The 263,249-nt window shown below is 41.7% G+C and overlaps 1 protein-coding gene and 1 long non-coding RNA gene across 3 annotated transcripts; one reads left to right on the top strand and one right to left on the bottom strand.

Annotated features, from left to right (window-relative positions):
* Positions 1-31,386: 31,386 nt before the first annotated feature.
* LOC119059061 (uncharacterized) lies at positions 31,387-188,294 on the top strand. 2 transcript variants are annotated; one of them, XR_008389946.1, is made up of 7 exons: positions 31,387-31,460; positions 42,295-42,372; positions 42,725-42,838; positions 84,751-84,896; positions 97,896-98,639; positions 99,594-99,742; positions 187,437-188,294. It is a non-coding gene; the product is annotated as an uncharacterized LOC119059061 (long non-coding RNA). The 2 variants fall into 2 exon arrangements; XR_005084356.2 differs by lacking the exon at positions 187,437-188,294 and adding an exon at positions 103,736-104,027.
* Positions 143,883-207,266, bottom strand: SLC28A3 (solute carrier family 28 member 3). Its single transcript, XM_037158596.2, has 18 exons — positions 207,076-207,266; positions 181,393-181,488; positions 176,980-177,062; positions 174,276-174,367; positions 164,844-165,033; positions 163,643-163,787; positions 162,291-162,404; positions 161,579-161,656; positions 159,511-159,591; positions 158,141-158,221; positions 156,030-156,155; positions 154,245-154,375; positions 152,926-153,094; positions 152,350-152,547; positions 148,156-148,237; positions 146,796-146,894; positions 146,442-146,562; positions 143,883-145,683 (listed from the first exon to the last, which is right to left on the bottom strand). Exons 1-18 carry the CDS (start codon positions 207,133-207,135, stop codon positions 145,557-145,559), a joined length of 2,073 nt encoding a protein of 690 aa, XP_037014491.2. The 5' UTR covers positions 207,136-207,266; the 3' UTR covers positions 143,883-145,556.
* Positions 207,267-263,249: the final 55,983 nt, after the last annotated feature.

The raw sequence follows: 263,249 nt of genomic DNA, 5'->3' as shown, positions 1-263,249 counted from the left end.
CATCAAGCATATTATTGATGGTACTCAAACGTCTTCGGGTGGGCTGCAATCATTAAGAAACAAGGTTGGCATTTTCCTCTCTAACCTCGAGCTTGATGGTTTTAATCTCTAGGCTATTAAATTTACAGCAGGAAGAACTCTGGCGGATAAATCTTTTACCAAAGCAATTTAAGTAAACAACAAAAATAAAGAAAAGGGTAAAGCATTTAGCTTTCAGATAACATACCCTCCAAGGACTGTCCTCTATTTTTTTGGCACAGCACAGACTTGTGTGCAACTGAAGATGCTGTATCTGAGGTTGACTTTTTGTGGAATCAGCTTCTGAACTCAACCCTGAAGCAAATGCCTTGACTTCAAGTGTATTTCAATAGGAAGTAAAAATCCTGAATTTTCTTTTATTATTATTTTTTTGGAGGTCAAAAGTAACTCCCTGGGAGACAAACAGAAAAAATTTTTTAAAAAATAGGATTTCTGGCCAAGATGGAGGCATAGGTGGAAACATTGTGCCTCCTTTCACAACCAAGTTTAAAGACAACAAAGTTTTAGTAACAAAAACGCAAACAAAACACAGAAAATTGAAGTGTATGGAAGTCCGACAACAATGAACTCTTCAGCCAGACTGGTAAGAGGGGTGGAGTCAGCAGCTGGCAGAGTGGGTCGGGCAGGAAGTAGTGGCAGGACCGACCCAGGAGCCCAGGTGCGCAGGAGGCTGTTGGCAGATCCCAGGTGTGGGGTGGCAAGGGGCGGACCCAGTGAGGGCCCAAGGCAGCTGGCTGACCGCAGTCACATATTCACCTGTAGATAAACCAGGTGAAGAAGCGAGCAGTGAGACAGACCTTGCAGGCTAGGGCCCCAGCAATGGGTATTAAAGCCTAAAAGCACCTATTGGAAAAACTTTCTGGGTTGAGGTGCTGGAAGAGCTCCCAGACTCACAGAGAGTTTGTTGGACAGACCCACAGGGTCCTGGAGGGTGCACAAGCCCACACACCCTGGAGCCAGCACCAGGGGGCCCGTTTTGCTTGCAGGAAGCAGCAGAGGGGACCGAGGTCTGAGAGAGCAGAACAAATGCCATTGCCCTTCTCTGACTCCACCCCCACATACAGTGTCTCAACCCAGCGACCTGGGTCACCCTACCCTGGTGAACACCTAAGGCTCCGCCCTCATATGTAACAGATGCAAACAGACCAAAACATTATGGCTCAAGAAGAACAGCTCAAAGCCCCACAGCCAATACTTCTAAGCAACCAAGAGACAGCCAACCTACCAGATGCACAGTTCAAAACACTGGTGATCAGGATGCTCACAGAACTGGTTGATTTTAGTTACAAATTAGAGGAAAAAATGAAGGCTAAACTAATTGAAATGAATGGAAATGCATAGGAAACCAATAGTGATGAAAAGGAAACTGGGACTCAAATCAATGGAGTGGACCAGAAGGAAGAAAGAAACAACTAAACAGAAAAGAATGAAGAAACAAGAAGCCCTGGCTGGCATAGCTCAGTGGATGGAGCGCTGGCCTGGGAACCAAGCAACCATGGTTCGATTCCCAGTCAGGGCACATGCCTGTGTTGCAGGCTAGTTCCCAGTAGGGGACACATGGGAGGCAACCATTGATATTTCTCTCCCTTTCTCCTTCCCTTCCCCTCTAAAGATAAATAAAATATTTTTTAAAAAAAGAAACAAGAATTCAACAAAATGAACCTCCAGGACATCTTGAAACATTGAAACATTCCAACATCCAAATTATAGGAGTACCACCAAATTATAGGAGTACCAGAAGGGGAAGAGGAACAGCAACCAGTGGAAAACTTACTTATTTGAACAAATAATAAAGGAGAATTTCCCCAATCTGGCAAAGGAGAATTTCCCCCAGAGAGAATTTCCCCAATCTGGCAAAGGACTTCCAGGAAATCCAGGAAGCTCAGAGAGTATGAAACAAGATGGACCCAAGGAGGAACACATCAAGGCACATCATAATTACATTAGCCAAGATTAAAATGAAGTACATTAGCCAAGATTAAAATGAAGGAGAAAATCCTAGAAGCAGCAAGAGATAAGGGGACAGTCACCTACAAAGGAGTGCCCATCAGACTGTCAGCTGATTTCTCAAAAGAGACCTTACAGGCAAGAAGGGGCTGAAAAGAAGTATTTCAAGGCATGAAATCCAAAGACCTACATCCAAGATTGCTCTAGCCAGCAAAGCTTTCATTTAGAATGGAAAAGCAGATAAAGTACTTCTCAGATAAGGTCAAGTTCAAGGAGTTCATCATCACCAAGCCCTTACTATATGAAATGTTAAAGGGCCCTGGCTGGTGTAGCTCAGTGGATTGAGCGTGGGCCTGAGAATCAAAGGATCGCGGTTCAATTCCCAGTCAGGGCACATGCCTAGGTTGCAGGCCGGTTCCCTGCAGGCTAGTTCCCAGCAGGGGATGCACAAAAGGCAACCATACATTGATGTTTCTCTCCCTCTCTCCTGTCCTTCCCCTCCAAAAATAAATAAATAAAATCTTTTAAAAAAATCAGCTCAAAATATAAAGTTCTATTCTTAAAAAAAAAAAAGAAATGTTAAAGGGACTTATCTAAGAAAAAGAAGATAAAAAATATGAACAGCGAAAGGACAGTAAACTCACAGTTATTAACAACCACACCTAAAACAAAAGCAAACTAAGAGGACAGCTAGATCAGGAGCGAGACCATAGAAATGAAGATCACATGGAGGGTTAGCAACAGGGGAGTGGGAGGAAGAGAAGGAGGGAGAAGGTACAGAAAATAAGTAGCATAGACGGTAGGTAGAAAATAGACAGGGGGAGGGCAAGAATAGTATGGGAGATATACAATCTAAAGAACTTGAGACACATGGATATAAAATAAAGGGGGGGAATGGGGGAGGAAGTGTGCGGGGTGGAGGGGAATGAAGTGGGGGGAAATGGGACAACTGTAGTGACATAATCTATAAAATATACTAAAAAATAAAATTGACTTAGTTTGCTTCATTTAAAAATAAGGCTTTGGGCTGCCCCCCCCCCCAGATGGCTCAGTGGGTTGGAGTGTTGTCATGTACACCAAAAAGTGGTGGGTTTGGGGCACCTATGGGAGGCAACTGATCAATGTTTCTCTCTGACCTTGATGTTTCTCTCTCTCTAAAATTGATAAAAATATGTCCTTGGGTGAGGATTTTTATACACACACACACACACACACACACACACACACATTGCTCTGGTTTTCTCCCAACCCTCAAAGTTCAAGGGCCCTATAAACATTCATTCTTCTTTCAGTAAAAATTAATGGGCCATTTACTACATTCCAGGTAGTGTTCTCTGCACTAGGAAGTGTAGTGATCATACTCCAAAAGGACACATCTCTGGGAGCATCTCTGTACCAGTTTGATGATAACTTACCTGGAGAACCTCTGGCTGAGACTAAAATGTCTTAGGAGAGTTGTGAAAAGTAATGGTACACAGTTTTTCTTCTTTGATATGCATTTCTATCTGGATTCTATTTAAAAATGCTTTCTCCTTTGTTTTTGTTTTGGTGAGATAGACAACAAAGGAACCCAGGCTGTTTTTGGAGAAACTGCTTGCTTCTTATTGTTGAAAGGAAGTGTTATATGAAGTAAAAGCACTAATCAAGGCTGGAACTGTTGGTGACAAACACAGTGCTGTTTGTGATGGAGGAAATATGCAGTTTTCCCCCTCTGGTATGATGTGCATTTATCAGAGCATTTATCAGATAATTTGGTTTTCCAATACATTATCAGGAATTAGCAAGATTGGTTATGGACTTAATTACGTTTTTGTAAAAAAATGTTTTTAGTCTGCTCTCAAAAATTTTGAAGTGGACCTTTATTATAGTTACCAAATTGTATGAAAGCACATTGCCTTCATCACAGAAAGGTCACAGGTGGAATGTAGCAGGGCTGAAATGAAGGTAATGGAGAAATCCAGTACTTGTGTTTGCTACTTAAATGTCATGCCTGGGTAAATGGATTTCTCTACTTCCTAGGACTCGGCTCATACTACATTAGTCTGGCAGCAATTAGAGAGGAGAGGTTGCTCTGCAAATTGGCTTGGCGAATCACGCAGTTCATCTTTTTATTGTGCAAAACAGAAAAAAGTGGCTCCTAATCAACCCACTTAAGCTTTTAGTCGACAAATTATTTACCACCCCATCAGCTGAGAGCACCTATGAAATGTTCTATTTGAATTATCTAAAGGGTAGAGGTATTTGTATCAATAAGCTGATCACGATTATGGGGGCACAATCTTACTATAGAAGCAGTGAAGAGGCTGCATTAATATTGAGGTGTCCTTGCCAAATTGATTCATGCTTTTAGGAGAATTAATCTACATTTCAAATATAATTGGACTCTTATTAACTAAACCAGAAATGTACCACTTAATGACTGTGATGCTCCAAAGAGATAGGTTTTTCTCCCAAATAGCACACAACTGATTTTGAATATTTTATAATCTTTGCATTTGATTCATATGATTGATAGATCCCTCTGCTTTGTAACTAACTGCCCTAGGATTTGTAACTAACATTTGGGGCTGTTACATGAAAGTCTGATATTCTTACTTTTGAAAAAAGCACAAATTAACAGAGAATGGATGTGAGGTACAGGGAAATTTTACTGATTTCCACTTTGCCCATTGGCATACACAATGATTTAGGAAAGCCAATGAATGAACGACACTTCTAAATGAAGTGTATAATGAATTTGTGGTAGTGCAAACTGTAAGAGCGGATACCTTTAAGTAATGCAGCTGCCTTCACTGGGAAAACATTGAGATTTAGGCAGCATGTGCTGGGAACTAGGGTGTTGTAGGCTGAAAACCTTGACATATTTGAAGAGAAACTTGACTCACAGGTCTAAATCAGGTAAATATTGTTTGGCATCTCAAAAGACAAATATTTCTTATGTAGTAGGAGTCCAAATTTCTGAACAACAACAACAAAAATCTTAGCAGAGAACAAAAAGTCTGTTGAAACCAATTTTTTTGATAGGTTCTAATTCTTCTCATAAGCTAAACCAAACCTGTAAAATTTTAAAACTTTTAGAAAGGATTGGTTCTTTAAAGAGAAAACTCCCCTGTTTTGGAAGAGTGTTAATATACAATGGAGGGTCAGGTGATGTCCGCAGATAATGCCAGGCCTTGTTTGGGGTAGTTGTTTGAATTCTAGGCTCCCATTTCAAAAGAAGCCTTTTAACCTTTTTAAAAAAATAAATAGGGCTTCATTGGAGAGGCCTCCCTTTTTGTGTTTCCCCCCAGACTTTCCCCTCCTGCCTCCAAACAGCTGGTTTATGCCTACAGAGAGAGAAGGGGCAGCTGGCTTTTGCGTTGATTTGAGCTCCATTCTCCTTATTCAGTTCGCCTCTCATTATCAGGGCCACATATGTTATTAATACTCAGATAAAGCTTGCTACCTCTTGCAAGCTAAGAGGTTTTAGCTGAAGTGGACATTGTGCATTTGGTGCACATGGGACTGCCTGAGAGACAGCATCCTATCGCTTTAGTCTTGCATTCCTAACCAGATGGGCCTCATTATTCAGGACAAGGGAAGAAAAAGGAGAAGGGAAGGACTCCCAATGGCAGTGTCTTCTGGGGACTTAGGGCTCTTGGGTAACGGTCCCTGATGGAAAGAGGGCAGTCTAGACAATTTTTATATGGTGGGGCCTGCCACTTGCAATTTAGACCCAAATGTTGGCTTCCACACTTTCCTTTACTTTTAAGGGTTGTTTATATTTTTTTTGAATTTAGTTCCAAGGTACAACCTCTCAGGGTCTCTATTCCATAACTGCAAAGATTGGAAGGTTGACTCAATGGATGACCTCCTCAGGTCCCTGCCGGTGCTAACACTTAACTAAATAGCCTTGCAAAGGTCTCGTATCAATGTACCAAACATATGCCAGAGAACACAAAGTGTGGGTAATTAGAAATAAAGTCCCAAATCCATGTTGAACAGAATAGTACACTTTTTCTTTAACATTCTCTTTTAAGCCTGTGTACACAAGAAGTCAAATTTTATTCACATCCAATTCAGGCCTGCCCAAAGACCTGGTTAGCTCTCATTAAACATTTCAGACTTAAGGATTTCCCCAGGGCAAGGATTTACTGAGCATGTTCAGGAATAGAACTGGTTTCCCACATTAAGAAATGAGTGCTCACTCTCAAACCCTTGCTCAAAAGTTTTGTTTGTTGGGGGGGGGGGGGGGGCAGTGCAGACTGGGTGGTGGTATTGGGAGTTTCATGGGAAAATGTGCAAAAATATCAAACAAAGATTTCCATGCTCTTCGTCTTTTAAGAGAGACAACAGTTAACTTCTACCTGTTTTATAGGTTCCTTCCCTCCTTTCTTTTTTCAAGGAAAAAAAAATCTTTGGCATCAAATGCTTAGGCACCTTGGCGCAGATCATTGACAAGAAGAACACTATAACGTTTGCCTTGAGAATTAACTCCCCCGTCCCCAAGGGTTTATATTATTTTGTATGTCTACTGGGTTAATTAAAAAATTAGAATAGTTACTAAAATTATTGTCCAGCTCCTTCTCTCACACCCATCCCATCAGGAGGCAGCCGGGTGGTGGGGAGGGACCTTGATGCGACATCACAGTTGACCACAGTGCACAACTTCAGCGGGAAAACCGAAAAGGCCTCTTGGCTGGTGCGATTTGTAAACCTTCACCTGGACAAGAAGCATTGTGCAGCGGGGAACCCTCAGCTTCCGTTCTTGCTGCTCCCAGCAGGCAGGGACTCTGTGTGAAGGTTCTGTGAGCTCGGAAACCCACGCTCCCTGGAAATAATTGTTAGGATCGTGCCATGCAGTTTCCTGTTCTTGCGGGCAAAACAACGTTGTACGTCACCCAGTTAGAGCGTTTCTATTTCTCTGCCTTTTCCGAGCCTTCAGTGTGCGTGCTCTGCCGACACGGGGGCAGGTTACTGTGGGCAAACCCGGGGAGACTGGCACTTTCCACCATGATATTTACCTACCACAGCCCAGAAAGAGAAGTATCCAGGGACTGCATTAGCAATGGGGACCTTTGTGTCATTAAAAAAAATAATAATTCTTCTGATGTTATGGACAATGAGGGGCTGGGAGAGAGAGGGGGCGGGCAAGGGTATGAAAGAGGGAGAACTGTCCTTTACCGGCTGGGTCAGGTCCCCCCCCCACCGCCCCCCGCAGGGATGCACCTTGAGCGTGAGGCCCCACCCCCTCGCTATCAGGCAGGACGCTCTGACACTTACCCAGCCCCGTTCACAGGTTAACAAAGAAAAGCACTTACATAAAATGTACCGAATGAAGACGAGTGTGGGGGTAGTTGTGCTGACCCAGGAGGAAGAGTAAAGAGGGTTCGTTTAGGAAGCTATGACGACCTGAGATTTGTGGATAAACCGTCTTAAATGGACGTTTTTGGAAAGGAGGGTTGTTAGCCCTCCTCCCACGTTTGTTTCAGACACTTTCAATTTAGACATTTCCTTTACAAAAAAAAAAACAAAAACAACGAAATCAACATGTAAAATATAAGTAGATAAATTACAGGGCATATTATACTTATTGTATTTTACTGTACACTGTGCGCCCACGTTTTTGGCCCAAAATTTCAGGCAAAAAATCTTTCATTGTAATTTTTTTAATTCAATTATGTATTTGTTTACATTTGAAATAAAACTGATTATAGTATTCCAGGGAGTTTGCATATGGATATCATTATTGTTTTCTACAGTTACACTTTTAATGCATAAGCATAAATAAAAGAATTAAAACCATTTATATAGATACAGAATTAGTACTACCTATGTATAATGTGCATCCTTATTTTTTCCTAAAAAATTTGAGCAAAAACCCTGAGCATTATGCACAGCAAACTACAGTAATTAAAAATTGGATAACACTTTTTAAGTTTTATGGTGTTAGCTCTTGAAGGAATTTAACTTAATATTTAACCTAGCAAAATGCTGTGATACTTCTTGATAGGATGGTTTTAATTTAGAAAAAAATCCCATTTTCCACGTAGTAGGAAATTTCTAAGTGTTTATGAATGAGCTTAATGTTAAGGATGGAGAATTATGGTGAGTTTAAATAGTATTACACCGTTCTATCATATGCTTGGAAGTAATTAAAATTTATGTTGTACATACGTGTGTGTGCACATATGTGCACATCCATCTAACTATATGAATAAATAAAATCTTAGAATTCTAGAATATTAGGGCTAACAGTGGCCTTTGCATCAGACAAGCAGCCCAACTCATTTGACAGATAGGCTGCTCTCACGAAGCAGTTTTTTGTAAATTACATTTTATTGATTATGCTGTTACAGTTGCCCTGATTTTCCCCCTTTGCCCTGCTTCACCCAGCACCCCCGCTCCTTTGGGCAATGCCTCACCGTTGTTCATGTCCATGGGTCATGATGGTAAGTTCTTTGGCTCCTCTATTTCTTATACTGTACTGTACACCCCCACGGCTATTCCCTGACTACCTATTTGTACTTCTTAATCTCTTCAGTTCTTTGTCTTCTTTGGGAGTAGTGTGCTTTTGTTTTCTCTGCAGTGAAGTATTTTCTAAGAATTATTTCACGCCAGATCACTTTTTTTTTCAAATGACTTTGATGACATGCCAGCAGCACAGAGTGTTCAGGCAACTTCAATACGTGCTTTTTAAACATTTAGAACTAGTTTTAACCTCCACATTTCTATTTTCAAACACACACGCACAATCCTGGGTTCAGAATTTGCTTATGGGCTGTGAGAGCCAAACAGGAGCATGAGTTCTTTTGCTTAAAGGTCCTTTTGTTCCTATTCCTTCCTTGTATCCAAAGACAGAAGACGCTGGAGTTGGGTGGGCTGCAGGCTCTTTGCAAAGGTCTGTGAGGCATTTTAGAATGCACAGATTTGTGATGATACTCTTGGGAAGAGGCTGGTTAATGAGGACAAATTCACAACGAGTGCAAAGGCTTTCTGAGAAGGGTTCTCATTTTCCTGCAAACGCTGAGTAAGCACTACTGTCCATTTCTGCCTCAGGCTCTGGGGACCATGAAGAGCCCTTTTGGGAAGGGAGTCTTTAGTGCACACACACATCACATTTTTCCAGGTGTTACAAAGATATGATGAGGCTGCGGTTGACACACATATGCTAGGGATAATGGTGTGCGCTCAAAATTCCTAAATGTGATTAAATTTTAAAGATGCCATTCCACTCCTGTTCTTTACTGTTTTACACTGGTTCATGAAGCTGTGGTGTTGTCATGCACCCTTCACCCTCTTTCCTGTACCACTTCTGCAACTGACTGTCAACCTTAGTAGGAATAACAGTACCGTCTCTACTGAGTATGTTCTGTTCCAGACACAGTGTTAAGTACTTTACATGGGTTATTTTATTATTTACAACAATCCCATGAAGTAGATATTTTTTATTTACAAATGAGCAAATTGAGGTTCATAGAGGTGAAATAAGTTGCTTGAGATAACATGAAATATGGATGAGATATGGGAATCAAATGCAGTGTTTCTGAATGCAAACACTGAGTTCTCAGTCCTTGTCACATCCCTTGATTCCAGACGATTTTTAGCTTTCATTTTCGTGGTCAAATTAGAGCAATAGCTTTTAGTCCTCAACTGTGTTCTAACACTTTCTTCTTATCTTGATGTAGCTCTATCACTTGAAGAAAAGCAATTTCTTTCCATAATAACAAAAGACGTTTGTTTAGTAGTTAGTTTTTAAAACTCCATTCTTCATTTGTTCTCACTAGTTCTAATGTCCTTCTGGGGATGCTGTCTGTGGAAAAGATCGTCCCTACACCACCAGCATCAGATTTAAAATTCCCTGGGGAACTAGTTTAAAACACAGGTTTCTGGGTCCCCCACGGACTGGAATAAGAATCTGAGCAGTCAGATGGGACTGGGAAATTGCCTTTTGATAAGCTCTCAAATGCTTAGAAAGAGAAAACATGAATTTTGGAGTTAAAGTTTATTTCTATCCAAGTTTTAGCTCTTTTTAATGATATGGTCTAAGACAAGCTGTTGATAGAACTTAAGACTAAATTAGATAGTGTGTGTGAAAACGGTCATGTTTAAGAGTGCTAATACTAATGAAAGCTAATGTTTTGAGCACTAACTTACCTAGCCAGACACTGTGTTAAGTCAGTACACTTTGTGAGTGCTAACTCATCAAAGCTTCATGGCAACCCCATAAGGGAGGACTGTGATTATTCCTAATTTACAGAAAAGGAGGCTAAAGCACAGAGTTCAAGCCAAGCCAGGATTTGGTATGAGGGAGTCTGGCTCCAGGCCTGTGTTCTTCAAATCTGTCCCTCATAGTATGTATTTCTGACTGTCACTTCCCTTTGGGCCATCTAATAAAAAGAACAGTAACAAAAATGGATAAAAATGCCAGGTGCAAAACAATGAGAGTTTTTTTTTTTGACCCAGAACATGTAAGCACTATCTGGTACATTTCTCTTGAAGATTATTCATTTGGTCCAGGATCAGATGTGTGTGTCTGAGAAGATCTGGAGGAGATCTATTTGAGTTATCTGATGGCTTGCTTTGTACAGGGCTACTCAAAATCTGGCTTGTGGACCTGCAGCATCAGCATCATGTGGATGCTTGTTAGAAAGGCAAATTCTTGGGTCCTACCCCAGACCAATACACCAGAATCTCTGGGCATGGACCCAGAGATCTGTTTTGACAAGCTCTGTAGTGACGCTGATGCATCCTAAGAATGAGAGCCACTGGTTAAGAGCAGAGAGCAGAGAGCGAGAGAGCAAAAGAGAGAGAGGGGGAGAGACAGAGAGAGAGAGAGAAAATCTTTTATGGTATATAAAAGCTGTAAAAAATGTTTACATGTCTTTACCACCTGGTGATTTAGTTAGAATTATGACAGATCTTCTTGGGAGACAGGCTATTCGCTGAGGGAACAGAAGGTGCCTACTGGTGTTGGACATACAAATAGAAATCAGACATACTTCTGGTGCCAATGAGGTTGCAGTCTAGTGATAAGGAGAAATAGGTACAACAGAGACGAAAACACAGTGCAGGCAGGGCTAGGGTGCAGCATGCACAAAGCACAAAGCACTTTCACTGGAGCTGAGGTCGGGCAGGGGAAGTTGTCACCAAAGTGAAATCTGAATGGTGACTTGAAGGATAAAGAGACTTGCCTTAGATAGAGATGGTTATCTTAAGCTCACAGGGAAAATGAGACTAACTTCAATTAAGAGTAGAATAAAAACAGCTATGAGGACTTTGCCCTCCAAATAAGAGCAGTTTGGAGAACTACTTACTATACACAATCTAGGCATGGTGGGTGGGGGGAGTTTCAAAGTGTAGAGAAGTACCTAACCTATTCCAATTGGTGGGCTAGGTCAGATGAAGGAAGACTTCCTGGAGGAGGAAGTCAGATACCCAGTGTTGAAAAGATGGGTATAAATTACATACATAGAGGGTTTTCCAGACAGAAAGGGCAACTGAGTCCTAGAAGGATGTAAAGGGCAGTGCTTTTAAACTTTTAGCGAGTGATACCTTGAGAAAAAGGTAAAATTTGCAAGGTGCCCTGGGGTAATGTAAGACATTGGTGGCACACAGGTTGGTGTTCTCTGGATTAGAGAGTGTGAGTCACTCATGACAAGTAGAGTGTACAGAAAGAAGCTGAGAGGGAGTTTTGGAGACCTGAGAGTGGGAGAGCTGGCAGATGTCCTCTTCTAGGAATTATTTTAATGTATAAAATGAGACCAACCTCCACTTCAAAGGAAATTAAAATTTTATTATTTTTTAGCCCATATTTTTTTTTTACAAAGTGTTGGGAGACAGCTGGCCTTTCCTCTAGGAGATAATGTGCCAGCAGAACTTCCTGTTGCCCCTTTGGGGCAAAACATCACATTCCCTGTGTCAGGGAATGATGTTTTCCCTCTCCTTGGTCCAGAGGGGAGGCTGTGTGCTGTTGGAAGGTCAGAATCCAATGGGGTGAGAAAGACCAGAAATCAGTCTTTCCATGAATGAAGATGGCTCCACTATTTATTTTCCTCTGTGTAGGATGAGAAATGTCAAACCCTGCTCCAGTGAAAATGGCTTCGCTCAAACTCATTTGGGCTTTAAGAGTCACACATTCTGGAAATCAGAATTGGTACAGTTTAAATATAGATCTCATCTAAAAGTTATTTCACAAGACCAATGGATCTTAAGTATTTCTGTTCATTTCCCTATGTGTGTTTCTTTTATTAGAATTAGACCTTCCAGCCAGGTTATGTAGGGACATTTCATCTGTCCAGAAAAGAAAACCAAGGCCTTGGCCACTGGACAATTTCCTCTGCCTCCCTTCCCTACTGGGTCTTATTTTATAAATCTGAGCAGGGAGAACAGAAGTAGTAGGAGGGGCTATAAGATACACATTAGAAAAGCTTAAAAGAAAGAAGTTTTGGGATTTGAGACGGGCATTTAGGGGAAGGATATGATGGAAGTGGGGAGAACAGATTTTAAAGATGTTTTCCTAGGTGTAAGATTTTACTCTCCTTTCCTACTGGGACCCTTAGTCTTTGAGATAATAACCCATGAAGGTTGTAATTACTTTAGCTTTTATGGACAGTGTTTCTGAGAAGGTGTCCCCTGTAATTCAGCAGGGAGCTGGCGTGTCTCTGACTTGTACATGCATCATTTTATTTGAGCTTCAGAAAAGGCCCCATTTATCAGTCTTTTAGAATTCAATATGTCCTTTAGCTTTTCACTGTAAGGCCACTGGTGGGGTTTAAAAGAGGTGGTTGGGCTAACGAGAAGGGGGAAAGAACATAATCCAGGAGCTAGTAGTAAAGATTCTATGGGGGCATAGTTTCCTGGTAGCGGCAAAGTAAATGAAGGGGGAGCTTCTATTGTAGAATAACTTTAATTTCTTGCCATTCAGTCTATAAAATAGTAAAGGGTGATTTTTTTATGCATTCTGTTTTTTCCTACTTTAAACTAGAAGTTGGTATCAGAGACAGTAAGAGACTTGAAATTTTTTCAGGAATTCAGGACAAATATCTTCATGTTGTGAGGTCAAATTTGGCTGGAAAGGAATGAGAAGACTTAATGGATAGAGGAGATTTATATCATAAGCTTAAAAAAATTGTGGTAAAATACATAATATACAATGGCTGTCTTAATCATTTTAAAGCACACAGTTGAAGGGGGGCAGGGCAGGGCAGGGGAGAGCAATGGGGGGAAAATGGGGACAACTGCAGTTGAACAGCAATATAAAAAATTTAAAAAAAGAATTTCAGAAAGAAGTATACAGTTCAGTAGTGTCAAGCACATTCACATTGTCGTGCAACTAATCTGCTCCTGTTATCTTGCAAAACTGAAGTTCTATAGCCATTAAGCACTTCACTATTGCTCCCTCTCCTCAGTCCCTGGCAACCAACATTCTACTTTCTGTCTCTATGAGTTTGGCTCTTTGAAGTATCTCAGATAAGTAGAATCATACAGTATTTATCTTTTTGTGTTTGGCCTATTTCATTTAACATAATGTCCTCAAGTTTTATTCATGCTGTAGCACGTGCCAAAATTTCCTTCCTTTTAAGAATGAATAATATTCCATTGCATGGACTACCAAATTTAGTTTATGCATTAACCCACGGATGAACAATTGGGTGGCTTCCACTTTTTGGCTATTGTGAACCATATTACTATGAACATAGGTGTACAAGTATCTGTTCTGAACCCTGCTTTCAATATTTTCATATATACTCCTAAGTGGAATGGCTAGGCCATATTGTAATTCTGTTTTTAATATTTTGAGGAACTGCCATACTGTTTCTACAGTGTGCGCACCATTTTATGTCCCTAGCAATAGTGCACAGGGTTTTGATTTCTCTGCATCTTTGCCAACACTTGTGATTTGCTTTCCTTTATTTTTTAAAAATAGTTACCATTGCAATGTGTGTGGTTATATCAGTGAGCTGTAGCTGCAAACCAAAACTTAGTGGCTTAAAACAACAATCATCTATTATCATTTAGTTTTGCTCATGGGTGTGCTGCATGGTGGCTTGGATTAGGATCAGCTGGTTGGGTCTCTGGTTTTGGCTGAGCTACCCTACCTCACACATCTGTGGCCAACAGCTGGATTGGCCGGGGGCTGGCTCATTAAAAGAGGGCTAGCTCGGTGGCTCATTTCTGTTCCTTGTTGCCTCCAGTTTTCTAGTAGGTGAACTTGGGCTTGTTCACATGGTGGTGGCAGGCCCTGCATGGTGAAAGTGGAAATACCAAGGTTTCTTGAGGCCTGGGCTCGGAAATCACACATCACTTACCTCACATACATTGGAAGTGATACGACCTCAGCCCAGCTTCACAAGGTGGAGAAAGATTCCTGATGGTAGGAGGTGCTACCTCACTTTGCAGAGAAGGTGTGGATACAGGGAGGGGGTACAGAATTGTGGCTATTCTTGTAGTCTACCACAGGATTCTAGAATTTTGGTAGGAGTAGTAGAGGTGAAAAATTTACTGGAAGATTATTGGGGTTCTTATAATAGATGGGTGGTTTTGTATGTCTAGTAGAAATATTTCAGAATTCTCTAAAATGTTGAAAGTAAGAATAAAGAAACTACAAATGAATTTTCCATGGAATGTTTTTCAAATAACCTTTGGATTTAACCATTGAAAGTGCCGAGCATTGATTTTTTAAAAATTAATTTTAATTTTGGAATAATTTTGGATTTATAGTTGTTACAAATATATATTTTACCTAGTTTCTTCTAATGCTAATATCTCACATTATCATGTAACATGTGGCAAAACTAAGAAACCAACATTGTTATATTACTAACTAAACTCAAGACATTATTTGCATTTCACCAGTTTTTCCTTTAATGTTCTTTATCTGTTCCAGAATATAATTTAGGAAGTCACATTTCATTTAGACATCTATTACTTTTTTTTAAGATCCCCACTTTTTTTTTACAGAGCTTTTAGGTTCACAGTAAAATTGAAGTGAAGGTACAGAGATTTTCCATATAACTTTGTTCTACACATGCACTGCCCCCCCATTGTCAACACCCATCACCACGGTGAGGCATTTCTAATAATTATGATCCTACATTGGCACATCAAAATCACCCACAGTCTATAGTTTACCTTAGGGCTCATCTTGGTGTTGTACATTCTATGGGTTTGGACAAATGTATAATGACATGTATTTACCATTATAGTGTCATAGAGAAAAATTTAACTTTGTGTTCCACCTATTTGTCCCTCTCTCAGACTTCCAACCCCTGGCAAACAGTGATCATCTTACTGTTTCCATAGTCCTGCTTTTTCCAGAGTGTTATATAGTTGGAATCTTATAGTATGTGGCCTTCTTAGATGGTCTTCTTTCACTTAGCAAGCCACATTTAGTTTTCTCTATTTCTTTCCATAGCTTGATATCTCAATTCTTTTTGAGCTAATGTTCAAAGTAATGAGTAATGTTCCATTATCTGCATGTGCCACAGTTTATTTGTTCATCTACTGAAGGACATCTTGGCTGCTTCTAAGTTTTGGTGATTATAAATAAAGCTGCTATAAATATCCATGTACATGTTTTTATATGGACATCAGTTTTCAACTCATTTGGGTAATACCAAGGAGAGAAATTGCTGGATCATATTGTAAGAGCGTGTTTAGTTTTGTGAGAAATCATCAAATTGCCTTCCTAAGTGGCCAGACCATTTTGCATTCCCACCAGCAATGTACGAGTGTTCCTGGTGCTCCATGTCCTCACAAGCACTTGGTGTTGTCAATGTTCTGGATTTTGTTAATTCTAATAGGTATGTGGTAACTCTCTTTATTGTTTTCATTTCCATTTCCCTAATGATATATGATGTTGAGCATCTTTTCATATGCTTATTTCCCATCTGTATATCTTCTTTGGTGAGATGTCTGTTAAGAACTTTGGTCAGCCCAGCAATTCCACTGCTAGGATTATATCCTGAGAGCCCTGAAACACCAATCCAAAAGAACTTATGCACCCCAATGTTCATAGCAGCACAATTTACAATGGCCAAAGCTGGAAGCAACCTAGGTGCCCATCAGTAAATGAATGGATCAAAAAACTATGGTACATTTACACAATGGAATTCTATGAAGCAGAAAGAAAGAAGGTGCTCCTACCCTTTGCAACAGCATGGATGGAACTGGAGAGCATTATGCTAAGTGAAATAAGCTAGGTGGTGAAAGACAAATACCATATGATCTCACCTTTAACAGGAACCTAATCAATAAAACAGACAAACAAGCAAAATACAAGCAAAGACACTGAAATAGAGAGCAGGCTGACCAGAGGGAAGAGGGAAGAGGGGAGAGAATTTCAGGGGAAAGGGGGAAGGGTTTGCAGGAACAAATATAAAGGACACATGAACAAAAATAAGGGGGGGGTGGAAATGGGAGGGAGGTGGGGAGGGCTGGAGGGGGGCTGGAATGGGGGTAAAAGGTAGAAAACTGTATCTGAACAACAATTAAAATAAAAAAAAGAACTTTGGTCAGTTTTTTTAAATAGATTTGTTTTTTTTTGACAAGTTTTAAAAATTTCTTTGTATTTTTTAGCAGTCCTTTGTCAGATGTGTCTTTACAACTATTTTCTCCCAGCCTGTGGTTTGTTTTCCTGTTCTCTTGACATTGTCTTTTACAGAGCAGATGTTGTTAAATTAGCCAATAATTAATTTTAACTGTTAAAAATTCTCAAACTGAGTAGATACACCATGATGAAACTGTCCTTTTTTATTGTTAATGCTTTATTTTCATAAACTAAATGGACATATGCTTTGGTTTATTCATAATGCTAAGGAACATGCTCATTAGTACTGGTACTGTGTTAGGGGGCAAGATCCCAGCTTTCCAGGAGCGTGCCTTCTGGAAGGCATGTGCGTAACATCTACAGCTTCAGAGGGAGGAGCATGTCTGCTGAGACATGGAAAGGCTTCCTAGAGGAGCTAGCATTGCAACCCAGCCTTGAAGCATAAGTTGGATTTTATATGTAATGTGTCATTTAAAAATGTTTTTCAATTATAGTTTGCATTCAGTATTATTTTGTATTAGTTTCGGGCATACAGCATAAGCATAATGGTTAGATAATCATATTCATTACAAAGCGGCCCCCCTGATATTCGAGTACCCACCTGGCACTGTACATAATTGCTACCATATTATGAACTATATTCCCTATGCTGTGTGACTATTTTGTAACTACCAATTTGCACTTCTTAATCCCTTTACATTTTTAACCCAGCCCCCTAACCCCCGCCTCTGGCAACCATCAGTCTGATCTGTGTGTCTGAGTCTGATGATGAAGCTATTCTTGATAAGAGATGCTTTTGTTGTTTTGTCGGAAGTCCTGCAACTGAAATGGTTCATTCTCTCAGGTCTTAGTTAACTCTGGCCACATCTTACAATACATTAGTTAGTTTTAGTCGGGCTCAGTCTATTGGCCTCCTAATGTGTTGTGGTACAAGTAGTTTATTTCCTCCTTTCCGTACTTCAGAAAGCCCCCTCTTTCTTGAGCCTCTTTCAGACTCTCAGCTTCCCTCTCCCAGGGACCCTCAGAACTGTGGTTTTATATCTGTTGGCTGGTTTCCTCAGCTCACACAAACCCCTTTCTCAAGCCCCTCTGAAATGCATAGAATTAAACACAGATGACTGTTGGAGTTGTCCTCCATCGGATGTACATGTTCTTTATGAAACGTTTGAACGCTGTTTGGTTTACAGCAGTGAGTTTCAGTGGTGGTGGGGGGGCGCTAAGTGAGAGGGGCTGCCAGGTAGGGGCTGAGGCTCCTTCACACTCTGCTTGTCTTTTGTACCCACTTTAGAACTATGGTTATTGATGTAAATATGATATACTTTTTGTTAGGTCCAAAACCAGCCAACAAACAAACAAAAACTCTGGTTATACGAGGAGTTGATGAAATAGTTATTCTTTTTGTCTGATTACAAATGTATAAACTTGTTCTTCTAGAGACAGAGACATCGCCTCCTATGATACCCCTGGTTTGTTGCATTATTTTCTGCAGGTCCATCAAAGTCTTTCCCACTATTTGATTTCAGGGCTTTCTCCAGAACCATAAGTTAGTTCAGGTGTGTGCTGTGCGTGCTGGACATGAGCCGTGGGGAATGGAGCCAGTGCAGTGCTGGTCCCAGAGGCCCCGGGGGCTTGTTTTCTTGACTAGTCCCTGATGTCAACTGGCCTGGTGGCCATTTGCTGCCTCCTCAGAAGGTAGAGTGAGGCACGCACAGCTGCCTTCCTGGGCTAGATAATGTGCCTACCTTTCTAACAAACTAATTAGGGACTAAAGCAGAAGCAGTTTTTTCCCCTGAAGTGATTTTTTCTTCCAGAAAGTTATTATCTTCCTGGCTGTTCTCAGTGACTCATCTCATGACTTGTTAGCACCATTCAAAATATTATTATTTCTGTCCACACAACACAACTCATGTGCTCCCATGTACAGTCCATGTTTTCGGTGCATGCACACCTAAAAACACCCAATCACTAGCCCCTACACACATACTCAGACTAGAGGAGAACAAGCTGGTAAGACCCTTCTGGATTTATGTATTTCTGTACATTTCTTTGGGGTCATAAGATCTTACATGAAAGCAAATTACTGCTTTCTTCAAAACACAGTAGAAATTTACAAAGCAAGGGAAAGAAACCTATAGAACTCACTACAGAGATCTCTAGGTAGTTAACACAAGGGTGAACAACAAAATAAGTGTGCTAATTCTTTTTTTTTTTTGCCCCAGAAAAAGAAAGGTTTCAAGCTTAGAGAGTTAATTGTGTCCCAGGCCATTTTTCCTTTTTGTCTCAATTGGTTTTCTTCCTAAACATTTCACATTGTCCTCTGTATTCTGCAGGCCCAGCTGTCTACTCTCCCTGTGCAAATTTGTGCTGTTAAATAATTTGCAAGGATTTTCTTTCCAAGTACCTCAATGCCATGCTACTTCTATTACTCCTAGAACTAGAAGCCCTTGCTCCCATATCTTAGGAGCTCACTTTATCCCTTTTCTGTTTGGTTTTTCTCAGTTTCTCATGGCTTATGCAACTCAGGCTGGTCAGTGCCCAGCACAGAGGCACATAATAGGATGCTAAAAATTTTGCTGAATATATTCATTGAATGCATGATCTTAATTAAGGCTGTATCTTTCTGCTTGGTCTACACTAGGTCTCTCTATGGTTTATTTATTCCTTCAAAAGGAGTCAGACTACTAGACTGTTTAAACAAAAATATCAGATTCTCTTGATAAAAATTTTACCCAGTTACAAGATATTAGAAGTTTTTTATAATAATTCACATCATATTTTCATATTATAGCAGGTTAACAACTGTTTATTAATTTTGTTTTTCAAACATTTGTCTTATCTGTCTAATGAGCGGCCTGTTGTTAAAAACACACGCAGTTCAGTTTCACAGGGTATGCATGCACACCCACGAGCCTTTGAAGTTTTAGAGTAAACACCAATCATTTTTAGTGTAAATGTCGATCAGTGAGGGATTAGAGATCTTATTAAAATTCAGGTCAACACACTACATGAGATCAGGTGCAGTTGACCTTGGTACAGCTTCCCTTGGTCTCTAGAATCCCTAATAGGATGGGGAGGTTGAGAGAAGCACTGGATACCAGGCACTGGGGTCCCACGAGGGGGTCTTACCAAGCCCAAAAAGCTCAGTTCTTGTTCTGCCACTGCCCTCTTATTCTCACTCCGAATCTTTTATTTGTTATCTTCCTTTTGTCCTACACTCCCAACCTATGCATTTTAATTTTCATTACACCCAAAAAACATCACATTTTCCAAGATCTTAATCCAGATGCAGAGTCTAGAAGTCCACATCCTTACTTGAGGATAGAAAGCAGAGTCCAGTGGATTCTACAAAATATTTCAACCTCCAGAGTTCAGTGTCCTGAGAAGCCCACTTCCCTGAGACTCTTTTACTGACTTGACAACCTCTTGTGATCAAAATCTTATAGGTTATCTGTGGTAATCACAGATTCTCTCCATACTAGCTCTTGATATAGGATCTGTGTAATAGTCAATTCAGCTGCTATTGCAAAACACTGTAGACGGGGTGGCTTCAACACAGGAATGTATTTTTTAAATGGTTCTGGAGGCTGGAAGTCCAAGGTAAAGTTGCCTGGTTTGGTTTTTCATGAGGCCTCTCTCTTTGGCTCACAGATGGCTGGCTGCCTTCCCCCTCTTTCCTCACATGGCCTTTCCTCTTTGTACACACATCCCTGGTGTCTCTTCCTTCTATCAAAAGGACACCAGCCTATTGGATTAGGGCCCCATTCATGTAACCTCATTTATATTCAATTACCTCTTTAAAGACCCTTTCTCCAAATAAGTCCCGTTAGGGGTAAGACCTTCAACATATGAATTTTGGGGAACAAAATTCAGTCCATAACGGACAAGATATTGAGCCATTGTTAACAAATTCAGAGTAGCAGATTCTCTGCTGAAAAAGCATTTCTGTCTATTGTAAAGTGGCTGAGTGCACGGGCTTCGTAGCCAAGCCATCTGTCCATCTGTATTCATATCCTTGCTCTGCCACTTACTCATTAGCTGCGGGACCTTGGACAAGTTACTTATGCTCTTTCCACCCTAAGTTTGCATCAGTAGAACGGAGATTATAAAAGTATCTAGCTCATGGGATTGTTCTGAAGATGGAATGAATTAAAACATGTAAAATGCTTATTATGGTTGACACCATATAAGAGTTACTCAATGAATGTTAGCTGTTTTTTTTCTTCTTCAAGAAATGTTGCTTCCCCTTATGGACTGAATTGTGTCCGATCAAAATTCTCATGGTGAAGTCCTAACCTCCAGTACCTCAGAAAGTAACAGTATTTGGAGATAGAGCCTTTAAAAAGGTGACAGATTTAAAATAAGGCCGTAAGGGTTTCCCCTAATCAATTATGATTGGTGTTGGAGGAAGAGGAAGAGGCAGCGGGGGCACCCTTCACAGGGGGACAATTGTGGGGAAAGGCTGTAAGAAGGCAGCCCTGGACAGGCCAAGGAGAGAAGCCTCCGAAGAGTAAGTCATCCCTGCCAGCACCTGATCTTGGACTTGCAGTCTCCAGAACTGTGAGAAAATAATTTTATGGGTATTTTTAGCCTTTCAAGGGTAAAAATGTTATTTTTGAGAAACTTCATGCTGCAAATTTTCAAAGAGAGTCACATAAGACAGCAAATGTTATCCTCTCTCCATCTAGAAATAAATAAAAAGGGCATCGAATTTTTTTTTAATGCACAATGCTTAGTAGTTTGTCACTAGCAACCAAAATGAACAGGAAAGGAGAAAAGCATTTAATATATATTCCAGATTTCTTTGGTTGGGGTTCTCCCAAGGCGGTATTAATATGTTTCTTTCTTCATTTAATATTACCAAAACAGTAAAAAACAGAAAAAAATAAAAATAAGACTAGCGGTTGCTGAACCTGGGGAGGTTGCTCTCTTGTCTTCTGTGCAGGCGAAATTTCTGTTGTTAATGCCACCCAGTCTGTGCTGTGTTAAAGCAGCCTAAGCAGCCTGAGCAGACTACCACACTCCCTAAAAGGAAGAAGCTACTGGTGTCCAAACTGCTTCCTCCTAATTCAGGAGAACTAAAGGAGTGTTCTCTTTGCTATGATGACAACATCCGGATTAGAGTCACTCCATCAAAAGGAGCAATCTCATGGACACTCAGAGGATGACGCTGTGTGTTTTAAAAGGGAATCTTTTTCTCTTATTGATGATACTTCTGTCATACACTGTGCTCTTAGGAGAAGTATGTTTGGTGACCTGCCTATACTATAATTCTTCTAAGATGCAAATATAATTCATAATGCACACTTATCACGTATTCTTAAGATTTTTCAGTACTAGACTTTTTTTTTAAGGAGCTAACTTAAATTTCTTCTCCCCGCCCTCCCATATTCCTTATCTTTAGAAGAGAGCTTCTAATCTGAGGGAGACGGAGGTAGGCAAAAGACACTTTGCCCGAGTTTCATTTTTTTGCATGTAGCTGTCCAGTTCTCCCAATACCATCTGTTGAAGAGGCTATCTTTACTCCATTTTATGTTACTGCCCCCTTTGTCAAATATTAATTACCCATAGAGACTTGGGTTTATTTCTGGGCTCTCTCTGTTCTGTTCCATTGGTCTATGTGCCTGTTTTTATGCCAGTACCAGGCTGTTTTGATTACAGTGGCCTTGTAATACAGTTTGGTATCAGGTATTGTGATCCCTCCTACTTTGTTCTTCTTTCTCAAAATTGCAGCTGCTATTCAGGGTCATTTATGGTTCCATATAAATTTTTGAAGTGTTTGTTCTATGTCTGTGAAATATGTCATTGGTATTTTAATAGGCACCTCTAACAGGAACCTAAACAATGAAACAAACAAGCAAGCAAAATATAACCAAAGACATTGAAATAGAGAACAGGTTGACAGGAACCAGAGGGGGGAGGGGAGGGAATTCAAGGGGGAAAGGGGAAGGATTTACAGGAACTAGTATAAAGGACACATGGACAAAAACTAAGGGGGTGGAAATGGGAGGGAGGTGGGGAGCACTGGGGGGGTGGGCTGGGATGGGAGTAAAAGACAGAAAACTGTACTTGGACAACAATTAAATTTTTAAAAAGACACTTCGCATTGAACAGCACAGATGTGCATTCAACACTGCCTGGTTGGTCAGCAGGGTCTTCAGAGCAGTGACCAAGTCAGGCTCACGTTCTTCAGGTGGCCTCATGACACTGTCTGGAGAGCGAGTGAGGGTATGTGTACCACATGTCATGCCATTTCATGCTAATGAAGCTTACATGTGGAGGATTTGCATCTAATAGTTTTCTTGTTTCTTGCTCGTGCCAAAAAGTTGTAACAGACAACTCTAAGTGAGAAGCATGTTTGCTTCACAGAAAGCTCTGTCGTTGGGAGGAGAAAATGTTGCCTTTGGCACTGTAACCAGGGAGACAGACTCCTCCACTCAGGGAATAAAATAAGCCCTTCCTTTACGATGCTCCCTTTTTGGTCCCAATGAATTAGGTGTTATAAACTGGTGGTGAAAGTTGGTTAACAGATGGGTTTTGTCTGACATGCATGCTGTTTACACAGGTTCTCAAACTGAGTGTGTTTAGACAGGGCACACAATTCCAATCCCGCACAATTGCTACCACTCCCTATTGTCTTACAGGCAACACGCTGCTTCCCACTCATTTATGGCACTTGCCTGGCTCCTAAATACATGTAGCTTGGAGCCCTTGTTAAATTGTTCCCTGGTTGCAGTCAGAGGTTTTGCCTTAATGCAGGAAAAGGATTTTAAAGAAACTTTTATTGTTTACTATTCATGGGTCGGGGAATACTGTCATCTGCACTGAATGCATTCTAGATATCTGAGAGATTTGGAACTCTGTGACCAAAGTTTTTTTTTCTGTAGTCAGTAAGAAATGGACATTCAACTTATTGGTTTTTTTAAAACCTGACAAGTTTTTGGATCAAAAAATTATGGTACATATACACAATGGAATTCTATGCAGCAGAAAGAAAGAAGGAGCTCCTATCCTTTGCAACAGCATGGATAGAACTGGAAAGCATTATGCTGAGTGAAATAAGCCAGGTGTCAAAAGACAAATATGATATGATCTCACCGTTAACAGGAAGCTAAACAACAAAACAAACAAGCAAGCAAAATAAAAACAAAGACACTGAAATAGAGAACAGGGGGACAGTGACCAGAGAGGAGAGGGGAGGGAATTTCAGGGAAAAAGGGGAGGGATTTAGAGGAACTAGTATAAAGGACACATGGACAACAGCTAAGGGGGTGGAAGTGGGAGGGAGGTGGGGAGCACAGGGGGTGGGCTGGGATGGAGTAAAAGACAGAAAACTGTATTTGAAAAACAATTAAATAAAAAAATAAAATAAAATAAAATAAAACCTGACAAGTGAGTTTTAGTATTATACTTCACACATGAATTATTCCTAATTTTGAGACCAGATCTGGGCTACCCACTGTGGGAGGTGCTGGCCACATGTGGACATCAAACAGGAAATGTGACCAGTCTGAACTGAGATGTGCTGTGAGTGTAAAACACAGACTGGGTTTCAAACACTCAGTACAAAAATAACCTGAGGTAGAACCTCAATATTCTTTCAAATGAACACCTTTTATGTCAATATTTTTTATATTAATACCTTTTAAATGATAACCTTTGAGATACTGGGTTAAATAAAATATATTATTAGTTATTTTCACCTGTTTTTTTGTAGTTTTTTAAAAATATGGTTACTAGAAAATTTCAAGTTGCTTATGTGGCAATTTTAATGTGGCTTGCATTGTATTTTCATGGGAGAGCACTGGTCTACAAGTTAACCAAATAAATTCTTAACTATGTCAGGTTTATTAGTTCTTGACACCGTATGTTGAGTTTATTTATAGCCCTATCTAAAATCAATAATGAATGACTATTTTTAGTTTCTGGAAAGAGGAAACATCCCTTTCTGGGATGTGGTGTTCAAGATGAGTGGCTGTGCTCACAGGGAGGAGTGTCCAGGGGGATTTTACAGTCAGGCAGCAGGTGAACACACGGTCCAGAAGAGTTTGCATTGGAAGCTAGTTGAGGCTTGGAGGTGTGACATGATTTATTAATGTTGTCACTTATATTTCTCTATCAGGCAGCTGCAGGGCTTCTTTAATGTGCTTGGGTGTGCACGCATGCACACACACACAGCTGTGGCCAAAGCCTCTCTTATGGGTTCTCTTGGCATCTAATGAGAATTCCTTTCCAGTGAGAAGTGACCTTTGTATTCTTTTAATATCCTAGTGGCTGTTAGAAATCATCCTTGGATGCTTTCTTTCTTGGTACAGAAATTAAAGAGACTCAGTCTATTGGCCTCCTAATGTGTGGTGGCACAAGTATTTTATTTCCTCCTTTCCACGTTTCAGAAAGGCCCCGTCTTTCCCAAGCCTCTTTCAGATTCTGAGCTTCCCTCTCCCAGGGGCCCTCAGAACTGTGTTTTCTATCTGCTGGGTGCTTCACTGGGCTCACACAAACGCCTTTCGCAAGCTCCTCTTAAATGCATAGAATTAAACAAAGATGACTGCTAGAGTTAATTAAATTTCAGTGTGCATGTAATTAACTAAAGTTAAATATTTCTCAATATTTTTTCTTTTGATATAAAATTTACGTACAATGTTGTGTGTGCAAATATTAGTTGTGCATTCACTGAGATTGAACATATGCATACACCTGTGTAACCCAACCCCATCACAGTAATTACTGAACATTTCCGTTACCCCACAAAGTTCTCTCGTGTTCCTTCCCGGCATTTCCTGTTCCCATCCCACCCCACGGAGGAAGCCCCGCTCTGTTTCCTTTCCTTCATAGGTTGGTTTGACCTGTCCTAGGACTTCATGTAAGTGGAATCATGAGATATGTACTCTCCAGTATAAAACTTCTTTCATTCAGCATACTATTTTTGAGATTTATCTGAAAATTTGAACAAACAATTTCTTAAGAAAAATGTTATATGATAAAATTGAAAAACCTGGTCAAATATTTACCTTAAGAAAGGCACGGGGATCTAGAGGGCTTGGGGGCAAGTGATTTCAAACTATCAATGAATAATTTCTATACAGTTTAAATTATTTCATAGTAAAGATATAAATAGAAAACTGTTCAAATTGTCTTATTAATCTGCTAGAATTCCAATACCAGAATCAATCAATATAACACTCAAAAAAGAAAATAAAAATGAATTCCACTTATGAATGCAAAATGCCTAAATATAACATTAAACCAATATAGCTAATAATATATAACTACCAAATGAACATTATCCCAGGATAATAAGATAGCTTAATATTAAATAAACTATGAATATATTTTATTATCTTAATAGGTAAAAAACAAATGCTCACACTTATCTTGATAGATGTGACATTTATCTTGGTAGATATGCATTTGAGGATTTCTAGTCAAGCATGAAAATTGAGCACATGCAGTAGCTCAAAGACTCCCCAAAATCCACTAGAATAACAGTGAAGGAATGCAAAGGGGTAGAAACTAAGGAGAAAGAAAACTGGAGAGGAGACTATTGCCAACCAGAGAAGTCAATGCAATCCTAGAAGAAAGAAAATGGTTGGAGGAGCAGGGAAAATGCCAACCAGAAACAAGTTAGTCTGCATCTCTAAGTTCAGAATAGCTCAACTAATAATGGCAGGTACCCCTAAAGGTAAGGATATGGATGGCTGGAAACAAGGTGTTCTGCTAGAAGTTTATATCAAGAAGAGTTAGGCCCTCAGATTCCACCCTCACCTCCCAGAGCCAAACAGCTCCCCTTCTCTGACTGTGAAAGAAGACTAGAACTTTATTCTCTGGAGACATTGAGCCAGAGAGATGTGCACGAGGCCACCGTGGTAGTTGAAGGCAGGAGTGCCATACTGAAAACATGGGCAATTGACGCGAGCATGGTGGGACCTCAGCTCCTCTCTCTGGCTCAGGGCCCAGGACACTGGTAACCAGGCTTATGCCCCAGCCTTTCAGGAGAGTAGAGCATTATTCTCTGGGAAAAATGGTCAGGCCAAGAGAAAAGACCTGTAGAAAGAGAGATTTGTGTTTCTCAATGGCATGGTTGGGTCCATGCCAATGACTCTATGGTGAGTGAGGGCCATCGTTCTGTAAGCCTTATCCACAGACACAAGCACAGAGCTTTCTCAGAGTCTAAAGAAAGAGGGATTGCAAATCATCATATACTTAAGGAAATATTTTAATGTGAAAATATTTAATATGAAAGAATGTTAAAAGACAGAAAATGAAACTCAGAGGAAACAGAGAAAAGGGAGGAAGTAGAATAAAACTTCAAAAGGCTACAATTAGTATTCTCAGGTAAGAAGAAATTGCACTAGTGAAATAAATGCAGGACACTATAAGAAAAACTTGGAGACCAAGCAAGGCCTTTTAGAAATAAAAAAAAAGTTAACATGAATTAAAAATGATCAATTGAAGGTTTGGAAGAGAAAGTAGATGAGTCTTTTGGGAAGAAGGAGAAGAAGAAGGTTAATGAGAAGGAGAAGCATAAGAGGCTTCCCTTGTTTGGTCAGAGTAAGACAGACATGCTGGTGCTTTATTTAAGCCCTAAATCTAGGGAAGCAAGAGTGAAACAAAAGGGATGTGAAGCAAGGAAAGATGTTAAGAAATGCAAAATGATGCAGTACCAGTCTGGTTACCACTTCATGACACCCTGAAGATACAAAGTAGGTTAATGGGTAGGTATGCTCTTAGCATGCAAGATTGTTTGCAGCCAGGCAGAGTGCAAGAAGTAACCATATTTTTGTAGCAATCTATGGGAAGGAGCAAAAAGAGAGTTCTTTTCTGCCTAGGTCCTTCCCTTCTCTTGCATCCCATTAGTTGAAGTTTATCCCATGGGAGTTAACGTTTCTGCACATCCAGACTATATCTTTTGTCCCTTCGCAAACTACCAGCAATGCCAGGTCCCATGCTGTACAGTGAGGTGTTCCATCTAATTACTGAAGTGGAGGGAGGAGCCAGGAACTCTAGCCTTAATCTGCAGCTGTGGTCACAGGGGAGGGCCAACATTCCCAGGGCAAATGACTGGTTAGCTTCAAGTGAGACTACTACTGGTTATGATAGTCCTCTGTATTTTACCAATAATGTTTTATTAACAGTAAATATAGCTCTCAGTTATTAATTGTCCATCAGGCCAGGCCTTGGGCTACAGGCTTCAGGTGTATTTTTGATTTCCTGTAATTCTCATAACAGTCCTCTGAGTAAAGACTATAATTATCATCATCTTATAGACCTACTCAGAATCATAATCCTTAGGCACAATATCCAGGACTGTACTTTCGAAAGCTCCAGGGTAATTCCAGTGCATCTGTCCATGGCTGGGCATTCAGGAAACACTGCCTGGTAACATGGGAGAGGTGATGATGAGTGACACAGACATCCTGCCCACTTTGGGCTCAGAGCTAGTGAAGGGGCTAGACAAGTCATAAATGCCTGGTAAAGGTATGCCAGATGCCAAACTTAAATATGTTAGTAATGAGGTTGATGTCCTTTATTTAAGGGAAAACATTTCATGGATTGAGAGAGAACAGTGCCTCATAAGCAATGGAATACTCCCACCGAGGGATTTTGGGTAAGAGTGAGTTTTATCGAACATTGGATGAGGCAACAAAGCATGATTGGCAAAGAGGGTGGTGGTTTCCTTATGAGGCTAGCAGGTCTGTGTTAGAATCTAGGGTGAGGTGAACTAGCTGAAGCTGAGTTGGAGGACTGTATTTGGTGTCTGTTGGATCTCCCTGACAGGTGTTTCCTGTAAGCGTCCACTCATCTAGGTTTAGATTTGGGATGTGGGCCAGCCCACTGGAACAGCTTCCATTTTGTGGGCCCTGATGTAGGAATTAACTTTATCAGGTATAAATTGCTGTGAAATCGACTCTTAAGGTACAGCTGTGTTGTTGTCTGAGAGTTGTGCTTTTTGCATGGAGATGGAAGGCAGGAATTTCTGCTATTTGGGATGGAGAAGACTTTGGTTATTAACTCTGTGGTTTGATTTTTTAAAAAACTTCTATTATCATGGAAAGAGGAAAATATTTTAAAATATTCAAACCCAAATCCACTTTGATTTGAATCTCTTCTGGTGGAACAGGGTTTTTTATATGTCTTTGGGAAGAAAGAATTCAAAAATTGGATCTTAATGGAGCTGGGTGTATGGAAAGAGGAGAGAGTGGGTGCAGTGAATGAAATGTTTGTGTAGATAGTAATGAAGTATTTACCTATAGGCACATGCTGTGTGTATGTGCTCTTCCACAATTTACTTGGTACTTGAAAGGAAAAACGTTGCCATGGCAACAGTGTTACAAACAAGGTGAAATTGCATAGGGATGAATCAGACTTGACTTTGTCTGATTCATGCAAGACAGAGAAGCAAATGCCCCTCTTAAAATTACAGCAAACATTTTAATGAGATGTTCTTATTGATTCTCATGAAAAGAGGGAAGTGTACAAGAAGGGGGAGAGGGGTGGTGGCTGTGAATTATATTTCTTTCTGTAATATTACTACATTGGGCGCAGTTCTGTTGCCTCAGTCTAACCTGCTGGCATCCCTGCCCTTTTGACAGCGTGGGGGTTTGAGATGGTTTCTTTCAGAACGTGAAGTCGAGAATTCACACACATGAGGGGAATGGGACTGGAAGCTGTACTCTTATCTTGCTGAAAGAGCTGGGTAAATAAATCAGTCCTTTAATGGTGTGAGGCAGAGAGTGAAATGATTGTACACATAGTTCCAAGGGCACTGTAATGATCTTCTCAAAAGTCAGAAAAGTTGAGGGGTTTTCTGCTTGAAGGAGCAAATGTGAGTGTCTTTATGATTTTTTTGGAATCTTCTCTTTGAGCTCCATGAAGACAGATGCCCTGTACTGTACGGGCCCCACGGTCATGTGCTAATGCACTCTAGATACATCGGTTTAACTTATGGTTATAGTACTTCCTTTGCTTCAAGTTCGCTATGTCCTGGGGCTTGGGAATGACTGTGTGGTCACATTTTCTGGGTCGAATACCATTGTTTGATACAATGCTGGGAGCACTGATAGGCTGCTCTTGGTTATGAGTCTTATCTCAGTGATTCCCAGCCTTGAGCCGCAGGACTTGTTAATACACATATTGCTGGGCCTACTCCTAGAAGTTTAGAATTTGCATTTCTAACAAGATCCCAAGTGATGCTGATGCTGTTGTTGTGGGGACTCCACTTTGTGAATCATCATTTTATCCAAAACTCACACGGTAGAGAGAATGAGGTCACTGATCTTACTGTTTTCTGTTCTGTTCCCACTCAGCAGCTGGGCAGCAATTCAGGGACTTCTGTAGAGAAGAGACAGAGGAAGCTGGGCTTTCACTGTCTGAAGTAGGCTTGATGAAGAGAAAAGGACTTTCTTTAATCAGTTCCTTGATAGTGTAGGACAGGCTATTTTCTGGATTTTCTGTAATTGGGGAATGTTGAGAATAGGGATGAGAGAATGTGCTGCTGAGAGTACTGTCCAGAGCAACACTGGCCTCACAAGGAAGCCTATTAGAGATGCAGAATTGTACATGGTTCTCTAGACCTGCTGAATCAGAGCTAGGCTTGAATGAGCTCCCCAGGAGATTTTTTTTTCTAGGTGATTTGCTTGCACTGTGGATGAAAAAGGGGTTCTACTAAAAAGTACCCTCACAAGGTAATCTGATCATAAAATCCTAACTGCGCAGGTCATAGTGGACAGTTATAGGTTCCAGACACATAACTTTTTTAGTGAAAGGTTATTTTTGCCTTAAGCAAGTCCTGCCCATTGTTTCTGTGCATCGAGGTTAACATACTTTTGAAATAGGCATAACCAGCTTCAAGAGAAAACATAACCTTAACTATTCTGTAATCCAATCTCCACCTTGCTTTCTTCCACTTTCCTGTAATCTTTCTTATGTCCCCTTACCAATTTCAAATGCATTAAAGAAACTGCAAAACTGTCATTCTCTGGAGCATTTGAAATATTGCTTCTTGGTAATTTTTGTCAGTTTTGACTCAAATAAATTCTTATAAAATTTTTCTGTAAGTTTGGGTGTTCTCATGTTGACAGTGCATTAAAGTCTGAGAAGTGCTGGCAATAAGACACAGAGTGCCAGCTCGGAGATCAAGGTGCCTGAATTTTAGCCCAAGTTTTGTCACTACCCACCTCTCTGGCCCTACTCGACTCAGAGGGTAGACTGGGTGTGGGTTAGTGATCTACAGGATTCCTGCCGGCTTTGGTGGTACTACAGGTGTGAGTCACAGCCCCGTAGGTCCAGACTTGCTCTGCCGGTGTGAGACTGGAAAAGTTGGCATTTGTGCTGCCAGTCACTCCCAGAACCAATATATAGAGACAAGGATTGAATCTTTACGGGCACTTTATTCAGATGGCCAGTGATCCGAGAAGACGGTGGGTTACATACCCTAAAAAACCCATCTTAACATCTCATCTCAAGCTAAGCCTTTGTAGAAGGAGAAGAAAATGGTAGGTAAGGGGTTTGGAATTCAGGAAAAAAGTAGATGAGAGGTTTGGAATTCAGAGAAAAATGTTAATCAGATAAAGGCTGTGGTCAGGTGATTTTCCTAGCATCCCTTCATCTGCTGACTGGTGATTCTTTATCTGTGCTCTGGGCGGTGGACATCTCTCCCTGGAGCACAATGGCTCAGACTCACCCTTATTGCCTGTAGTCTTCCTGGGGCACAGAGGTCAAATTGCTTGTGGTCTGCTGGAGTCTGGGTAGGTCCAGTCATACATTCCATTTCCTGGAACAATAGCTTTCTACAAACATTAATCACTAAACCTATTAACTATACTTCAAAGTTAAACACTTTTAGCTTTTTAGTTCTCCCATCAATTTCTGGAGCCTTCTGAGAAGGGCCTCAGGGCCTTTGAGGTCCAGGAGCCACTTCCCTCTGCAGGCTTCCCTGCCCTCCCGGGTGAGCTGTCGAGCTGGTGAGCTGGTGCGCTGGTGAGCTGATGAGCTGGTGCGCTGGTGAGCTGGTGCGCTGGTGAGCTGGTGCGCTGGTGAGCTGGTATGAACTCCTGCTGGGAGGACAGTGTCTCCGTGAACAGAGGACATGACCTCATTCCATGTACCTGAACTCGTGGGAGCCCAGCGTATTATCTCCTATGAACTGAACTGCAAGCAATCTGGGGAAAGTGTATCCCACCTGATGTCACTGTCTAGAAAGAAAGCCCTAGTCCTGTGAAAGCAGCCTTTAAGAAAAGAGATGGGTCAGCCTCTGTGCCTTGACTCGGGGTAAGTCACATGATCAAAATACCTTTCACACAGAAATCATCCCCTGAACTTCTAAGACTCTGTTTTTAGAGAATTTGAAGGTTTCTGCTATATCAAAACATTAAAATGAAATCTCATTTTCAGATGTGAAAGATGAGTTAATTAATGAAATAGGGACAGAAAAGATGTCTGGTGAACCAAATTAATAAATAGAATTTTATATGGGAATGTTTTCTGTTTAATAGTATACACTATTTTTAAAGACTTTAGGCATGCCATTTTTTATATAAGTATATTTTCTTAAGACTAGCTCTGTGATGGTGCCAGCCTTCACAAGGATTGCATTTTATATTTCTTAAATAGTCCATTACCCTGACTTTTTATTAATTTAAGTCCACTTTCTCTCAAATCTGCCTCAATGAATTAAGTATTTTTTTTGGCCATAGATGTTCCTACTTGCTACCAGAGGAATCTGATTGTTAGATGAGGTTTCCTTTGGCTCTCGTTGACTTTTGTTTCCTTTTCTGACTTGTATAGGCAAGAGGCTCTGGACAGCCACTCACAGCCCATAGCTCTGACTGCAATGGGCTCTTTCCTGTTCTTTTGTGCTCTGCTAGTTTGGTTTCTTCATTCAGAAATTTTTTGCAGTTTCTTGATTTGCATCCTTTGCCGGTAGGTGTGGGTATGTGGGGGCAGTTTGCTGGGAGAAATGCTGGCCTGGAATGGAGGCAGAGCCCTGGTGTTTGCTGAGGGAGGAAATGCTGCAAAAACACTGGTGCTGGGTTTTCTGTGAACTGGCTCCAGGTCAGCGTGAAGGAAAGATATATCCTTGATAGAAATCCTCATACCCTGGAGCCTTGGTCATTTGTTTGCAAAGCCATCTGTTGGGATGTGAATGGAGATTATGAGAGGGGGGCCAGATCAGCAGTCAGACTCCTTACCATATTGTTCTGATTCTGTCAGGGAAGCAGCTACTTCTGTTAGAACATTGTCAGATTCTAACAGTGACTTTGTGTTAGGAGGGAGATATTTGTTGTTATCTTCTCTTTTTATGTCAACATTGCATACATGTCTTTCTTTAAAAAAAAAACTAGGATAGTTTTGCATACAAGCCTGGAGGGTGTGCAGAATTTATTACAGCTTTGTTTAGAATAGCAGGACCCTGGAAACAACCCAAGTACACACCAGTAAGGAATTCCTTAGGTAAATTATGATATAACACAACTAGTAGATGTACAGACTTTTAAAAATTATGAGAAAACAAAGACAATGTAAGGCATATGTCAATATTTTTATATGACATAATTTCCAAAAAAATTAAGGGTAAAAAAGTAAGAACCATGACATAAGAACAGAGTGTATGATTACTTGAATATATGTATATACACAGGTATGCAGGCATAGAAACCTCTGGAAGGATACAAAAGAAACAGGTAGCAATGTTGTTTCTGTGGGAATAGAGACTGTATTTCCATGGGGTACCTTTTTGTTCTCCGTGAAATGTTTTACTTTGTGTATTACAGATTTAAAGTAACAAACAAGCAATCAACCAGATTTAGAGATAAGCAAATCCTCAACCACACGGAAAAAGAACAATGAGCAGCAGAGCCCTCCGGCAGCCCTGGGAGCATCCAGAGGTGTGCTCCCGCTGGCCTGGCTGTAGCTCCAGCTGACTTTATAGCCCCAAATGAGCCGCAGACGCCCTGCTGCCAGCACCCACTATGAACGCTGTGCACCTTGCTCCCAGGCTGGGTAGCTGGCCTCACAGAGACCGAAGCTTAAATTTTCTCTGATAGCCATGTCCTGGTAGGTTGCTAACTGAGGGACAAGTTCCTCTTCTTCTGTCCCCAGTGATGGCGGCACTCAAGCCATTCATTTTAAGTTCATGAAAACACTAGAGGGGGATTTAGCTTTTCCTTTGGGAAACAAAAAACAACACAAAGAGCATGTGTGCAGATCTTCTTTCAAAATAGTGGGGCATTTGAAACCGGTGCTGCAGCTGCAGAGAGTGCTCCAATCCCCGCATTCTGTGTTCTGAAAGCACTTTAAAAAGATGCCGAAGAGACAGAGCCCTGAGCACTTTGGAAATGGAGGACTTGAAAGCCTGTATTTATCCGCCCTCTGCAGAAAATCAGTTCCTCTGGGGTAGAGCCTCCCAACCTTTTTACATCATGTCACACAGAAAACGACATTATTTGAAGAGCATTTGGGGGAAAACAGAGAGCATCTCTATGAGGCTTATTTTAAAAATTAGTTTTTTAATGTTACAGAATTATTCATAATACATATAAAGTATTCTAGGAGACATTGTATTTGTTTAAAAGTTCCAAATAAAATCTGTCCAAAATTGTAAATGAGAAAACTGAGCTTGTTTTTAGGACTATACCCTTCTTTTTCACTGTGGAAAAAAATCTCAAACATACACTTCCCCCCATCACATATCCACAGCCTAGATTAAACAGTTACCAGCATTTTGCCTTTCAGAGGTCATCTGTGCCATCCTCCCTTTTTTGCACATCTCAGGCATCACTTCATTTCATCTGAAAATGCGTCAGTATGAATTCCTACAGATAGGGCTTAAAAGAATAACCATGATACCATTAGAACCTCCAGTAAGTTAAAATTATTTTCCAGCATTATCTAATGTTCAGTTTATGTTCAATTTTCATCATTTATCTCAAAAATGTCTTTTTACTGTTGGTCTGAGTCAAGATCAAAACAAAGTTTGTAACTTATACCTTTTAAGCTTCCTTGCATCTATAACATGGATGTAACCATTTTTGTGTGTACTACATTTTATTTATTTCTAACTTAGATGCTATTACTAATTATTTTTTTAAATTAAACCATTTTCAAGTAAACTTGACATGCAATAGGACGTTAGTTTTAGGTGGACAGCATAGTCATTAGACATTTATCTAACTTATGAAGCCATCACGTCAATAAGTCTAGTACCCATCTGACACCATACATAGTTATTGCAATACTGTGGACTCTATTCCCTATTCTGTACTTTACATCTGTGATTATTTTTATAACTGGTAATTTGTACTTCTTAACCTTTTCATGTTTTTCACTCATCCCATCCCCTTTCTCTTTTTAAAAATAGCTTTATTGAGATATAATTCACATCCTGTGGTAGGCTGAAAAATGACCCTCCTGCCTCCACCAAGACAGCTGGTCCCAATCCCTGGAACCTACACGTGTTACCTTCGGTGGACATAGGATGTTTACAGATGTAATTAGTTAAGGGCCTTGAGTTGGGGAGAGTATCCTGGACTTAGTTAAGTGCAGTCACATGCAACCTTTAAGAGGGAAGCTGAGGCAGATCCAACACACACTGAAGGCGTGTGCAGACGCATCAGAGAGAGCTGAAGACGCTGGCTGTTTGCAGCAATGCGGACAGGCGCCGAGGAATGCCCAAACCACCAGAGGCTGGAGGAGGCAAGGACTTGACTCTTCCTAGATCCTCCAGCCCTACCAACACCTTGATTTCAGCCCAGGAATACTCTCTTTGGATTTTTCAAGGGTTGTGAAAGAATAGATATTTGTTGTTTTAAGCCTCCAAGTTTGTGGTAATTTGTTTCAGTAGCCACAGGAAACTAATATACATACCATCCAACTCACTCACTTAAAGTGTATGGTTTGATAGTTTTTTGTTTATTCAGAGTTGTGCACCCATCACCACAATCAATCCTAGGAGGTTTCATCACCCCACAAGGACACCTTGGACCCATTAGCTGTCATTGACATTCCCTTTGCCTCCCAGCCCTGGGCAACTACTAATCCATTGTTCGTAAGCCTCTATAGATTTGCTTATTTTGGACATTTAATATTAATAGAATATAAATAGAATCATGCAGTGTATAGTCATTTGTGTGTGGCTTCTTTCACTCAGGTTAATACTTTCTTTTATTAAAAATATTTTATTTATTTATTTTTAGAGACAGGGGAGGGAAAGAGAGAGGGAGAGAAACATCAGTGTGTGAGAGATACATTGATCCATTGCCTCTCTCACACCCCCAGCTGGGGACCTGGCCTGCAACCCAGGCATGTGCCCTGACTGGGAATTGAACTGACTACCTTTTGGTTTGCAGGCTGGCACTCAATCCACTCAGCCATACCAGCCAGGGCTCAGCTTAATATTTTCAAGGTTTATCTATGATGTGGCAACTATTAGTACCTTGTAATTGCTGAATAAGAACACGAGTTTGTAATATCAATTTATAAGCTTGAAATTTGTGAGAAAATCCTGATTGAAGCTTTTTTAATGGCAATGTTTCAAAATATTGGTAGTCACCATTGAAACTTTGTACAAGCCAGTGATTAAATATGTTAAATCTATTTTTACAGCCATTCTAAAATTTATAATGGTTGAAATCCTGTTTAAAGAATCTAACAACTCATTCTTTGCTCTCATTGACACCTGTGATGTTGGAATTTCTTGTGATAATATGAGTGGATTTCAAGTCAAATAGCAGTTTTTATGAGCAGTCTTTTGAGACAAAACACATTGATGAACCTCTGTTAGTACACCACTAAGAGGGCACAGTAGGCACCAGTGGGCAGAAGTACAGAATAAACGTGAAGACAAAGGCTGGGGCCACCCCTGGAGCTGGTGTGCTAGCCGTCCCAGCACAGCCGCCCTGGGCCTGCTGCGTGCGTGCCCTGCGCCTTCCCAGCTGCAGTAGCCCTAGGTCATGGCAGAGGTGTGCTGCAGTTTGTAGGGCAGCTCCTTAGTGTCTCTCATCCTATATTTACATCTTTTTTTGAGAGACAGAGAGGAAGAGAAAAAAACATCAATTTTTTTGTTCTGCTTATTTATGCATTCATTCATTGCTTCTTTGATGTGCCTTGATGGGAGAATCAAACCCACAACCTTGGTGTATTGGATGGTGCTCTAACCAACCGAGCTACCCAGACAGGCCCTATTTTATATCTTAATGGTGATGATTACATAGGTGTATACCTTTAGCAAAACTCATTAAATTAGAAACTTAGGATATGTGCATTTTACTCTATATACATTTTGTCTCAATTTAAAATTGCAAAGGTAGAAAAGATGTATGGATTGGTGTTTACTAAGCCTCATCTTTTAGATCTCAGTTCCAATGTCGCATCCTCAGACAGATCTGTCCTGATGAGCCATGGTTGCCCTTTGCCACTTAGGCTGTGTCACCTAACCAGCTTTTACTTTCTGCATAGAGTTTACCTATATCCAAAAGCACATTTTAACCACTAATCAGTTAATTGATTAATTGCACCATCACTTCCCATCATAGTGTAAGCTCTAGGAAAACAGGGTCTATGTCTCTTTTGTTCACTGCTTTATCCCCAGTGCCTGATGCATTGGATTTGACCAATAAATACTTATTGCTATTGTATGAATAATGGGTACAAGAGCAGAAAGATTCAGTTGACTAATCTAGACTAAGGTCCTTCTATCTGTAGGGCTTGGGAGGAGTAGCATCCAAGGAAGTTTACCGTCATCGACGTTACTAACAATAGTTCTTCCATTCCTTGGATAAACACCTGCTAGGTGTCTCCTGTTTGCTGAGTGCTGGACTGAAGCCTTACATATCAAGATAAATACAACTAGATTATTAGTAGCAACAACACAGGTGTTTAGTGGGAAGGGAGAGGCTGGCTACTGGAAGTGGAGCAGGTTCCTTGAGTCCTCATGTGCTTTGGAACATCTATCTTTAAGTCAATTTTATAGATAAGGAAAATGAATTATTGTTTCCCAAAACCCCAAACCATTAAAACTTTATAGGAAAAGAATGAAACAGTCAAAATTAGGCCCCCAGAGCTCTAGTTAGGACCTATCCACCATAGGGTAATGGGGGCCTGAGCAAATTTGAGGGAAAGAAAAAGAGATGGATGAAAGAGACTTTTCACCTCCAGTAGTTTTACTGTATATTCCCTACATGGAATATCAGGCCTTGGCTGTGAAATTGTTTTTTAAGAAGTGTTCTTTCACAAATTGTTCTGTAAGATTTGTAGGATTGCCATGCAATTTATACTTGTGGAAGAATTTTGGACAAATGTTTTCAAATGTTACTCATTGATTGATTAATTACATCCAAAAGAGTCTATTGAATAGAATTTTGTCTGAGATACACTGTTTTCAGCCCTCACAGCCACTTGATCCCAGAAATGAGAAGTCTTCCATTTCAGTTAATCACCAGACTGCTCCCCAGGCACTGCCTGCTCAAGGACAGTTCACACATGTCCTTCCCTGGACACCTTCAGGACATATATAGATACTAGCCAGCTTGGGCAGCATTATGAGTGAGCAACACTTTCAGGAAGTAAGCACATGGCTGGTATCTAAATCCATGAAGGAGAGGTAAGAGGAAGCAGATTTAAATTTCAACAGAGTTAGCAACAGGGGAGTGGGAGAAGGAGAAGGGGGGAGAAGGTACAGAGAATAAGTAGCATAGATGGTAGGTAGAAAATAGATAGGGGGAGGGCAAGAATAGTATGGGAGATACAGAATCTAAAGAACTTGAGACACGTGGTCACAAACTAAAGGGGGGAAATGGGGGAGGGGGTGTGCAGGGTGGAGGGGAATGAAGGGGGGAAATAGAACAACTGTAATGGCATAATTAATAAAATATATTTAAAAGAAAAAAATTTCAACAGGGACAACAGAGGCTTTACATATATGACAACTGCTTGATTCTAGAAGATTTCCTTAATTGGGCCTGAAAAAAAGCAATAGCCTTGTCAGCTATATGTGGAATGATTTGTGTATATTTCTGCTTAGAAGCAGAAAAGAGATTTATGGCTTCTTAATTTTTTTAAATTTATTTATTTTGGGGTTATAAAAATAATATTTCCTCATTGGTTCAAACTCAGAAAATATAGAACAGCACAAAGAAGATAAATATTTCTCACAATTGTACTACCTGGTTACAGCCCTATTAGCAGTTTGATGTATTTCCTTACAGTTATTTTCATATATATGTATATATGGTGTATATGCCACAATTTTGTATCTAGATTTTTCTCATTTAGCATCTTCCCTCCTTATGAAATATCCCCCCAAGCCCATTTTAATGGCTGTTTAATAATCTTTTATAAGAATATATTATCATTACTGTTGTCATTTCCTTACTTATGTCAATTTAGGTTGGTTGACAATTTCTCAACATTACAAATAAGGGCTGAGATCAAGACCTTTATGTGTAAATCCTTCCCTACATTTCTGATTGCTCCCTGGGACTCGATTCTTCCAGCCAGCTCTTCTTGTGGTGTAACGTCCTAACTATCTCCATCAGAACCAGAAATACGTGCAGACCAAGGGTCCACCCTGGACCTGCACGATCTGAATCTTTGAGACCAGGGCTCAGGAATCCGCCTTTTAAAGTCCCTGAGATTTTTAGGCACACTCAGGGTGGAAGTCCATAGGTGTGTGAGGAAGAAGGCTGTGCATATTTAAATTTCAGGTTGACATGTGCTTTCAAACTGCTTTCCTAAAGCCTTGTACGCCTCACATTGCCACCAGCAACATGAGGGTGCTCGACTCACTAAACTCTTGAAAAACAGCTCTGTTAATTTGATGGGTGAAAAATGGTGCCTTTAGGAAATTTTTTATGGATGCAATATTTATTTACTTTTGTTCAGTTTTCATATTTTCCTATTGTTATGTAGTCCTATAATTTTAGAACTTTAGAATTTTAGTTCTATGAAAGTACTTGATGGTGTTTTATTCTTTGAATTTGTTGATGTATTTGCATTCCTCATATTTTATTTATATTGCATTTTCATACAAATGTAAGGCCCATGAGCACAAGGACTTTGGGGGGTCTGATTTGTTCATGGCTGTCTCCCCAGCACCTATAATAGTGCCAAAGATCTAGTAGGTTCTCAATAAATATTTTTCAAATGAACAAATAGGGGAAAGCTACAGGTGTGTTTGCCTTTTACGGTGAACACACACACGCATACACACATATCTGCACGCAAGCACACACACATGGCAGCAGCAAGGCTACGTCTACTCAATAGTGTTGCTTCGTAAGGCCCTTTCTGACCTGAGGTTCCAGGACTGGCTTCTCTCTCGTTGGTGACTCTGTCCGAAGAGATATCGGCAGCTGCGAAATATTGTAGAGTGCAGGACGTCTTTGGTCAGTGGTTAAAACCAGAGATGTGAGTAAAATAAGTCTTCTGAACAGCAGTGGCTTCTCCTCTTTTTTCATCTGCTAAAAAAGGTCCCTTTCTGAAGGAGTCTGTCCTGTGTCCACCTCGAGAATAAAGAAGTGTGAGATTTAGTTCTCACTGCTTTGATTTTGGGCAGTCTGATTTCAGTTTCTTTTTTGGCCAAAATTTCAGTGAGAACTGTGATAGGATTCAAGCCAAAAACCAAAACAAAACCAACCTCTGTTGGTTTCAAATACACATGTATTTGAAAATGGCATGTTATCAATGCTGGAGCAAAACATAGCCATTTTACCTTAGGAAGGTTACATTCTTCCTTACTCATATTTTCATGCTCCTCACAGTCCCTTTCTGAGGTGGGACAAAAAAAACAATGTTGAGAAAGGCTTGGTTTCATGATGTCAGCCTGCTTTGACTTTTGGAGACGTACCAGGCACATTGCCATTCTGTGCTTCTCTTACCTTCTAAGACTTTTGAAAAATGGTATCAGGGTCATAATTTCATGGTGTGGAATCTACAGTCTTTGACCTTCCCTGAGTTACTCACATTTGTATAAAGTTGAGTAAATTTCTAGGTGGCAACTTGAGCTTTGGTGAAAATTTGACTTCTTTTATTATAAAACTGAAGTACTTTGACTACTTTTTGGAAAAGAAACTGTTTTTGTTTTGTGTTGTTTCATCTTTGTTGTTTTTGTTGTTCTGGAAAGAGATGGGGGGGAAATGGGAGCAAGGTTCGAGTGGCGGAGGGAGAAGGAGTTCTCTAAGGCTGTGGCGCTGTTTTCACACCAGCCCTGGCACAAGGGCAGGTCACTACTCCCTTTAGATCTGTAGGTGTGTTTGTAGTTGAGAACTATTGGACTAAATATACTGTCTTCAGATGTTGATCTAAATTGCTGTTCTGATTCCAGTTTGTTCTTTAGCAAGTATGGGTGGCAGAAGAAGGCTTTCCAGAGACTGCTGAGAACTCGAGTTTAAGCTGACTTTAGAGGTTTCGAATGGGCAAAACTAATTAAAGCTTAGGCTACACACCCCACTACCCTGTGATATCTCCCTCTCTCATTCCCTCAGCTTCCCCCTCAACCTCTGAAGTTGTTAAGATCCAGAAAATCTTCCTAGTGCTGTCCAGGAAATAGAGATTCTCTGTCTGGTGGACTCAAAACTTGCCTATTAGCTGTTGCTGGCAATCTTTACCAGAATGTTTTTATATAACAGAATGATCATTAACTATGATCACGCAAAGATAAAAGAAATCTGAAATACACTTGCCATCAAGGACAGGTACCCCTCTTCCCTAAAGCGAGTCAAATGCTTGAAATAAGGATGTGTAAAGTGCGAGGAGAACTAGATTAATCGAAAGTCAGTGAGTGGCCAGGACTAAGCAACATGCAATGATTTTCCTTTTCTATAGGTTCAAAGATGACAGTGATGCATTTCTTTGTTCTTTGAACTGCCCATTGTCTGGTTAATCTGAAAGCATACCAGTCTGCAGGAGCTGGTGGGGAGCTCCTTGGTCTGTAAGTTCTTCTTACATAAAAGGCTGATATTTAAAAGACCACCTCTCTGAAAGCCATCTCTGACATTTGCAGGATTACTGCCAATATCTGTTCCTTGCAAAGAGCAAGAAGACTTAAAAACAGCAACTGCACCTCTCTAAGAGCCCCCTAGCCTTTTCTTTGTAACTTCTTTCCTTTAATAAAGGCAAATTGGCATGCTACACTGTGTCAGAGTTTGGGGCCCACATAAATTTGAAAGGGAAGTAAAGAGCCCCTGGCTGCCACTGTGCCAGGTGTTGTCTGATTGAAAAACTGAATAATGGATAATAACCATCTTAGTGTGTTTATCAATGCAGTTCACTCTCTATGATGTAGAAGAGGGCATGGGAGACGTTGAGCAGGCCTCTCATCACTCCTATTCATTAACAAGGCATTGCTGGCTGAAATTCAGGCTCCATTACCTAGACACAACAATGGCGGGGACCCTGCATCACATTGTAATTAGGCTTGATCAGGGCTAGGGTACAGTAGCTATAATCAGAATCACTCAGAATTAATTTTATACTTGTAAAAGGATATGAGGTGAGATTGATTCAATGGTAACCAAAGCAACCCCATCTTCTGTAACTCTCTAAGCTTGAGAGAGAGAGAGAGAAATAAGAAGGGTGAAGGGAAACAGAAAGATGACCATTTTAATTCTATTAATTTTATCTTGATTAAGAGAAAATCTGTTTTAATAAGAGCAAATATAATGCAGCGAGATGAACACTATCTGGGCCCAAGAAACATTTGTAGGTGACATTGTGTGCCTAAAGCAGATTCTGTGATGCTTAATTTCCTCTTCCTTTTTGTCCATTTCATGTGCGTTTGGAAACAGCCTGATTAGAGCAAGGATTTCAATTTGCAGGAAAAGGAGGAGGAAATTCAACCTGGGAAATACTATTTTCTTTCTCTGGTAAGAATCAGTTCTTCATCCTTTTACCTTTGTAACTTTAAGTGTGGGGCAAAAATAGGTTTACCGTTGTTCATCTGGAAAATAATAGAGTAATTAATAAATAAAAATATAAGAATAGTATCAGTTTCACACACTCACAACTGTAAACCTATTTTTGCCACATCCTGTGTATCTCTAGATCCAAGGACCACTGGCTTATATGAGAGCAATGAGAAGATTTTGGATACTTGCTTGTTTAAGAAGGTAGAGAGTTTAAGAAGTTACAGAGATGTGGGAGGTGTGGTAAGAGGATCCTATCTGACTCTTTGCTATTGAATGTTCATCGAGTTACTTTTTGTTGTTGTTTTTTTAGGTTAGCAAGATGCCACTCTGGAAATATAATCTCACGTTTAAGATTTGAGATAATTGGTGAAATGCGTGTGCATATAGCATTTATTTTCATTTCTGTACACACATGTAGATTTTGGTAAGTGTGATTTACTCCACCCATGTGTGTCTGAGCTCTGATATTTAGATGTTGTAAATGGAATATTTGCTTTGTCTCTTTTATCACCCTTGGAAGATTTGTGAATCTCTTCCCATATCACATCAGTCTCAAGAGTAGAAGTATTATAATCATTTTGAGGACAGGATACTGTTATATATGCAGAGTGGCTTAAAGGGAGACACTTTGTTTCTTAAATATATCTCAGATTATTATGTGAATGAGAAAATTATATGTAAATATTCTGAGTCATTTAAGAAAGTAGAAAGCGTTGAAACAAAGTATATGTCATCCAGATTTTTTAAAAAATTTCAACATTTTCCTTTCCCTTTTGAACATAGCACCTTAGCTATTCAAATAATAAAACTATAATAAATGTATTAAGAAATCTTGAGAAGAGTTCTGGCCATGAGGTTCAGTTGGTTTGAGCACTGTCCCATACACGAAAGGGTTGCATGTTGAACCTGGTCAGGGCATGAACCTAGGTCACAGGTTTGATCCCCTGTAGGGGGTGCATATTGGAGGCAACTTATTGACGTTTCTTTTTAAAAAAATTTTTTTTATTGAATATGCCATTACATTTGTTCTATCCCCCCCGTTCCCCTCCCCCACCACTCCCTTCCTTTAGTTCATGAACACTTGTCTCAAGTTCTTTAGATTCTGTATTTTCCCTACTATTCTTACCCTCCCCCCTATCTATTTTCTATCTACTGTCTATGCTACTTATTTTCTGTACCTTCTTCCCCCTTCTCCTTCTCCCACTCCCCTGTTGCTAACCCTCCATGTGATCTTCATTTCTATGGTTTACTCCTGATCTAGCTGTCCTCTTAATTTGCTTTTGTTTTAGGTGTGGTTGTTGATAACTGTCAACAGTTATCAACAGTTGTCAACAGTTGTCAAGGAGTTTGCTGTCCTTTCACTGTTCATCTTTTTTATCTTCTTTTTCTTAGGTAAGCCCCTTTAACATTTCATATAATAAGGGCTTGGTGATGATGAACTCCTTGAATTTGGTCTTATCTGAGAAGCACTTTATCTGCCCTTCCATTCTAAATGAAAACTTTGATGGATAGAGCAATCTTGGTTGTAGGTCTTTGGTTTTCATGACTTGGAATACCTCTTTCCAGCCCCTTCTTGCCTGTAAGGTCTCTTTTGAGAAATCAGCTGACAGTCTGATGGGAACTCCTTTGTAGGTGACTGTCCCCTTATCTCTTGCTGCTTCTAGGATTCTCTCCTTCATTTTAATCTTGGCTAATGTAATGATGATGTGCCTTGATGTGTTTCTTCTTGGGTCCAACTTCTTTGGGACTCTTTGAGCTTCCCGGACTTCCTGAGAGTCTATTTCCTTTGCCAGAATGGGGAAGTTCTCTTTTATTATTTGTTCAAATAAGGTTTCCACTCATGACTGTTCCTCTTCCCCTTCTAGTACCCCTATAATTCGAATGTTGGAAAGTTTAAAGATGTCCTGGAGGTTCCTAAGCCTCTCCTCATTTTTTTGAATTCTTGTTTCTTCATTCTTTTCTGTTTGGTCATTTTTTTTTTCCTTCCTTCTGGTCTACTCCCTTGATTTGAGTCCCAGTTTCCTTTCCATTATTATTGGTTTCCTGTGCATTACCATTCATTTCAATTACTTTAGCCTTCATATGTTCCTCTAATTTGTGACTAAAATCAACCAGTTCTGTGACCATCCTGATCACCAGTGTTTTGAACTGTGCATCTGAAAGTTTGGCTGTTTCTTCATTGCTTAGATTTATGGGCTCTGGGGCTGTGAGTTGTTTTTGAGCCATGTTTTGATCTGTTCGTGCCTGTTAGATACGAGGAGCGGAACCTTAGTTGTTTACCAGGGCGGGGCCACCCAGGTCGCTGGTTTGTGATGCTGTATGTGGGAGCGGGGTCAGAGAGGGAGCACTGGTGCTCCTCTCTGCTCGCCCAGTCTGTCCCACCACTTTCCCCCCCGCCTGTTTCTCTGAGTGGAAATGTGCCAGCCCGCTGCCCTGTGCCGTGCGGTCTCAATTCTCGCCTCTTCACTGGTTTATCTGCACGCAAATGCTCGACTGACCGCAGACAGCCAGCTGTGCCTCTTCCCTGTGTCTGCCGGTAGCTAGCCCGCACCTGGGATCTGCACCCTCTGCTGCCTGCGCTTCACCCCTGGTTGCGGATCTTTTTGGCCAACCTGCTCCGCTGCTGGCTTCGCCCCTTTTACTGGTTTAGCTGAGCATTTCATTGTTTTCAGACTCCGTATTGTCGATTTTCTGTGTGGTTTGATTGCTTTTATTGTTGTTAAAACTTTGTTGTTTTTAGGTTTGGTTGTGCGAGGATGCAAGGTGTTTCCACCTATACCTCCATCTTGGCGGAAGTCCCTCGATGTTTCTTGAATTGATGTTTCTCTCTTTCTCTCTCTTCCTTTCTTTCTAAGATCTATAAATATCCTCAGGTGAGGATAAAAAATCATTGAGGAGATATTCATGCATATTAATACCTATCTGACTATGTAAGCATTTCACATATGGATTTAGTTTTTATGTCATATGTTAATTATGATTTTTGCAATTTGAATGAAGCATCAAATTTAGCTAAAATTTGTTTCAAATCATTTGGAGCTGGAGATTTCATAGAACCTTAAAAGTATACTCCAAATACATTGCTTTTACTGTTTCTCTTGTGGTTTCGGTAGTGTACTCACTATCCAATATAAGGAGGAAAAAATATGCATTACAAAAAAAAGCTTGGAGTTGATGGTTTTGCATGTGAATGTCTCTCTATTTGTTATGGAGCAATTTTTTTTCTGAAATAAGCTTCTTCTCTACTTCATCCTTTTATGAAGGGACTAGAGTAAGATCAACAGAAGGAAAGCAAGAAATTAGAAACCTTTATTATCTGCTACTGGGAGGGTTAGTCTAAAAGCGAGAAAACCCCTGTATTCTGACAGCCACAGAGGAAAATGGGTTCTTTTCTCTGACCCTTAGTTCAGATGCCTGCCCTCGCTGATAATAAATGCTCTAGGGTTAGAGTTTATGGCCAAGTGAAAGAACACCCCACATGATCAGAAGCATTGTCTTCATGGACAACGTGGTATTTCATGTTGGATCTGCCGGGCCTTCCAAAGTGGAAGATTCAATTGTATTCTCTTTGCTTGTTTTCTTGGCTCTCTTCCTCATGTCAGCAATGAGGGCCACAGACAAGGTGGAGAGCTGTTTGCCGTTCTCCAGCATTCGCTGCAAAGCTGGCCATCCTAGGCTTCAGGTTTCTTTCTGTGCTCTGGATCTCACAGACACAATTGCTGGTCTGGACTTGCCATGTGGTGCCGAGCTCTTTGGATACTTGTTCAATTGACCTGTTTATTTGTTTTTGTGGGAATCCTCTGGTTAGGGAATCTCATTGCCATTTTTTTTAGTAAATTGAAAGATGTGGGTTCAAATAAATATGTAAATAGAGTTCCCTGTCATAGACTCACCCTGATCCTCTGTCTTTTCATTCATTCAATAAATATTTACAATTCAAAATGAAAAGTAAACAACTACAGAAAGCATTTTTCCACTAATCAAGATGTGAGAATTGGAATCACATTTTATAACATTTCCACCCCCTCAAAAGTACTGAAATTGTTTGTACATCATTTTAAAAATTGATCCAGCATTTTATCAGTTCTCTCAGGTATCCAGCAATACACCCTGCTGGTTGTTATGTCTGGGTTCAACTAAAGGTGGAAACTTTGTGTCCAGGCAGGTTTTTTTCTTCTTTTTTTTTTTGAAAGATTTTATTTACTTATTTTTAGAGAGAGGGGAAGAGAGGGAGAAAGAGAGAGAGAAGCTGATGTGAGAAAAACATTGATCGGTTGTCTCAAATATGTACCCTGACTGAGGACCAAACCCACAACCCAGGCATATGCTCTGGCTAGGAATCGAACCAGTGACCTTTGGCTTTCCAGGAAGATGCCCAACCAACTGAGCCACACCAGTCAGGGCCAGGAAGCTTTCTTGTAGGACTTTGGATTATGGTTGTGCCTTGGCCTGGTGCTAGTGACAAGCCAAGGGCAGAGCCTTGGGAGCACTCTACCTCCAGTGTAAACAATAAGGAGCATGTGGCTTGTCATGAATTTAAATGCAATAAAAAAATTGACTAGAATTTGGTCTGCTTTTTATTGTCACCATATGCTGGCAATTCTAAACAATGTCAAAGATAAAATATGCCCCCACCCCACAAAATTAGTTGTATTGAGTTCTAAACAATACTTTAGTTAATGTAGAGTAAGGTACCCATTTGCTTATACATGCTAGGGCATACGTATTTACAATTTTAACTACTTTTGAGAAAAAAAAAACATTTTTATAGAAAAAGGCCTATTTTGGGTAGGAAAGCTTGTTTCCCATTTTCAAACACAGAAAACTGATTTATATTCACTCCTGTTAAAATGTAGGCTGAGTCATCCTTTACAAAAATTCATTTCACACATCACAGAGTTTTTGTATTTACTATTTAAACAATAAAATGGAGTGGTGAACTAAGAGGTATAATGTTTTTGTTTGGCAAATGCAAATTTTATTTCATACATGAAATAGTGAATGGAATTTGAATAATATCTTTAAAATTAGAATGTATTTTTAAAATTAAAACTAAAGAGCCAAATCAAGAAAATAATGATTATTATAGAATGTAAATTTAGATAAAGGAGGGGGCTGTTAGAAAGGATCCAAATGGGTGTGAACTTCACAAGCTAGGCCTCTGCAGTCATGGTCACTATATTGGTGGTTGGCCTTCAAACTGATGGAGACTAAGGCTTTGGTACAATTGGCTACAAGTTTCTCTCTATTTTCTGCCCTTCCCGTCTGAGGTATTTTTGTACCACATTACCAGATAAGCAGAAATGTATAGCTGGTATATTTGGGATTACTTAATCCCACTTCTGAGTGATTGAAAATTACTGCAGAACACCCACAATAGCAATGTATATGCTTTCTCAAGTTTATTATTTACTCCTTTATAGGCTGGGGTAAAAAGAATACCATGGCAGAAAAAAGAATTTTTTCAAATCTTTCTATGCTTGGTTTGGATGAGGCTAAAACCAGAATCAAGTTTGTACTGTGTGTGCTGAACTTGTTAAATTCAGTTTAGAAACTAAATCAAATGAAGGATGTCCTTTCCAAAATGCAAAGTGATGGTGAAACTCTGCTTAGGGGAGAGACTGGAAATCTGGAAATAGGGTCACAGTGGGGTTTAGCACTCGACATACACATCTCTTCCTCTACCTTGTACATCTCAGCAGAAAGTCCAAGAACAAAGAAAACCACCATCTCCACCCTGTGACAGCCAAGTAGGTCCCAGTGACAAAAGGGCACAAAACCATCGCTAAAGCAAACCTGTCCTTTGCAAAATAACAGCAGAGCAACTAAACTTTCAGGACCTTTGACCAACCAAAGAACAGCTTTCACCATAAGAACAAAAAGTTCACTCTGTTGGAAGCCAGCCAAGTTAAAACTTCATTCTACACATGAAAAATGCAGAAGTTTGCCAGCATCGTTGTGCACTTTGAAGATAAAAAATTGGTTTGGGTGTGGGAGGGGTTTCCAGAGTTTTATAATACATGTAGTGAAAATTGTCTTCTCTGAGCCATTGGGACCAATAGCTGATGGGATAATTGAAAAAATTGGGTGCAAGCACTCAGAGAATGGTAATGCCTTAAACATTTTAACGTAAAATACACACATGTACAGTGATTTGCCAGGCTTTTGGTGCAAGACCAAGGTCTTTCCTTTGAACTTAGATCTTTGAATTGATAGTTCACCCACATTATCTGTAATTTCCTTTTTGTTTCTTTAAAATGGAGAGAGAGTTCAAAGACATTCAGAAAACAATGCAGAATCTTTGTAGATTCTTATGAGCTCTTTTTCTCATTTTTAAAAGTCCAACTACTTTGAAAAACAATTTGCTGAGTTTTTTCCAAAGCATCCAATTTAATTTATATGAGAACTCTTTCTTTTGCACTCATATGTCATCAGTGTATACATAAAAATTTTAATTTTGTGATTACAACAGCATTATCATAAGTAGTTTCAAATGATTGATCCCTGGTAAATACACAGTTCAACTGCATGGAGGCACACGGTCTGAGTGTGCTGGGGGTGCCAGTCAAAGTGTTTTACTGAGAGAGTAGAGCCTCTTCTTCAGAGACATGGAGCTACATCTAGAGAGCTTTTACTGTACCAGGTGAATGTCTCCATTCCTAGTGCCATAGCAAAATTCCAAAGGTTGTGTGGTTTATAAACAATAGAAATTTACTCATTTATTTATTTATCTTAAATACTTTTGATTTTTACTGTTGTTCAAGTACAGTTTTCTGCCTCCCCCCCACCCTTCCCCACCACCCCAGTCTTCCCCACTTCCCTCCCCTGTTTCCACCCCCTTGTTTTTGTCCATGTGTCCTTTATAGTTCAAACGACAGAAATTTATTTCTCACAGTCCCGGAGGCTGGGAAGTTCAAGATCAAGGTTCTGGCAGATTCAGTGTCTGGTGAGAGCTTCCTGGTTTATGCATGACCATTTTCTTGCAATGTCCTCATGTGGTGGAAAAGGCAAGAGAGCTCTCTGGGGCCCCTTTTCTAAGGGCACTACTCAAGTTCTGGAGGGCTCTACTTTCAGGACCTAATCACTTTCCAAAGGCCCCACCTCCAAATCCCATCACACTGGGAATTAGGTTTAAACATCTGAATTTTGGGTGGGGTGGTGGGACACAGTCAGCCTAGAGCAGTGAAATTATAAAACTACTTTAGTTATTACAATGGATTAGAGAATCCTGGGTCTTGGAAAAGTAAATTTTCTAGATAATCAAATACTTAAAATTATTACACACTAACTATTGAAGGAAAGCTCTCTACAGTGTTTTACATCCTAGGGAAAAAAAACAAAACAGTAAAATAAACAAAGCCCCCAGTAAGCTGATACTGTAGTAAGCAGTAATGTGGTACAGAGATAATAATGAGTGCCCCTGGCAACGTTGGTTGGGCATGAGCCCTTTCTGTGGATGCCCCCAACTGCCTTGTTGGTCTAGTTTGTGCTTCACTCTCCCTATAGATTTCCCCACCTGTCAGTACCCTCTGGCCCTTCTTCAAGAGGCTTCTCTGACTGCCATTCTTTTCCATTCCAGCTGTTTCTGCGCCTGGACTCTTCCATGTGGCCAACTTTCCTTGTTTCTTCTTTCCAGTACATGGCCTTTATTTTTCCTGCCACTGTCAGAGTTTTCAGTGTTAGAGCCCACAGGGCTTAGCTTTTTCATATTCTTCCACCGGGTCAGCCAAGTTGAATTATGACATTTCCAAATCTTTGACTCTCCTCATCTCTTTTCCTGCTGTTCCCTGGTGGTCAGGTGTCAGAGGCTGGCTGAACTGCTGATCACCAACGAATATGGGGGAGTGTTGGAGGGAGTGGGAACCAAAGCCCTCCAGACAAGAGCATGGGAAGAACAGCTCCCAGAGGGTCATGCTCTTGTTCTCTCAGCCTTTTAATACACATGTTTATTTCTGTAAATTGCTTTTTCCATTTAGATGAATGATGAACTGTAATGCCCAGAGTAAAAGGCTACCAGAAATGAGTTTTGTTCAAAATTACAGGAGTTTACATTACAGTCTCAGTGAGTTCTCAGAGTAACCCTGACACATCTTTAAAAGGTGTAACAGGAGAGCATGCAGTGTACCTGCTGCTGTTTTGGTGCTGAAATTGGTACAGGTATAACAACCCCCCCCTTCTTAAGATTAAAAAGAAGCAACAAAGCAGCAACCCACTTATATATCTCCAATCTCAATTGAGCTAAAGCTACAAATCACATCCATTTGCAGGATATGGTTGAGAGATGACTTTATGATAATGAAGGTTCCTAAGTCTGAGCTGCAGTTAGTTAGCATAACATGTAAACAGGGTCTTCTAGTTTTCACTGTGTTGGAAGCTCTAATTCATTTCTAATTACTATTTCCTGGAAAAACATTGTGTTGTCTCTTTTTGCCAGTTAAATTTCTCTGTCCTTTAGAGAAAACACATATTTTAGGTCATTAAGAGAAACCTTGCCTTGGTTTGGATGATGTTTTTGTTCAACAGAGACAAATTATTGTTTTCTTTCAGACATAATTTGTGTGGTAGGAAGAAGTGGCTGCATACATTTTAATTGGGCAATAAATTAGCAATAATCAAGAGAATGTGGCCTTCCACCGTTCCACAGTTCAGATCTACCTCTTTATTTAAGCCAGAGAAAAACTGCCTTTGCTATTTGAATTTTTTTAAATGAACTAGAAGGGAAGAAAAAAATTACCTTGTGAAATATTAAAGCCTTACCTTAATTTTTTATTATATTTTTTCCATTACCATTTATTCCCCTTATGCCCTTTTCCACCTTCACCCACACCCGCCCTCCACAGTCACCACATTGTTGTCTGTGTCCATGAGTCCTTTTTCTCTTTCCCTCGATCCCTCCACTGCCCCCTCCAGAGCTGTCAGCCTGCTCTCTATGAGTCTGTCTCTATTTTGCTTGTTAGTTCAGTTTGTTCATTAGATTCCACATATGAAACCATATGGTATTTGTCTTTCTCTGACTGGCTTATTTCACTTAGCATAACGTTCCCCAGGTCCATCTAAGCCATCGCAAAAGGTAAAATTTTCTTCTTTTCCTGGCTGGTGTAGCTCAGTGGATTGAGCGTGGGCTGCGAACCAAGTGGTTGCTGATTTGATTCCCAGTCAGGGCACATGCCTGGGTTGCGGGCCAGGTCCCCAGTGGGGGCCACGTGAGAGGCAACCACACATTGATGTTTCTCTCCCTCTCTTTCTCCTCCCTTTCTTCTCTCTAAAAATAAATAAATAAAATCTTTTTTTTAAAAAGGAGATCTGTTAAATTCAAAAATTTTTTTTCTTCTTTTTTTATGGCTGAGTAGTATTTTGTTGTGTAAATGTCTCATAGGTGTTTTTATCCACCCATCTACTGGTGGGCACTTGGGCTGATTCCATATCTTGATGATTGTAAATAATGAAGCAATGAACACAGGGGTGTTTGTGTTCTTTCAATTTAGTGTTTGGGGTTCCTTCCCTTACCTTAATTTTTAACTCAATATTGTATTCTGCAATTTTAAAAATTCATGATGAATAATTTTTAAAAGCTTCTTAAAATTATCAGGAATAGTAAAGAAAAACCAGTATGATTTTGCATAGACAAGGAAGTAGAATATGGCAAATAAGCCAGTTTTTGTTGTTTTTCATATTATGACATATTTTCATACTATGACATATAATAAATACATACTAAAATTTAGGTGGACAAAACTATGATTTTCTCACTAATTAGTTAAGTTACCTTGATTATTTTTCAGTGACTTAGTCTGTTCTTATAGTAACTTTGGGAAATATATGAATTGGTGGAATAAACTTTCTTCAAGACTATGAATGAAAACGAGATCAGTTGAGAGTTATGCTCTTTCTCAGTTCATAAGGAGATTCAGAGGACATTGCCCACACAAGTTGTTGTCCGCCAATTCTAGCTCCAGTAGAAGGTTTGGGATAAAGGGTAAAGGTAGTTGGCAAGGATCAGAATTGCTGGGGAGTAATCAGCTGCAAAGACCACACCACAGACTATAGAACTCATGACTTGCTGTTTCACTTCTCGATTTACAATTGGGCTCTAATTTTGAATGGTAATGCGGAAGGGTGGACAGAGTAAGTAGTTCTGAAGTCTTGTTGAAGAAGAAAAAAATTCTGAAATGTTTTAGCATGCAGAGTCACAAGAAGAAATTTTGATTAGGCCCTGGCCAGGTAGCTCAGTTGCTTAGACTGTTGTCCCCATACTCCAAGGTTGTGGGTTCCATCCCCAGTCAGGGCACATACAAAAAACAACCAATTAATGCACAAATAAGTGGAACAACAAATTAATGTTTCTCTCTCACTCCAATCTCTTCTCCTTTCTCCCTCTAAAGAAAATAATTTCTTTTTGATTATTCCTTAGGCCATTATAAAATGGGGGCAAAACCATTTTGCAAATGGCAAATGGCAAAACCATTTACTGATTTGATTTTTACCAGATGCATTTTTTATTATGAAAGTCAACCATATTTGTTGTAACAAGTAAAGATTGGAAATATCAATACCGATAAGCCACAGAAAAAATAAATTATTAGGAGTCCTATCTCTTGGAGATAACTACTGTTGACATTTTTGTATATATTTTTTTAGCTGACAAACAAAGAAAATTCCTAAGAGGATCCCTTTGAAAGAGCTCTCACATTAAGTATAATCAAATGAAAGTGCTATAAAATCCACAGAGGCCTGGGCTCTGCTGTAAATCTGCAGTTCAAAACTATTCTGTCAACAGAGCAAAGAAACAAGCCCTTCTAGGACCAGGTTTTACCCTTCCTAAAATCTTCCACTTCTTTTCTATTCTTCTGGGGAAAATAAGGAAGCTGAAAAACCAAATGCTCAATTATTCATCTAGTTGAGTGGTTCTCAAAGTGTGTTTCCGAGGCCAGTATTATCAGAGCTCCTTGGGGGCTTGTAAGAAATGCAGATCCTTAGGCCCCACCCCCGATGTCTTGAATTAGAAACTCCCGAGGGTGGGTTCCAGCAAGCTGTGTTTGCACAGCTCTTCCAGGTTATTCTGAGGCACACTAAAGCTGCTGTCCCTCAAGAAATTCTACAGTGGCATCTGGAAATGGTGACTGGCAGATGGCTCGGGAGATCTGGCATCCTGTGGCTTGGCTCAAGATGTACAGGGGACTTACTCTGTTGGTGTCTGAGTAGAGTTTCTAAGAAGAGTCTAAAGAAAGAAGAGACAGCTGTTTTCTCTGGAGGTCAAGTGGCTGATAGAATTAGGAACATGTGATTTAAGACCGGAAAGAACCATTTGTGTGGAGATATGCCCTAAAGACCTAATTAGGACTAATGAATATATTGAGGAAGAATAATTACCATATTCATAATTACGGGAGCACTGCTAACCCTCCTGTCATTTGTTTGAACTTCTGCCTTTATTAGAATAATTAATGCCCACTAACTAATAATATTGTATTTGTATTTCCTTAAATATATTTGAATATGTCATCATTTTACAGCAGGGAGCAAAACAGAGCAAACGTTTTTTTTAATGTGAAAACATTTCAAACCTCAAAACATGATTTAAGCTAGCATTTAGCCGTTAGAATTGAAATACAGAGAATTTATTGTTTTTTGTATCTAAAGATATTTTCTGTTTCCAAACAGTCTGATTCTAAATAGCTGAAATGACCATGAGACCAAAAGCTCTCGAGCCTTAGTTTCTTCACCTGCAAAATGGGGTGAAAATGCTTGAACACAAGTCCAATATGACAATGTATATTCAACCTCTTTCTAAGCCTCATAATGTTATCATGACCATTATTATATTGTATCACATTATTATGTAGTGTTTTTTAGTATAAACTTTGATTAGTTATGTAGTACTTAATTTACATTAGTATATTTAACTGTTATCCACTAATTGTAGACAACAAAGCACCATGGACCTTCATTTTTAAATAGGGAAACTCTTATGGTCCAGATATAAAATGTGACATAAGCTAGCATTTAGACTTTGGAATTACAAAAGAGAAAACTTATGAATTTATAAATGAAGAATACTTATTGGCAAAGTCGCTGGATAGATGTCTATTTCCTGTATTATTATAGTGAATAAAACCTTCATAAGTAAGGTCCTGTGCACTGTCGAATGCCATTAAGTGACGTTGACACAGGCCTGCTAGGAAATATAATGTGCATCTTGGGCAATTTGCTCTCTGTCCTGTAATACCTTAGACCTAGGAAAATGTCAGCTGCAAATTGTTGGTAAATAAAAACATGTTTTTCTCCTGCATAAACTTAGATGCAAAAATCCTTAACAAAATATGGCCAAGCTAATCTAGTAATATATAAAAAAGATAATATCTCATGATTAATTAGACTTATCCCAGGAATACAAAATTGGTTTAACTTTTGTAAACCAAACAATGTTATTCGCCATATTAATAGACTATAAAATAAAACCTTATATCATAATTGATGCAGGGAAAAGAATCTGACAAAATTAAATTCCTTTTTGTGAAAAAGCAACTTCATGAAATTAGGGTATAAAAGAATTTCCTCAGCCCGATAAAGTACTTATGAAAGTACATCACACTTACCGGTGAAAGGCTGGGAAGAGGGCAAAGGTGTCAGCTCTCACCATTTCCATTTAACGTGGTATTGGAGGTACTAGTCAGTACAACCAGCATAGGGAAAAAAAGGCAGCTATATTAGAAGGGAATAAGTAAAACTATTTTGATTCTAAATGAAATAATCATCTATGAAAAAAATCCTAAGTAATCTATAAAAAAAGTGACTAGACCTAATATGTGAGTTTATTGAGATTTCAAGATACAAGACCGGCATACAAAAACCAATTGTATTCCTTTACTAGCAGCAAACAATTAGGAATTAAATAAAAATGACATTTACAATTGCATCAAAATTATGACATTCACAGGGATGAATTTAATAATATATGTGTAAGATTTGTGCCAGGAAAAGAACTTGGCAAGGGTCTTGCTACCAACTGCCAAGCTGTTTTCCTGGCTTGTCGTTTCAGGGTACGTTCCTGGGAGCAGAATAGATAAGTGTTAGCTTACACTTGTAAGCTTTGAATGTTATCATTCCATTTTGAATAAAACTTTAAAGCATGGTTATATTGCATGAACATCAGGTCTCTTCTTGCCCATTTGAAATTTCACTTTAAAAACCTAGATTGCAAATAAACATAATGATAAGAAGAGCTCCCGCTCATTGAATGTCTTTTGTGTGTGTGTGTGTATGTGTGCCAGGCACTTGAAATCCTTAAGAGCATTAACTAATTTAATTCTCACAACAACTCTATGAGTTAGGTACTGTTAGCTTTCCCATTTTACAACTGAGAGACTGAGGCTTAAACAGACTGAGTACTATAATTAGTTCAAAGACACATGGCTGGGCAGTGGCAGGGCACGATCTTAACCTAGGGACGAGTTATAACCTTCACACTTAACCGCTTCTTTGAGCATTACGAGCTCCATTGCGGGACTTCCCATCAACGGTGGACCTGCATTCAGACTGCGTATGCATGCTACTTAGATGTAGAAATCAATTATTTTTAGAAAGGCAGATCCTAAGCAGTTCCTTGAAAGGAGGAATATACAGTGACACAGGATCTGCAGGTCTTGAACCTAAGAACCATAGTCCTGGGACCCACCTCTCCTGAGATTCTGCTTCAGGAGAGGTGGCATGGGGTCCAGTGACACACGTGAGTAATAAGCCCCTTGGCTCACATGACTCAGGTGATTGAAGGGCCCCACACTGAGGACCACCGGCCAGGAGGATGTAGGGCTGTGACATAACACTTCAGAAGGAAGGAGGGAGCTTGCACAGGCTGTGTTGACCCCAATGAAGCATGGGTAAGAACTGAAGGCCTAAAGGGTGCTTGGGAGCTATGACAGTGCGATGACACATCAAATGGAAAGTACAAAGACTCTCAAGTATCTTCCCCAAGTACTAGAGGACCGAATTTTTGTAATAGCCACGAGAAGGAAGGACTACAAAGTGACTTATCACTGGCAGGGATTCATTGGGAAGGTGATTGCATCACTTCCTTTCTGGACTCTGCAAACTCCTCCCTGTTTCTCCAGTCGCAGGCTGTGTCAGCAGCACCCACCCTGCCCGGGTGTGACAGTAGCACCTCCAGGGCCATCACTAGGCAGGTCCTTTTATTTCATTTTTATTTTTTATCCTCACCTGAGGACATGCTCATTGATCTTACAGAGAGGGAAAGGGAGGGAGAGATAGAGGGAAAGAAACGTCCATGTGAGAAAGAAACATCCATCAGTCGCCCCTCATACATCCTGAACTGGGAACAAACCTGCCACTGAGGCAGGTGCTCTGACTAGGAATCAGATCAGTGGCCTTTTGGTTACCTGACAACACCCAACCAACTGAGCCGCACCAGTCAGGGGCATAAGCAGGGTCTTTTAGAAGGTAAGCAAGGCCTGGGCCACTTCTGATTTTTGAGGACTTTAATATATTAAAAACAGAGAAAGCCAATGCCAGGTTTCTCACTAAAATACCAGGATATAGAAAATGTTTGCATTTAGCAAGGTAAAGCTTTTAACACAAAAATTTAAGGTAATAGAATTTTGCATTTACCAGGCAATTATAAGATTTCTTTAAGCCCTGGCTGGTGTGGCTCTATTGCTTGGAGTGTCGTACCATGCACTGAAAGGTTGTGGGTTCCATCCCTGGTCGGGGCATGTAGGGGAGGCAACTGATCGATGTCTATCTCTCTCTCTTTAAGAAAAAAAAAGACTTCTTTATAATACTAACTCATGATAGGTAATGTAGTCCAGAAATGGAGCACAAGTTTAAAATTGTATGACAAGATGATTTTTCCAGCCCTTTCAGTGTATCTCTGTGAATGTAGGTTAATGTCATTTGGAGATGATGTCACAGGTCTAAATCTGAGGCCCTTCCTGAGAGAGAGGTCTGGGCTAAACAGCTCTTCAGCTCTTTGTCCTGGAATAAATTCAATTGTTAAGTATACTTCCTACTCTTTTAGCTCTTTAAACCTGCTAAGAACTTTGTAAGCAATTTCTTTTTTTAGTATGTTTTTTAATATATTTTATTGATTATACTATTACAGTTGTCCCATTTTCCCCCCTTCATTCCCCTCCACTCTGCATACTCCCTCCTCCACCATTCCCTGCCTTTAGTTCATGTCCATTTGTCATAAGTTCTTTAGCTTCTACATTTCCCATACTATTCTTGCCCTCCCTTTGTCTATTTTCTACCTACCACCTATGCTACTTATTCTCTGTACCTTCTCCCCCCTCTCCTCTGCCCACTCCCCTGTTGCTAACTAACCCTCCATGTGATCTCCATTTCTGTGGCTCTGCTCCTGTTCTAGTTTTTTTTTAGTTTACTTTTGTTTTAGGTTGTTGATAACTGTGAGTTTGCTGTCCTTTCTCTGTGGGGGTGGGGTCAGAGAGGGAAAAATGGTTTTTGTTCTGCTCTCTCTCTGATTTCAGTCCCTTCCACCACTTCCCACGAGCAAATTGGGCCCTTTTGGTGCTGGTTCCCGGTGTGTGGGCTTGTGCACATTCTAGGACCCTGCGGGTCTCTCCAACAAACTCTCCTATGAGGCTGGGAGTCTCTCCTGGCGCCTCAACCCCCACAAGTGTGTTTAATTGGTGCTTTTAGGCTTTATTTCCCATTGCTGGGGCGCTGGGTTATGTGATCTGTCTTGCTGATTGTTTTTGCTTGGTTTATCTGGGTGCGAATGTGTGACCATGGTCAGCTGCCATGTGTGCTTCACTGGGTCTGCCTGTTGCCATCCTGCACCTGGGGTCTGCCAACTGCTGCCTGCATGCCTGGGTCCACCAGCCACCGCTTTTTCCTGCTGCAACCCCTCTTCACTGGCCACTGACTCTGCCCCTCTTACGGGTCTGGAGGAATGGTTGTTGGACTTCTGGACAGTTCAATTTAATGTCAGTTCTGGTTGTGTTTTTTGTTTAGAAATTTTTGTTGTTCTTAATTTTGGTTGTGCGAGGAGGCACAGTATGCCTACCTATGCCTCCATCTTGGCCATATGTCCTGTAAGCAATTTCTTGTTAACCATCCATGTATCTTTTTTAAAAAATATATTGTATTGATTATGCCATTACAGTTGTCCCATTTCCCCCCTTCATTCCCCTCCACACTGCACACCCTCTCCCCCACCATTCCCCCTCCTTTAGTTTATGTCCATGTGTCACAAGGTCTTTAGATTCTATATTTCCCATACTGTGCTTGCCCTCCCCCATGTTTGTTTTCTACCTACCGTCTATGCTACTTATTCTCTGTACCTTCTCCCCTCTTCTCTTCCTCCCACTCCCCTGTTGCTAACCTTCCATGTGATCTCCATTTCTATGGTTTTGCTCCTGATCTAGTTGTCTTCTTAGTTTGCTTTTTTTTTAGGTGTGGTTGTTAATAACTGTGAGTTTGCTGTCCTTTCTCTGTTCATATTTTTTATCTTCTTTTTCTTAGGTAAGTCCCTTTAACATTTCATAAACTAAGGGCTTGGTGATGATGAACTCCTTGAATTTGGTCTTATCTGAGAAGCACTTTATCTGCCCTTCCATTCTAAATGAAAGCTTTTCTGGATAGAGCAATCTTGGTTGTAGGTCTTTGGATTTCATGCCTTGAAATACTTCTTTCCAGCCCCTTCTTGCCTGTAAGGTCTCTTTTGAGAAATCAGCTGTCAGTCTGATGGGAACTCCTTTGTAGGTGACTGTCCCCTTATCTGTTGCTGCTTCTAGGATTCTCTCCTTCATTTGAATCTTGGCTAATGTAATGATGATGTGCCTTGGTGTGTTCCTTCTTGGGTTCAACTTCTTTGGGACTCTCTGAGCTTCCTGGATTTCCTGGAAGTCTATTTCCTTTGTCAGATTGGGGAAATTCTCCTTTATTATTTGTTCAAATAAATTTTTCACTTTTTGCTCTTCCTCTTCTCCTTGTGGTGCCCCCTATAATTCAGATGTTAGAATGTTTAAAGATGTCCTTAGGAAAGCCTCTCCTCATTTTTTTGAATTCTTGTTTCTTCATTCTTTTCTGTTTGGGTGTTTCTTTCTTCCTTCTGGTCCATGCCCTTGGTTTGAGTCCCAGTTTCCTTTCCATCACTCTTGGTTCCCTGTGCATTTGCCTTCATTTTACTTAGTTTAGCCTTCATTTTTTCCTCTAATTTGTGACTAAAATCAACCAGTCTGTGAGCATCCTGATCACCAGTGTTTTGAACTGTGAGTCTGATAGGTTGGCTATCTCTTGGTCACTTAGAAGTATTTGGCTCTGGGGCTTTGAGCTGTTCTTCTTGAGCCATAATGTTTTGGTCCATTCACACCTGTCATATAGTAAGGGGCAGAGCCTTAGGTGTTCACCAGAGCGGGGCGAACCAAGTTGCTGGGTTGTGGTGTTGTATGTGGGAGCAGGGTCAGAGATGAGCTATGGCATTTGTTCTGCTCTCTTTTGGCTTTCAGTCTCCTCTGCTGCTTCCCACAAGCAAATTGGCCCCCTCTGGTGCTGGTTCCCAGGTGTGTGGGCTTGTGTGCCCTCCAGGACCCTGTGGGTCTCTCCAACAGACTCTCTGTGAGCCTGGGAGCCTCTCCCAGCACCTCGTCCCTGAAAGTTTTTCCAATTGGTGCTTTTAGGCTTTAATTCCCATCGCTGGGGCCCTGGGTTGTGCACTGCTCACTCCTGTGTCACTGCTTACTCCTTTGCCTGGTTTATCTGCGCGTGAATATGTGATCACAGTCAGCCAGTCGCCTTGCGCATCACTGGGTCTGCCTGTGGCCACCCTATGCCTGGGATCTGCCAACTGCTGCCTGTGCACCTGGGTCAGTCCGGCCACTTTTTCCTGCGTGACCCTGCTGACCGCGCCCCTCTTACTGGTCAGGATGAATGGCTTGTTGTTGTTGGACTTCTGTACAGTTCACTTCTCTGTGTTTTGATTTCATTTTTGTTACTAAAACTTTGTTGTCTTTAAACTTGGTTGTGCGAGGAGGCAGTGTTTCCACCTACACCTCCATCTGGGCTGGAAGTCCAGTAATTATATTCACCATCCATGTATCTTGAATGTTGAAGATATAAGATAGTGTAAGATCCTATTTATATAGATTTAAAAATAGGCAAAACTAATAAATTGTGCTATAAAGTCAACATAGTGGTTACTCTTGGTAGGTGTAGGAACTGGAAAGGGCACAAGAAATTATTTCTTTGTGCTGGTAATGTTCTGTTTCTTGTTCTGGGGACAAGTTACATGATTTGCTTATAATTTGTGCACATTCTTGAGTGTTATGTTTCAATGCAAATTTTATTTTAAGAATTTTGCAGAACCTTTACAGTTCATAGAACTGCAGACACTGCAGCACAATCCCTTAGGAAATAAGAGGCATCAATGTGATGAGCAGCTTTTTCATCTCCAGGAATAGCCCTCATCAGCACAGGCACAGCAAGCTCATTGGTGGACCCTGCTGGTATGTCCGGATGGCCTGGCATCATCCACCAGGTGGCCCATTAGGTTCTCCCTGATGAGTGTGGACAAGCACAGCATGTGCAGTCTGTCATAGGCCTAACTATGCAAAGTCTCTGATGGAAATTCCCTAGATGTGAGTCTAACATGGTCAGTGGTGGCTCTCAGTATCTCTGAATTACTCATTCACTGTGTGTGTGTCTGTCTATCTGTCTTCTCCCTCTCTCCGACGCTGTTGTCCATAGAGATTCTGAGTGACAGCATGGAGTGAAACAGGGCCTGTTTGGAAGAGAGGTGGAAACCTGCCAGCTGGCCCTGAGATTGGTTTGGCCCCTGGGATGCCGTGCCTGACATCTTGCCCCATATAGCAGTGAGTTCTCAGGGACACAAGCCAAACAGCCCCTAGCAGTAACAGAAATGCATTCCTAGCTCTGTGGCCAGATCCACAGGAATTAGGGAGGCGGGGTGGAATGCCTTGGCTTGGGAGTTTAGAGACACGCGTTTTAGCACAGGTCTTTATGGTAACTAACTCTGTGGCTCTCCACTGGTCCCTTTATCCCTCTGAGCCCTGGATTCCTTTTGAACAGAGGAGGGGACAGAAGTAGTATTTCTAAAGTCCCTTCTGGTTTCTGTGATCTTATGTTAATTAAAATAAATTTTTTGTTGCGTTTTAGACTTTCATCAATTCCTACCTCAAGTCCACTTACCCCTCCTGCCCTTCCCATTACAACTCTATTCATCCGTTATGGTGTAGATTAAAAGCTACTTCCCATATGAATTCTCTCCAGGAGAATGTCAATAGTTTGTGGTAACTGTCATCTAACTTATTCTGTTACTTATGTGCATGTCTTATGGTAGTTCCACTTGAGATTACAAACTCCTTGATGAAAAAAAATGACAACATCATATTTGTATCTTCAGTAGTGATGATTCACAAATGTTGATTGGCTGACTTACAATAGATTGCCTGTATTCAGATCAGACAGGGAATTAACAATTCAGATTTCTAGTTCTATCCCTTGGAGTTTCTGATGCAGAGATTGAGGGAGGGGTGAGGAAATCTGTATTTTATTTTTTTAGTGTCCTAGCCTTTTATTTTATTAAAAATTTATTTTTCAACTACAATTTACATTCAATATTATTTTATGTTAGTTTTAGGTATACAACATAGACAATCATACTTTACAAGGTGGTCCTCTTGATGTTTCAAGTACCCACCTGGCACTGTGCATAGGTATTACAATATTATTGACTATATTCCTTATGCTGTACTTTATATCCCTGGGACTGTTTGGTGACTTCCAATTTATAGTTCCTAATCCTTTCATCTTTTTCACCCAGCTTCCTAACTCTCCTCCCCTTTGAGTCTCCCATCAGTCTGGTCTCTGTATCTATGAATCTGTTTCTATTTTGTTTGTTCATTTATTTTGCTCTATAGGTTCCCATATAAGTGAAATCATATGATATTTGTCTTTCTCTGCCTGGCTTATTTGGGAATCCATGTTTTAAGTAGCATGTGAAGGGTTTTCAGTGCTGAGCCTGGTTTGAGAACTCCTCCATACTGTGATTTGCGTTAAGTAATTGGTATGTATTGGCTGAATCAGTAGAGAAATATGATTCATCACATTCTTTATTCATCTAAAATTTTTCTCCAGTTCACAAAGATATAGACCTGGATTCATAAAGAATTAAGACTATGATATCAAAGCCACGATCACATTTCACTGCAAATAATGTCACTGAGTGGCTCCAGTGGCACTTTCTGATATTTAGAAATGGTCTGTGCTATGAAGATAGACTGAGTGAAGTATGAAACTTTATTCCCCAAATGATTTTTTTACTTGAAATAGGCAAACTTTCTTTTAGAGTCATCTGTAGCACCTACTCTCTTTTTTACCTGCTCTTTGCCTCCCTCACCTGGCCTACCTTCCTTCCACCTATAATGTGCACCAGTTTGGACATTTTTCTCTTTTCTTCTTCAAAACCTTCTTTCTCTCATTCTCTCTATTCATTTGTCCAGCCATTCATTTGATAATTGTTGACTGGGTGGTGCCCTGGGCCACACGCTGGGCTAAGCCCTGGGAATGCAGCAACGAACGGAGCAGGCTTGACTCAGGTCCCTGTGGAATTTACACTGTTGGAGGAAGGAGAAGGCAGATGTGATATAAATAATTACAAATATTAGCTAGAGCCTAACAACTTTATCTCATCTGTTAAGCTAATGACATCTAAACTCTAGGCTGCTAATGACCTAACATTTTATTCTTCCCAGTTAACATTTGCAGCTACAGAGACTTTAGCACCTAATCTCAAGAAAAAAGTAAGAGGTAGAGGGGGAGAAGTTTCAAAAGGATATTTCTTTGTGGAGGAGATCTTTTCTGGCATTCTTAAAATTGTAGTGTGTAGCTAGACACCTACCCACCTAAGTAAAATGTCTCTCTTCTGCATAATAATGTTGATTCTTAAAGTGAGGTTCCTGAAAGACTCCCATGAATCCTTGAAGATTATGCAAAGTATGTTTTTGAATCCTTTTCTGTCTAGAAGTTCTTTCTTTCTTTAGTCTCTCAAGGGGTTATATGGTTTCAAAGTCTTTAGAGAAAAAAAAAGAAAGAAAAGGAAGGAAAAAAAGAAAGAAAGCAAGCATTCCTGGTTTTTCTATTTTACTAATGTAACTTAAATCTCTGTTCCTGTTGCACAAACAAAAAACAAAACACACACACACGAGAGAGAGAGAGAGAGAGAGAGAGAGAGAGAGAGAGAGATGGAGCCTAGGTCCAAATGGAGAAAAAATGTGTTTATAGGATTGTGTTCCTTGGTAACTTCAGAGAGTTGAAATATCCACCCTCGCCCAACCCCCACCCCCTTCACAAAAGAACTGTCTGAAGATTTTTATTTGTTGGGAAGGATGAATAAACCCAAGAGCAGCATCTTTGTGTAACTCAAGGGGAAAAAGTCTTTGGTAGTGAAGATTCATGAAACATCCAAATCTCCTAAGTATCAAATGGCAGGAGTAGATGGGATTTTTGTACAAGCAAAGCAAATTTTATTGAAGTGATAGCCAAGGTGGTTCCTGTTGCTTCCTGAATTAGGAGTTCTGTTCATAGCAGAACTGAGGAACACAGGAAACCAACTGAATACATCTTAATGCCTGATTTTGATGCTTATAAAAAACTCAAGAAATTGTGTATCTATGCCATCCAGATTGAATAAATTAAGACTAGAATCAGCCGTGAGAGACTGAAAATCTAAAATAACAAGTGTCTGAAAAAAAGATACAAATTAAATTTTCTTATGTGAAATTCTGGGTAAAGGTCCAGGATTGACATGACTGTAAATAATTCCAGGGAATATTGTGTTCCTTCTCCATGTTGTTCTCGATTCTCGTGCTCACCTCATTGTCCAAGGAGGCTGCTCCAGTTCAAACCATTAAGTCCACATTCCAGCCAGCAAAAAAGAGTAGTAAGAGAAGTTCCCTTGAAGGAGACTTCTGAGAAGTTGCCTACATCCCTCCTTCTTATTACCTTGACCATACCTATATACAAGGGAAAGTAAGAAAAGTGGTCTTTATTCTCAGAGGCTCAATAGTTAGCTACAGATTTTATTGCTATGGAAGAAAGGGAGGACAGATACCTGGCATCTGTGCCACTGAAAGTTTTTACACATAGGTAGTTACAAATGGTTAACTTTAGTATAATATTAAACTATCTGTACAAGTCTTATTTAATGTGCTAATGAAACTGCTTGATCCTACTCGTTCATTTTTGGAGCTGCCTCTGATTAAATCTTTACTGACATGAAAAATAAAGCATATCTTTCATTTTGAATGTCTGTCTGCTTGATGCTAAACAAAATTCAGCCCACCTAGCACAGCATGTTTAATTTGTGGATTCTTGAGACCCTTTTTCATTTCCTTGTCCTTTCTACTCAATATCCTTTGGCCATTTTTCCATTAGTCTTAGTCTCATATAAAGAGAGAAAAAAGGATGAAAAAGAAATGAAGTCTAGTTCAGATGGTTTTGTAGCAACGTTTCTAGAAGGACTAAAGCTAAAGAGATAGAAAATAAGCAATACCAGGTTGTAGGATTATCTGTCATAAAAACAGTCCCTAATGCAGGCACTGAGCGAGGTCCTTTTCATTGCCAACTGTAATTGTGGCTGCAGCCCATGAAGAAGGTGATGTGTCCCTCCCCTGCTTTGGAGAAGTGAAGAAACTTGTTGAGAGAACTGGTTACTAAGGGGCAGGGTCAAGATTTTATTCAAGGTCGCTGACTCCCAAACCATGCTTTTTTGACTGCCCCATCCTCAGACTCCATCTCACCATGAGTTTTGAAGCATCCTATTGCCACATTAAGCATTACATTGGCTGAGACTAGAGCAGACCTGGAAGATATAAACAAGTGAAGAGGTTCAGAGAGTGCTAGGCCACTGGTTCCCTGTGGGCTCTCTGCAGGCCCAGGTTTTGAGCATTGTTATTAGGCAGCACTTAGCAGGTACTTGATATTTGCAGAGTGGCCTCCAGGACTTTCAGCCCCAGGAAGCAGATAGAAGATGAGACAGAGTGCTCTCTCTCCAGAACACTTGAAAAGAGCAAGGATGGTTTCAGCACAGCATTTCCTCAGCTTCTCATCCTACAGTGCTTGAAAAGAGAAAGTGGTTGAGTTGGGTGAAAGTTTGAGTGGGACACACTCCCACCCCCACCTTCCTCCAGCTTGGGATAGAATAACAAGCCTTGCATCTATTTGGTTCTTGCTCCGTGGCAGCCACAGTGCTAAATGCTTCTTCTCAGACAATGCCTTTAAATTCTGAGAGGCGATCTAATGGGGAGGATATGGGATTTGACCCTAGGATCTCTGATTCCAAAACTCACATGCTTAAACTGCAAGGGCAGTGTATCTTGTTCATAAGCACAGAGGAGAAGCTGACATGTGGGCAACTCAGAGTCCAGTCTGGAAAGAAAGGATGGGAAGAATATGTTTGGATGCATTTAGGGAAAATCTTTAAGGTGAAATGCTTTCCAGTGATCACAAAGAACAGGTTCTTGAATTTGGCATTGAGAGGTGCTGGATATTTTTTCTTTTCTCAACTCTGTCACTAACATTGAGGGTGTAAGCAGTTATCTTAGGAAACAGGTGAAGGGTGGGGAGATGAAACAGGGACAGGAGGGTCACCAATGAAAGTGCACCAGTCAGCACATTGCCGCTGTGGGCAGCTGGGCTTGGCTCTGGGTGGACCTCTGGGAGGCTGTAGGGCACACCACAGACCTGTCTCTCTGGTAATAAGGGAGACCAGAGGATAGAACCACCAGTTCCTGTCCCCTTTAGGCCACTCTGGAACATCGGCTCTCAGGCACCTCTGATCTATGACAGGTTCATGGGATTCCGCGGTGGAGAGACCCAGAAAGCTGACGGCACATTCAGAAGTTGCTTAAAATGACTGCTGGGGCAAGCCAAGGGCATTTGGGTGGGGCCCAGACCCCATCTGCTTCCTCTTGTCCCAGCGACAACATGGCATGTGAATATAACATTGGAGAAGTCTAATACGATGCAAGTTATTTTTAACATGAGATGACCACATTATAAATAATCATGTCTTGTAGGCTGTCAATGCTCAGATTTCTCCTGGCTCACTTAATGGAGGATAAAGTGATAAAGAGAATACCGATGAGACTTCTGTATTTTTAAAGATTTTATTTATTTATCTTTATAGAGAGGGGAATAAAGGGGAAGAGAGGGAGAAAGAGAGGGAGAGAAACATTTATGTGGGAGAGATACATGGATAGGTTGCCTCTCTCACACCCCCAGCTGGGAACCTGGCCCGCAACCCAGGCATCTGTCCTGACTGGGAATCAAACTGGTGACCTTTTGGTTTATAGGCTGGTGCTCAATCCTCTGAGTCACATCTGCAGGGCACCATCTGTATTTTTTAACCCAATAATCTTTTGTGTATAAAAGACTACATAGCAGCCTGAGACTGCTTTCCTTAGGAAAGCCTGCTTGCAAGGCTGGCCCTTGGCTGGTGTCTGGAAACTTGGATTTTGAGAAGGTTCCTCCCATTCCTCAAAATGGTAAGAGTAAATTACCTAAATTTACTCAGCCTAAATTACCTGTACAAACGGTGGGGTCTAGGCTGAACACCTGTTTCTTTCTGGGAGTCTGGGATTTGTGTGCCTGTAAGACAGAGGCTGCCTATGTGACCAGCCCTAATAAAACCCTGGCCCTGAGTCTCTTGTGATGGCCTTCCCTGGTGGACAGCACCTCAGAAGTCTTGTCACAACCCTTTTGTGGAAGAAATAACAATATCCTCTGTGATTTGCCTAGAGAGGACTGTTAGAAGCTTGTGTTTATTTCTTCCAGACTTTGCCCCATGTGGTTTTTCTCTGTGGATTTGCCTTTATACTCTTTTTTTTTAATAAAGATTTTATTTATTTATCTTTAGAGGGGAAGGAAAGGAGAGAGGGAGAGAAATATCAATGTGTGGTTGCCTCTCGTGCATCCCCTGCTGGAAACTGGCCTGCAACCCAGGCATGTGCCCTGACTGGAAATCGAACCTTGGTTGTTTGGTTCATAGACCCGTGCGCTCAATCCACTGAGCTACACCAGCTAGGGCTGCCCTTATACTCTTTTGATAATAAAACATAGCCATGCATGTGACTATTTTCTGAATCCCGTGGGTTTTCCTGGTGAGTCATCAAGCAAGAGGGTGGTCTTTGGGGGCTCCTGGCACACCTCCCTAGGCTTATTTTGGTGGCCAGCTGCAGTAGAGGATGCCGCAGCTGGGACTAGGGGTGGCTTTGGGCAGGGGTATTTCATGGCCCCAAGACATGAATGGGAACCACAAGATCCAAAGGGCTGCACAGTAGTCAGAAGATGGAACAGATATAATAAAGCTTGGGCATAGGAGTTGGATGTGGCCTTAGATGTCATGTATCTATTCAACAGAGCGCTGTGGTCTTCCTCCGCCTGGCCCTGCTGAACCACCTAGATGGGGTGGCCAAAGCCTGGCTGGCCCCAGAGGTGATTCCTCTGCAGAGGGAGACCAACAGACACTCCTCTTTTCACTCCTGATTCCTGCCCCCACTCCTGCCAAAGAGTATCACTTATCGATGTAACTTCCGGAGGGAGGAAAAGGGGAACACATGTGACCACTTGACGCGGCTGCCTGTCTGTGCTCTCCCTCCCTCTAATGCCTGGGTCAGAAGGGCAGGCTTTTCTTTTCTCTGTGTGAAAAATTTTGATGATCATCCCCGATGCTATGTCACATCCCTTCTCTCCCATCAAACGTGGGATTGGGGCTTTGCTGTCACAAAAAAGCTGCCTGAGCTGGGTGCCCCACACTCTGCTCTTGATCTGTGAAAGCTGGGACATAAAGGAGTTTGGAATATCCTTGCTAGAGGAGATAGCCCAGCTTGTATGGCATTATATGGCTGCCTAATCTTAATTTGCCTACCAGAAGCTGCATCTTATTCCATGACAAATCCTAATCCTCCCCAAGTCAGGTGGACACTTCAGGCCAGCTAGAAGAGAGGTCCTATACTCAGTGAAGCAAAAGAGGAAAATATCTTAACAATTTTCAAAACATTGTACTGAGTTGAATTAAGCGTTGGGTCAGGGACTGGGGACCCAAAGATGCTGCCATCCACCTGGAGGAGAAGGATGGAAATAAATAATTACAACCCGATAACGAGCTCTAGGGTGGTGGTGTTTTAAAAGGCCATGGAAACTCAGAGGACACAACTAACCACATCTGTGGAAGTAGAATAAGAGCAATAGCAATAATATTAGCTAAAATATATTGAAAGCTTATTTGCCAGGCACTGTGCTAAGTGACTTAATTTACTTTGCCCCAGTAAACCTATGACCTAGATACTAATATTTCCCCCATTTTCTAGATGAGACCCTCTAGGCATGAAGGGGTTAAGTACTTGTCTAAGGTGGAGCCCATTTGGGAGTAGACAAGCTGGGCACAGCAACTTCAATGTAAGCAATTCTTGGTATTCTCTCTAACAAGAAAGGCTTCACAGAGGAGGTGCCGTTTGGTGTCTGCTGATATTACCTTTATTTGAGAGAGAGGTAGAACCAAGGCCCAGGTCGGGGTTTCTTTCTGTCCCTTTCACACTGAACCTGGCATGGAGCTAAGCCAGAGCATTTCTTCAGTGTAAAGAGGGGCCAGGCAGAGGTCAGAGCAGGAGGTTTACTTGGATCCTGATCCCTCTCTCCACCTGTTACCTGGAGACTGTAGTCAGCTCTGGGCCCAGGTGGGTCGGTTAGTAGGTCTCTGCCCATGCAGGGCTGAAGGGGAAGAGGGTAGATCCTGGCAGGGCATCTGTTGCTTTGAAGATTGTTTTGCTGGGTCATTACATTAATTTGGGTCCTCTGGAAGCAGATCCGGAGACAAGTTGCTGAAGGAAATACAGGCAGGGGCACAGGGCTGTGGGAGAGGGAGGGGAAGGTGCCCAGTAAATAGTGTCCATTCAAACAAGTCACCAATGTGGACGACTGGAGCTGAAGGCAGTGCAGAAATACCATCTGCTCTGAGCGGGGATATTTCTAATTGTTGCTCCCAAGAGTGTTAATTCTGTGGCACTTTTGGTGGCTTGCTATTTGGTGACAAGGCAGGCTCTGAGAGGCCTTGAAAGTTGTTAAGGCAGATGAATGCAGGTGTGGGTGTTGGAAGCCAGGCCTGTGTGCAGGTGGTGGTGGCACAGGTGACTGGCTCTGGGTGGGCCATCTCTTACTCATCAGCAGACTGGCTGAGGGAGAGAGCCCCATCCTGTGTGTGTGAAGGCCGGCGACTCAGGTCACGAGAGAGGAGTGAAGATGGGGCTGGGAATCCAAAAGCCCGGCTTCCAGTCACACTCTGGGGCCAGAGCAGAGGTCTGTGGCCACACAGCTCTGCCTGCCCCCTGAGGCACTCATCCCTCTGCTGTGTACTGTCCCCACCTGCTCTGCCAGTCTACCCCGGCCAGCCCTCCCAGACTCCAAGATGCTGCCCCAGAGGTTTCTGACCAGTTTCTCAGTGTTCAGGCCCAAACTACCTGGAAATGAGTCTTAGCTACTGTACTGTAGTCAGAAGGCTGGGCAGAAGTCAGGCTTTCAAGAGCTTTGTCACCTGGCCAGACAGCCTCTGTGGGTAATTTAAATTCTTCCCCTTCCCCTGGTAGCTGGTAACTGGTAGCCAAAACAAGTAAAAGTTCTGGGGAAGTGTCTCTGCCCATCCCTCAGTGAGGCAGCCAGCAGCCTGACTGAGAAGATGCTTTCCCTGCTTCTAGAGTTCTTTGGGAGACGCATTGTACTACTTTATTATTTATATGATTATTTGCAGTGTTGTTTTCTAAACACACACAAATGTGCCTGTATAAAAGGGCTAGAAGCGTTTTCATCTAAATGTGATCTCTCTCCTTGGATATCCAGGAAAAAATCAGATTTGCAATGTTTCCAGACTTCAATGTTCACATTGAGGGAAAAGTCTCTTTCTTCCCCCTTGGCACATAGGTCCATGTGCCTGAACAGAAGCTCGCACAGGGAAGCCCTCCCCAAACCTGTCAGGACTACTTCCAGCAAAGCAACTGGGCTTGTGAAATTTGACACCGAAAACCACAGGCACATATTTTTGATGTTCTCACTTGATAACCTATTTCTGAAAGTAGAATAGCGTGGTCAAAGGAATTGTTGATTTTAGAAAAGTGTGATATTCAGCAATGATCTAAATTAGCTTTGCTGTGAGGGGGCCCCTGCTGTTGAACGCAGTGATGCCCTGCATTGTTCTAGCGTTTATGTTGCAGTATGTGAAGGGAGCCTCTAGAATTGTTCAGTGCACAACCCGAACAGCCACATCAGTGGCCCTACAGGACCAATGAAAGCCAATGTATGAGACTATCAATAAAAACTAGAGGAAGTTGGCTCTTAGCTACGGTTTTTTGTTTTTTCATCTTTATTTAAAATATTTTATTTATTTATCTTTAGAGGGGAAAGGAAGGAGAGAGGGAGAAAACTGGCCTGCAACCCAGGGATGTGCCCTGACTGGGAATCGAACCATGGTTGTCTGGTTTCCAGGCCCACCCTCAATCCACTGAGCTACACCAGCCAGGGCTGTTTTTTCATCTTTAAAAAAATGTTTTTATATTAGCTATTTTAAAAAGCTTATGGTTACTCATAAGTGCAACTGATTTTAAAAATCCTGTGTATCTTAAGGTAAATCTAATTTTTATCACTCACATTTCATTTATTTAATGTTTTCTCTAAAATATCTTCGGAGCCTACTAAGTTTTCCTCTAAGCTCTGACTCCTAGGTACTAGAACTTTCTCTTTGGTGCAGAATGCTGTCATTTGGTGGTTCCTACAGGCCGTCACTGTCCGACAGAACTTTAAGGGGTGATGGGAAAATTCTCTGTGCTGTTTAAGAAGGTGGCCACTGACAACATGTGACTGTTGATCATTTGAAATGTGACTGAAGCAATCGAGGAACTGATTTCTAAGTTTTGTTTAATTTTAACTAACACAAATTTAAATAGCCACACGGGGCTCTCGGCTGCTACATTGGGCAGTGCAGCGCACCATTAGGCCCGGTACCATTCATGATTCCTAACCCTACTGAAGTCATACTGTCACAGTCCGAGGGGACCCAACTTCAGGGCAGCATGTGACTTTGCTTTGGCAATAGAGTGCTTCATTTTAATGAATAGCATTGTTCCTAGAAGCCCGATAGACAGTGAGAGTTTTTATATCAAAATATGTTTTTCCATTTAATCCTATTACAATTTCAAGATGACATCATTTTAGAAAAAACCATTTGATTTCAGCACGTAATAGATTTGGTGGTTGAGAAGACTAACATTTGCTTTAGGAAGATTTTGATCTTTATCAATGTCTTGTTTACACATGTCTACTTTTCCTCCAAGGAAGATTAATCAAACGGACTAATCCAATCTTGAGGAGCACTGTTAGAAGTATTCCTCTATCTAAACACACCAATGTCCTGCGCCTGGGAGTCCACGCCGGGCCCCTGCATCCATTCATGTCTCTTTTGCATTTGCTGCATCTTTGCAAACAAGGCTGTAGGTAGGGCTTCAAAATTCTGTGATTCTGGTGGATACCTGCCCCCAAACAGGCAGGTCTTCTCTTCTCCTCTGTTTAGGTCCTAGAGGTCAAAAACATTCGAGAATCAATGCTGTAGGGATAAAACAATCCTGAGTGTGGAGATGGGGAGGGTGGACTGCAGCCCATTTAGCAGTGCAGGCCCTGACCTGGCCAGCCTGCTGCCACACTGGGAGGGAGCATGAGGAAGACTCAGCTCCTGCTTCTTTTGAGGAGTCTGTGATCAGTACTCTAGAGAGGGCTGTGCAAACGCTGCAGAATGGGGTGGGAGGGGGGAGAAGAAAATTAAAAGTAGAAGCCATTCACAGGGGCTCCATTTTTTCCCACTGGGGAACTTTCTGACCTAATACTATCAATCTGAGAAATCATGATCACTTCCCAAATAAAGAGCAATAAATCTTTACAGTAAAGATAGGGTAGTTTGTGAACTGCTCCCAGGCATGTTATCCCACCTGATGACACGGGTCAACCATGTGACCAGCAGAAGCGAACTGACGTCCCCTGAGTCTTCCAGCTAAAAATCTTTTATATGAGAACCTCAGGTTCCCCTTTCCCGCTTCAAGAAGCAGAGTGAGTAATTTTTGTCTAACACTCTATAGTTATTTTAAAAAACGCCTTGTTTAAAGTCTCAATTTTAGACTCTTAAATTAAATGCTTCTAAATCACTCATTCCTTTTTCTCTTTAATAGTTGATACATCATTGTAAATACTTCATCAGGGTGAATGGTTCATGAAGAGGGCTTTAGGGTGGTAGCATAATGCCCCAAAACATTTGGGTTTCTTGCAGCTTTCCAGGTGGCATTAAATAGACCTATTTTTACAAAAAGTACGCCCCTCTCTCACACTACAGCACTTATTACCTAAAATGTTCTTTCAGCATGCACACTTTCAAATGCTGCCACTGGAATCTGCCTGCTGCTTGAATATTTTAGGAAGAAAATTTACCAGAGAGTTAAAAACTCATGATTGTAAATATTCAGCAGGCCCTTAATTTATTGTCTCAAAATAGCTTTTGTGATGCAGAGGGACATGTTTTTCTGTCAGCTGCTCAATATTTATTTTAACATATAAAACAACCTCAGAAATATTCATTGCATGGAAACCTTACCACGTTTGAGTGGATTAAATGTACAAGCCCAAATTAATGCTATAAATTACATTTACATAATTCATTTCTCACTAAACAGTTATTTATTTAGCATGCATCTCTGCTAATATATATGTTTAAGAAAAAAGCAGTACCCGTATTGTTGCCCACATAGTTAATTTAGTCTAAATAGGATTTAGAAGGCATCTCAGTGTTCCTTTGTATGGGCTCTCCCTCACACTCCCCCACCATCTGACCTCTGAATTTTGCAATTAAACAGCATAAATGTGTGGTCTGCTGTGAGGAGAGAATCCTGCTAAACAAAACCCAAGGCTCCCTTATTTTCGCTTTTCAGAATGTTGTGTGATGTCTTTTCAAATTTTCTATTATTTGTGTTTTGGTAATTTTGCACAAAACTGAAAAGAAGGTAAGAGACGAGTAAACTGGGTTGGAGGTCAGAGAGAAACTTTGAAACCAGCAGCTCCAACCCAGATGGATTTGAAATTGTCAAGGAAGGTAAAAAGAAGCAAGAGCTAGCCAGTGGGTTAACAGTGCACATGGGACCTCAAAGAGCCTCAGATCTTTCCTTTTGCATTTACATCTATTTTCACAGATGAGAGTGAGGGCCATCAATGCATTTGCTGCTGTAATTTCTGGTTTCGGAACGTGTTGAACAATGTGCCTTGAATCATGCCCATAATTGAAGGGCTCTTCGTTATTGCCTGTTACACCTCTAATGATGTTAGTGGTGGCAAGGAGCCATCGCCTTACCAGGCTTGGTTTTGTGTGGCTGGCACCAAAACAGTCATTGTTCACCTCAACTTCTCCCCATTTTTTCTAGTAGCCTATTTAAACCTCTTTGTTAAGAGACCCAGCTGCTTGTTTTCTCTCAAGATAATGACTGAAAACTGCACTTTTAAAAAATCATGGGGAAAATGATTTCTGGAAGGTCTGTTTCCTCTTTCTTTTGCTGTCAGCTGGCTGATGATGATTTTCAATAATCCCAGGGTAATAAAAATGCGTTTGAATACATAGACCAAATGTGGAGCTTAAATTACCCCAGAAATCCAAAACCACTGCCTGTCTTTTCACCTTAATGGGTATTCTTTCTTTCTTCCTTAATATTCTCTTTTTAAAAATTGAGGTACAATTTACATACAGTAGTTATGTACAGATTTGAAGCATACAGTTTGCTGAATTTTGACAAACCTATAGTCCCATGTAACTACCATTCCTACCAAGACACGGAACATTTCCCTTACCCCAGAAAGTTACTTCATTTCCTGTCCAGATCCAGAGCCTCTCCCGAGACTAAGCACTGTAAGGATCGTTATTACCATATGTTAGTTTTGTCTGCTTGTGTACTTTCCGTAAGTGAAACCATACAGTATGCATTCCTTTAGGCCTGGCTTCTTTTCACTCAGCATGTTTTTGAGGCTCGTGTTGCTACATGGATCTATGGCTTGTTCCCTTTTAGTGCTGAGATGTACTTCATTGTAAGGATGTACTATAATTTGTCTGTTCTTTTGTTTGTAAATGCGTGGATTGTTTCCAGTTTTTAGCTATTTTGAATAAAGCTGCTAGACCACCACTTATGCATAAGATTTTATGAGGACATTTGTTTCCATTTCTCTGGAGTAAATACCTCTACGTGGATTATGGGTAGGTGTATGTTTTATTTCATAAGAAACTGCTAAATAATTCTCCAAAGTAGTTGTACCGTTTTCTCTTTTGATGAAACAACAAAATAAAACAAACTAACAACAGCAAAAGAAATATGGACACATTCAAGACTGAATTGGTGAATTAGACTATAACATTTATGGGGCAAAAAGTGATAAAACTGCAAGAAGAAAGATGGACCCACTGTCATAGTTGGAAACTTTGACATCCCTCCTTTGAAAATGAACAAATCCAGCAAGGCACATATCAGTAAGGACCTACTTGATCTCAACATCACCATCAATCAACTGAGTATAGTGGCTATCTATAGACTACTTCATCTAACAACAGCAGAATACACATTCTTCTCAAGCTCACATGGAGCATTCAGCAATATAGACCATGTTCTGAGCCTGAAAACATACCTCAGCACTTGTGAGAGAATTGGAATCAAAATGTCTGCTTCAAAGTGATGGAATTTGACGTGGACATGGGCCTGCAGTGTCCATGGCATTATGGATGAGACGAGATACATTCACACGGACTACCAAGTCCTGCGGAGGAAAAGGTATGGCACAGCTACTCCCTTAAGGGGAAAGCATGCTGACCCTTGCCTTGACAAGCTTTTATTGGCTTTCGATTTGCACAGGAATAGAGATAAAGCTCATTAATAGTTGTCAGGCAGTAAGGATCAAACAATAGATAGCATACAAAGAACTATGAGGGCTTATTCTGAGTCAGGGTCTGTTAGCTAAAGGGCTATAAAACTTTGGGAAATAAACTCAGTTCCTGCTTGGACCCTTATTATTTAATTGAGAGCATTCTTATAAAAGCAGGTTTCACAGCATTTTTTATATTCTTTCTTAGGCCTGATCACCCTGGGGAACCCACCCTTTCAGCACAGGGCTGCACCACCCTCTGTCATTGTTTCAGGCTTAGTCAGGCAGCCAAGAGATTAGGAGACTTCTTGCAGACAGAATGAGGACTCAAACTATGTCAAAGCCAAGGGGTGAGGGTTTATTACCCCCTTTTGCTATAGCCCCAAGTCCTTCCTTGGGGGCTCCCCATGATTGTGCCTGTCTTAGATTGTTCCTCCCATGAGAAATCTTACTCATCATTGGTTAACGGATCAAGCATTGGGGGCCAGGCAGGGTGAAGTAAAAGGAGCAGAGGTGGTGCTCCTGCCAGAAAGATAAGCTTTGTCTTTTTAGTGGCTTATGGTCCAAAGGTCGCTCACTCAGCCTTAGCCATGGAGGGGTCACAGCTTCTGAAACCAGGCAGAGCAGTTCCCAGCAGGAATTAAAGTGGAAATCAGTAAAAGAAAGATAGTTGGAAAGTCCCCAAATACTTGGAGATTAAACAACTAAATTCTAAATTACACATGGGTCAAGAATAAATTTTGAAGGAAATTTTAAAATACTTTTAACTAAATGAAAATACAACTTACAAAATTTGTGGAATGTAGGAAAAGCAGTGCTTAGAGGGAAATTCATAGCATTAAATGCATATATCAGAAAAGAAGAAAGGTCTAAAATCAATAAGTTCTGTCTTAGAAAACTAGAAAAAGAAGAGCAAATTAAATCTAAAGCAAGAAGAAGGAAAGGAGTAAAAGTGGGAGCAGAAATCAATGTAGTTGAAAACAAGAAATCAACAAGAAAAATTAACAAAATCAAAAGCTGGTTCTCTGAAAATATTAATAAAATTGATAACCTCTAGCCAAACTAGTTAAGGAAAAGAGGGTGAGGAGACAGATTACTAATATGAGAAGTGAAAAAGGGGACATCATTATGAATCCCATAGACATAAAAAAAAGATAATAAAGAAATGCTATGAATAACCTTATACTCACAGATTCTATAACCTAGATGAAGTGGATCAATTTCTTAAAAGCCACAATCTGCCAAAACATACAAGAAGAAATAGAAAATAAGAATGAGTCTATATCTATTAAAGAAATCGAATCAGTGACTAATAACTTTTTCAAAACAGAAAGCACCAGGCCCAAATGGATTTGTTGGTGAATTCTATCCTATATTTAAGGAAGAAATGATACCAATTCTCTACAATCTTGTCCAGAATACAGAAGCCAAAGGAATACTTCCCAACTCATTCTATGAGGCCAGCCTTACCTTACTATCAGAACCAGACAAAGATACTACAAGAAAAAAAACAAAAAACTACCGACCAATAATTTTCATGAAATTAGATGCAAATGTCCTCTATAAAATATTAGCAAATTGAATTAAATGATGTATAAATAGGATTATATATACATTATGACTAAATAAGAGTTATCCCAAGTATGCAATGCTGGTTTAATCTTCAAAAATTATTTAATCAATCAACAGGCTGAAAAGAAAAATTACATGATCATACAAATAGATGCTGAAAAAACTCTCGACAAAATCCAATGCCTACTCATGATAAAAACTTTAAGAAAACTAAGAATAGGGAGGAACTTCCTCAAGTTGATTTCTTAAAAAAGCCCTACAGCTAACATATTTAATGGGGGGAAACTCAAAGCTTTCTTACTAAGTTTGGAACAAGGCAAGCATGTCCCCCACTCACCACTCCTTTTCAACGTTGTACTGGAAGTTCTAGATAATGCAATAAAACACAAAAGGAAATAGAAAATATACATATTGGGAAAGAAGACATATAATTTTTGTCCGCAGATGACATGATTGTCTGTGTAGAAGTCTGAGAGTCAGCGAAACACCTCCTGGAGGTAATAAGCGATTATTTTGTAGGCAAGGTTGTAGGACAAAAAGTCAGTATAAACAGGTCAATCACTTTCCTACATGCCAACTATGAACAAGTGGAATTTGATATTATAAACATGATACCACTTGCATGAGCACCCCCAAAGATGAAATACTTAGGTATAAATATAACAAAATAGTTAAAGATTTATATAAAGAAAACTACCAAATTCTGATAAAGGAAGTCAAAGAAGAACTAATAAATGGAGTGATATCCATATTCATGTAGATAAGAAGACTCAATATTGTACAATGTGTCAGTTCCTCCCAACTTTATCTACAGATTCTATGTAATCCTGATTAAAATCCCAGCAAAGTATTTTGTGCATATAGACAAACTGATTCTAAAGTTTGTATGGAGGAAGCAAAAGACCCAGAATAACCAAGTCAATATTGAGGGACGAGAACAAAGTCAATGGCTGACACCACTCAGCTTCAAGCCTTCCTGTAAAGCTACAGTAATCAAGACAGTGTAATGTCAACAAACAGACTGATGGGACGGGATAGGGAGCCCAGAAATAGACCCACATAAGTATAATCAACGGGACTTTTATTTTTGACCTTCACCTGAGGACATTTTTTCATTGCTTTTTTGGAGTGAGAAGAAGAGGGTAGAGAGAGAGAGAGAGAGAGAAAGAAACATTGATTGGTTGCCTTTTCTCATGTGCCTCAACTGGGGCTCAAATCCACAACCTGGGTATGTACCCTGACTGGGAATGGAACCTGCTTCCTTTTGGTGTGCTGGAGGATGCTCCAATCAGCTGAGCCACTCTGGCCAGGGCTCAGCTGATCTTTTACATAGAAGTGAAGGCAATACTGTGGAGCCAAAATTTTTTTTCAATAAGTGATACTGAAATAACTAGATATCCAATAGACATAAACGTTACAGCCCTCATAAAAGTTAACTCAAAATTGATCATAAATCTAAATGTAAAAAGTGAAACTATAAAACTCCTAGAAGATGACATCAGAGAAAAACCTAGATGACCTATGATGATGACTTTAAATACATCATCAGAAACAAGATCCATGAAGGAAATAATCAGTAAATTAGATTTCATTAAAATTAAAAACTTCTGTGAAAGACACTGTGAGGAGAATGAGAAGACAAGCACAGAATGGGAGAAAATATTTGCAAAGACATATTTGATAGACTGTTATCCAAAATATACAAATAACTGCTATAATTCAACACTAAGAAAAAGAACAACGGCATTAAAAAATGAGCAAACAACCTGAGCAGACACCCAGCACAGAAGTAACAGAGATGGAAAATAAACATGTGAAAAGATGCTCAACTTCATATGTCGTTAAGCAATTGAGAATTAAAACAACAACGGATACAATGCCCCTCTCATTTTTAACTTCCATGGTACAATTTTCCTTTTCCAAGGGATGTACCTTCCAAGTGGTCTGTCTCAATAGTTTGGAAAAACCACCACAATAGGTCTTTAGTCAGGAAGCGAGAAACCCTGCTTTGTCCTTGTAGAAGATAGGAGTACTAGGAATTGGCGGGAAGGTTGGGGTTCTGCAGCTGAGCAGCCTGGTGGGTAATGGTAATGGCCTGGGTGTTTTAACATGTTGCTCTGCAAATATGCTTGCTTTTGGGGGTGCTGGTGTCAGGAAACATTGCTTTCCTTTGTAAAAATTTCAACAACTCTCTACTTGTACCCTTCTGCTACCCTACTTCTACTCTCTACTTCTTTCCTGTCGGGGGGAGGTGCGTGTATGAATACTGAAGTTGCAGCTTCAGGGAGTCGGGAGCTCAGAAAGTTGGAAGGGGGTTCACTCTGGAGGAGATGCTGAGAAGAGGAACCGTACTAGGTTTGGTCACACCAAACCTGGATTTCTCAACCATATTTTAGAAAACTGAATAGAATTCTCTGGAAATATATTGTCTTGTTGAAGGCCAGAGGGAGTAGGGTGCAGGGCAGGGTTTCCTCCCTGTGAGACTGGATGTGGCAATTGTCAACCACCCTTGTAAGGAAGCAGGACTTGGGGGCAGAAAAGGGGCTCAGGAGGCAAGTCTTACGCTGGAATAAGGCGAGGAGGGGAGTTCTCCTCTCTTGTGTACTGTGGATGTTGATGCACTTGACTCTGAAAGAAAGGGTATTTGAGGATGCTTCTCATGGGGCAAGGTAAGCTAGTAGTCTACTTGAGGTAGGTGAAGAATTGGGCAGACCAGAGACCCCCTGGAAGACTATCGGGGGACTATGGAGAACCATATCTATTGCCTAGCTTTGGGTTCCTTTTTTGTTATAACCCCTCTCTGTAAACTCCAAGCCCCCATGAAACCCCCTTAAATATTATGGCTTGATTTCTGCGTTCACTGAGAGAAATTCAGAATGGGACAGCAGAAAACAACAGTAGCTGGAAGGAAGCAGGTCCAGGGACTACAGGGCAGCCTCCAGCTGCAGCCAGAGGTTAGGCTGCAAGCAGCCATGAAAATGGCATCATGGTGAATGAAATGATTCCACAGGAATCCCAGAAATGCTGGTGAGCAGGAAGCTGGTGGAGGAACTGACCTCCCTGGGGCCAAGTGGGTAGGAACCTGAGGCGCCATCATTTTGATGTAGTAGATGTAATGTTATCATGTTATTTAAAACTAGTGAAGTCTGAAAATTTGGGCTAGCTAATGTAAGGAACTGAGACTTGGTTACTGTGGTTATTCTTGCTCACTATCTTATCTAAGGAATGGGAACAAGGATGCACACTGCTTGAAAACTGGGAGTAAACCCTGATGGCGAGGAACATTCTGCATTCCTTCTCTAAAATTAGAGGCACAATGTAACACTCTCCTTCTAATTAGCTACAAAACACTGACATCAGTGTTCATGCTCTGAATCTCAATACAGGTCGCTGCATTTGTGCATTCGCACTGTCTTCTTGATTACCAAATACCTTCGCAAATAGGACAGCAGATGTTCCCTCTCACAAGTTCAACAAGGCATCTGGTCAAATCATTTGTCTCCTCTAATGCATTCAATAGCTAAGCCCCAATATTTGTCCTGACATCTGGGAGCTGGCTTTTTGCCCATCCAACAAAATTGAGTAACATTGAGTAATTTCTTGGACTAAGTTGGTATTCAAGGGGTGAAGGGAAAAGAGCTGAAAATTATCTCAATTCTTCCTAACGAGATAAATATTCAATATTAATTTTGCCCATAATCGAAGTACGAGTGATTTTTTCCCTCTGGGTGACAGGAGTGATTAATTTTTATTTACCCATTTTTATTTGCTAATTTAAAAAACATATTACTCCTAGAACAAGAATTGAAAATTTTTCGATGATCCATTTAGAAAACTCTGGTCTAACCCAACTTTCTCAGTCCTTCATTCCATCTGAACATTGTTGAAAGAGGTGGATGGACAGTATGGCGGCTTCTCCCAAGATGGTTCTCTTCCTCCCTACACATGCAAACCGTTCTCCATTGAGAAGCAGCCCCTGTTTCTCCACCTCGTTGAATTAAAGCTGGCTTGTGATTTGCTCCTGACAAACAGAATATGGTGGGAGTTACACTGTTTAATGTTACATCCCGTCCTCGCGAGCAAGAAGGGTTGGAGACTGCTGGGCAGTCAGAGGTGTTTTATTGGCCAAAGTTTCAAAGTTTTACCTGCGCAGGGGCGAACTCTCGGGGTGCCTCCGGAGACACACGAGTGCCAAAATGGATGCAAATGAGAGTCGCACCTAACGCTTACAGGCTAGGGTTCTTATAGAGGCGAGCAAGCAAGCAACTTCCAGAAGCAGAAGGTGGCAGTTAGCTATTGGCTCAGGGGCTATACTAAGGTGCGTGATCTGACCAAGGACTGGTTACTAGAGCTCGTGGACAGCTCGTGATAGTATGGCTGATTGGCTCTTAAACCTCATGCTGTGGCTGTGGTCTTTTTACCACCCCCCCCCACTTGGCGTTCCAGGAGCTGACTTAACACAATCAGTTCTGTACCTCCTTTAAGTGCACCCTGTCCTTATGGTCGAGCCAGCAGCTAAAATTGAGAACAATCACTTCCTCATTTCCCTGGCTCCTTCATTTAACATCCAAATGAAAAGACTTGCAGCTTCTGCTGGGTCTCCTTGAACACTCCCTCTCGGGAATCAGTCGCCATGCCAGCAGTCTGTCTTGATACCAGCGTGCAGTAGTGAAGGCCAGTCTAGCCATGTGGAGGGGCTGCTTGAAGGTAGGTGCTCAAGCAGCGTCCAGCTTTTCCAGTCTAGCTCCTAAACACAGGAAGGAAGAAGCCTTCAAACGACACTGCCGTCCGACTGCAACCAAATGAAGGATCCCAAACAAGAAGCACTCAGCTGAGTCTGTCAACCACCGGAAGCAATAAATAATGCCTGGTTGTTTTACTCCACTAGGTTTGGGGGGGTGGTTTGTTTTGCGGCAATAGCAAACTGGAACAGTGTCACTAAGAAACAAACTTAAGGGCTTGTAGTTTGTAGTTGTAGTTAAAATTCTGAGTCTTCTGTTAGTTTTTATGCTAGATGAGGATGGCTCGAAGAAATGCCAAGATTTATGTTTTGGAATAGCATTTTACTGGAGAGCACTAAACTCACTGATTTTATGCTCGAAGTAAATTCAGATTTGGGCAAGTGTGTGTGTGTGTATAATAAATTGAAGAAACTGGGACAGGTCTCCTGTTCATGAGCTGCTGTTGGTGCGATGTCATTTGAAGGAATATAAAAAGCTACCCTAAAGTTTCTCCTTCCACAAGCCTGAAATCCTCCCTCCTCCATTAATCCACTTTCATTTCCTCTTATTTAGGAAGAATAGGGCCTAATTTCCTGGGGACCCCACAACGCCTGGGTTAGTCGGTCAGTGAGATCAGCTGAGCTCTGAAGGGGAGTCCTAAAAGGGTGCATTGGGAGCTGCTGCATTTTCAGGGAAGTTTAAATGGTCTGAAAACACATTAGAAGTCAGTGCAAAGCGGTCTGGGTGAGCTTCAGGCATTGGGTTGAGGCTGAGGGTTAGGAAAATGCTGAAACAAACCTTTCTCACTTCCAAATTTCATGAAGAGCTAGTCTTGCCTTAAAGTATTGTCATTTTTGGGGTGGGGAGGGGGTCACTTTTTATATTCTAGGCATGGTGGTCAGCACTTTACATGGATTATAATCTCCTTAAACCCTACCATGGCCCTATAAATAGGACAATTTTGAGAGTGAAGGGTACATGGTTAGTAATTATAGTTAAATCATTCTAATCATTATAAAAATACCCTGCAGTCTGGGACTGACCCAGGCCTATCTGGACATCCAGTTACCCTACTTATGAGACAAGCACAGTTATTACCCTGATTATACAGATGAGGAAACTGAGGCTTTGGTAGGTTAAGATGCTTGCCCAAGGTCACACAACTAGGAACAGGATTTGAATCCAAATAGTCTGGCTCCTGAGTCTATAGTCTTTGCCACCACAGCTAAGACACTTTATAGACATAACTATTCTCTAATGCAGCAGTCAGAAACTGGCAGTCCATAGGCGAACTGGCTCACAGATCTGTTTTGTTTGGCATTCATCTATTTTTTAAAGATAGAAATTGAATGAATGGCTTTGGGTGAGACCTGCCTGTACCAGTGCACCTTATAGTTCCCCTGCCTAATACTTGTTCCGTTGGACTCTTTTACAAGTGCAATCTCTGGCCAGGTCCTGACGTAATGCATTTCCCAGCATTCTCTATGTTCCACTGCCCCTCCTACTGCTTTCTGCCATGGTCCAACTCTCTCTCGTCCACTCACCTTGTTAGTTTCTCTTGTGCAGTGTCATCGATCCCTTATCTTTCTTTTATTTACTCCTTTTTCACCTTTGTAGAACAGCCTACACATGGCTGCACTTTCCAATTCTGTCCCAGTGAACCCACATAATATAAAAATGTCTGCAAATGTTAGCTGGGCATGACCTCCATTTCACATGATCACTCCAACCAATGCACATGCAAGTAAGAGATAGTAGCAAGTATTTACAACAGGGGTGTCAAACTCATTTTCACCAGGGGCCATATCAGCCTCACAGTTGCCTTCAAAGGGCCGAATGTAATTTCAACTCCTTAACAGTTAAGGAGCAGTTACACTTATACAGTCCTAAAATTATTCCAGCCCTTTGAAGACAACGGAAAGGCTGATGTGGCCCCTGTACATCCCTGATTTAAAATAACTGTTAAGATTTGCTGAGTGTATCCTTAATATTTTAAAAGTAAGATTAGGAATCCTTAAGCAGTATCACATATTTTTAAGTGTTTATAGAAATTACATGGGTTTTTAAAGATTTACTCTTTAAGAAATATTATTCATTTGGGGACATTCAATTTCTACAACTAATTAAAGGTTTAGAAATTTTGGACAGGCAAAAATGGCTAAATAATGTACAAGAATTCTTTAAAACCAAGAAGAAATTCGAATGTAATATTAGAGGAGAGAGCCTTAGATTTCAAGATCAAACTTTTATTTTTCAATTACAAAAACAGATAGAGAACACCTTGATGAAAGAGAAGAGTGACTGGACATGAGCAGAGGAGAGAGATGCATTGAACAGATGTACCAAATGCAAATGATCACCAAGTTCTGGTCAACATGGGAGAGCATCACTTGGCAAATTCATGCCACAGCTCAAAGCTCTGTAAAGAACTTGGAAACTGTTCTCATCCTTCACATCCTCCGGTAAAAATACCGTATTTTTTTAGACCATGAGATGCACTTAGGTTTTAGAGGAGGAAAACAGGAAAAAATTTTTGAAGCAAAAAAATGTGGTAAAATATTTAATAACAAATAACATAATATTTCATCAATGTAACATAAACAGAACTCAATAGCAGCATTAACAACCACTATTCCTTTCAAATTTGGAGGTGGGTGCGGGGAGACAAAAAGTGCATCTTATAGTCTGAAAAATACAGTATACCTTTCCTACCTAAAAAATGACAGCTTTTTTTTACACGAAGTCTTCTCAATGCCCAGCAACATGTCACAGGAACAAACATTTAACAGAATCTGTGAAAACTTCCAGAAATTTATTTAATTATAAGCTTGCTCAAGAGTTTGATCATTGGGTAAATTAAGGGTGTGTGAGAGAAGAATGAGATTTTTAATTTACTTGTGCTGATAGTCTCTTTGAATATAGTTATAAATAGGTAACTAAAACATGTGGATTTTTATTAATAACTAATAAGGTCTGTGAGAATGAGCAGTGTGACCCCAAGTCTAGCCAATCGATGTCTATTATGTGCACATGTCAGCAACTAAAACTCTATTTTTGGGCTTTACAGGTAAATAGAAGAGGGTTCTCAACTCAGTACCTCAGGTTACAATGGGGCCGTGAGGAAGGATGGTGGTGGAGAGAAGGCTGCTTTGCAGATTTTCAGCTGAGGAAGCAGAGGGAACCACACTGATGCTGTCCGGGCACCGCTCAGCGGTAGGTGAAGCCTCTGGGCTGCCTTCTGACTTGGGAGTTCTGAGTTGCAGTAGCTGCTCAGCTATTTTTGCTGCCTGCTCTGGCATCGGGCCATTTTCACCTAGGAACTTAGGGCAGCCGAGGGGAATTTCATGATATGGTTGAGGTCGAACTTGTTATATTAGCTTAGTTCTGGCTACCTTGTTCCACATTACTAGGAATTATTTTATAAATACAATCAGGAGGGAGAATTTCTCAAAAATTTTGTCCAGGTCTCTTTGTGGAACCCATATAGAATATGATTTCCTTTGGATCCTTAGCCTACATTAAAGAGGGCAGTTCTGAATTTTGACTTCTCTTACCACCTGTAATTTCCGAATGTCTTTCACTTTACATAATTTTTGCTTTTCTAAACCCAACCCTCTTCATTTGTAGAGGCATCTGTTGTTTGCTGTACTAGGTTAGTGCACGACTTCCCACCTTCCTCTGAAAAGTTCTCTCTCTTAGGATTTAAACAGTGAGCTCCCATCTTTTATGTATTTATTTTTTAATTTTATTTAATTATTTTTCAAGTACAGTTTTCTGTCTATTTCTCCCATCCCAGCCCATCCCACCCCGTGCTCCCCACCTCCCTCCCATTTCCTCCCCCCCTAGTCCTCATCCCTGTGTCCTTCATACTTGTTCCTCCAAATCCCTCCCCTTTTCCCCCCTTAAATTCCCTTCCCTCTCCCCTCTGGTCACTGTCCCCTTGTTCTCTATTTCAGTGTCTTTATTCTGTTTGCTTGTTTATTTTGTTGTTTAGCTTCCTGTTAAAGGTGAGATCATATGGTATTTGTCTTTCAACACCTGGCCTATTTCTCTCAGCATAATGCTTTCCGGTCCCATCTTTTAAAAGAGCTCATGCTCTCGAGCTGTTTATGGGTCCAAGGGTGGGTGCTGGCCTAGGACCGGCCAATTCGAATCCTTCTCCACACCTTCAGTAGGAACCATAAACAGCTTTAGGTATTCTTGGATGGCAAAGCTGGGCGATGTGTCTGAGACTTGTGACAGCAATGTTTGCTGCCACGATTCAGCCATTTTTTTAACCTGCCTAACTCTGTTAAACTTTTGGAGCGAGCCATTTCACAGAAGGAAACTAACACTTGAAGAGAAAAATGTAACACGTGCACACACACTCTCTCACGGGCCTACACCGAGCTCAGTTTCAGGGTTTGCTTCTCTGACTTTCTTGCTATCATATAAAAACTTTCTACTAATATTGCATAAGGTAGTTCAAGGTGAACTTCTGGTGCTTAGATCTGAAAGTGACGATGAATAATATTAAATCTTCCAAGTAAAGGGCATAGATTCTTCAGTCGTTTTGCTTAAGATCTGATCCTGTCTTTCTTGACTAACTCTGACTTTGGACAAGTTACTAGTTTAATTTCTCTAAGCCTTTGTATATTTATTTGTGAATGGGAATGATGTCAGTCCCTACTTCACAGAATAGTGATGAGCATCAAGTGATATGACATTGTTTCAGTTATTCATTGATACATAACAAACCACCCCAAAACTAGGTGGATTAAAGCAATAGCAAACATATTTATTTGCTCATAGTTCTGCAATTTGGGCATTGGCACGATTAATCTCTGCTCCATGGGACTGAAAGATTCAAGAATGCTGTAGTCACAGGTTGGGTGCCTCAGAGGGTAGCTACAAAGACTGGCCACTGGCAGGTTCTCTTCTTCTCTCCTTTCATTGTCTTTCAGGCTGCAGACCCGTTCTCTTTCTCCGTGAACTTTCTGACCTTTATTTGATAGCCAGCTTCAAAAAGTATAAAAGCAGAAGGTACAAGTAATTTCCTACTACTGCTATAACAAATTATCATAAAGAAAATTATTATCTTTTAGTTCTGGAGGCCAGAAGTCTGAAATAGGTCTTAGAGGTCTAAAATCAATATCTTGGGCACATATAATCTCAGCCGCTGTGTGCAGTAAGTACTATAATCCCTCATCCATTTTCCAGATGAGGAAACTGAGTCTCACAGTGAAGTTGTGGAAATGTGGTTTGCACATTGGCTTGTTAGGATTTAATGCCCTTGCTTTTAATCAATGAGCTATCCTGGATTAGATGCCGGGTCTGAGACCTTAGTCAAGAAAAACTAACACTGAGAGCTTAGCAAGAACCAGGACTTTTCTAAGCACTTTACTTATATTACTTTATTTAATCCTTATGCCATCCTTATGATGAAGGTGCTATCTTATTCCTGAAGAAGCTGAGGCATAAGAAGGTTAGTAACCTCACCAAGATCACATAGCCAGCAAGGAGCAGAACTAGAATGACTCCCTACTTAGTGGTCCAGCCTTAAGGAGGGTTTATGGGTAAAGCGAGGATAATACCTGCTTTCTCTGGTATTCGCTCTGACTGAGTTATTGTGAGCATCAAATAGAATGTGTTGAAAACAACTAACAGAGGAAGGGCACTGTTGCTCGCCTTTTCAGATCAAGACTGGGTCCACAGAGGTTAAATCGACACTATAGCAACCACCTTCAGGGGCAGAATTAAATCCTTCTGAGCCCTGGTCACACACACTGAACCTGAAACCCTAACTCCACTTGCATCTCCAACACACACTTGTTTCTGTTTTTGCCCCTCTCCTGCCTTTTTCCAGGCTTGTCTCACAGGTGAAGACAAGGCTGAAATTTTCATAAGTTTAAACCACATTTTCTCCCTGGAAGTTCTGTGTATTCTTATAAATATGTAAACAGAACCCAATCTGTATGGGACTAGATCCCAAGAGCTACTGATAGCCCTCCATCCTCAGGGTCACACTGTGGCTCCCCTGTCAGCCCCACCCCTGCTTCACACCAGCATCTATCACGACACAGTCGTTCCCGTGGGTTCCTGGGGCAAAATACATTTGCCACTTCCTACCTCCAAGGGCTCACCCCTTTACTGAAGTCACAAGGGCTGCCCACTGAGTGGTCCTCTGCAGAGCTATCTCCCATCTGCCATTCGAGCTCAGGAAGATGTGACGTGGGTTTGTATGACATCCTTATCATAGATGCCATCAGATATTCAAGTGCACGTGCCCCCTGATCTTGTGGTTATGAAACTTATTAGGCATTATTAACCTTAAAAAGTCAGTTCTTTTCTTTCAGAAATAAGCATTCCAAAAGGTCAACTTGGTTTTTAATTAAGAGTGAATCTTTTTTTGCAGGTTAAATTGTGAGCCCAAATGCCTTGGTTGAAGGGATCCCGCTGCAGTGAGTTCTGCAGTAATTAGCGCAGGAAGAAGGCTCAGTAGGGTTGGAAGTTTCTTCCGCTTTAATGAGAGGAAAATTCCTGCCTGCGAATGACACCGCAGCTTCTGCCGCGGAGGGGTGCTGGAGAGCGCGTGTGCTCTCTGTCTCGCTCACTCTGTCCCTCTCTTTTTTCTCTTTCCTTTTGCTTTCCTTTCTTTGGTGGCTCTCTTCTCCTCTTCTTACTGGGGGAAGAAGATGGGAAACCTTTCTCCTCTGTGTCCTGTGGAGGGTGTCAGAGCTCATGTTCCTGGGGGAGGGCTGGGAGGCTTCATTGCTAATCCCAGCTCAACGTGTGGACCTACTTCTCCTGCCAGTTTCTAGGCGTCTGTTTCAATCCTCCTGATTAATCAAAGACCAAACCCTGACTCTTTCTTTTGTAGGAGAGAGAGAAAAGGGAAGAGAGGGAGAGAGTTTGGGAGAGAGAGAGAGTAAGCAGCCCTCAGGACCCCTACTGTGGTGGTCAAGGGGAAATTTGGGAACATTATTTTATGTTCATTGTTGCTGTGATATTGCATTTTTATTTACACTAATGAGGTCAAATTTCCTTTGTTAATAAATATATATGTGTAAAAAGAATAACTCAACTTAGAGAAAGGTTTTGAACTATCAGTTGTTCCGGCGGCAGTGCTGATAGTAGCAGGTAGTCTGTGGGGTTGACAAGAACTGAGCGGTGGTCACGTGGTCAAGGCAGTGGGCAACATGGAGGGAGGCAATGGCTGCTCTTGTGCCTGCAAAGATGAAATCTGCATTTTCTGGGGGCTGAGAGCCTTTCACAGGCAGAGGATGGTGATTACTCTATGGACCCTCCTCTCACAGACTTGTGTTTTGAAGGGCACAGGTGGCTCCATGTTTCTCCTTTGCTCCTTGATAATCATTGTCTTGGGCATTTGCTGGCGCTATTTGTGCGTGGGAGAAAGTGAGGGATGTTCCTGGGAAACTTCACTGCCAACTTCACGCCAATTCAGGCACAAACACCCCCTGCCTCAGGCGTCCACCCCAGTGTCTCAGGGGCTAGTTACTTCTCTGACTGAAGGGTAATCAGCAACTGTGCCTGATTCAGACACAAGTAAAAGGCACTAGGGAACTGGCCGCGGGTCCGACTTCTCCAGAGCCTCTTCTGCCCCCTCCACAGCTGGACGTGCTGCTCCAGAGGGTGGATGGTGCGCCAGAGACAGCTTTACCTTCCATTGCTTATTGGCATGTATCCTCCCAGAAAATGTGTGTGTGTATGCACATATATACACATAATATTTATACACGCTTTATCCAGAAAAATCCAGCTATTTTTAATATAAGAAGAACAGGTCATTCAACATTCCTCCATGGAAACTATTTGGATGATTCAGAAGGCTGCAGCTAAGGGCAACTGGTGATTGGCAGCTTCATCATAACAACACGCTCACTCATGTATCATGTTTCATGCAGTTTTTTGATGAAACATCCAATAACCCAGGTGACTCAACCTCCCTGCAGCCCAGATTTGGCACCCTGCAACTTTTGGCTTTTCCTCAAACTAAAATCACCTTTGAAAGGGAAGAGATTTCAGACTGTCAACAAGATTCAGGAAAATACAATGGGGAAGATGATGGAGATTGGGAGAACTGTGTGAGGTCCCAAGGTGCCTACTTTGAAGGGGACTGAGGCATCATTATCTTGTGTACAGTATTTCTTGTATCTAATATCTTCTTTAATAAATGCCTCTATTTTTCATATTACATGGCTGAATACTTTCTGGACAAACCTTGTATGCATTCTTTACAATTTTGAGGCCTGGATTTTTAGCTACACCATTAGATGATTATTTCTTATAACTTTCTCTTCTAGGGAGAGGGGATCAATGGCCTTTGCTGTCAGCAGAGGCCCTTCAGTCCAAAGGAGCATCCTCACCACTGCAGTGGGTGCTGGCTCACATCCTCCTGCCAGTGTCTCTATTGCTTTGCCCGGGGAGGAGCAGAGGGGGGGAACTGACCCTCCTCTCCTCCCACCCCACCAACAGCCTTCAACCAAAGACTGACAGGAGCTGGTATACGAGTACTCCAGCCTCTATACTCCTAGGAGGGAGAACTCTGCAGTGTGGATGCACACTGATCCTGTTTTCTCAGCTGGATTAAACTATTCACATTTGAATCCTTGTCTCAGGCTTTGCTTCTGGAGGTGATCCAGTACCAGACATTCACAAATTGCTGGAATAAACTAAGCCCTCCATTTTAATCTTCAAGATGCTTTTTTTATACCCTCAGATTGGGAACAATATCCTAAGTGTGGATATTGTCTTCAAGAGCTGACATCAATTAAGCTCCAAGATGTTTTATTGCAACAAATGTTTAGAGTAAAACTCGTAATAAAGGACATAAGCATCAGTACAATGGCAGCACACGTACGGCGTAAAGAGAAAGAATTAGGGTTGCCGAAGGTGCCAACTACCACTGACGTCGTCAGCTCCTGCTGAATCCGGATGTTGATCTTCAGCAAACCTGATTCCCAGAGGCCACACAGTCAGAAGTGTTTGAGGCAAGATGAATTTTTGTTGTGTGCTTTTCTCAGCTCATGGGTGGCCAATCTGACAAAGTGGAAAAAAGAAAGTCATGTTGCAGCTTCTAAAAGAAGAAGAGATATAAAAGGGGACTTATCTAAAAATGAGTTTACTTCCCAATGGAGAGCTTCCTTCCTAGAGGGACTGAAACTAGGAGTCAGAAGGCCTAGCCAGCCCATGCAATGTCACGCATACTCCCACTTCTTGACTTTGCATGTCATTCTCCTACCAGGAGGCCCTTCATCTTCAGCACTTCCTTTAGATATGGCTCAAACACTGCCTCCTTTAGAAGGTCTTCTGGGGAGTGGATCTGTCTTCCCAGTGGAGATATAGGTGGTTAAGACCATGGAGGGTCTGAGATTTTACACTGTTTTCAAGTTAAGAGTTAGACTAGCCCAGTTTTATGCCTATGGCAGAAAACAGGAGACACATAGATTAGAGACAAAGGATGTCATTACTCATAGCAGTAGTAGCAGCCATAATGCCAGCATTTGTTCCTTGAGCCCTAATTCTATGAAGAGAGTTGAAGAAGGTCAGATGCCACCTGTTGACTGTATTGTAGGAGAGGAACCCTGAGCTCAGGAAGCAGTCATGTCTGCCCTTAGCTCTAGAGGGAGCTAAGACAATGGCTCTGTCTTCCAAAGGCTGTTCACCAGGCAAACATCCTTGAAACAATAGTTAGGAAGAGAAAAAGCTGTGTCTCTGCTCAAAAATGTGCATAAATATGAGAGACCCACGGCAAAATGTCTCCATCATAGATTACACCTGACAGGACTGTTATAGTTAAGTCAATAAGCAGAATAATGGTTAAGATCACAGACTGCATGACTTCGAAACCTATTAGCTAGGACTTGAATTGTATTAACTATATGACCTTGGGTAAGTTATATAATTGATCAGTGCTTCACTTCCACTACTTGTAAAATGGGAGCAGTAGTACCTCTTGGGTGCTTATGAGAATTCAGAGAATTAATATTTACAAAGTGCCTAGAACAATACAGGGAACATGGAAAATATGAGGCATTTATACAATGAAATAAGACATAGAGATTAGTCAGTGCATTCCCTGGTGGCCTGTGGCCAGGACCCATGTTCTCTATGACATTCTCATCAAACTGAAGTGCTTCAGGACATGAAGTATGTGATTTCCATAAACTTGGAAATTTGAGTGTGTTTCCCCAGGATGGCAGGTATAATGGGCATCATCAACATAGAAGACTGAAGTTTAAAGTTTTTAAATATGATTATGTGTCATGAATGTTATTTTCTGTTTATACAGAGTTCACAAAGAGATAGGTCAGTCTTATAGATGAAGCCTCTTTCCACTTAAATGTAACCTTTTGCCTTTAAACTCTGTTACTTTGTGCTTTTCCTTAAAGAAAAAGATTTTATTTATTTTTTAAAGAGGGGAAGGAAGAGAGAAAGAGGAAACATCAACCTGTGGTTGCCTCCCGAGCACCCCCTACTGGGGACCTGGCCCGCAACCCAGGCATGTGCCCTGACTGGGAATCGAACTGGCGGCCCCTTGGTTTGCAGGCTGGTGCTCAACCCACTGAGCCATGTCAGCCACGGCTGTACTTTTCTTATATCCCCTGGGTTAGTGTGTGTGTGTGTGTGTGTGTGTGTGTGTGTGTGTTTGTGTATGATCACTTTCAGTAGACTTTAGAAACTTCCAAAGGGTGGAGGCTGTGTCCTGTCGATTGGTTTGGTGGAGCTAATAGGACAGAGGCTGATGCTGTGTGCTGGGAGCTGAGCGAGGGCTCAGCCACCACTGACTCCAGTAGGAGAAGAGTCACTTGGCCCTCATAGTGGTCTCCTGCCTGGCCTGGGGGCTGCAGACACCAAAGCTGTGCCACTTGTCTGGTGGAAGCCCTCAGTAGGGATGTACTCAAGGCATGGAGGGGCTTCTCAAAGACAAATCTGAGAAGGCTGACAGAATCTGGTCAGTTTATTTGCAGCCCTTGCCCCAAAACTGTGACATGTGTGGTGAGTCAGGCGACTGTGGGAGACAGGGTCAGTCTGTCTTTGTGGCCTTATACTTCAATTCAGGAACAGAAAAAGTGGCTCTAGCAGTGCTCTCTGGTTAGCAGAGAGTTCTGCTCCTGAGAAAGTCAAGTTTATGGTCAGCACCAAGTTTGGTTTTCAGGATGCTTGCAGGTAGTAGCCACTAGGTCTGAAGACACAGTTTCCACAGAGGTCTGTTTATCTTTGTGATGTCATAAAGACGGTCATGGTCAGGATAAAAAAAATACGAAGGACATTCCCCCTGCCTGCTGTCATGTGGCTTTCCACGCACAATGTGCGTTTAAGGTGGGGCTGAACAACAGTATTTCCTATTAAACAGAGAAGTGCAATTGCTTTGGGTTCCTTGTGCAGTTCCGAGTGTGTGTGCTGGCAGGGGCTTAAGAGGCCCAGACACGGATGTGCCTTGAATCAGCCAGGAAGGTGATGAGTAAAGCAGGGCTCCCTGGAGGCGGCTACCCTAGGCCCAGGCCTCCGAATAGCCCGTGAATTAAAAAGTGTTGGTGTGAAAGCCAGGTGGCAGTGGACCTGTTTTTCAGGTCTCCATTTGGAAGTGGAGCAAATACCACTGGAATGTCATAAACCACAAGGGCAGCTGGCTCTGGAAGAGCTGGAGGAGGCTGCTGAAGAAAACAAGGCCAGGGGTGAGGACAGAGGAAGCTGATGGCATGGAGGGGCTTGGACCTGCTGCAGAAGAAGCCACAGCTGTGGTGACGGAGAGCTGCAGGGCAAGCCAGAGGTTTTCCGGCAAAGGCCATTCTTGAATGTCAGAGCCTCAGGGGGAGGAGATACTGCAGGGGAAAGCAGGGAGGTGCAGCACAGGACTGGGGTTTGGAAAAGGAAGCTGGGGAGGCTTTCCTGAGGCTAAATCCTTTTAAAAAATGTTGAGTCTTAACTCTTTTGAGACTCTGGAGTGATAAAAGGAAGAGGAGAAAATGGCGGGCCCCTTTTCATACACTGCACATGCAATCTCTTATTTAAGAAAAGGTTAGTGAGAAAATAAAGTCCTCTGATAGAAACCTGGCTTTCACATGCCTTTTACAAATCCGATCTGTGATGAAAATGATCAGGTGTGTGAATGTTAAGAGTAGTGCAGTGGGCATAATTGACATCCATCCAGATAAATAATTCTCTTACTGGCAAACCCTCTGCACACTGTCCACCGTGAAAGCTAAGCCAGGGGTTAGAAGACAAAAAGAAGATGAGGTGTAAGGTAAGTAGCTCCCAATAACAGAGGAAATAACCTCTACTGTGAGTAGAAAGAAGCAAGGAAATGAAGGACAAGCCTGAGTCATAAGGGTCAAGGCTCCCACCAGGCTTGGAGTGGGGGTAGGATGAGGGGAAGGAGATAGGGAGAAGATAGAAGCTCCTGAAAAATATGTGGATGTTTACTTGTGCCCTGCTGGGGAGGGGGGAGTGGTACAAAAGGAGGGCAGAATGGCAGGGACAACATTCTGGTTGTAAAAGGAAGACATGGGAAGACAAGTTCCTTCCAGGAACTCTGAGCATTGACTAGGTTTACTAAGGTGGTATCAGTGATCACTAGGAAGAGGTCAGTAGCTTATGCCTTAAAGGTAGAGGCCATGCAGACATCTCTAGAGATGAGAAGGTAGAGAACGGGAGGATTTGCTGATGGATTGTGTAGAGGGTGTTAGAGAAAGAGAGGAGTCAGGGATGATGGCATAGCTTATGGTCTGTGTGTTTGGATCATCAATGGTTATTTGAGGAGGAATGTGGAATTTGGTTTAAAAGCAGATATCCTAGTGGAAACGTCATATAGGTAGTTGGATAAAGGAATCTGGCATTCGGAGGAGAAGTCAGGACTGGAAATATAAACTTGAGAGTCACTAGCATGTAAATGGTGTATGAAATCCAGGAACTGGATGGTACCATTTGGGCTTGGATGTAGGGAGAGAAGAAAAGAGTTTGAGGACTGAGTCCAAGGGCCTTCCACCAGTTAGAGATCAAGAAGAAGAACACAGTCCAGCCAAAGAGAGCAGTTCCCTACATTTTCTCAAATAGAAATACAGCAGAAGCCCTTTGTTACTGCTGATATTTGTAGTCAGAGCTAATGCCCATGGCACAGATGAAACCAACTTTTGTCCTTTTAGAGTTTGAGAATTTGAAGACACTAATCATCACATGGTCCTATATTTTCCAAAATGTGGGTCACGGGTGGTCAGAAGTGAACTGGAATAGGAGACTCAAGTGCACCGAATTGAACCAATTCTAATCCTTGGCTTGTGACAGCACATATTGGCATTGGTACATGAAAGCACTCTTTTATTTTATCTGTTGTTTAATGTTTTCATTAGAAAAATAACATAAGGGTCACTCACAACTAAGAGTTAGTAAGAACATTTCCAGTAATCTTGACTGCTCCCAGGTGACCAGGCCCTTAATTTTATGTCCATCTTTCCCTCCCGCCCCCGTCTTCTTATCTTTCTTTCATGTATAAATAATGTATTGTTTAGATCTGCTTTTTAAGATTTTTTATTATTGAAGGTTTCACATATTGTAAATAAAAGAGCAGAGAAGATAGTATAATAAACCCCATGTACACATCTTTCTGTTTCACCCGTGATCCACTCATAACCAATCTTGTTTCTTCTCCACCCACATCGCCCCATTTTGAAGCAAATTCCAGATAACGTATCATTTTATCCATAAATATTTCAGCACGAGACTTAAAACACACATAATTATTATCACATCTAAACATTTAAAATAATGGTTTAAAATATAACAATATTCTATTACTTCTAGAGTCCCAATTGTCTCAAAAATGATCACATTTAAAGCCCTGGCAGGTGTGGTGGTTGGATTGTCAACCCATAACTGAAAGGTTACAGGTTTGAATCCCAGTCAGGGCACTTCCTTAGCTTGCGGGTTCAATACCCAGTCTGGAGTCGGGTGTGTGCCTCCCCTGGTCCAGGTGTTTACTATTACTGATCCCTGGTCTGGGTACATATGGGAGGCAACCAGTTGATGCTTCTCTCACATGTGATTTATCTCTCTCCTTTCCTCTCTCTTTAAAAACAATGAAAAAAAATGTTCTTGGGTGAAGATAAAAATAATGGATGATCACATTTGTGAAAAAATTAAAAATTTGAATTCTGACTCAATAATTAAAGATATTAAGAAATGACTGTTAATGTGTCTTAGATGTAGTATTGTGACTGGGTTTGTTTTGGTTCTTTTTAAGAGTTTTTATTTTTGAGGTATATATTGTATTTGTGTATCTACATCTATTCAGTGTGTGCAATATATCTATGCTGACATATTTATGGATGAGGTGATACCATGTCTGGGAAATGCTCTGAAATAATATAGGAGTGGTGGTGAATGCATGGGATGTAGTCGAGATGAGATTGGCTGTGAGTTTATCTTTGAAGCTGAGTGACAAGTATGTGGGGTTTATTAAACCTTTGTATGTGTTTGAAATTTTCCACAGAAAAAAAAAATGAGTGCAAAGAATGCAACACTAAAAAGAACATTTGGGTGCACAGCTCCTTACGCACATATGGGAGTTTCTTCGGGGTATAAACTTAGAAGTGCAGGTTCAGCTCTGCTGGCCAGTGCAGAGTTGCTCCCCAGAGTGGCTGGCAGCCCTCGTCACGGAAACCAGTGCAGAACTCAGATCGCCTCACTCTGAGGACAATGAGTCCCTCTCTCTGTTGGCTGTTTTTGCACCTTCGTGGTATGACTCTCTCTGGGGTGAAAAGGAATGTGTTGATCGGTGCCCCTACTCCTAAGGGTGACAGCATTGTGATAGGACACAGCTGGATCAGATTAGCAATTTCTGGAACATGAATACCTGCCTAAATCTACCCACGGTTTCTTTTTCTATGTTTGAGCTCTTGTTTTGGGTGTAAGACTCACCCAGTTTACAAAAATCAATATACATCTGCTGTCTTTGTCTTGTTACAAAATAAAGACCTGTTTATTGTAGACATTTCAAATAAATAAGAGATAGAAAATAAAAATCAGCTTAACCTACTATAACTGTCAATATTTGCTGTTTACTCTGTCTTTTTTCTTCGCATTCTACATTCTCTTGAAACATGCTTTCTTCATTTAAGATGTTTTTTAATGTTACTATACTGCATTTACATATATTTTTTGATGGTGGCATAATATTTTATTGTCTGGAAATGACATCATTCATTTAGGTAATTCCCAATTTTTAACACTTAGACTGTTCCCAATGTTTCCTTACTTTTTTTCTCTTTTTGCTCATTTTGAAGAACTCACTGCTTTGACTTGTCTCCAAAGAGAACCAGTCCCATTGTGAATGATCAGACTGCTTAATGACTGCTTCATGGGGAAACACACAGAGTGCATCACACAGTGGAAACTCAGGATCATTAGCCATTTGATATTTGTGTTTTCTACCTTTCATTCTTCTTCCCAGAAGGGGCCTCTTCTCTATTCTTTTTCTTCCTTGGACAGTTTACAAATGTCCCCCATGAAGTCTGAAATTCACAATTATTCATCTCTGCACACTTTCTCAGTGAAGGAGAGTTCTGTAGTCAGCAGAACTATCTTGAGACAGCAATTCATGGACCATCTATTTCACTGATATATGTCCCTTGCAAGTTCCACCAAGTGATTTATCAAAATATTATATAGTCTATAACTATTTCCTTGAGGTAAATTCTTAGGGGTGCAATGGCTATACCTGAGAGCATAAAAAATGTGAAGAGTGGTGATGATTGTTAGAAATAAGGTGCGTTGATTTGCTCTCTGCCTGTGCTCCTGTGTGAGTGCTGGTTTGACTGCAGTGATTAATAAGCTGAGACCTGCAGTCCCATTTCTCAGGATCCTTTGTCCCTCTGTTCCCCATCAGCTTTCTCAGGAGCACGGCAGTCAGAGGACAGTCAGGAGAATAAAGCCAGTGTGAGTGGTGTGAGTAAGGGTATTTGTCATAGGGATTAGACTTTACACAGTTGGGGAAGAACTAAAGAGATCAAATTCTGGAAAGAGATTGGTTAGAGGAGGTGAGATAAATTACCAACCAGGGACCATGGAGGCGAGCTGTCTGGAGACTGGCCTAAAGTTGTTGTAGGTCCAAAGGCAGTCAGCTGGGATGAAAAGCTGCTTATGAAGCAGAGGAAAATGGACAAGTGGAACATACAAGAGCTAACTATGTCTGTCTTTCACTGCATCCACCCCCAGTGAGGCTGGTGACCTGATGAAGTTGGTGCCTTTCACTGTGGAGCTGTTCATGTGCCTGGCCCAGGACTAGAAGATGAAGGAGGTGATCTGGCGGGAGCTGAAGGAACTGCATATCCTGCTGCTGCCCCAGGCTAGCAAGGTGATTCAGCGGATCAGCAACGTGTGTGACCAGTGCTGAACTTCAAAGCTTAATGGCAGCTGTTTAACTTGGGATTTCCACATCTCATGCAAATTTCTCTTGTGTACAATCCTAGCTCAGAGTCCTGTAAGGAAAGAACTTTTGAGGAGCACAGTTCCAGCTTAGTTAAATTGACACAAAGTAAAGCCACACCCTAAGTGCCTGTAGGACTTAGTTGGTGCCAGCACAGAACAGTGAATTCCAGTGAACCTGGCAAGCATTCACTATTGCCTGGAAAGTTAGAGATGGGCTGCGGTGAGAGGTAGCAAAATCAAAACATTTTACAGATGGATGAAACATTTTGTAGAAGTGAAGAGAATATCTGCACTGAAGACAAAAGTCTATCAAAGAGATTACTGAACCAAACATTCCCAGGTCTCTTGTTGAGAACTGCCCTGCCTCGTTTTAGGAGCTGTAACCACCCCCATGGATAAGGCTGAGCAAGTGACCTTTGGACCATAATCCACTAAGGAGACAAAGCTTATCTCCCTGGTAGGGGTGCAGCCTCTGCTCCTTTTACTTCACCCTGCCTGGCCCCCAATGCTTGATTCATTAACCATTGACTGGTAAGATTCCTCAAGGGAGGGATGACCTAAGACAGGCATGATCATGGGGGGCGCCCCAGGGAAGGACTTGGGGGCTATTGGAAAAGGGGGTGATAGGGTGCCACCCTGTGCTGGAAAAGGTGGGTTCCCTAGGGCGATAAGGCCTAAGAAAGAATACATAAAATCCTGCGAAGCCTACTTTGCTAATACCCTCAATTTAAATGATAAGGGACCAAGTCTGAAATTAATTTGTTTCCCCCAAGTTTTATGGCCCTTTAGCTATTTGACCGTGACTCAAAATAGGCACTCAGAGTTCTTCGAATGTTATCTATTTGATCATTACTACCTGACAATGATTGATGGGCTTAATCTGAGCGTCTTTGGAACCGCTGGCTGCTTACTGATTATAATAGTGTTCTGTGTACTTTGACACATTTGCAAATTATTTTGCTGAGGTCATGTGAGAGACCAGCAAGTAGCAAGCTTTGTGGGATCTATAGTGGTCCTAATTAAAAACAAGGAGGGAGCTATAGGAGACCATTCTGTGTGGCCCAGGTCCCACTTGGAGTTGCACAGGACCCACACCCACAGATAGGTTCTCCCCTGGGGAATCAGGCCTGCACTGTACCTAGACTGCTATGAGACTTGCTTTTGCTAAAACTCCCTCACCCTGAATTGAGATAGCAAGTGTTTCCTGTAACTTCCTAAAATCCACGCTAAACCTTCCAAGGATGAGTGTAACCAGTTCAACCACTTTTCCCTTTGTATTTGCAAATATCCTTCTGCTGTGTTGTGATTAGCAGCAGCATCTCCTTTGTTTTCTGTAAAAGGTAACCACCTAAAGCGAACCTGTGCACAGTAAATGAGGACCATCATGTAATGTGCACAGAAAAGAAATAAAGGCCAGTCAAGGCAAGGGCTGAGGTTTTTTTCTCCTCTTGAGAGAGAAGCCATGCTGTCCCTTTTCCTCCATAGGACTCGGTAGTCAGTGTGAATTTCTCGTGCGCCATCCACAATGTGGTGGACCCCACAAGCTGGGGTCCACATCAGTCACTTGCCAGAAATATTGAAGAGTCAAGCATAGGAAGACCACATATTTGTATCATTTTCCTGAAACAGACTTAGTAAGTACCCTGAGCTTTCCTATGCATGGAAGCCTGTATAAAGGCTATGGAAATATGCCCTATCAGTAAGTAGAAGCCATTGATCATGGAGCTGTGGCTAATCTGTTGTATCATGAAGAATTTATACAGTTATAGAAGTTGAATATCTATAATAGTGATTACCCTACACTATGCAGAAAACCTGTTGTATAGTATTGTGTATATTTGTCATATGTTCCAAATATAGGCAACAAAAAAGTCTGCTTTATAATATTAATTCAAAATTGTAGGCAAGTACTAAATATTTCTGCTTTGGAAGAGATTTTCAGTGTTCAACACAAATTTTTTTAAACTATCCTGTTCTATGGCATAATTTCTTTCCATTTTTTTTGACCATGGTGGGAGTGTGAGAGGCAGAGTGGTAGAGAGTGAGAAGGCAGAACCAGAATAGTATGGATGGTGGAATTTAAATGACTCATCTTTGTGTCCTTGTTTTTATTACAAAGGTTAGTTCCCACTAACTGATACTTGTAGTATCAGTAAAGAGATATTCCTGCTTATATCACCGTCTAATTATCTGATGTTTTTCTAAGCATCATTTTGCTCAGTATGTGCTTAGTGTTAACGTGGGTCATCCTTGAGAAAATGCTCCAAAGGGGTCAGACGTTATTGGTACATCTCTGATGAGATCTTTTTCGTTCTCATGGCGAGGGATGAGAGTGGCAGATTATCACCACTATTCTTCAGTGAGGTGCACTGGCCAGGTTTGCAGAAAATTATCCTAGGTGGAGATTTGAGGATGTTTTCCAGAACCGCACCACCAAACTGAGCCACAAAGGGAGCTGCTGCCTCCACAAATGGAAATCTCATGTTCTGGAAGCTTCCCTACAGCTGTAGCCTGCTTCGGCTCTTCCAGCAACTCCATGTGCACTCTCCATCCTTAGCAATCTCTTCGTATTTAAATTCATTACGGTGGATGCTGCTGTCTTGAATAAGGACCATGACAAATACAGCAATTGGCATTGTAGTCTGTGTAGAGGAGCAGTTGGCTTGCTCATTCATTCATTCATTCAATAAATGGTCACTAATTAGCAGTTGGCTTTTTGAACTATGAGGTTCTACTCAGTCAGTGTAGATTAAGAGCCAAAGCCAGCAGAAAGCACCTGGCTTGGCAAAGCTCTCTGCCTCTCCTTCCCTGTGTTCACACTGGGTAGCCTTAGCCTGAATTCACTGTTTGTTGTTGAGTCTTTCTGAAAGGTACAAAAGCAGCTGAACTACTGAACTGCTGTGAGGAAACTGCCCAAAATCCTCTAAAACAAAACAGCTAACATACTCTCTTTTTTTTTTTTGACACAGCTACAACCCTCATTGACACCATTCACTAAGCTCCCAGAAGCAGGGAATAAGTGAGATTCTGGAGCCATTTTGAATCTGTCTCTTCTCCAGCCCAAAACCTTTTAAGCAATTGAATCATCTCTCTTTTGGGCAGAAGATGGTGTTAGAATATTGTGTCACGGACTGACAGGGAATAAAATCACATAAGCCATCTTCAGAGCCAGATCTGCTGTTAGTGGGGCTTGAAGCTCATATAATTCAGGAACTTTCTTGAAGACAAACAGTGCAACATTACAAATACAACATTAGTTATCAGAAGGAACCCTTGGGATTAGCAAAGAACTCACAGCACACTGCAAAATTTAAAAAGGGGACATAGCAGAGACTTCACAAAGTGCAGTAAACAATGTGGCAGACTATTAATTGTGTGCCTGGCAAATCTCTAGAATACACGTACAGTGTCCTCCTATGTTCCTGGTTAGATAAAAAAGGACACATAAAGGACACGTAGCAAAGTACAGAACATGAGGCAAAGTCACCCAGTTCATTAAAACGAAGCAAGCTTGCTCCGCGGTCTGTACAAACAGCATCTTCCTTTATTAATACTACCTATCTCCCCACCTTTTATTTCCTGTGTTAAAGTGACTTGATTCTCCTAGTTACCTCTATCTTTTCTATAATGATTTTCACCTACATTTTATTGGCTCTTCTATTCTTTACCCCCCATCTTTATGATTTTTACCATCATTGGTTTTAGTTTCCATTATCTTCTTACAGCAAGAGAGTTTTTGATACTTTTAAGCTCTACTAGTTTTCATTTCTTGATTTACATTATTGGCTTCACCAGGATATTTCCTTCCTATCATATTTATCTTGATATGATCAGTGATTCTGAACACAATATATAAAATTAATCTGAAAATAAGCTCTACAAGGAGCAATTCAGATGCATTTTAAAATTGCCACCAAGTCGAATTGTGTTGTATAGTCAGGTAATCAAATTACACTTAAACTGCATCCATTGATCTATCGACGGGCATGTGTAAGAGTTTTGTCACTGGAGCACTGTTTTCTTTCTTATTCCAGGCCGGTCCTAAACACTGGGTGAGTTCTGTGTGCCTCCTCCTCAGACACTGTCAGACCTAGTCAGGAGAGGCTGCACTCCCATGCCAAGATGTAATCCGACACCTTGGGATGCATAGAATAATGGAACTTCACACAACAACTATTTGCCCTACTATGTGTAACACACAGGGACTCTGATAACCCCATTTTGCATAGTTTCCAACAACCATGAAAAAAATCATATAGTAGATTTATTATTATATCAGCTACATTGAGTATTCCTAATAATAGGAATTTTGGTCAGGGGTCCTTTGCTTACTGTTTTACATATCTAATCACTGGAGGAATTTCCCAAATACTGGCTTCTGGCTGCATGCTTTTCTGTCCTTGTTTTTTTTTTTAATATTTAATTTATTTTTTAGAGAGAGGGGACGGGAGAGAGAGAGGGAGAGAAACATTAATGTGTGGTTGCCCTTCACATGCTAGTTACTGGGGACCTGGCCTGCAACCCATGCATGTGCCCTGGCTGGGAATCAAACCAGTTTACAGGCTGGTATTCAATCCACTGAGCCATGCCAGCCAGGGCGGCCTCCATTATTCTTATCCTTGGAGTGTAAAGAATCATGGGGCCCTTTCATTTCCTGATAGAGCCTCTGGCTTGGGGTCTTCATGCTATGATGTTCGTGCTGGCAGAGTGGGCAGCAGGAGCACTCCTGGAAGCCGTCCCTACAGAGGGATGTCTGAACTACACCCAGAGGTGACTGAAATGTGTAACTGGGTCTCAAGCTGATCCAAGCTACAGGTATCACCAACTCCCTTTCGGTGATATCCCAAATACCTGTGGCCACTCCTAAACCACCCTACAAAAATGGAAGTATAATAGAGGAAAAGTCAGAGTGGAATTGAGCAATTGAGGTTAAAAGCTGGCTTCTGTAAACTTTACAAAACATATGACCTGCCAGGGCCTTGCAAAGAAAGACCTGGGCAGTGAGAGCCCCAGGACTTAGGCTTTGCTGACATTTTGGTAACCCTCCTCTGCCAGTTCTGTCTCAGTGTTCCGGGACTTCAGTCTGTTGGGTTTAAAAGAATTAAGGTTCAAGTAGAGCTTATCTGGGGAAAGGAAAGCACTTGCATGTTTGCCATATCCTAAAACAGAGGTTAATGCTTTATGAGGCTCATTATTCTCATCACTGGATGTAACCAATCTTTCCAACTGTTGATGTGGCCTTATTTGCAACTCAAAGGGAAAGGTTATCAAGACTGAAGGGGCTGAGACTTTATCCTACTAACAAGTTAACCTGCAGCAGTTTCACGAATAGTAGAGAAGGCACAGGACTCCTGGACCAGAGACAAAAGACGTCATTACTCAGCACAGAGGGCATTGTGAGCAGCATATGTGCATCAGTGTCCCTTGCCCACAAGCCTCGTCAGGTCGCACCGATGAGCCCAGAGGGATCTTTGCACATGCAGTGTTTGCACTGTAGGAGAGAAGCCCCGAGTTTAGTTTCATAATGGGCAGTAAAATAAGCATGTCTCCCTTTGCTCCAGAGAAAGGCACTATCTTTGTTTCCCAAAACTGTTCACTAAACAGTCATCCTTGAAAATATATTCCAGAACAAAAATGTGACCAGTGCCTTGATCACAGGATGTGCAGATTCATTGGAGGTCTTTGGAAAACCATCTCCCAATCCAGTTAAAAGGCCTTTGTGAGAGAGAAGCAAAGCCCAAGATGGTTCATTATGAAGCAGTTGTTCTCCTGTTGGCTGACTCAGTCAACTCACAGTCTAAGAAAATGTACAATGGAGGTGTGAAAGATGCTGCTCCTTAATAACATTCATTGTATATATTGGAAATATGATTCCCAGATATTTTAGTGTCCCTTTAATTCTATATGATGCTGCTGTCTCCAAAGTGATCAATGTTTTCTTTTAAAAAAAACTTGTGAATTACCTTTGTGTTGATTGAGTCTGTAAGTTGATCACATGTTTCATGAGATAGACCTAAATTTTTTTTTAAGATTTTATTCATTTATCTTTAGAGGGGAAGGGAAGGAGAGAGGGAGAGAAACATCAATGTATGGTTGCCTTTTGTGCATCCCCTGCTGGGAACTGGCCTGCAGGGAACCGGCCTACAATCCCAGTATGTGCCCTGACTGGGAATCGAACTGCGATTGTCTGGTTTGCAGGCCCGAGCTCAATCCAAGACCTAAATTTTTTACTCGTTTTTTTTTTTAATCTTGTGTTTTTCAAATAGAGTGCTGGGTTCAAGTCTTAATTCTGCCATTAACTCGTGATGTAACTCTGAGTAAATCACTTAATTTTCATCATCTGAGGGAAATTGTCCTAAATGATTGCTAGGGCTCCTTCCAGATCTCAAATTTTGTGAACATTTTGCTCTTGAATTTTTGATTTCTACTGTTTGCCTTAGATTTTGATTTTATCATCATCAACAATGAGTATTGAGTACTTTCATATCTAGTCTTTCACCTGCTGTTGAGACAGCAATGATGAATGAAACATATTTTCTATCCTTAGAGGATAGCTGAATGTTCCAGTTATCTATTGCTGCATTACAAACCACCCTGAAACTTAGTGGTTTAAAACAATTATCTATTTGGCTCAGTCACCTGCAGTTTGAGCAGGGGCAGGCAGCTCGCCACTCTTCCTCGCGGCACCAGGTGGGCAAGTTCAACTGAGCCCAAAGGGTTTGTTTCCAAGGTGGCTCACTCATATTGGAAGGTTGGAAAATTGGAGCTGTCTATCACTTGAGAGCTCAGCTCCTTTCCACAGGGGTCTCTCTGTAGGCAATTTAGGCGTCCCTCAGAGTGTGGTGTGGTCCAAGAGTGAACATCCACAGAGAACCTGGTGGGAGCTGTGTGGCCCTTTGTAATGCTGCCTAGGAAATCACAGAATGTCATTTCTGCCCCAGTCTCAGCCCATCCAGTTTCAACTGAGAAGGGGAAACAGGCCCTACCTGTCAATGGAAAAAGTATTACAATTGCATTATACCGGGGAAAGGGAAGCTATAGAGATAGTAAAAAGATCAGAAGTTGCCCTCGTTTCAAGGGGATGAGGGGAGGGATGAGTAGGTGGAGCACTGGGGACTTCTTGGGCCGTGAAACTATTGTGTATGATACTGTAGTGGGGTACACAACATTGCGCATTTGTCAAAACCTATAGAAGTATACGACACTAAGAGTGAATCCTCATGTAAACCATTAACCTCAATGAATAAAGTAATTAATTCATCAATTACAAAAAAAAATGTATCGCACCAATGCAAAAAGTTAATGATATGGGAAGTTGTGTATCAGAGGAGATGGGAGAGAAGAAGAATAGAGGGACCCTCCACAGTTTCTGTGCAATGTTTCTCTCAACCATTGCTCTAAAAGAATCACATTGTAAACATTGTAAGAAGAGTGAGTGGGATGGAAGCTATCATTGTGGTCACTTTTGGAAAAGATGATCTGCCTCCATCTTCAAGTTCATACATTTTCTGGACAGAAGACATCTCAGTATTTGTCCTTGTGCTGCAGGCCTTCCCCTGTTGCTGGGCTGAAGAAAGAAGGGTGGCGTTCCAGGTGACTGAGGTCCCGCCACTCCCAAACTCCTGAGCCCTTGGTGGTGGTGAGTGAGTGCACGCTCAGGGTTCTCTTTCTAGAATAGTCTGCATAGGAATTGAGGAAACTGGCGTCTATCCCAGGATTTCCGTGGGTCAGGATCTCTGTGCAAAGCAGCAGGTTTGGCTGGAGAAAGAGGACCACCTCTGCAGGCAGAGAGTCTTGAACTGGGACTCTAGTTCCATCACTGCTAGTTGGGTGACCTTGAGAAAGTTACTTGGCCTCTTTGGATCCCACTTCCTCCAACTGTCAAGTGTATATGATTATAATAATATTAGCAAATCTGATGTAGTGCTTGCTATATGCTGGACATTAGTATCATGCATAGTTGTTGGGTAGATCAGCCCTAAGCTGAGTACCTTATTGCTCCTGGTTTATTGTATGTTAAGAGAAGAATTTCCACTTCCAGCAGCTGTTGCACAGGAGAGATAGAAATGGAGTGCTGTGGGTCATCAGAGCTGGTTCTGACCAGCTGAAGCTGATAATGACTGGGTGTCTACAGTGGCCCTCTCTGGACCAAACTGAAGACTTTCCTGATCAATCAACAATGGGGCTGTCATACCCACCAGTGTGTAGACCTACGGATTCATTCAGTCCTCTGGAGAGTTTTCAATCCTTAATAACCACCACAAAATCACTTTCATTACACTTAAAAATCCCTGTGAATTCCTCAGTTTGAGAAACTCACTAGCGGGTGTTTTCTTGCCTGGCAATTTCAACCCCACCACCACCACCACTGGAAGTCTTTGTTGCATTCTTCTGCATGTAGGAAGTCAATAGGTGTTTTTATGAGTTTTAGGTGCTGTTTATATATGGGTTTCCCTCCTGGGCAAGTGAGGTAAGGGATGACATCTGTGGGGGCCGACAGCTGCCTTCTCTGGGCCTGAGTACGCTGTGACCTCCCCCAACTTGCTGAACAAATACAGAGCTGTGCAGCCAACCAGCAGATGGGCGGCCAGTTTGCTTGGAACTTGTGCCATTTGGGGGTGCCTATTTAAGGAAGAGAATTTTAAAATTTTAGAAATTTATTTAAAGTGACAAAATAGAACCCAAGAAATTATAAATTTAAAACAAGTGAGAAATTACAGTCTATTAATTGGAAGGCATATGAATGTTACCTTTTTATATTATGCACCTCCAAGGGAGCTGGGGCAAGGGCAGTGCCCCAAAGCTCCAGTTTGTAAATCTCGTTCTGATGACAGCAGCCTGACCTTCAAACCCCCTTCCCAGCAGCTCAGTGCTTCCACTGTCTTCCAGCTTCTAGTAAGGAAGATAAAGGTTTGTGAGCTGAGGGTAGGGAGTTGCTTAGGTATGTAGATGAGTTATTGGTTAGATACTGAGGTCTTTCTCCAGAACTGGCCCCCTGCCTTGGAAATTACTTAACTTCTTTGAGATTTTTTTATAGCTTTAGTGCTTTCTTCCTTTATAAAATGTAATCGGAGGATGGACAGGCTTGCCACCTATAATTCTGTAAGAGGGGTCACATGATGTGAGCGAAAGCGTTCTATTCCCCTTTCACAGCTCCAAGTCCACGAAAACTCCTGTGACTTTGGTGTCCAGTGGGCTCTACCCTAAAGAAATCTGATGGGGGGGCTGGGATGGGAGTAAAAGACAGAAAATTGTACTTGAACAACAATTAAATTTAAAAAAAAAAGAAATCTGATCTACAAGCCTCTCCGTAAAAAGTAAAGTAGCTAACGGGTAATTTAAAATATGGAAACTTAAACTAGGTGCTACAGACACATTGTTTAAAGTGATAATAAACAGGGTTCTCATCATGGTGGACGGAGAAGCCTCTCTGGTAGCTATTCTCCAGATGCTGCTTAGAGGACTGGTTTTGCCTCTCTCTGGTCTGCACTCCCATTGTCTAACAGGCCCATAGTAGCTCAAATAAATATTTGATGAGTAAACACATGCATTACAGGAGAATCCCATTTTATAAGAGTGTTACATTGAGTACATGTTCACTGACTTTATTCTGTTTTCCCTCCTCCCTTAAATATAAACAACTTTATACCTATTCTAGGGCCCGCCTTGGGACTATCAAATGCTACCTCACTGGCAATTAAGCCCCTTTATTTTAAAAAAAAAAAAGCAAGTGAATAAAGGGTTTGTATTTCTAGCAGTAGAATAGCAGGCAGGCCCCAGGGTGCCGCTGGATTTCAGGTCTTGAAGAGGAAGGAGCTCAGGCCTGGATACAAGGCCTGAAGGGCACTGAGCCTGGCTCCTGAGGTAGCAGGACCTGGGCCCTGGAAGTGTTCTGGAGTGGGCTGGGCCTGCAGCTGTGGGGAGAAGCTTGCTCAGGAAGCCCATTCCTGGCAGAACAATGAGGGTGGCCAAGTGGCAGACCACTTGCTCTCTGCAAGGAGCAAGGAAAACCCAGAAACCAGATGCCAAGATGCCCCACCATCTCTGGGTTCTGTAAGCCCCTGATGATTGGAAGAAAGGGAAGTGTGATTAGAAAAGGGGCAGGCAGGCTTGGCTTGTGTGGTTCAGTAGATTGAGTGCTGGCCTGAGAACCGAAGGGTTGCCGGTTCAATTCCCAGTCACAGCACATGCCTGGGTTGTGGGTCAGGTCCCTAGTAGGGGGTGCACGAGAGGCAACTACGGATTGATGTTTCTCTCCCTCTCTTTCTCCATCCCTTCTCCTCTGTCTATAAATAAATAAATAAATAAAATCTTTAAAAGAAAGAAAAGGGACATGCATTGTACTTCCCACCAGGTCAGAACAGTGAGTGCCTGAGAGGGACTGCATTTGAGTTATGCCATAAAAGACATGTGACACCATTCACACCCTGCCTGCGTGGAGCTTGGGGACAGACTGGATGGGTGAGCACTTTCCAGTAAGGAAAGAGTGAAGGCAGGGAACATAAAATGAATTCATTTTTACCAAGCTGCTAAAATTATGAATATTATGAAGGTTGAGGAATGAGGAAAGAGTCCATTCTTATTCTAACTAGCCTGAGAATTTAATCTTTTTTTGAACTTTCCACTCCTGCATCAGTGCCTGCATCTGGACCTCCAGGTAACCCTCTCATGGTCACCTGAAGGACTCCTGCATCCAGGCCACCTGATTAACCCTGAAGGGCTCACATATACGTCCACCTGACATCCATTATCCAGGCCCTGGTAACCGATTAGAACTCCTGGTGCCCATTTTCTGAACCACCTGACATCCATCGACCTGACTGCCTGAGAGATGACTGAGAGAGTCCTGGACCAATTCTAGGGCTAAGGGTACAGGACTGATAATTCTGAAGAGTTCACTTTTTGCTACAAGAACTTTTAACTTCTCTTCCTTTGGGACACTTCTCAGTTTTTGCCTTGGTGTACTCCTAGTCTGCAAACTCTAAGACCCTTGAATAAATATCTATCATTTATTTCTAGAAAAAGCCTCCAGACTCTTGGAATTTGTATGACCCCATTTAACCAGGGAGGCTAGATAGAACCTGTTTTGTACTTTGTCAAACCATGACCTAAAAAGGGGCCTTGGGGATGGCCGGGGGAGGCTGGTGTGTGGAGAGCTGGGCCACCAGGCTCCTCAGGAGCATTGTGGGCAACAGGGACAGAGGCAGAGTGTGAGGGGAGAGAGAAGCCTGGGGGGAAACATTTGATCATCCAGGACACAGGCAGGACTCAGGAGAAGGAGCTGATCAATGCCTGTCAGAAAATAGTCACTGTGGAAGACAAGTTCAAAGCTGAATATGGCCTCTGAGAAGCGCCAGGTTATTTCTAGGGTCTGTTATAACATATGGCATAAACCATATGGTTTTATGCCCCGGGGGCTGGTCCTGCTCCACTCTGGTGCTTCCATGGCATTTGGGGGCTCCTCAGAGCCTGCACTCACCCTGGGACCCTGCAGGTTGTCACTTGGGAAAAGTTTTGCCTGATGGTACTAGAGGAGCTTCCTCAGGGTCTGTTCAGCCATTTGCTCAGAACTGTATCCCAAGGTGTTCTAGACCCAGTGATCTTGAGTGTTGGACCAGACTTCCTAGGGGCGTTTGAAGCCCCGAGCCTCTATTCCCGGCAGTCTCATGGCTTTGGAAGAAGACACGCAGATCCCCGGGCCATGCTCAAAGTTTCCCCTACGCTTAGAAGGAGGGGCTGTGTGGAGGTTTGGGGGGACGTAGCAGGAGGACCCAGAAATCTGCATTCTGTTTTGAACAGGAATTTTTTTGTATCCGTTTCAGGCTTCTCCTGGATGCTGGAGATTCTGTGACAGGCAGACATGCCCTCTCTTTGTTTTGAGAGCAGCTTTCTTGCCTTTGTGTATGCCGTGGGGTGTCGGGAATCAGGCTGGCTTTGTCCCAGCACACTGCAGCTGTGGTTCATGAAGCATTTTACTTTGAGAAATGGCATTTCTTTCGGACCCTGCAGTAAGTAAATAGAGATGAGACCATAATGCGTTTTTAAAGCACTTAAAGAGAGAGATTCAACTGAGGTCACACGAGTTAAATGTTACCTGTTGCTGTCCACGGGCTGCGTTAAGATGGTTGGCATTTAAGTAAATTACAAGTGAGGGAAGAGGGTCCCATCACAACACCTTCTGATATGAAACTCCCTGCAGTCCTCTGAGTGACAGCTATGCCTCAGGACCTGCGGCGAAGGGAAAGGAGCATTTGCGGGGCTCCCCGCTGCTTTGCTTAGATTCTGGTGCGGGGAACGGAGGGGAGGGCAGGGAGTTTTGCCATCACTTTGCTCTCTCCCCTTCCCCTCCTCCTTGGAATTTTACGTGGGGTAGGATGCAGCCCGGTGCTTCTTCCCATTTGACACTCCAGCGTTTTCCGTGGCCCTGGGCAATCTCTCTGTCCAGGGAACGGAGGGTTTCTATTCCTCAGCCCGTGGCGTGTCATTCTGCGGAGCACCCCGTGCAGGAAAACCAGCGAGAGAGTCCTTTGCAGTGTGTTATGTTGGGTTTGAGTCACTTGGGAAAACGAAATATTCTTGAGTGATATGGGAATATTTTCCTTTTTGTTCTTCAGTTTTAAAAGAAGTTAATTTTCTTCTTTTTAATTCTTTCCTAATTAAATTATTGTTTTTTATTAAAGTAGTATCTGAACCTAGTTTTTAAACAACTATTAGTATATTTTTAAATTTTACTTTTTTAATGTATTGGGGTGACATTGGTTAATGAAATTATGTAGATTTCAAGTATACGACTCTACAACGGGCCATCTGTACACTATATTGTGTGTTCACCACCCCAAGTCAAGTCTCCTCCTGTCACCCTTTGTCTCCTGGTTACCCTCTCCTCTGCCCCCGTCCCCCTTCCCTCTGACCTAGTTTTAAAACTTAACTCCATTACCAAAGGTCTGGAAAACTTCTCTCTTTCCCTTAAGGTTATTTTGATTAGAAATCCATTGTATTTTAACTGAAGTGAATTTAGAAAAATTCAAAAAAGTTCTAAATGGAGGAATTTAAGTCTGACAAGCTCTCATAACATGCAAATGGTAACTTCACCTCTCACTTCAAATGCAAAATACATCAAAGCCACAAGCTGCATGTATAGGTTTGAATAATTGATTTGCATGGTATCTTTGTAGGAAATAAATAATCCTTAATGACTGTATATATTCTAAACTTGTTACATATCTTAATATTTTATATTCTGTATTATGCCATTCACACAAGAATTATTGACTGATCTGAATTCTGGAAATGCAGAACAGGTCAGACCCGTATACTTAGGTCAGTGGTCTTTTTCAATACTTCTTAATGATCATCTTTTTCTTTGTATATTTGAAGATTAACAATAAAATTTGATTGTGGATGTGTATTTTAAAAGATTAAAATTACTTTAATGTATGAATTAAAAAATTAGGTGGTAATAAAATTTTCAGCCCATTTCACTCTACTTCCCAAAGGCAAATACTTAAAAATGTTTTTAACAGTTTATTTTAATATTTGCTACCATTTAAAGCATATACTTACTCTGCCATTTCCTGATATATTGATTTTAGGCATTGTCTCTGTCACCCTGTTTGGCTAATGAGGATGCAGTTTTCTCACACTGTGCCCGCCACTCCCCTGCCCTCCACTCAGACACTTTATCTCTTTTTCCCATTTTATTTTGTATCAAAACATTTTTTATAAAATCCATAATCAGTGTTTACATTACTGTCTTAGCTGTAGAGTTGAATAGTGTGCCATTATTTCATCCCATTGATCAATTTTGTTTCCCAGATAGTCAAAAATTGCCAGACAGCCGATCCAGCAGTTCCTCCCTCTTCCTATGGGAGTCCTCTGTCCCTTAGCTCCACACTGCTCTGCCTGTGCTCAATACCAGCTGCTCAGGGGCCTCTTAGGGCTGCCCGTCACAGCATCCTGATTTTCTGTGCCGTTTTCTCGGTAGAATCCCTTTTTCCTGGGCCCCTTATATTCTTTCTTAGTTTAGTCACCTCTTTCTCTACAGCTTACAAGTTGTGAGATTTATGAGAAAAACATCTATTTTTCGGAACCCAGTTTCCTCTTTGGAAAAACAGAAATAATCGTGCCCACATCACAGGAGTGTGATGAGGAGTAACCCAATGATTACTCTTCCAGTGGTGCCTGGTGCAGGAAGTGCACATACATATCAGCAATTGGTGTTTTTGTTTTGTTTTGTTTTTGGTTATGATTCATTCTCCATTAGGGTTCTTAAAAAGAATGCATGGGAAGTTCTTAAGAACTTATCTAAAAATATTACTTCCTCCATTTCCCTTGGTTGATCATGTGACTGGAGGAAGTTCTAGGTTGAGGATCATTTTCATTCGGAGTTTTGAAAGCATTGTTCCATCTCTCGTCGTCAAGCTGGTGTTCTGATGGCCAATTCCTTCTAATTAAAGGACTAATTTTTTTCTCTTAACGTTTAATTTTACAATTTTATTTTCATGATTCCTTTTTCATTCATTATGTGGGGAATTTTCAGTCTGAAATGTATTACCATTATTGTCACAGTCATTCACAATTTCATCCCCTCTCCTCCTCCCATCCTCTTTTTAGATGTTCTATTTGTTGGATGTTGGATTTCCTGAGTGGGCGATCTGAACCACTTTCCCCTCTTATAATCCATATTTTTGTCTTTTGTTTTGATTCTTTATGGATTATTTTCCCAGCTTCATCTTCTGACATTTCTGGTGAATTTGATTCCGTGTTTCGGTCTTGCCGGCTGCTGAGTGTTGCAAGGGCAGCCACTGGGCCATGTGGGGGCATCCCTGCCCCTTAGCCGACTTGAGGCCTGCTTGTTTGTGATGGAGATAATCTGTGTGTACCTGGGCCTAGTTACATTTCTTCTCTTACAATTCTTTTGTTTTGTTTTGGGTCTTGTCTTTAAGTTGCAATTACATAAATATTGAGAATCTTATGTGTGTTTTACATAACAGTTAAAGTAATTCTTTAGAATTGCTTTAAATGCTAAGACCTGGGGGAGTGTGTCCCAAGAGGGACTGATGTAGAAGCAAAATATGTTAGGATGTGTGCAAGAGGCTGTAAATACTGGCAGAGAAACTCTCCTGTTCCTTCTGGGTTTACCTGCTGAGGGGGAGTCAGCCCAGCTGACAATGAGGAGTGTTTGGCACCAGCAGCCGCACAGGCTTTCGGAAGTGGGGTTCAGGAGAACTTACATTACCCCTCCTCCTATTTACAAAGGTGCCTGGAGCAGAGGCTGAGAAGGGGCAGCAGGATTCCTGGGACAGTAATATCTCTCTTCTAGTCCTCCAGGGCAGGGGAGGGAGCATTTGACATGTTGCCCCTCAGAAGAGGAGCAACACAATTGTTCCTGGGGTTTGAGGGTAACCCTGGAATCTGGGCAAAAAAGCCCAGATTGCTCGTGGAGTTGCTGATGGCTCAAGAAGCAAAGCACCTGAAAGAATTGTGGGGTTGGTGGTGCTGGGTAGAGCCCTCAGCTCACCCATTTAGTGCCCAGGGGAGCACAGCGGAGAAGGTAGGAGATTGCGCTGCAGAGTGGGAGGCTGGGGGAGGGGTGGCATTCTGTCAGGCGGGAAGGCTGCATACATGCCTGAAGGGACAGAGCCCTTGCTGCTGGGGGCCTGCGGAAAGGAAAGGAGAAGTGTGGCTGCCTTGCCCTGAAGCCCACGAGGGAGCTCTGCCTGGACGCCCTTCTTACCTAAACAAGAACTGAGGGACCTGCATGGAAGGTGTCACTGTGGGACCATCCATCCAATATACAGCACCAGTGATCCACAGCCACTTCGGCACAGAGTGGTGGCGATGACCAGCGGCAGGGGGCTGTACTCTCCACATGTGCACGCGACCGGTAGAAGCTGCGCTGGAGCAGAGGGTAGAGGGCATGAGAAGGTGGGTCTGGAATTTTCTTCTCCACCTGAAACATCTTCAAACAAACCCCTGGAGTGAGGCTTTGAATTGACCAGTAATAATTCTACTTCCTGGATTTCACTGAATGTTAACTAGAGAGAGAGATTAAGTTTAAGCTGGAGGTCATTTAAACATTATTGGTACAGGAATGTCCAACCCACGGGCCACATGCAGCCCAGGATGGCTATTAAATGCAGCCCAACACAAAATCATAAATTTATGTAAAACATTATGACATTTTTTGTGTGATTATGTGTTGCAATGTATTTAATGTGTGGCCCAACACAGCTGTTCTTCCAGTGTGGCCCAGAAACACCAAAAGGTTGGGTACCCCTTCTAGGAGGTTGCTAAACATGCAAACTTGTTACATATATAGGAAAGTATATGTCAAATAATGCAAAAAAGGATAAACATTATTGGATGATTGAGTTTAACTGACTGAATCACGTTCAGTCTTCCTGATGTGGGTAGACGTGGAGAGCCCATTGGAAACAGGGGAGCCAGCTCCACACTTGTTCTGTCCAAACTGAGGCTGCTCGACCAAGCCTGTGTGGCACAGGAGAGAACCCCTGAAGGAGAGTTCAGCAAGCTGTTAACAGTGGTTGTCTATGGGGGCGGGTGTGTGTGGAGAATTATAGGAGACATAAGTTTCCTACCAGATGGATTATTGTGATGATTTATTTTTATAATTAGTGTGCTATTTTTGTAATTATAAAATGACAACAATAAAGTATAATTAAGAAACCCAGAAGTCAATTAGCTTCCAGCTGATAGTTTGATGGGGCCAGTGGAGGTAGACGCATGGGTCAGTTGATGGAGCTGTTGCTGATATGGAGGACTGGGTAAGGCCAGGGAGGTGGGATGTGCAAATCAATGCAAACCCCTTACCAGCACTAGCAAATTGATTGGAGGCTCTCCTAGATTGATGGTGAGTGAGCAGCTTAATCGTCCATGTAACACATGAGTAGGGCAAACATTTGATGTATTGTCCAAGTCAGTACATTGTGAGTGAATGGGAACATTAGTAATTCCACTAGGACTTCAGTGTAAACAAGGACTGCCCTGAGTACATGCCACTGGCTGTGTTCTCGGAGTAGAGGTCTCCTCAGGGCTGTACCCCAGTGCTCTGGAGAGGGTCTGGGCACCCTAAAATGGTCCATCTAGTGAATTTTGGTGACTAGAAAGGCTCTAGATTAGTGAGCACTGTCGGACAGAAATGCAATGCAAATTGCATATGTAATTTAACATTTTTGTAGTAGACACATTAAAAAGTGAAAAAGAAACTGGTGGAGTTCACCTTAATACTATATTGTATTTACTCCAACGTACCCGTGTGGTAGGCAGAATAATAGCTTCCAAACATGTCCAATCCTAATTTTCACAATTTGTGGTGCCTTACCCTACATGCTGAAAGGAACTTTTCAGACGTCATTAAGTTAAGGACCTTGAGATGGGGAGATCATTCTGGATTATTTGGGCCCAATCTAATCACACGGATGCTTAAAAGCCGAAAGCCTTTCCTGGCTGTGGTCAGGACAATGTGACCGGAGGAGGATGGTCAGGCAGAGGAAGCGCTGCTGGCCTGGGGGACGCAGGAAGGGGCCACGAGTCAGGAAGTGCAGGTGGCCGCTAGAAGCTGGAAAAGGTGCGGGCACAGGCTCTTCTCTAGTCCTCTAGAAGGAACACCGCCCTGTCAGCACCTTGATTTGGGTTCAGACAGGCCCATCTTGGATTTCTGAGCTCCATGACTGTAATACAAAAATTAACAGTGTTTTAAGCCACTACGTTTAGTAGCAATTTGTTATGCTAGCAATAAGAAACCAGTGCAACCCAACGTACTGGCAAGTCAACATCTGAGCATATAAAAATTCTGCATGAGATATTTTACATTTTTAATTTTATGCTCAGTCTTCAAAGTCTCAGATCTTATGTCAGGCTAAGCCCCATTTCTTTTTAATGCTTACCTGAGGATATGGTTATTGATTTTTACAGAGAGAGACAGAGAGAGAGAGAACATCAATGTGAGAGAGAAACATTGACTGGTTACCTCCCAAATGTACCCTGACTGGAGATCAAACCCCACAACCTAGGTGTGTGCCCTGACTGGGAATTGAACTGGCAGCCTTTTGGTATATGGGATGATGCTCCAGTCAACTGAGCCACTCAGCCAGGGCTGGGCTAACCCCATTTTAAGGGCTCAGAAGACACATGCAACCGGTGACCACCATACTGGAACACATCATTCTAGACCCTTTGCCCCAGGATTCTGAAAGCTAAGTTTGCCAGCACTGATTTACCCCAGCTCAAAGTATCTGCAGAGCATCCTCTGAGGTAGTCATTTCCCAAACTCTCTCCTGCCAGTGGCAGTTTGCATCTGCGTGAGTATGTGTGTGTATGTGGGTGAGTTACTTCTGTGAGCGTTTATGACGTGTCTGTGGGCAGTGAGGCAGGGCCAGCAGCCTTGGCAGGCATGCCATGTACCTAGGGAAAAAGAGATAGTTTTCACCGATCACAGTGGTCATCCCAGTAAGAACCAGCTTGCAAACTAAAGATCTCCTGCTAAAGATCCCTCCTCACTGTCCTGGTCCTGCTGGCAGGCAGCTGCTTCTGGATCTTCACAGAGGCTGTTGCTGACTTGTAGAGGGTCCATATTCCATTTTTAATTCAAATTTTTAAGAATTCTAGCTTTATTGAAATATAATGGACATAGAACCTCAGGTAAGTTTAAGGCAGACAGTGATTTGACAGATGTCTGTATTGGGGAATGTGTACCACATCCTTTATCTCACAGAGTTGCTGCTTTGTTATCGTTGGTGTTTTGGTGAGGACATCAGAGCTCTGTGTCTCAGTGACTTAGAAGTACTACATGGTACTGTTAACTGTTATCCCATGTTCTGTTTTGATCTGCTTTCTCTGGTACCTGCATGGGAGTCGCCCTGGGATCGCACACCACTGTGGCGACAGTTCCTGAGTGGGACAGAGAGAGGAATGACAACACGATTATGTTTCACTGAGGCACACTGGGAAGTATCTTTACTGTATCTCCATCAGACCTGATTTTTACTGAGAAGTTGTTTTTTCCTCCAGTTCATCATCAGGTTGTGGGGAAACACCATGGTGTAGTTGAAGCTCCGGCAGGCAGAGATGGTTGGGGGTATGTGTGCTGGTCACTTGTACAAAGGGGGACATGAGTCTCCAAATTGTCCTTCCTGGGCTCTCCCAAAGCCTTATCCACAATGATCAGCTCACACAAGGAATGGGCCAGCCCAGCTGCAGGACCCAGACGGCTGATACATTTAATTTGTTGGCAAAACCAGTGGGCACTGTATTCCTAACTCTTATCAGAAGGGCTCTTTTTAATATCCGATGTGCAGAAGAGACACAAGGGGTCTGATACACTTGCTAAAGTTTGTGCTGCTGTTCACAAAGCCAGTAGAAAAAAAAAATGTTCCCTCCTCTCCCTTCCCTGAAAAAGTACGCTATCCTCGCCTCTGATCAGATTTCCTAATGAAATGACTCATCGCCTGGGCAGGTAATCCTAAGGCCCATCTGATTCTTCTGGGTCCCTGCTTCAGATTGTAATTCATTTCTCTCTGACATATTTTTTCTTATCAGAAATACAAAAATACATGTTTTGTATGTCTGATAAGATTAAGGTGAAAAATAGGGGGGCAGCTATACTATTGGTACAATTTACTCTAGTAATCTATGCTCTTGGTGATTCTGAAGTGCATTCAGAGGCATTAGCTTTCTAATTATGGATTTTCACAGGGTTCTTTGATATGCTGGTGAATAGGGGGGACCTCTGTCGGAGGGTGGAGGCTTCGTGGAGGTGAACCTGTTACGACTACAGAGAGGATGAAACCTTCAGTAGTTACAGGCCCCCTTTTTCCTGGGTGGGTATCAGGGAAGCTGCAAAGCCTTGCAAGTTCACAAAGTGCTCTGCACTAAATAAAACCTGCTCATGAGGCTGGGTATGGGACAATTTGCCAACAAAAGTCTAGTCTTAACACCACTGTGCCCTCATCCTTCAGCCTGCCAGCAGAGCATATCGCAGGCTCCCCTAGATTTTGCCTGTGTGTGTGTGTGTGTGTGTGTGTGTGTGAGAGAGAGAGAGAGCATGATGGAGAGGCAGCAGTGTTCTCAAGAGGATAAGGCGTGGAACACTCTACCTTTTTTCTCGTCCTTCCATCTCAAAGAGCATCTACAGGGTCCGTGGTGGTAAAACACACTGGTAAAAGCTCTAGCCCCTTTCTAGCACTAATGGGTTTCTGTGAGGCGAGGTGCGGGCTTGTGTTGGATGTCTTAGTCTGAGGAATGATGTCTCGGGCTCTTGGCTGGACTGCAGGCTGGAGGGCTCCTTACAGAGAAGAGCTCAGTAGACTGTCTTCCCACCTCCCAGGGCCACCATGTTGCTTGGGGCTACTTGCAACTCTGCTGCCGGTCCTCCCTCCGCCTGGCACCCTGAGCTCTTTCTGGGAACCATGGCATTGTGCTTCACATTCAGAGCTCTCCAGGGTTGGCTGCAAACCTCTTCTGTAAGCTCGTTTGCTTTTATGCCCCTTCCTGTCCTCTGTGCTCTCAACCAGTGCAATGACTCCCTCCTCCCCACACAGCTCTGTGCCATCGCTCACATCTGCTGTGTTTCAGGATGCCTTCTCTTTTCTACCTCCATGTGCCTGAATACTGTGCACTTTTTCAGGTTTAATGTGTATGTCACCTCTTCACAAAGTTGTGCCCACCTCCCTCCAGCTCCATGTTACCTCTTCTTCTTCTGAACTCTTTCCCATGACAAATCTCTTACTCCCTTTGAGTAGTTATTTATGTTTGTGTTTCATTTCCCCTGCTGAACTGAAAGTTTCTTGTAGGTCAGGGTCCATGTGCAATTTACCTGCCCTTTGAGTAATATCCTACACATGGCAGGTCACTGTTTGTTGAATAAATGAATGGATACAGTATTGATCAGATGCCACTGAGATGCATACTCTTGGAGGTCACTGGTTTGTCAAAGTGAGTTCTCAGGACCCTTTACCTGGTTGGGGTGGAGGTAGAAGTTTGTTTAAAATGCAGATTCATGGATTCTACTAAGACCTACTGAGTTACAGCCTGTGGGAGGGGAGGCCTGGGAATCTAAATAAGATTCCACGAGAAGTCTGGTCTTTGAGAGCCTCTAGGGATTTATAAGATGTTCAGGCCAGTTGGGATTAGGGTCCCTTAGGATAAGGATCTAGAGAGTGACGAGTGGGGGTGACAGAGAAGGTGTTGATGTCAGCTCTAAAGCTGGGGAAGGTAGGCCGTGGTGAATTTTGGTTATGATTTGTAGGGACCCTGTCCTCTAATACTGAGCATCCTACTAAGTCAGGAAGAAAAACACGACTTGGGCACAGAGTTTGTGTGTATCCATCACCTGAAGTGCTGTTAAGGACTGGCTCCAGTTTAGGAGGAGAAACATGTTAGAAAATTCAAAGGTCACACTGGTTTAATGAACAGAATTGGTTCTTTACTTATTAGTTAAAAAAAAAATCTAAATGAATAAAGTGACTGAGGAAAACCAGCCAGGCTTCAGGCCAAAGGGTGGGAAAGAAGCTCAGTTGGGACACAAAAGAGAACACACAGCATCCAAGTGAGTATCTTAAATGTTTATAAAATTTTAATAGGAAACGGGAACTGGAGTTCTATAAACTTTAGTTACTGTGGCTAATGGGTAACTAAAGAAATAATCCATTCTTCCCAGTGGCTTTTCCAGGTGATTTTAACCAGGTGTAAAAGCCATCAAGAAAAAGAAGTAGCCTCCCTAGCTACATTGGGAGAAAAGCAAATAAAAAGAAAGGCACTTCAAACTTAAAAAGCTTTTTTTTTTTTTCCTCAAAAGAAAAGTAATGTGGTGGTCAGGGGTGTCAAAAAGTAAAGGGTGACAAGTACTTAAAAAAAAAAAACGGTGGTATTACTGAGATGCTGCTAATATTTAGAAAGACAGGGGATTATAAGAGTTGAGTTGCAGCGAAATGGCCCCAGGTTTTCTATTTTCAGCTTTTCAATAATAGGTCAGAGGCAGCTAATGAGGGCTGCTGGCCGGGCAGCAGGTATACTGCCAGCTGAACTGGTTGTGCAAGCTTCTTGCACTAAAAGCAGAGACTAGGGGAGCCTTCCCAGAGATGAAGCAGCAGGTAGAACAGCCTCTAGGACCCATTTTTCTAAATACCATGCTGTTTTAGCTTTAAAGTTTCAACTTGATGTCCATTAGGGGGAAATTTACCTGGTTGGATCATTCGGAGTTATTGAGTTTCTGTCTGGCCAAAGGCTGCGTGTCTACCAGCCATGCAAAGAACTCCCTGTTAGCTCCAAGCACTCAGAAGGCTCCTGCGGTCTGATGCTCGCCAAGTGGTCCCAGGAGCCCTTTCAAATCTTCTTTCTATATGCTAAGAAAAATGGAATGACTTACCGGAGTTGCCCTAAAAGTTTCACTTGAACTGGACTGTCTACATCTGTATGTTTGCTTGAGGCCAAGTTCTGGCTCTGTATGTGTGTGTTTGTGTAGCCTCTGGGTGTGTGATCTTTCTTTTCTTTCTCTTTCATGTCCTGGGCCACTTTGCTGTATTCAGGTTAATTGCACATCTTTGTTATTATTCTGGAAATTAGGCCACCCTGGCAGTCTCCAACAGAGACACCTCGGCTCTGAGTTCTCCCAGGAACATTTTACTCAGGGGCACAGAAGCTAACGTTTTCACAAGCAACTTCTGAGGCTTTCCAGTTGTACTTGCTCCTAGGGTTGACAAATTCTGTTTTTTCCTACAATCTTAAATATGGTGTCACTCTCTTCTTGAAAACGCAAGCTGTACAGCATGTAGCAGGCATGGCTCTGAAGACCAGCAGATCGCCTTTGGGTCCCGCTGCTGGTTCCTGACGGTGCCTGTGCCAGAGAAGGCCCCATCCCACATTCCCAAGGTAACAGTGAACTCAGCAACCATAGTTCCACAAACAGCCTGACTGCTTGGAGCACTGTCACAGAGTCATTGTCTGCAGGATGGAGAGTGAGACTACAGAGGATAGGGGGCAGGTGGAATCAGCCCCTGCTGGTGCCCACTTGCTTTGACAATGCCCAGCCCATGGGATTGCAGCTGAAGCAGGAACTCAGGTCAGGCTCCTTTGGGGAAGATTACATTCATGCCTTTTTTTCTGAAGAACTTGTGCCTGTGAGCCAAGTGTCACAGCATTGTCACTTCGACTAATTAGTGTTAAAAGAGAAATCAGAATCCTGGATGATCTCCTGTGAACAGCAGCTCTTCAGGGGGAAAATAGGCAGAAGACCCATGCTGACTCTACCAACTGTTTAGGCTCAGCCAAGTCCCCAGGGCTGACGAGTTTATGCCAGGCTTCCTGAATGTCTATCAGTTACCTTGGAAAACAGAGGGCACCAAGGCTGCAGTAATCCTTTGGATCTAATTTCCAGCTAACAGGGAATGTGGAGATGGCAGGACAAGCTGAATGACAGTCTTAGGAAGCAACAGGCAGATCAGTCCAGAAGATGCAGAGGACAGGACCCAAGCCCAGTTAACCTGTTCTCTGCATAACCCATGAATGTTTTAGAGTAAAAGAGCTCTAAGAAACATAACCCAATGTAATGCATCGTTCTGGGTTGGATACTGATTTAACTAAACTAACAATAATACACATTTTGGAAACAATGAGGGGATAGGAAAGGTGTTAGATTAGAAGAAAATTTATTGACATGGAAAGATGAATAATCTGAGTATATATATTGAGATGAATAATCATATACTGATATATATATATCTCAGTATATACACACATATATATGATTAGTACATGTGCTTAAAGGGAAGTATGGAAAGATAACCTGGGCTAAGTGTGGAGAGCAACTGTGGTAACCTTGGGGATGAAGATATGATGTTTTAATTTTCCTTTTTTCTTACTGATGATTTTCTGTTTCCCCCCCCCGTCACCTTTATTAAGATACAACAGACATGTAATATTGTATAAGTTTAAGGTATACAATGTAATGAATTGGCACACATAAATATTGCACAATCACTTGACTTTTTAATATTGAAAAGTATTGCTTTGTAATCACAAAGGGTTATTTTAAAAAAAGACATGCGTTTCTGAGCAGCCATAATACAAAAGGACCAAGAAGCTGGGTCAGTCCAGCTCCCTGTGGGCTAGTGTGCGCACACGCACACGTACACACAGGACGTGTGAACACTTCCCTCGAGTGCCTGGGACTTCTCAGGAAGACCCCAGCAGAGTCCCTACTCTCACAACCATGTAACCCCACTTTTTCACCTGGAGGCTCGCTCTGGTGAACAGTTTAAATTGGTCACAATGTAAACTGAATGTGCAGAGTGACTTCCAACCGACAGACAGTGATCTGGAGGAGTGGACTGTGGAGATGGAGGGGCAGGGCAGGCTCAGGGGAAGAGCGGGGCTGCCGCTGGGGGGAGCCTGTTTCTGCTCGGGCCGTGCTTCGTTCTCAACGGGAAGCACTTCTTCAAGCATCTTGATGGCTTTGTGTATCACCAGCTAAATTCCTCGGGGCAGGGTTTATCAGTGACAGTCTTCCTTAGTCGATGCTTTCCCTGGGAAGAGTGTTCTGTAAGATAGGTGGCAGATAGATGGCACACATTTTTCCATCCCAACATTAAATGCATTTCACACCGAAATCAGAGCTAGAAAGCTCTGTGCTCTAACCATGAGTCTCCCGCAGGTTAGCGATGCTGGGTGGCAGCGGCTTCTCTAATCACGATTTGATTGTAAATTTGGGATAAGGAAAAACGAAATCAAATATGAAGTGAAGAAGGACTAGAAGGAAAAGACGGCTTGCTGCCCAGCGACTTCAGGCCCCATGTACAGGGTCGCATCTGCCCTGCGGGGCGGGGGGGGGGGGGGGGCGGGGGGAGGACAGTCACTTCTCTCCTTAGTGAAACGGGTTCCAGGGAAGATCAGATCATCCTCCTGCTTAGCTGAGTCCCAGGATTTAGAAGGACCAGGCCAGCCAACATGTTTCCAGATATGTGGATCGTGGCCGTGACCTGTAGATTATTACTGTGTTGAGTGAGACTGCTGCTCAGTACCCAGCAGCCCTGTCTGTGAAAGGCTTCTTGTTGGTGTGCTCCGCAGACCTTTTTGTTCTTAGATGTGCTGTTCAAATTGGCCAAACTGTCCCCCCCAACAAACAAACAAACAAAAAAAACAAACAAAAAATACCCTCGAAGTCCCCCAAAGCCAAAAAAACCCCCAAAAACCCAAAGCTTCAATGAATAAAAAGTAGAACTACCAAGGAGGGAGACGGATGTTTACCTTGGCTGTGGAGCATCATACCTGGCGCGTTCTCTGGAAGTTCACTGTTGACATTCAGAACTGTCTGTCTCGGTACAGTGGCAGTAATGACCTCTGTTGAGCTCCTCCTTTTCACCATTGTGCCAGAACAGCCTGATGTCAAATGCAAAATATTAAGATGTCAATTAACCATATGACTTTTGTACGTCAACTATGGTGAAATGGCAGCAATTTCATAGATTTCAATCTGGTAAGTGGTCTTTCTCTTACAATAGTTAGATGTGAATTGGGAGACAGAAGATTATTTCATCAGTACGTGGAAAATGATTAAGGCCTGAAATTCAGAAGCTTTTATTTAGAAGTCAGTAATGCAGGTAGTGTTAGTGATAGCCTAAGGTTTATCCTGACTGTCCCCATGAAGGTGAATCTATTCTACCAGATGAGCCATGTAATCCAGTTTATAAGCCAGAGGGAAAATCGACCCAATAACTATATGCAATTTAGTTTCCTTAAACTTTATTTTTATTGTTTACACTCTTATAGAGTTGTCCCTACTTTTTCCCCCTCTGCCTGCCTCCACCCATCCTCTCTCTTCTGTTAGGCCATTACCACACTGTTGTCTCTCTCTATGGGTCATGTGCATCTGTTCTTTGGCTCATCCTTCACCTTCTTTCATCCAGTCCCCCTCTCCTCTCTGACAGCTGCCAGTCTGTTCCATATACCCATGCCTCTGTTTCTATTTTGTTTGTCAGTTTATTTTGTTCATTAGATTACACGTGTAAGTGAGATCATATGGTATTTGTTTCATGCAATTAAGTTTTATTCGAAAGTGTTATCTGCCTTGACCACCCATGTTCCCTCCAAAAGTTGACTCTGCAAATTTTCCAGAAACAATTGCATCCTTGCACGACCAAGGTTTATGCTGGGATACAGAGCTGGCAGAACATGCTTAAAGCTCCGAAGGCAAATCCTGGAGAAGAGTTAATACTTGAGCTGCTGAAGCTTCACTGGCACAAATATGCAGCTTCCCAAGGTGACTGCTGCGGTGGACACAGGGCTCACTTAGAAAGCGCTGGTCGTGTTTCTTTTAACATCTGACACATTACTTTATTGTCACAGCTTGTGAGACAGGGCTCAGGGTCTCCGGAGTCCAGGGAAAGGCATTTTGCTCCTTCTGTCTGAATTTAATTCAATCTCATATCCTAGTCAAGTGGCTGTGATCTGGCAAGTTCTTTTTCAGGTTCTAGAAAGATTAGCCCTGGATTTTTCTTTTTTTTTTGGCTTTACTATTGGAGAATCATGATGCTTCTCAGATAGTTATTGACTCACGGTTTAATTCCTAACTAACACAGAACCAGTTAAACTACTGTAATCACATAACTTGCTACTGGACTGATATTCTCTCTCCTTGTTAGTGTTTCTCTAAGCTATAGAGCATCGATTTTCACCCTTTTACATTTCATGGCACACACAAACTACTAAAATTTTGTGGCATACCACAAAATATATATATTTTTGCCGACCTAACAAAACAATGGTATAATTTTGATTCATTCACATCAGACAGTTATTGTTGTGTTGGCTGTTGTCATTTTTTAAAAATTGACAATCTGAGGGAAAAGAGGTCAGAGCCCTGACTAAAATAATCAGGTACTATGTATTTTCATGTTCTTGTGGCACACTGGTTGAAAATTGCTACTATAGGGTAAAGGAAAATCATGACTTTCCTAACATAGTTAAATAAAAGATCAAAATTAGCCCAAACTAACCTGAAAGTCAGGTAACAAAAGTTTGGATCTCCATTCTGAACTGGCTTTATTTTAGGCAAGTTAGATGAACTTCCGGCACAATGCTCATTTCTTCCTGGGTAAAATGAGGCCATTAAAGCAGGTGATCACAGGTTGCTGTCCGACTCTAGAACAATGTGAGTGAGTCTATGTGAAACCTTGTACATCATTATTCTATAATCTGTAAACACTCATTTTTGTAAGGGGTAATAGAGAGAAGATAACTCAGAAGGAAGGTTGGTAGGAAAACCCAGGTTTTTAAATGTTTTTGATAATTGAGTTATATGGAAACAGTTTAAATTTGACTATTTTAAAAGATATTTTCATCTTTATAAGAAGATACGATAATTAGGAGGCTCTGGAGATTCTGGAGGGTTGATCCTGACACCTATGGTTTCTGAGTTCCTTTATACATTGCAAAATTGGAATTCATGCAAACAGAAGTAGTCATTTGTGTTGAAATAAGTTCATGGTCACCTTAATGTTCCTTTTTGTTTGTGTGGAATGTTGGAGTGCCCGTTGTACTGTCTTAAATAAATAAGAGCTGAGCATTTAGGCAGAAGAGTGGCATTTGCAGAATTTTTGGCACTCATTTAGGTTTAGGGTTGATGTTAATTGGAACATTTCAGTTTGTTATCTCAGGTGTCAGACCCCAATCAGTGCCTTGGCCTGATTTGCTCCAGCTGTGAAGCTGGGGCTTGAGCGTCCTTGCTGGTGATATCCTGCCACCTTGTGGCCAAATGTGGATGTAAGCATTGTGCAGTGTCTCCTGCGTGTGCAGGCCTGCCTGGGCTGAGCCCCAGGGAAGAAGCAGTCTGTGATAGACGTTTCAAGGCTTCAAGATTCCAAGAGCAATTTTGTGGATCTTATTCATTACAGACTCCTCCACTGATTATCAAATATTTTTACTGCACTCTAGCCTCAAAGGAGAGTCAGTGATCCTTTCATTGTTTAAGAGTGGTCCCATAGCTGATGGGATGACAGAAACAGAGGAAGGTTAAGTGTTGGAAATGTCTGATCTCGGTTCTGTTCCTAAATCAATTCTTGCTTCAGGTAGGCCTCAGATCTGAAGTTGAGAGGCAAGGTTCTTCCTGGCTCTGCATATTAAACTGTTTGTGGGAAGACCAACCCACCCCTGTATTCTCAGGTAATAGTTACAGCATATTATCAAGGTTATTACATGTCTGTTACTGCATATCACATCATCTGTCTATGGTAAGAGCTACTTTTGTCCTCATTTTATAGAATTATTGAGATTCAGCCCTAGCCAGGTCGCTCAGTTGGGTAGAGCATCATTCCAATATGCCAAGGTTGTGAGTTTGATCCCTGTTCAGGGCACATACGAGAAGCAACCAATGATTGCATAAGTAAGTGGAACAACAAATTGATATGTCTCTCTCTCTCCCCCTTCCTCTCTTTATCTAAAATCAATGAAAAGTTATTGAGGTTTGGAGATATTATGTAACTTGTCCGAGATTACTGAGGTGGTGGAACTAAGACCCAGACCTAAGGAAGTGGTACCCATTGTGCACCCCCCTGCACTGTGTCTGTGAAATAAAGCGAAAACACCTATTTACGGCACACAGAGAAGATAAAGCAAAATCAAAGGAGATGATAATACAATGAAAGCATTTTATACTGAAAAAATCTACACAGATGTTGATTGGCATTTTAAAAAATTTATCATTATTACTATTATTACGCATGCTGTTGAGATTATTGCTGATGGCAGGCAAAAATTTTCTATTTCCTAAATGGAAGAGAAGAGTGACTCCAGAGAGAAATATCCAGACTGATTTAAAAGTTATTTGCAGTTGCTATTACTGATGTTCTCTAATCTTTTCATTTCCTCATTTGCTGTACAATTTCAAACAAAGCTGATCCTAATGAGAGATTTCATTTGTGGAAAATGAATTTGTTTGTAAACTCAATATATAAATGAAAAGGTGGCTTTGGATCATTGGGAGTAACAACTAGACCAGTGTGATAAAGTTCTGAGATTTTGGCTGGGAGCTACGTGAATTGCATAGTTAATTTAAATTAGAGGGGGTGGGGGAGGGGGAAGATGTTCAGCCATTCTGAAGGACAGGGAGTACCTCCCTTTGTGCTCTGTGTTGGAGGGGCTTGAGTTACTTGGAGTGACTGGGTGTCCTGCAGCTCTGCCAATGTCAGTGCAGCATCAGCACCAGGAAATTAAGTGATGCTGGGGTAAAAACCAACCAAACAAAAAGCAATGTGCCCCTCTCTGCTCAAAGCCAATGTTGAGTTATAGGGAAGCATACCTTAACAAAGTCTAGCTATGAAGTGTGAAGGGACTACATTGGATGCAAACTACATAATCGTCTGGTTTAGGTAGTACATATTCACCAGTTTCCCACACTGCTCTCACAAGCCATTCCTGTAACAGGATAAATCCAGAAAGGGACCCATATTTGAGTAGCAAGTCTTTGGAGGGTAAGATCCTATTTGAGTGCTGTAGCATCAGTGCTGTAGAGCAGGCCTAGGGACCATCAGTAAGCCTCTCACTGGAGATTTTGAAAACATATCCTCGAGACTTCGTATATGCCTGGCTTGCTTCACCTGGGAAAGATGTGTTGGAAATCATTTTGGTTTCCTTTATGAGATATAAATTGCCGACCTCCACCACTTCTCATTCACAATCGGGACACATGACCCATAGTTAAATATTTACATTTTTGGTCTCTGTGTTTTATGGGTAAATGAATGCCTTATATAGCCGAATTTTACAGAAACTAGAAGTGGGGGAAAAATGCACATAGAGTTCCTCCCCCAGTACACACACACACACACACACACAGAGTAAAGATTGAATGGGGTATGGGAGGGGAGGGCAGATCAATTCTGCCCATTTCTCATTGAGGGTGGTCCTGTTGGTGCTGGTGGTCGACAACATGGAAGTGAGTTGACTTGGCTTTTTAAAGCAACTTATCCTCCTACTAGTTGCATCTGTAAGTCCTGCCTGAGCTAGCATTTGTGGGGAATGGGACAGGGAGCATACTACATAAACCAGCACATGGCAATTTCAAATGATCTGCACTGTAACTCTCCCAGCCCGTGTTGAAGGCCATGATGAAACGTATCATTTCTACTGTAAGGAGATTGTTGCAGTTATTATTTAATTCTGTGATAGATGTTCTCTTTATGAAGATTCAGTATAAATCAACTTTTTCATACCATCAGGAACAGTTGTTTTTCTCCTTGGGAATTAAAAATTAAACCTTATGACACAGAGAATTGTGTCCTTAAAAGTTTTACTGTCGCATTAACCACCAGAAAGCTTGGGGCTAAATTTGCAAGTTATTCATGGCAAATGTAAAGACTTTGTGGTATATATTTTTGTGTAAAGTTTATTTCTGACTCAGTATGTCCCCCCCACCGCCTCCACCACCTCACTGCAGCCCTGGATAGATTTGGCTCTGAGGAATGGAAAACCCAAAATACCAGTGGCTTAAATAAGATGGAAGCTTCACTTTCTCTCAGGTAAAATTCTGGGTGAGTAGGCCAAGTTTGGAGCAGCAGGTCCATGATCATCAGGAACCCAGACTCCTAATGTGTTCCTCCACATCCTCAGCACCCACCTTTCAACTCGTGGTATAAGATGGCTGCTCTGGCTCCTGCCATCTTGTCTGCATCCATCAGCAGGAAGAAAACTACAAAAGAAAAGGGACACAACCAATCCTCCCTTTTAAGGATACTTCCTAGAACTTGAACATGAAACTTCCATTTACATCCAGTCAACCATATCTTACTTACATGGCTTTGCCTCACTATAAACACAGCTGGTAAATGTGGGTAGCCTTGTATTTTAGCTAAAAATGAGAAGTCTTAATACAGAGGAGGAAGGTGAGATGGGCTATTAGAAAACAAGTAGCAGGCTGTGGTACATTTATTTGTAATTTAGATAATTTAATGGATCTTTGTGAACTTTAAAGCCCATACTGAGGCAGGAACAGTTATAAGTAAATGAAAGAATAAAAAAGTAAACATTCATTAGCAGGAGGAAGATATCTTATTATTGTTTCTGTTTGATACAAGCCACGTTCTCAGAATGAGCTCTTTGATGCCATGGAGTTCTCCCACTGTTCCTGGAGATCCCAATTTGGGATGCCCCGGATTGCTAAGTGTCTGTAAAGGTAGTACAGGTAAACCATGGGCTATTCTCTTTTCTCCAAAAGCCTAATGAGCAATATGCATTCACCTGAGCTGAGGCTATGTGGACAGATAAACTCTCCTTGATTTGAACGGAATTTTTACCAGTGTGATATCTTAACACTGCTCTCTGCCAGTCAGAATTGGGTTATATAGGTCTTAGGTAGAAAGGGAGAAGCATTATTATTCCACCCATGCAGTTGGTTTGGTAGACAAATATCCTTCAAAGAGCATGGCTCTTGTGGTGTCGTGGGAGAACGTGACACAAAGGATATAGAATAGTGAACAGTTCAGGTGCTACTGGCTAGAACTGTTGTTTTGTCAGGAGACTATCAGGTTAAATAGCTACACGAGAGCAGTATTTTTCAAACTTTAGGACCTTAGGGACGTTGTTCAAACTGCAGTTACAGAGATTCTAATTTGGTAGTTTGGGGACAGCATTTTGAGAAATACTGGAGTAGAGGATGCTGATTGCCCAAAGTTGAACATTTCTAAGTAGATTTAATCAAACTGTTCTTCAAAAAAAGAACAGGAACAAGTCTTTCAAAAATATAGAAGTTGTTCACTTAGTAAATTATATAAATATCTAACCACTATGCTGTGTATCTACCACTAACATAATACTGAATAGCAACTGTAATTGAAAAAAAATTTAAAAAAGAAAACTAAATACAGGCACAGAATTGGTGAAAAAATACAGAATTTGCTTGTAATAATACATTTGGTACATTTCTGAAAGGCCCCCTTTTCCTCTCCCTCCCAATCTCCTTTGTGAAGCGTGGCCCCGTGACCAATATGCACACTGGAATCCGGCCTACGTGGTAATGATTCGATGAGGGGCTTTTAGCGCCCTCTTGTAGCTCTGGGCACCCGACAGGCCAGGCACCAGTGGACATGCAGAAATCATCATCAGGTCCCTTCTCACCATGGCAACCAGTGCACACTGATCCCTGTCTGTCAGTTTCTAGGCTGGTGCCTTTATGGGGTCACCCGTGTCATAGCAACAGGAGAAAGCTTCAGTTGACTTTGGTGGTCCAAATGTCCCGAAAACGGGGCTTTCAATCTCAGACCTGGAATTCGCAGTTTCTGGGTGTGAAGCTGTTTGGCTTCTGGGAGTTGGGGACTTGAGAGAAACAGGGTGGGAGGGGGGATTCTGGGACATGAGTGAAATTCGGGGCAGATATGTGTAAACTGGAGCTGTCAGCTGGACCAGCAGGAAATAACAAGTATGAATCTCAGGGGAAGGGACTGAATCACATTCACTAAGACAGCTTGAAATTTAGGCCAGGAGGTGAATTTTAAGTTCTCCCTTCTAGGTGAAATATCAAGATACAAGGAAAATCAATCATCCTTTGAAATTGAGTGTTTTTGGGGAGGTATGATAAAATTAGGACTAGAAGGAGGGAGGGATGATAGCCTTGAGTTTTTCCCAGCATTTACTGTAAATGTTTTTCAAACATATAATGAGCTTGAGAGAACTTTGTAGTGAAACACACTACTTAGATTCTCCCACTAACATTTTATTTCAAGCACTTTATCACATTTTACCCATCCGCATATCCCTTTGTTTCTCCGTCAGTGCATCATATTATTATTGTTTTTTGGATAATCTTGATTTTAATATCCTGATTATTCTTTCTTTCCTTCCAATTCTGGCATCTATTGCTCTCCTTTTATTTGTCCTCATTAGCCTATAGCCTTCATCTTTAATGATTATGACAAAGAACATGATGATAATAACAGAAATAACCACCATTTATTGAACATATGCTATAAGCATAGCACTGGCCAGTTTTCTTATATTACTATCTCATTATCTGTCAGAATGAGGAGGAGGTAAAATAATCCCTCTTTTAATGATAAGGAAATGGAATCTTTCTGATGAGTGGACACACTACAATTCAAATCTGGCTTTATTTGACATTTGGCCTTGGTAGGCCAGTCTCAAGGGGAACAATAGGCTTAGAGGTTCCCTTTCAAACTGAATTTGTGAAAAAATTTACTACAATTGTTTCAAACATATTATCAAAATCATTGATAAAATAATTTCCATGTGTAAAGAAGTCTTTAGTTCAGCTATAATGGAAAGGCTAATCTTTAACAATCACTATCTGCACACCCTCTTGGTATCTGCATTTCTTTGCATAAGAGTGAAGTAGGCAGTATTTCCCTCTCTTTATCACCATTGCTGAAGTTTACTGAATTCTTCCATGGGCCAAACATTCCACATTTGTTTAACTCCTAAAGCTAGTTCTCTGGGGTGGATATGCGACTCTCCATTATGGAGATTATAAGGAAGGGAAAGGATCTTTTTCTCTACCCTCTTAGGTTCTGTGACTGGGGCCCCCAGGCTAATAAAAGAGAGATTAACAGAAGAAACAGTTCCTATGATATACATATGGGGGCTTCACATGAAAGAAGTGAAAACCTAGAGAAATGGTTAGATGTGAGGGGCTCGTATCCCATTTTAACCAAGAGTGAATTGTGAAATAACTAGATAAAGGAAGCAGTGTAAATTGTGGGAAGGTAAATATATAGGGAAAACTAATAAAAATTATTTAGTAAAATTTGTTACACAGCCCTGGCTGTTGTGGCTCAGTGGATTGAGTGCTCTTGGAAGACGAAAAAAATTGCTGGCTCAGTTCCCAGTCAGGGTGCATGCCTGGGTTGCAGGCCAGGTCCCCAGTTGCAGGCATGTGAGAGGCAACCAATCAATATTCCTCTTGCACATCAATATTTTTCTCCTTCCCCCTTTCTCTAAAAATAAATATTAAAAAAATAATTTGTTTTACAGATTCAAGTTGGTGCCTTCTTCATTTTAAATATATTTTTTGATTATGCTGTTACAGTTGTCCCATTTCCTCCCCTTTATTCCCTTCTGTCCTGTATACACCCTGCCACCTGCATTCTCCCCCTTTAGTTCATGTCCATGGGTCATATGTATAAGTTCTTTGGCTTCTACATTTCTTATATTATTCTCAACCTCCCCCTGTCTATTTGCTACCTACCATTTATGCTACTTATCTCTTGTAACTTCCCCCTCCCTTCTCCTCACCCTCTGATAACCCTCCATTTGATCTCTATTTCTGTGATTCTGTTCCTGTTCTAGTGGTTTGCTTGGCTTGTTTTTAGGTCTGGTTGTTAATAACCGAGTTTGTTGTCTTAATGTTCATATTTTTATCTTCTTTTTCTTAGATAATTCTCTAACATTTCATAGAATAAGGGCTTGGTGATGATGAACTCCTTGAATTTGACCTTATCTGGGAAGCACTTTATCTGCCCTTCCATTCTAAATGAAAGCTTTGCTGGATAGAGCAATCTTGGATGTAGGTCCTTGCCTTTCATGACTTTGAATACTTCTTTCCTGCTTCTTCTTGCCTGCAAGGTTTCGTTTGAGAAATCAGCTGATAGTCTTATGGGAACTTTTTTGTAAGTAGCTGTCTCCTTTTCTCTTGCTGTTTCTAGGATTCTCTCTTTCATTTTAATCTTGGGTAATGTAATTATGATGTCCCTTGGTGTGTTCCTCCTTGGGTCCAACTTCTTTGGGACTCTCTAACCTTCCTGGACTTCCTGGAAGTGTATTTCCTTTGCCAGACTGGGGAAGTTCTTCATTATTTTTTCCAGTAAGTTTTCAATTTCTTGGTCTTCTTCTTCTCCTTATGGTACCCCTATGATTCAGATGTTGGAATGTTTAAAGATGCCCTGGAGGTTCCTAAGTCTCTCCTCATTTTTTTGATTCTTGTTTCTTCATTTTGTTCTGGTTGAATGTTTCTTTCTTCCTTCTACTCCAAACCTTTGATTTGAGTCCCAGTTTTCTTCCCGTCATTGTTGGTTCCCTCTACAGTTTCCTTTATTTCACTTTTCATAGCCTTCACTTTTTCCTCTATTTTGTGACTATACTCAATCAATTCTGTGAGCATTCTGATTACCAGTGTTTTGGACTATGCATCTGATAGGTTGGTTATCTCTTCATTACTTAGTTGTATTTTTTTTTGGAGCTTTCATCTGTTCTTTCATTTAGACCATTTTTTTTTTTTGTCTTGGCACACCTGTTACATTGTAAGGGGTGGAGCCTTAGGTATTCACCTGAGTGGGGCAACCCGTATTGCTGTGTTGTGGCGCTGTATGTTGGGGAGGGGTCCAAGAGGGAACAATGTCTCTCGTTCAGCTCTCTGCCTGCTGCCAGTCACTTCCTCCACTACCAACAAGCAAATTGGGCCCTTCTGGTGCCGATTCCCAGGTGGGTGGGTTTGTGTATGTTCTAGGACCTTGTGGGTCTCTCCAGCAAACACTTCTGTGAGGCTAGTAGTTTCTATTGCTGCCTCAATTATCACAGGTTTTTTCAGTCAGAGGTTTGAGGCTTTATTTCTCTGCACTTGAACCCTGGGTTTTGTGGTCTGTCTCACTTCCCAGTTGTTTCTCCCGGTTTATCTGCACACAAATTTGGGACCACCTGCTCCACCAGTTGCCACCTCACCCAGTCTGCCAGCCACCGCCTCACCTCATAGGCCAGCCACTGCCTTGCCGTGAGTCCTCTCTGCCTGGCTGTCCCTCTCCACCCCTCCTACTGGTCTGGCTGAATGTTTCTTATTTAATTCTTTGGTTGTTAGACTTCTATACAGTTTGATTTTCTGAAAAGTAAAAATACAAATGGTGATATGGGGAAACATTTGCAATTTATATTACGGACAAAAGGTTATACTCTCTAACAGGTAAACAGCACCTACAAATGTCTGAGGAAAAGACAACTTATACAACAGAGAAATAGATTATAGATAGGAATAGACTATCCCTGGGAGAAGAAATGTAAATGGCTCTTAAATGTTAAAAAAGATACTCAGTCTCATTAAACAAGATAAATGTAAATTAAAACAACACTGAGATGTCATTTTACATCCAAAAGTTTAATAAAATACTGCTCTGTGTTTGGCTAGTGAGAATATTAATGTCTAATCTCTGTGGAAGGTAATTTATCAATCTTTCAAAATTATAAATGTATATGCCCTGAGTTTTAGAAGTTCCATTTCTAGAAATTTCTTCTACAAGTTTACTCATGCATGTGTGAAGTGATACATGTAGAGGCTATTTATTGCAGCATTTGATTTTTCAACATATGGGATACAACACAAATAGAAGACTGCTAAATAAATTATAGTAAATCCATATGATACATACAAGAGAATGGTGTTTTTATGTAGCAGTTTAGAAAAAGCCTTAGAGTATATTATCAAGAGAAAAAGAGCTGGTACAGAACAGTGTGTACAGTGTGCAGCCACCTGTGAATCATGAGTACAGGGAGTTGACCCTGTCTCCCCACAAAGGGGAACCCAGGCTGCTCTCCTGGGCGACTTGAGGCAATAGGGCAGGATCCAATTCTGAATCCTACTTTTGTTGGTGAAATTGCTGGCCCTCCCCTAACTGGGTGAACAGACTCAGGGGCCTGTGCAGTGCTCACCCCTCCTCTGTGGTCAGCATACCCTGTATCCAACTACGCTGGTGGGAGCCAGACTTTTGGATTCTTTGTGGACTAGAACTCTTTCCTATGGGACTGAGTCTAAGGATGGTCAGGACTTAGCATTCAGCTTGCTCTTTTTTTTTTTTTTATACCTGTTGAACCCATGTTGGCAGTATAAAGCACCACTGAAGAAACAGAAAACACTTTCAGTTCTGATTTTGGAACTGGAAAATTCATGGCTAATCAGATGAAGATAACCTGGTTTTTACAAAGTGAATGTCAGTGGGTGGAGAATGGAATCCCACACAAGCCTAGGCTTGCTCAGATGTTTTAACTATCTTCTTAATTGCCAGCAAAAGCCAGAATTTTGGTAACAGGTAGACTGACTTTGTTACTGGAAGTAAATAGTCCATTCAAAGATTGATCATTTGGCTTTGCCCTGAGGCTAAGCATAAGATGGGGAACATTCTGTTGAGAGATAAATCTCTATGTTCTGGAATTTTCATGTCCTGCAAGAAACTAATCATGAACTTATGCAAAGGTTTGATGACAAGAATTTTTACTGTGCATGTGTTAATAATTACGAAAAAGATGAAACATCCCCAATGGCCAGCCATAGGAGGTAGGTTAAATTATACTATAGTCATATAATGAAATGCTTTGCAGCCATTAAAAAATAACATAAAAGGAATAATATATAAGCTCTGACTGGGTAGCTCAGTTGGTTGGAGTATCATCCTGATACACCAAGAGTTCAATCCCTGGTCAGGGCACATCCAAAAATCAACACATGAACTCATAAATAAGTGGAGCAACAAATCTCTTTCTCTAAAATCAATGATAATTTTTTTAAAAATGTAGAAGATGCCCTAGTCAGTGTGGCTCAGTGGATTGAGTGCCCACCTGTGATCCGAAGGGTTGCCGGCTCCATTTTTGGTCAAGGCACACACCTGGGTTGCAGGCCAGGTCCCTAGTTGGGGGCGTGCAAGGGGCAACCTATTGATGTTTTTCTCCCTCTCTTTCTGAAAAATAAATAAATAAAATCTAAAAAGAAAAAGTGTAGAAGATATTAAACAACATGAAAAAGTGTTTGTGATGTATTAAGTTGAGGGGAAGGCTGGCTTCAAAATATATCAGAACACTGTTAGTCATACACACCCACTGAATAGCTATACATCGCAGGTTATTAGTACTGGGTATTTTTTTGTGATAGGGTACAGGTAAAGTTCTTAGTTTCTACAACAAATGATTAGTTACTTTTGCAGTGATGCATCTTATAAAAGCCATTATGAGAAGGGGTAGAGACAGAAATGCCTCTGGGCTCCTTCCCAGTCCAGTCACAGTGGCCTAACACAGGGAACCACCTCTAGAACCCCAGTTTCTGCCTTGTCCTCCCAGGGCCATGTGGGCTGTGGCCAGTGGCTGGGGGACCTATATGGACTTCTGCCCTGTTCCTCACTGCTGATGTCTGGACACCAGATGACTGTGTTACCAACCTGAGCAGAGGCACTTGTGAATTCCTCTAAATCTGAATTAAATTCCCCTCAAGGATATTCCTGGTATTGCAGGTGACATAGAGGACAGAGCATTTAAGAATTTCATGTTACCTTCAGGTCATCGAGAAGACCATTCCCCTACCAATTTTAGATGAGATTTTGATTGAATTCTTTCTGAATACTTCAGTAACTTTTGAGGAAAATTTTTCTTCGGTGTCCAGCTGTATCCTCCTGTGAGCAGCTGCACACGGTGTCTGAGAATTCCAGTCTGTCGCTATGGAAATAATAATCAAGTGCACTGACAGAAGGACCTCTCCTGAGCCCCCAAGATCATATTGTTTCATTCTGTTTGGTTTAATTTGGTTTAAATAGATGCAGAAACCCATATTTTCTGGATAACCTGTTCTCCAAGGCCAGACGTAAATGAATAGATGAATTATTCACTCAAAGAGAGTGAACAATTCTCAGTTGTTGTGTTGTCCCTCTTAGAATAGTCAGGTTAAATTTGGATAGGCGAGTTCTAATGAGAATTAACCTTTATTTGAAAGAGAACTTTTAAGAATTGGTCAATCTTTTCCATAAATGAGATTACATTTTTTATAGCTCCTAAATAACAAAATTTTCAGCTTGCTGAATGCTTCTGTGTTGTGCAAGCTGCTGGAGGTAAAATCTGTTGTGGTGGGACCAGAGCTCACCTTCCATGCATGCCAGACTTTCCCACAATACTCTTAAACTACAAAGTGTTTTCTTGCCTTTCTCATATTTTTTAAAATTCATGTTTCTGCACTATAGCCCTATGACATCCAATGCTAGTATAAAGTAGATTTATTGGAAACTTGGAAAAGTCAATTGAATTTTCTCAAAACACACTACAGTGAAAGTGCCATTATGCAGTATGTAGGACAGACTAATCAACATTATTTCCATCCAGAGTGACCTCATGGTACTCTAGCTTCCCTGTTTTTCTCTAGCTTCCCAGTTATCACTGACCTGTGGCCTGAAGCCAACAATCTTGAAAATACCCGTGAAAAACAACATGTATGTAAAGAGATTCAGCAAGATCATGAGGGAGAGAAGGGGCATGAAGGAGCAAACTCTCATGTGGGCAAACCACACCTTCTTCACCTTCCAGTTCACATTTCCTAATATTAAAATACTCTGAAACACCTAAGCAATGTGCAGTAAATAGAAGTTTCTTTCAAAAAATATATGCTACAAAAATTGGAAATAACATTCTAAATGTTTAACACAAGTAGAATGGATACATAAATGGTGATAAATTCATACAATAGAGTAATATTTAGCAATAAAAACAGAAAGGCCTACTGGATAAAACTTAAACGCGCTATGCCGAATGAGAAAAGAAAAGGCCAGAAGAGCATGTGCTGTATTGAACTAAAGAGCATAGAACTTTATTGACATGAAGTTTTATGAGAACATATCAGAACCAATCTCTGGGGAGAAAGAAAATCAGTCTGGCTAAGCTGGGAGGACAGGCCGGGAGACTGAGCGGGAAGGGGCACCAGGGAACTTTCTGTAATGAGGGACACGTGCTCCACCTCGACTGGGGCGATAGTCACATGTATGGGTATACACATTTGTCACAACCCATCAAATCACACCCTTAAAATCTGTGCAGTTGCTGTATAAATTATACCTCAATGAAGAAAAGTGTACTACATAGCCTTTCTCGGTGAGGCATTCTTCTAAACGCTCTACATGACTTAACTTACCTAGTTCTCACAACAACATGGGAGAGGAGATATGTGTATTTGCATTTCACAGATGGGGAATTGAGGCAGAGAATGTACGTGAATATTGAAGGTAATGCAGTTAGTGTCTGGGACCAGGATTTGAACACTGGTAGTGAAACTCCAGAGCTTAAGTCTTAGCTGCTAAAGTAGCAACTGGCTTGTTGTTTCCCATTTCCCCAAAGAGCTTTTCCAAATGTGATAGCAGAACAATGGCTCATTTAAGCAGAAGGAATCTGGTTACTTTAAATATACTTATTTATTTTGGGTATTGGGATGCTTTTAATGACTCCATTCAGCTTTGATGAAGACAACACTACCAAATTGTAGACTGGCCTTGCAGATTAACGGGAAGGCCAGTCTCCTGAACTTTGTTTGCTAAATGCTATACAACGCAGTTAATGTAAGACAAGCAAAATTATGTGCTTGGCATCGCCAAGAGATGGAAGGCAAAAGTGATTCAGGCATTTGGCTTGAAAGAAGGCTCACTGTAGGGAGACTCACTTAGAGATGCAATATGGCTCCAGCAGTAAAAGCCTCTAGGAAATGATGGCCTCTTTGTTTAACCCTCTGTGACTGTTTAACTTTCTGTAGCCTCAGGCTTGGCTCACTACCCAGAAAACCTGGAATGCACCCAAAGATAAACGTCATGCCCCCAGGAAGAAGGTATAGAGTGTGATAACTGCCTGATATTATCTATTAACTTATAAATGCATTGTTTTTTTCTGGTGGGCTGTGCGACTGCCCACCATATGGTTTTACTGTTAACTCCCTACAGAAAAGGGACCTGTCCTGGGAGGGTCTTCCTGGCCATGACCACTTGGAGCCACAGCTGCTTTGCCTGTGTTTGCTGGTTTCTCCTATTAAAGCTCTTAGGAATTTGAATAGGCTACATGTCAGTTCTTTGAAATCGATCCTGAATTTGGACTTTTGGGGCTTTTCCTCAACACTTGATAGTTATCCTATATTGTACTCTTTATCATACATAGACACCAAAGTGTTGACTGGACCAGTTTAGGAGGGAATGAGATAGAGGTGGGAGGAAATTTCCAATTTCTCAATTATATACTTGCATGTCATTTGTAATTTTTATTAGTATGCATTCTTGATGAGATTTGAAAAAGTTTTTAAGTGATCCAATTCCCTGTTTTCTGCTTATGCAAAGGTTAGCCATTTTGCAATATTCATCCATCTATACATCCATTCATTTGTTCATTTCATTTATTGAATAAACATTTACCAAATGTTTTCTAGATGCCAGATAGTAGGTACTGTAGATATGCAGGAATTAGTAGCTTAGTGGTCAAACATGTGGGCAAACAACTAAAGAATGAGGTAAGCACTCTGCAGTTAAAAGGATTTAGATTAGACCCGGGAATACTGCCCCACTGGGTCCGGTGCCTCTGTGTGACTGAGGGTGGGGAGCTGGGGGTGAGAGGAGTTGAAGCATTTCTGAGTGACCTTGGGTTCTACAATCCTCTTATTTTATGAATGTTATGAGAAGCATGCCGGTACATGAAAGGTATAGGGATAATTTCTACCTGTTAATGTGGCTTGCAAGACCTAAATTTTATTCTAATCCTGGTTTTTCACAGTAAAGTGGTTGGTTGTCAGTTGCCAGAGGACTAGATTGAATCAGGTTGTCATTTCAATGCTTTTCTCTGTTGCATGTCTACAGGCTACATCCTCCTCAGTATCAGTCACTGCCATCCCATTGTACAAAAGGTACAATGGGTATGGGGGCCTGACTTGGTGCGGATTCATTATTTCTCTTCCAGAGTCTTTTAGAATGAAAACGCCGAGTAGCCCCTCTGACTACCTCACTGATGTAGAGTGAGTTGGAGGTACTCTCTACCCAAGGGCAGCCACATTGCTTTGTAGTATAAAGTAAAACGAGTGTTATCATAAGCTTGTGTTGTTTTTAGACCTAGAAAAAGAATTGGTAAGTGTATAGTTTTCTTCTTGCTTAAGCTTAAAACAAATTTTTTCATAAATTAAGTAATGAGTTATAAAAAGTAATTATTCTCAAGACTGTGTGGTTCATTAGCATGTGATATGCCTGTACCAGCCTTCTCTTCCTCAAATCCTGTGCTCCTGCCTGTTTAAACAATGAATGATTGCCCCCCCCACCCAGGCCCCAACTTCAGAACATTCAGGATAGTAATCCTTCCTGACACAGGGTGTCCTTCAATACCTTCTTTAAAATAAAAGCATGTTTAGAATGCCAGCTCTTCCCTTTCCCCCACTGCCCACCTTGGGCTGGGCAGGCTGGGCTGCTGCTTAAGACAATCTTAGGACAAAAGTGAGATGAAAATGCCACTTGGGAAGACACTAGTTTCCCCACTCGGCCAGTATAAATGTTGGCATTTACAGATTCTATACATTAAATAACAGTGTATATGCCATCAGTGAGTGACTTTTGACACATGAAAGAGTGCTTCATCAATAATAAGCTGTTACTCATACATAAGATATAATTTCATAAAAAAATAAAAGATGACTGATTTTGGAATTGATCTGTAATTAGAAGTCAGCTTCACTGGGAAAATGCATATCTTAAGCCCTTCACAGTGGCTGACCAGCCTAATTAAACTACTGAAATATAAAAGCAATTAGTTGGGAGCATTTGCAAAATGAATGAGTGTTAGTAATCTGTGTAGTTACAGAGACCTTGCCACTCAGCTCTAACTGCTTGGATGGGCTGATTTTATCAATGGTAGGTGAGGGGGCAGGATCAGAGACAATTTTCTGTAGTCCACAACTCCAATTTATTCTTGACTAAGACTTCTGTAGGGTCAGAGAATTTTTTATGACCATAGTTTCTGCATTGGGAAAAGAAATGCCATTTCTGCCCTCTCCCCTTTTGCAAACCAATGGAAAAACAACAAGGAGAATAATAAGCAGTAAACTTCCATCTTCATTGAAATTAAGAGACATTCATATCTGGACTCATAACTGTTTGAGAAAAGGCATTTAGATTAGTGAAAACTGTACCCATGTGAACACAGACTCAGAGAGAAGGCTGGGGGCTTCGATTTCATGGGCAGACTAGACACAGTGCAGAACTCTGTAAAATAGGTGTCACAGCTTTGGCTTAAAACAAGGGCAGGGTGCCTCAACTGACAGTAGCATGCTATAAGCACTCAGTGACCTCAGACAACTGAGAAAACACTAGGGAACACATAGACACACCATCTTAGAAGACTATGGGTGGGTGTGTGGAGGGTAAACTGGGGGTAGGGACAGGTGGGGAGGACAGTCCTTCAGCTTCTATGTTTGCTCAAGAAGAGTGAAGGCTTCATCATGTACCAGTGATTTCACTGAGAGCCTGCAGTATTTTATCTCATTTATGTAGAATTGCACACACACACACACACACACACACACACACACACACACACACTAGCAGAAAGAAAAGGATAGAACTGGAACTATATACATAATGACTTATAGGCATTTCTAAGGTATATTGTCAAGTGAAAAGAAATTAAAGGTAAGCCCTGTCTGGTATACCTCAGTGGATTGAGCGCAGGCCTATAAACTAAAGGATCGAGGTTCGATTCCCAGTCAGGGCACATGCCTGTTTGCAGGTCAGTTCCCAGCAGGGGATGCGTGAGAGGCAACCATACATTGATATTTCTCTCCCTCTCTCCTTCCCTTCCCCTCTAAAGATAAATAAATAAAATCTTACAAAAAGAAGAAATTAAAGGTAATATGTAAATAGACTCAGTCTGTTTATATAGAAACAACTAATCTCCCACATTCTTATATGTTTGCAGTAAGGTGCATATGCCAGTCAGTAAGCAATATTAATCTTAGGGGTGTGGCACTGGAAAGAGGTGGGATCAACAGGGTGAGGAGGAAGGGTTGTGTGTGTGTCTATACAGATAGTTCCAAACTTACAATTTTTTAACTTTACAATGGTGTGAAAGTGATATACATTCAGTAGAAACTGTACTTCAAATTTTGAATTTTTTTTTCCCGGGCTAGTGGTATGTGGTAAGATACTCTCTCTTGATACTGGGCAGTAACAGTGAGTTTTAGCTTGTGGTTAGCCACGGGATCTCAAGGGTAAACAACTGATATTTACTATGCACTGTGTTGCCAGCATTTTTAGTTACTGTGTTTTTTTTTTGTTTTTGCATCCATAATATCTACAAAATGCCCATCCGAGTCTCCTGCTATGGTGAGAAGGGGAAGGCAGTTACTCCTGAGTTTCAGCGGTAGGTTAACGTATGTGTTCTGAGAACAGTTAAGGTAGGCTAAGCTATGCTATGGTGATTGGTAGGTAGGTGTATTAAATGCATTTTGACTTGATATTTTCAACTTAGGATGAGTTTTCTGTAATGTAATTCCATCATAGATTGAGAAGCATCTGTAACATCATCATTTTTAAATGACAAACTGGTATTACTTTTTACAATTTGAAAGAGAAAAAATGATTAACAAAAAACAGGGCACTGCCAAGTAAAAAAACAGGGCAGTGCTAAGTAATATTGCTAAGTAAAACAGGAAACCAACAGTTACAGGAGGGAAACTGGGACTCAAATCAATGGTTTGGACCAGAAGGAAGAAATAAACATTCAACAGAACAGAATGAAGGAACAAGAATTCAAAAAAAAAAAAAATGAGGAGATGCTTAGGAGCCTCCAGAATTGGTACCCCAATCATAGGGGTACCAGAAGGAAAAGAGGAAGAGCGTGAAATTAAAAATTTATTGGAAAACATGATGGAGGAGAACTTCCCCAATCTGGCAAAGGAAATAGACTTCCAGGAAGTCCAGGAAGCTCAGAGAGTCCCAAAGAACTTGGACCCAAGAAGGAACACACCAAGGCACATCATCATTACATTAGCCAAGATTAAAATGAAGGAGAGAATCCTAGAAGCAGCAAGAGCTAAGGGGACAGTCACCTACAAAGGAGTTCCCATCAGACTGTTAGCAGATTTCTCAAAAGAAACCTTATAGGCAAGAGGGAGCTGGAAAGAAGTACTTCAAGTCATGAAAGGCAAGGACCTACATCCAAGATTGTTCTATCCAGCAAAGCTTTCATTTAAAATGGAAGGGCAGGTAAAGTGCTTCCCAGGTAAGGTCAAGTTCAAGGAGTTCATCATCACCAAGCTCTTATTCTATGAAATGTTAAAGGGACTTATCTAAGAAAAAGAGGATAAAAGCATGAACAGTAAAAAGACAGCAAACTCAGTTATTAAAAACCACACCTAAAATAAAAGCAAACTAAGCAAACAACTAGAACGAGAACAGAACCACAGAAAAGGAGATCACATGGAGGGTTAGCAACAGGGGAGTGGGAGGGGGAAGGAAGAGGAAAAGGTACAGAAAATAAGTAGCATAAATGGTAGGTATAAAATTGGACAGGGGGAAGTTAAGAATAGTATAAGAAATGTAGAAGCCAACGAACTTATATATATGACCCATGGATATGAACTAAAGGGGAGGAATGTGGGTGGGAGGGGGTATGCAGGGTGGAGGAAAATAAAGGGTGGGAATGGGACAACTGTAATAGCATAATAAATAAAATATAGTTTCAAAAAACAGGGCAGTAATTGTTTTTCTTGAAATAATAATTTTATAAAAGAGCTCAGAGAAGGGCTAAGAGCTCCAAGCATCCAAGGAATAGTAATGGTAACAGACTATGAAAATTAGTTTGTCAGAGAGGCACATTAGAAACTACAAAGAGATTCTCTTAGGAAGAGATTCTTAACAGAACAGAAAAATGCAAAGAATTAAAAAGAGAAAAAAAAGGAGAGAAATATAATAATGACAGCAGACAAAGGAGAATCAAAACACGAATAATTGGCCTCCCTGACACACTAAGCCAAAGGCTTTTATGAAGGCTGACACCAGAACATAAGAATAGAGGGAAATGAAATATATGTTTTATTTTATATGTTTTATGTTTTCATAAAAGAAATTCTATATATAAAAAGGGCACATTGAATTCCAAGAAAAATGTGATACAAAGATCAATAATTAGAAATATCCTGGTATGTTCTACTTTAGACATAAAGAGTTCTTTGGACATTTAGATTGCTCCTTCATCACCACCATCACCACCACAACAGTACAAAAGAAAGTCAACTATTTATACACAGATTTTAAAAACTTACTCTTGTACATGAACAAAAAGGAAACATAAATCACTGAAGGTATTTCAAAACCTTTTTCACATTCTTTTGTGTGTGTGTGTATGTGTGTGTGAATTCAATCATTAGTGTTTGTATTTTCTCACATAAAGTGGTCTTTATGGTATGAAGACCATTAGTAATAAGCACTTCATTAAAGAGCACCCATCATTGTCTCTGGAACTTTCTTCTCAGACAGAAGTCTTAGAACCCATTGAAGAAGCACGTTTGATGCTGATGATTTACTGGTCAGTAGAATGTTTTCAGATCTCAGCCAGGACTTACATTTCTTCCTCAAATGATCCTTTTGTGGTTTTTTTTGACTGAAGTGTAGTATCATTTTCCAGTCCTGTTACTAAGAATGTAACTAAATTTGCATGTGAATGAGCTTACAGTTATTCCCTATAACAGGTTGACTCTTTGAAGGGAGTCGTGTATATTATGCACCCATGTGGTCTATCATATTATTTCTTAAAAATATTCACTATCTCTCCCTATGACAGGATAATTCACTTATGGCCATTTTCATCAAGTTTGTCCTGTGATTAGTTCTGGATAATAGACTGTAGTAAAAGTGGAAGGTGTCACTTCCCAGCAGAAATTTGAAGAGCCATCATGTGGTCCCCACCTTTCTTCTTCTTTTTCTCATAAGACCAACATTCCCCACATAGGGCCTGCTCCTCTAGCCAGGGTCTTGGAAATGAAAACAACATAGAGTACAGCCAGAATTGACCCCAATAAACTTATGTGAATTAAAACAAAGTTGTAAGCCACCAAGATTTTTGGCTTATTTGTTACTGCAGACCAGTTTAGCTTAAACTTACTGATATAATCCCCTAAACACATGGAATTTAACTTAGTTTTAGAACGGTCTAAGTGCTCCCCTGAAGGACACTTGATTTCTGCAAGACTTCCTCAGGGCAAGCAATGAGTAGGTGACTCATGATTGGTCCTCCTCCATGTGAGATTCATGTTCAGGCTATTTCAGTTCAGCCAGGGTGAATGCAAAATGATCTCACCTGAGTTGCTGAGATGTTTTTAAACCAAGCCACTCTGGACTACTTTGAGACTTGAACCAAGTGGTGTGGCTGAGTCATAGCACAATTTTTGTGAGCTGTCATTGATACCTGTATTTTGGTTAAATGTCCTGAAATTCTACATTTTTGGGACTGGAGTCAACATGTTACTTCAGGATGCCATAGAAATTCTCAGTGCTGAAGGGGCTGGGGAAGGGAAGATTTTGTAGATCTGAAGGAAGATGCTGTAGAGTCAAAGGGTTCACTCCTGTTTTTCTTCTTTCCACTTAACACTGATTCTGTGATAGAAGTAAGAATAGTTTTTATTTTCGCTCCGAAGTAGAAAATTCAGCACCTGTGCTTAGAATTCTGTTGGAGAAGTGACTGAACTCAAAATGCATTAGGGATCCAACTGCAGTTCAGTGTTGATGGACTCAACAATTGGCAGCAGTTCTTCAGAGAATACAGGCTGTGGTTTCCTCCTGGGATGACCCTGCCAGGGCCATTGGCAACAGTGCTAATGGAAAGTGGAATGAGACAGTTAGTTGAGCCTTAGAAGACAAAAAGAATAGATATACAGAAGTGAGAACAGAGGCCCCAGAGAATTAACTTTGAATCTTAATTCCTATATGGCCTCAAGGACTTCTCGTATTTCCTCCAGAATAAACAAAGAAAGGATCAAATCAATCCTTGTAGAACACTTGCATATTAAAAAGGACAGATGGGTGAGCACATTAATCTTGTAAATAGAAACTATATAGGGTGGGGATGGCTGGCTTGGGTCACTGGTGTCCCCTCATCCATTCTGCCCAGGACCATGTTGTCAGGACACCCTGCATTGCTTGATCTTCAAAGGGAGGCAGTATCTAGTAATTAATACTTGGGTATTAGTTAAGGGCATGGGTTCTGTAGCAGAAAGACCAATTTTTCTTGGGTCCTCCTGTCTTGATCGTGCACGTACTCATTCTGCTTAAGTAAGTGACAGCTTCTCCAAGCCCTGATTCTGTCCAATGCTTAACCAACCAAGAGTGCCTAACTTAAACAGTGGCTTCAAAGTTCAAGTGAGCTAATTCATACACAGTGCCTAGAACACAGCTGGGGGCATATAAAATGCTTGAGCAGCACTGGCTAGTATATGGTTCCCAGTCCTAGCTGAGAAGAGCCAAAGAATTGCCACACACATTCTTACATTTAAATGAAGATTTATAAAGTTATAAAAACAAGTGGATGGGGTCTTCAATGGATATAAAAAAATTATAATCAAGAATACAGTACCTGTTCAGTAGACTCTGGCAACAAGATACTACATCAATGGTGTTTCTAGGTAAACTGGAGTTGAAGACATTCTCTAAAATGTGATGGCAGTTGACATCCACAGGAGTGCCAGAGAGAATGCCTGGGAGTGGAACAGAATGCCTTTCAGTACATTAATTACTGAAGTCCCTGAACTCTCCTCTGTTCTTAGCTTCACCAGCATGCTTCACACATTTCACTTTACAACATGCTTGAAGGCAGCACTGCCTCTCAGCTTTCTGTAGCAGCAGATGCTGGGTATGCACGTGGGAGGAACTGCCCCTGAAAGCTGCCTTCCTGTGAGGGAGACAGGATGCAAAGGAGGGGATGCGTTACCTGCGATGCAGGCTGTCAGGAAGCAGGCTACGGTCCCTGAAATCAGAGCTCTCACTGCCCCTGAGATGATGTCACTCTTTCTGGAAGGAGCCATGGATGCTGGGAAACAGGAAAGCAAGCATGAGAGGTTAATGTCAAGGTTATTGATTAGAATTCCAAACTCTCAACCTCTGAGAATTATTCTGGGGCTGGGGAGTCAAGTTAACTAACTTAAAAAAAAAAAGCTTAGTAGGAATCTTTTTTTTTTTTTTTAAGTGAGGATTTTAATTCAAGATCTAAGAGCTTAGTGATGAGCTCCACATCTGGAGAAGTTCTCTGATGTGTAAGGAAGGGAAGAAGTTTGTCCAAAGAAAAAAGTCCCCAGTTTCATCCAGAAGGCTCCTGGGTATATTGGGGGCATGGCAAGACAAATGGTGTGGCAAGAATGGATTCCAAATATTTGTAGCCCATTCATCAGCATCTACTTCTATGCCCATGGCAGACACACAATTTAATATCAGCATTTTCCCACTGAACCTCAGAATCCTTCTCCAGGGAGCCATTATAAATCCCTGGGAACTGGCATGCAAAATGAAACATAGGTGTGATCTCTGGGTAGAAAAGCACCTGTGCATTGGAGCAAATTCATGCTCAGGTTGCTTTGGTATATATATAGGGAAACTTTTGGGTTGGCCAAAAAGTTTGGTTTTTTCCCCTGTATGATGGCTCTAGTAGTGCTTAGTTGTCTTTAACTCCTTTGTTAGATTGTATTGTGACAGCTGTCAAATCAGCACACATTTAAAAAAAACCTCTTATCAAAATTGGTAAATTTTTGTATAGCCATTTTAATATTGAAGATGGAAGAAAATAAGCAACATTTTTGGTATAGTATGCTTGATTATTTCAAGAAAGGTAAAAACTCAGCTGAAGTGCAAAAAAGATTTGTGCAGTATGTGGAGAAGGTGCCGTGACTGATAGAACATGTCAAAAGTGGTTTGTGAGGTTTTGCGCTGTAAATTTCTTGTTGGATGATTCTCCACGTTTGGGTAGACCAGTTGAAGTGGATAGTGATCAAATCAAGACATTAATTGAGAACAATCAAGGTTATACCATATGGGAACTAGCCAGCATACTAAAAATATTCAAACCAATAAAGTTACTGGTGAACATGAAAAACGTGTTATTTATTTTATTGAAAGAACTAAACAGACTTTTTGGCCAACCTAATGCATTGCAGAGCAGGGACAAAAAGTAGACCCCAAAGCATTTATTGTTCTTGCAGGGCATTTTCCCCTGCTGACGGGAATAATGTTACAGAGCAAGATGGAGATCAAAATGGACAACATCACATCTGGTGTTGAAGAATATCCTTTCCACTTACTGAGTGCGCCAATCACTATTCCTAGGGAACTGATATTAGCAAAGCCACAGAGAGCATACGTGGCAATTGTCTCTGAGCGAATCTGTAAACAAAAATAAACACACAAATGTATATACATGGTGTGACCCAGCTTATAAATTTGACATCCTAACCAGGCCTCTTATTGTTACTACAGAAACAGTATTGACATGTAAATGTACAGTGCATGGTGTCCAAGACTTGTTGCTTTCTAGGCTTTTTTTCCCAACTCCCCCTGAATTTTGAGGGAGGGAAAGGGGCTGTGTGGATTCAGAGATGCTCTACAAAGGACTTGGAGCTGGTTGTCTTGGTCTCTCTACAGGTTGCTCCTTTGGGCTCAATGGCAACTTCAAACATTCAATACGACCTTGTCACCTGTTATAATGTGCCAGGCCCTGTGCTAGCTGCTGAAGATACAAATTGGTCCCAGAAAAGATTTATATGACATTTATTTGACAAAGAACTTATTCGAGATGTACGAAGAACTAGAATAACTCATTGGTAAGAAGACAAGCACCCAATTAAAACAGATAAAGAGATTTCATAAAAGATACGTAAATGGCCAATAAGCACATTGGGAGGCTGTTTGACATCATTACTCACCGGGATATGCAAATAAAAACAATGAGATATCACTACACATCCATTTAAATGGCTAAAAAAGACAGACATTAGCAAGCACTGGCGAGGGTCTGGAGCAATTGGAACTCTCGTACATTGTTGGTGGGAACCTAAGCTGACTTAGCCTGTTTGTAAAATACCAACATACTTGGCAGTTTCTTATCAAGTTAACATACACTGCATGTATGACCCAGCAATCCCTCTTCTAGGAATTTTCCCAGAATAAATAAATACATATACCCACAAGAAAATTATACATGAGTATTTATTCACAGTAGCCCCAAGCTGGAAACAACCGAAATGTCCTTCAACAGGCAAATGGACAAACAAATTGTGCAAATCCATAAAAGAGAATACTATTCTGCAATAAAGAAGGAAAATAACTAGTATATGCAACAACATGAATGCTAAGTAATGCATTGATATGACATGTTAGAATAAACAAAAGTAATCTATAGTGAAAGAAAAACCATTGGCTTCCTGGGACTGGGGAGGAGGGCTGTTGCCTGCGATGGGGCGCAAGTGAAATTTTCTAGGTGTGAAGGAAATGTTCTGTATCAACGTGGTCATGGTCACACAGGTGACACATTTGTCAAAACTCATGTACACTGAAGAAAGGCCCTTTTTTTGTCTGCAAAGTATATTTTGGTAAAAAGAATATACATTAAAACAAGTTATAGAGTAAAAAAGAAGCTTACAGCTACCACGGGAGGTCCTTTCAGCATGGCTGCGATGTGAGCTTGTCTTTGTTCCTCAGCTCTGACTGTCCCACGGGAGTGTTAGGTGCCCACTTGGCAGTGGGAAAATTCAGTCCTCACAGGGCAGTGAGGTGATGGAAGGTGAATTTGTACAACCATGAACGTGGCCTTCTGCCTCTATTCAGGTAGTGAGGAGGTGCTGCTCAGGCCCAGTGATTCTCAGGCTGAGGGACTGATTATAGGAGGCTCAGAAAATTCAGTGGACTTGGCTGTTCACCAGAGGCACACCCAGTCTGTTAAATGCACCCACACAACTGAGGTAATAATATTCTTTTCCAAAATCCTGAATAATCTATGAATTGGTTCACAGAACAAACCATGCCATTGCTACATTCAAAGTACGGGTGCCTTTTTTTTTTCTGTTTTCTTTGACTGGATTTTTGTAAAAGCTCACATTTAAGGCTCAAGTGGTCATGGTAAGTTTTTGTTGATTATAAGGCCCTTCCTCATTTTCATGGTTTCTGAGAACTCCTTTGTTGACTTTCAATCAGTGTGTATATAGCAGGCAGGAAAAAAATATGTCAAGTATTTCAGCAGCCCAATGTTTCTGGAAAAGCTCATTCTCATCCTGTGCTTTCTCTACTGCTTTTCATTTAGTGGACCAGCTTCAGAAACAGGCAAGTCTATTAAGAGACCATGGGGAGGGAGATGACATCAAGCACTTGAGAGTCCTCTTTCCCCTTTCTGGGGAATTATGTGGAGGAGATACACAGATGTGGCCATGAAGGACTTTATAATTAGAGGAAAAGGAGGCTGGGATGATTACCCTTTGCCTTTTCCCATCAATGTGCAAGATTACATGACGGAATGAACTGCACTGTATTTGAAAATTGAGAATAGGTCCTATGGCTCTTCTTGCACATGAGCAGTGATGCCGTAGGAATAAGGACAGTCACTGTAGCACTGCTTCTGACAGCAAAAAATTGGTCATAATGTTCATCAGCAAGGAACTGGTTAAGATGAATTATGGTGTGCTTGTACAATAGACTACTATGACACAGATATTGATATTGAAAGGCATCTGAAATATGTCATTAAGTGCAATCAACAAGGTTAAGAATGGAGAGGCTAATAGAGAAGCTATAGAGAGAGGGGATGGGGATAGGGAGGATAACTTACTTTTCCCTCTACATCTGTTAGTGCTTTTGAGTTCTGTACCATGGTATGTACTACATGTAAACAAACATGCATGGTATTATGGTTAAGGAAGAGAACATGGTGGAGCAGTCAAGAGCTCATTCTAGGTATATGGGTGCTACATACATGTTCTGACCTCTTAAAAAGAGGTCAGCAGTAGGCATAATTCCATGCATTACATTGGGTTTTTGCCTCATGAACCCAGATTGTACACTGCAGTTACATGGTACCCTTCCTAGGAGACCGTTGGGCCACTCTCACCACTTCTTAGTTGGTAAACAAGAAATTGCGGGGACTCATTCCCATTTTGTTGATTGGAAATGAGATCGGAAAAATAAAAAAAATGCTTTTCCCATTATGACAAAACACTTATAGAAGACATTGAGCTCATAGTTCCAAATGTCTTCTGTGCACCTGCCTCTGGTTGGCTCATCCCCAACCCAAATCAGCCCTACTGTTCTTTTCTCCATCCTCTTAATAGCCTGTTCACAAAACCTGCTTTGCATCACCAGAACTGGGAGTGTACTCTGCCCATTAACAAAACCACTTTCTCCTGGCAGCCAGCAGCTGGGGATGAAAAACATTTCACTTAATCTAGGCTATTTTTTACTTTTGGCAGGGAAGCTAGCTGGTTAGTGGTGGCATCTAAACAATGAGGATATTGGGCCAAACTCCACTGTGCTGTCAGTTGAAGAATGAACATTTGAGAAGAGGAGACCTAGAGAACCACTGCTCATATCAGCCCCTGACCATAAAATACAAATCAGTACTCTCCTGGAGTTTGCTGTTACATGTGTGTAATATGTGGCAGTAAATTTGCATGTTTGGTCTTTGGGAGGCTGGGAGAGATGGTAGTGTTCAGAGGTGGGCAGTCGGTCTCCATTAGAACCTTGGGCAGCATGGTTTTCCTCCCTCTTCCTTTTAAAGCCTAACACATACCTAGGACATTAATTCCAATTGGATTGTTTCAATGAGTAATGGTCAGAAATGTTCATCATTTCCCTGAGAGCATTCATGTGTGACAATTCTGTTCTTCAGAGAAGTAAAAGTCAGGGACTCAACTGCAAATACAGACTGAATAATGGCCTCACCTGTGCTCTCTTATCCCATCTAGGCGCAAGTGGACATGGGCATTTCCTTGCAGTCTAGTGATCTGAAGTCCTGTCATAGTTTTGGGGTGCTTGTCTCAGAGGCTCACCCACAAACCCTTACTTGCTCTTCTCTCATCCACTTGGAGAGTGGAGTGGCGACTATGTCTCACTATTTCTTTAGGATGTCCAGGCACTATGTTGCATTTAAGTGGTTTCTCAGAGTTCATAAAATTGCTGAAGCTGGAAGGAAGAGGCCTGCATGGTCATTAGACTATGAGACCCATTCGGGCTCAAAAGTAATCCTCACCACAATGGTAAGGATTAGTTGTGTTTCTCTTTATGTATGTGCATGTGTACACACACACACAAACTGATTAATTCAACATAACTGAAAAGTATGAGGTGCCAAGTATACTATGAGCTCTATGCGACCAGGGATTTGGGTCTGGTTTGTTCTCTGGTGTATCCCGTGACTATCCTGCTGCCTGACTCGCGGAGACACCAGTAACTATCTGACGAATGTGTGTATGTGATGAAAACGTGTACTGACAATCAAAATACTTACTCACCGATATATATTGCTGCACACCATTCACAAACTTGGGTCCAGCCTCTTTCCTTAAATTGATCATTTTGGAGAGTTGCTCATAAGCTACAAATTCATTGAAGAATGTCTTATAACCTAAGAGTTTGGCGACCATAAAGCTGTCCTGCCAGTCCACTCCCATCATGAAGGAGAAGGGCATAAAGATGTAGGAGCATATTATCTACAAAAAAGCAAAAATAGATACTTTATTAGAGTAGGGATTAGCTTCTGTCTGATCCTTGCACTAAGACTGTCCTTGCCCTTTCTGCATTTCTAAAAGGTGTAGAAATCCCTTCACACACTCTTGCCTAATGGAATCAAGGTTGGAATTGGTCATTTGAAATAATCTGGATTCTTGGGTAGGGGTCAGGAGAGAATGACTGAGTATTGGGAGGAGGAGGGTGATAAGGGACAGAGAAGGAAGTGGGAAGATGGGGGCTACATAGTCAGTGTGCACACTGGGTGAGAGTGCGTTAGGGAAGGCTGTTCACAAACCTATTTCATTTTGAATCAAAGACAGGCAGAAGTAAAATGGAGGAGAAACATGGTAGAATTATACCTCGAAACTCAGTTGTGGGTAGTCCAACATGTTTCCAAACCAGGACAGGGCTGAGTTCACAAAAGACAGCAGGGCTATAAAGGCAATCAGATTCACGGCGATGTTCGCCACCAGGGAGATGGATGAGGAGGCTCCCTGTGTTGCGGCTTCTAAGAGATTCCTTGACTGACTTTATCAAAAAAGAGCAACCTTAGAATTAGCAAGGAGTTTTCAGCAGAAGGATACCACATGTATGGAAATGGACAATTCAGAGGTCACCTGGAGGGAGAGATCAACTCTCAGCCCCTTGCCTGAGTCAAAATACTCACCGGAATTCTATGAAATAGTGATTGGCATTTGTAATTGTTGAATGTAGGTGACGGGTATCTGTTATACAGGTACTACTCTTTTAATACGGGGTCATTTATAATTGAAAAATTAGAAAAAGAAAAGTATATTATATTTAATTAAAAATAGCTATCAGAGAATACTTATACACTATCCACAGTATAAGAATGAACAATTCAAGAAAGGTCTGAATAACCTCATTTCAGAAACAGGACGTCACCATCACCTTTGAGTCGCAGCCTGTGCCCCTCAGCACTCTTTCTTAGCCTCATCCTCTTCTCTTGAATCTCAAAAGTGCCTGGTTGCCTTAAAATGTGCTTATATTCCCTTTCTTTTCAATTTCCCTGCTTGTCTGAATCCCTAAATAATATGTTACATAGATTTGCGCATTTGCTAACTTCATAAGTGGAATCACCATATTTTATATATACAGCCGACCACCTGCTTTTCACTCATGGTTAGGACTTTACCTACATACAAACAAGGGATGAACCCAGAAACATGTTGGTTGATTAATTCTGTGATTTCATGAAACACTTCTGACCATCCCAAATCCCTTCGTCTTTCCTACCCTTTTTTCTTTTGCGCAGAGCCAAAGAAAATGAACCAATGAGGGGCGAAGGATAGTTATCTCACCATCTCGTCCTTATTATGTGAGAAACTTCTAGAAATGGTTATCCCATGACTTTCCAGTGGTCTTAAACCAAACCTCAGTGCACACTGTACTATATTCAAGGTGAAATGTCTACATTTACCAGTCAAGGAAATGTATTGACATTAAGGTAATCAGAAAGGTTTTCCTTCAGTGTTGAAATAAGATTTTTCTGGGGGAAGTCTGAATAGTCGCTGGGAAATTAAGTCCAGCTTACCGCCATAACTCACTGTGCTGATTAACACATTTTTGCTATACTCCGCCCTCTGACCTGTGTCATCATTAACTAGATGAACATGTTTGCCTTACCCATTTTCCATAAGTGAACGTGAACACTTACGTATTTTCCATTTTCATGGCATTCTTGAGGGTTACTTTAGGTGTTTCTGTCTCAGGCCAAAAGAGTTTGGCAACAGCCAGTGATGCAGGTGCTGACATAACTGAAGCTGTTAACAAGTGGGTGGATGAAACCTGCAATTTCAGGGGAAAAATGCCAAATTAGGTAGTGCTTTTCTGCTGTGTTAAGAATGAATGACTAACAAGGGAAAAGATGGGCAGGAATCACTTTTGTGCCAGAAAACAATGTTTCTTTGGAGGCTTGGAAGAGCTCACTTAGCCAAGTCAGCATTGACTTGAGAGTCAGAGGAACAAGGGAGAAATCTGGGTTAATCAATCACATCTTTGGGGAGAAGCACAGAACTAGTTAGACTGTTTTGGAAGAGCACACTATTCTTGTGCTGTAGGAACTTTCAGAGAAGACTCTTCTACCTCTTTGCTGTCCTTTTGAATGTTCACATAGTCCCTAACATCCACACTTAATTATGTCATCAACTTAGGGGACATCTGGGGGGTGCAGGAATGAACACACCCCTCTCCACGTTTCTTCTGCTCTCCTAAAATCGTTCGTGTCTTTACATTATATTAATTTACCCAGAGTCCCTTTAATCTGTAAGCTATTTCTGTTTTCCACATTGCCTGTCTTCAACTCTTTCCCTCCCCCTAACACCCTTATTGTTTCTGGATTCTCATCTGCTATAGTTTCAGAATTTCTAGATTTAGCGCCTCTCTCCCTACTCCCATCTGGGGATCTGCTCTTCCTGAAATCTCCTCACCCCTTTTTTTCTGCCCTGTTTTTACTGATTGGCTTTCTGAGGCCCAGATGAAGTACTGGAATAAAAAATGCCTATCTTGGAAGAATTCCTAATCACTGTGCCACTGTGCTGTCCCATTTCTTCACTGGTGGTTGCATCTGTGTGCAGCTTGTAAGCTCTGTGCTCAGGGCAAACGCACGAGTATCACAACATTCTCCAGTCCGATACCACAGGCCACCAGCTCTCACTCTGGGCTGTACATTGGAATCTGGGGAGTGTTTTTTCTGTTTCTTTTTATTGTTCGAGTACAGTTGTCTCCATTTTCCCGCCACCACTTTCCTCCTCTCCATCCACTCCCAAAAACTCTGGGGAGTTTTTAAAAATATATATTATGCCCTGGTCTCATTGCATGAGACTCTGGCTTAATTATTCTGGGTTACGAGCTTGGGCACCAGGGCGTCTAAAAGCTCCCAGGTGATTCTAATGTGCAGTAAGGTTTGAGAACCACTGCTCTAGGCCAGGGGTTGAACAGCATTTTCTATAAAGGGTGAGGGAGAAAATACTTTTGACTTTAGAGGACACAACTGTTCAACTCTGTAGCACAAAAGCTGCAATGGAGAAACAAATGAAAGTAGCTGGTTTCCAATAAAACGTCAATTGCCAAAAAAGGGAGCGATTTAGATTTGGCCCATGGGCCCACGTTTGCAGACCCAGTCAAGGTTGCCCTTACTAATGTCAGTAACAGTTCTATTTATTTATTTTTATCAAATTTATATTTCCAGCTAAAGTAACCTCATAATATAACTTCAGTTCTGTTATGGTTTGGATATAATTCACACTTAGGTGGCATGGCTATGAAAGTGAAGCTACCAAAATGTCACTCCATTCAAATGCCAAAGAAACTGTGATCAACGATACAGCAAAAAGGACGCTCTTTTGGCCTCCTTGTCCAGTAGCAGTAGGGGAAAAAAAGGATACAGTAATAGAAAAGAAAGAAGAGGTTGTATTTTTCAGACATTAATCCTCATTCTTACCCCGAAAGAGATGTATGCGCCTAACACACTTCCGGCAATGGTGGCAAACCCAGCTGTCATAATTGCGTGGAGTTCAGACTTGGTGACATATGGTAAGTAAGGCCGGACCAGCAGTGGAGACTCCGACTGGAAACAAAGAGTGACCCGATTAAATGTTCCCTTTTAAATTTTGAAAGTTTATGATGATTTACTGAAATTTCCATTCTCAAAATGCAATATTTCTAAGAGTGGACCTCAGACCAGCTCTGTCAGCATCACCTGGGAACTCCGTAGACATGCAAGTCCTCAGGCTTACCGAATCAGAAACTATGGGGGGCAGGGACCCCCTATGGGGGGCCAGCAACCTGTTTTAACCAGCCCTCCAGGTGGTAGTGATGCATGCTCAAGTTTGAGGACCCCCACCATAGATGTCTGGGTCACTTGAACTCTAGATCAGTGCACTTATGGTATAGAGTCATGTGTTAGGTTTGCAAAGTTTGCAAGGCTAATGCACATAAGGCTCTCCACCCGGCCCAAGATTGGATTTGGATGACTGCCTACACTTTTCTAAGGTTGGGAACATCACTGGCCAAGTAACTTCACCCAGTGGCCTAGCCTTGTGAATTGTCATTCCCAAGCCTCTGTGACTTCCTATCTTCCAGCTTCATTTGACAGACCCTAAATCTCTTTGTTGAAACCCCAGGGAAATAGAGACACAAGTCTAAAAAATTAGCAGCAACAACAAGGACAGGGGCCTACAGGCCCTTTTCACATGGAGACAAAGACCCCCTCTTCCTCTTGGGTGGAAAGGAATGGAGAGGATGTAGTTGTAAAGGCTTGAGTCCCATTAAGGAGGGCTGGCTTCCTCAGCATGGGGTTCTCCATAAATAATAGCTGTAGTTTGAACATATTAAGTATCACATTGAACACCACAGAAGCATGTGTGCAATTTCACAATTTTCCCTCATTATTTCTAATTGTTCTATAAGATTGAATGTGTTGAGCTTCAATTGATGGTCTAAATTGAAACTCAGTACATGAGTTCTCTTACCCCACAGGTAGGAGTAATCAACTCAAGATGGTGCCCTAATTAGTTCTAAGAGATTTTATAACTATAATTATAATCATTTCAACTCCCAGGGAAAGATTATGGGCTCCTCACTAAAGACTATGCTCCAGGCTGGCAAGCTGGGCTTACCAATAAGAAGGCCTGGCTTTCCTAGTGCAGCTGTGAGCTTAGGATTTGAGGCCATGAGTTTTTCTGGCTGACCTGTTTTTTTGCTTCAGATCCAATTTCCTTGGGCAGCAAAGATAGCAAGCATTCATACTTGGTTTCTGTGGTGCATGGTGCCATTCTTCCTGAAGTTACATATCCTGAACTATAAGGCTGATCATTACTATTTCTTACTTATCAACCTCTGAGGAATGCTGCTGTTTTAAGAGATAAAACTTGGCATCTTTTTTTTTTTTCCTTAAATGGACTTTAGGCAAAAGAACATTTATCCATGTGATGTGTCAGGGAGATAAAAATGCTTTTGTTCATCATCATTTTTCTTCAGGTTCAGCAAAGACAGACTGTTGGCCAGTTCAGAAAAATGAGAACGAGCTTGAGTATTCATACAGATGCATGGTTGTTGGTCGAGAGCCTTTCTTAGACTCTGTCATTACGATGAGCATTATACTACAGAACGTGAAGCTGCCTGTGCGTGTTTGCAGTTTCAAGATAAATAGTGAACTCCATTTAGGTGGACGAGCTGCTAGCCTCTGAAGGGTGAGCCAGAAACCTCAACAGTTCAATGAGTTTAGAAAAGATTTATTGCGAATCTATACATGAGAAGTCCAATGTTTTCATAAAGTGATTCAATCTTTCTTCCTGTCCATAACTTTCAAGAACTTAAGTCCTGCATTAGTGCACCAAGACTCTCGGAAAGTGTCTTAATTTCAGTCTCTCTCTCTTTTGCTTTCACTTTTTTTCCTTTCTTTGGAATCCTGGACATTGTCAGTATGGAACATTCCTTATTTTGACACACTTATACTAAAAGAAATAACATAGCCATTTTTAAATTCCACTTCCTGGGAAGAATATCCATTTGAGCAGATGTTTTGTTTTAGTTTTTAATATTACAACATACCTGTCCAATGAATATATTGCCAGCAGCAACTACAGATTCAACAGGAGATGATCCCATAGTAACTAGCATTATCCATCCAACCTAAACAGGAAAGGTCAATGAATAACTATGTATACATACACAAAACTTCAAAGTAGGGATACAAGCCTTCTAACAGGAGGAAAGCATTGCAACCTTCAACAATTGCCAACAGGCAGTGATGGTGCTACACGTGGGTATATCATATCTAGTCCACAGAATAGGCTGATCAGATCCTCCCATCTGAGTTGTATGTCTCTGTTACCATAGGTATTTTGAACATTACACAAATGAATTTCTGTTGAAATATTATAAACAATCATACAGGCTATGCTGTGTTCCAAGCACTGGGTCAAGCCCGAGTAATGCATTTGATCCTTTTAATAACACTTTGCAGGAGGCCTTATGATTATGCCCATTTTATAGAAGAGGAAACTGAGGCACAGAATAGTTTAGTTGTTTTGTCAAAGATCATGCAACTATTAAGTAGTGCCATGTAGTTGAGATTTGGCCTTTTCTACTTAAGTGAGCATAGCTTATGGTCCCACTTTTGTACTGGTCCTTCCAACCAGAGCCTGTGGGGCCCACCGCAGGATGAAGACTTCCAATTGCACTTTCTGTGTAGACATGAGCACAGTAATTCTGAATATTTAAATTGACAATCAGATCATTAAGGGCCCTGGCATTCTTGTGGGAACTCTGAATTCTGCTGGCATTCTGATTCTCTCTTTCTTGCTCTATTTTGTTTACTTATAGGGATCAAAGGAGGACTGTGACTGTGCCCAGGCCCTGTATGTAACACCTCGCACTCATGTGCATTCACACTAGGTCGCAAATTTCCCAGCTTTTTGCTCTAACATATAGAGTATAAGACTGAGTGTTTCTGGGGCAGCGGGAATGAGATTAACTTTCCATACTTAAAAAATTTTTCATATGCTTATAAAACTCCCCCAGAAGGAAAAAAACAACCAGTGTTCCCTTGTCCCCTTTTTGCTTTGATTCTCTAGCAAAAGAGAATCAAAGACCAGGAACGCCCACATTGTGGCCTCCTCTCACAGAGTGACTCTGTGTAAGGCACCAGGTAGACAGCTTTCCTTGGCAGGCAGATGACCTATGGAAGTCAAGTCTTTGGCTTAAAGAAGGAGTTGCTAATAGAAGTCCCTGAGATGAAATTCCCTCTATAGAAGCATGTTGGACTTTGGGCATTTCAGTCTAATATCTGGGGTGGCAGTGGTGGATCTTGGTACAAAGAGGAAAGTACTTGGAAAAACCTGGATAAAAGGTATGTGAGACTTGGTCCCTGAAATAATGCAGCTCTACAGCCATCACCCGATCCCTTGCAGTCCCAGTACCTTTCTAATGATCCACTGCATCAGTCCCAGGTGGTAGAGCATGGACATTACAGTGCTGAAGAAAACCACGATGGGCAGGATCTGGCGGTGGGGTGGTGATGAAAGTGATGGCCGGTTAATGCTGGTCCCAGTACTATGAGTAAGTTTCACATCAGTCCCCTTTCAGCCCCTCCCTCTGACGCATCCCCCTTTGAGACATAACAGACTAGAAACTCCCCTTGAACTAAGAAATGGTTTTATTAGGCAGCTTCCCCACTGACTGTCTCTTAGTCTAGTTTGCTCTGGGTAAACTTGAGTATAATTTCATAGGCAACTTGACATTACTTTCTCTGCTGTGATGAGCTCTTCTTACTTTAGTGTCTCAGAGAAGGAATGAAGGTTTGGGGTAATTCTAATAACTAGATCAACAGACAGAAGGCTTCTGGCAGATATTCTTGTTCTGATATGAAGCCATCATGGGCACCACTGCTTGTTAGCAGAGTAACCAGGGTGAGCAACCTTTGATTCTCATTTGTGGTGGCTGCCCAGATCAGATACAGCATGGTCAGTGCTCACACACGGTGCCTCTTAGGGAGTAAGCACTCGTTCATTTAGCTTTTAAACTGATGATGTTTTTACTTATAGATTTTTGAATCACTAAAATAATTAAACTAGATAAACTACTTAACTTCTGTGTTAACCAAATGTTGACTTTTTCTAGATCCTATTTTCCTGATACTCTTTGGGCACCTTCCATGCAGCCTGTGTGTCTACAGTGAGCAGCCTCTAGCTGGCAGAGCTCACACAGCTATGGTCTGTGGCCCTCCGCACCCCTTCCCCACTGCACCCCTTCAGACCCTCTGCTCTCCAGCTACATGGCCAGGGAGGGCTGCCACCAGAGGCAGCCCTTGTACAAAATGACTGAAGACAATTTGTACAAGATCTAATTTAGAAAAATCTATTAATAATGTATATTAAAAGACATCCTGTGCATTATTGAGAGCTCACTCATGTGCTTTTATTGCCTCTAATGGGCAGGCAGGGCCTTTCTGAAAGCTTTAGGGAGCTGGAGGAGCTCATCCTTCCAATGTTCCCACAGGGATTCACTTAGGCAGGAAGGATGGAGGCTGCTGCCCCAGGGGACACGTTCTGAAGACACTCAGATAGTCTAGGCAGCAAGTCACTTCTTCCTTGTGACTTTATTTTTTCCAGTTATGAATTAAATTCATGATACGAACATATTTCAATCTCAATTTATACACACTTGACCTTTCAGAGCTGGCTTAGTTATCCAAGCACCAAAGCATGAACACAACAGTTTAAAAAATCACCAATTAAAAAAAAAGATTCCCCATGAACAGTTGGCCTAACTAATTTTAGAGTACTTTGGAGGTAAATTTGGAATCTCTAAGTGAGCAAACAATTTAGAAGTGTAGGAACAACAACACACCAAGAAAAAAAAGAGAGCTGAAGGAAATGCCACTTGCAAGTTTCTGACTCGGCAAGTATTTGTAGGGCTTTCCCCAGAGGGAGGTGAGCTCCTGGGGCTTGTGGGAGCCTTGGGAGGGAACATATTAGGTCTGGGCATGGGGCCAGGTTGCCTGTCTTTTGTGGAATAACATTCCTCCTTTGGTTGGGAGAAGGCCCAGCCTCCAGGCCTGCCTAGGTAAAGGCTGTACTCAGTGGAGGTTGTGGCAGATTTAGCTTGGGGCTGGCTCTGGAAGAATGGAGGCGATGCAGGTGAATGGCCGTCCTGGTGTGCTTGAGACTGAGGGGTTTCCTGAGCACAGAGCTGCCACCCATCCTGGCCCTATTCACTGCCAGGCACCTAATGTTCTTTCTCCTGAAATCTCAGATATTATTACCCCATGTAACTTTCATAAGTATCTTAGGCAATGCTACCAGCCCTCTGCCGAAGGATTGTTTTGAATATTTCTGACTTCCTCTGATGTTTCCTTTAATACTATAGTAACAAAGTAAACTGTTTGCAGTCCACTGGCCTCATATGTAGTTGTAAATGAAAAAGGGTAGTAATATGCTATTCATCTACTACATGCCCAGCAGGTATATACCTGGTTTTTGCCTTTACCTTAAATGCAAAGAAGTGGTCTGTGAATTTCTCACCAAAGACAAATGAAGCACCAGCATCAGTGTACCCCAAGAATGTCTGAGATGAAGAAAGGAAAAGAAAAGATCACTCTTGAGTAAAAGATTATGACCATGGAGGCAGCATTTACCATTCACAGGACCTACCAGGCTCTGCAGAGGGTGGGAACCCAGCACACTTGCTGCATGGACTTGGAAAGTTAATTTTCTCAGCTTTGTCCCACTTCTGGATGGCATAAAAGTGTAGTTTTGAACTATTCCTGCATATAGATATTCTGTCATTTCTGACATTCAGTCTGACTTCAGAGCACTCAAGAACGAGCTGGGCGTGATTAATTGCTCCAGCAAGTCACAGACGGCACATAGGTGGCACTAGTTACCACTAGATGCAAAGAAAGCCTGTTTCTCCTCTATCTGTGAAATCATTTAAAAAGTGTGACGCCCACTGGGCAGAATACAGGGGGCAATAGGGATGGGGTGTGATGGATGATATGGGTGAGGGACAACCATAGTATTAATAAACTAGATGGATGAACATAGTTGCATAAAAAAATTATTTGTCTAACTCATGGTACAGAATTAAAATTTGGGTCAACCAATACAAACAAATAAACCTATTTCTGATACGTCTTAAGAGTTATATCCAAATGTTAAAAGCATTACAAAAGCAAGGTGTTCATTTGAACCCAACTTACCTGAACTTGTTTGCCCAACCAATCAAAGGCTACGAATCCTGGCTCAGTCCTTAGTATTAAGAGCCCAAGAAGAAACTGTATCCCAAGTCCCCAAAAGACGGGCCTCCAGTAAACCTAAACAGAAGGAGGAAGAGATACATCTTATTAGAAAATGAATTCTAACCTCAGCAACAATGCAGAAAAGATCACTATTTTCTGCCATGCAGCCTATGACTTCTTTTTGGTGGGGGCCCAAAGCAGTCAAGTGCATGGAAGCCCTTGATAGGATTATACTCAAACACCTCAGAGTTGCATTTCTTCTTGCTAATCCTGAGTTTGAAACCTCCAGTCCTGGGCAAGTATGTAACTGTCACGTCATGATAAAATAACTTAGGCGCAAGAGTGAGCTTCAAAGGGCCATTACAGGAGGAAGGACCTGGCATTTCTAGCTGAGCTCTTCCTATTAGATACGTGCCATTGTTTCCTTTACCTGGAAAACAGGAAGGCAGAACATGACTTCTCTGTGTGTTCAAGGTTTGTTGATCTGATGATTTGCAAGTGAATTAAATGAAATTCCACTATGTTGAGGGGCTCTCATTTCACTGTGAAAGGCACCAATTAACTCTAATGCAGACCCAGAGAGTGCAGCAGTAATGGACAATCACCTGCTTTCATTGCTGGTGCAGAGATGAGTGGCCTGCAAAGAACTAAGGGATCAGAGACACAGAGCACAGTGGAGACATTCACCAGAACATGGCGAAGAGTCAAGATCATAGTAGGTGACTTTTTTGTTCCTTGGATCACCCTTTCAGCCAGTAAGTCTTCCAGAGTGTGCTGTGTGAGTCATATATGAAAGCTTCAATGTCTCAGAATTCTTGCCCATTTAATGGGTTACCAGTGGACAGAATAAGAATGAGAATTGAATTCCAAGTGAACAAAGCTGTTTAAGAACAAAATTTTGGAGTGGAACAGCCTAAATTGCAAATGGAAATTTGATAAACTGTGGAATCCAGTGGTAGAATGTTAGATTATTTGTTGGTCTGCGGAAATCTGGATCAAAATGGATGAGTTTTCTTTGTACTTTGTGTTTGTGTTCCCCAGCAGGAAGTGGGTACTTGAGCAGTAATTGCACTTGACAGGAGAAAACACCTCCCTGGTTGTGTAGCTGGAAAATTACTGAGAGTGAAAAGTGAGAGAGTGACTGTACAATGAACGTTCTGGAAGGAAGGGCACCCTAGGCACTTAAACTATCATAGCAAGGTGGGACAAATATTGAATAACAGTTAAATTATCCCACGCTCATTAATTTGAACAATTTATACATGAAAAATAAGAGGGAACCTCCCCCTCCAAAAGATCAATTTTGTACTTACTTTGGTTGGGTACTTGGAAAATAGAAACAGCAGGATAATATACATGCTGAGCCCCCCGAAGGACACCAGCTGCTGTTGGCCCAGTTTGGCGGTATCAAGGGACAGCCATAGAATAATCCCCAGGATCAGGGAACTCCAAATTACCCTAAGAGAACCGGAAAAGAGGCCTTGGCGTCATTTGCTGGGCTAACTGGAAAATTCCAATCAGGCTTAAACTACGAAGCATAAAAATATTAACAAGAGTAACAAACCCTGGCACCGAGAAGTTGTGCTTCTACAAATTGCATCAGATCCTCTTTGGTTGTGGCTATAAAGGCAAATAGCCAAAAAATTAAGCAATGTGTTTTCCTCACTTCACAACTCTTGGGCTCTTGGCTGGCTTAAGGATATATAAAGAAGTCAGGAAAAAAGGTGTTTGGAGAAAGAAGTCTGGTTATTTCTTTGAAAGAGCTACTGGGAGTCCTCACCTCTGTTTTGGGAGATGAGTGAGATGTTACTTTTTAAGGGAGAACTTGAAATGTGTTCTCTGCAGTTGAGGCAATTTGCCTGAGCCTCAGAGAACTAAGCTGGGCTTGAGATGGGGTTCTGACTCCCTGGGGAATCTAGAAGGTTTGACAAGTCTGCTTCATGGCTTGTATGGCAAACCCAGAAAGGGTGCTGTGTCAGCATGGCATTGTCCTGGTTCACTAGGCCAAGGCTGTGTGAAGTTTCCCAGTAGATCCCATGTGGGCCATGCTGGGAAAAAAAGGTCCTGGATCCTACCAGGAGGGTCAGCGAGGGAGAGGAAGTCTCACATACAGAGATGGAGGGGAAAGCTCTGAGTGGCCACCTGCAGGACACAAGGTCCTACAGGAAAAAGTTGCTTTTAGTACTATACAGGTTCTTCCTCCCAAGAAGACCAGAGCAGGAAGCAACCTCCCCAAGTAAAATGGTCCCATGTTTTGTACATTTTACCATTCAGTAGCGCTTGAAACTGAGGTCGTTTATAGGGACATTTGAACACATCTCTAATGAGTCATTGCCCTATCTAAGCCTTGCTTTCCTCCTTATAAAATGAAAACATTTAAAAAAATTATCCCTGAGGTTGTTTCTAGATGAAATATCCCATCACCGAGGAAGGAATTTCAGATCAAATTTTTGGAGCGGTGTTGGAAAAAACTAACACCCTCCCAAATGTAATAAGAAAACCAAATGTATTTACCACTTTAGCCAGAACCAATGGCTGTCCAGAAGTCTTCTGCCAGGAGACAGGAACTCATCAATTCGAGATTCATATTTGGCCATTAAGAGATCCCAGATCACAAAGAAGATGGCAGCCACAGTGATCACAAAAAGAGGAAGGGCTCTATGAAAATTTAGCACGCAGGCTGTGATCACCAAACCCAGGTAAACTGTCCAGGAAGCAAAGGCAGACAAAGAGCATCACTAACACATGCAGGCAACCAGCCTCCAGCCCTGATCTGGCTCATCCAAGGACAGATTCAAAGAACAAACCATTGAATCAAGGAGCACTCTTGATATATATTTTTAAAAGATTTTATTTATTTATTTTATAGAGAGAGGAAAGGGGGGAAAGAAAGGGAGAGAAACATTAATTGATTGCCTCTTGCATGTCCCCCCCTGTCGGGGACCCAGCCATGCAACCCAGGCTGTGCCCTGACTGGGATGACGCCCAACCTACTGAGCCACATGGTCAGGGCACTCTTGCTTTTCTTGATGTGACTAATGGCTCCTCTGATTTTAAGTCCCTAACAGTCTCATCCTGAATGCTAGGAGGATAGGGTGCTAGGTTATAAAATATTCTGAGTTCTTGAATCTTTTTTAAAAAATATGTTTTATTGATTGTGCTATTATAGTTGTCCCATTTCCCCCCCTTCATTCCTCTCCACCCTGCACAGCCTCTCACATTCCCCCCTTTACTTAATGTCCATGTGTCATAAGTCCTTTAGCTTCTACATTTCTCATACTATTCTGGCCTTCCCACTGTCTATTTTCTACCTACCATCTATGTTACTTATTCTCTGCACCTTTTCCCCCCTCTCTCCTCCTCCCACTCCCCTGTTGCTAACCTTCCATGTGATCTCCATTTCTGTGGTTCTGTTGCTGTTCTAGCTGTTTGCTTAGTTTGTTTTTGTTTTAGATGTGGTTCTTAATAATTGTGAGTTTGCTGTCATTTTACTGTACATGTTTTTTATCTTCTTTTTCTTAGATAAGTCCCTTTAACATTTCATAGATTAAGAGTTTGGTGATCAGTACCATTGGCAAAGAGGTACTGATTCTCCTGGTTCACAGCTAAGATTTGGCCTAAGCTTGAGAAGGAAAATCTCTAAGTACCATATCGACCATCTCTAAGTGCTGCAGAATCTGCAAAGGAAAGTGGTGGGGGTGGTGAACAAGGTGGCTGCTTTTGAAGACGGGATGCTAGGAGAAGAACAACAAAGTTTCCATTAATGGTCAGCAAACATGGTTTTGTTTGTAAGGCAAATTTGGCCTGCCCCTTGTTTTTTACGTAGCAAGTACAGCTGTATTTGTATACATGTATTTGCATTCTGTAAATAAAGTCTAATGGGGACATGGCCATGTGTGTCTGTTCACTTTTGTACTATGAGGGCAGAGATGTGTGGTTTTGATGTATGGCCTGCAAAATACCAGATGGACTTGTACGGAGAAAACTTACAATCCTGCTATTTCCTGTTCTGGCTACGTGAGCACCAGGAAAACCATACTACCTTTGAAGGTGTAGAATCTTGGATTAATTTCACTGGACTTAGGTAGTAGGGTTCATGTTTTATAGATAGGAATATTCTTTAAAATGGGTGGGTTTCTTTGCTTTGGAGGGAGAATATCAAAAAACCTGTTCTTCTATGTGCTATTGGCCCTTGAACAACATGGGTTTGAACACGTGGGTCCACTTATTTGTGGGTTTTTAAAACTAGATACTAGAAATGTAGTTTCTCTTCTTAGTAACATTTTCTTCCCTCTAGTTTACTTTATTTATTTTTATTTTTATTTTTTAAAATTTTATTTAGTCATTTTTCAAGTACAGTTTTTTTTGGTCTATTTCTCCCATCCCAGCCCCCCCTGCCCCATGCTCCCCACCTCCCTCCCATTTCCTCCCCCCCCAGTCCTCATCCCTGTGTCTTTCATACTTGTTCCTCAAAATCCCTCCCCTTTTTTCCCCTTAAATTCCCTTCCCTCTCCCCTCTGGTCACTGCCCACTTGTTCTCTATTTCAGTGTCTTTGTTTTTATTCTGTTTGCTTGTTTGTTTTGTTGTTTAGCTTCCAGTTAAAGGTGAGATCATATGGTATTTGTCTTTCAATGCCTGGCCTATTTCACTCAGCACAATGCTTTCCAGTTCCATCCATGTTGTTGCAAAGGGTAGTAGCTCCTTCTTTCTCTCTGCTGCATAGAATTCCATCATGTATATGTACTACAATTTTTTGATCCATTCATTTACTGATGAGTACCTAGGCTGCTTCCAACTCTTGGCTATTGTAAATTGTGCTGCTATGAACATTGTGGTGCATAGGTTCTTTAAAATTGATGTTTTAGGATTCTTGGGATATAATCCTAGCAGTGGAATTGCTGAGTCAAAAGGCAGGCCAATTTTTATTTTTCTGAGAAAATTCCATACTGTTTTCCATAATGGTTGTACCAGTCTGCAATCCCACCAACAGTGAACTGACCCCTTTTCCCCACACCCTCTCCAATATTTGTTGTTTGTTGCTTTGTTTATGATAGCCATCCTGACCGGTGTAAAGTGGTATCTCATTGTGGTTTTAATTTGCATCTCTCCAATAGCTAACGATATTGAGCATCTCTTCATGTGTCTCTGGATATTTTGTATGTCCTCCTTGGAGAAGTGTCTGTTCAAGTCCTTTTCCCATTTTTTAATTGGGTTAGATGTCTTCTTAGAGTGGAGTCTTGTAAGTTCTTAGTATATTTTGGAGATTAAACCTTTGTCTGAGGTATCATTGCCAAATATGTTTTCCCATACAGTTGGTTGTCTTTTTAATTTAGTACTGTTTCCTTTAGCCATGCAGAAGCTTTTTATTTTGATGAGATCCCATTTGTTTATTCTTTCCTTTATATTCCTTGCTCTAGGGGACATATCAGTAAAAACATTGCTGCATGGAATATCTGAGATTTTCTTGCCAATGTTCTCCTCTAGGACTTTAATGGTCTCATGGCTTATATTTAAGTCTTTTATCCACCTTGAATTTATTTTGGTGTATGATGTAAGTTGGTGCTCAAGTTTCATTTTTTTGCACGTAGCTGTCCAGTTCTCCCAACACCATTTGTTGAAGAGGCTATCTTTACTCCATTTTATGTTATTGCCCCCTTTGTCGAATATTAATTGACTGTAGAGAGTTGGGTTGATTTCTGGACTCTCTGTTCTGTTCCATTGGTCTATGTGCCTGTTTTTATGCCAGTACCAAGCTGTTTTGATTACAGTGGCTTTGTAATACAGTTTGATATCAGGTATTGTGATCCCTCCTACTTTGTTCTTCTTTCTCAAAAGTGCAGCTGCTATTCAGGGTCATTTATGGTTCCATATACATTTTTGAAATGTTTGTTCTATGTCTGTGAAATATGCCATTGGTACTTTAATAGGTATTGCATTGAATCTGTATATTGCTTTGGGTAGTATGGACATTTTGATGATGTTAATTCTTCCAATCCATGAACAAGGTATATGTTTCCATTTGTTTGTATCTTCCTTGATTTCTTTCTTCAATGTTGTGTAGTGTTCTGCATACAGGTTTTTTACCTCCTTGGTTAGGTTTATTCCCAGATATTTTATTTTTCTTTTTGCTATATCAAATGGGATTTTTTTCCTTGATTTCTGCTTCTGCTGATTCATTGTTAGTATACAAAAATGGCTTTGATTTCTGGATATTGACTATATCCTGCTGTTTTGCCAAATTCATTAAGTAGTTTAAGCAGTTTTTGGTAGAGTCTATAGGATTTTCCATGTACACTATCATGTCATCTGCCAACAGTGACAGTTTTGTTTCCTCCTTTCCTATTTGGGTGCCTTTTATTTCCTTTTCCTGTCTGATCACTGTGGCCAAAACTTCCAAAACTATATTGAATAGAAGTGGTGAAAGTGGACATCCTTGTCTTGTTCCTGATCTTAGTGGAAAAACTTTTAGTTTTTGCCCATTGAGTATGATATTGGCTGTAGGTCTCTCATATATGGCCTTTATTATATTGAGGAATGCTCCCTCTATTCCCACTTTGCTAAGTGTTTTTATCATAAATGGGTGTTGTACCTTATCAAAAGCTTTTTCTACATCTATTGATATGATCATGTGGTTTTTGTCTTTGCTTTTGTTTATGTGATGAATTACATTTATTGATTTGAGAATGTTGAACCATCCTTGCATCCCTGGGATGAATCCCACTTGGTCATGGTGTATGATCTTTTTGATATATTGTTGGATGTGATTTGCCAATATTTTGTTGAGGATTTTAGCATCTATGTTCATCAGTGATATTGGCCTGAAGTTTTCTTTCTTTGTTGTATCTCTATCTGGTTTTGGAATTAGGATGATGCTGGCTTCATAAAAGGAGTTTGGGAGTTTTCCATCCTTCTGGATTTTTTGGAATAGTCTACGAAGAATAGGGGTTAGCTCTTCCTTAAATGCTTTGTAGAATTCTCCTGTGAACCCACCTGGTCTGGGGCTTCTGTGTGATGGGAGCTTTTTGATTACTGCTTCAATTTCTTTTGCTGTTATTGGTCTATTCAGGTTTGCTACTTCTTTTTCACTGAGTTTTGGGAGATTATATTTTTCTAGAAATGTGTCCATTTCCCCTAGGTTCTCAAATTTCTTGGCATACAGTTCTTCATAGTAATTTCTTACAATCCTTCCTATTTCTGTGGTATCAGTTGTAATCTCTCCTGTTTCATTTCTGATTGTGTTTATTTGTGTCCGTTTCCTTCTTTTCTTGATGAGCCTACTTAAAGGCTTGTCTATTTTGTTTATTTTTTCAAAGAACCAACTCCTGGATTCATTGATCTTTAGAATTGTACTTTTAGTCTCTATGTCATTTAGTTCTGCTCTGATCTTAGTTATTTCCTTCCTTCTACTTGCTTTGGGCTGTTTTTGTTGTTGTTCCTCGAGTTCTTGCAGGCGTAGAGTAAGGTCATTTGTTTGAAATGTTTCTGTTTTCTTTAGGTAGGCCTGTATTGCTATAAACTTCCCTCTCAGGACTGCCTTGGCTGTATCCCATAAGTTTTGGGTTGTTGTGAGGTCATTTTCATTTGTTTCCAGAAACTTTTTGATTTCTTCCCTAATTTCATTCTTGACCCATTCGTTGTTTAATAGCATACCATTCAGTCTCCATGATTTTGGGTGTTTTGGATTTTTTCCTTTGGGGTTGGTTTCCAGTTCAGTCCCTTGTGGTCAGAGAAAATGCTTGGTATGATTTCAATATTCTTGAATTTGTTGAGGCTTGTTTTGTGTCCTATCATGTGGTCTATCTTTGAGAATGATCCATGTGCATTTGAAAAGAATGTGTATTTAGCTTCTTTGGGGTGAAGAGCTCTATATATATCAGTTAGGTCCATTTCATCAAGGGTGTTGTTTAATGCCGCAATGTCTTTGTTGATATTTTGTTTGGAAGATTTGTCCATTTTTGATAGTGGGGTGTTAAAATCCCCCACTATAATTGTGTTGCTGTCTATATCTTTCTTGAATTCCTCTAAGATTTTCTTTATATATTTTGGTGCTCCTATGTTGGGTGCATACATATTTGTGATGTTAATGTCTTCTTGGTGGATTCTTCCCTTGAGTATTATGAAGTGACCTTCTGGGTCTCTCTTTATGGCTCTTTTTTGAAGTCAGTAGTCTGATATGAGAATTGCTACCCCAGCCTTTTTTTCTTGTCCATTTGCTTGGAAAATTTGTTTCCAGCCTTTCACTTTTAGTCTGTGATGGTCTTTTGTCCTGAGGTGGGTCTCTTGTAGGCAGCATATGTGTGAGTCATGCTTTCTTATCCATGAAGCTATTCTGTGTCTTTTGATTGGAGCATTTAATCCATTTACGTTTAAGGTTATTATTGATAGGTACTTATTCATTGCCGTTTTTGTACCTGTGTTCCTCTCTGTCTGTCTCTTTTCCTTCCTTTCCTTAAAGCAGTCCTTTTAGTATTTCTTGTAGCGCTGGCTTGGTGGCAGCATATTCTTTTAGACTTTTTTTTGTCTTGGAAGCTCTTTATTTGGCCTTCTATCTTGATTGAGAGCCTTGCTGGGTAAAGTAGCCTTGGTTGTAGGCCTCTGTTTCTCATTACTTGAAATATTTCTTTCCATTCTCTTCTTGCTTGGAGTGTTTCCATTGAGGTCAGTAGCTAACCTGACTTCTCAGGTTATTGGGGCTCCCTTGTATGTTACTTTTTTTTTCTCCCTTGCTGCCTTTAAGATTCTCTCTTTGTCTTGAAATTTTGCCATTTTAATGATGATGTGTCTTGAAGTGGGCCTCCTCGGGTTCTTCTTGAATGGGACTCTGTGTGATTCCTGGATTTGTGTGACTTTTTCTTTTATCAAATTAGGGAAATTTTCTCTCATTACTCTTTCAAATATGTTTTCTATCCCTTGTTCTTCTTCTTCTCCTTCTGGTATTCCTATTATTCAGATATTATTACATTTCATATTGTCTTGCATTTCTCTTAATCCCTCTTCATTCTTTCTGAGCCTCTTTTCCCTTTCCTGTTCTTTCTGTGAGATGCTTTCTACTTTGTCCTCCAATTCACTAATCAAATCTTCTGTTTCATCTACCCTATTTTTAATGCTTTCTACTGTGTTTTTTAATTCAGAAATTGTATTCTTCATTTCCTCTTGGCCCTTGCTAATAATTTCCATTTCCTTTTTCATGTTGATATAGTTCGTGGTGAGATCGTTATAGCTTCCCTGTAGTTTCTGGTAGCTCATTGTGAGCTCTTTGAACTTCCTGATAACCAGTGCTTTGAATTCAGTATCTGATAGTTGACTCGCCTCTGTTTCATCTAACATTCTTTCTGAGGGTTCCTCCTTTCCTTTCATTTGGGGTTTGTTTCTTTGTCTTCCCATTGTTTGTGAGACTCTTCTTGTTAGCCTCAGCTTCTTAGATTAATCTGTTTTGACACCCTGGGTTTATGGTGTGAACTTTGGGGTAGAATACCTGTGAATTTCAGTGGTGCAGTCTGTTTTGGTTATCCTGTCGTTCTCTGCTCCACCTACTCAAATATGCAGCAACTTTTGGCTTCTCTCCTACAGCAATGTGCAATTTGTCTCTCTGACTCTACTATTGGGAGGCCTCTTCTATGGGTCCAGCTCTGGTCTTTTCATATTTTCGAGTTGATTGTGACTCTTGTGGGTAAAAGAAAGAAATGACAAGGAAAGAAATAAAAGGAAGAAAGAAAAAAAGGGTAGGGGAATGGAAGAAAGAGCAATACGTTTAGAAAGAAAAGAAGAAGAAATAAAACAGAAAATCCAAGAAAAGAGGACAAAAGTATCGAAAGATGATACAGTAATAAAATTTAAAAGAAATAACAGATTACTTTAAAAAAGCAAAAAGATAAAGAAAAGGAATGGAAAAGGAAGAAAAGTAAAAAAAAAAAGAAATAACAAAAATAAAATAAAGTAAAATAAAAAAAAACAAGAAACAAAAAACAAAAAACACACAAACAAAAAGAATCCTCCAAAAACAACAACAGAAAAGGAAATGTTACGTGTTGGCTTCAAACTAGCTGAACCGGTTTTTTTGGCTGCAGTTGGGTGAGGGTTGATTGTTGTGATTTTTTTCTGCCAGCCCCTCTCAGGATCCAGACACTTGGTGCCTCCCCCCAGCTCCCTACAGTGGGGAACTAGGACTTCCTCACAGCACTCCCCTCCCAGGGGTTACCGCCATGGGCTGGTTTGCGGTGTTTGCGGACACCTGTACTGGCCTAGTTGCCTGGTTCCTTCAGGATTGAGCACAGACCTGCCCCTGTTCTGTGGAGAAGCTCTAGGCCCTCTGCCCAATCTGGGCTTCGCTGCCAAGCTGAGTGTGGAGCAGACCAGGCTGTTGTGTCTATTGGATTCAGAGCCCCACACTGTACCTCTCAGTTCTCCTGGGCTGGCAACCACCGAGTCCTTGGTTGGGGCCCTTTGTCCTCAACACCCTCTCTGCAAACTTTATCAAACAAGTCTCTCCTGGCACCCCACCTTGCTTGGCCAGAAAGGGAGGGGGTTGAGGGTCTCAGCTCTTTCCCCAGGACCCCTCAGCGCCTGGGGCTTCCAGATAGTCTGAGGGGGGTGGACTGGAAGCCGGGAGCCAATCTGAGGACTGGGTGCCGACCTAGAAATTCTGTGCGCATATCATGGCATGCTGCGTGGTGTGTATTCCTTCTGCTCCTGTGTTTGTCTGGGTCCCCTGGCCAACCTCAGCTGAAAAAACCTAGGGATGGAGCAGCACCATGCCAGTTGCTGGACCCAGAACTCTGCGCAGGCTGAAATCTCCTCTGCTCCCCTTTGGTTGGGCCTCTTGGCAGGTCCTGGCACAAAAATCCTAAGGAGGGAGCTTTCCAGGCGCTGAATGTTGGCCTAGGCACCGTCAGGCAATCGCCCAGATACACTGCGCTGTCGGGCGACTAGTCTCCTAAATTGTGCGCAGGCTGAAATCCCTTCCACACCTCTTTGCCTGGGCCACTTGGCTGGCCCGGCGAAAAAATCCCAGGGAGGGAGCGGTCTGGGTGCTGAACGGCTGTCCCAGGCGCCATTGGGCTCCTGCTACTGGGTGCTCGTTCCCCAACCATGCGCCAGCAGAGATCCTCGCTATTTCTCTTTGCTCAGTCCCTGAGACTACTGTATGGCTGCTGTCTCCCTACAGTCTGGTTCCTCCGTGACCGTGGAGGTTTCTGGTCCCTTATTTTCATATATGCTTGGCAACTGCTGGCTTGCTAGTTTCTCCTCCTCCGATGGGACAGGTTTCTCTCTCCCTTTTGTACTAGGAACTGGTATCTGCTCCATCCTACTCCATCGCCATCTTGAATCAGGCTCTAGTTTACTTTATTTTAATTATTCAGTACATAACACATACAATATACAGATATATGTTAATCGACTGTGTTACTGGTAAGGCTTTGGGTCGACAGTAGGCTGTTAGTAGTTTTTGGGGAGTCAGAACTTATATGTGGATTTTTGACTCTTTGTGGTAGGGAGTGCAGGATGTTGCTGCTGGTAGACAGTACATCTCTGCCTGCAGGCAAGAGGAGTGGACTACACCTCCCTAGGCCACTCCCAGCATTGTATTTCCATAAAGTATTTATCAATTGCTTATACTTCCTCATGCAATTAGATCCCCACGTTGTGATTACCACCATGTTTTTCAGTTACCTGGATTTGCATTAACCAACTTTCAAATCCATATTGCAATAACAAAGGCACAGTGTGGGTGACCTAAATCAACCAGATAGGGAGACAATCTGGATAGGTACTCTGAGCTGAGACCTGCAATTCAGGGCCTTCCTGATTTACTTCTCTCCCTGTCTGGATGATTCATGAGGTCCAGAGGAAAGGAGAATTTATATTCCTTTCACAGAAAGCTCGGTATAATATTTGGGGGGCCCTCAAAGAGAGACACTAGCATCCCTTCCCCTTTCATTATTTACCTGCTAATAGGAGGCTCCAGATGATGTACCTAATGGTTGTTTTGTGTTTCCTACAGAAAGCATAGACTGTAGCGTACTTCCTTGCCAGACACCTGTAACAACATGAAAGCAACATGTCAGGCAGAAGTAAATGCCAGTAACATGAAACAAACTGGTATATTACAGCTAGAAGAGGCTTTATAAATAAAGCAAGCTAACTAACAAATTCTTGAAGCATATGTCCCACAAAATGGAAATGGGAAACTCATTGCATTGTAGACTCAACCCAGCCATGGCTTGGATCCACCTCTGCTGAACAGGTGTGCCAAGTGCTGAGAGACTAGAGACACAGAAAGCCTGTTCCTGGAAATAGAGTGGGAGAGGTTGATAACTAAGCAAAAGATGAAAATAATACATAGGATGAAGATGTTTTCATAGGGCCTCCATTAGCTTGTGAGCCAGTTATTAAATACTGATTTTTTAAAAAAAGTCCGATGAACTCTCATCCCTCTTGTTCCAGAGTTTGGGTAAGGTGGTTGTTCCCTGTTCTTGCTCAATGCACTTTTTAGTAGGAAGCTGATGGACTTCACTGAGTGCTTGAAATGTAAAATAGGATTTTGTGGATTTGAGAGCTGTAACCAGTAGGTCGTCATATAGCTTCCTCAGAAAGTTCTAGAATTGTTGGTATGTCTTTGTTCCTGTTCAGGGTTTTGTTACAGGGTAATGGGTAGTGTGTGAGCAATGTGTGCATGTGATCACATCTTCAGGAAGATCGTGACCACCAGCGAATGAGATTGGGGGGGGCCACAGGGCCAGACCCACAGCCACTGTCTTCTATTCCTCTTGAGATGCTCCTGGTCCCTCTATACCTGCTCTTAATTCTGGCTTCCCTATGGGTACCTCTTTCTGCCACATCTAATGGAGGCCTCGCCTCCCATTGGAGGACAGGTGGAAGGAATTTACTTGCACATTTAACTATTGCCACTTCCAGGCCACTGCATAACATTTTGAAAATAACCACTTCTTGTCCATGTAGAAGATTCTAACCTCCAGGATCTCAAAGGACTCAGCTCCCTGCTGGGACCTTCCTTCCCCTGGTTAGTGCCTCCAGTTCCCTTCCTTCCTCAGTTATGCCCATATGTCCAAATCTCAGCCCCCTTTAAGTTTCAGGGCACAGCTCAAGCTCTTCCTTTCTACAAAGCCTTCTTGCATATCTGCAGACAGAGGTGATCTTCTGCACTTTACTCATACTCTCTTTTTATTCTTTTGTTATGATACCTTGATCTGACTGACTTCCGGGAAAATAGAGCTTTGTGAGCCCTATAGCACCAGCACCTTGGACAGGCATTTGTTGAATTACTAGATAAGCAAGCTAGGAGTGTATATTGCTTTCCTGAAACAGTAGTTTATAGCTGTGGGTTGGGACCCATTAGTGGACTGTGAATGATAACCATCACTTAGAGAAACTGAACATGTCAGAATAGATCACGTGTAGTGATGATAGGTATTATTTCATAAAACTTCTGTAATTACGTATGTGTGTGAATGTGTGCACTGAGAATCAGAAATCCTGTTCTAGAAGATGTTGGGATAATAGAAGTGTAGTAAAAACTAAGTTTTTATGGTCGAATTGGGAATAACACATTATCCCCAAGTTGTGGATATCGTGTTAAAAAGTAGCAGTGGTGAAAGACAAAATTTAATAGGGAACATCCATCTACTTTAGGCTGGATTTATCAGATTTTTTAATTGCAGGGAGTATTTGTAGTCCATTAGCGCATACTGCCACTGCATATAATAAAGTAGCTGGAAATGGAGGAGGCTTCTGCCATCTGTTATCTGGGCTGAGCCACTTCCCACCACCCCATGGCTGTTCTGTCCCATTAACGTTAGTGAAAGCTGAGCACCTCTGACCACCCAGGAGACCCTCCAAGCCCCAGGGTCAGAGATTCAGGAAGCGTGATGAGGCTGGAACTAAGCTCAGCTTTCTGAGGCAGTAAATATTTCTCGATGGCGTCTATGTGACAAGATGTTTCGATCTGAATTCTGACCACCTCCAGAGATATCCTCTGATAATAAAAGCCAAGTTCCTCATAGACTTGGGAATTTAGATTAAATTTAAATAGGAATTTAGAAAATTGACAGATATTTTAGTGTTATGATAGAATATCAGATAATCTTGGACTAGGAATCAGAAGCTGAAATTTTAAGTTAGCTTTCTTCATCTCTAGTTGACTAACCTTGAATAAAGCCACTTCTCTAAGCTTCACTTTCTTAATCTAAAAAAAAAATAATATAATTTGCCTCTCCTACCTTAAGAGGTGATAAAGACTTGGAATACCTGCAGGATATCTTAAGGTAATAGTGGGTAGATTGGGTTTTGAGAAAGCAATTGCTTATTGATTGACATTGAGAAGATAAAGTAACTATTTTTATGGGTAGTGAAGCAATTAGTTGGTAATTTACACCTGTGATTGAAAGGGTGTCCTGGGTATTGGGTTCCCAGGACATCAGCACTTTGAATTTACCACATTGATTATTGTAGATCTCCATTAATTTTTCTGAAAATGGTTGGGTGGGTAGTAAGGAAAAAGGATGGGTGGTGGTGACCATCTCTAATAAATAATAATAGATGTTTAAAGTAAAAATTAGGTAAGGATAAACAAAGTAGCAAAACCATTTGTCTAGGAGGTAGGTGTGTTTATTCTCTAGTTTAAGCCTGTACCCTTTTGAATGCATCTCTTGATCATCCTTCTCATCTTCTTCATTTCTGAGAGAATTCTGCTCAGTGGTGACCTGCTCTTCATCCTGAAAATCAGACATTGAAGCAGAGACACAATGATGAAAATCCTGAGCATAGTGGACCCTGATCTCCTTTTCTTGGCAAACAACTTTCAAAATGTCCTTTTAAGTTATTATAGAGAAGATAGCTCCTATTAGATATTTTCCTCCCTAACACAGATAGACATACACACACAACGTGTGATCCAGAATCACATTTTTCTCTCCCTTTTCTTCTTTTTAAAATTTTTTTTATTGATTATGCCATTACATTTGTTCTATTTCCCCCCTCAGTTCCCCTCCACCCTGCACACCCCTCCCTCACCATTCCCCCCTTCAGTTCATGAACACATGTCTCAAGTTCTTTAGATTCTGTATTTCCCCTACTATTTTTACCCTCCCCCTATTTTCTACCTACTGTCTATGCTACTTATTTTCTGTACCTTCTCCCCCCTTCTCCTCCTCCCACTCCCCTGTTGCTAATCCTTCACGTGATCTTCATTTCTATGGTTCACTCCTGATCTAGCTGTCCTCTTAATTTGCTTTTGTTTTAGGTGTGGTTGTTGATAACTGTGAGTTTGCTGTCCTTTCACTGTTCATTTTTTTAATCTTCTTTTTCTTAGATAAGTCCCTTTACTATTTCATATAATAAGGGCTTGGTGATGATGAACTCCTTGAATTTGGTTTTATCTGAGAAGCACTTTATCTGTCCTTCCATTCTAAATGGATACTTTGCTGGATAGAGCAATCTTGGTTGTAGGTCTTTGGATTTCATGACTTGGAATACCTCTTTCCAGCCCCTTCTGGCCTGTAAGGTCTCTTTTGAGAAATCCGCTGACAGTCTGATGAGAACTCCTTTGTAGGTGACTGTCCCCTTATCTCTTGCTGCTTCTAGGATTCTCTCCTTCATTTTAATCTTGGCTAATGTAATGATGATGTGCCTTGGTATTTTCTCCACACCTGGGAGAGGTATTTTCTTCTTCTGTTTAGAGAACAGACTCATTCTTACCTCTGCATTCACATCTCCTGTGTCTACTATAATCATTCAACTCCAGCTCTGTTTCAGAAAAGTGCCAAATGAAGTTAATAACAGAGGCTGCACTATTGCTCCTATAAACTCAGCTGGCGCTGGTTTCCAAAGGATGGAGACCAAGCCTGGTTTTATATTCCTGGCAGCCCAAGGCTTGACCTGCAGGTGTGAACACTAGCTCAGCATCTTCAAGAGCTGATAAACTTCCCCTTGGGAACTAGGCTCCTTCTGTCAGTTGGGCTAAAGGGAAATGTTTCTCTTCCTCAGCCAGACCTTGCTCTAGTTAATGAGTGAAGCACGTACATACCTGGGTCAGCTTTTCATGGATAATCTTTCTAGGTACCATTTGAACTCAATATCCATAACCTGTCCTGTTCTTGAGATGGTGTAGAGAATTTCCTATCTCCTTTCTTTCTGCAATAATGTCTAAAATGCTATCACAAGCAATAGTGAGGAAAAGTGGGAAGTATGCAGGTGTGGAACTGTTTTGAACAAGCTGTAAGAGATATAAGGCCAAATCTCAGCTTCTGCTTTCCGTCATATCCCATGTGGCCATTGGTTCTTTTTACTTCAACAGAACTCATAGAAAGAAGTCATTAACATGTCTCTGAGCTGAAAGGATCCACAAGAATCATGGAGTCCTTTGATGCCAAACTGACTTGTACTTCTGACTCAGATTACTTTCCTTTCCTAGGCTGGACCCCAGGAAGTAGGAAGGGAGAGGCTAACTGCAGAAAAGACCAGCTGAGTTCAAGCTGTAGGTGCTGGGGACACAGGCAGAGATGACCAGTATTGTTTTTTTTTCCCATCCATCACTTAGCTTGGCCAATGTTAATTTTGGTAAATATTCAATTTAAATGATTATAATTATTTTTACAGGGAATTTGCCCCAAGTTACCTACTATCTATGGAATGTCAAGCATCACTATTGTTTTCTTCCCCGCCCCCCAAACCTGTTCCATATTTAAAACAAAATAACACAAAATAACAACAAAGTCTTCTTGATCCCACAGTCATGAGACATCTGCCTTCCTTTCCTCCCTTCACAGCCAGACCACTGGAGAGAGCTGCCTTTTCCTTTAGTGACCACTCTCTCACATTCTGTTCTTGCAGCCCTCTGGGAGCAGCTCATACTGAGCTGGCTGCTGCCGAGGCCCCTCAAGGACCACTGTTACCAAATCCAACAGCTACTTCTCAGTCCTCACATTCCTGTTTACAACAGTAAAGTGTCTAATTTTTTGTTTTTGATATTGTTTTGTGAAACAGTTTTTAAAGAGACTTTTTAGAGCAGTTACAGGTTCACAGCAAAATAGCAGGGAAGGTATAGAGACTTCCCATATATTCCCTGCCCCCTTCCCTCCATTGCCTCCCCGTTATTGATTTCTCTCATCAGAGTGGTGCTTTTGTTGTAATCAATAAATCTACAAAGTCCATAGTTTACATTGGGGTCCACTCTTGGTATCTACAGAGAGAAATTCTAAGATGCCCTACATTAAATTAGAGCAGGCTGGACAGCAGGAAGAAAAGAGAAGTTAAGCAGTTAACAGAGTCAAGGGCAGAAATCAACAAAGGGTAGTTCACAGTCCTGAATGTATGTTGAAACTTCAAATCAACTTCCAGGCACTATTTCGATTCTTATCTGAAGAGCGGACCACCGACACCACCACACCTGCCTTACTCATGCACTTTCTGGACTGTTGCCTGTATCAACACTCCTTCCTTATGGACTGTGCACCTATTCCAGGATTTTCTTTGCTTCACCTTCTCCTCCCCCCTTGTCTATAGCCAATGTACATTCTTTTAAAGCAACCTTCATCTTTCTTCCCCAAATTCACTGTATAAAAGAGCCTCGCTCAGCCCCCTCAGGATGGCGGTCATGTTGTCTCGTCCATTTAGCTCTGCTGTTGGTGGTTTGGTCTGCATGCCCCAGGTCGGGCTCCTTTTTCAGGCTAGCACGTGGCTCAATAAATCCCTTCTTTCAGAAGAATCTTTTGGCAGTGAAGGTTTTTTGTTTAACAGTGTTTTACATTCTGTGGTTTTGGAGAAGTGTTTAATAACATGTATCAAGCATTCTAGTTTCATACAGAATAGTTTCAACTTCCTTAAAAATCCTTTGTGCCTAGTCACCCTCCCTCCCCTCTTGGCAACCACTGACCATTTTGCTGTCTCCACAGTTTTCCTTTTCCAGAAGGTCACAGAGTTGCAGTCATATACTATGAAGCCATTTCAATTGGCCTCTTTCACTTACTAATGTGCATTTAATGTTCTCCTATGTCTTTTCATGACTTGACAAGTCATTTGTTTCTAGCGCTGAAGAATATTCCATTGTCTGGATAGACCACAGTCCACGGAACCATTCACCTACTGAAAGACATATTGGCTGCTTCCAAGGTTTGATGATTATGAGTAAAACTACTATAAACATCCATGTGCAGGTTTTGTGTGGACAGAAGTCTTTTTTCTCTCTTTTTTTTTTGAATAGTATTCAGCAAAATTAACACGTTTTACAATATGGTGAATGAAATAGACAGTAGTAATATGTGTAGCACCATCCCTGTATGGGTACCACATGCATGCACTTGCATTAAAAGGCCTTATTATGAAATGTTAGGCACTGATTATTCCTGAAATGACAGGTTTCTTTTTTGTCTTTGCTGCGATTTTGCTGCGATAATTTTTCAGAATTGTTTTTCTCCTTTAAACAAGTTATGCTTTTTAATCATGAGAATAACCCTCCCCTCAATAAATGGGCACCCAGAATTTCTAAAAATAAAAATAAAATAAAAAAGAAAGATGACTGACGTGGAGAATTTGCTCACTTTTTAAGAGCAGAAGGCTTTCTTCAAGTGAGATCCTACCCAGAATTCAATACATAAAGGAAATAAAAAGTGACATCATGGTGGAGTGCTTCAGCCTGCTGTGTCACCTGGCATCACGGAGGACCCCTCAGGCCTGATGGACACTGTTTCAGAGCCATATCTTAAAACCTTTCTTGTCTGCCTCATTTACCTTAAAATTGAAATGCTTTTGGTTAAACCAGTGTTTTCTGCACAGGACAGAGCTTGCAATCTGCAGCAATGGCATGTCAGGGAAGCCTGAGTGCTCTCCCTGTCAGAGAACTAACTCTAAGGACAGGTGTATAAACATAAAACCATTGTTCAGGCACATATTTTTTTTCATGACTTTGCCTTACACAGTCTGATTACCATTTAACTCATTCTTCTGAGTGCTAGCTGAGCTCCATGCTTTCTGTCCCCATACCTCTCAAGTGCCTGTTGCACAATGGTTACCATGGTGATAAACTCTCTCAGTGATCTCTGCCCATACCTGTTTGGTGTTGACGTGTTCTCTGTTTTGCACAACTCTACTCCGTAAGGAGTCATTTCCTGATGTGTACTGGTTTTCATGAATGTTTTCTTCATTCTAGAAACAAAGTAGAGGTTGGAAAAATAAAATTTCAGAGGCAAAAAAATGTTTTTTCAGAATGGTGCCTAGATGTCATCTTTCTTTTTATTAAATGTATTGGAACGGCATTGGTTAATAAGATTTAGGTTTCAAGTGTATATTTCTATGATATAGGATCTGTATAGTGCATTGTGTGCCCACCACCCAGAGTCAAATCATCTTCTGTCACCACATAGTTGACCCCCTTTACCCTCTACTACACTCCTCCACCCCCTTCCTTCTGGTAACCACCATACTGTTGCCTGTGTCTATGAGCTGTTGTTTGTAAGTTCATTTGTAGATTTCAGTTTCATATCCCACATGTGAGTGAAATCATATGATTCTTAACACTTTCAATCTGACTTATTTCTCTTAGCATAATATTCTCAGGGTCCATCCATGTTTTTGTAAATGGCAGTGTTTCATCTTTTCTTATAGCTGAATACTATTCCATTGTGTGTGTGCATACCACATCTTCTTTATCCAATCATATATTGAAGGACATTTTGGTTGTTTCCCTGTCTCGACTACTGTGAATAATGCTGCAGTAAACATAGGGGTGCATGTGTCTTTGCCAATAACTATTTTTAAATTTTTCAGATAGATACCCAGAAGAGGGATTGATGGGTCACATGGTAACTCTATTTTTAATTTTTTAAGGAATCTCCATACTGTTTTCCATACTGGCTGTACAAGTTTACATTTTCATCAGCAGTGAATGAGGCTTCCTTTTTCTCCACAATCTCTCCAGCACTTGTTATTACTTGTCCTCTTGTTGGCCATTCTAACGGGTGTGAGGTGGTATCTCATTGTAGTTTCCATTTGCATTTCTCTAATAGCTAGTGAAGTGGTGCATTGTTTCATACATCTCTTGGCCATTAGTATGTCTTCCTGGGAGAAGTGTCTGTTCAGGTCCCCTGCCCTTTTTTTAATTGGATGTTTGTTTGTTTGGTGTTGAGTTATATGAGTTCTTTATATATTTTTGAGGTTAACTCCTTGTTGGAGCTGTTGTTTGAATCTTCTTCCATTTGGATGTTGCCTTTTTGTTTTGTTGGCAGTTTCTTTTGCTATGCAAAAGCTTTATATTTTGATATAGTTCCATTAATTTACTTCCCTTGCTTTTGGAGTCAGATTCATAAACTTAAAGACCAAGGTCTGTAAGTTTAGTGTCTATGTTTTCTTCTATCTGATTTATTGTTTCAGGTCTTATATTTAGGTCAATGACCATTCTGAGTAGGTTTTTGTATGTGGGGACAAACAGCACCCTAGGGGTAGGACGACAAAGATGAGGTGTTTAAATGAATAAGCTGATTAAAGAAAGAACCAGGCCCTGGCTGGTGTAGCTCAGTGGATTGAGTGCGGGCCTGCGAACCATACAATCGCGGTTCGATTCCCAGTCAGGGCACATGCCTGGGTTGCAGGCCGGTTCCCTGCAGGCCAGTTCCCAGCAGGGGATGCACGAAGGCAACCATACATTGATGCTTCTCTCCCTCTCTCCTTCCCCCCTTCCCCTCTAAAGATAAATAAATAAAATCTTGAAAAAAAAAAAAAGAAAGAACCAGTGAATCTTGGCTTATAAAGAAAAATAGATGATTTTTGTTTTGTTTTGTTTTGTTCTGTTAGAAAGGAACGAAAACAAAAGAAAGACGAAAGAAAAGTGGTCCAACTTGAGGAAGAGAGAAAGGAAGGCAGTTGCCCCACTCTGGGCCATATAATTTTCGAATAAGCAGAACTGAGGCTGAGGATGAAGGTTTCCAGTCTTCTTTCCATCACATCACATAGGCTTTCAATTTATACAACTAAACAAACTGTAGGAAACCATAGTCCAGATCATTTTATTCATAGGTGTTGGATTTGTGAGATGTCAGAATATGTCTTGTTTGGTTTAAAACAATCTCTGGTAGTAATGAGAATAAGAAAATGTCTTTTTTGTTTGAGGCTATCTTGATTTTACTTTAAGAAACTGAGTATGGTGTGCTCTTGGAGGGGTCTCCTGACCCCTTAGAGCTTTTTCCAGATGTGACCAACACCTGTTTCATTTCTCTTTTACCATTTTTGAGGGGTTGAATCTCCCTCTCACCTCACTACAACTTGCCTTTTTAAAATAGTACTTCATTCCAAGTAAGGCAACTGGTAGATGAACAGTGTTAGGTGGGTCCTTATATCTTTTTAGGAAATGCCCCCCCCCCCCCGCCAGGACTGTTGGTTGTGATCTTGTCTTTGAGAAAACAAGTGCATGACTTTGATTTTAACTTTTGCTCTCTGGTTGGTCCCAAGGACCTAGAATAAATTGCAATTTCAGCTTGTGTTGCATTTTCCATTTATTGAAACCCAAGTATATGTAAACATGAATAAAATCTAACTTCCAAGTGTGCACATGACTAATGCATAAGTCTTTTGCCAAAATGCTCTTTTGTGTTACAGTTGTTTGTGTCTTACTTGAGTAAAATTCCTTGCACTTAGTAGACACTAACAATTATTTGTTGATTTAATGAACCACAGTGATTTTACTGTTACACTTACTGGTACAGCCATGTAGTACCTCCGGGTATTATTTCCTGTCAGATCTGGTAGGTGGGGGGCAGTATATATAGAATAGAAAAATGACACTGTGTTGCTAATTGCTGAAGCTGGCTGAAGGGTACTGAGGGACTCATTGTACTATTCTTACTTTCATGGATGCCGAAAATTTCTTGAATAAAACATTAAAAATTATATTCAGTAAGAGTTGATGGAAAAATGGAACACAGGTAACGAAAGGGATTGGTGCTCAGGGTCCCTAATTACCAGTGGACACTAGGGAGGTCACATCTTTGTAAGCTTCAGTCCACCCTTCTACACAGCATAGTTTTGATTGGGTATTCTTATGGTTCCTTTCAGAATGCTGAAATTTTCTGGTATGAGGAGCTTCAGCTTCTTGGTGTTGATTATTCCTGCCACCTGGTGGCAGAATCAGATGCTTCTGGATAGAATATAAGGGTGGAGCCTGGCTTTTCAAAATTAAACAAAGAGGAAGGGGTGTGTGCGTGGGTGTGTGTATGGGGTGGGGGTGGGATGGAGAGTGGGGCAGAGTGAGCATGAATGATGATAAAGGTATTTGGCAACATGTAATGGGATTATTTTACACCTTGTTTTTTGTTTTTTTTTAGCATTTTTAGGAAGAACAATGCCTCCTATTTGAGGATTTCCAACAGAAATAATGGGGGTGTGGTGTGGGTGTTGATTAGAGTCTGAAAAATGACCCTTAAGACATATGATTCTCTGCTTCCTTTCAAATTGGAGTCAGTGGGCCTGTAATAGGCTGCCGGTAATTACCTATTGTTTTTTCCTGCCTTTTGAGCAATTCAGATTACTAGGTACCTCAGTCCTCTGCCCCAAACTCCTACAGGCATGACTGTGTTCTGAATGCAAGCCTGTCACTCTACCAAGTGAGTAACAACATTGTGGGTGTTGTGTGTGAATATTTCTAAACAATTGACAGCACGCCACTTTTAATTTCTCAAATTAATGTTAGTTGCTGGAGTCCTGAGGCTGGTGATCCTGGATAGAGCCTCTTTCCCCTGAAAGGCAGGCCCTGAGACAGGAGTACGTTGTGCCTGGGGTTTTCTCTTTGAAGTTGCACTTTCCAGCTGCTCAAGCAACTATAGACCCACAGCTACAGATCCACAGTGGGTATTATGGGAAAGACTCAGAGGAATACTGGAGGAAGTGAAGTGGAACCTTTATTATGGACCCAGAGGAGGCAGACTCCAAATTCTGGGCCCCAATCAGCGGAGAGCAATTGCTTATATAGGGTGAGGGGCAGTCTGTCACTTAGACCATTACTTCTGAAACAAAAGCAAGAAGCAGCTTACAGAAGCAAGAAGCAAAATGTTATCTCTAGCACACAGGGGCAAGCGTTATTTCTGGCGCGCTGGGGCAAGCAAGAAGCAAAGGAAAAAACAAGCCATAAAAACAGTCATTCCCTGGGTGCTGTGCTATGTTTGGCAGTTAAAATAACTGCCAATTTCCTCTAACGGGGTACAGATGGACAGAGGCCCCCCCCTTTTTAAAGTTTTGTCATTTCATTTAGTTTCTAAACCATATTATTTGTAGAATATAGGAAATTACTGAAATCACTCCTCCTCCAGCTATTTGTGATATCACCTTCTATAGAAGTTTAGCTGAACACATGGCCACCCAGAATAAAGGCTACATTTCCTGGATTCCCATTTCAGTAAATTCTGGCCAATGAAATGAAGATAGAAGTGGTGCCCTGTGTCGGGTGACTCAGGGAGGCTCCATGGGAGATGACTGGCAGGTACTCTATCTCTTCAATCTTTTCTGCTGTGCTGCTGCCTGGTATGTGGAGGGTTCCCCATGGACCCAAAACACAATATCCCCATCCTGGTGACCTCAGAGTGGTGAGTTGAGGTGGGAGGACTTTGGCCCCAGGAAGCCATAGGCAATGCTCTCCTCGAGCTCTGTACTACCTGCTTCCTAACTTTCAGCTGCAGGAAATGAACTTCTCTCTTGCCCCTTTTGGGATTTGCTTTTATTTGCACCCGGACTGAAACATACTCACTGGGTTAAATCCTTTAAAAGTTTTTGTGTTTGATCCTAAGAGGCCAGTGAATTGGGTATTATGATCTCTCTTTTTACAGACCAGGAAACTAAGGCAAAGTAAGTAACTTGCTTGACTCAGGTTGCACGACCAGAAATAGCTGAGATGGGATCTGAGCTCAGGCTGTTCAACCTTAGGCCACATCCTGCCGAGCCAGTAGAGTTGGACCTTGGGCCAAAGCCCTTTGGCTTTGGGAGTATCTAAAGACATAATAGTACACCTACAGATTAAATTCCCATTTGATTAAGAAAGCTTGATTTGAATTCTAGATGTAAAAAAGAAGAGCAGAAACAATAGAGGTGGTGCAAAGTTCCAGAAATGCTTGTGGCCACCCTTGAACTGTATTTGGGCTTTGGAGGTCATTTCTCAAGCCAGAATTTTTCCAGGCCCACCCTATAGACTGATTTTAAGTAGGCTCTATCCTTAAACAACATGAGACTGCAATCCTCTGGCATTTGTAAACATGGCATGTCTCTGTGATGAGCTTGATATATACTCTTTTCTCCCCACCATGTCTGTTCCACTCATTCAGTTTCTTCCCACCACTGTGGCCCTGATTTCACAGTGTGACTCCCATATTTCTGTTTTTGTGGTCAGGATTTCCCTGCTACAGACTGAGCATCACTGTGACAGGAAAGCCTTTCTTCGACCTTCTCTATAGAAAGTGCTGTGGCCTGGAGTTGCTCTGAGTGTATGAATGGCCTTGCTGAGGGGATACAGCTGGGCTTGAGGACTGGGGCAAGAATGGCAGCCTACACCCCAGGGAGGTTTTCATCCTGACCATTAGTGGGACATAGATCATGTAGGCTTATGGAAGATGAAAATGGCCCAGCAGGCCAATGCGATGTGGACATGAAACCTGAGGAGTTGCCATAAAGATTTTAACTGGTTTTAGCACTTGAGACTTCACAGTAAGTTCTATGAGGTGTTTCATGATATACCTTGGCTGGAAGGCTTTATACCACAGGTCTCAAACACAAGGCCTACGGGCAGAATCCAGCCTCCACCTTGTTTCTATCTGGTGGCAGTGGCAAGCTCCTTGCCACTAGTTAAGGAGTAGTTAACATTTATAGAGACCTAAAATTACATTCAGCCCTTTGAAGGCAACTGTGAGGCAGACGTGGCCTCTGGTAAAAATGAGTTTGGCATCCCTGCTTTACACCATTAGAACAGATTTAGATTGGTGGTCAAAGTTGCTTATTTTATTATGTATGCATGTACCATCTATCTGTTATCTATCTATCTATCTATCCATCTATCTATCTATGTATCATTTGCATACCTCTCCACACCTTTCTAAACCCATCTTCCTAATGTTCTCCAGGTCCATCGATGCTGTGCTAAGTGAAGTAAACCAGTTGGAGAAGGATAAGCACCATATGATTTCCCTCATATGTGAAGCCTAATGAACAAACTGAACTAACAAGCAGCATGGGTACAGATTGGTAGATGAAGACCAGGCTGAGAGTTCTGGGGTGGGGGTTGAGCAAAAAGGAAAAAGGACTCATGGACATGGACAACAGTATGGTGATTGTGGGGGAGAGATGGGTGTAAGGGGGACAAATGGTAATGGAAATAGTACAATAAAAAATAAACTATTAAAAATGAAAAAAATCCAATCTTCCTAGAAGCAGCCAACGTGATACATTCTGAGAAGGAGTGGTATCTTAAATACTGCCATGGACATCAAAGTCCCAGTATCCATGACAAAAATGGGAATGTGATACCAGTTGGACTTGGAACTGTGTGAGTCTATATATTTTGTCCACTGGCCTGTTGGGCTAAGAAGTCAGGTACTTTGTCCCCTGGTATTTGCTGAATAAGTCAGGTACTTTGTCCCCTGGTATCTGCTGAATACCATGCACCCGGGCACAGAAATGCTTGATACTGTTTTTGAATGAATAGAAAAGATAGTCCTAGAGGCTGCTAATCTGATTACAGCAGCAGCTGAAATAGCGTCTCTGCAACTTTGAGACCAAATGGTACAAGACTGCTCTCTCTATTTCTCTACCAGTGATATCTTATGTTCTAATATTCTAAGCCTTAGGTGTCTAAATAAAGGTGTCAGGAATACATCTTTAATTTCTGTTGTTTTTCTGAGCTTCTTCAAGTGATCTAATCTTTCTGTGGCCATTTCTCTGAACATGGAATGAGACTAGACTAGAGCAACCACCTCAAATAGTAACTTAAAATTCCAAAATGCAATATAAAGAGATTGCAGGGAGTGGCTCAAAGTAAACCTCAGGATGACTGCTTTTTGGAATATTGATAAATCATCTATATTAATAGGTGCTGCCTTGTGATAAGATGCTTGGGTTCCATGGTCATACCTGGGTTCAAATGCAGACTTAATTTTTTGAGGCTCTGTACCCTGTTATAGGGGAATGCAGCATTCAGGACTTGCCTGTGGGGCCACACACAGTAAGAGCACTTTGATTTTTATGTTAATTTTCCGGTTTAGTTTGCCACTTGCTTGCTTGCTCTGGGGCATTCACAGTCTCTGTTCTTTATTGTTAAAGTTTGGCTTCTAAAAGTCAACATCTGTTTTGGAATCCAATGTTTCCCAATTGTTTGAGATTATTACTCCTCTCTTTTATTTATTTATTTATTTATTTATTTATTTATTTATTTATTTATTTATTTATTTATTTATATTTTTACTTCCAAAATCTACAAATGTCAAATATCTTAAAGCCATTTATTTATAACGTTTTCCTCCAAACTTCATGGGCTTTTCCCTGAAGGAATGCATTTTCAAAGACCGTATTTCAGAAGCCTTAGATCTTCATCTATTGTTCCTGACCTTTTTGGCTCATGTAACCTTCTGGCTCAAGTCTTGGGTTATAAAATATTTTTTTTAAATCCTCACCTGGGGACATTTTTTCATTGCGAAAAATGAGAGGAAGGAAGAGAGGAGCACCAATCAGCTGACTCCCGCATGTGCCCCAACCAGGAATTAAACCCAAAATCCTTTGGTTACGGGACAGTGCTCCAACCAACTAAGCCACAGGGGCCAGGGCTATGCAATTGTTAATGTGAATTAATAGGCACTGGCTAGATAGACCCTTCCTCCCTGAGATGTTCCTGTGTTTCTTGCTGGCCTACGTGGGTTTGTAGCGGGTAAGGAGCAGCAGTGCTGTGGGAGGAAGCCACCCGGAAAGCCAGGGCTCCCTGCCACACGTCCCTGGTACAATTCTTTGTCACCTCTTAACGCTCTGAAGGGAGTTTTAAATTGGATGCAACATTCTCCCCTTGTGACCTTTGTGAGCTAAGGGAAAACAGAACCCCTAAGTACAGGAGTGGAAGGAAAATAGGAAAGTGGCAGAGTTCTGTCTGTGAAGGAGGAAAAATGAAAGGTTTTAAAATCATCACATTAAAAAAATAAATTTAATCTATGAGTTTGCTTCTGCTTTGTTTACTCATTTATTTTGTCTTTTAGATTCTACATGTAAATGAAATCATGTAGTATTTGTCCTTCTGACATTTCATTTAGCATAATTTCCTCTAGGTCCACCCATGTTATTGCACACAGTGACTTTCATTGAAAAAAATTTTTTTAATTATAAAAAGGTAAATATGCAAATGCTCATGGAATATAGTTTCCACGAGCTTTCTTGAACATACTGCTAGAGGAAGACTGTCAGCCAAACAAATGATAGATGGAGACGTTATGGTAAAAGAGAGATAATATGTTTTAACTCTATTTAATGAAGTAAAATCTAAAACATCTCCAGGGATTCTGATTTCAGGAAAAATTTTAAACAACATACCCCTGAAAATGTAGAAGAGATGATCAGAAAGAACACTACTTGAAGGCGAAGGAAAAGAAAAGGTAGAAGGCAGGGTATGCAGGACCGTTTCCTCATCTGTTAATTTCTGAGAGGCAGAAGAGATTATAAACAGCTGTGTTTAAGGTAGAAGGGTAAACAATACAAGATATGTATTCAGTTAAGATGAAATGGTGGAAGAGAAAGAAAGAAATTGTGGAAGGTTGAAAACATAACAGTTTCATATTACTCATAGTCTTAAATTGGTTGTGAAAGGAACCATTAAAACAAAACACAAAGCAAACCACAAGTCTCCAGTAGAAATCAAACAGAAAAAGGAACATAGAAACCATACAGTGAAAAGATTTGTTAAAAACACAACATAAAATATGATGAGGGGAGCTAAGAACAATCTGGAAAATCAATCATTGTATTTGATTAAGTCAGGTAATAAACAAAACACAAGCATATATTGAATATGACTCAGAGAAAATGAAACATGCAGTGGTTATGATTTTAATCCACCACAGCTGAGTACACAACAACAACAACAAAAGACAATTATCATGTCTAAAAAGAAGCAATGGTTGGGATACAATCTCACACTCCAGGAAGCTTAGTTATCTGTACATGAATGGCATAGATTAATATAAAGGAAACACAGGGAGAAATATCTAGAAACACATTTAGAAAGAATTTGAGAGAGCCTTTCAGTCTATGACAGATCCAATGGGCAAAGGGAAGGATAAGGAAGACCAAAATAACAATGAATGATGGGAATCTAATTAACATCTGTTGAACTTTATAACCTGAATAAAAAATATGTTGTGGCCAAGACTGCTAGTTGTTCCCAGTATCTATTCTTCCTCATTTCCTTTAAAAGTAGAACTCTGAACTTTAGCAGAGTCTAAGTTTTCCCAGAATAAAGGTACATTTCCTAATCTCTCTGTGGCTACAATTATGTTCTGCCAGTGTGGTCAAACTAGGGTGCAACCTCTGGGAAGCATCTTCAAGTAGGACAGGTAATGGGATCTCCAGACTTCTTTCTGGTTGTTTTAAAATACATAAAATTAAATACATAGGATAAAAAGAAAACCAATTATATTAAAATAGTTATCAAAATAAATTTGTGATAGAATAGCGTGTATTCATCTTTACAGCTATGTTAAAAAAAAGAAAAAAAAAGCAAGGTCCAGTGAGAAGTTCAAATAACTACCTTCATTTAAATGCCTTGGATATAAATTATATTTTGAGCTATTTGCAACAGATATGAACTGTTTACAACTTGTATGCATTAATGCCATATAGTGAGGGTACTTTTGCATCTTGCACATTCATTTCATACTGGGAGTTCTGCCTCCTTTTTGTCTGTGGAATGGAACATTTTGTCTGTCCCTTTCCCCCTCAGGCTTATGTGGAAGTCCTGCTCTTCCTTCACCCACATTCATCTCTTAGTTATGATATTATTATAAATAGATACATCTGGGAGAATATGGATCTTTTTTCTTATTGCAATTGGCTATCTTGACTTCCACTTATGGATTTGTCCATAAATCTACTAGTGGAGGAAATCAAATAATACCCAGGAATAAAGGTCTTCACATCCTGTTCACATAGATTCTTGAAACAGACAGCAAATTGGTGATGTTTAAGCATTCTGCTTATTAATCTCTGAGTCTCTTCCACTGCATTCATCAGAGTCCATTTCATTAGAAGATGAAATGCAAATTAATGTCCAATGTAATTCTGGTGCCAGACCAGATAGGCTCATGTAGGCTGAATGCTAGTGGTTACTGTGTGAAATGTCCACTTAATGACACCACTTTATCAAGACTGGAAGACACATCTGCCATGAAGGATAATGCTTGGCCCAACTTTTTTTTTTTTCTTTTGCCCAACTTCTGATTGTGGCAGTATGTTGGCTCTGGAAGCAGAAACCTGATTAAAAACGTTAATATACTAACCAATGGTCTCAATTTTATAAACTGTAAATGTTTACTCCATGTATTGTCTAAATTGGTTATATCTAATAAATAAATTCCATCCTTGTCAATTCTAAGATTGCTGGCCAAGTGTGGAACAAATTGAGTACCAAGAAGTCAAAAACAAGGGTAAAATGTCTGCAACTTGTGTCAAAGTCCATGGGTTGATGGATGGATAGAGGGAGGGAGAGATGAATAAATATGTGAGAAAGCAAGTACAGTGAAGTATTAATTGTAGAATGCAGATGGTAGGTATATAGGTGCTCACTATGAAATTCTTCCAACTTTTCTGTATGTTTGAAAAAAATTTTAAAGATTTTATTTATTTTTAGAGAGAGGGGAAAGGAGGGAGAAAGAGGAGAGAAACAGATGTGAGAGAGAAACATCGATCAGTTGCCTCTCTTATACGTCCTGACTGGGGACAGAACCCACAACCTGGGCATATGCCCTGTCTGGGAGTCCATCTGGCAACATTTTGCTCTTCACAATGACACCCAACCAACTGAGCCACATCAGTCAGGGCTGTATGTTTGAAAATTTTTCATAATAAAAAGTTGGGAGAAACAAAAAAATTTAATAATTGATGATAAAATATTGATTAAAGGGTATGTTAGTCTCTGATACTCACAGGGAGCAAGAAGAAGAGAAATCTATTATTTCTCAAAAGAATTCGAGGTAAGGAATATTGAAGAAATGAAAAAAATCACTACAGATCCAAAAGTAATAACTGATTTAGAAAATGATCATCAAATGGATGCTAAAACCATTGGGTGAAGTGCATTGGGAAACTGGATATTCACATAGCCTTGAAATCTCACCCCACCAGATTCCTTACTGATTAGAAGAGAGAGAAGTGTACCTCTATAGAAGAGTGGTCTGCTCAGCACCACCCTCACCTGGTCATTATCAATAGAGGAGTTTAATTCCTCCAGGTGCACATATGTATATATTTTTATATATTTTTTACATGTGAAGTTTTTAGAGCTTGGAGCTAGCTGAAAGTCACATGAAAGTAGAATTGTACACTCTATGACATCACTGACCTTCTCCTGCTGGGTTGACTTTCTTATTGTAGCTTTTGATATTTGTGTTGATCATTTGTGTTTGATAAGGTGTGATTCTTTAAGTCTGGCTCTAATTTCCTGTTATTGTTTCTTACCTTTCTTTGACTTAGTCTGACTTGTTTATTTATTTATATTTAGAAGGGAAGGGAAGGGAAGGAGAGAAATATCAATGTATGGTTGCTTCTCGTGTGTCCTCTGCTGGGAACTGGCCCCTGCTAGGAACTGGCCTGCAACCCAGGCATGTGCCTTGACTGAGAATCGAACCATGATCTTTTGGTTCACATGCCTGCGCTCAATCCATTGAGCTACACCAGCCAGGGCTTAGTCTGACTTGTTTAAATAGAGAGAATACTTCCCTAAGAATTTCTACTGTATGTTTGAGAGGGAGAATACTAGAACAAAGCCTCAGGACATCTCATGAGAAGCTAATCCTAAGAGCAATAATGTGGCACTCCCTGGACTTTTTACTCTGGCCCAGGTACAGGCACAGTACTCTGCTTCTCTAGTATTACCTTTACTCAACCCCTCCTTCCCTGGGTTCTCTAATATTTGCATTTTTTTTTTTATTGCTCTGAAGCCAAGAATTCATAGATTAGCAACCTTTCTCCTCCCATTAAAAACCAATCTTCTTTCTGCCCTTACTGGTCGTCATGATCTGAATGTTTGTGTCCCACCAAATTCATTATGTTGAAATTCTAACCCCAAGATGATGTTATTAGATGGTTGGGCCTTGGCAGGTTGCTTAAGTCATGAAGCTGGAACCCTCATAAGTAGGATTAGTGCCCTTATAAAAGAGACCATACCGAGACCCCTAACCACTTCTACCAGGTAAGGTCACAGTGAGAAGGTGCTGGCTGTGAACTAGGAAGGAGGCCCTTATGAGACTGCAACCATGCTGGCCTTGATCTTAGATTTCCAGGCTCCTGAACTGTGAGAAATAAATTTCTGTGAGTCTATGACGTTTTGTTACAGCAGCCCAAGTGGACTAAGATACAGTTTTATATGTTACCTCATATTCACTCTTCGTCCCATTCCCGTATGTCTTCCACTCCTATCCATGCTATGGAAATCACACTTGTCAAAGTCATCAGTGGTTTCCATTTCCCTAAATCCAGCTTTATTTTATTAGTGGACCACTCCCTCCTTGAAATGCTTTTGTCCCTGACTTCTGTGTTAACATATTTTGCTAGTTTCCTCCTACCACCTGTTCTCTATTTCCTGGACTGTATCAGCCTTTTAACTCAACAGTCCCTTGGGGCTGTGTTCTTAGAGAGCTTAGGGAAAAATTTGTTCACCATAAATTATACAATTGATTATTTAATTATAGCCATAATAAGGACTATTTACAAAGTTCAAGGTACTACTTTTATGGGTTAATTGGATTGGAATAAACTCGTCTGTGTCTGAATTTCCAAAGATGCAAGCCATTTAGTCATGGGGGGAACTTAGCAACAAAACTTCTTCCTATAGTTGAGGAGGGAAAAAATGAAGAAACAAACATATGATCTCCTTGAATCTATTAACTCTTTTTAGTCTTACTTCCTTCTCTGATTTAGTAGGCAAATCTCCCCTCCCTACATCTGGCTTTTTTTAGAAATTCACCTTTGTTCTCCCTCTCCTACTTCCTCCTTAACGAGAGTTCACTTACCGTTTCCACGTATGTTAGAGTCAGTGCTTGGAACATTACAGACTACCTCTTACTTTCACCTGTGCTTTCTAAATTCTTCCTCTTCTACTTGTTTGTTCCCAGTTCTCTGACCTAAAGACCTCATGTTCTGCAAGAGAATGAGGAAGTGGACATGTGGGTTAACAGGAAGTCCAACATTTTGTGTACTTTTGTCTCTTTCCCCTTCCTTGTTAGATTCAATATACCTTGTAACTAGACATTTGTTCCCCTGCCTGCAGATAGTGCCCTTATCTGCATGGGTGTGCCCTCAATTAAGCAATTTTTTATTTTAAATCTCCATGGATGCATGAGTTAGACCAGTGCTCCATCACCAACTTTCTCCTGGCCAATGTTCCTGAACACATGGATTTGGGTAGACAAGAAACTCAGGATGCAATAACTTGAATTAGAAAAATAAAAATTCTTCAAAAGCTGGAAAGAGACAACACTGACAGGGAAGTCAGACCCATCAGGGGACAACTGCACAACTTCATAGATTGAGCTATTTGGACCTCTAGTATGCTCCCGAAGTTGAGAAAATCAGAAGGGTCAGAGAGCTGGAGAGTCAAAGAGATGAGAGCAGATGTTTGTCTTGGCCTCTTTGGATTATGGCTGACACTTCCTCATGGTATAAGGAGCCTTGCTTCACATTAATGAATGACTTTCTGGCTGTGTTTCATGGAAGAGGTTATACCATTACTTAAGTCACAAAACCTTATAATCTGGCAGGCTAGTTTTTCCTGGAATATTCCCAAGTCCACAGAGAGTATAGAAATTTGGCTTTAAAACTAAACATACTATTAGTTTTGGATTCTTGGGACCAGGATTTTAAAATTAGCCAAGTACCTTGAGGTAAATCAGAACTGGCTGGCCTCCATTCCTGTGTGCCTGTCGTTAGCATCCTGTCTGCCTTCCTGCTCACGTCCTTCAGGCCGGCCTTCCCTTTCAAGGCCTTGATATCTGTGCGTAATGCAATATGAAAAAAGTAGTTCTTGACATGGTAGCTTGGTCAGTTATTTGTGTTCTACTGGTTATTTCCCTTCTACCTAACAGAGAGTAGATGCTCAGTATATATTGAGGGATATTTATCCAAAATGATGAAAACTGCGTTGCTGGTGTGGCTCAGTGGATTGAGAGCTGGCCTGCAAACCAAAAGGTTGCCAGTTCATTTCCCAGTCAGGGCACATGCCTGGTTACAGGCCAGGTCTCCAGCTGGGTGCATGCAAGAGGCAACCGATCAATGTTTCTCTCACATATCAATATTTCTCCCCTTCTCTTTCTCCCTCCCTTCTCCTCTCTCTAAAAATAAATAAATAAAATCTTTTTTAAAAAAGAGTGAAAACCTTATAAGGGTTCATTTAGAATATCTGAGAAATATTCTCTAACCCCCAACCTAGGTGAACGCATCACATTCTCATATGGTGAGTAGCACTTTGTACACTCTGTGTTGTACTAGCTGGCCACTATGTTTTAACCAAACATAATGCCTGGCACTATGTCAGAGTTCAGTACATTTTTGTTGAATCAGTAAATGTCATGGTTTATGTCAAAGAGTTTTGGCAATTACAGGAAAAGAAGCAAACAGGGACTTGAATTTGCAGAGCCAGGAGTTTAGACAGAACATTAAGAAGTCTTCAAGTGCATTTCCCTGTTTCCTAATTTAACCATTCCTGGTAATCATCTACTTTGTTTTTGAACACCATGGGAGGCTTCTTCACCACGTGACTCACAGGGTTTTCATCAGAAACCTCTATGTTTGTTTACTGCCAAAGGACACACAATATGCATACCATATATTTCTTTTTCTCTGTCTCTCTTTTTTTCTTTCAACTTTCTTTCAAAGGAAAAAGAAAGAACAACTAGACATGTTAAGACTATAACATGTTAGTCCAGGTGTTTGATGTGGGGTCAAGTTAGACACCTCTAAATCCAGATCCTGGTTTCAAGTGAAAATCATGTTGCACTGTGTCTGTCTAAAGCTGCCATTTGAAGACAGACTTCTAAACTTCTGTGTCACGATACAGACTTGAGGTTTATGCTCACAACAATCTATTCTAGCTATACGAAATTCCAAATACTCCTGCCTTTGATTTTTAAAAATCTGACAAAGAACAGTTCAGCTAGCATCCATGGTCCAGCTTCTCACCAACATGAATGGTGCCTGGATGAGATGGGTCAGTGAGTACCACCGCCCTCATTTTAAATTAAGGGACTGTGAACGGGAAGTTTTATAATCAGTAGTGAAAAACAAAATGAAACTAGAGCCTGCTAACTAGTCTTGGTTGTGTTTGAAGTGAGACAGAACATTTTTCTGAAAACATCTGTAGCCTACTCTCTGAAGTCTGGGGACATGCTTGCAGGACACATTGCCTTGTGATCCAATGGACACTGGTGTTCCCATGGCTGGTCAGGGGCTTCCAGTCATTACTGACATGACATTTGCAATGGCAACCCATGCAGGATCAGAGATGGATAACAAACCAGGTCTTACTCCACTCAATCAACATTCAGAGCCTCAAAAGAAGCCTGTTCAGATCTAGAGGGCATCTTTCTTGGGACATTCATGGTAAAAAAAAAATAGCACTTAATCTCCTTTTTCTTCTTTTCTTTTCCTGTGAGTTAGATGCCTGAATGCTTCCCCCCAGTTTTAGTAAAAGACAACAGTGATGGCTGTAAGCCTCAGGACCTTAATCCTTGCCCTGCACATGACTGATAGATCATCAGTGCATTGCACTCACCTAAACCAGAGATGTGGCCAATACTATTTATTACTTGATCAAACAGATTCTCCCCTTTGACATATCTGACTTTGCTATTTAAATCTAAGGTTGTTGGTGACATTAACAAGATGGTGGAGTAAGGACCTCTAAAGCTCTCCTCCATAAAAGCAACAAGATTGCTGGGAAAATGGTTGAAATGCCTTTTTTAGATCTCTGTAAATTTATCAAAAGCTCACAGCAATCCACAGACTATGTTTGATGTGTTGGGTTGGCCAAAAATTCCAATTAGTTTCTTTCTGTAAAATAAAAGACATATTTTTTATTCTTACTGAAAACTTTATTGATTTGTATATTTTGAGTATTTTATCTCTCTTCTGCATGGTATAACATTGATTTTTCTCAATTAATGTCTTGATTTGATTGCTATAACTTTAATTGGTCTACCTGACCATGGAGCATCATCCAGAGAGAAATCTCCCATATGAAACTTTGCAAACCATTTTTGACATGTTTAGTCACAGCACCTCCATACACTGCACAGATCTTTTTTTGTGTGTGTGTTTTAGTTGTAGTTTTACCTTTCATGAAATCATAAAGCATAATGTGCTGAAAATGCATATTTTCTTCCATTTTTAATATTAAAATGGCTACACAAAAAATTCACCAATTTTTTTTAATGCACACTGATATGACAGATGGCACAATGCAATCTAATAGAATTGTTTAGAATGAAGTTAAAGACAACTAAATACTACTAGAGCCATCTTACAGGAAAAAACCAAATGAACTTTTTGGCCAATCCAATAAAACAACTAAATTGTGGTTAGAACATCAAGCTTTCTGGTGTCCTAATTGCCTTGTCCTAGTCCACTCTCCCCACACTCATGATAGCCTTGAAAAACAACTCTGCAGTCACAGTGAAAACTGGCAGCCTCATGACCTATGGAGGGGCAAAATGGGGTTGAAGCTCTCCCAGACTCCAATTCCGAAGTAACTGCCATTATTTGGCCTGTCTTGTAGTTCCTTTAGACAGTCCCACAAGGCTTGTCCGTATTTGGTCTGACTCAGAACTCACACCATTGCTTCCCTGAGGGCAACTGCTAATATAGGCATCTGCCTGAAGCAGAGATAACTAGTGGAGTAAGAAACAGCTAAGCAAAAATTTAAAGAGAGAGCTGGAAATAAGATATCTGCAAAGGACTTTGAAAAGCTCTGACATTCCTGGGATTCTACAAGCCCAGGCACATGGCCAGGTTGTGTTCATGAATGGGAAGCAAATGAAAAGGACCAAGCTCTCATCTCTGGCAGACCTTGAGACTCCACGGAAGCAGGAGGTGCAGGTGGACATAAAGTTGTACACAGTAACGTGAAGTGCTTGCCTGAGCACCAAAGGTAAACCCACAGGGCAAATCTAAAGTTATCTGTTTACTTTTAATTCTGTGACATAAACTTAGTAGTCAGACCCTTAACGGGCAGGGATAATCTGGGCTTTTTGGTGTTGTCCCAAGCCAAATGTTATGTATCTTACCTGAGTTATCAATACATGTGGCTACTAAGTACTTGAAATGTAAATAGTGCAACTGAGAACCTGGATGTTAATCTTATTTAAAGTTTAACTAATCTGAATTTTAAAATGAACACGAGAAATTTATTTATTGGAAAACACTTAAGTATGTTTGAAACTTGGGTATGAATCTGCTTTTTCAATCATACATTTTATGAAATCTAAATACAGACTAAGTATTTCTGATAAAAATTTAGCATTAAAATTGGCATGTATTCTAAGTGTAAAAACACACTGAATTGTAAAGACTTAGTATGGAACAAAGAATGTAAAGGAAGTATCTCAATAACTTTGCATTAATCACATGCTGAAATGATAATATTTAAAATATATTAGGTTAAATAAACTACATTGTTAAAATTAATTACACCTTTTCATTTTACATTTAAAAAAGATTTTATTTATTTATTCTTAGAGAGGGGAAGGGAGGGAGAAAGAGAGGGAGAGAAACATCGATGTGTGGTTGCCTCTCATGTGCCCCCTACCAGGGACCTGGCCCACAACCCAGGCATGTGCCCTGACTGGGAATCGAACCAGAGACTCTGTAGTTCACAGGCCAGTGCTCAATCACTGAGCCACACCAGCCAGGGTTCATTTTATATTTTTAATAAACTTGTAGAAAAATTTAAAATTATGTACATGGCTTGTACTATACTTCTAATTAGACAGGTCTACCATAGCTCTCAGCTAATATCTACTTTTTTTTAACATTATTAATGATTACTTGTTTTTATTCCAATGCCTTGATGACCATGAGTAAACAGTCCCATCCCCGACATTTTTTTTGAAGGGAATCATTTCAGGAATTCGCGAATGAGGAAAAAACAAAATCATTAAATTCATCCCCTCTGAGACATCATGGAAGTGTCATGGGTTATAGTCATAGAGGTTGTTTTCCTTTAGAAATAAAAGCCTAGGAATGATCACACAGATGTGAGGGGACCGTAGAGAATACAATTTTTTAAACTTCCTTCACAAAACCAAGGTACTGTACTGTTATGTGTTTTCTGTGTTTTAATTCAATTGTAGGAAAAGAAAAATCATTGAGATAGCTGCAGCCAAGCTTGTCCTGAGCGACGTGAAAACCAGCTTACTAACCTGAGTGTGACTCATGTTGACCTCCCTCATCACTGTTTTGGAGAACCAGTACTCTTCCTCTTTACTTTGCATAATTACTTCCAACCTCAAAACTCTAATATTAAGAGTATCTGAGTTAGGAGTCCATGCATATGTTCTAGCACTGATATGACCTTTCAAATGTTTACCTCCATTGAACAAACTCTCCATACCTGACTGGCCCACCAGACAACTCATGGAGTAGGTCAGCTTTCCTCTGTGTGTGCAGGGTGGAGGCACATTTCCTGTCTAGTCCTGTATCCAGACTTTCATAAGCAGTTTCCACCCAGCTGACTTCCTCATGAGCATTAGGCAACTTGATTTGGGAGTCTAAGGGATATCCTTCAGTAAAGGTGTTCTTTCAAAAACTTGCCTGAATTTTCACCCTTGGAAGTTCTGAACTTATCTGACCTTTCTTGCGGTCTCTCTAGCTTCTCTGGATCCTTCCTACTCCACTGAGTTTTGAAAAATCTTTCGGTTGCCCTATTCAAAATAGACTTACCCCAAATATGGACAATTGGCAAATGTGGCATTTTTCAAGTGGGGAAAAGTTTTTGGTTTTGTTTTTTTAAAGTAATGCTGAGCCCTGGCTGGTGTGGCTCAGTGGATTGAGTACCAGCCTGCTTGCCAACTAAAAGGTCACCGGTTTGATTCCCAGGGCACATGCCTGGGTTGCAGGCCAGGTACCCAGTAGGGGGTACTTGAGAGGCAACCACATATTGAAGTTTCTGTCCCTCTCTTTCTCCCTCTCTTCCCCTCTCTAAAAATTAAGTAAATAACATCTTTAAAAAAAAACAATAATAAAAAAATAAATAAAAAAGTGATGCTGGATAATTGAGATCCAGGTATAAAAATAAAAAAACTTGACTCCCTCTCGCACTATACATAAAAATTTCAGAAAATATGAAAGAGTGTCTTCATTATCTTGTAGGTTAGAAAAATATATTTTTTTAAATTTTCAATTACAGTTGACATTGTGTTGTGTACTGGTCTGCCCAGTTTCAAGAACTGTAACTCTCTACCCCATGTGGCTTAAGGATGAGTGAGCGACTACCTCTGGAATGTGAGCCACAGGAGACAAAGCTTATCTCTGGTAGCAAATGCTGCCTCAGTTTCTTCTCCCTGCCCCAAAGCTTGGTCAGAAGTCAATGATGGGTAAGACCCCTCACAGCAGGGGGCAACCTAAACCAGACTTGATCACTTGGGAGGCCTTCGTGGAAGGACTTGGGGGGCTGCAACAAAGAGAAATGAACTCTTGCCCCCCTGGCTTTGACATAGCGAGTCCCCATGTTCTCTGGGAGAAGCGCTTCCTGGCTCTAATCCCCTTAAGCCTAAATACCTGTTGGGGAGAGGTGCAGCTTCTTGCCTTGCTAGAGTGTGTCCTGGGGGAAAATCTGGCATCACAAAGACTTCCTGATAAACCTGTGAAATCTGCTTTGCTAAGAGTGCTTTCATTCATATGTTAAGGGTTCCAGCAGGAAACCCTAAAACTCTGTTCCTGACAGACCCTGACTCATAGTAAGCCCTCAGATTTCTTTGAAATGTTATCTACTGTTTGATCCTTGCCACCCTGTATTCCTGTGTATTAGAACCCAATAAAAGCTCTGGAGGAGGGGGCTCAGGACCTTTTTCTCCTTGGAGAAACTGGCCACTGCTGGCCTTTTTCCCCCTGAGAACCTGGCCACTGCCCACTTCTCCTCCCCAAGCAGATCACATCATGTCTCAGTCATATTCATTCCCATCTGTGGCACACGGGGGGACTTGCGAAGTCGCTCCCACAACATTGAATATTATTTCATATTAGTTTCAGGTGTGCAACAGAGTGGTTAGACATTTATAAAGTTTACAAACTGATTGCTGGATGAGTCTAGCACCCACTTGGCATCATGCATGATTATTACGGTATTATTGGCTATATTATATTGGCTATGTTATATTCCCTATGCCGCATTTTCCATCCCTGTGACTATTCTATAATTTGTACTTCTTAATCCCTTCACCTTTTCCACCCATCTTCCCGACAACAACTCCCATCTGGCAACCATTAGTGAGTTCTCTGTAAGGAGAAGATTTAAACAAGATATATAAAACAGAAGAACACCTGATAAATGGGACACAATGTAATTAACTTTGTTCATCAGAATATCACTGTGAAAGATAGCTTTAGAGGGATAGAAGATATTTGTAAACCATATAATAAGAAAAGGCCCTTATTTGAAATATTTAAAGAACTCTTTTAAATCAATAGAAAAAGACGAAATCCAGTAAAGGGGCAAGGGCAAATATTTCATAAAGGATACATCTAATGGCAAATAATATACAAAAATTAAAATTAAACCTCGGTGATATCCTGCTATACACCCGTCAGAATCACTGAAGGTAAAAAACCAGATAAGCACAGGTAAGGCTATGGAGTCACAGGAACTCACACTCTGTGGATGGGAGTGTAAACTGGTAACACCACTGAGGAAACCAGTCTGGCCTTGCTACTCAAGTTGAAAATCCATGTGTTCCCAATAATTTAGCAGTTCCACTCCTTCAGTGTAGCTCCAGAATAAACTTGTTACATATGCACCGGGAGGCACGTACAAGAATATTTATTGATAGCTTTGTTGTTTGCAAAAGCTTTCCAAAACTCCAAACTTAGCAACAAAACTCTCCACAAACTGTGAAAATAGATAGTGTAATATTTGTAGAGAATACTGTATATCAGTGAAATTGGATCAACTCCAGGTACATGCAACTCTGCAGCTGAGTCTTTGAAATATTAAGCTGAACCAAGGAAGCCAGTTACAAAATGATACATCTTGCCTAATTCCATACAACACTAAGCAAAAAACTTTCTTGTATGTTTCTACTTGCATAAAGTTAAAAAAACAGGCAAAGATGGTGCTTGGGGATTTATAATTAGAAGTTAGGGTGTTAGAGGAAATTGGCAGTTATTTAAAACACAGCACAGCTCCGAGGGAATGACTTGTTTATAACTTGTTTTTTTTTTTTCTTTGCTTCTGTAAGCTGCTTGCCCCTGCGCGACAGAGATAACAACGTTTTGCTTTTACTTCTGTAAACTGCTTCTTGCTTTCGCGCCAGAAGTACTGGTCTGAGTGACAGACCGCCCCTCATCCTATATAAGCAATTGCTCCCCGCTGATGGGGGCCCAGAATTTGGAGACTGTCTCCTCTGGGTCTGCCTGCGAAATAAAAGTTCCACTTGGCTTCCTCCAGTGTTCGGTCTGAGTCTTTCCCGTAACAAGGGTGTAAAGCAAGGCAGGAAAGTAATTACCATAAAGCTGGGGTGGCTGTGATGCTGGGGGAGGAAGGCCGTTAGGACAGAATGCCTGTGGTGGGGGCCTCCGGCCTGAGGGAGGGCAATATCCTGTTTCTTAACCTGGGTGACGCTTTATAATAATTTGTGTATTTGGTTCTGTGCGTTTTTCTGCATGTCATTTTTCACAATAAAAAACTTTTTTTTAAATAAAAAAGTTCTCTGCCTACAACCCCAGTCTTGCCTACCCTGAGCCTGTCTCTCTGCCCTCCCCATGGTTCTCTCAGCCAAAGGAATGTCCCTTCTCTTCATATTGTCTCCAGTCTCTTAATTCCCACTCATAACACACAGAGCCTCTTCTCGCTCCCCCAGGGTCATCAGTAATTGGCAAATCAAATGAACTTATTCTGTGTGCCGCTCTGTTCTCCAGAGGAGGTTTTGCTATTGACCTTGTAGCTCTCTTTCTCCTTGGCTTCCCCCTGACCCTTCCCTCTGACTCCCCTCTCCTTCAACACTGGTGCTTCCCAGCTGTCCCTTCCTGTAGTCTATCCACATCCATGGCCCATCTCTGTGCTAACAGCCCAATGGGTGATGTCCCCTTCCAGGCTCCAGGTGCAACTCTGCGTACTTCATCTTCATCTTTATCTAGATGTGGGAAATCATCTGACTTTCAACCCATAAGCCTCAAAATGAACTCATTCTCTTCCTCTCTCCAACCCTATTCCTGGATTTCCTATCTGAAGAAACTTCCAAAGTTGACATCTCAAACTAGAGATGTTGACTCACCACTCTCCTTAACCTGGGCCCAGTTCCAACAGCTACTATTATTATTATGTTCATTCTCTGTGCTAGGCTCCTGTTAGGACCCGCTGTTTCTACCCCCTGCAAACCCTAATGTTAAATCCCTGATTCCCAGTGTGATATTGGGAGGTGGACAATTTGGGAGGTGATTACATGTTGAGGGTAAAGCCCTCCTGAATAGAATTAGTGCTCTTATAAAAGAGGCCCCGGAGAGCTCTCTTACACCTTTGTCTATGTGAGGACACAACAAGGAGACAGCTGTCTCTGAGGAGGTGGGTTCTCACTAGATCTGAAATCTGCAGGTCCCTTAATCTTAGACTTCGGAACTGTGAGAAAGAAATGTCTGTTTATAAGCCACACAGTCTGCAATATTTTGTTAGACAGCTTTCACAGACTAAGACCAAACTGTGTTTTTTTGCATTTATCAATTTTTTACATGTATGACATGCGTTTTAGAAAGTTACATTAGCTTACTTAATTCTTTTAACAACCCTGACATAGGATATTATTATTCTTCCTTACTGAGAAGAAAATAACCGAATCTTTAGAGCCTGCAGCTCTTGCTCCCAACTCCCATCAATTCCAGTGCTGAAAGCTCCTTATCAGAAGTTGGAACCCACCCCGACCCCCAGCACTGGTTTCTGCTTTGGACTGTTATACCAAACACATAATTCCCACCCCCCACACCCCTCCCTCCATTTCTGTCCCCCTTCAACAGGGACAGTAGAGCACTCAAAAAAGCAAACGTTTGATAATGCTAATTCCGATTGATTATTTTTTCAGATGCCTCAGCACATGCAGAGGCCATGGAATCCAATGCCAGCCAGCCCTCCCCCTTCCCTCCCCCCACCCCCACCTTCACATCTTCTTGCCCCGGCACCCACGCTTCCAGACCCCTGGGCCTGCGCACAGACTGTTCTTTCTGCTTGCGATGCTCTGCTGACAGCCCTGCCTGTTCAACTGCAGAGTCCCAGCCCACCGGGTAAGCCCCGTCTGATGGGCTCTATCCCTCTGTGGTGCTCACAGACCCAGTCAGCCCAGCTCCACCTTCGTTTACTTCAAGGGATTTGGTGCCAACCCCCAGGGTTATTTTCTGCTTTTGTTTTTTTATCACATTATATTGTAATTACAGTTGCTTATTTGTTTCTGTCTGCCCTGTTCTTTGAGGGTCAGAATCATGTATTATTCCTTCTTGAGTTGGGATCTCTTCCCAGGGATGACCATATCTGGAGGATGGTTCACGGTTCTGCTGAGTAAACACACATCCCTGGAAATTCTTGTTGAAAAACCAGCATTGGAAGAAATAACCTGGCCAGTGCTGGTTGGGGTTGGCGTGCAGTGCTCTGCTGGGGCTGAGATGCCCTGCTCTGTACCCTGAGGCCAGGGGGGCGCTCTGTTTTGATAGAAGAGAGTGAAGGATAGAAAATGGGGCCATGGCTGGTGTGTCCTCCTCACGGACTGAGCAGCCTGGTGCTCCTGACCTTTCTCTGCAGCAGACACCTTTGTTTTCTGTCACATTCACTTTGTCTCCTTATCCCATTCCATCCCTTTTGTTCTCTTGCATCTTAAATTGGCCTTCTGCTTTACCCTTTTCTCATTTAACCCTTAGAAGGTGATAAAGATCTGACACCCCCAAAAATAGGCCATACGTTCTTTCGGCATAAGAATTTTTTGAGTTAAAGACATCTGAGAAATAGCAGACGGAGAAAGAGCTATTTTCTCCTTCTCTATCTGCCCCCAAACAGGGCATACGTTTCCCTGGTGCATGTGCCCCCCTCTCCCCACCAGAAAGAGGTGAAAGACACCAGTGGAAGGAGAGCTGACATGGAGTAAGGCTGCAGGAACACCTCACCAACACACCTACTCTTCCATTAGTTCCCTCCACATATTTCCCAGTTTCCCACAATTTATTGGCCCTAGATGCCCAGCTTCTCTTTTCCTTGTTCAGTCACTTCACATTTACTTGTTCTTTGTTAAAATGGTATATAAGCCCCTGAGTCTTACTGTTTCTTTGAGTTTTTCACTTCTTTTCTATAAAGACCGGTGCAGGTAAAGTTGAAAATATTAATTAAATATGTATGCTTCTTTTCCTGTAAATCTGTCACTGGTCCGTTTAATTCACAGGCCACAGGAACTGAATCTAAGAGGGCAGAGAAAACATTTCCCCTCCCCCCACACTTACAGCCTGTGGGACAAGCACTGCTGGGACCATGTGAGGGTGGCTGGACTGGGGCCCAGGAAGTTTTGACAGCTTGTGTGTGGAGGAGCCCTTTTGACACAGGACCTGTGTCAAAGCCCTTTCACCTGTGTTCCTATTCTGCCAGTGCCTGAAAGTTTGTTTTGGCTGTTTAGTGACTCTGAAGTCCAAGCAATTCAGGCTCCCATGTTGAATGTCAGCTCAGAAAAGGAAGCACACTTAGAGACAGCACTGAAAAATCCCCAGACTTGACCCAGTCAGAGCATTCTAGTGTCTGCCAGTGATGGGGCTGTCTGGCATCCAGTCCTGGGCCACGCAGCATTAATCACTCAGTGAGTTTTGGTTGATGACATGAGACTGGTTTGCATAACCCAGCTGCACTCGGGTAGGCGCCCAGGCCACCATCGGACAGAACTCTGGGACCCGGATTAAGAGAAAGAAACCCTAGGGGCTTCTAGATCAGAATTCTCCCTATCCTTTCTTTCTCACCCAGTCTGCAGGTAAACACTGTATCCCTGCCTGTAGTTAATGAGATGAAAGCAGAAGATAGATAGTCTGCTTCTAAGAGGCAGGACCAGTTAGGGATCTAAATAGGTTCTGGTTAAAAGACTTTTCTGGTTTGTCAACCCAAGAAGGAAAGAAGAAAAAAAAACCACCCCAAAACAAAACAACAAACAAACAAACAGGCTTAAAGGATGCTATTAAAAACCTTATTGGGTTTCAATAATCCCACTGCTTTAGTTAAGAAAGTTGCCAAGGAGGCAAGGAAAGAAGATTCTTTCCATTTACTTGGTCCTGAAAATAAATGAAACTTCTGCTCACCTGGAAGCGAGTGTTCATGTAGTCTTCAGCTTCAGAGGTGGTCACATTCTTCAGCTCCATGAGCTCTTTGCTGCTCTTGGAACTCTCTGGTCTCTGAATTCCTGTCTGATGTCTGGAAACGAACACAGCCTCTGCTGATGTCAGGCCACCTACTGTTGGAGAAACCTGGGCAGTGCTTCAGTTTGGAAATGTCAGGACAGATGTCCTCACTGGGGCGGGGCAGGGAAGGAGGGTTGGGTGGAGGCTCTCAGTTCAGGTCCACCCACCTCATTAATCTTTCCTATTTCCCCATGATTGCCCGCCCATTTTCACTCCAGGGGAAAAACTCATGTCCTGCACAAAACACAACAGGACACTCTCTTTATGTCCCTGAGTGAAATAATCTGTTTCCTGTAGGCTGTGTTGGGGACTAGGTGCGGTGGGGGTAGCTGAGGACATAAGAGCTGGCTGCAAATAAGTGACCACCGTGCTGTGTGGGGGGAGATGCTTGGTATTTTATGTATGGTGGTCTTGGTGCATTTTTGGAGCAAGGCAAACTGAGTTGTGGAAGTTGACAATATATTCAGGATCATTTGACCAATAAAAGTGCAAAGAGAAGCTAAATCCAGGTATGGTGGATTCTAAAGCCATTTTCTTCCATCACTATCTGTAGCCTGGGATGCTTTAGAAAATCCAACTCTTAGAAATGCAAATATGTGGCAGATAAATGAAAGGTAACCAACAGCTCACTTATTAAAAGGATTCTTTGCTTTATGAAATTATTGGCTGTTGGATTCTTTCAAAAAGACATTTAAAATGACCTATTATGTATTTGTTGACTATGATAATTGTGTGGGTTATGTGGAAATGTAGAAAATGCTTATGATAGGTGAAAAACTAGAATTAATAGATAGAATACTGCATGCAGTAGACAAAGAATAAAAGAAACTATCAAATATTACCCGTGGTTATTTCTGGGTTGTGGTTTTCTGGGTCATTTGTAGTTTCTCCTATATACTTTGCTGAGTTTTCTGTAAAGAGCACTATATGACAATTATCATGATACAGCCTGCATAGGTACACAGACTCACACACAATGGTTAAGAGCTCGCTGAAACCAGCTCTGGCCAGGTGGCAGTTGGTAGCAGCACTGTCCTGTACACCAAAAGGATGAAGGTTTGATTTTTCAGTCAGAGCACATACCTAGGCTGTGGGTTCAATCCCTGGTCTGGGAACATAAGGGGAGGCAACAAACTGATATTTCTCTCTCACACTGATCTCTCTCTCTCTCTCTCTCTTGTTCCTCCTCTTTCTTTAAAATCAATAAAAACATATCCTCAGGTTAGGATTAGGAAAAAAAAAGAGCTACTGGAACCATCCTGCCTGGGTTCAAGTCCTGGCTCTACCACTTACTGCAGCAAATTATAGCTCAAGAGCTAAACCTAGCCTACTAACACTTTTTGCAACCTGAGAGTTAAGAATTAATTTTATATTTTTAAATGCTTGAAAAAAATCAAAATGGAAAATATTTTGTGACACATGCAAATTACATGAAATTCAAATTTCACTGCCCATAAAACAAATTTTGTTGAAACACAAACATAACCACTCATTTATATATTGTCTTTTGTGGCTATTGCTCCACAAAGGTAGGGCTGGTCAGTTGTGACAGGCTCTATGACTCAAAGGCTAAAATATTCATTTCCTGCTCCTTCACAGAAGCTCTGTGCTGAACCCTGACTTCGTAGCCAAGCGAATTCAGGCAAGTTTCTTTTTCTCTGGGCATCCCATTCCTCATTGATAAAGTGGGAATAATAGGACCCATTTTACACTATGATTGATGATAAATATAACATCCTAAAAAACACATGGAATAATGCCTGGCATATAGTAAATTTGTTGCTTTAAAAGAAGATAAAATGATTTCTACAAAGTTACTTGCATGTGTTTTAGGTCATCTTTCTACCAGAAGCCAGGTACATCAGTAGTTGAGCACATGTTATATTGCATTCACACAAGAATGCATAGCCCCGGGAGAGAAAAAAAGGAAAGAAAAAGGAAAAAAAAAAAAGAATGCATAGCACCCCTTGCTGGGCTAGGGGGGGCAGTCAGTCTTCCCCTAGGTCCTCACCATCCTGGCACTGTGCAAAAGGGGAGTCCTGATTTCTCATTTACGTGATGCTCCTGGACCTCCTGTTCCAAGCTCTCCTCATTGATCAATACCATTCACACATTCTTTTTGCTTTAGATCTTCATCGATTCTTCACTAATTCTTCACTGGTTCTTCACTAATTCTTCACTGATTCTCTGATAAATGGAAACTTTGGAATTTCCATCAGTTCTTTCCCAATAATTGTGATTTGCCAAAATAAGTAGTCACTGTATTACTAATGCAAAAAGTCAGACCAGAAGTGATCAAGAGAGAGGCAGAAAAACTGAAGGCAGGTAATGTGGGAAACTTATACGACAAAACTATTGGAACAAACCACTTGTTGCAACCAGATAGTATAACCTTAGTGAACTCAAGACTCACTCTAGTTTAAGGTTATGGAGGAAACTTACACTCTGGAAGAAATGGGAAATCTTCATTCTGCCATTTATGGTTATTGATAATTATACAAATTTGACTCAAATGCCTGACTTTCTTGTAGATACTGACACATTAAACTTTTATTTACTTACTTTCAGAGAGAAGGTAAGGGAGGGAGAGAAACATAGATGTGAGAGAGAGACTTTAATCAGTTGTCTCTCATACACCCCAACTGGGGACCGAACCTGCAACCCAGATATGTACCCTGACCAGGAATCAGACCAGTGAACCTTTGCTTTGTGAGACAATGCTCAACTAACTGAACTACACTGATCAGGGCTCACGTGAATCTTTTTCTTTAATGATTTTATTTATTTATTTTCAGAGAGAGGAGAAGGGAGAAAGAGAGGGAGAGAAACATCAATGTGCAAGAGAAACATTGATCAGTTGCCTCTCACACACCCCCAGATGGGAACCTGGCCCTCAATCCAGGCATGTGCCCTGACTGGGAATCGAACCCATGGAATTTCAGTTCACAGGCTGGGGCTCAATCCACTGAGCCACACCAGCCAGAGCTCATATGAATCTTTTAAAATGCAACAACCCATTGATTTTTTCAGCCTCTTAATGTAGACAGTAAATTTGAAGATTCCAAGCATTTTGAGAGAATGTCACTGCATGAGCTAGAATGCTGTCCAGTGTTAGGTATTAGGCTAACCAGGGGGATCACTGCACAGATTATATAGATGTCTATCCATTATGGTGTACACATGAAACTAATACAGTATTGACATCAACTGTAATTTAAAAATAAAAAAATTAAATAAAAAATTTTAGAAACCACTGTGCAGTGTTGATTAAAAGACACAGTGACTTGCCCATTCCATTCTGCAAATGTATCTGCTAAAGGAACAAATTGATGAAGGACAAATACCATATGATCTCACCCTTAACAGGAATCCAGTCAACAAAACAAACAAACAAGCAAGATATAACCAAAGATACTGAAATTGAGAACAGGCTGACAGTGAGCAGAGGAGAGAGGGGAGGGAATTTCAGGGGAAGAAGGGAAATGGGGAGGGCTGGGGGGTGGGCTGGGATGGGGTAAAGCACAGAAAACTGTACTTGAAAAACAATTAAAGTAAAATAAAAAAAAAGAACAAAAAGACCTAAAATTAGAGGGAATTGCACATTCAACCATGATACTGAAATGCAGGCAGGATGGTGATATGCAAAGACATTTTAATTAAAATGGTGTTATCTATTCGAAGACTACAGTTGAGAGCCTTTAGAACTAATGAAAATTCAGACTTTCTTTGCAGCATGAGAATTCACTTGATATATGTGGCTATCACTTAAAATGATGGTACCTTGGTAGATGCTATGGCTCAGTTTTTCAATTTGGAAATAGAAATATCATCAGAAAATGAAAGACCCTTTCAACCTTACGAGACACCAAATCCTCAACAAGAATAAGACAAAGAGACATTATGTGCCTCTTGATATGATGTGTTGAGGAGGACATATCATGTCGGTGGTATTCCTGTCCAAAATGCATAACCTGCATCTGACAAGAAAGACGTTAGATCCAAACGAGAGATATTTTACAGCGTAACCGGCCTGTGTTTTCAAAACAGTTAGGGTCACGAAAGACAAAGAAGGCATACAGACCATTCCAAAGGCAGGAGGCCAAAGATAAATGACAAATAAGGGCAACCCACCATCCTGGAGTGGGTCCATTGTTATAGAGGACAATGTAGGAACAATTGGCCAAATTTAAATTTTGGTCATAATACTGTCTCAGTATCAAATTTTCTCATCATGATTACTGTACTATGGTTATGTCCATGAGAAGAACCCAAATCTCTGAAAGTATTAGATGGATTTCTATTCATGCATTGCAGAGGGCTATAGCCTGAGAGCAGAGCTTCAAGAAATTTGAAACGGTGCTCCAACTTTGGAAAAGTGGAGGGTACTTATATAGGCAGAAGAGTAAGTAAAACGTACGTCTGGTGTGTCAGAAGGCTCAATTAGGGTGCATATATTTTAACTATTAGCAGTTTTACAGCAAATGGAAGGAATGTATAGAAAAGAAGAGGTTGAGTCGTGGTGCCCCCTGGTGTCAGGGAGTCTGGGCACAGGGTCTAAAAAGAATTAAACTGCTTTGAAAGGGTAGTTTAATTATTTCCAGATAATTGTTTTTAGCACAGGGATTGAATGGAATAAAATATTAATATTAATTGGGGAGTGTTAAAAAGCAAAAATTTAACTGCAAAGGTGATTTTGTTAGAAAAACAAATCCCAAAGTATTTTTTATTTCAAATACAAATTTAAATTGTTCCCCTTCCTCCCTTAAGATGAGTTTTCACCAGGATGTAGCAAGAACGGGCATCAACTTCTAGAGTTATTAGTGTTGACACCGTAAAAGATTAGGGTGGTGAATACACAATACAGATGATGAATTACAAAATTGTAAAACTGAAACCTGTATCATTTTATCAACCAATGTCACCCCAATAAATTGAATTTAAAAAGTTAAAAAAAAGGAAACTGTCAAAAATATGCATGGCTATCCCCATTGTTCATGCCTTAGTTAGAAATGCTAGGGAAGCTCATTCTTTTCTCCTGGTTATTAATTAAGTTGGAGAAGCTGAAGCACCCTTTCTTTTTTCAGTTATGTAAGAGGATGCCCTTAATTTGATATTGGAGAATTGAGGAATGAAGGGGTATGATGTCTGCAATTTATTCCCAAATAGTTAATAAAAAAGCAATGACATGCAAATGAGTCTGAGAGAGAATAAAAAAAGCATATGAGGTAACATGTTCATGATTTTTCTGATTAAGTTATGAAAGTTTTTGTTATTCTTGAAACTTTTCTGTAGGTTTGAAATTATATCAGAGTGTAAATTTTCCTGAATTCATATATAAACCAATGCATAAATTTAACCTCTTTGTCAATTATGTATGTGGAGGGTGAAATGGTTCATTTATATACTATATATTTTTCTCTTTTACTATTTTTATTTTGCAATATAAAAAACAACAATGACCAGCAACAGTGCTTTTCTTCATATTTGTATGGATTTGAGGAAATTACTGCCTTTTTCCCTGGAGAAATAACTTACAGACAAAAGAGACATTATGAAATCTGCAACATCCAGAAGTCAACAGCTTAGAAACAGCCCCCCTGGGGCCAGGGAAGAAAACAACTCTCCCAGGAGACAGGCAAGCACATACAAGGACTGCAAGCTAGGAAGATCGGTAGTTTTCATTCCAGAATACATAGTAGGGGCCTCTTTCTCCTGGCCCCTGCTGCCACCACCACAAAGGGGTAGTTTTTGGTCTATAGTCTGAAGAACTCTTCTCAAATGACATGAGAGCTTCCATGAGGAGAGGTGCAATGAGAGAGGTTCAAATATGTGATATGGGAAGCTTTGAAGAACCTTTGTTTATCCAAACCCCAAGCACCCTAGGAAGAGCAATAGGGCCGTTTGGAAAAGCAAACAGCAGGATAGTCACAAGGGCTAGGACTAGCACCCCTGCAGTTAGAACTAATTTCCACATTTAGCCTTTGCACTCTGCTTCTGCCATGTAGCTAGAACTAACTTCCGCATTCCGCTTCTGTGTCCCGCTTTGCTACGTAGACAGGAAGACCCCGTAGACTATATAGACCCCAAGAATCCTTTGTTCGGGGCTCAGAATTTGGAGACTGACTCCTCTGGGCCCATGCACGTTAATTAACCTCATACTCCAGAATCCCTCGGTGTTTGGTTGCTTCATTTTCCTGTGACATTTGGTGCACTGGCCAGGAAGCGACCTTACACAAATTCGGGCTGACTTGCCCCGGACTGGATAAGTGGGGAGGTGGCTGGAGGTCCAACTGGGGAAGCGGGGGTGCTTGTGCCCTGAGATTTCGTAGGCCCCATCTGGTTGGGGGTGACAGCTGCCAGCTCGCACTCCAGGCGAGAAGCGAGGATTTCTGACTATGACCTGACAGAAGGCGCCAGATCGGTGAGTGCTCCGGGGACCAGACCTGAGACCGGAGAGAGACTGATCATTTCTCAAATCAGAAATTAGGTCGGTTCGAGTCTGACCACTGGACCCTCACTCAGGAAGGGATTGTTTGAACTTGGAGTGCTTGAGAGTAAAAGTGTGAGTGACTGTGTTTGTGGCTCCAGGGGCTGGTCCTATGGAGCAAGAGTGGGTCCCAACCTGCGGTTCCTGTGTCAGATCATACGGCATAATGGTTGGCAGTTAACCCTGAATTCTGCTGGGGCAACCTTAGCCAAGACCGACTTCATCCCACGAGGGAGCAGGCCAGGTGGAGGAGCGAGTGAACCCCGCCCCTTGCGTGTCCACGCCGAGTGGGAGGCTTCGACATGGGAGGCAGGCCGTCCACCGCCTTAGACTATGCTTCAGAATTTTGATCAGTTCCAGGGGCAGGACCCCTCAATGGACCCAAGGCAATTAGAAACTTTCTGCTTGTCAGAATGGCCCACTTTTGGGGTAGGCTGGCCCCCTGAGGGAACTTTGAACCTGAGTGTTATTAGGGCAGTGCATTTAATTGTTACTGGGAAGCCAGGACACCCCAACCAATATATATATATGGCAAGAGTTAGCACAGGATATGCCAAAATGGCTCCAACAGTGCGCCAGAGTAGGCTCAAAGAACATAGAGACTGCAGGCCAGAAGGAGAAGTCCAAAGTGGGCTGTGGGAAAGGAGCCCCCTGACCCCAGACCCGTGTCCTAGTGGCCTGAGGTCCAAAGATCCCATATATCAGGGACACCCCCCCAAGGATGACTTACTGCAGCTCCCTCCCCCATATCTCAGGCCTATGCCTGTGGCACCAGTGGCGCTGATAGGCCCAGACGCACCGCCCTCATCTGTTCCATCCTTGGCGAATAGTCCACCCCAGGATTTGCCTCAGCCAGAGGCTGCACAACTGCCCTAGCAGCCCCAACTGCAGATGTCCAGAAAAAGGGGAAGAAAGGCCATTTCAAGGCAGAGAAAGATCAGTGTGCCTACTGCAAAGAGAGGGGACATTGGAAGCACGATTGCCCAGCCCAAAAGAAGCAGGAGGGACAATCTTCCAACCAGGCAGGGACCACGATCCCAGCGGCGCCGGCCCCCAACGTTTTGGCCTTGGCAGGATTCCGTCAAGACTAGGGCCGACCGGGCTCCATCACTCTCGGCCCCCAAGAGCCCATGGTCAGAATGCGAGTAGGGGGCCAGGACATTGACTTTATGGTAGACACCGGGGCAGAATACTCAGTTGTCACCCAGCCGGTAGGCGAAAAGTGGTGCAATCCAGTGTTTTAGTCGCCCGGTCAAGAGGAACATGCGGGCCCCCCCCCCCCCCACCATTTTCAAAGGAGAGCCAGAGGAGAGCTGCCTATCAGTCTGCCTCCCATATATGCTCTGGAAACTCTTGGCCAGACCCGGGGAAGCAAAGACCCTCATCTGTGGCCTGGATTCCAGCTCCTGCTGGTCTCTTGCGGCAGAGTAGAGACCCTGCTCAAAGGGGTCGGCCTCTCTAAAATATGCCCCAGTATAACAGAGCAGTGAGGCAGCAGGCAGTGAACCCCGCCCCCTCCGCTGGAGGGACAGGAGGTGGCTGAGGCCCACATGGCCCCCTGCACCTGGTCCTGCTAAAGGGGTTGCCAGGGAGATAAGCAGGGCTGCCCCAGCCAAGCCCCCATGTTGAGCCAGGAGTGAGCTGGGAAGACCTCCTGGGCCTGTGCTGGGGGCCCCAGCAGTGGGTCCTTTAGGAAACCAGATACCTCCCGGGAGCAGGGAGCCACCAGATTGCCTAAGAAAGGAAATAGACAGGCACACCAGAGCATGGAATGAGACCAGTGCACCTACTACAGAGAGAAGTGGTACTAGAAAAGAGAGTGCCCCAAAAAGGAAAAAGAAAACACTGGCGGAGACAAAGATCAGGGTTACAAGCACCTACAGTCCTCAGGTTAGCTGGCTTAGACCCAGACCAAACTGCCACAGGGCTTCAGAAACTCTACCACTCCCCTAGGAGAGGCCCTTGCCAGAGATCTAAAATCATTTACCCAGAAGGAGACTGACCCAGTGTTATCGGTGTGTAGATAACCTCCTTTCAGCCACATCAACCTAAGACTAGTGCTGGGAGGGCCCTTACCAGCTGTTCAAGCTGCTGGCTGGGACAGGGTGCTGGGTGTCCTTGAAGAAGGGGCACAGGTTGGGGCAGGGTGGGCACACTGTGTGCTGACCCCAGAGCTTGGGAAGGGTAGAGTGCGTGGACCGGACTCTTGGGGAAGCTCTGGCTGGGTTCCACCGGGAGGCTGGACAGATTTGCTGCCGCTGGCGCTGCTTAGGGCTTTTGGGAGAGTGCCCCTAGCCCTTTGGGCTGTGCCCCGTGTGGATTAGTCTTTGGGAGACTTCCTCCCATCCTCAGAATAGACAATGGGGGACCCCAGAGAGCAGAAAATTTAGTAGTGATGCTGCCCTCTGGGGAAGTGAGGCCCACTACAGCTTCTCCTGCCCTGCAGGTAGGAGAAGTCTCCACCATGGATTCATAGCCTCTGCATGTGGGCTCTGCTCACCCGCTGACCCAGGGGTTGGCAGGGGCTTCCTTGACTCCCGAAAACGGGCCCCCACCTTCAGAGGTGGGCGGGACCTCTGCCCTGCCTCCACTGGTGACTGCAGCCTCAGTAAACCACCCCCAATGGGTGGAGGGTGGCTTTGTGGTGCCTCCACACCCACAGGTGGAAGGGGCCTTATGGGATTCTGGGGTTCCTGAAACCGGAGTCCTGGGACCTTCACAGGTGGGCAGAACCAGAGTTGGGGTACTGCCATTGTAGGTAAAATGGATGAGCCGTGTGAGTGCCCCACCTGGAGGACAGAGCATGCATGGGCGTTGCCATCTTGGACCTGGATAAGGCTTCTCTTCAGATTACAAGCTGTATGCTGCTGCTGTGAGGACACTGCAGCTGTCAGGTTCTCTGTGTAACTAGTTCTGATAGGAATAGCACTGGTTCTAAAGGTCATAAACTGAGGTCCAAGAGTGACCATCTGATTTATAGGGTATTTGCAAGATCTAAGCTTCAGAAAGGTGCAAAATGTCCCTGCAAATCTAGGGACTTTTAGTGGAAGATACCTAAAGTGCTAGGGACTTTTAGCTGCCACATACTGAGTTTAAGTATAGCCCTTCCCAGTGTGGGAAAGGGACCAAGATTAAAAGAGAGTAATGGTTAAATCTAGTTGAGTAAAAATATGTATAAAGGATATGAAAGTTTTAAACCTGGAGTAAAGGAAACCTCACTTACTTGTTTTCTGATTTCGTGAGAAAAGAGCAAATTTCTCACATGTGGTTCTGTTTCTGATCAGAAACCTGTATTGTAAGACCTAGTGAAGGTCACTGTAGCCGGTTGGGGAGAATGCTTTGCCACCCGGGACCCAGGAAGGGTCAATTAGGGCTGACAGTGCTTCGGCCTGAGGCAAAGCAGCATGTCTCTGCCATGAGACTGGGCCTGAAAGAGCATATTCTGTGAGGCAACAATGGATGCATTGGTGCAAGAGAATGCCTCTACCTGTGTATTGTTTCAGAACTCTGAGTTTCGGATTTTGCTCTGTATCTGCTCTGAGAAAGGAAATTGAGGATTCCAGAAAAGTTTGAAACTTTATACTCTGTAAGAAAGTGAACAAAGGAAAGTATAAGACAGGTAAATGAAGAAAGTGTGTGGAAGGTTGCAGAAGTTTGAGAAAGCTTTGGAAAGGAATTATGTGGAGTTAGTAATAGAAGGTATAAGGCACAGAGATGCAATCTTAGTGAGTATCAGAAGGAAAAGGATTTTCCATCACGCTTTGTATTTTTATCCCTACCTGATCCCTTCAGAATTTGGCATTCTGAAGAAATGAATAATAATGTAAGGTTTCTTTGCATAAAACCAGTAAGACCAGTCTTTAGCAGTGGTTTTGTTAACCAGGACTTTGACTAGAATGTCACGCCTAAAGGAGGCATGTATAGGTTCTGGTTGTTACCAGAAAGCTCAGAGGAACTGGGATTGACCTGTGAAGCTAGCGAAAGCCCACAAGAAAAGCCTGGTACTGTGGTTAGTTGTATGGTTCCAGCCAGCCTTTCCAGGGAAGGAATGAAGGTTGCTTTCCTGAAAGATAGCTAAAAAGGAATCTGTAGGTACAATAGAGGCTCAAGGATTTGAGTGAAATGATGGGTACAGGCGAAGCCAGATGGGAGATGTGTGGTTCTGCTTCTGTGCCCCAAGGGGCGAACTGAGAAGTCAATCTGAAGGTTCCCTGTGTGAGTTCCAGCAAAGCAGACTTAAGGATCAGAAGTGATCCAGGCTGATCTTAGTGTGTTTATGCAAATGAACAGTCAAAATCAAAAGCAGGACCCAAAGTATTCCCTGTAATAACAGTGAGGGTGATCTTAAGGAGAAAAACTTTAGTTCAAGGAAAAATCACTATATTCAGTATTAGAAATCAGAATGGCAAAGCTAAGTGTCTTGAAAGTTTGTTTTCATTTAAGAGTTGAAACCAGGTTTGTAATGTCACCGAAGATATATAATTTACAGGTGCAAAGGACCTGTCAAATTACCACTGTTAAATGTCATTACAGGAAGGACCTTACGATAGAATGTCACCCCAAAAGACAGTCTCATAGGCACAAAGACTGGTTTAAGGATTATTGTGTAAATTAACCTGTGTGTTCTTCTGTTTCCATAAGGCGTATGCCTATGACCTGCCTATGCCTATAGATGATTAGTTACAATATAGGCCTCACTTAAGAAGCCCATCTTCATCATCGCCCCTCTGAGACTCAACGGTTTAATTCAACTAAGTAGCTAGGTTGATAAAGGGTTGGGGCGGTCTGTGGGCTTCACTTTAGAACTGATCTTACCTTTTTCTGCCTTGATAGCTTGGACAGAAAGAGCTCAGAAATCTGAAAGGAGGGAAATCCTAATGTATTCCCCTCAGCCTGAGTAAAGTATAGTAGGCCACAAGAGTCTGGGATAGGTGTAGCATGCCTTGTACACCTTCCTCCAGATAAGCCTTTCTTTACTAAAGTCCCTGCCTTTGTCATTTAATAGTTAGAATTTAATTGTGCTTCCAATTTCTTGCCTAATCTGTCACCTCCAGAATACAACCTGACCAGGATGCCAACGGTCCAGTAATGCCAGCTTTTAGACACCAAGCCTGCAACTTCCTGGTGACAGCAAACTGACCAGGACCCTGTAAGGTCCTTCCCATTGCAGGAAGGACCCCCTCTGTGCTGCAATCACCCTCTTTCAGGGTACCCCTGACCCAAGGGTAGGTAGGAGGACATCCATGTCTAGCTGGAATCAGTTACAAGAAGATGAGACCTTTGTCCATTGTCCTGTATATAATTCCAGAATGGAAAGAAACCTCACTAATACTCTGAATCCAGGGAAGGGGGGACCTGTATGTTCCTAGGAGAGGAATATTGCTACAATGTAAATCAGTCAGAGATCATAGCTAAGAAAGTTAAAGAAATCAGAGAGAATATAAACTGCCTCACCAAAGAAACAGAAAGTTAAAATTAGAGAAATTGAGGAATAAATTCTCAAGCCTGGCTCCAGTAGCTATTTCCATTTCTAGGACCCCTAGTTATTATCTTCTTAGGTTTAAGCTTCAGCCCCTATATCCTGTGGATCATAGTCCAGAACTTAGAAGCAACAGTTACCCGCAGGGCAACTGCCAGGATCCTGTCCCTCCAGTGATACCGTTATCAGATATTACAACAGCCCCCTGATGTACAAGAATAACCATAAAGTGATGCTAGAGCAGTCAACAGCACTGTCAGGCATCAAAAGGGGGACTTGTTTATTCCTACAAGAAGAATATTATGCTAAAACAAGCACTAGCATTGTTTAGCATAAAAGAGGGGAATGATATGGGAAGCTTTGAAGAACCTTTGTTTACCCAAACCCCAAGCACCCTAGGAAGAGCGATAGAGCCATTTGGGAAAGCAAACAGCAGGATATTCACAAGGGCTAGGACTAGCACCCCCGTGGTTAGAACTAATTTCTGCATTTAGCCTTTGTACTCTGCTTCTGCCATGTAGCTAGAAGTAACTTCCGCATTCCGCTTCTGTATCTCGCTTTGCTACGCAGACAGGAAGACCCCGTAGACTATATAAACCCTGAGAATCCTTTGTTCGGGGCTCAGCATTTGGAGACTGACCCTTATGCGCCTGTCCATGTTAATAAACCTCGCACTCCAGAATCCCTCAGTGTCTGGTTGCCTCATTTTTCTGTAACATATGAATTGGAATTACACCGATGAGGTCCAAGAAAGAACCACAGTGAAACGGCCACCTAGAAGTGTCAGCATCTTGCTTCAACCAACTGCCTCCACTGGACCCAAGGGGGAATCTCAAAATCATAAAGGGGTCAAATCAGCATATATATGGTATCACTACAAACCCTGTAGAGTTACTTTCCTTAGGAGCTGGTGATCAGCTTATGCCCTGAAGCAGAGACAGACACTATATTGCAAAAGTTAATTTTTTTAAGAATGTGAAAAATGTGCTTCCTCTAAAATAAATTGGCTTTGTAATTGCCTTTTTCCAAGTCTAGCAGTGGATTTTGCCTTACACCTGAAGTGAAAAGAATGCTGAGGTACCAGGACTGGGCAGTCTGAGTGGGGAGGGGGCCTGGGAGTACAAGAGTCAGCCCTCGATGTGCTCTCACAGGCTTGGCCATCCTTCTTTTGGTCCTACGAACCTACTCCCATGGTCAGTCTGAACTTTGTCCATAAGCCTGGTGACCACTCACTGCCCCACTGGGGGGGATAGTATTGCCCATAACTTTAAGAAGAAGAATTGTAGCATCTTCTGGCCAAGATGGAGGCATAGGTAGGTTTACTTTGTCTCTTCACACAACCAAAAGAAAGACAAGAACAAATTTAAACACAAAAAAAACAGCCAGAACTGCCAGAAAATTGAACTGTAAGGAAGTCTGCCAACCAAGGAGTTGAAGAAGAAACATTCATCCAGACTGGTAGGAGGAATGAAGACAGGCAGACAAGATGGAGAGGACATGCAGGAAGGTGGTCCCACAATTGTGTGAGGATAAAATTAAAGGAACAACTGGGGAGTGAGACAGGCTATGAAACTCAGGGTTCCAGCACAGGGAAAATAAAGCCTCAAACATCTGATCGTAAAAATCTGTGGGAGTTGTGGTGGTGGGAGAAATTCCCAGCCTCATAGGAGAGTTCACTGGAGAGACCCACAGGGTCCTAGAATGTACACAAACCCACCCACCCAGAAATTAGCACCAGAAGGGCCTAATTTGCTTATTGGTAGTGGGGGAAGTGACTGAAAGGTAAGCAAGTGGCATTGTTCCCTCTATGACTCTTCCCCCACAGAAAAATATATAGGGAGCCAATAGTGATGGGAAGAAAACTGGGACTCAAATCAACAGTGTGGACCAGAAGGAAGAAAAAAACATCCAACCAGAATAGAATGAAGAAACAAGAACTCAAAAAAATGAGGAGAGGCTTAGGAACCTTCAAGCCATTTTTAAATGTTCCAACATCTGAATTATAGGGGTACCAGAAGGGGAAGAGGAAGAGCAACAAGTGGAAAAGTTATTTGAACAAATAATAAAGAAAAACTTCCCCAATCTGGCAAAGGAAATAGACTTCCAGGGAGTTCAGGAAGCTCAGAGAATCCCAAAAAAGTTGGACTCAAGGAGGAACACACCAAGGCACATCATAATTACATTACCCAAGATTAAAATGTAGGAGAGAATTTTAGAAGCAGCAAGAGATAAGGGGACAGTCACCTACAAAGGAGTTCCCATCAGACTGTCAGCTGATTTCTCAAAAGAGACCTTACAGGCAAGAAGGGGCTGGAAAGAAGTATTCCAAGTCATGAAAGGCAAGGACCACATCCAAGATTACTCTATCCAGCAAAGCTTTCATTTAGAATAGAAGGGTAAAGTGCTTCTCAGATAAGGTCAAGTTCAAGGAGTTCATCATCATCAGGCCCTTATTATATAAAATGTTAAAGGGACTTATCTAAGAAAAAGAAGATAAAAAAGATGAACAGTGAAAGGACAGCAAACTCACAGTTATTAACAACCACACCTAAAACAAAAAACAAAAAACAAAAACAAACTAAGCAAACAACTAGAACAGAAACAGAACCACAGAAATGGAGATCACATGGAGGTTATCAGTAAGGAAGAGGAGGGGGAGAGTGGAGGAAAAGGTACAGAGAATAAGTAGCATAGATGGTAGGTAGAAAATGGACAGGGGGAGGTTAAGGATAGTACGGGAAATAGAGAAGCTAGAGAACTTATATGTACAACCCATGGGCATGAAGTAAAGAGTGGGGGGAATGCTGGTGGGAAGAGGGGTGCAGGGTGGCAGGAAATAAAGGGAAGGAAAAAATGGCACAACTATAATAGCATAATCAATAAAATATGCTTAAAAAAGAAAACGAAATGAAATTGCAGTTGTTCTTAGGCCTGGGCTGGTTCCCCACCTGTTTTTACATGATGTGGCCATAGTCATGGGGCTCCAGCTGAGCTCGAAGACTGGATGGATTAGCACTGGTGAAGGTATGGAGGAAGGGCCTGTGTACTTATGCAGTAGGAGTCCTGTGCCCCAGGGTGCAGTGTCTGCAAGTGGGCAATGAATGAAGTGCTGACTGCCTCCACTTGGCAGGACAGAGACTTTGGGTGGGCATGGAAGGCAGGATCTCAGATTCATATAGCAAGAACTGGCCCAAAAAGCGAAAGCTGGGTGAGATCACACTCCTCCCCTGCTTAATATAATTGAAGGCCTCCTCATGTGGATCTGCTTTGTCTTCATGAAGTCAGCCATGCAGATGGTGTGCAAGTGGGAGATCTCAACTTCACAGTAGACCAGGACCTTGCTTATTGTTTCTTGAAAGTGGGAGCTCATGTCAGCTGTGAGGATCCGCTTGTAGTGTAGGTGGGCAAGGCAGGTTGTCTCAGAGGTCGTCAGTGAGGCAGACATTCAGCAGTTTGGTGAGGATCTCATTTTAGATGCATGGTTGGTACTTCCAAGGTTCAAGAATGGGATTCCCACTGCCCCCTGACCCCCAGAAACCAGGCTGCAGCTTGATGTTGAGCACTGGTTTTCCCCCACTAGCCAATGAGGGCTTGCTCAGTTTCGGCCTTCTTTTTCGAAATGGGGTTTATATTTGCACAATACTCAGGATGTTCCCCCTGAGGAACATGTAATAGGGGACTCAAGACTTGGAAAATTTCAGCTTAAGGTAAAAAAGTTATAAATCTAGCAAGTAATATGTATGTTAAAGCTTTTGTTTCAGAAACTACAGATAAGGCCTGTCCTGGTTCCTGGGAAAACAGCTGACCTCCTGGGGCACTGATAGATATTACCACCTGGGGACAGCTGGAGGCAACCAGGCCTTTGTGTTCCAGGGAGAGCAGATGACCACCCTCCCCTGGGAACAGCTAACTGCCCAATACAGGAATGTTGCAGCTTCTGAATCACAAGCCCTCACCATACCTCGATTACTCCCCTGTTATAAAAAGTCTGGCCTGGAAAGAGAAGACAAGATAGTCTGTTAGGGTAGGAACCCACCATCTTCTCAGATCGCTCACCACCTGAATAAAGCACCCATAAAGATTCAATCGCTGTCATTGCTTATTGGGTTTGGTAGTGACAGGCAGCCCAAACACTGGTATCTTTTCCAGTTTCACCCCTAAGCTCTTCTTGTTCAAGGGTCAACTGTATACATATCTGTAACTGTATAATGGGGGGGGGAGCTGCAAAAGTAGATTTACAGTTGTGAATGTGTGAAACACACAGTTTATTCTGGTATTATAATTATTTATTATTATTAATACTACTATAACCTACTTTTGCCCACCTCTGTAAGTGTAGAATGTCTCTGGAAGGATTTACTAGAAACACCCTGTGGTATCCTCTGGGGACTAAGGCAGATATGCTTTCTACCCTAAATCATTTCAATCTTTTATTCTCATTTGAAAATAATGAAATATTTTATACCTTTAAAAGGATAAATAAAATGTATGATTAAGTTATGAGATATAATACAAAATAAATACTTATGAGCCAATTACTCAACATCAGGATACTCTTAATGTTCCCTATATGTTACCATAGGTAATAGTTAACTAGTTATTAATAAGAAAGAGAGCAATGGAAATTAGACATTGAGTTTAATAAACTAGGGAGTGTGAGGAATATGAGCCTATTTGCTTCACTAGGAAGCTACAGCTTCACACCCTTGGGGACTATAGCATTGCTCTGCCAAGGGGACTAACACTCCATTCTTCCCCCTCCAGTACCAGATTTTTGGGTGGCTCAGGAGGAGGTGTTGGCCATAGAGGGCCATCAGTCTAACTAGAGGGTGTGAACCTATCAAAAGTCCCTGAAAACTCAGGAAGTTGATGGGTAATTTTGAGAAAGCACCTGGTCTGTCCCAAACCCAGGCTAATATAATCACAGGGGAAGAAAAGAATCTCTCTCTCTCTCTCTCTTGCTCGCTTAGTGACCCGTCCTTGCCATGTGTGTTTGCCCATTTTCTCTCTTACCTGGGAACACACAATCACATGGGTCAGACAACTACTGGGTCCACAGCAAACTGGGTGGACTTCAAAGCACTAAACTTTAATATGAAGCAGAAACTCTGGACTTTGGCTTTTGTTTTGGCCTTGCTGAGGACACGGACTTTTTCCATGGCAAGAAGGAGAGAGATGAGACAGTCGAAACCCAGGGGCAAATTTCCATTTGAATATACCTTGTTGCCACACCACAATCTCCTGTGCATGGATCCTTGGAATTCTTTTCTTGTGATCCCATGGAAGAGCCTGACTTCCACCAAAAACATATGAAATCTCTTTATCCCGTTACCCTGCCTCCCAGCCCACCACATCCCTTAAGGTAATCCTTATCTGAAATTTGTTAGAGGGTTATTCCTTTGCCTTCCTTTATGGATTTGTCATATATATGTACCCTATTGTTGCAGATGGATACAGGGTCCAGGCTCCAAGTGGTCATGAACAAAGAATTGAACAGACTACACCAACAGAGTTAAGCAAAGCAAGTGAGATTCATTAACAAAAGTACATTTGCCAAGATACGGGAGCGGACCACCTCTGACCAGAGAATGGACCACTTCTGCTGAAGTGTGTAGGTCTTATTGGGTCCCCTAATTCTCCTTGATTGCCTACACAGGGAGGGAACTGCAATGCTAATTCAGGATAATGAGGCAAAGGTGTGCAAGTGTGGCTCCTTGCCAGGTGTCACAAGGCATATCTTGAGAATCAGGGTGCTGACCAATAACAGCTGTAGTGTCTTATTCTCATCTATCTCCTGCCTCACTTAGATAATATATTCTTTTTGTCTTGTTTATCTATGAACATTGTAAATATGGTATGTTACTGTGTGTATTCATTTGCAACTTGTTAATTTGCTCTTCCTCCCCAAAGTGTAGCAGAATATGCCCAAAATAGGCATCTTTGGGCAGATTATTTTTGAGAACCAACAGCCACAGGCAAAACTCTAAAAACAGAGTAGAAATTACCCTTCTTTAACAAACATTTATATTTATATTTATGTGTTAAATAGTGAGTGATGTTCAGTCAATGACGGACCGAATATACGACCATGTTTCCATAAGATTATAATGAAACTGAAAATTTCCATTGCCTAGTTATGTTTTCCTAAAAAAGGGGTTCTACACAAAGTAGCCTCACATGATGATCTAATCACAAATTCCTGACTGGGCAGGTCATGGTCATGGTGGGTAATCACTTGCCTTAAGCAAGTCCTGTCCATTGTTTCTGTGCAGCTAGGTTAATACATCTTTGAAATGAGCCGCCCTGCATAAAGCACATAATCTTATTAAATATCCTGTAATCCAATCCCTGCTTTGCATTCTCCCACCTCCATGTAATCTTCCTTATGTTCCTTCCTTAATTTCAAATGCATAAAAGAAGTTGCAAAATTGTTATTCTTGGGATCATTTGAGATTTTGCACCCTGGCATATGTCATCAGTTTGGCTCCAATAAATTCCTATAAAAATTTTCCATAGGTTTGGACATTTCTCACATTGACATGTTGTAGCCATCATAAAGTCTAAAGTCATAGTGCAACACATTATTCATGTGTTTGTGATGCTGTTGGTGTAAACAAACTTACTGTACTACCTGTTGTATAAAAGTATAGCACATACAAAAGCAGGCTATACCATTGAGGTTTGTGTGAGTGCACTCTATGATATTTGCACAAGGAAGAAATTGCCCAAAAATGTATTTCTCAAAATGTATCCTGGTTGTTAAGTGGCACATGATTGTATAGGGGAAATCTCCACTTGTAAAGGTGTCCATCTCTCTGTCTCTAAATCTTCAGAAACTCTTATTAATGGAGAAATCACTTACTTAAATCTACATAAAAATATACTTATGTTTACCATACTTTTCCTGGTTATCCTCCCATAACTGGCCTCCCTTCCCCGACATTTTTACTTTGTCTTTAACTTAAGATGGTATTTAAGTTGGTGCTTGGGCCATTTTGGGGAGAGGTATTTAATTTCCCTGGGTATCTTCCAAGTAACTGGGAGGTATATATGTTACTAAATTTTGTTTCTTTTTCTCTTGTTAATCTGTCTTTTGTTACAGAGGGTTCTCAGCCCACAATTCAGAAACATTGAAAGAAAATCATTTTTTTCCATTACACACCGTAACATGATTTCCTAGGATTCATTCATGTTGAACCTTATAACTAAGTTTCACTTATTTTAATTGTTGTATAGTGTTACATTATATCAACTTATTATTTATTCAGTTTTCTCCTGATAAACATTTGAATTGTTTCAGTTCTTTATATCATGAACAACACTCCAAAGAACATTCTTGAATATATTTTGGTACACAAGTGCAAGAATTCTTAATATATATATATATATATATATATATATATATATATATATATTTTTTGGAGAGGAATTAAAGCAAATATTTATTTAACTCAAAGTAGTGCATATTTTTCATATGCTTGTTGGCAATCCTGAATGCCTATTCAAATCTTTTAGGTCTCTTTTGAGAAATCAGCCAACAGTCTGATGGGAACTCCTTTGTAGGTGACTGTCTCCTTTTCTCTTGCTGTTTCTAGGATTCTCTCCTTATTTTTACTCTTGGCTAATGTAATTATGAGGTGCCTTGGTGTGTTCCTCCTTGGGTCCAACTTCTTTGGGACTCTCTGAGCTTCCTGGATTTCCTAGAAGTCTATTGCCTTTGCCAAATTGGGGAAGTTCTCCTTTATTATTTGTTCAAATACATTTTCCCCTTGTCGCTCTTCTTCTTTTCCTTCTGGTACCCATATAATTCGGATGTTGGAATGTTTAAAGATGTCCTGGAGATTCCTAAGTCTCTCCTCATTTTTTTGAATTCTTGTTTCTTCATTCTGTTCTGGTTGAATGTTCATTTCTTCCTTCTCTAAACTGTTGATTTGAATCCCAGTTTCTTTTCCATCACTGTTGGCTTCCTGTACTTTTTCCTTTATTTCACTTAGCATGGCCTTATTTTTTCATCTAATTTATAACCAAATTCAACCAATTCTGTGAGCATTCTGATTACCAGTGTTTTGAACTGTGCATCTGATAGATTGGCTATCTCTTCATCGCTTAGTTGTATTTTTTCTGGAGCTTTGATCTGTTCTTTCATTTGGGCCATTTTTTTTTTTCTTGGCAAGCCTGTTGTGTAGTAAGGGGCAGAGACTTAGGTATTCACCCAGGAGGGGTAACCTACGTTGCTGTGTTGTGCTGATGCATGTGGGGCAGCGGTCCTAGAGGGAACAATGGCACTTGCTCCACTCTTTGTCAGCTTTCAGTCAATTCCACTTCCTACAAGCAAATTGGGTCCTTCTGGTACTGATTCTCATGTGTGTGGGTTTATGTATGTTCTAGGACTCCGTGGTTCTCTCCAACGAACTCTCCTGTGAGGCTGGGAGTTTCTCCCCATGCCGCCTCAACCCCCTCACAGGTGTTTTCAATCAGTGGTTGAGGCTTTATTTCCCTGCACTGGAGCTCTGGGTTGTGCAGTCTGTCCCACTCCCCAGATGTTCCTACCAGCTTATCTGGGAGCAAATGTGGGATTGCCTATTCCAGCAGCTGCTGCTGTAGCCTTGCTGGCCAATTGCAGCCTTGCATGCCCTGCTCCACAGTCTGGTGCTGAGTCTGCCAGTCGTAGTCTTGCCTGTCTGGTCCACCAGCCACTGCCTTGCTGCAAGTCCTCTCCACATGCCCGACTCCGCCCCTCCTACCAGTCTGGATGAGTGTCTCTTCTTTAACTCCCTGATTGTCAGACTTCCACACAGTTCGATTTTTCTGTGAGTTCTGGTTGCTTTTTGTTTTTAAATTGTTATTTTCTTCTCTTGGTTGTGTGTGGAAGCACAGTGTGTCTACCTATGCCTCCATTTTCCCTATTCATATATTTTCACACTTTTCTATTGGCCTGCTAGTCATCTTAATAATTAGTAGGTATTATATAATTACATGTAGCAAGCTGCCAAAATACTGTGGCAATTTTAGAATTTTTTTGCATTGTAAGGGTATTAGCTATGGATGGGGAAAAAGAAGGGTCTGTGGAAAGTAACCTCACAGGGTGATCTCATTATAAATTCCTAACTGTGAGGTCATGCTGGGTAGCCATTCTGATAAGGGGACTCAAGAAGTAAGATCATTTTTAGCTTTAGCTAGATAGTTAAGGAGCGTAGTGATTAATGCTCGTAGAAAGCTGTTGTTCCAGGAACTGAAAGGTGTGACGCAACCTTCCCGGACTCCAGGCCCATGAGCTCCTCAACCTTTGTGTCCCAGGAGGACTGCAAGTGATCAAGATGATATCTGAAGACATTTTTTTTCTTTTTAAAAGATTTTATTTATTTATTTTTAGAGAGAGAGGAAGGGAGGGAGAAAAAGAGGAAGAGAAACATTGAGGTGTGAGAGAAACATGGATCTCTTGCTTCTCATATGCCCCTAACTGGGAACTTGGCCTGCAACCCAGGCATTGAACTTTTGACATTTCACCTTTTGGGATGATGCCCAAGCCACTGAGCCACACTGGTCAGTGCTCGATGAGGCACTGTGTAATCGTTCATGGCACATGAGTAATGTGTTGCACTGAGCCCTTGTTCTCCATGGAGGGAATGTCTGCAGACCAGAATGCAGATAAAGAATCACCAGTCAGTAAAGGGATACTAGGAAAATTGCCAGACTGCAGCCTTTTGTAACATACCCCAATGCGAGCAAATGTCAGAAGCCTTCAGGAGTTTAAGATGGAACTTTATTGGCCAAAGTTTCAAAGTTTTACCTGCACAGGGGCGAACTCTCGGGGTGCCTCTGGAGACACACGAGTGCCAAAATGGCTGCAAATGAGAGTCGCACCTAACGCTTACAGGCTAGGGTTCTTATAGAGGCGAGCAAGCAAGCAACTTCTAGAAGCAGAAGGTGGCAGTTAGCTATTGGCTCAGGGGCTATACTAAGGTGCGTGATCTGACCAAGGACTGGTTACTAGAGCTCGTGGACAGCTCATGATAGTATGGCTGATTGGCTCTTAAACCTCATGCTGTGGTTGTGGTCTTTTTACCTGCCCCCCCCCCCCTTGGCGTTCCAGGAGCTGACTTAACACAGTCAGCTCTGTACCTCCTTTAAGTGCACCCTGTCCTTATGGTCGAGCGAGCAGCTAAAATTGAGAACAATCACTTCCTCATTTCCCTGGCTCCTTCATTCCCCGCTTCTGTTTGGAGCAGATCAAACCCTTGATTCTGTTTCATCAGAAGAGAGAATAGTATAGGGTAGTTAGCCAAGGGGAGGTTTGGAATATAGAAGCATACCAGCTGGAGTTCTCTCAGTGCTGCACAAAATCTCTCTTGCTATTACTTATAATTCTTTCTAGTGTTATTATTGTAGAAGAACAGTCAGAAACTAAGTTTTTCAACCTAATTCAAAGTTAGGTGGCATTGTCTTACGGTTTACTGGCAAGAGTTCTTTTGTAACAAATTCTAGTTAAAGTCTCTCTTGTTTCTAGGCCCCACGTGGCCAAAAGGGGCACCTAAAGCCATGTGGGCTTCTTTTATTAAAGCTGCAGGGGTTGTTACTCTGCCCTAAACTATGTGGCGCCCTCTTTCACCTGGGTAGTTATCCCCTCATGTCTTGGAGTTGATCTTTTCTAAGCTCTAAGTCTGGTTATACTATTTAACATATCTATGAAACTAGCCAAAAGCTATATGTCAAATAGTCACTCTAGAGGTCAGCTGCAAACCTGTTGCTATGCACAACAGCTCTCAATGGCCCTGTTCTATTCGTCTCCTCTTCCTGGGGGGTGGTGAGTACATCTCAATATCTCTTAGACACCCCAACCTTGGATTTCATCCTAAATCCTTTCTGGGGCTCCCCGTGGATTCTTCTTTTTAGATCTACACCTATTTCATGATCATATAAAGGAAAATGGACGGAGGTCTCATCTTCTTTTAACTTCTTCTAAGCTGGAAATGGACGCTGTCTTATTTACCTTTGGGTTAGGGGTGCCCTGAAGGGGGGGGGGCAGCACGGAGGGAGTCTTTCCCGTAAGGGGAAAGACCTCATAGGGTCCTGGTCAGTTGGCTGTCACCAGGAAGTCGCAGGCTTGGCGTTCAAAGGCTGGCATTACTGGACTGTTGGCATACTGGTCAGATTGTATTCTGGAGGTGAGAGAAGATTAAGCAAGAAATTGGAAGTACAATTAAATCATAACAATTAATTGACAAAGGCAGATACTTCAGTAAAGAATAGCTTATTTGCTATACTTATCCAAGACTCTTGTGGCTTACTATACTTCACTTGGGCTGAGGGGAATACATTAAGATTTCTCTCTTTTTAGATTTTGGAGCCCTTTCTGTCCAAGTTATCAAGACAGAAAAGGGAAAATCAGTTCTAAAGTGAAGCCTCTAGACTGCCTTAACTTTTATTAACTTAACTACTTAGCTTAACCAAACTGTTGATTCTCAGGAGGGCGATGACAAAGATGGGCTCTTTAAGTGAGGCTTATATTGCTACTAATTACTCATAGGCATAGGCAGGTCATAGGCAAAGCCCTATGAAAACAGAAGAATATACAGGTTAATTCACACAATATCTCTAAACCAGTCTCTGCGCCTGTAAGACTGTCTTTTGGGAAGACATTTCATTGCAAGGTCCTTTGCACCTCTAAATTGTACATCTTTAGTGATATTACAAACCTGGTTTCAACCTTTTAATGAAAATAACTTTCAAGTCAGTTATCTGCACTATTCCGATGTCTAATACTGAGCCTTTTGATTTTCTCTGAACTGCAATTTTTCTCCTTAAGATCATCCTCACTGTTATTATAGGGACTACTTTGGGTCCCGCTTTTGATTTTGGCTGTTCGTTTGCATAAACACATCAAGAGCAAGTAGCCTGGATCACTTGTGATCCTTAAGTCTGCTTTGCTGGAACTCACGCACTCATACCGGGAACTCTTAGATTGACTTCTCAATCTGCCCCTCAGGGCATAGCAGCGCCACACATCTGGCCTCGCCTGTACCAGTCATTTCACTCAAATCTTTGAGCGTCCATTGTGCTTACAGGTTCCTTTTCAGCCATCTTTCAGGAAAGCAACCTTCATTCCTCCCCTGGAAAGACTGGCACGAACCACACAACCAACCAAAGTACCAGGCTTTTCTTGTGGGCTTTCACTAGCTTCATAGGTCAATCCCAGTTCCTCAGGACTTTCTGGCAATGACCAGAACCTTCAGGTGTGACATTCCAGTCAAAGTCCTGGTAATGACTGGTCTTATTGGTTTTATGCAAAGAAACCTTATAGTGTCATTATTCCTTCAGACAATGCCAATTCTAGAGGGGTCAAGTAAGGAGAAAAATGCAAAGCGTGATGGAAAATCCTTTTCCTTCTGATACTAAGATCGCATCTCTATGCTTTATACCTTCTATTACTAATACTACATAATTTCTTTCTAAAACTTTTATATTTCTATTTATTTTTATAACTTCCCATAGACTTTCTGCAATATTCATAAACTTGCTATAGCCTTTTCTATCTGCACAGCTTTTTATAAACTTTTAGCAACATCCAAAAACGTGTATATCCTGTTATATTTCTACCTGTTTAGATTTAACTATCATTCTCTTTTAATCTTGGTTCCTTTCCCACATTGGGAAAGGCTGTACTTAAACCTAATGCTTGAACTCAGTATGTGGCAGCCAAAAGTCCCTAGCACTTCAGGTATCTTCTACTAAAAGTCCCTAGATTCACAGGGACATTTTCACCTTTCTGAAGCTTAGACGTTGTAAATACCCTATAAATCAGGTGGTCACTCTTTGGACCTCAGTTCATGACCTTCAAAACTAGAGCCATTCCTATCAGAACCAGTTACATAGAGAACCTGACTGCTGCTGTGTCCACACAGAAGCAGCATACAGCTCATAATCTGAAATGAAGCCTTAGCCAGTTCTAAGACGGTGACACCCATGAATGCTCTGTCTTCCAGGTGATTCACTCACATGGCTCATCTATTTTACCTAAAATAGCAGTACCCTAACTCTGGTTCTGCCAATCTGCAAAGGTCTTAGGACTCTAGTTTCAGGAAACCTAAAAGCCCCTCTAAGGCCCCTTTTACCTGTGGGTGTAGAGGCACTACAAAGCTACTCTCCACCCTTTGGGGTGGCTCACTGAGGCTGCAGTCAACAGTGGAGGCCGGGCAGAGGTCCCGCTGGACTTTGAAGCTCCGTGCAGGGGGCCCTGCAGCTCCGTGTCGGGAGTCAAGGAAGACTGGGTTAGTTTTCCTCCTTGTGAATGACTCCAGATCTCTGGCCAGTCTCCCCTGCTCCCCAGGGGAGTGGGAGAGTCTCTGACGCCCTGTGGCAGTCTGGTCTGGGTCCAAGCCAGCTAGGCTGAGGGCTGTAGGCGCCTGTAACCTTGGCGTTTGTCACCTGCCAGTGGCTCCTTTTTCCTTTCAGAGTAGACATAGAGCAAATTTTGAAACACAGTTCAAAACAACACATAGGTAGAGGCACTTCCTTGCACCAATGGGTTCACTGGTGCCTTGCAGAGGCATGCTGCTTTGTACACAGCAGACCTAATTAAGCTTTCCTGGGCAGCAAAGATTAAACAGTAGATAACATTTCAAAGAGGTGAAAGCACTCCTAGCAGAGCAGACCTCACAGGCTTATCAGCAAGTCTTTGTGACACTAGATTTTTCCCAAGACACACTGGAGGGAGGCCCAAAGGGGTCTCACCCACTACCGACTTCCGACCAAGCTCTGGGAGCAGGGAGAGGAACTGGAGGCGGCGCCTGCCGCCAGGGACAAGCCCCGTCTCCTGCTGCAGGCATTCTAGAGGTACAATTCCTGAAATCAGACAGAGCGGTCAGCAATATCTTTCTATTCTTATTTATAAAATTAACTCAAAACAGGCCTGTGAAATCTGCTATGTGTTATTCTCAAATGCAATTACAAGGAACAACTTCTGTATATATATATCATAGAGTACAAACAGGAATTAAAATAAGGCATTCCCCAGTTGTTATAACTCAAACTCTTAAATTCAGTCAGTTGAAAAAGTGATATAAACACATGGGATTGACAAAAGTAACAGGTCTGGTTACATTTCAATTTTGGGAAGAATTATGCATCATATCTGAACTCAGGGCAAGACAGTTGAGCATGAAGAAGCTGAAAAAAAACAACAACAAAAAAACCTCCTGCTTGGTCAAGTGTTAAATATCCTGCAGCATTAATTTAGTCCCTTTAAGTTGGTAGAAAAAGTCTCTCTTAGGTGACCACTCCAGGGGTGTTGGTTGGAATTCTACACGGCTTGGAGAAATCTGGATCAGGAGAATTTACTAGAAAATTAGCTTTAATGCTACCAGCCCCGTCCACTGGATGACATTCTACCTGTTGCTAGGAAACAGCCAGCTGGGTGTCACTGCTCTGGTCAGTGTTCTAAATTTCTTTGGTAGTAGCCCGGAGCTGCCATCCGCCCACCCTGTCCCCGGGGCTGGGGGTGGGAGAACAGTCGCCAGGAGGGACGGCCCTGCCCCTGGGTGCAGATCAGGGGAAAGGGGAGGGGGTGGCACAGCCCTAACTCTGTGTGCCTATTGGGTGGGGGTGCGGAGGGCTGGTCCAGCGCCATTTCGTGTCATGGGTCACGCTGTCCCGCAGCGCAATCTCTCTGCCTGTAAGACCTTTAGTAGCTCAGAAACAAGAATCACAAACTAGTCATAGACAAAATCAGACACAAAAGCTAAGACCGACACAGACACAGACGTAGTCATGACAATATACACACACAGCCTGCGCCAGGAGAAATGCTGCGCGGGAGGAAGCTGCGTGAACCGAAGTAATACCCACCCAAGTAATACCTAATCGTGACCGGTCACATCCAAATACCAAAACCCGACTAACGGCGTCCAGTCCCTGTCGGGCCCCTGAGCGGGTGCTCAGGGCAGCGTCCTGCCTCTTCCTCCTCAGGGTACTGCTGCTAGCCAAATTCCAAATACCAAAACCGGGTGCTCAACCAGTCCCTCCGGCTTCTGACTAGACACTCCTCCCAGGGAGATCTCGCTGGGGCCTCCAAATGTAACATACCCCAATGCGAGCAAATGTCAGAAGCCTTCAGGAGTTTAAGATGGAACTTTATTGGCCAAAGTTTCAAAGTTTTACCTGCACAGGGGCGAACTCTCGGGGTGCCTCCGGAGACACACGAGTGCCAAAATGGCTGCAAATGAGAGTCGCGCCTAATGCTTACAGGCTAGGGTTCTTATAGAGGCGAGCAAGCAAGCAACTTCCAGAAGCAGAAGGTGGCAGTTAGCTACTGGCTCAGGGGCTATACTAAGGTGCGTGATCTGACCAAGGACTGGTTACTAGAGCTCATGGACAGCTCGTGATAGTATGGCTGATTGGCTCTTAAACCTCATGCTGTGGTTGTGGTCTTTTTACCACCCCCCCCCACTTGGCGTTCCAGGAGCTGACTTAACACAATCAGCTCTGTACCTCCTTTAAGTGCACCCTGTCCTTATGGTCGAGCGAGCAGCTAAAATTGAGAACAATCACTTCCTCATTTCCCTGGCTCCTTCACCTTTAACTAATTAACATTTTCCCCTGGGTTCCAAACCCCTTACCTACATTTTTCTTCTTAAAATAAAAAAATGTCAGCTTGAGATGAGATGTTAAGATGGTTTTTTAGGGTACATAACCCACTGTCTTCTCAGATTAGATCACCAGCCAGCTGAATAAAGCACCCATAAAGATTCACTCCACCTCTAGTTATTGGTTCTGGTAGTGACAGGCAGCATGTATACTGATTTTTCCAGTTTTGATGCCCCAGGCCTATAACTGCTTTAGTGAAGGGCTTTAAACTAGCCCTGTCCATTTTTTTTCTGGTTTTCTTTTTCTTTTGTGCTCACTGTTCTTGTGCAACCACGTTAACATATTTTTGAGATGCCAGAAGTAATACCTCTTAAGGGGGGTATTCACCCTCAAGAGAGTGCGTCGTAATTTTGTTAGTTCCAATTTTCCTTACCTTTTCTCCTTAATTTCAAATGCATAATAGAAACTGCAAAACTGTTATTCTGGAAAGCATTTGAAATCTTGCTCCCTAGCATATGTCATCAATCTGGCTCAAATAAACTCTTATATAAATTCTTTATAGGTTTGGACATTGTTTATATCAACACAACTATTAAAAAATTAAAAATAGCTTCCTAGCAGTCTTAAATGTTTGTGTGCTTGAGAATGTAGTATAGGGACAAGTTTTTCTTGATTCTCTTAGGGCCCTTGCTCAGTGCAAAAATTAAACTGACAAAGACAAACTAAAATGAGAAAAGCATACAATTTTTACTGAATGTTGACATATGCATAGGAGCTTTCATAAGAAAACGAAGACATGAGGAGCTGACCAGAGCAGGAAATTTTTATACCTTACAGACAAAGCAACAATATATTTGTGAACATTTGACAAAACGAAGGTGTTTCATCTGGGTGTAGTCTACCTAAGGTGAGATAGTCTTTTTCTTCCTTACCTATTGCTTGATGAGGCATTGAAAGATAAGGGTTAATGTAACGAGGCTTCGTTGCAGGTTGCTCTGGTGTTGGCCCTCAGCTGATGAGAGTGTCTTTATTCAAAGAAGAAGTTATTTCCTGCCTATAGCAGAATAGGAGGAGTTTTTTCCTTGATTTTACTGCTTTTTAATTGCCTTGAGCGTGAAATAATTTTTATGTCAAATAGGCATATTTGGTGGTGACATTCTGGTTTCCTTCAGAATCATCTGAAAAGTTTAAAAAAAAGTATGTTTCCTGACTTCACCTCCAGAGAGTCCAATACAGTAGGTCTAAGGAGGGACAGAGTAATGTGTATTTTTAACAATTAAGTTGATTCTCACCATCCTTGTAAGGCAGGTTAGTGAGAAGTTAGGAAAATTCCTTGGCAAGTGGAGTAGGGAAACTGAGACAGATAGCTGAGAGGAAAAAAAAAACTGTCCTACCAATTTACAGCCAAGAACAGAGAAGTGGGGTTGGATTACAGGATAGTTAACAAGACTAAGTGCTCTCTTGGTGGCGGTTGTTTCAAAGGTGTGTTAATGTAGATGCACAGAAACAATGGACGGGACTTGCTTAAGGCAAAGATAAATCTTTGACTAAAGAGTCATGTGCCTAGGGTGTGGTGACACAGCATGAGCTGACCTTTTAGGAATTAATAATCAGATCACTCCCTAGAATTACTTTCTGTAGAAAGCCCTTTTCTTTCATTCATTCATTCATTTTACAAATGCTTGTTGATCACTTACGATGTGACAGTTGTTGAGCAACATGTTGGGAATGCAAAGACAGATAAAAACAAAACTGTCCCTATCCTTAAATGGAATGGGAAAGGCAAAGCACCAAAAAAGATAATGCGGTGAAGTACATACCAAGTACTGAACAAGAGTTCAAAGTACTATGAAAGCAGTAATTGTTGGGTGGGATCACCAGAGACATTTTTGAAAATACCTCCTCCACCCCCACATAGTTTTCTGTCGTTCATTCAACAATTTTTATTGTATGTCTATTTCAGGCCAGGAACAAGACAGACAGTTTCTGCTCTTGGAGAGGTAACATTTCAATGAGGAGAGTTAGACAATGCCATGATCAGTCAATACATGAACAAGAAAAAATAGCAGGTGGTGATAAGTGCTAGGTATAAAACAGAAGTAGGAAGGGAAGGCCTCTCTGCATATGTGAATTAAGATCCAGCCAAGAAATATGGAGGGGCTACGGTGTGGAGGTGGGGAGGTGGGAGAAAGGAGGAGGTGGGGATGGGTAGGTAGGTGGGAGGGCAGGGAGAGCATTCTGGGCAGAGACACAGCTAGTTGCAGGTACTCTAAGGTGGGCCTGAGCTTAGCTGGTGGAAAACAGAAAGCCTGAAGCACAGAAGGAGATGTTGGCAATGAAGTAGAAGAGGAAATCAGCTAGAACAAAGAGGCGGGTTAAGTGATTTTGTTTTATTCGATGTGGTAGAATCTTACTAGAGAGCATTTTAAGGTGGATGAAATTTGTTTTCCATGCCTAAATAACATTCTAGCTGCTCTTTAGAGAATGGATTGTGGTTGGAAGCAGGAAGATCCCTAGAAGCCTTTTGCAGGAATACATGACAAGGAACAGGTCTACTGTTGCATCCACCAACGTGAGAGACAAATTGTCAGAAACTTTCAGGATTCAGAAATGTTATTTTATTGGCCAAAGTTTTAACCTGCGCAGGGGCAGACCCTCAGAGTGTCCGGAGACACGGTGCCCATAAGAGCTGTAAACCAGAGCCACCCTAAGCGCTTACAGCTGAGTCTTTTTATAGACGTGAGCGAGCGAGCATTGTATAGAAGCAAATGTGGCTGTTAACTACTGGCTACTCGAGTGGTGTGAGCATGACCTAAGCTTTCTGGGTTTTGAGTAACGGAAAAATTTTAACCTAGACACTTGAACAGGTGGTCCTCTACTTGTTCAGCCCCATTGGTTTTGTGGTTCTGCCTTCTCCACTCCCTATGTTCTTTCTTAACTTCCTTGTGGTTTCTGCTCTAAGTTCCTTGTTCCTCCGGGCCAAATCTCTTTAAGGCAGTCCCTATTTTATTCTCTATTTTTCTGGTTTCAACACTACCAGTGTAAATGGTAGTAGTAGCAGCATAGGTTCAAGAGGCTGGAGGGTCTGGTTACTTTGCAGGAGAGAAGGTAGACCTGCTGTTGGAACAGATGGGGCTGTGAAGGAAATGCAAGTCTCAAGGCTGACTCTGATCCTCAAAGCTTATTTAATCTTCCTCCTAACTTCTTGAATGTATGCGTCCCTTTTTTTCCATCCTACTATCTCAGATGTTACTTCTTTTACCTCAAGTCCTGCAGGAAGCTGTTGGCCCACTCTTCCCTAGGCCTCCAGGCTGCTCTCTCTTCCTCCCTCCATTTCCACATTACTGACTAAATGTTTTTTTTTTAAACTGTGATTTTTCTAAACATAGCTAATTGTATTACCCTTAACGTTATTAAGTGAGCTCCTAAATGCTCTTAGCCCCAAATCCGAATTCCTTAGGGACTGGAAAAGGAATTACAATTTAGGTACTTTTTCTGCACTGAGTCCTCATCTAATCCCTCCTAGAATTCCATGAGGAAGAAATTATCCCCATTTAATGGGAAATAAACTGAAGCCAGGGGTGAAAGAATTTGCCCAGGTCTCAGGGTCACAGGGCTATTAAATGACACATAAACCAGTGGTCTCTAAACGTGGCTGTAACAGGGGCTGTTGTTGGGGGCTAGGGAGCCCCCCAGGGTAACAATATCTGAATATCCTGGGGAGGAGCTGAATGAACTGAATTTCCTTTTCTTTCTCTAAAAATAGACTTCATTTTTAGAGCAGTTTTAGATTCATAGCCAACTGAATTGGAGGTACAGTGATTGCTCTTACACCCCTGTCTCTATACAGGCATAGCCTCCCCATTATCAACATCCCCCAGCAGGCTGGTGCATTTGTTATTTGCGATGAACCTCCAATAACACATCATTATCACTCAGAGTCCTAATGCATTAGGATTCAGCCTTAGTGTTACACATTCTATGGGTTTGGACAAATGTATATTGACATAGAGCCATCATAAGGAGTAATTTCACTGCCCTAAAAATCCTTTGTGCTCCGTGTATCCGTTCCTTCCTCTCCTCTAACCTTTGGCAACTCCTGATCTTACTGTCTCCATAGTTTTTCCTTTTCTAGAATGTCATATAGTTGGAATCATGCAGTATGTGGTCTTTCCAGATTGGCTTCTTTCACTTAGTAATATGCCTTTAAAGTTCCTCCATGTCTTTTCATGACTTAACAGTAAGAGTATGTTTAGTTTTGTAAGACATTGCCAAAATGTATTCTAAATGGCACCTTGTGTTCTCACAGCAATGAATGAGGGTTCCTATCACTCCACATTCTCACTAGCATTTGATGTTGGTCAGTGCTCCGGGTTTTTTGCCATTTTAATAAATGTGTATGTCATTGTTTTAATTGCATTTCTCTGATGATGTGTCATCTGGAGCATCTCCCATATGCTTTTTGCCATGTGTACATCCTCTTTGGTAAGGTGTCTGTTAAAGCTGTTGGCCTATTTTTATTCAGGTTGTTTGTTTTCTGTTGTTAAGTTTTAAGAGTTATTTTTAAATATTCTGGGTAATAGTCCTTTATCAAATATGTCTTTTTGCAAGTATTATCTTTTCATTCTCTTGACATTATTTTTAATAGGGCAGAAATATTTAATTTTAATGAAGTTGATTTAGTGAAATAGAGGCTCACCAAAGGCCAAGCTTTGTAAGTGATGGTCTCAGTACAAATTCAGATGTGAGGCTCCTGGAGCCACTCTGACCCACCAGGCTCAGGGACCCACTAGGGAAGGAAATGCTTTCCAATGGGGAAAACTGGCTGCTGTAGTGGTGGAAAGATTTCCTCTCTTCCCTTCTAGGTTCTTTGGTTGGTCTAATAAATAAATTGATATAAGACAGATTAACGGAAGGAAAATAATTTTAATTTTGGACCCAAAGAAAAATATGAGACTCAAAAAAAGGATTGAAGCAGGAAGCTCTTATACTTTTTAGACAAAGAAACGATATATTTGGGAAGAACAGACAGGACAAAGGAGTTTGAGCTTGGGGTAGTGAATTGGTGAAGAAGTAGCAAGGTTTGTTCATACGGCCTCCCTGGCCCCCAGTTCCCTGTCTCTGGTGATTAGGGTGCCTTCTACTCTCCTACCACAGGGAGGGGACCTTTCACCTGGGAGGTTCATCTCCTGCTTTTAGGGGGACGGAGGAGGGTCAGGGTGTCCTTCCTGCATTGACTCTTTCTCAACCATCTTAAATTCAAAACAATCAATGTGTCAAAGTGGTGTATTCCGCTCCCCTTCACTGCCAAGAGGACTGGACTTTTGCAGGCAGAAAGTCAGAATGGAATTAAAAGGGTTCTTGCACTGGGTATAAAACCCGTCTGTATATATCTGGTGGACTCCCCAAACTCAGCACCGATGATTTCAGCTATCAGAGCTAAAGAGAGAAATGTTCGTATAGTAGGTCCTCGTTATTCATGGATTCTCTATTTGTGAATTCAACTTCTCACTAAAATTTACTTGTAATCTCAAAATCAGCAGTGTTCTTTTCCCTGTCTATTTAGTGCCACATTTTAAATTTCTGTGCTTTCTTCTCAGTGATTTCATTTTTTAAAATGACCCGCAAGCATAGTGCTGAAATGCCAGCTGGTGTCCTTAAAGGCGAGAAGGCTGGGATGCACCCAACTAACAGAGAAAATATGTATGTTAGAGAAGCGGACTTCTGGCATAAGTTACTGCTGTTGGCCATGAGTTCAATGTTAATTGTTAATCAACAGTATATATTAAATGAGGTGTCTTTAAACAGGGACACGTATAAAACAAAATTACATATTGATTAGCTGATCAAAAGGTTGTGACCAGAGGTTTGCAGGACGGGAAACCTGTATATCTCGTAGAAACAATGGTTTGATATTCACTAAGTAAGTGTTTGTGGTGAATTTACAGAACATAACTACCATGAATTACAAGAATTGGCTGTATTTAAGCCTCAAGCTGAAAAACATATGTTTTCAATAACATTACAAGCTGTGCTGCTCCCTTAGGGAAAGTTTGCGGGCAAATTTGGTGAATCTTTGTGAGTGTAATAAGTAGGCAGGAATAACTTTGTTAACCGGAATGACTTAGAAAATATTTTCTTTCGGGGACATTAGGAAAGTTTTATTTCATTTGATTCCAGAGGGTATTTGTAACTTTTCTTTCTTAAAAATTAAAAATATATATATATCGATTTTAGAGGAGAGAGGGAAAGAGAGAGGGAGAGTGAGAGAAATTGAGATTTGTTTTTTCACTTATTGATGCATTCATTGGTTGATTCTTGTATGTGCCCTGACCAGGGGTTGAACCTGCAACCTTGGCATATTGGGACAATACTCTAACCAAGTGAGCTACCCAGCCAGGTCAGTATTTATAAATTTTCACTCATTATGTATTTTCTTTTGCCCACACTTGGGGGAAATATTCTACTGATTATAGAAATCCAATGTCAACTTCCTCTTTTTGCTTCTTTAAAAAATAATTAATTAATTAATTAATTATCGTTGTTCAGTTACAGTTGCCCCCATTTCCCCCATTGCTGCCCTACCCCCACCCCCACATTCAATCCTCCCCAACTTCATTGTCCTTGTCCATGGGTCCTTTATACACCTGTTCCTTGACTTGACCCTTCTTTGTGTGCTGGAAACGTGTAGATTACTGGTAGGCTTCGATGCTCAGGAAAATTCCTTGTACTAAAGTGAATCTGATTTAAATTCAAACATGCAGAGGACACACATGGGTGGCAAATGCCTTTGGAAGACCCCGGGTGTGAAAGAAGGGAAAAGAAAACCAGGTAGGCTGCTCTGGGAACCTAGGAATGACTTCTTTGTCCTTTTATCCACTTGGGTTAGCTTGAAACTTCAAGAAAAGGCACTTTCCCACTTTTCCCCTTTTGTTGTCGATTAAAATGCCCTGCTGACCGTACTAGTCCTGCTCTTGCTCCTTTCTGATTGAATAGTTGATTGACCGATGTCCTGTTTGAAAGTTTTGCCCAGCTTTTCTTGTCCAAAATCAGGAGATTTAATCTCTAGCAAGGGAAGGGATGTGACTGTGATCCCCCAGGGGCAAGAACGGAGTCACCCTGGGCCCAGTTTCCAGTCTCGGCCTTCATTTCGGGGCAGGTCAGGTACCTTCCCCGAGGTAGTCTCACCCTTCAGTCTTATCCGCACCTGGCCTCTGTGGAGCGGGCCCAGGACCAGCAAGGCGCCAGTTTGTCCAGCCCTGTGAAGCCAGGAGTGAGAAAACATTTTCACATGTTCAGGACAAAATCACATGACTTTTAAATCATTCTAAGTTTTCATTAAGTTCTACGAGCTTATTCTTGAAGCTGCGATTAAATCACTACCATTGTCATTTTACATAGTATTGAACAGAAGTGTTATTTTAGTAGAAGGCCTTCTAATCTTTCTGGCATGTCCCCTGTGGCAGTTATCACTCACAGTGGGTTGGAGGGGGTGCACGGGGAAGCTGGGTGCCTGGAGAGGCCAGCTGGCGTCCTCTATCAGAGCCACGCTTGCTTTTTTTTTAATATGTTATTTATTTAGAGAGAGGGGAAGGGAAGGAGAAAGAGAGGGAGAGAAACATCAGTGTGTAGTTGCCTCTTATGTGTCCCCCACTGGGGACCTGGCCCGCAACCCAGGCATGTGCCCTGACTGGGAATCGAACTAGAGACCCTTTGGTTCACAGGCTTGTGCACTCAATGCACTGAGCCACACCAGCCAGGGCCCAGAGCTTCACTTTTGTAAGGAGCGTAGAGGTAAATCAAAATGAGCAACAGGCAATTTATAGTTAGCAATACTTTCAATAGAAAAAAATAAAAGGAGAGCTTAAGACACTATGACCTGCAGGACCAAAAAATCCCCAAAACAGCAAAAATGAAAATGAACCCCCAACACAAAAATCCCCACCCACTACCCCCCAAAAGCCCAAACAAACCCCACCCCCTAAAACACTAAAGCTGGACGGGACGGGTTTGTATGTATAGGGATGCAGTGGTGTGGGAGGAAAGGGGTCAGTCTAATTACTTTGCCCAGACAGGTACCCCTGGGAAGAGTGATCCCCCAAGGCCCTACACCCCACCACTGTCCTCTGAGAAAGGAGGTCACTTTTTCAAGATCAAATGGGCACAAGGGCGAAGCCTAAAGCTCCCCTTGTGGGCCACAACACCACTGAGAATACGTGGGCTCCCGAAGGCCACGTGGAGAAACATTACCGATTACAGTGGTTTGGGGTCCTCCGAAGGGCCCTGGTGCACACACATTAGACAGTGTACGTGCCGTACTAGATTTTCACAAGAGGCGGATGATCAGAGGAAAACTGTCTAAAAAGGCGCCTTATGGGGGACAATAATGCAAAACAAAGGTGGGGAGACACTGTGCCGACTGTATTCCTCGGGGGCCCTTTTCCACTCGTAGAGACAGCGTTTCGGTCGTCTCCTGTGAAACCATGAACCCCTGGTGCAGGTCTGGCTCCCTCTAGAGTGGTAAGGACATAATTCTCTGGCAAACAGAGAGCAGTTAGGAGTCAGTTTGGTTTAATTCTTTAATGAGAGAACCAGCAGGGAGACCACAGCGCAGTACAGAGCATTTGAAGGAGAGGGGTTTGTGGAGTCTTCGGGGCAGTGGGTGCCCAATGGAAAGGCCAGGTTGTAACAGTGGAAAACTGTAATGTTGGGAAACTATACCTCTAAGTGCTGACTCTGACTATAGGTAGCTTATAGATAAACAGGATGTTTGTGTAAGAATCCTAGGAACTGACTGCTCAAAAGACACAGACTCCGCCTTCAAGCTGCCCAGTTCCGGGAGATTTGCTGACCTTTAATTGTGGAGCCAGGATGAGGTGGGGCTGAGATGATGTGAAGCCAGGGTGAAGCCCACGGGACCTCACTATCCTTATGGGAACAGACTGTGCTTGTCCACATGTAGAGAACTTTTCAACTTCCTCCCTTGATTTCTTTGTTCTGTTCCCCTCTCCCTCCTTATAAGAAACCTCTGCCTTCACTGAGAGGAGGAGATGGGCTTTGAGACATAAGTCCCCCATCTTCCAGGAGATGGGCTTTGAGAGTGAGTCTCCCATCTTCCAGATGGCTGCCATCTGCAAATAAACCACTTTCCTTTACATCAGCACCTGTGTCTTGAGTATTAGCTTTTGTAGCAACAGGCAGCTGGACCTGCACTTGGTTACAAGTCAGATACATGACTTTAACTTCCTACAACATGGGAGAGCTGCAGCAGTTTTGGGCATAACTTTCCTAGTAAGTCACACAGTCAAAATAACTTACCGGCCCTGGCTGTGCATCTCAGTTGGTTAGAGCACTATCCTGATACAACAGAGTTGTGGGTTCGATTCCCAGTCAGGGCACATACAAGAATCAATCCATGAATGCATAAATAAATGGAACAACAGATTGATATTCTCCCTCTTTCACTCTCTCTCCTGCTTTCTCTAAAATCAATAAATAAAAATAAAAAAGACAAAAAACTTATTAATTTCTGCAGGTTAATAGCCTACTAGGCCTAAAAACCACCTGCAGTCTAAATGTGAGTTATTAGCCAAATATGCTAGACCCTGGGAGTGTTAGGTGAGGGTCAGCAGGCTTACTGGGAAATGCTCCAGCATAATATGAAATATGAAGCAATAACCCTTCTACCTTCTATGAGCTAGGCGCATGGTTTTTCTTTAATAGGAGTATGGATTTATTATTGCAGTCTTCTGACTATTGCTAATTAAACACCTCTGGAGTGCGGATTCCTGATGAGGGGTCTTCAAATGATGACCAACCTTCCCAGGGGAAGTCTAATTTTAAATTACACTTATCTATAGCCCTTGGACTAATACCTAGTATGTGCTAAGCATGATCTAAGTGCTTTGCAGGTGTACTTTTGCTTAATTTACACAACACCCTGAGGTCTGTCCAGAAAGTATCCATCCACGTAATATAAAAAATAGATATATTTACTGAAGAAGATACAAGATACAAGAAACATTATACATAGGACAATGACACCCCAGTCCCCTTTAAAGTAGGCACCTTGGGACCTCACAGAGTTCTCCCAATCCCATTTAGCTGCCCTGTAGTATTTTCATGAATCTCATCAATTGTCTAAAATCTTTTCCCTTTCAAAGGTGATTTTAGTTTTGGAAGAAGTCAGAAATCTCAGACAGCCAAATCTAGGCTGTAGTGGGGCTGAGTCACCTGGGTGACTTGATGTTATGGCACAAAACTGCATCAGACGTGACACACGAGCAGGCACATTGTTGTGATAAAGCTGCCAATCATCAGTTGCCCATAGCTACATCCTTCTGAATCATCCCAATAGTTTCTGCAGAGGAATGTTCCAACTTAATGCAAAATTTGATGCAGATTCATTTCTGTACTCACTCAGTCGTCTTGAATGTGATGGCCACACAGTACGCACAATCACTCAACAGCATCTCTGACCCCCACTGACTAGCACAGTGAAGTTATCATTGTTCACACATGTGCATTCCAGTTCACTCTCCTTGGCTGCCAGGTTACATCAATGTTGCTCAAACCATTGACACTGACCTGGGGGCATGTCTGCCCCTTTGAGTTCATTTGTGGTCCTGGTCTGAGGGATCTCTCCCCACGTCTGATGGAGGTAGCTATGATTTACGTGATGGGTTATTCACTCTGCTTGACCTCAGGGGCTTCGGAATGTATTTTCAAAATATCTTCAGAAGTAAGTGACGTGGGAAGGATGACCCAGCCCATTGCAGAGAACTGTGCCCCTCACCATTAACCTGGACCTGCTGAGGGGAAGGAGTGTGGGTCCGGCTCAGCTGTGGAGGAAACTGCGTCGCAGCTGCAGCCTCACTGATGAGAAGCAGGGCGTGGAGGAGCAGAGGGCCCTGCTGAAAACGAGCGCTGCGGGGCTGTGGCCAGTTTCTGTTTTACGGATGATGTTGCAGATCAAGCGTGTGCTGGGTCATGCGTATTTAATGTTTGGTTTTAAGACTGTGGGAGGTTTTTTAATTTTTTGAGATTGTTGCATCATAGATGTCCATTTGTCCAGCCTCCTCATTTTACCGATGAGGAAACTGAGGCTTAGAGAGTGTAGATGAGGTTCTGTGACCTCACATCCAGGTAGTTACTAACAGAGATCGAGAACTTGAGACATTGTGAGACAGGAATGAGGGCAAGGAGCCTCAGCAACCTGTGCCTCAGTTTCCCCATCTTATAAATAAAGGGCGTTGTGCTGGGGTTTCCTCTCTCCGACGCCAGCTCTGATGTTCCACAATCCTAAATTCCTTCCTTGTACGTGTTTTGGCTTTTTCCATTTTTCTAAAACACAATGATTTTCTTTCAAAAAAAATGCTGCCAACCAGCATTACTTCCACTTCCACATCATAAAAAGAGGGTAATTCCTTGGTTGATTTCAAAATGGTCTATTACACAACCAGCCCCCAAGTGAAAACTTGCAATGCACCCAATTATTTATGAAACTATCAATTAAGGAACAAAACTACTAATATCTGGGTTCCTTTCTTCATGAAATAGGAATGTAAATATTTTGTCTGGTAACTTCGAGATAGCATTGTGCTAAAAGCAGTGTAAAGTGTGGCATGGGTAGTCCACCCAAATAGGTGAACAGTACATGTGTTCCCTACATGAATAATGAAATATCCATGGCAAAATGCACATAGTTGATGCATGTTGGAAAGAGAGTTTCAAATGCAAGGCAGTCCTCAGGCCCTCTTATTATGTTTCTCCTCATGTTTTATGGCATTACAGATTCATTACTACACACAGCATTCTTTTTTTAAACTTAATTCAATTGTAAAGATCTTCAGAAGAGATTCTGTTAGTTTCTTTGGCTGCTCATTTCATGATAGTAATGATTTTGCCCATTAGAAGGTCTTCTTTGTGTCCATCCAGCCTAAGTTCTTATACTGTGGGGCCAGCTGGGCTATAAGGGCAGCTGAGGCTGATTTGGTCCCCGCTCACACTCTGGGCTGGTGCTCAGGGCTGTTGAGGACCAGGAAGGGTCCTTGGGTTTGCAGCAGTTTGCAGCAGGCACTGGAGGCTGTGGAATCAGCCCAGAGTTCTGGTAAACCATGGAGAGAAGGTCAGTATTGAGTACTTGGGAACAGGGCCAGGGATCAGGGAGCAATGCTGGGCAGACAAGGGCATGGCTTAAGACAATGTATAGAGCCCCAACGAAGCATCTGGTTGAATCTACAGGAGCCCAGAAGGTACCTGCTGTAAGGCTTTGGAAAGTCTCCTTCCTGCACTCCAACTTCTCACCTGTAAAATGGCGAGGTTGCGGTAGGGCGTTCTGGGAGTTATTCCACTACGGGTGGTCTGAGTTGATTTTGTGTGGGCCGAAATGGCTATTTGGTTAAAATAATGCTTCTTAACTCTTATCTGCTGATTTTTCCTGTGGTATCTGTGAGAGATGGGATTTTTATTAATTGACTGCGCATGAAATATAGAACGTGAAAAAAACAAGACATAGGGCCTATGTTTACTCAGATTGTCTCCAGTGCACCAGGGATACAGTAGGGAACACACAGGCAAGCACACCGTCATTGGTGTAGAAACTGGAACACCCTTGTGTGTAGAGCATGTCTAGCAGGCTTTACAAGAAACCCTCAGCAATGCCTCTGGGGCCAAGGGTGGGGCTAATAACATTCTATGGCAGAACGTTTGGAACGTATCAGTTCTGCATCAGGTGAATGTGTTTCTATTAATATAAACAGCATAGTTTTAAGGAGAAGAAGGGAAGTGCTGTGTGCATCCACCGGCTCCCTTACGTTGCCATCTGTGTTTAATCCGGTGAAAGCAGAGCAGGGGAAGAGGGCAGCAGCCTGTGATGACCCAGAGCAGCCACGTGGTGGCAGTGTTTCCCTGTGATCCACCCAAGGCACACCGCTTGGTTTTAATGAAATTTTCTCACTGTGGATTTGGGCGAGGTGGGGACAGGGGGGGCTCCCCTCTAGGTTCAATTTATGGGCCTAAAGTAAAGATGCAAAATAGGATTCTGAGTGGAAAATAACGGCTGTAACAGATATCCTCTGGCTCCTCCTTGTCTTTTCTATTAGAACATTTCCAGGCTAAGAGCCCTGAGCTACACCAGGGAGTCATTAGGGTAGAGACAGAGTCGGGGGCCTTAACCAGGAGGTGAGGGTGGGGAAGCAAAGAGAGAAGTTCCAACAACCAGGCCAGGGGGCCGGGGACTGTGAGAGCCCCTGCCCCCCAACTTGAGAAAATGACCGGCTTTGATGAAGAGCTTGGCTTTTTTCCTTCCACCTACCAGCTGGAGCCCCCAGGGCACAGATGGCAAATGCAAGGGCCACAGGCCAATCCGGTCCCCCACCTTGTTTTATCCTGCCCCGCACCTTGTTTCTATGCTGATTGCTTAACTGTTAAGGAGTAGTTACATTTACACAGTCCTAAAGTTACATTCAGCCCTTTGAAAAAGGCAACTGCAAGGCTGATGTGGTCCCCCCTCGAAGATAAGTTTGACACCCCTGCCCCAGGGCCTGTTCTTTCTGAGGGGTCTCCCTGGGTCAGGGGTGGGGGGCAACTTCTTCCACACAGACTTGCAAAGGTCAAGGTTGTAAAAAATGAGGGGAGGTCGCAAGGGGTAGTGACTTTGGGCAGGTGACAGAACTTGTTGTAAGACAAGTTCTTTTTTGGTGACAATGAGGCTGCCCCAAGTTCACTGGGTAAATTAATTAAACACACAGATTTCCAGGCAGCACCACTGCTCAGTCTGTTCTGTGGGTCTGGTTGGAGCCCAGGAGTCTGCATGTTTAATAAGCTCCCTGGAGAACCCTTGGGGGCACAGGCCAGTATCTGGAAATGTTTTTTTTTTTTTGGTTCTTTCCAGTGGAAAAGTGATTGTGGAGGTGATAACTCTGTGTGAAGTACATGGGCCTGAATCTACTCCTACTGAGTTTTGTCTGCACTCATTTCCTCAAGGTGCTGTCGGGCCTCCTTGGGGCAGGAAGCAGATTCCACCTCTGCTGAGGTCTGTGCTCCCCCAGTCCAGGCTCTTCATTTGCCTGGGTGACGGCCCTCACCTCATCAACATGGGGATCTCAGGGCCAGACTGTAAATTCTTTGAATTATGAGAACAATGGGAATATGTACAAAAGTAAAGAGACCAGCACAATGAGTCCTTATCACCTAGGTTCAACAGTTACTAAGGTTTGGCTATAGTTGTTTCACCTACTTATGTCTTTTTGTCTTCGTCTTCCATAAGATATTTTCAAGCAAAATCCCAACATGTAGTCATTTCTTGCCTAAACGGGGCATTTCTTCATAATTTCTATGCTATTATAATACTTGTTAATAATAATGTCTAGGCATTATCTAGTTCCTGGTCCATACTCAAATTTCCCCATGATTGTCTCAAACATGCCTTTTTACATTTAGTTTGAGGTCTAGACTCTTAATGTTACCTCCTCATATCTTCTTACACAGGCAGTTGCAGAGAAACATTGATGAGGCATTGAAAATACAGCACAACTTTCTACACAGAGACTTGGAGCAGTCGAGATGGTCACAGGTTCAGAGTTGAAGGGGTCTTGGAGATCACTCAGCTTCCCGCTCTGCAGAACTGGAGTCCTTCACAGGGTCGGGACTGCAGCACATTTGCAGTTTGATTCCTCAAACTCTCCCAGGGTCCCCTGTGGAGAAGGTGTAGATTCGGGAGAGAGACCCAGTGGATGTTTGAGTGAATTGCTCACCTTCCCTGAGGCCAGGACACCCTAGCTGGGAAAGGTGGAGTGGAAGCTTCTTTCGCAGGTGCCCATCCGACCATCTCTCCCACGTGGCCCACTCTCTGTCCACTCTGTAAGCTGGCAGGGTCTACGGCACGCTGTTCAGGCATGGTTGGAGACACTCAAGGAACCACCTGCAGACACATCCCTGTCACAGGCCGTCAGGTTCCGTCCCACACCAGTCCAGGCCAGCTCTGCTCCATAGCGTTCTCACATCATCTAATCAGACATTATGGGGATCAGGAAATACAGGTGCCAAAGGAAACAGCTATTTCTACTTTCTCTAAAATGGTTGAATATGATATAAAGACTTGCTTGGAACAGATGAGTTGATCAAAACTGCCCCCCTCCAGTTTTACTGAGATGCACTTAACATACGACAGTGTGTAAGTTTAAGGAGCGCAACATGTGAAATGATGATCACGATAAGGTAGTTAACACACCCATCACCTCCCCTAGTTACCCTTTTTTTGTTTGTTTTGTGGTGAGAACTTTTAAGATCTACTCTCTTGGCAATTTTCCCATATCTAATACAGTATTACTTACTATAGTCACCATGCTGTGCATTACATCCCCAGGACTTATTCATGTTATCATGGAAATCTGTGCTCTTTAACCCACACCTTTCCACTTCCTCCAGCCCCTGGCAACCACCACACTGCTCTCTGCTTCTCTGAGTTCAACTTTTTTTTTTAGATTCTACTTGTAGGTGAGATCAGGTAGTATTTATTTTTCCCTGACTTCCTTCACTTAGTGAAGTAAGGATGTTCACCCTCAGGGTACATCCACGTTGTCACAAGTGGCAGGATTTCCTTCTTTTTCATGGCTGAGTCAGATTCCACTGTATATACACACACCACATTTTCTTTGTCCATTCATCCATCAGTGGACATGGGCTGTTTTCAGGCCTTGGCTATAGTGAGTAACACTGCAACCAACATGGGGTGCAGCTATCTTTTCAAGATAGTGACTGCATTTCCCTTGGATATATCCCCAGAAGTGGAATTGATGGATCATATCATAAAAACTAGCTTTTGAATTAGGCATAGAAAAGATGGTTGTAAAGACCTGGGGAAAGTGATAAAAACCTGGAAAATTCTCCAATTCAGATGGTTTCTTTATTTTTCTTTTTAGAGAGAGGGGAAGGAAGGGGGAAAGAGAGGGACAGAAACATCAATGTCTGGCTGCTTCTCATGTGCCCCCACTGGGAACCTGGCCCACAACCCAGGCATGTGCCCTGACTGGGAATCGAACTGGCGACCCTTTGGTTCACAGACCAGCACTCAATCCACTGAACCACACCAGCCAGGGAAGATAGTTTCTTAAAAGAGTTTTCACTCTACTTCTAAGAAATGGAAACTGGTAATCATGTTTAATGCATAGAAGCAGAGTTTATGAAATGAAGACTGGGTGGATCTAATTAGCGGATTTCCTCAAAGAAAAGCCTTGGGTCAACACCACAGTTTAGGAATGGAAAAACGCTCATATGTACTAAGTTCAAATTAAATTTTTAAGGCATGTTTTTATCATCTTTTATGATTCCCTGCATTAACTTAAAAAAATCAATTAACCACTCATACAAAGGTGGAGGGTGTCGGGTATAAGGATTCTGCATTAATAATAAATGCCTATTTCAGAGGATTACTGTGAAGAAGAAATGAGATTACATAAATCCTCCAGTCCAGTGCATGGCACACAGCAGGCACTCAGTAGACACACAGTCTCATTTTTATCCGTTTCCTTCCGATGATAGGGAACAACAGTTTCCTAAGACAGCTGATTCCATTTCCCAACAGCTGTAGGTTGTCAGGAACTCTTCTTAACAATCTCTCTTCTTAAGAGAGAAGAAAGAGAAACTCTTCTTAAACCTCCTTATGATTTCTATCTATCAGCCCCAGTTTTATTTTTTTGGAGGTACAGAGTCAAGGACAATTCTACGTGTAGTTGAAGAAAACTGTCTTGCCCCTCTAGGAGGCTTTTCTTCTGCATAACCAACCCTCGTGCTTCAATGTTTGGTTGTCCCTCGGATGATTCATTTCTCAAGATTCCCTCTCATTATTTTACCTACTCTATTGACCCTCTCTCTGCCCACTCGACATGACGCAGGCTAGACCCCAGATGAATGTGACATTCTGCACATGGCACCATTTCATCTTTGTTTTGGACACTCCCTTGCAGTGAGGCCATTGTCACTGCTCAAGTGTTTGAAATGCTGCCAGGACAGGTCTTGCTCAACAGTTAAAACTTTCAAGTCTCTTCCCCTAGAGACCGCTACAACGCCAGGCCTTTTCTACCTTCAAATTGTACATTTGAGTTTTTTCAGCTTGTATGTGTGAATTCGTAGGAATTACATTTCATCGTGTTGGTTGCAGCCCAGGTTTCTAGCTTGGTATTTAGATATGGTAACATGATGTAAATCATCAGCATATCAACATTTTCTCCAGCTCGTTGTTGTTGGAGAATTTGGTGAGTGGGCCGTCTAGGTCTCTCCTCAGCCTGCTGGTAAGTGGAAGAGAGACCTGGATGTGCTCTAGGAGAAGCCTCCCCACCTATGGGAGAGGAGTTGGGCGCAACCACGCGAGGTGCTGCAAGGTTCTTCCCTCCCACCAGTTCATGCAACATTCAACTCAACAAGTATTTACTAAGGTGTGCACGCTGGGCATTGTTCTAAATGCTGAGGATACAGCGGCAGGCAAAACAAACAAAAATTCTCTGTTTATGAAGCTTATGTTTTAGTGAACATCATTTTAGCTAATAAGTCTGCCCCCATCATATAAGGGGGGATCCCCCAAACCCAAAATTTATTTACAAAGAACTGCGTATTTATTTTTACACACACAATTTTAACTTAAGTTTTAAGTTTAAACTCCAGTCACCTTCAAAGTACTCTCCATTTCATGCCATACACCTACTGAGACTTTATGTTCCACTGCTCAAAACAGTTTTTGAACTTGTTGATTGTAATGCTTTTTAGCACTTCTGCCGTTTTCTGTCTTCTCTTCCACATTGGCAAAACGTTTCCCCTTGAGGGACTTTTTTCATCCAGGGAAACAAAAAAAGGTCGCTCCGGGTGAGGCCGTGTGAATAGGGAGGGTGGGGCACAGGGGTCCTGTCATTTTTGGTCAAACACTGCTGAACCATCAGCGCAGTGTGGGCAGGTTCTCGTAAATCACCCATCATGAGATGGGCAGATGCATTGAAAGGGTCTCCTAAACAATTGACTGAAGCTGAACTCAGCCTCTCACAACAACACCAGCTGGTACAGGGATACAGATGGATTCCTAGAACACTCACCTAGCTGGGGAAGCCTGTACTACAAGGGCTTGCCCTCCAGAAGATAATTTTGGCTTTTGGGTCCCTCCTCACATATATTTCTTTGTCCTTATTTAATTCAGCTTACATCTATTCATAATAGTAATAATTTATGGAGTAGTTTTGTGTTCTGCTCTTCTTGTGTGTAATAGGTGTGAACTGATGTAGAACGAATGCATCGACCCCGTGTGTACTCCCTAGATTGGCAAAAAGGTTTATTAGCACACTCCTGGGGTCCCCTCTTTGTTCTGGATTATCCACGAACCTTTGGAAATATTTGCAGTCTAAAAGGCAATTTCTCCAAACCTCTGTTTTTTAAGTGGGGATTTATCAATCCCAGTGCTGGTTAGTTCTCTGTAATGGCTGTTTCCTGCCACTTGGGGGTGCTGCCTAACACAGATTGGGCCCCACTCTTTGACTTGTTCCTGCTCCATCACCCAGTACAAGAGGTTGGTGATTTTCCCCCTCCTGGACCTCGTTCCGTCAAGCATGCTCTTCACGGGGGTTCTCTGGGGGCTGTTCTTAGCTTTGTCATTCTCCTCTGAGGCCCACGCTCTGTGAGTGGCCCAGGGGCCTTCACTAGGGTCTGAAAGGACCCCTTTAGTTTTAGACTATTTTGAGTCGGTAAGTGGAGAGGTTGAGGAGACAAGAGCTGAGATTTTTTTTCTTCACAGTCCTCAAAATCTAAAAAATGTATTTCACCCTCTTCTGGAGATAATGCTAATTGATTAAAGTCTTCCCAATTGTTTTCCACGTAAAATTAAAAAGAAGTGTGAGTGGCTTTTTAAGGAAGTGGGTAGGGGACAAGGTGCTGCTTCAGAGAATGCTGGGGACCCCTGGTTTTCCCGGGTGCACTGGGGCGGGGTGTCAGTTGTGGTGATGCAGGGGCATGGGAGAGAGAGGGTGGCGGGTAAGGCATTTCAAATCTTAACGTGCGAATTGCCATTTCTCAGAGGCCATTGTGTTACTGAACAAGAGGTCTGGGGCCGGGGGGGGGGGGGGCAATACAATATTTGGCCCACCTAGGGATGCCCAAAACTGCTATACAACAGGGGCCCCTCCCAAGGACAAAATACTAATATCTACTGGGCTCTTCTGTCCGCTGCCAATTGGAAAGACATCTCTCAATGCCAGAGATTTGTGAAAAGGAAATAAAATGTTTATTTAATGCTATTTAGGCCTAACGCCACCACTAAAATAGCAAAGTCCTTTAGGGTATACACCTACACCCACACAGCGCTCCCTTCTCCCACTGTCCCAACTCCAGGTACCGTAAATCAGGAAAAGAGCACACGTCTGTGTTTCAGGCCACTGGCACCCTCAGCTGTATCACCATGCAGGCAGGATCTCCAGTTAATCCAAAGTACTGTGGTACCCTCTCATGGTCCACTGGCAAGAGTCCTTTGTACCCAGTTCCAGTCAAAGTCTCTCTTGCTTTCCAGGCCACACAGCCAAACGGGGCACCCCAAAGCCGCGTGGGCCTCTTCTACCAAAGCTGCAGGGTTTCTCACTCCACCAAAAGCATGTGGCTTTCTTCTTCACCTGGCTGCAGGGATCTCCATTCTGGAAAAGCTGCGTGGTTTTCCCTTTCACCTGGGAAAGAGGGGGTCCACAGCCTGCCAAAACCACGTGGCTCCCTCTTTCACCTCACCAAGAGGGGGTCCTCACTCTGCCCCAAACTGCGTGGCTCTCTCTTCATCTGGCCAAGCGGGGACCCTTTATGTCTCGGAGCCAGTTTTTTCCAAGCTCTCACACAGGCACCCTCACTCAGGAGCGCAGCCCCTCGTTACATTCTGAGTCCCCCCCTACTACCTTCTCTCTCTCCCTCCAAACTTGGCTACAGCTATTTAACATATCTATGAAACCAGTTAAAGGTTATAGATATGTTAAATAATCATTCCAGAGGTTAGCTTCGAAACTGTTGCTATGCAAAACAGCTCTCAATGGCCCTGCTCCATTCGTCCCTTTGGAGGGGGTGGTGAGGACATCTTATATGTCTCTCCAATATTCCTATACACTCTGAATTCTGGACACCATTCCAAATCTTTTTTTGGGGGGCCCCTCTTGGCTGCACCCTGTATCAATTGGGCAGCTTTAAATATCAATGAAAAAAAGTCTTTTGTAAGTTGCTCCCCAACTATACCTTATCTCACTTGACCCCCAGAAGGGCCCTGTAAGGTAGCATTATTTTAATTACTTTTTTGGGGAAGACATAGGTTCGGGGAGAGAGATGCCAGGACGTCTGTGTAAGGGAGTTCGGACTTTGGGCCAGATGGGCTCTGCAGTCTGACTTGGTCCCCACGCAGTGCTTGAACTCCCGCCTGCTGGGGGAACTCACTGTGGCAGCAAGAGCTTCAGAAAGGACTTTCGCTTTGCAAAGAGCCGCTGATTTGATTTCCGAAGTAGTACATCTCATTAACCTGATGTTCATAATGAGAATGGAAGGGTCATATGTGGTAGAGGTGAGAGACCTCAGTGATCTTGTAGTGATATGGGAAGCTTTGAAGAACCTTTGTCTACCCAAACCCCAAGAATCCTAGGAAGACCGATGGGGCCGTTTGGGAAAGCAAACAGCAGGATATTCACAAGGGCTAGGACTAGCACCCCCCGTGGTTAGAACTAATTTTCACATTTAGCCTTTGTACTCTGCTTCTGCCACGTAGCTAGAACTAACTTCCACATTCCACTTCTGTATCCTGCTTTGCTACGTAGACAGGAAGACCCTGTAGACTATATAAACCCCAAGAATCCTTTGTTCGGGGCTCAGAATTTGGAGACTGACTCCTCTGGCCCCGTGCACGTTACTAAACCTCGTACTCCAGAATCCCTTGGTGTCTGGTTGCTTCATTTTCCTGTAACATTAGCTCAGCTGCTTTTACAGAACTCAGAACTGAGAGGTGCAGGGAGCTTCACTGGCAGTGAGGCAGGGGAGTGACTGGTGGGGTAACCTGGCCTCCCCCTCCCAGCCCAGGGCTTATTTTAAACTGGCTCTTGATAACTTTAGCTTAGAGGCCTTTGTTCTTCTTACGATAATGAAAGTTATTGACATGTTAAAATATACAGGACTTTCCGTTCTTGCCAAGATAAAATAACAGGTTTATTTTTCTACCATTAACAGCTGTAAAACTGGGTAAAATACATGAACAACTCTTCTCAGGCATTGGGCAGTGGATGTCACAGGGCTCTAGCTCTGCGGAGAGGGGATACACACAGGCCGAGGTCCCCTTTCATGCTGATTTTCTGCCTGAGGCATTGGTCTAACTTGTAGGGAAATGGAGCTCAGGCCCAGAGTGGCAGTCTGGCTGGGGGAGAAAAAGAAAATAAAGGTCAGGGAAGTCCGCTGAAACTTGCAGGATTGGGTACCAGGGAGGAGGCAGCAGAAGAGAAACAGCCCCCAAAATCTGTTCAGGCAGTGTCTGCAGGTTTGTTGCCAAATCTTTAGCTGCCTATGCACTGAACGAGACTTTGAAAAGTCAACGAACGGAGAACAACTTCAAGGGGACTGAGGGGTGAATGTGATTTTAGAAGTTGCACATGGAAGAGATGCAGAGTTCTGATTCAGCCCAAGTGAAGCTGGACGCTTATTTGAGACCCAGAAAGGCTCCCCTTAGGAGGAAGGACCATGTCCTAGGAATACGGGACATGCCCAAGGGTTGAGAGCAAAGGTGAAACAGACCTGCCTTAACCAACGAATGCATAAATCAGTGCAACAACAAATCGATGTGTCTCCCTCTCCCTTCCTCTCTCTAAAAATTAAAAAAAGGAAAGAAAAGAAAGAATAGAAAAGAAAAGAAAATAGACGTGCCTTAACAAAGCCAAGGCTCAACAGGTCAAGATGACCTTTTAATAATTTAACTGCTTGTCAGAACAAAAATGTCACAATTCTAGAGCATTACAATAAAAATTAGAGCCTCTGCAACGTATTTGAAATGTTCAGTGTATCATGAAAGATATCTAGAAATACAATGAATAAAGTTAAAATGTAGACCTCCTTTATAATTTGAAACCCCTAAGACTCTCAGTTGGTCCTGTATTTCTCTGGGGCTATTTCAGTCTGATTTAAATGATTAATGGAACATGCAATGTCTGGGCTTTAGCAATGGGATTGGATTTCTGATCTAGAATCACAAATTGTTTCTCAATTGCTCTTAATGTCGTGGCTGATGTCTGCCCTGCTCATTGGTGAAGACATGTGCCTGGTGGTAGACGGGCCTCCCTAACCAGACCTCAGCATTTTGTGGCTCAGTTGAGGGATTTTGAAACATATCTAAGAGTTTCTTCTCTTCTTTAAAAAGAATGGCTAAGTTTGTTTGTTTGTTTTTCCAGAAGGTATTTTGGGGGATTGGCATGAGTAGTGGAGGCAAGAGAGAGCAGAGAATTTTATGTTTATTTTGGAGAGGAGGCTAAATTTTGCTGGGCATTTGGATCACTGATAGTACAATAGGGAAGATCTGTAAAATCTGAGCAAAAATTGTAAAATCTTCACAAGAAATGTTTTCTAGCTTTTTTGATTCCAGTAAGAATTTATGCGCATTTTTCTTACACAACTTCAACTTGTGTGAACTATAAAAACTGATTTTTAAACCTTTTTATTGTGTAATAAACCTAAAGAAGTATGGAGAAAAAATTTTGCAGTGTCTGTTTTTAGATACAGTTAGTTGATCAGTTATCGAAGACTGTTAGTGAAAACAGTCTTTCATATAGATTTTTTCCTTTCCCTAAGAAAATAAAGTTGCTTTCTAATCAGAAAACTAGAAGATTTCTGTCGGACACCTTTTTATTCTGGTTGCTATTGAACTTGGGGAGATTTACTGTTCTTAGAATAAGCACATTTATTCAGTGAGGGAATAAAATCAACATTATTAATTATTTTAAGAGAGACAGCATTTTGAATGATGAAAGCTCTAATTCATAGGTTGTAATCTTTCTCCTTGTTTCTAAGGGCTGATAGCTCCTCCTGCAGAATTATGTCTCTGTGCCCTTGGAAAATGCTCTGTAATTAATTAATAATTTATGCTGGGTGAAGTGATATGCAGAGCAGGGTCGGGCATTCACCCCATGCTGGGAGTGCTTGGCTGCTTAAATTGTCTGGGAGCATTCCCTGGTGGAAAAACATTGTAGAGAAATGGCCCAGACACTGAAGGTCAAAGGCTCAAAATGGTGAACACATGTGGGCAGCTTCTTTCTCCTCACAGCAGTTGGCATTGACAAGGTCTCTCACCAGTGGATCAGATGGTATTTTGCAGACCCTGATCGCTCTTCTTCGGGTTGTGTGGACTCGGAAACATTTTATAATTCAAATCTTCGAGAAAGGTTTTTATTTGGGCATGGGAAAATTAGCATGCCATTGAGAAAGATATTTTAAACACATGAACAGGACTGATTAGCGTTCTTTTCTTCTGATTCTTGGGCTATTTCCATTTTAGTTTCAGTAAATGAGGAATTTTTTAATGAGTTCTGTGATATTTGCTGAAGGTTGTGATTTTGGCAAATGCTAAATAGAAAAACATTTTTTTCTCCGCCCCTGCCTTCTCCTACCCATCTTCTTCTTATTTGGATGGTGTTCTTAAACTATTTGCCAAAATCAGTGACATAACTCCGTTCTTCAGATGGGCACCTGACAAGCTGGCCCAGATTTGCACAGCTGCCAGCCAGCTTTGTGCTGAGCCTTCTGCCCAGAAATGCCAGCCTTTCAGACAGAATGGCTTTGTGCTGGAAAGGAGCACATGAAACTTCAGCTGAGCCACAAGGTCACTTATCCCAAATCCCGTAAGTGGAGGGTGGTCTTTTGTAAATATAGAAGTGGCTTTATTCCTTTGTTAAAAACTACAGTGCTCATTAAAAATTCTATGCAATACAACAAATAACAAAAAAGAAAATAAAAACTGAAACCCAAACACCCATACCTCCAAATCCCATCATTTAGGAGCAGGAGTCACCAAAATTTCTGCACATGTACAGACAGTAAAAATTGTCACCTTTGGAGGCCCTGTGATCTCTGTCACTATGTTACCGAACAAGAGGAGGTCCGAGGGAGGGGCAATACAATATTTGGCCCACCTAGGGATGCCCAAAACTGCTATACAACAGGGGCCCCTCCCAAAAACAAAATACTAAAATCTACTGGGCCCTTCTGTCCGCCGCCAATTGGAAAGACATCTCTTAAAGCCAGAGATTTGTGAAATGGAAACAAAATGTTTATTTAATGCTATTCAGGCCTAATGCCTCCACTAAAATATCACAGTCCTTTAGGGTATACACCTACACCCACACAGCATTCCCTTCTCCCACTGTCCCAACTCCGGGTACCGTAAATCAGGAAAAGAGCACACGTCTGTGTTGCAGGCCACTGGCACCATCAGCTGTATCACCATGCAGGCAGGATCTCTCTCTAGTTAATCCAAAATACTGTGGTACCCTCTCACGGTCCACTGGCAAGAGTTCTTTGTACCCAGTTCCAGTCAAAGTCTCTCTTGCTTTCCAGGCCACACAGCCAAACGGGGCACCCCAAAGCCGCGTGGGCCTCTTCTACCAAAGCTGCAGGGGTCTGCACTCCAACAAAAGCATGTGGCTTTCTTCTTCACCTGGCTGCAGGGATCTCCATTCTGGCAAAGCTGCGTGGTTTTTCCCTTTCACCTGGGAAAGAGGGGGTCTGCACCCTGCCAAAACCACGTGGCTCCCTCTTTCACCTCACCTAGAGGGGGTCCTCACTCTGCTGAAAACCGCGTGGCTCTCTCTCTCAATGGCTGCCGTGTCTGGCTTTTAAATCCTAGCACCCATCTTCCTCTGTACCCCTATTTCCGACTCCTCCCAAGATCAGTTACACCTGCCAGTATTTCTGTATTAATACAAGTTTACTGGGCTGCCATCGTTAGTCTGGGCAGTAATCATCCCATGCCCTCGAGCCAATCCTCTCCAAGCCCCTACGCAGGCGCTGTAACTTGGGGGGACCTGCCCCCAGTTACATCTTGGGGGAAGTGACTTCATCCCCCTAGCTCCAAGCCTGGCCACAGCCATTTAACATATCCAAGCGACCGCCAAAGGCTATAGATATGTTAAAAGACAATGCCATGGATTAGCTGCAAGGCTGTGGCTGTACAAAACTGTCCCTTCCCCCCAACTCACACCTGTGGGGTGGGTGAGGACATCTTATATGTCTCTCCATTATTCCCATACACTTTGAATTCTGGACACCATTCCAAATCCTTTTTTGGGGGCCCCCCTTGGCTGCACCCTGTATCAACTATAGCTGAATTCTGCCATGGTAGTAGGGAAGCAGCCAGAGACAATATATAAATGACCAGATGGACTGTGTTTCAATAAAATTTTATTTAGGACCAGATCTGGACCAGAGGCTATAGCTTGCTAATCCTTGATCTAGAATAACTCTCACTTATATTAGTTGCAAATCATTTCCTAAATCTTTTGTATTCCTTCTCATGTGTCTATGAATATATCCATAGGGGAAAAAAAGAACAAATGGTTTATAAAAAAGAAGGTATGTTTAAAAATATTCAATTCAATTTAACAGAAAAAATGAATTAAGTGGAGCCTGCAGGAATTTTTGAACTTGAGACACACATTTCTTCACCATGTATGATAACATTTCCTAAAATAGTTTTTCCCTGAAATTGAGGGAAGATAGTGAAAAGGTTGGGAATTCTTTTGCTTTTTAAAGTCCAGTTTTCCATTTTGAATGGAATGATTGACTTCCTACTCTGACAAATGAGGAAATATTCAATCTTCTACTTCTGCCTCCTCCGAGTTCTCATTACTCACTTGATTGTTTTTAAATTGTCAAGGCTGGTGATTTCATTCTATAATCATAATTATCTGGGACTTTTGATCTTTTAAATAGATAGGTTAATGCCCACCACTAATTTTTTTTATTAAAGTTACTGTATTTCTTTTGAAAATTTTTATTCCTTTCTTATTGAGTTGGATTTATTGCCTAGTAATTTTTTTGAGGACTTACAGAAATTTTATTTCCTGATTTGTCCCTTAGCTTTATACTCGAAGAAAAAATTATCTAATTGTAAAACTGCTGGGTCACACTTTCTATCAAGGGTTGTATAATTTTAAAATCACTGCTTCTTCATTCATCTTTTTAAAAAAATTCTTAAAATACATTTTACTATTAGAGTTGTCCCAATTTTCTTCCCCTTTGCCACCCTCAATCTGGTACCCCCACTCCCTCCAGCAGTCCTCTCCCTTAGTTCATGTCCATGGGTCATGCATATAAGTTCTTTGGCTTCTCCATTTCCTATATGGTTCTTAACATCCTCCTGTCTATTTTGTACCTACCAATTTGTACTTCTTAATTTCTGCAACTTTCCCTCCATTCTCCCTCTTCCCACTCCCAGCTAATAACCCTCTAAATGATCTCCGCATCTATGATTCTGTTCTTGTTTTGCTTGTTTGCTTAGTTTGTTTTTTAGAATCAGTTGTGGATAGTTGTGCATATGTTGCCATTTTAATGTTCATAGTATTGATCTTCTTTTTCTTATATTGTTCCCTTTAACATTTCATATAATAATAGCTTTGTGATGATGAACTCCTTTAATTTTACCTTGTCTGGGAAGCACTTTATCTGTCCTTCAATTCTAAATGATGGCTTTGCTGGATAATCTAGATTGTAGGTCCTTGTTTTTCATTACTTTGAATACTTTTATCCAGTCCTTTCCAGTCTGCAAAGTATCTCTTGAGAGATCAGCTGACAGTCTTATGAGAACCCCTTTTAGGTAATAGTCTCTCTTTTCTCTTGCTGCTTTTAAGAGTCCTTATTTATCTTTTACCTTTGGCATTTTAATTATGATGTGTCTTTATGTGTTCCTCTTTGGGTCCAACTTGTTTGGGACTGTCTGAGCTTCCTGGGCTTGTATGTCTATGTACTTTGCCAAATTAGAGAAGTTTTCTTTCCTTATTTTTTTCAAGTAAAATTTCAATTTCTTGTTCTTTCTCTTCTCCTTCTGACACCCCTATGATTCAGATTTTGGTATGTTTGGAGATGTCCCAGATGCTTCTTATTTTATTCTCATATTTTTAAATTCTTTTTTCTTCCTGCTATTTTCATTGAATGTTTTTTCCTTCCTTATGTTAAAAATTGTTGATCTGAATCTTGGTTTCATCCTTTCCACTGTTGGTTCTCTGTGGGCTTTTTTTTTATTTCACTTAATGCAACCTTCATTTTTGCCCTGGCTTTTTTATGCTGTTAAAGTACCCAATAATTTTTTTGAGCATCCTTATAACCAGTGTTTTGAATACTGCATCTGATAGGTTGCTGATCTCCATTTCATTTAGTTCTTTTCTTGGAGTTTTGTTCTGTTCTTTCATCTGGGCCATATTTCTTTGTCTCCTCAATTTGGCAGCCTCCCTGTGTTTGTTTCTTTGTATTAAGTAGAGCTGCTTTGACTTCCTCTCTAAGTTGCATGGCCTATTGTTGAAAAGGCACCTGTCTGGATAAATGTGGCTTCTTTAAATCCTTGGTTGTTAGATTTCCATACAGCTCTATTTTCTGATGAATCTAGATGATGTTTGTTTTGCAGTTTAGGTTATAATTTTTGCTGTAGTTTTGTGTGGAGATGAAGTATGTTTACCTATTCCTCCAACTTAGCTGGAAGTCTCTTAATCTGGCATCAGTGGATTCAAGGAAACACAGATGGCTCTCCCCAAAAGTAGGAAGAGCACAATAATGGACAATCCAAGCAGATGTTTCACAGCAGCCCAAATGCTGCCTTTAGGAAGCCTACATAGAGCCTAAGTGAGGTGTTTGTTCCCTGAGGCCCATGGACTCTCAAGCTATCTTCTAATTGAAGATGTTCACTAATTTCTAACTGAAATTTAGCATTTTCCTGGGTTGTGGATTTGGTGTCTAGTCAGAGCACATGCAAAAGGCAGCAAATTGATGTTTCTTTCTCTCTCCCTTCCTTTCCCTCTGCCCATGGCAAGCTGGGTGGCCTGGGCAGTGGCCCCCTGCATGTGCCATGCCACAGCACAACTTCCATTCATCTTCTGACTAACTGGATTTTGTGGTCATGAATCCCACTTTCCCCTCCCTCTAGAGATGCACAGGTGCTGTATTTCTTCTGTTCTTTCCTGTTGAACAACATTCGTCTTGACTTCATGCTGAAGATTTACTTGGTTGTGTCCATCTCTCTGCCTAAGAACCTTGTAGGTGTCACTTGTCTGCCTTTGGCATTGGGTAGTTTTTGGGGGAAGCCTGAGCACAGCTTCCTTTTTGTCCCTTAGGGATATTCTCTGCCCTCCCCCTCCCTGCAGCACCATGATGAAGGGATCTTTATTGTTGGAATTAATATCTTCTTGAGAACATGTCATATAGTCATTTATATCAGTTTTGTTGCATTTTGTCCTCTGGTTTATTCCTTCCTTTATGTCATGATAATTTTCTTTTATTTTTTTTTACTAT

Source organism: Artibeus jamaicensis, unplaced genomic scaffold (assembly GCF_021234435.1).
Source record: "Artibeus jamaicensis isolate MK-2021 breed Jamaican fruit bat unplaced genomic scaffold, CSHL_Jam_final scaffold_1964, whole genome shotgun sequence".
Classification (NCBI taxonomy): domain Eukaryota; kingdom Metazoa; phylum Chordata; class Mammalia; order Chiroptera; family Phyllostomidae; genus Artibeus; species Artibeus jamaicensis.
Note: the sequence above shows the minus strand (reverse complement) of the source record. Positions and strands in the feature narration are given on the sequence as shown.

Bases quoted from the DNA above. Each gene is read 5' to 3' on its own strand.
- SLC28A3 (XM_037158596.2), bottom strand. From the start codon at position 207,135: ATGGAGCTGAAGAATGTGACCACCTCTGAAGCTGAAGACTACATGAAC. The intron at 146,895-148,155 runs GTAAGTGGAAAG...CCTGTTTCCCAG, and splicing joins AATAGTGATTGGCGCACTCA to CATCCATGGCTCCTTCCAGA. The intron at 145,684-146,441 runs GTACTGTATTCT...ACTTTCCATTAG, and splicing joins TGCCAGAGTCTACTGAACAG to CACTGTTGCCAATGGCCCTG.